This window comes from Phalacrocorax carbo, chromosome 14, assembly GCF_963921805.1.
Source record: "Phalacrocorax carbo chromosome 14, bPhaCar2.1, whole genome shotgun sequence".
NCBI classification, from domain to species: Eukaryota; Metazoa; Chordata; class Aves; order Suliformes; family Phalacrocoracidae; genus Phalacrocorax; species Phalacrocorax carbo.
This window is the reverse complement of record NC_087526.1, coordinates 11,208,218-11,488,454: the sequence shown is the minus strand read 5'-3', so window position 1 is coordinate 11,488,454 and position 280,237 is coordinate 11,208,218. Positions and strand designations below refer to the sequence as shown.

At 49.7% G+C, this 280,237-nt stretch overlaps 10 protein-coding genes and 2 long non-coding RNA genes across 21 annotated transcripts; 4 read left to right on the top strand and 8 right to left on the bottom strand.

Annotated features, from left to right (window-relative positions):
• The first annotated feature begins 30,598 nt into the window (after positions 1-30,598).
• On the top strand, positions 30,599-92,139 carry RIMS4 (regulating synaptic membrane exocytosis 4). The gene is made up of 6 exons (XM_064465717.1): positions 30,599-30,929; positions 67,519-67,660; positions 80,639-80,751; positions 81,411-81,512; positions 81,770-81,909; positions 83,830-92,139. Exons 1-6 carry the CDS (start codon positions 30,833-30,835, stop codon positions 84,046-84,048), a joined length of 813 nt encoding a protein of 270 aa, XP_064321787.1. The 5' UTR covers positions 30,599-30,832; the 3' UTR covers positions 84,049-92,139.
• A 2,770-nt stretch (positions 92,140-94,909) lies between these two features.
• On the bottom strand, positions 94,910-100,963 carry KCNK15 (potassium two pore domain channel subfamily K member 15). The gene is made up of 2 exons (XM_064465152.1): positions 100,619-100,963; positions 94,910-97,187 (listed from the first exon to the last, which is right to left on the bottom strand). Exons 1-2 carry the CDS (start codon positions 100,899-100,901, stop codon positions 96,274-96,276), a joined length of 1,197 nt encoding a protein of 398 aa, XP_064321222.1. The 5' UTR covers positions 100,902-100,963; the 3' UTR covers positions 94,910-96,273.
• A 6,390-nt stretch (positions 100,964-107,353) lies between these two features.
• On the bottom strand, positions 107,354-116,201 carry LOC104042934 (P2Y purinoceptor 1). Its single transcript, XM_064465716.1, has one exon. It carries the CDS (start codon positions 115,921-115,923, stop codon positions 114,862-114,864), a length of 1,062 nt encoding a protein of 353 aa, XP_064321786.1. The 5' UTR covers positions 115,924-116,201; the 3' UTR covers positions 107,354-114,861.
• A 3,550-nt stretch (positions 116,202-119,751) lies between these two features.
• Positions 119,752-125,357, bottom strand: CCN5 (cellular communication network factor 5). The gene is made up of 5 exons (XM_064465715.1): positions 124,871-125,357; positions 122,263-122,479; positions 121,378-121,629; positions 120,989-121,182; positions 119,752-120,459 (listed from the first exon to the last, which is right to left on the bottom strand). The coding sequence occupies exons 1-5, from the start codon at positions 124,928-124,930 to the stop codon at positions 120,436-120,438; spliced, it is 747 nt and encodes a 248-aa protein (XP_064321785.1). The 5' UTR covers positions 124,931-125,357; the 3' UTR covers positions 119,752-120,435.
• A 22,987-nt stretch (positions 125,358-148,344) lies between these two features.
• On the top strand, positions 148,345-169,978 carry ADA (adenosine deaminase). Its single transcript, XM_064465711.1, has 11 exons — positions 148,345-148,422; positions 155,777-155,838; positions 159,089-159,211; positions 159,354-159,497; positions 160,317-160,432; positions 162,432-162,556; positions 165,032-165,103; positions 165,384-165,485; positions 166,213-166,280; positions 166,767-166,896; positions 168,192-169,978. The coding sequence occupies exons 1-11, from the start codon at positions 148,387-148,389 to the stop codon at positions 168,291-168,293; spliced, it is 1,080 nt and encodes a 359-aa protein (XP_064321781.1). The 5' UTR covers positions 148,345-148,386; the 3' UTR covers positions 168,294-169,978.
• A 2,911-nt stretch (positions 169,979-172,889) lies between these two features.
• Positions 172,890-190,772, bottom strand: PKIG (cAMP-dependent protein kinase inhibitor gamma). 2 transcript variants are annotated; one of them, XM_064465713.1, is made up of 4 exons: positions 190,679-190,772; positions 184,817-184,889; positions 174,958-175,133; positions 172,890-173,848 (listed from the first exon to the last, which is right to left on the bottom strand). In XM_064465713.1, exons 3-4 carry the CDS (start codon positions 175,106-175,108, stop codon positions 173,769-173,771), a joined length of 231 nt encoding a protein of 76 aa, XP_064321783.1. In that variant the 5' UTR covers positions 175,109-175,133; positions 184,817-184,889; positions 190,679-190,772; the 3' UTR covers positions 172,890-173,768. The 2 variants fall into 2 exon arrangements, with proteins under 2 accessions (XP_064321783.1, XP_064321782.1); XM_064465712.1 differs by lacking the exon at positions 190,679-190,772 and adding an exon at positions 190,381-190,615.
• A 6,528-nt stretch (positions 190,773-197,300) lies between these two features.
• LOC135315740 (uncharacterized) lies at positions 197,301-206,087 on the bottom strand. 2 transcript variants are annotated; one of them, XR_010375242.1, is made up of 3 exons: positions 200,050-206,087; positions 199,584-199,806; positions 197,301-198,503 (listed from the first exon to the last, which is right to left on the bottom strand). It is a non-coding gene; the product is annotated as an uncharacterized LOC135315740 (long non-coding RNA). The 2 variants fall into 2 exon arrangements; XR_010375241.1 differs by having other exon boundaries at positions 201,414-206,087.
• A 362-nt stretch (positions 206,088-206,449) lies between these two features.
• Positions 206,450-214,290, top strand: SERINC3 (serine incorporator 3). Its single transcript, XM_064465709.1, has 10 exons — positions 206,450-206,572; positions 206,982-207,143; positions 207,610-207,803; positions 208,946-209,025; positions 209,736-209,873; positions 210,730-210,899; positions 211,619-211,709; positions 212,097-212,274; positions 212,671-212,898; positions 213,378-214,290. Exons 1-10 carry the CDS (start codon positions 206,534-206,536, stop codon positions 213,514-213,516), a joined length of 1,419 nt encoding a protein of 472 aa, XP_064321779.1. The 5' UTR covers positions 206,450-206,533; the 3' UTR covers positions 213,517-214,290.
• On the bottom strand, positions 214,091-223,778 carry TTPAL (alpha tocopherol transfer protein like). Of its 4 annotated transcripts, XR_010375240.1 has the most exons (7): positions 223,711-223,778; positions 222,147-222,599; positions 221,235-221,428; positions 219,225-219,335; positions 216,970-218,488; positions 216,085-216,146; positions 214,091-214,517 (listed from the first exon to the last, which is right to left on the bottom strand). XR_010375240.1 is itself a non-coding variant. In XM_064465710.1 (5 exons), exons 2-5 carry the CDS (start codon positions 222,583-222,585, stop codon positions 218,213-218,215), a joined length of 1,020 nt encoding a protein of 339 aa, XP_064321780.1. In that variant the 5' UTR covers positions 222,586-222,599; positions 223,711-223,778; the 3' UTR covers positions 214,674-218,212. The 4 variants fall into 4 exon arrangements, 1 of the variants encoding a protein (XP_064321780.1); XR_010375238.1 differs by having other exon boundaries at positions 216,085-218,488; XR_010375239.1 differs by lacking the exon at positions 214,091-214,517 and having other exon boundaries at positions 214,674-216,146.
• An 84-nt stretch (positions 223,779-223,862) lies between these two features.
• Positions 223,863-269,614, top strand: LOC135315739 (uncharacterized). Of its 3 annotated transcripts, none has more exons than XR_010375235.1 (4): positions 223,863-224,194; positions 225,519-225,591; positions 254,941-259,043; positions 267,043-269,614. It is a non-coding gene; the product is annotated as an uncharacterized LOC135315739 (long non-coding RNA). The 3 variants fall into 3 exon arrangements; XR_010375237.1 differs by lacking the exon at positions 267,043-269,614 and having other exon boundaries at positions 254,941-255,617; positions 256,730-267,036; XR_010375234.1 differs by lacking the exon at positions 267,043-269,614 and having other exon boundaries at positions 254,941-267,036.
• On the bottom strand, positions 231,944-269,692 carry HNF4A (hepatocyte nuclear factor 4 alpha). 3 transcript variants are annotated; one of them, XM_064465708.1, is made up of 10 exons: positions 269,608-269,692; positions 247,381-247,555; positions 245,455-245,549; positions 242,898-243,004; positions 240,193-240,352; positions 236,812-236,895; positions 236,151-236,306; positions 235,630-235,866; positions 234,832-234,954; positions 231,944-234,193 (listed from the first exon to the last, which is right to left on the bottom strand). In XM_064465708.1, the coding sequence occupies exons 1-10, from the start codon at positions 269,654-269,656 to the stop codon at positions 234,051-234,053; spliced, it is 1,329 nt and encodes a 442-aa protein (XP_064321778.1). In that variant the 5' UTR covers positions 269,657-269,692; the 3' UTR covers positions 231,944-234,050. The 3 variants fall into 3 exon arrangements, with proteins under 3 accessions (XP_064321778.1, XP_064321776.1, XP_064321777.1); XM_064465706.1 differs by lacking the exon at positions 269,608-269,692 and adding an exon at positions 251,291-251,559 and having other exon boundaries at positions 247,381-247,558; XM_064465707.1 differs by lacking the exon at positions 269,608-269,692 and adding an exon at positions 251,291-251,558.
• Positions 269,693-271,610: 1,918 nt separating this feature from the next.
• On the bottom strand, positions 271,611-275,929 carry R3HDML (R3H domain containing like). The gene is made up of 5 exons (XM_064465151.1): positions 275,470-275,929; positions 273,938-274,056; positions 273,304-273,436; positions 272,052-272,167; positions 271,611-271,941 (listed from the first exon to the last, which is right to left on the bottom strand). Exons 1-5 carry the CDS (start codon positions 275,728-275,730, stop codon positions 271,809-271,811), a joined length of 762 nt encoding a protein of 253 aa, XP_064321221.1. The 5' UTR covers positions 275,731-275,929; the 3' UTR covers positions 271,611-271,808.
• Positions 275,930-280,237: the final 4,308 nt, after the last annotated feature.

Below are 280,237 nucleotides of genomic sequence, written 5' to 3'. Positions count from 1 at the left end.
GGGCTCACTTGCCACTCAGTTGCTATTTCTTCTCTGTCAGAGCAGTAATTCAATAATACGTACCAGGAACCAGCCAACATGTCCAATAAGGGAACAGAAGCAATTTAATGTGATTCATGATCAGTCACAACTAAGCAACAAAGCTAATTTTTTGGCATTTATCTCTGGGAGTAAGGATTCAAGAAAAAAAAAATATTCTTGATTAGATTCAAAGAAAGCAAAGGAGTCTGCAACCTACTCACAGACAGAAAGGAAGGCAAACTAATCCAGGACTTCATTTTTTGTAAGCTGCCTGCTGCGCTGCTGGATGAGGAGGGAGAAAGGGTCGTGTCCAAGCACCGTGGTGCTGCCACTTGCCTCCTCCAAACCCTTCCTGTCAGAGGGTATAAAAATTTCAGGAGACAAGGTTAGATGTGGTAGTATAAGGTTCTTCAAGTACTGTGATGTCTTGCTTCCTTCCCCTCGAATACATCAGCTGCTAAGGAGGGTGAGATAGAAACGGGTGTCTAACAGGGTTTTGGAGGCAGGAAGGTTGCACGGGGGCACCCGCTCTCCTTTCTGGTGCAGAATGGGTGGTGTCATTTGTGCTTGGCAGGTCCTGAGCATGAATGAGAGAGGACTAATGAGAACATCAGGAAGAAAACATCTATTATTGATTCCTTTGGTAGGAAAATCCATCATGTCCTTCTCCTGTTCCTTCTACCTTACAACTCAGTGACACTGGGTTACATATTTTAGCTTAGTCATTTTATGAAGCCTGTGAGATAAATCACTGCCCAGTGAGGGAAATGAGCTCAGCAACATTTATAACAGTGTGGGGTCTCATGAAATCTTAATTTAATGACCTTTGAGTAAGAATAGAGGCAAATCTACACCACTGTCAGGGGGCCATATCCTGTCCTGCCTGGGAAATGGACTTAATCAAATCCAGCCATTTGCATCTCTGACTGTTCTGAGCCTGTACTGCAAATGGGCCCAGGCCTCAAATGTTCCTCTCATTTGGTCTAATGCAAGTGCACAGAGAACTAATTTCTGCAGTCAGAGCTACAGACGGAGGGATAAAGCCTTTTTCCCAGGGTGCAGGCAGTGCTGGTGAAAGAGCCATCAGTAGTCAGGGCTGCCAGGCACAGGCTTTTAGCTGGATGCTCTAATGCCATCTAAAAGCAGGCAGGGAGAGGAGCAGGACAGGCTCCTGTTGCAGGACTAGCAAACTACGTTCACCCCAAAAAGCTGTCATTTTGCACCTCAGTCCCAGAGAAGCCCCATGGTAGGCAGGAAGGCAGCCAAGCCTCCAACTACACATGATGTGACAGCTCCTCCCAGTGCCTGGGAACCACCTGCGGGCACATATAGCACTGAGATTAGTAGCATTAATACAGACAATAATTGAATAGAGCAGGACAATGTCCTGGGAACTGCACCCCAAAAGCCCAGCAATGGCAAGTTTACACTGCAGCTCCACAGATCTCATAACCAGAAGGCAAAGCACAGCGTGGTTTCCTCGAGCAGGTGAGCTCAGACTGCCCAGGCTGTTACATTGTTCTGGTCTCAGAGGACTGGTGTTACTGTCCTTTGTAATATGTTCCTCTGATGCTTCTTTATATGCCCACTTCTTTACATGGCCATACCTCTGTGGTCTTCTCTGCACATACACCTGAATAATGGAAGAAATCAGAATCACAGAACCATAAAATATCCTGAGCTGGAAGGGACCCACAAGGATAACCAAGTCCAGCTCCTGTCCCTGCACAGGACAGACCCAAATTCACACCATGTCTCTGAGGGCATTGTCCAAATGCTTCTTGAATATCACCAGGCTGGTGCCGTGATGCCTCCCTGGGGAACCTGTGCCAGAGCTCCACCACCCTCTGGGGGAAGAACCTTTTCCTAATACCCAACCTAAACCTCCCCTGGCACATCTCCCTGCCATTCCCTCGGGTCCTGACATTGGTCACCAGAGAGAAGAGATCAGCACCTGCCCCTCCTCCTCCCCTTGGGAGGACGCTGCAGGCCACGATGAGGGCTGCCCTCAGCCTCCTCTTCTCCAGGCTGAACAGACCAAGTGGCTTTAGCTGCTCCCTCGTACAGTTTCTCCTCTAAACCCTTCACCAACTTCGTGTCCCTTCTCTGGACACTCTCCAGTAGCTTTATATCCTGAATGTACTGTGGTGCCCAACACTGCCCACAGCACTCGGGGTGAGGCCGCCCCAGCGCAGGGCAGAGCAGGACAATCCCCTCCCTCGCCCAGCTGCGATGCAGGGCTCGGTGCCCCCCAGGGCACGGCTGGCCCTCTTGGCTGCCAGGGCACGCTGGGGGCTCGTGTTCAACTTGCCGGTGACCAGAACCCCCAGGTCTCTCTCTGCAGAGCTGCTCTCCAGCCTCTCGTTCCCCAGTCCGTATGTGCATGCAGGATTGCTGTGCCCCAGGTGCAAAATCCGGCACTTGGCCTTGTTAAAATTCATACAGTTGGTGATTGCCCAGCTCTCTAGTTTGTCTAGATCTCTCTGCAGGACCTCTCTGCCCTCAAGAGTGTCAACAGCTACTCCCAATTTTGTGTCATCAGGAAACTTAATTAGTGTTCTTTCAAGTCCTACATCCAAGTCATTAACAAAGAGATTAAAGAGTGCCGGCCCCAAGATGGATCCCTGCAGAATCGTACTAGTGACTGGCCACCAGCCCGATGTAACCCCATTTAGAAGAAACACTGAAGAAGCTATGATGCCACCATCCCCATGATCATCATTATTTGTCAATATCTACCATCAGTTATGCCTTGCTTGTGCTGGGTTTTATCCAAAAACATGGGAATAAGATATTCCTCGCCTGAGGGAACACACAGTGCAGTTTAGGGTGTGACGCAGCAGACGGGGGTGGTCCAGCCTGGCAGGGGACCACCGCTCCCTGTTTGGTTGCGTGGCTTTTGCCATGGTGGCAGATTACTCTGGTCCTGGGCAGAAGGCAGCCCCACCAGCAAACGGGTCTCTCGCCTGTGAGGAAGCAAAGATAAAGTGTTTGATGCCGGCTCTGCTCGGTGACAGGGAGAGGAGCACTCCTCAGAAGTGGAGAGCCGACTTTGCCAGAAAGCTGAACTCCTGGGTGGTGGGACGCGGCTGTCAGGAAGCCTGGCCAAATGTCTCAGAGAGCTTGTGACGTGGCACTGCCTCGCCATCACACGCACACCATCTGCCACCAGCCATCCCCAAGCACAGCCTGAACGCGGAGCTGCTCTGCGAAGCAAGGCTGCAAATTAGCTCAACGAGAAGGAGGCCTGTAACAAATGCCACCCCACGCAGGGGTCTGTGAGATGTGGCAGGAGAACTGCACAGCATCTTGTAAGTGCCGGGCCCCAAGCGTCTCCCATGGTTGAAGCCAAGGGGGGCTCAATCTGCCCAGCACCCAGCACCCAGCATTCACAAAACCGCCATCTCTGTGGGACAAAATGGCTTAATCTTCTGTGGCTTTCTCACTGCCAGAAGTTTGAAGAAACCTCCGAAAAGAGAAGAGGCAGCCAGGGCTGTGCTCTGGCTCACAGTAACATGATTTGCTCCATGCTGCATTGGTCTGGTGGAGCACACGCACGTGTGATCCCTCGCACCTTGGTTAGCTTGAGCAGGTTCACAGCACGACCCACCTGCCAGCGAGGGGCCTATCAAACTGCCGATTCCTCTGCTGACCTTGTTCATCTTCCACAGCCCAGACATCCCTCGTTGCCCCATGAGATGCCTGCAGGACCGAGTCTGCGTTCCATCCGCAACGTGGCCAGGAAATGCACACTGGTCCCTCCCACGGGTGCACAAGAAAACTTGGTACTGGTGATTGTTTTCTGTAGGGCCAGTCTCCCACATATGGTCTATTGCCTTCTTTACTGCCCAGTACAACTCCCCTGGAGCTAGAGGAATTTGCCATTTTAAGAGGAAACAGTTATTGATGAACAGTAAGGGTGTCACAGGTTTTGCTCTCCCCAACTCTCTCCCTTCTCTCTCCCAATTTTCTTGCTGTCGGAGACAGCCATCTGCTCTGCCTGCCCTGGGGCTCAGCCCTTGGGATAATAATATCTCCAAGCAGCCCTGAGCACAGGGAAGCCATGAGCCAGTAGAGTCTGCAAGCACCAGGATGAGGAAGCCTCTTGGGAACTGAGTGAGAAAATAGCAAGCCTAATCATCCTCTGGGAGCACTCCCATCGCTTGGGAGGATGAGACCAGTGGCAGAGAGAAGCTGCTCAGGGTTATCACTGCTGCACACAGAGCAAACCTGTGCCAGGCATCTTTCCTGATTCCCAGGCTGCTGAAACCTGCCTACCACCCACCTCAAACTCAGAGACTTTGCAGAAAAGAATGCCAATCTTATGGCATGCTTACCAGCGAGTTCCTTCCCAGGAAGGAAAAAGTGGCTTTCTAATGCAGCTCTTATTCTCTAGTGTTTTACAGTAATCAGCTGCAGCCTGATAGCACTGTGACAACTTCAGCAAAGCCCAGAGCCATGCTGCAGTCAGCAGAAGCTGGACAGAAGGAGCTGGCAGCTGTAGGATGGCCCCTTCCCCGACCCTCTGCAAACTGGGATTCAAGCGCAGCTGCATGAGGCTGATAACATATTGCATTGCTTTATGTGCACTCCACAAAGCAGAAGGCAATGAGCCCCAGGACTCTTCTTATCAAGAGGCTGGAATGTCAAGTCCAGCCTGGCCAGCAAAATTGATTCCTTCCTGCTGGAGGGCAGGGTGAGCTTAACAGGCTCTGCAGCAGTCAGTCAGGTAGCACGGGCAAAGGTGGTTTCTTGCAGTGTAGGGTTGAGTTCCACCATCCAGGGCTTTTCCCCTCTACCCTCAGGAAGCAGGCCTGTGCTCCACTTTTTCGCTAAGAATTTACTTCTTTCTCCCTGCCATGCTGCAAGCCTTTAGCTAATGAGACATGCCCACTCTAGAAGCTCTGAAGAAAAAAACAGTTGCCAACTTTCTGCGAGGTTCCTTTACAGGGAGACCAATAAAGCACAAGAATAGATCTGATCTGCTAGAAAGTAGGACTTTTTCCTCCCTAGAGCTTGTTCTTATTGCTGTGGAGCAAGCTGCAGCATGATGATCCAGTCGTGCCCAGGAGCATGGTGGAAACAAGCCCAGAGGCAGGTGGAAGATCCCCAGCTCCAGCTCAGTGGTGGCCTGCTACAGCAGAGCTCCTGGAGTGCAGGCAAAGGGCTCAATGCTGCTGCTCTGGTCATGCTCTTCTGGTGGGTTTTAAGGCAGGACAGACATACATTAACTCCATTTCTCTTATCTTCCTCCCAGGTATGTGCTGTAAGTGCTGGAGATTGCTTCTGTAAACAGTCAACCTAAACAGAAAGGTGACATGGTGTGAGCCACAAGCAGCCTTTTAAAGAGGGACCTGGGAGGCTGGGAGCTTCTCAGCTAATAATCCAGGCTGAATGGGGTCCTACTGAGGTGGGCATGGGGATAGCACTGCAGCTCCATGCCTGTACAGGGCACTGTGTCCAGCCCAGGCAGTCCTACAGGCCACTTGGGCTCCCTGCGGAAGGTACTACATAATCCCACGTTTACAAAATGCCCGCTTAGTGCTGGAGCTGGGCACGCTGGGATGACCGCCTTTGCCAGGGAAATATGCTCTCTCAGGGTGACGGGCTGCCTGCAGCACCGCACAAGCGTGTAGGACAGGAAATCAGGGAGAACAAATATCCTGTTCAAATACCAGAGGACAGCGTGTAATTACCTGAGCTGGGAGCCAGCCAGGACTTCAGGAGTAATACCGCTGCAAGAGCAAAAGAGCTGAAAAGCGGGAGGGAGGGATGGGAGAGGTGGGTACCAAAGAATGCAGAGACTGACTTTTTTTAGGAAGACAATAGCACAGCATCTCTGCACTGTGCCCCTCGCTGGGGCTTTTCTCCAGCATGGATGGAGAGAGTTGTGGTCCCCACAATGCCCTCAGCACCCCATCCTCCTCAGCCAACCCACTGCCCTGCAGAGACAGGGGGTCTGCCCAGGGGATACTACAACCCAGGTACTCCTCATGTCACCCCTCACCGCTGTGACCCAGCCATAGCCCCTCATGCCAGAGTCCACAGGAGCTCTGCTGGCCTCTTTGCACTGGGCCATTTTATACCCCATGCCAGTAAGATGAGTTTTTGCAGCCACACCTGAACACTGCTGGAGTAGCACATAAGGACTAGAGCCCAAACCAGCCCGAGAACCTGATGAGGGGTTGTAGATGCACCACAAAACACTCTGGGGACAGAGCAGGGAGTCGTCGGCTTCAGCTGGTGGTAGGAGCACACTGTCATGGGAGCAGTGTTGGGAAAACGGTGCCAAGGGCTGTGGTGCTTGCACAGGCTGACCCACAGCAGTTTCAGCCTCACATCTGTGACCTTCTCAGAGCTGGATGGAACCTCCTGAACTCAGACTTCTTCAGACTCTTCAGGGGTTTCAAACACAGGGCCAGGCTGCGCTCTTTAAGGCAATAGCTGGCAGCTGCAGGCTTGATGCTGGGCTGATGTGTGCATCAGGAAAGTGGCACTACAGGTCTCTAAGCCAGGAGGAAAACCTTCGTGCTGGAGTCTTTGCTGAGGAACTTTCTCAGATTGAGCCAAGACCTACTGGCTAGATCTTGTGCGCAAACTGAAGGAATCTGGATGCACACAGTGTGATGATGTGCCATTTTCTCCGGCCTGCGCTGGGTTCCCTTGGACGGCTCATGTCAGGCTTTGGTCCCCCAATCTCTACTGACAGCAGCTTGATTTTTTGAAAGAGCAGCAGTTACATAGCTGGGGGTGGGGGGTGGGGTAGGACCTTCAAGCAACCCCAGACCTCAGCCTCGTGGGCCTGACCTGGTATGGATCACAGGGAAGTGCAATCAGCCTGGTGGACCAGACCTCATGGAAGAGACCCTCACCCTGCACAGCCTGGTCCCACCACCCACAGATACTTTTCCAAAGAGCTCTTTCTGCTCAGTGCTCCTGGACCTGATCTATAGCCCCCTTGGCCCAGTGGAGCTGCTGGCTTTGGCTGAGGCATGGGAGCAGAGCCACAGCCCAGGGTGCAAGCAGTGCTCGGGGCAGGCAGGTGCCTGGCTGGCGTCAGGAGATGTGTGTTAGGATCCAGGCACTGACCCCCAGCCCTGAACTTCTGTGTCTCCCTTGGGATCTCGCAGCTGGTGTTGAATTGATTCAAAGCCCCAGGCTGTGCGGTTCTCTCTGCAGAGAAGTGAGCAGCCACCACCGTCTCCTCCTTCCCATCCGTATCACTGCGTATCCCATCACACTTTTGAAGAACAATTTTTCTCCTTAACCACCAGCCCCAAGTTTCAAAGTTAATTGGGGCTGCTGAGGTATAAATAGATGCTGGACCAGATGGAAACTCTGTCGTGATTTATAGCTAGCTGAGCCATCGCATGTTCCACTTGTACTCTGAGCAAGGGCACTATTAATTATGACACTGCCCAGGCAGATAGCACGGGAGGTTATGACAATAATATTCAAGCTGAGGACTTAAATATAACTGGGCTGTGACATTTTGCTGAGTGAGCGAGATGCAGAAAGGACCTGCCTGTTGCAGTGGCACAGTTTTCAGGGCATTTCTCCAGCAAGATCCAGGGAAGCAGGTGTTTTGGAGAGCTTTTGATGGGCAAAACTAACATAGCTGGCCCTTTGCAGTGAGTCTTTCTTTGCAGGATCCTGCTTTTGTCCAGGCAAAGTGCAATAAAGCTGAGGGATATTTTCTCCATGCTGAGGCTCTGTTTCACTGAATCACAGAATCAGAATGGTGGGGGCTGGAAGGGACCTCTGGAGATCACCTCATCCAATCCCCTGCTGGAGCAGGCACCCCCAGAGCAGGGGCACAGGACCGCGTCCAGGCAGGGTGTGAATGTCTCCAGGGAAGGGACCCCACAGCCTCTCTGGGCAGCCTGTGCCCCTGCTCTGGCACCCGCACAGGGAAGGGGTTTGTCCTCATATTGAGGTGGAACTTCCCGTGTTCCAGCTTGTGCCCGTTGCCCCTTGGCCTGTCACTGGGCACCACTGAAAAGAGTCCAGTCCCATCATCATGACACCCACCCTTCAGGTATTTATAAGCAGTGATGAGATCCCCCCTCAGCCTTCTCTTCTCCAGGCTGAACAAACCCAGGACTCTAAGCCTTTCCTCACAAGGGAGATGCTCCAGTCCCCTGAGCATCTTGGCAGCTCTGCGCTGGCCTTGCTCCAGCAGTTCCCTGTCCTTAAACTGAGGACCCCAGAACTGGACACAGCACTCCAAATGTGGTCTCACTAGGGGAGAGTAGAGGGGGAGGATAACCTGTCTCGACCTGCTGGCCATGCTCCTTCTAATGCAGCCCAGGACACCGTTGGCCTCCTCGGCCACAAGGGCCCGGTGCTGGCTCATGGTCAGCTTGCTGCCCACCAGCACCCCCAGGTCCTTCTCAACAGAGCTGCTTTCCAGTAGTTCAGCTCCAAACTGGACTGGTGCTTGGGGTTGTTCCTCCCCAGGGGCAGGACCTTGCACTTGATATTGCTGAATTTCATGAGGTTCCCCCGGGCCCAGCTCTCCAGCCTGTCCAGGTCTCGCTGGACGGCAGCACAGCTTCTGGTGTATCAGCCCCTCCTCCCAGCCTGGTGTCATCAGCAAAACTTGCTGAGGTTACACTCTATCCCATCATCCAGGTCATTGATGAATATATTGAACAGGGCTGGACCCAGTACAGACCCCTGGGTCTGTACTTTCCTCCCCAGCAGCTGCTTTGAGAAGAGCCCGTGTTACAGGCACCCTCTCGCTGATGCAGACAAAACCTCCTACTCCAAACATGGAATTAGGATTAAGCTTCACCAGCAAGGCTTCTCTTACAGTAATTTCCCATCCCTGTCCCTCTGCCTGGGGCCCCAGCAATGTGCTTCTGGATCCTGAACCAGTCCTCAGAGGAAGAAAAGGCTCCTGTATGAGACCCTAGGAAAGGGAGGACTGGGATCAAGTAGCAGGAGATGATGGAGGCCAAGCCTTGACTGCAGCCAGCCTCTCCTGCCAGCTACCCTCACTGCAGAAGGCAAACTAAGCCCTGGGAAGGGAGTGCTGTGTGTTCCTGGCCTGAGGGAGGAAAAAGAAAGCAGTGTGATCATCCCACCCCACATGCCCTGTACCCTTCACTCTGCATCTTCAGCTGGACGTGGACCACTGGTCCAGTCCGGAGTGCATATGTCACCCTGAGTCCAGGCTGATGAGAGTGGGGGAGAGGGATGGCTCCTTACTGATGTTTCCAGGGGGATATAAAGATCAAAGGACTTGCCAGAGGTCATCTGGGAGAGTCTGGTGCTGCACCAGGTCTCCTGAGTTTCAGGCCTCTTCATCACTGTCTGTTTTGCCTTTTAGCCCACACTTAAAACAACTATTCAGTAATCCATTGAGAATTGGGATTTTGCTAATTACCAGAAGAAAATGAAGCCCAAGGCAAGGGAGTGACTATTCCTACCTTTCCCCAAGCCCTTTCTGCCTGAGGAACAGATTCCCCATCATTTATGAAGCAGTCAGTGCAAGAACAGTTTGCAGATGTCCTGATTTTTCTGGGACCTGCTGCTCAGTGGTAAAATGAGAACATGAGCCACAGCCTCCTCTTGCTTTCAGAAAGTGTCGACCTCTTGCATTCCGTGCACTGCGTAGCTTTCAAAATACATACAAGTGTCACACAGTACTGTCAGATATGAAGAAATCTTTACAAAAGCTTCCTTGGGAACTCTTTGCATCACAAACTGAATAAGATGTGCAATTACAGAGCCATGATTTAAGAACTTAAAACCCAGCTAAGCTTGATAGAAGGTATCAGACTTACAAACAATATGTAGGGAGAATTTAATCTTGCAGGGACTGCAGTTATTTCAGGGGAGAGATTGTGTTTGGGATTAAGAGACAAATTACTACGCAAGTTTTTATTAAATCTTTATATTTTCAGCCGTACCTCATTATGACTGTTTTGGGACAGGAGCTTGGTTTTATGATGGGCACAGGTCCCAAAAAATAGTTCAGATTCTCTGAAACAGGCAAAACATGAACAAAATGGATTTGGACCTTATCTGGGCTGCTGACTCACACACGCGCATTTCATTAAAGCATGCAATTTTCCAGAAAGCACCAAAAGGGGGCAAAAATTACCTTATTTCCCCAGTATTCTTAAATTCCTAAAAGAAGCCCTGAGCACATACATGCGCCCCTCGCTGGGAAGCCTCCCTTCCCACCTGCACTCATGCTGGGAAGCGCATGTCTGAGCATCCCTATTTTGAACTGATCTCAGTATTAATGCATCACAGAAACATTCGCTTGGGGAAGGAACCTCCTCATTATCTTAGAGCTCAAAGGACCAAAGCCCAGCTCCTCCTGTGGGATGCCGGGTGGGCATTATTGTGCTTTGCAGGGCTCTGCCTCTGCCCAGATGGCCGCAGCCCTGGCTCTGGACATGGGAGGTGGCTTTGAGGCAGCCAGGGGAGGTGGAGAGCAGGGGGCTCAGGGGCTGCTGGGGGCTCACGCCTGTGGCTGGGTCTGCAGGTATCTATCTTCCACCTGACAAATTAATCCAAACACACTGACATCATGTCTTGATGTGCAACAAACATATGTGTGCAAGGCAAATGTTTTATCATTTAGAGCTAGCATCATTGCTGTAGTGGAGAGGGCAGGAGCTGAGAAAAATGCTTTTCCCCCTCGATGTCTCAGATTTAGGTGGCTTTATGCAGCTGGCAGCCAACTCCAGGACTGGGAGCTAAGCTCAGAGCCGAATGGAGCTGGCTGTCTCCAGCAACAGTGCAGCATCCCTCTCCTGCTGTGTGACAGGTAATGTCATATTATTAGAACAACACTGCTTGCAAAAATACTTGGGGGAGCAAACACAAGTGTCCCTGGCTTGATGCAGGCAGTGCTGGCCCGTGTCCCTCTGCAGCAGCTCTCTGCAGCTTGTCCTTGGTGCCAGTCACCTGGGTGCGAGTGCTCATCTTGCTGGATGATGTTTAACAAACCTGTTCGTGTCTCTGCACCTCTGTAAGTGGGGTGACAAATGCAAAGTGCTTTGAGATCCTCCTATCGCCAGACCTGAGCATGTGAGCATTGTTTTATCTACCGGGAATGCACATCTATGCCAGGTGAACATGGATATAGATCACACGTCATTAAATGAACCAAGAAGGCCAGGAGTTGGGAGAAGGAAGGAGCAGTCAGGGACAGGGAGCAACATATTAAGCACACAGTTACTGAGGTGTTTGCGGGTGAGATCCATGGAACCAGAAACACTTTGACCTCTGCTGCAAAGAAGTGCATTTGCCAGCACTCAGGCTCCCGGCTAGTCTAGTTGCCAGCCGAGGAGCAAAGCTGCTCCAGAGCTCGTGTGGTGTTTGGTGCTTGGTGTAGGGGGGCAGAGGGCTGTGTCTGCGCCTGAGCTGTGCCACCTCCCTACGGCAAGGCTCTCATGCGGGCTGCCGAGACCCTGCTGGGACCAGGCACTGTCACAGGTGACAAAGTGGCAGGAGAAATGGTCTGTTCCCTGTTGTCGTGGTTCAGCCTCAGCTGGCAACTGAACACCACGCAGCCGCTCGCTCACCCCCCCCCCCCACCCCTGTGGGATGGGGAAGAGAATCGGACGAGCAAAAGAACTTGTGGGTTGAGATAAGCACAGTTTAATAACTACAATAAAATGATGATGATAAATGATTATGATAATAATGACAATAATGTTAATATAATAAAAGGGAAAAGGAAGGAAAGGGAAAACAGGAAAAAAAACGCAGAAACACGAACGATACAACCGCTCACCACCCGCCGACCGACGCTGCCCGTCCCCGAGCCGCGATTGCTCCCTCCCTCCCCCGGCCAGCCCCTCCCAGGTAGCTTACTGGGCATGACGTTACATGATATGGAATGTCCCTTTGGTCAGTTTGAATCTGCTCTCTTAGCTGTGCCCCCTCCCCTCCCGGCTCCTTGTGCACCCAGCAGAGCATGGGAGGCTAGACATGTCCTTGACTAGTATAAGCGCTGCCCAGCAACAGCCAAAACATCTGTGTGTTATCTCAACAGGTTTTTTTTCCATGCTAATTTCAAAGCACAGCACTATACCAGCTAGAGTGAAGAAAATTAACTCTATCCCAGCTGAAACCATGACACCTGTCACCGCTCACTGCTGTGCTGCTGGTTCACCTACTGCTCTTTAACTGGTCACTCTTTCCGGCTCCTTTGCTGCTTTGCCCTTTCCAGCCCAGCACAATTGCTTTATCCCCGCTGGGATTTGCATGGTTTCCTAAACTGGGTCAGTCTGGGCAACTCCACCTTGTGCCAGGTCCCAGAGACCTTTTCCCCTTTGCACTTGCCATCAGGAGAGGCCAAGGGAAAGCCGGGGCAGCAGCATGGACTGACCTGAGGGGGGTACCAGGGAGCTGCACACCTGCTGAGAGCATCGCGGGCACCATGGACATGTGTTAAACGTTATTCGAGGCGTAGCGTGGTAACATAATGCTACGCAAGTGCTCTCCTTGACACTTAACACTACAGACTGATCCAAGCAAAGTCCCCTTTCTGTCACAAAGCTTTGCAAACATTGGCTGCTATTCCCAGGCCAGCCTCAGCATCCTCCCATGGCCAGCACCATCCTCCCTGCCCACTGCCTGCTGCTCAGCTAGTTCAGGGCTGGCTTCTCATTCTCTCGGCAGGACGAGCACTTCCAATTTATGGTGACAGAGGGAAGTAATTTGATGTTTCTCTGCCGTAACTTAGTCCCTGTTGTGCAGAGTGCTGGTTCTGCAAGGAGGGAGCTGCCAGACGAAGCTCCCCCTGGGAAATGGCCCCACCGAGGTGGCAGCCAGGCTCTCCATCAGGACACAGCAGGCTCAGTGTTAGTTCCCGCATACCTGACACTGTTTCCCCAGCACTGCAATAAAACCTCCGCAGGGATGCAGCACCCGACCTCCTTGCACACCTTGCTGACACCCTGTGCTCTCCTGGGAGGGCAAACCTCTGTGCACACTGCTGTGCCTTCTGGGCTTTGCACACAACTCCTGCCACAGCACATGCTGGGAAACCCTTGCACAAGCCCCAGCTCAGTTGCAGACAAAGAAAAGTGGGGGCCCTTCCCTCCAGCACCTTGGCCCAGGTGCCACGATCCCTGCCACGGGGCCGCTTCCCACTCCCTGAGTCCCCAGCTCCAGCCCCAGTGACCCTGGCTCACTCCCACTGCGGTTGCTGCCGTTCTGGGTGATTAATTCAGTGTGAGTAATTTTGGAGCAGATGATCTCATTCACGTGGTTCCTGCTATTTCTCTGGCAGAGTGGAGGGAAGGGAAAGAGGAGAGGAGAGGAGAGAAAGAGAGGAGAGGAGAGAGGAGAGGAGAGGAGAGGAGAGGAGAGGAGAGGAGAGGAGAGGAGAGGAGAGGAGAGGAGAGGAGAGGAGAGGAGAGGAGAGGAGAGGAGAGGAGAGGAGAGGAGAGGAGAGGAGAGGAGAAGGGAATGATGTCCATGATGTCCATGACAGCTATCCCTCCATGTGTGCTTGGGAAGCCTGGCACCAGCCTGCAGACCACTTAGCACTACAAGCAGAGCAGAAGGAAATTTGCTGGCAAATTGGTTTCTGTCAATAGAGGGTAATTTAATAATTTAAGCTGATAAGGGCTTAATTATGGCTTTGCAACAAGGCCAGTCTTTGGGACAGCAAGTGGCTACTGTGGCTGAGGAGCAGCCTGGCTTACAGGGTTCCTGTGGGGCTGAGAAGGTCCCTGTCGTGGGATGTGGCACTGGATGGCCAAACCATTGGGGACTGCCAAGCTTGGCCCCTGCCAGGGGAAAGGGAGGTTTTGTAAGGGATTGCAGGGACCCACTGCGGTCTCCCCCCATGCCAATGGGAAACCCCAGTGGTTTTGGCACCCTCTGACTGCCTACAGTCGGAGACATTAAAGAAATCTGTGGGCCCGTGTTTGGGGGATGGGTCCTGCATGGAGGTCTCTGCCCTGTTGCCTGTCCCTGGGTGATGGGACAGCCACCAGCCAGGAGTGTGAGGGCGGCAGCACTGCCCTGTCCCGGGCTGCACTGCAAAGAAACTGGAGTGAACCCTATGAAATGAGATGAGATTAGCAAAGCAGCTGAATTATTCTAAGCTAATAAAGTACCCGGTCCAGATGGCTCCCACCATGAATACTATTAAAGATAAAAACTCAGGGTAAATTAGAAGATTTGAGACTAAGGCTTTTAATTCATGTGCAGAAGATGCTCTGTGGGGTGGGGAGCTGCCCCCTGCTCCCTGACTGCCCCCAGGGGCAGAGATCTGGTGCTTCCTCACAGCCCTGAAGAGATGAGTATGTGCTCCTTCTCCCCCAATTTCTGCTGTCTTTCCCTTGAAAACCCATGCTGGCCACTTTTATTGCCTACTGGCACCACCAGGCTTGGAGCCATGGAGATATTTGCCTGCCACACATGTGCCCGCTCAAACTCCAGGTGTTTGGGATCTGTTTGAAGAGTTATTTCCCAGCCCTCAGGGTAGTCTGAGCCCCCAAACACCTCTGTGCTGGCCCCCTCCCGCTCTTTGATGGGAGACCACACTAAGATTCTCCACTAAGGGAGCAGGCAGCATGAGTTTCCTCCTGAATTTTGGTGCTTGAAATAAGCTGTAAACAGCAATGAGACCTGCACTGTGTTTGCCTTGTGAAGGGCAGAGCTGCAGCCCCAGACGCAGAGGGGCTCAGAAGGAACCTGCATGTAAGGGCTAGCTGCAAACCACAGCATGCCAGGTACTATTTATCTCTCCCTCACCCTGGGAAATGGATGCCAGAGGCAGTAAGTGAGATATTGGTGCAGAGCAGGGGTAGACGCAGCCCTGAGCTGAACTGGAGGGAGCGTGGCAATGCTAACTGGGGTCCCAAGCACCTGGTACACCCCTGCCATACAAAGGAGAGTGACAGCTCATGGCACGGGCTTGACATCTGCCAGAGCAGCTCAGGGCAGGGAAGCAGAGCAGGCAGGACCCAGGAGCACTCAGAGGCATGTAATTTCCTAACCCCCACGGTGTTTGCTGAGGATGGAAATTTAAAGCATGCCATTATTCCAAAAGGGAGAGGGAGAAACTATGGCAGGGGGAAAAGAGCTGCTTTTCCTCCATCCACAGTGACCGGGATGATAGGTGGCTGGTGAGTTTAGGTTTTAAGTTACGCTGATGAGATGTATAAGCTTGCTATTTGTTTTATCTAATGTGAAGGAAGCTCTCAGAGTTCCAGAAAGTAGTGAGAGAGGGGGAGCAGGGAGGGGCAACGGGGACATTTGGAATTGAAGCATACTATTAATATTCCCACTGTTATAAGAAAGGTCATTAATGAACCAAAGAAAAGGGAGGGAAACAGGAGAACTGAATCCCTGTCTCTGCCTCCCACCACCTGCGTTGCCACCAGGACAGCTTCCAAGCACCACTGAATCCCTGCTGCCCCTTGTCCCGTGCCTTTCTCTGCTGTCTTTAAGCTGTCAGGGGAAGCTGGGCTCTCATCGGTGCTGGATGGGGTGGGAGGGTTTCAGGGAACATGATTGCTGGTGCCTCACGACACTGACATGAGGCTGCTCAAAACTGCACCCATCTGCTGACATCCAGAGCAATGCCTCCCGCCTTTGCGCCAGGACCTTACCTGGACACAGCCTTGCACTTGCAGTGCCGTGGTGAGCAGCAAGGGTGCAAAACCCCTGCTGAAGGCATCGAAACCCCAGCCGTGGAGTGATGTTTGACAGGGAGAGGTGCTGCAACAGGCAGTAAAACCTCACTCGGTTTATTTCTCTCATTTTTTCTGCTCTTTTGGAGGTTAACGTGACCAGCGTGTGTTCCCAGCCCTGCGCTGAAGCTGTGCTTGCCCAGGAATTGATTTGCCACGCTTGAGATGGACGAAAACAAAGATTAAATTTAAGCTATTTGTTCAGTATCTCAGTTACGCAACTGGACATCATAGATTAGGGAAGGTGACCTTCCGTAGCACAGGGCGGATTTACTAACATGTTCAAGCAAATATTACACTTCCTGGGATCTAGCAAATCTCAGGATGGAAGAGAAAAGGGTACCAGCCTGGCTGCCCTGCCCAACTACGATGCCTCCCTGCACAGGTGCCTAAATCCTGGTGATCTCTGTCTTCCACCACAGCCTCAGACTGGAGACCCAGGGTCTCCAAAGCAGGGGACAGCCTTCCTTCCTCCAGCAAGGAGGAAAGGGAGAAAAGGAAATGAAAGAAAGATGAATGGGAGGGGAAGGAGGGAACGAGCCTTTGCAGGATCTCCACCACCTGCTAAGCATGACCAGCCTCAGGAGATGGAGGATTTCGTTCTGGTCACCATCTCCCACACTCCTGGCTCCTGAGAGCTTTGCAGTGTTCGTGGAGCCAAGGCTTTGGGCTCTTGCTTGCTGCTGGGCTAGTCCTGAGAGCTGTGGCAGTGGGCAGGCAGAGGAGAGGATGCAACACTAGAGACCATGGGAAGGCTCATTGGCTCAGGAGGCCAGTAATGGGCCAGCAATTTAAAATTTAAATCTGTGTGCTTAAAAAAGAAAAGAAGGGAAAGAAGCACAGAGAGGACTGGTGTTTGCATTGCAAACTGTCACTGTCTCTGTTTGTGAAAAGGCTTTTGACTGACAGCAAAGTTTGTCAGAGGCATCTGACGTCAGAGCTCTGCGCAGCGAGGTGTCGGAGTGACAGCTTGCGAACGGCAACAGCAGCATCAGCCGCCTCTGGGTAGCTTTGAGCTCTCCTCCTCCTCCTCCTCCTCCTCCTCCTCCTCCTCCTCCTCCTCGCCAGGCTTTCAGAGTGCAGGCTGCCCCAGCACCAGCCTGCCTGCTGCCTGTGGAAGTCCTGGGTGGAGGAGGAAAGGAAAGATGCTTTCATGCTTACGGGATGCCACATGCCTACAGAGCTGTTGTACCTCTGTGATGGAGGCATCCTGACACAGACAGGGCAAGGGCCACCTCTCTCTCCCTGCAGCCCTGACCTCCCACTGGGCCCTGACAGCAGCTCGGCTCTGCAGCGCAGGAGGGGAGCGGTGGAGGGGAGCTGGGCTGCTCACAGGAGCAGTGTAGCAGAGCAGACTCCAGCCCGGCACCTCCCAGGTACAGTGCAAACACATCCAAACTTCACCCAGGGATTTTTCCTAACAAACGGCTCCACAGCCCTTTCTCTGGCTTCTTCCTGGTTTGGAAAATTCATGAATGTGCTAAGTGCTAGACTGCAACGCTAACCACCTCCTGGGCCTTCCCCCTCTCCTTGCTGGCTTTTGTGCTACCTCTGACATGACATGGAGGAAGCAATGGCTCTTCCTGAAGCAAGCCAGGCAAATCAGCAGGAGACCAAACCAGTTACTGCATGCTTTGACACTGAAACACTATAGTAGCTCTGGCAGTGGCAAGGCCAGGGCAGAGCTGAGGACAGAGGAGGAGGCTGAGGCGAAGGCAGCACGAATGACTTACATTTGCTCTCTTGATGTGAGATCTTGCAAATGGAAATGATTCGCCAGGAGAGCATCTGTTCCTCAGGCAGGGTCTGTACCACTGCAGGCATCCTCCAAAGGCATCTCTGGCCCTTTGTTCAAATACACAAATCAATAAAAGCAATGGCTACAGTGAGAGATTTGCCGTCCAGGCTTGGAAACACCTGATCCATTCAGGATAATCGCTCTGTGGCCGTGGACGGATGGGTTTTCTGAGCCCCGAGACACCTGCTTGCTGCTGAAGTGGTTTAGTCCATCTGTTTAATGCTGTTCTAGCTGGGAAATTGTTTCTCTGCTTTGGCTTTAAATGATGACTTGTTGCCTGAAAGATTATCCTTTGTTTATCTCTCTTTGTTCCAGTGACCCCCTTTGCTGCCTCTTCTCTCACCTCGCTTGGGCACTGCAGGAGCAGAGGGAGCAGGAGATGTGATCATTCCCAGCCCCGCACATCAGACTGTTGATCTTTCCTCCAAGCCACCCTGTCCACAGCTGAAACCCTGCCCTTGTCCAGCTCACGGCTTCTCCAAAACACAGACCAGGGTCTGCCACTCCTGAAACTAGAAAGGAGCACAAGAAATACAAAATAGCTGGAATGCGAAAGGTGAGGAGGAGAAGGACCAGCCTTCACATCTCATCCCCTCCCTTTACCTCCTGCCTCTAATCTCCACTTCCATGGAGAGAGCAGGGGGCTGCTTTCTGTGCTTGCAGAGGAAGGTCTGTGCGTGCTCGGGGATGGGGCCGTGGAGGCAACACCCTCCTGCTGAGGGCCAGAGGAATGGCCTGGGATGGAGGGGCACACAGATGCTCCACTGGCTTGGCTCAGGCAAACTCCAGTGGGACTGAGCCAGGCTTTTGGCAGGCTTGGCTGCTGCTGGCGGGGCTGGGCGCCGGGTGAGAAGAGCTGGGCTTGGAACCAGCTGCGAGACCCTGCGTGGGTGATCCCCACTTCACTCCAGCACCCTGAGCCCCAGCACTATGGCAGCTAAATGCCCCAGAGTGAGGACACCTCTGTGGCCCTGCTCAAGTGATTTCCTGTGGTTTCCCTGTGTCCAACAGAATGGTCTCTAGAGGAGCAATATGCCAGCTTGATTTGTGGTTTAGATAATTTCCCTTAGAAAAATCCTTGGGCCATAAATCTCTTAGGAAGGCCAAATATTTTCTCTCTGAAATTTGGCATGGCTTGCTGCTCTGTCGATGCAGGTGTGAAGCTGTAAAACATCCTAAGCCAGCTGGGTCTCCAAACCTAAATCAATAGGAGCAGCAACCCCAAGCTCTGAAACCACCTGTGAGAAGCTCCCATTTCATTTGGGTGTTTCCAAGCACCAGAGCCCGAATTCCTCTCCATTCCCTGATGACATGGACCAACCACTTGGAAACCAGGTTTTCATACAAAGGAATTTGTGCAGGAAATGGAGCCATTACAAAACAAGTTGAATCTCACTGAGGAAGCTTTGCAGCATGAGCCCAGCTCAGAGCAAGAGCCAGAATAAAGCAATGAAGTGACAGTGACAGAAGCAATGAAGTGATTAATCTGTGATTTGGTTAGAGCTGGGGTGGGAAATCTGCAGAAGGTCACAGTGACACTAAACAAGTGTCTTGTATTAAACCTAGCTCAAGTTTTCATGTCTCGGTAAAAGAGCTGGAGCATCTATAACTAGTAGCAAGTTATTTTTGGCATCCCAACCTATTTTGTAGCTCCCAGGAGGACAAAACTGCTTCTCTCTGACTTTGCAAAGCCTGGATTTCTTTTTGTGTCTGCAGGATGCTGGGATCTGCATTTAAATTCTTCTGCCACTGCTTGTCTTAACAAAAACTCACGGTCCGGGCAATTACTGTTCTTGCTTGCTTTGCACAGAGGAAAGAGCCTGCAACCTAGACGTGGGCTGCATTGTTCAAGCTGCTGTTCAAAATAAAAATGCAAAGGGTTGCAGCTGTAAAAAGCCTAAATTCTCAGTAGACGTGGGGGTCTGAGGGGTCACTCTGTTATTACCTTCTTACAGGTCACTGGGCCACAGACATTTGCTTGAGATCACTTGAAAAGTCAGTAGCAGAGGCTGGTACCAGAGCCAGGCCATCAGTGGTTTCCAGGGACCCATCATCAGACAGGTTTCCATGACTCTTCCTCTTTCTTAGCATGTCCCTTCCCGAGCCCCGGATGCACCCACACCATGTTCCCACACTTCCTAAGGGTGTTTGTCAGATGGGTGCCAGATCTCCAATTCTGCAACGCAGTGTGTGACATCTGGTCTGCCTTCCCTCCCGATTCCCCCAAATGGAGATAGCCAGAAGAACGTTTAAGCCAGCATACACAGACCCATCAAAATCAAAGTACTTCACAAAACTTGAGTGCATTTCACTGGAATTTTGTTTTGAAATTAAACAAACAAACAAACAAAAAGATCTGGCATCATCAAAACATCTTGTTTCAGCACTGTCAGGAGAAAGAAAACCTTCCTGTTCTATTCTGAAAAGGCTTTTCATTGCTGAGATTGTTTCAGAAAATAGCTAAATCAAGCAGAAAGCAAATTAAAAAAATCAAAGTCTTTTGGAGATGGATCCAGTTTCCAGATTTTGCTCTGATTGGCAGCCAAGGGGGGCAGTGCCACTCCGGTCATCCCACCTGGTACAGCGCTGGTACAGCACTGCTTGCCTCTGGCTCCCTGTGTGTGCATGGAGGGGACAGCAGAAGAGCAGGGAGGTGACCCAGGGCTAGCTAAAACCTGGAAAACCAGGCAAAATCAGGGAAACCCTGCTACCCATGAGGAGATGCTCCTCTTCTTGTCAAGGAGCTATGTCCAGAATAAAGTTGTGCACTGAAGAGGGACAAAGAAGACTTCTGATGTGACAAGAGCAGATGTCGCAGAGGTGCTCAGACAACCCCTGCCTCTGTCTCCTGCATCAGGAAGAACTGGCCAGGTTCTTCTATCACATCAATGCACGTAACACCCATGGCATGTGCCCAGGGACAGGAGTGCTCCCACACTGCCCGTGCCAGGGCCCCATCCCCACACGGCAGGGACAGCAGAGCTGAGTGCTGCAGCACCCTGTGGCTCCTCCAGCAGCCAGGCAATGGGAGCAAACCCCATGGGTCTGGGGTACAGCTCAAAAGGTGCACAGGTTTCTGCTGCAAAGTTCATTATAGGAGAGTTTTCAGGGAATTCAGGGTTCTGTGCTTAAGCCTGCTCTTCAATTACCCAAACATCTCTTCATATGTCAGCATTTCACATTTCCTTCAAGCACTTGGATGTATAAGGCTGCTCCTACTCCAGAGTCCATCCAGGGCTCCAGCACTGAGTGTATTTTTCCTTGAAAAGCAAAAACCAAGCAACTGCTCCCATAAGGGATCTGCCCCAGGGCAGCAATGCATCTGCTGGAGAAAGAGCTCTTCTGTGCTCAAGCTGAAACTGGAGCAGTCAGTGGTGCAGGGGGTTGCATGGGAACTAGAGCACAAGGTTTCCTGAGGTTGAGTGGCATGGGCTATATCTCTGTCAGAGCTGACACATACGATCATGACACATACAAGTTTAATGAGAAATTTTGTTCAGGAAAAAATGAAAGTGGATTTGAGCAGCTGGATCCCCACAGTGAGCTGGCAAAAATGCTGAGGAGCACGCCACCGGTCTGCTAAGACCTTGGGCAGACACTGCCGGATAATCAAAATTCCTCCCTTACTTTAGTGATGTGAATTTTAGACAGGCAGGAGGGAGAGGAACAAACACGATGTTTACAAAGCTAAAAAACCCCTAAACCTGAACTTCCAGGATGGGGATTGTACCCAGACCACAAGGGATCTAAAGAAGAGCTGGTACAATACGTGCTGATGCATAATCAGTGGTGAATTCCTCCTTCCCATATTTCTACATTCCCCACAATTTTGTTGAAATAAACTAAAAGCAGTTCTTGGACCTTGTTAGACAAGGTGGTTATCTCTACCCAGCAGCAGATTTATTTACTTCTAAGTTGCATTCAAACCATATTTTCTTTCATATGACAACTGTCCTATTTTATTAAAGCAGTTTTTCAGCAGTTCTGAATCACTGCTGCAACTCCATTTTGTCAAAAGCAAACTGCAGATGTTTTTCACTACAGTCAAGGAAATTGAACACAGTACATTTGTGAAATGGGGAACATCAAGCCTTTAATCATAAGAATTGAAGTAAAAACAGGGCAGGTTTTCAGGCAATAATGATAAACACTTTAATGGCTGAACTTGAAAGTGAGGGAGTCTTTTTGTAAGCAAAGGTAAAAAAATATGGTAAACTGTTTTTACAGTACTTTTGCTGAGTATTTGAATGAGTGGGTCTAGTATTTTGAAGATTGGAAGCAATTTGGATGAACTTGAGGAATTGTCCTTGGCAAAAAGTGTGAAACCCAGTCTGAATTGCATTGGGAATGTTGACAATAATGCCCTCAAAAAGATTGGCAAAGGTGAGTGATTTGACGAGTCTGCAAGTGTAAAAAAAGGTTGAAATTAAATGTGAAGAGGGGAATAAGACTGGTGAGATAAGAAATGGAGTGATATATTCAAGAACTTGGTGTGAAATATAGTCTCCATAAAAACATGAAAACATTATCTGGGCTTTTACTGGTACTACCAGAAGCAATGTATCTTTATAGAGAGATGATAAGGAATATAATAGCTCTGAGACTACTAAACCAATCAATGTAAAATATATATTTCCAAGGTATGCTTGTAGTGAGTTTTATCATATGCTTCTTTAATTTTAAACTTTCAGAAGGTTTAAAACACTCTTCCCAGTACAAAATCCCTTATGTTTCCTCCTATAGTTTTCTATACTTAGAGAATTAATAAAGGAGGTACAACACTTGAAAGAGCAGTCTGTTGACGGCATATATAAATAAGGCATTTTGAAAGGTAGAGCACATTATTTTTGGTTTTAGGACAGGTTATGTCAGAAGACAGAAGGGAGTTGTGAAGCTAAATGTGAGTTTGCTGGTGAAGACTACAGCAGGTTATTGAGATCTCTGTTTATTTTCAAGTTGATGCGATGCTTTAGGGTATTATGATAAAACTTGTGTTATCACTTGGTTGATCATAATTGGTCTTGCCTTCAGTTTGTAGTTACACAGTTTGAGTCACAGCTTCAAATTATTTGTCTTGTATAGTTTTCTATAAATAATCTGTTAGGGGCTTCTTATGTAACATTATTCCTCTCAAGTTCAGCAAAAAATGCTGCATCGAGAAAAATGTGCATAATGTATAACAAATTTAGCCCCTTTGGTAACTGCAGACAAGTGAATCTTCCTTTCATTTTGGAACATGGTTATTTGAGCCTGGAGGAAGAAGGGAGGGAAAAGGCAAGGCAAAACAAGAAAAATGGTAAAAGCAGTTCCATAAAAATACAAATGCATTTTACCAAACTCTTGCTGGCTTTTGATATGAAGAAGTAGCATTTTTCCCTTTTTCCATTGGTTTCTAGGGTCTTGCCCCACACTGAAGGACACAAAAGGCCTTTTTGGCTGATACCAGCCTTCAGCACAGGTGCAGGTGCAAGATGGCAGCACATTTGAAGTAACCTCAAGTGCTTGCAGTGATTTCTCCCTCCAAGAAGCAATTCTGCTGTAGCCGCTATGTTGCATCACCTCTCATTCTACAAATCTGTCAATGTCTATCCAAGCCCGGAGCAAATCCATTTGCTACAACATTTACAAGTACTAAAGCCCATCTGTAGGAAGCCACGCACAGGATTATTTCTGTCCTCTTCTTATTACAGACTCAGCAGACTCATTTGAAAAAGATATTTCACAAACCTGTTGCCTCCCAGGCTGAGAGCGTGTGCCCGAGCGGGTGGTAGTCTGAAAGCGAACAGGCTGCCCGGGGAAGTGGTTGAGTCACCATCCCTGGAGGTATTTGAGAGACGTGTAGATGTGGCACTTAGGGGCACCGTTTAGGGTTGGACTTGGCAGTGTTGGGTTGGCAGTTGGACTCGATGATCTTAAAGGTCCTTTCCAACCTAAATGATTCTTCAATTATATGGTTCTATGACTTCGGCAGTATCAATTGACCTAAATGGGCCGCTCCTGCGGAGGGAGCAGAAATGCCGAGATGAGGCATGATCCAGTGAGGAACATTTTGTCCACATGATTATATGTTCTGGCAACTAAAGGACCCAAACCCTAACATTAAATCTAAATGAAATTAACATTCAGTGAGCTGCTGAGCGATATCTACACTAAGGGAGGGTTTATGCCACAGACTGGAGCAAAACCCAAGCAAAATCAGCTCCTAGTCAGCTCAGGTGCCAGCAGCACGCCAGTTGCTGCAGCACAGAGCTCATGTACCCTTATCTGCTGGGTTTCTTGGCCTCCTGACTAGGGGGTGAACGATCCAAGCCATGTAAAGCTGGCTTGGTGCCTTGGGGCTGCCCAGGGCATGGGGTGGTCCCCGCTACGGAGTGCTTCCCATGGTGTTCTGCACTGAGGGCTGCTGAACTCCAGCACATGGTATTAGCTCACGAACACATCCTTAGCCAAAAAGCTACACCCACATCTTCAAACTCAGAAGCTAGTATTGGAAAACTGAATTGTCTATTTGCTGTATTCCTTCCAGGAAATGGTTTAGTTGCACAGGTAGCAGAACTTCCCAGGCTTGGCACTGAATATTGATGCTACAATAGTATTTAAACATTTACTCTCCTTTCACACACACAAATGGAAGCTCGTGTGTATGCACGGGGGAACCAGGTGGAGTCACAGTCCTTTTAATGTCAGTGAGAGAAGTAAGCCTGAATCTTTCTAAGCATGACCTGGGATGGGTGCCATACTATTGCTATGTAATTTGGCCAGATAGTTCTGAGCCTTCTTAATTTTCCAGCCATCATTACTTTGCTTGGTTATCATTCATACATTTCTATAGGCTAGTCTGCTTGGAGGAAAGAGGTTGGAAATTTACAGCTAGAGTGGATGACTCTATATTTTTGGAATTGGAGCTAAATTACCCACCAGTTGAAGCAATATTGTGTTCTACAATAATTGCTGATTAAAATTAAAATGCACTAAATTCCACCTGTCATTCCCAGCGTCGCCTCCGCTTGTGACAATGCCAATGCCAGGAGCGGGTATGAATGAAAGGACTGAAGGAAGCGGTTTGTCTGCACGATTCCACGCTTTCATTCAGCCACAATCTGCTGACTCCCCTCTCCCAAACCCTTGGGATATTTTCCATAAAGTGTCTGCTCTGCAGGATACTTTGTAGAGTGAAGACACCGAGGTTCGGGTTTTCAAAAGCAGCCTCCTGTGTAGGACAGACACATACCTGCCTGAGCTGCTCTAGCATTTGCAGCCAGTTGACCTGCTACTTTAATACACAGATGCTTATGACTATTGAGTTTCCAGGTGGGCTTTTCTCTTATGAAGCTTTTTAGAGGAGCTAGATGAGCTTTTCATGTACATGAGTTCCTGCTTAGTGTCTCATTTTTGCTCCTGGCCACAGGCTGTGTCCCCAGTCCCTTTCTCCAGCTCTCCTGAACTTGCCTGTGGCTGCAAAACTTCTGACTGCTTAAACTCCCCAGTCCTTTCCTTCTCCCCTTGTGCTTCCTCCAGTTCAGCATTTTTGGCCGCCTTCTTTGTTTTGCTCTTCCATCCTCTCTTTCCCAGCCCTCTCAAGATTTTCCTCACTGTGCCTAGCATTTCCCAGCCTGGAGAGCTGAGGAATAGTACAGCCCCTGGGGAGGTGTGTGTTTATGATAAATCAGGGAAGTAGATAAGCAAGTACCACCCTTAACAGCATTTTCTCCGTGCAGGTGTTTCCTCTTCCCTTCTGCTTGCGGCTGAATATTGCAACAGACAACATGTGTCTGCAAATTATTGCTACCCTGTATTTGATCAGTCTGGGTCCACATTTTAGTCATCAGAAAATAATCAGCCTGATTTAACAATGTACCTACCCTAGCTGTGTGAACCGGGGGAAAAAAAAAACCCAAAACCAAAAAACCCGACAGCCTCCCTTCCCCCCACCAACATTTGGGAAGGCACAGCGAAACAGAAGATGGTCTGCTGAGTTACACCCCGTGGCAGTGCCCAACCTGCTCCCACACTCCTGCTGCCAGGGGCTGGAAGCCACTGAATGGGCTAGACCTGTCCAGATTTAGTAGATGCCAAGAGTAAGAAGAGAGTGCAGTATGTGCTGTGAAGCCTCGAGTTCTCTTAGCCCTTGGGGAAAGGCTGGCTAGACAAATGTGAGAAGAAGCAGAGCTAGCAAGGGACCCAAGGCTGACGGCTCAGCATCTCATTACTCATCCTCTTGGCTCTGTCTCACTAGTAGTTTAGCACCTCTGTGGGCTTGTTTTTGATGGCTAAAGAGGGAGAGAGAGATGTGACTCTAAGACAACAGGATATTAGGAGAGAAGGCTGGAAGAACAGCAAGACTGAAAACAAATCTGCTTCTAGATGGGGCTTCGGGTTTAAATAAGTGCAGTGTATTTTGTGCACACAGAGTCGCGTTCTGACTAGCTCCTTAGGGAAGCACTTGCTGTGCCACAGCAGGGGCATGTATGTGGTTGGGCTACCAACAAACCAGGGTGCTCCTGGCTTGCCTGGATCCCAACCACCAAAGGATGCTGTAAAAGCCTGTCTGGCTTACAGTGTAATTTTGCTAAGGTTAAAATATATGAATGCTTTTATTAGTGAAAAGCAGAAGGTAGTCCTGAGATTAAGGGAGGAAGTCTGCATTCAATTCCTAGCTCCAAGAGAGACTTTTCTTACATAGTCTTGGGCAAGCCAAGTAAAACTCCTATGCTTTGTACCATGAACTCAGTATAAGAAAAATTATACGGCCTCTCTTCTTTGTCTTGACTACTCAGACAGCAAGCACTTGGGGAAGAGAAAGGCTTTCACTCTGTGTTTATACTGTGCCTGGTTCTTCAGGGCATCAGTCTGCAATACAAATAACAAGAAATAATAAATAAGGTAAAATGTGTAATGTTATACAAGCGTACAACAACAAAGCCCAGCAAACCTGTGGTACTTGGTGTGGTTGGGCACATGAGTCAGTATCTCTCACCATCATCCCATATTGGGTGGCATCCCCTTGGGTGGCAATGCCAGGACATTCTGCAGTGTTTATTCACTGGTTATGTGTATCCGTGCTCAGCACGTCTCACCTCCTGCCCTCCAGCCTGCCCAGAAAGACCAAGAGAAACTCAAATCGGTGAGGGAATCAATTAGGGCCCTGGAGAGCAGGGATGATCAGGTTTGCATTTGCTTTTGGGAGCTGGAGAACATCATGTACTACCAGTTATGAACTGCCTGGCTCCAGCATCAGCTTTGCCCTTCAGGAAGGAAAGGGTAGTTTGAGACAGGGAGGAGCGCATCTCTCCTTACCTATATGGATGCTGTATTTACTCTGAGTAGATTTATGCACGTGATGTGTTCTCACTAGTAGGGTTTGCTTCTCCGCTGCATTTGAGCTCCCATCACGTGGACTCTTTTTTGAGCAAGCACTGGGGAGACAGGGCAGAGAGAGCAATATACACAGTATTTCCAAACAGGCATACACAGAACCATAGGGGAGTACAAAAGGGAGAGGGCAGCATATCCTCTCACTCCAGTATGCAATAACTAACTTCCTAGGCTGACACAGACACCTAAGACTCAAGGCAAAAATATAAGCTACGTGACTAGTGGGAGGAGAAAGAGCCAGCAGGAAAAATCTATCAGAGCTTTCCATGGTTCAATCAGTCAAAGCCTGCTTCACTGGGGAAACAATCAATTAACCACTTCCACTAGAGCAGCCACAGACGTGCTATTCTGGAGGTAGTAAATCTTTGAGTTTATTTGTTGCATTATCGGTTGCATTCTCAGCTTATTTACAACATCACAGGAATCTTCCTCCTTGCTTGTGCTCACTTCTCTAAGTTTCTCCCAAGGATATTTCTGTCCATGATGATCAGTGAAGAAGAGCACTCATGGACTAACAGTTTCCAGCTTCACTGTAAATCCTTATTTCCCTTAAACAGGCAGCTAAAACAAACTGTTTCCTCCAGGCATCTGGAGGGCATTCCACCTTTAACCGTCCATCTGATTTCCAGCTGTCAATGCATTTTGTCTCACTTTAAGGCATACGGTTTTGGTTTAGGATGTTTTGGCCCAACCAGTAATCAAAGAGCCCTGCAGTACATGAATCAGGCAGGTCCCTGCCCAGAGGAGCAAAATGTTGCAGCAGGCAAATGAGAACCAGATCACACAAAAGCTAAGGGATGATGCTGAGAGCGCTCAGCCCAAGCCCCTCTGTTGCAGAAGGGTGCAGGAAAGGACTCGAGCATGGTCAGTCCCACAGGTATGGTACAGAGGGAGGCATGAGAGCTGGGAAAAAAATGCACAAAAGGAGCATTGAGAAGATGTGACCAAGTGGTGCTGAGAAGCTGTGCAGGTGCAAGGGGTTCAGAGGGAGAGGAAGCCAGCAGATGGGTGGAGCATGGAGAAGGGTACACGATGGTACTGTGGGTGATGGTGACAGTCTTCCTCAGCACTTCATATGTAGATCTCAAAGCACTCAAAGCAGAAGGGTCCCAGTGCACCAGTGAAGAAAGCAAAGGACAGAGAAGAGCACTGGGAGCAGAGATCAGTTATTGAAACCACAGGCCTGTGCCTGTGTCCATTAGGCACTGGTACCTCTGCCACCACTACGCTTTCAAGCTGTAAAGACATTTAGATAACCACAGCATAAGGTTGACATTAAATTTCTATTCCCCATTTAAATTTTTGCTTGCACGCTTTAAATGAATAGAAAGTGCCTCTCAGTGCTTCTAAATAGCGCCTGTGCCTGGGAACCTGGGAGCAGATTTTGATCCACAGATGCCTCCTGCTCCTCCAGTCAAATGTGCTGCCAGGACTGGTAGACAGGAGCTGTCTTAATAGCTTTAATGCACTTGGATTTGTCCCCATAGCTGCTGCTGCTAATGCCTCGATCCCATCTATCCCATCGGTGCTATTGAAATCTTTTTGTAAACATATGGTAATACAATACATTCCTCACTGGTGTCCCTGCCTTTCAAAACTCAGACCTGGAGTCATCACTGCCTGTAATAAGTTCATTCTGTTCCTTCTGCTTTACTGCCTGCCCAGCCTAGCTTTGATGAAGGAATTCACGTAACTCACTAACTCTAGAGCCAATTTTGATTAGCTTTTGAATTAAAAAAAAAATTCTTATTGGGAAGTCCTGCAAACTCAGCTTGGCATCTGATATTCAGATGACCTCTGCTATTCTGGATGCATCACCAGTAATGATGACTCTGGATGTCAGGGCCAGGAGTCCACTAACAGGCCTTAATTGCCCTGATGAGCCTTACCTGGGGCCCCCACCCAGGAGCTCCATTTAACCCCCAGCTCCAGGGGTCTATGATTCCTTCTTGAGCTATGTTGTAGGTGAGCCTGCCTGGTATTTAACTTTCCTTGGTTGACCTTAGAAAGTGTTGATAGAACCTACTGCTGTCACCACCCTGCTCCGCCTCCCATGGTGTGGGGCTGTGCCTGGTTGCTGGGGTCATTCCTGGCTCCCCTTCCCTGGCAGCAGCCTTCCTCTTGCTGCTTCCTGACAGTGGTGGCCACAAATACACTACAGCTCTGGCAGGATTTTTGGTAAATGGAAAACTCTTAATGGATTGACTTGTTAACTGTTTGAGAGAAGAGTACAGGTAATACTATGGGCTGTAATTGTTATGTTGCTTACTGTGCATGGAAATAAAAATGAAAGCAGTATTTGTAAGTAGGAGATCTCCAGCTCTATTACAGGCTTAAAGCTCAAGTGGGGTTCAGCTGAGTGCCAGGTATGGCTGACCCTGGGATACCCAGTCCAGTCATCTTCTGGCTGCCTGCAGCCAGGCTCCAGCACTGGAGGAAGAAAAGACTTTTTCACTTGAGGCTGTTGTTTCCCAGCACTTAGTATATAGTAGTTTTAGCTGCACTTTTCCTTGTGGAGATGTTGGGCTCTAATATGCTTTTTTGAAAGAGCACAAAGAGGCCTGTCACTTCACGTGTTCAGTGGGATGGAGTTTCATTATCATGATGGTCGACAGACCAAGTACATGAGGAACCTCTTCCTTTGTGCCCTGAGGGGACAGCATCCTTGCTGGGGAGACCAAGTTGCTGCTAGAAAACATGCTCCATCTCATGCCATCCCAGCTGTTGTTCCACTGAATAAAGGAAGATATGCTGGGTTTCTTCCCCAAAGTGGGAATGGCTGATCCTGTGATGTCTATGCCACTTCGGAGCAAGCAGTGTTCAGCACTTGCATGCAGTTGGTACTTCTGAGCCAGTAATTCTCCATAAGGCTTCCCAGAGGAGAAATACAAGAAGCTAGCCTTGGGAAGTGCCTAAAATTCACTTGTTCACATAGCACCCCAAGTTCCTACCAGCACCTATCCAACAGTGTGCTGCAGAACTGGATTAAATGACAAGCCACAGGAGTCAGCAGCCTTCCAATTTAATTTAGTCCTCCAGTCAGCCACTAAGGAAAACCCTCTTGGTTTATATGCTTTCTGCCTGTGAGCCTGTGTACTTCCAAACAGTGGCTTTTGGGGTTTGGGTTTTTTTTTTGGTGCCTGAAGAGAGGTACCTGGGGAAAGACGACTTGTGCTGGTGGGGGTGGTGATGACCTTTGGGATGGGGGTGGAAGAATGCAGATAAAGTTTAATGCATGGAATTGAATGCTGTCTTGGCCTGGTTGGGAACAGCCTTCTCCACGGAGACAGAGGGTCTCCTGGTGTGGCTGAAACATCCCTTCAGGAGCGGGAGGGATGGGTCTCCCCATTGCTGCTGGCCTGGAGACTCTGCGAGGGTCTGAGGATGCCCTTCCCGAGCGGCTGCCCCCCGAGACAGCTGTTTGTGGGGCTGGGAAGCCGGGCTGCTCTTACATTACACCAGTGCTGTTTATCTTCCCTCCTCCCTTTTGGAAGAACCCCCGCGAAAGCCTTAAGATTTTTTTTTGGGGGGGGGACGACAACACACAAGACCGGGCCCGTGTGGGGAGCCGCCGGGCCCCGCAGACCCCCGCCGGGAAGATGGCGGCGGGGGCGAAGAGCCCCGCAGCCGCCCCTCCGGCCCCTCCCGCCGCCGGGCCCCGCCACCGCCCATTCCCCCTTCCCTCCCCTGCGGGCGGCGATTGGCGGCGGCGCTGCCGGGCGTGAGGCGGGGCGGCGGGGCGGGCCGGCGCCCAGAGCGCCGGGCGGCAGCAGGTGGCTGGGCTCCGCTCCGCTCCGCGCTCCCGCCTCGCCTCGCCTCGCCCCGCCGCCTCACCGCGGCCCCCGCCGCAGCCAAGACGCCGCGGGCCGTGCTCCGAGTGAAGAATGGGGCGGCGAAGCTGGCCAAGCCGCCGCCGGCGGCGGGCGAGGCCCCCGGCGGCGCCCCCGGACCCGGGCTCTTCATGGAGCGGTCGCAGAGCCGCCTCAGCCTCTCCGCCTCCTTCGAGGCCCTGGCCATCTACTTCCCCTGCATGAACAGCTTCGACGAGGAGGACGCGGGTACGGGGAGGGGGGGGGCCTGCAGCCGGGCCGGTTGGTGTCGGTTGCGAGTGGGGCCGGGGGCGCGTAGCGGTAGGGGTGTGCGTGGGGTGGGGAGGGCGCCCCGGGGATGTCGGTGGGGCCGGGGGCAGGGTGTGGGGCCGGTTCCCTGCGTCCGTGTCCACCCACGGGTGCCGTGGGAGCAGGGGGGAGGGCGCAGGCTTGGGCGGCGTGGCGGGTTTGGGCAGGAGAGGGTGGATTTGCTGTGTGTGGGCGCTAGCAGTGACCCCGCCGCGGGTTTGGGGTGTAAGGGGTCCCCCTCTGCTGCCCAGCGGGTTTTCAGCGTGGGCTTTGTGTGCGTGGGGTGCAGAAGGGTTTGTGCAGGGAGGCGTGTGCCTGTGGAGATGAAAAGGAAAATTTTTTTTTCATGAAGATGAAATGCGCTCCCTCTTCTAACCGATGGCAAACCCAGGGCATTCGCAAATGGAGCGGCTTAGGCGCTTGTGCCGAGCTGCGCGAAGCGAAGGGCAGCGCTCGGGGGGAAGGCATCCATTCCGCTGGACCTTGGGTCCGGTCTGCTGCCGATTTATACACGGTGACCTCTCGGGCTAATCGTTCGGAGGGGTCATTGGCACAATGCACCACGCTGCTGTTGGAGAGCGGAATTAAAGGGATTCCGTTTCAATGAGGGTGAAGTACATCACAAAAAGCATACAAAAACCTTTCAGAATGGACACAGTGATATGCCTGCTTCGTGAAGACCTTTCTGGCTTCAAAGAGTTGGCAGTGGTCATAAAATAAGACTAGGCTTCAAAAAGAGGGCCATTGGTAAGAAAAAGTAGGAAAGGAATTGGGTTGAATGGGAAAGGAAGGATGCTGGGTGCTGGGGAAGGTGCTGGGAGTAGAGGGCGGCACAGCAGCGGCGTGGGTAGGGAGGACATGCGAGGGAGTGGATGGAGAGCGGTGTATAAGCACTTTGTCTATTCCCAGCAGCTCACTTACAAATGGAGGATGTTTTTCACAGTACACACTGTACCAGAGACCAAGCCTTTCTGTGAATCTTCTGAGCAGCAAATAATGAAAGTTGGTAACTAAGGCGTATTTTAAATCTGGCTGTCATGGTTGCATCCCTCAAAATGCCGGCGTGCTCCTTTGTCTGGCAGCTCATCCCAAGATGTGCAAATGCCAGCAGGAGTACATGGGCAAATCAGCCTGCTCACTGCTACACCTGTAATGTTGTTTTTAAAGGAGCTGACGTAAGAATAAATTCATCATCTGTGTGATTAACCTAGGATTGTCATCAGCATCTTGCAGGAGTGTCAGGCAGAAGCCTGCATCCTCCAACGGATGTAATTTTAAAAATTTTGTTCTCAAAATTATGCTGATGATTTATTTGCACTTCATATTTGGTTTGAATGCTGGAGAGCGTACAATAATGGGAGCTTTGGGAAGTCTCGGCGCTGTTGCTTCAGAAATGATTGATAGTGAGACACGCTCGAGTACTAGAACCTGACACAATGCCTTCAACAGTGTTTCATTCCCCGGTGTCTGGCCCCTCTTGCTCTGAGTAGGTTGATGGTTTAAGTAAATGCTTCTTCTTCCCGTGCTTAGAAAAATGGTTTTGCAGTGAATTGTATTTATTCACACTTACTAAATGTTCATGTATGAATGTTAATGGGTTGCTCTTAATACAGCATAAGTACTTGTCTCTGAATTAAATAAATCTACAATTAAGACCTCATTCTCCAGCAGCTTATTAGTGGCTCTTGCCTGAGTTAGCCTCCTTAGTAAAGCTGCTTGGGATAATGTTCAGTACAGTGGGGACATTGCAGTATCACTCCTGTGTTTTGTGCCTATGAGTGTGCATTCAGACACGTATGAGCAAACAGCAAGAATGAGTGTGTGCTGCTTTGTATTTTTTTTTTGCGTTAAAACTACAAGCTTATAATTTTCTCAAAAAAATAAATGTCATGAAAGAGAAATGATAAAAGAAGTGCTGAAATTGTGCCAGACAAGATTCTGTATTATTCATACCCATACATGCTCCTGAAACTGAGAGAGATTCTGACCAGCTTCAGCTGCAGTGTGATTTCTGTCAAAAAAATAGATCTTCATAGCTTATTCAGGGAGATGGATACTGCACTTCGCAAGATGTTCTCCACAGGAGGTGGCGGGGGAAAAAAAAAAATTGATCCCATGAGCATTGACCAAGTAAACAATCCTATTTCAAACCGACACATCATCCATTTTGTCGGAAGCTGAGAGCCACATCTTTGAGAGAATAGTCATCCTACAGAAAAAGGAGAGGAGCTGATAAATGCCCAAGCTTAAAGGAAGCTTGCCATTTTCCTCTGAAAAGGGAGAACAGCCTAATGAGAGCTCAAATCTAAAAGCAAGAAAAATTCTTGAGGTGTTTCATTTAAGTTACTACGGGTGGGTCAGATTGAAGGAGTGTAAAAGGGAATTTGCAGGAGTGACTATGCTGAGAGCCATGGCGATGTGGAAACGTAGCTAGCCACATCTGGCCAATGCTAACGATACCTCTGGGTTCCAGTATTTCCCCCTTTTAGTCTTGCAAAATGGCTCTGCTTTTGAAAAATGCTTTTACTTATAGAATGTTTCCTTTTCTGCTATGGTCCTTTTGTTCTTCTTTGCTGTCCATCTTCTGGATGTTAGGTGAGAAGCCTCTTCTCATCTTCCACAGCTCTTCTGCCTGCCACACCACCAGTGTGTCTGGACTGAGTTCTCAGCAATGAAGCGGATGCAGATGATACCCACTCACATCTTAGTGCGCAGAAGCAGGCAACCAGCGTAGGCAGGATAGCAACAGGACTTGGAGCAAGAAACTGGATTGCTTTTGAATGCTTCCAGAGCATGAGGATGATTGAGTTTTAAGGTGTCCTGTGGCAAATAAGGCCATGTGCCTGTCGCTCCAAAGAGGTGGATGTGGACTTGCACTCCTACGTTGTAATACCCTTTTTATTCCTCAGCTGTGTATACAAAGAGGATACTCTGAGCAAACACTGAGCTCTCTTCACCAGTAAGCTGCAGTGGGGCTTTGAAATAACAGAAATTACTGTCTGCACTCAGTAGTGTAAGGACTCTAGGTTAATAACTCTCTTGTTCTTGGCATCGTAACGTTGCTGTCCTTCCTGCTGGCTGAGTGCTGCTGTCTTTGCTCCGTTGAGGTCCCCAGCAATGTCAGTGAAGTTAAGGATTTTGAAACTGTGGTTATTGTCATCATAATTGTTGGTTGAACTTATGCAAATGTCTATCCTGAGCCCTGATAATTTTTCAGTTATGGAGTAGTAGGCTGAAAAGGTAAAAATCAATCATGCTCTCTTTGTGTGCACTCTTCTAGAAATGTGAGCCTTAAATCAGTGCCTATTTCTAACAGTGTGAACACAAATTTTCACTGTCCAAGGATCTGCCATATCCGCCGTACACTTGGTCTTGGTCTTGGCTTGACTCGGTCGTTTGGTATGCTGGTATTCGTGTGGCGACGTGTCAGAAGGGACTGAGCTGCTAAGTGCATGGGGGTTAAAAATAGGGCGTTGAGGATTCATTGTGACTGTGGGGACCTGCCTTGTAGGCAGCTTGGGAGTTCTGGGTGCAGTTCCTAGTTAAAATTGCAGGATCGTGGAATGGGGGTGTATGAAATCCACTTTTGACAGCAGCCGTAGCACAGGTCTGCCCAGTCCAGGATGAGGGGTGTCCTTAAGGTTAATGGGATGTTTTTGCTGGCATTAGGGAGAGGCAGCCTGTCTATGTGCAGCATGTGGAGTTTGGAAAATTTGCTAAAGCAGATCAGAACATGAGGTTTTGGTAAAGAGCAACGGGAAGTGATGTGGAGCTGCATGTGCAAAACCCAGTGAGCTTTGGGAAGGGGAGAGGAGGTGGTTTTAGTAACAGGGATGGTCAGTGTAATGGTGGACCTGCTGGGAGTCAGGAAGCCAGAAGCAGTCCTCAGCTCTGAAGAGGTGAGAGCTTCAGACGAGATCCCTGTGTACTACAGAGGACAAGGGCTACCCCTAAAGAAACACAGGTAGGGAAATGCCAAAAATTGCTGAAGGTGATGGGGTTACCTTAAACCCCTGTGCCTAAACTGCAGGATCCAGGAGCATGTCTCAGGCCTGCATGCTCCAGCTGTGCTGTGGCTTAAATGGATGAGATGCAGGCATGCCCCAGCTCCTTTCTGTTTCGTTGTATGTCCTGGTTTTCTTGGGAAGGACACCCACTTGCATTGGCAGAAGGCATCTGAGGCATGCCCTGACAGGGATGCAGATTTGGATGTTTGGGAGACTACAGCCATGGGTCATATTGCGAATGCAGCTGCCCTGAAGTCAGCATCTGCACAAGGGGAAACGCATGTTCCTTACAGGGATCTTGTACCCATGAAAGTGTGGACAGCAGGGAGGCTTTGATGAGGAAGCAGGGGAAGGTACAGAATAGCTGCGAGGGATGTGGTAGGGTCCTACAGGTCATGACCCCGGCACAGGGACTGTCCAGCCTGGCAGACCTCTGCCCTGGCTACGAGATAGCAGAATCAAATCATCTCAGCCAGCTGGAACCAAGTGTCTGGCAGAGAGAAAATGGTTTCCAAAGTCAAAATGTCTCCTAGATACTGACGGTAAGCCTTCCTCGTGTCAGCTGCTCGTTCAGAAAAGAGTTGAGTTATAGATAAAATTCAGCCTGGGCTGCTGCTTTCCCACACTATCAAGCACAGGCAGTTGCACTGTGTTACGATCAATTGCTTTGAAGAGAAGCTATGTGAAATATTAATTTAATGGGTTGATGAAAACATTTAAAACATTGGGGTGGAGGAACATGCTGTAGACACGTAGTTTAGTTTGGAATACTCTTTTGTCTGGGTTTTATCTATTGAACTCTATTTTAAACATTGAACTCCTCTATTATTTTAAACATTAAAGCATCACAAAATTATTAGAGAGAGCCCCTATGTGTATTTTCAACTTGCCATGGATATTTCTCAGTTGCAGCACTGTGTCAGATTGGGGTACATATGTTTTTTAAAGAAAGTGATGATACAAGTCTTTTAACTAGTCTATTTGTATATTTTTAAAAAAATGCATATGTATCAAGCCTGTTAAGTCCTTTTGGTGTTCAGTCTGTTTTTGCTTCACCCAAAGTTATCTTTGAAGTTCTGTAAGCCTCTAACTAGTTCTGTTAGTTGTTTGTTAGGTGGGTAACCATGTTGACATGGCAAACGTGCAGGGGACAAGGGACATTATTTGCACAGATGGAATGTTAACTATTTTTGTTATTTATCTTTTACAAATGAAATGATAGTTAATCCCTGTAACCCTGCAAAGACACAAACTCTAGGGCTCATCTGGCAATGCAGGATGGCAGTGCAGGATCATGTGGATGCTGCAGGACAAATCTGAATCAGTCTTGGAATATTCAAGTATGTAGCGAGTTTGCCTGTGGCCTAATACCTGCTGGGCACCTAGCCAGCTTGCTTGGCTGGTGCAGGAGGCAGGAAAAGCCATGGCTTTTCTCTCTTCTTGCACAGTCAAGGGTGTATCCTTGGCAATAGGTCATCCTAGTGATTGCAAGAAATGTCGCTGTCCCTGCTGGGCACATTCTCACTCTAGGTAAGCAGATGTTTGTTTTATAAATGGATTAAAATTAAGAACAATTTTAGAAGGGCTGCTGTCAAATCAGTCTTTCATCAGAGGAAAGTGTATGAAATGGACCAACAGCCTAGAAGAAGAATTGCGGATAATACCTGCAGACATCGGTGATCTCACACCCGGTCATGAGTTAATCCAGATCATAAATTCAATGACTGACACTTACACAGCAGATGTGCCTCGTTGGTGCAGAGCTGAACAAGCTGTGCTGTTCCTTACATCTCCTGTGCACTAAAGGCAGCTTGGTACTCTCTGGATCTGTTGCCTGCATCTGTGATCGGTAGACTGCAATTACAGGGGATGAGTTTTGTCTTCTCCTGTGGCCATGTGAGACCAGAGAGCAGGAGTCCTGTGAATGAGTCAGCACTAGGAACAAGAGATTTGAAACCTCGTCCTCATTTGTGTTGCTCTTGGTATTGTGGCACGTGAGAGCCGTAGTCCTTGGCCAAGTTCATGCTGTGCCTGTAGAAATGCAAAGCAAGATGGCAGTCTGTCCCAAAGAGCTTACAGTCTGTGGCAAAACCCAACAGATGGGTACAGTTAGACAGATGGGAGAGCGCAGGGAAGGGTGACGTGGTATAGGTCAGCACTCAGTGTGGCAGGCAGCCTTCCTGGGGCACCGGCTGCCGCCCGCTCCCGTCTCCCACTGGGCACCCTGGCAGAGTCATCCAGCATGCCCCAACCTGGATCATCCACCTGTGCCCTGTGCTGGTGCTGGATGTATGCTGAGGAACTGTTTTACATGATGTGGGATGGGGGACAAGAGAGGTAGCAGCTAGCCCTGGGATCTCAATCACTGTGCCACGATGTGCTGCGTACATGTTTCCTTGGTGGTCACCCAGGTATGGACAGGGGAGAGGGTATGTGGATCAGGTCATGGGCCTCCTGACGGTGGCACTGTGCTGTCCCCTTAGTGCTGCTTATTGCAGCACATGCTTGATGTTGTGGGAAAGCACAATATTGTCTCCTTCCCTCGAAGGTGGCTGCGTCTGGCCTGATGTACGTTATAGGCATTCGGAAGATGTTATGTTCCAGCCACGTGTGCAGAAGCTGTAGAGGCCTGGTTATACGTGACCCCTGCCAGCCACAGGGGAAGGATACCTCTTTCTCTTATCTCTTATTTTGCTGTCAGTTTACTTCCAAATAGAGGACTCTGTCCCTCGAAAGCTTTCTGACTAGGAGAGACTGTTTCCTTACTGCTTCTATTTCATGTGAAGTTAACTTTAATGCAACATTTATTAATGCAAAAGCACTCTGTTCTCCAGGCTAAAAAAATTATCTTTGTCAGATTCCTACATCAGGACAAGTTGTGAAATGCTGTAACTACTCTGCTTCAACATTTCTGTTTGACAGAATGTATGTATCTGCTTTGTGTAGGGAAGAATTAAGTTTGATTGGAGTAGTTGTTTTGAGGAATAATTTAGCTGCGCGATTATTTTCTGAAGCACTATCTGCTTGTATTTGAGTGCCTTCAGTTAGATTAGAAATGTGAGCATTTTAATTTAGGAAGTGGTCTGCAAGTTGCTGATGTGTTCTAGTGGGGCAGTGAGACCTGGCTCATGCAGGCTTCTCAGCCCCGCTGTCTTCTCCTCTCTTCCCCACAGACATCTGTCGTGAAGCACCGTTAGCATATTTGAATAAGGATTTCTGGTCTTCTGCAGAACCGTTCAACACAATTTGAATATCCATCTATCCAAATGCTATTCCTTTGAGGCTTGGTTTTATTTTCTGGGAGAGGGTGTGAAAACTGTACTATAATGTATGGGAACTTGTCATGATAGGGATCCTGAACGCAAATGATGCCTCAGTAGGTGCTATTGCTTAAATCATCCACTGATGACACGCACAAATTAGGCACACTCTGCTTTCGCTGTCAAATTATGCTTGCCTTGGGATCTGCATTTAAGTTATATATTTGGCTTTGCTTTTGCAAGGCAGCACGCATGTAAAGGCTGGAAAGCCCTGATACAGCCTAACTTCTTATAAGAATAAAGCCAAGCTCAGTAGCCTGATCTTTTAACCAAATCCAGCCTGTTAAGTCATTGCAGCAGATGTTTCAGCTTCATGCCATTAGAGTGTTATATCGTCTTTGTCCCATACACAAAGAACCTGTACAGCCTTGCAGAAGCCAGTCTAAAATGTTTGTCTGCTCAACAATTTGGAGAGTACAGCGTGTACTGAGGTACATGTCACATTTTTCTCAAAAATGTTTTATGACTAAGAGGAGCTCGTGCTAATGTCCTTATTCTTAGAAATGTAGAGGTAGAAGGGTCCTGAGGAGTCACTTGTGTCCACTCCCCAACTAGCTAACGTCTTCCTGTTGAAGTCTACCCTAAAATTTAACTTAAATTAAGCAGATTGCTGGGAGCAAAATAATAGTAATGTGGGAAACAATTGATCGCTGCTGTTTTTAGAGCAACTCTTCACATCACAAACCTGTTCTTCGCAGTGCCAATAATCCCAAGCCAGGAAATGACCGTGATCATGACCATTGCTGCCTGGCATCCCTCCCCCTCCTTTTGCAGCCTTTTGATTTTTGGACCAAAGAAGCGTGATTAAATTTTTGCATGGAACAGTTTTCCAAACATCATGTTGGCTTTGTTGCTGGACTTGGGAACTTGCAGGAGGAGCAGCATGGACAGTGTGCTGGCTGTCGTCTGGCTGCCTCCTACCAGGGAGGAATAACTGTCTCCCACACTTCGTGTGCAATATTCCTATAAATACACACAGAAGTTTGCAAAGTGTCCCCACTCCTGACTCACATATGGGGTATGATCCGCACCACTTTCGAGATCGTTCTCTGCAGGACCGCTGCCTGGCTACTCATTCCCTTTCTGGCATTTGTGCATTTCATTTTAAAAGTGTTCTGAACTTACTACTTTCTACGTTGTCTTTATTAAATTTTCTTGTATTGGTTTGGAGGGGTTGGGCTATTCTATCCCATTGGTATCGTTCTAAATTCTGTATCTATTGTTTAGCAAGACCCGTGCTGCTGGGATTTTTGTGGGACTGGGAGGTGGGGTAAATGGCTGTGATAGTGCTTTGTCCTCCAGACTCCAGCAATACTGCACTGTTTTGTAGATGGTTTTGGCAGCTGGAGGAGAGCTCTGTAACAGGATCCACAGGTGAAGTACAGCATCCTTTGCTGTCAGTACATCTTGAGTGGCCTGTTTTTCCAGGCATCTTCTCATCGCCTCATTTTGCAATGCTTGGCTCAAAGGACTGTTGAGGTGTCATTCACGCTTAATAGCTAGAATAAAGATAATTGTGGTTAATGGTACTTCACATTGGTGACAGATCTCATTTAAGAGGTTATACTCTCCCTCCCATGGCACATGTGGTTGTGCCCATCTCTGGAGCTGGCCGTCCTCTTAGGTGCAAGAGCTCAGCTGTTGGTGGGGTCAGACCTGCAGAATGACCCACCTTGGCGAGGAGACAGCAGCGTCACCGATAGACAGGAGCATGTGGGCACAGCCTGCCCCTCGCTCGGCTCCGTGGGCAGTAGGGATGAGGCTGACATTTCCCAGTGGTGACAGTTTCCCAGTGGTGTGGGACTTCTGCCAGCTGCCCACCAGCAGTATGCGTATTTACAGTTAGCAGGGAATGTATCCTGCCACGTGGATGGAAAACATGCTAATTGTGTTGCAGCCAAGATGTCTAAGAAGATTAAGATATTTTTTTGTTCGAAATCCAGCTCCCTGTTTAGCACTTCTCAGGATCCTGGAAGGATTGGGTGGGTGGGTGTTTTTTTCTTTGTTTTTACTATTTACCTTTCCTTTCTTGTATTTGATGCATGACATCACAGCATTAGTGAAAAGTTAGGAAAATTTGATTGAAGATTAAGGCTGCTGCTTTAGATCCATATTTGGATTTTAATCAGATTGTCAGGAAAATAAATGAGAAGGCTTTTCATTTTTCCAGTGCCTGTTAGACTTCCAGCTGTTGTATTTGGTTCATTTCTGGACGGCGGTATCATGACAAATGAGACCCAGTAGCTTTCTTTGTCTCTTACGTTCAGTTCACGCTGCTGTCCCTCTGGCTGAAGCCCTGTTAGCTGCCATGAAATCTCACTGGTGGCCCGTGGGATTAGAGCAGTTGCTCTGCAGCAGTTCTGTAGAGCCCTTTGACCTTTATAGTAGTTTTAATTAAACTTATGATAAAGGTGGATAGTGGTCCAGACCAACTTTTGAGGCTTGACTGAATTCTGCTTCCCCCCCAGTTCCCCCCAAACCAGAAGAAATTGCAGGAATTGCTGTCACAACCCAGTGTTACATTTTGATGGTGATTTTGGTATGTTTGTCAAAAAACCACATATTTTTGTGTGGGTTGATCCTTGTACGTCTGCCTTTGTGAATCACATAGTCCACAGTTGCATCCCTTCCAGATTTGGGATTTTTGTTTCAATGTAAGTAGACAGGAGAAGGTTAGGTAGTATTACCTGATGTGCCTTGAGATAAAAACAAGCTTTCTGCAAAGAACATTGCTTTGACAACAAGAGTCTGTGCTTGTTTTAAGTATCAAGTACTCAAAGTTGGGCATTTTAAAAAATGCCTGGTAATTTTGGTCTCTAGTATTTGTTGAAAGTGAATGGGATTTGGGGATGTACCTGCCTTCAGCAGTCCAGAAAATCATCCCGCAGCCCTGCAAGCGTGGGGCCGAGACTGCCGCTCTGGTCATACAAAGCCAGCTTGTGCAGAGAGGCAGGCTCTCCCTTGGATTCTGCAATTCCAAGAACTTGATGAAGGAACATTGAAAATGCTGGTCTGGAAAGCAGGGCAAGCAATGCTGAAAGTAGGCGTGCAGGCCAGTGCTCAGCCTGGCAGACAGTGCATATTCAATCAGGGTGATTTATGGAACTGTTTCTGTTAAAAGCTTCCTCGTGCACTGTAGAAAGCGGAGCTGCCAGATTGGTCAAAATCCAATACCCAGACAGTTTGAATTGGCTGCCGGCTGCAGTAATAACCGTGGCGAAACTCTAACAGCCGTTTCATGCAGGCTTTGCAGGCTGCCACATCGTTGCTGCTTCGCAGAAAACAGACAGTGTCAAAATGTTACGTGGTATGAGGACATTTCCATGGTAACGTTAGCATCCCGTGACACCTGTTTTTTGTACTGTGGCGTCAGTGCACGCTGTCATCGTACTTTCTTCATCCGTCTGGGGCCGTCCATCCTGATCATATGGATTTCTTCAGTGACTGCTAGTAGTTATGGGGCTGATGGTGGAAGAGATGCTTTCAGGTGTCTTAAATAAGGCAAGTAATCCTTCTTCTAGCGTAGCAACTCTCACATAATTCATCTTAAAAGCACTTGGTTTTGCTTTTTGCTGCACTAAAATAGCAGCTTTCCCTCTGTGATCAGACAGCTCACTGCAATAGCTGTTTTGTACCTGGCATCAGGAGCACCCGCACTCCTGCCTTGTAGCTCTTTGTCAGGCAGCTCTGGGATCGCTCCGTTCGTGAAGACACTCCAGTCTTGTTTCGGGTCCTATCTTTTCAGCCTGGAGAATGCTTAGCGCTTATTTCCATCTGCAGCCCAACAGCAATCTGCTCCCTCCTCCCCTTCCTTTGCAGGAGCCGTCAGCTGCTCCAGACACTGTTCACCACGGGGCTGTTTTTGGACAGCAGCCTGAGATCTTTGGGTAGAGTCTCATCCATGGCTATCACCTGGCTTCATTTGTGCCTTGATCAATGGTTTTGCCCTGCCTGTAAATACTTAAGTATTTTATACTGCAGTAACCATCTCCCACAAGGATTCTCAGTATTATCCCTGTGTTTTTCCCCCATTTCTGTATATTTCCACCAGGTGACATTTTCCAAAATTAGCATCATGGGGTTTTTTTGGCTGTGCAGGCAACACATGTTTATTGGCTCCTTTCTTTTGACATAGAGAAATCTGTTCTCAATGTTTTATTGATAAGCTAGAGCTTTGGTAAGAAATAATAAAGGTAAAGATGTTTTCTGTATGGCAGCCCATGGACCTTCCACCAGCGCACATTTTTCATGTCTACTTGGTTTTGTAAGAGCAGTAGAGAGATCTCAGTTTAGTTATCATGCATACGTAGGTTCTGAAAATTGCATGGGTAAAGAGACAGTCATTTAACTAATGATTTGCCTACCCAATATGCATAAGGTATCGATGTGCAATCTAGGCATGTGGGTGCACAGCCAGGCTATTTCTCACGCAACGGTGCTGTAGCGCAAAAGGATCATGTATGATAAAACCCAGTGCTTGTGATTTCAGCATCTGGTCTAAAGTATTTCACTTGAAGGCACTGAGAGGGTAAATGTTACTTGAGAAGGAACAGGTTGAGACTAGTGTAAGGAGCAGAACTTGACTTTCGATCATATCTGTTCCTCAGGAGCCACTTCTGGACTGTTTCACAACGATAATTCTTGGCTCTCCCGTTTTGCCCAGTGCTCTGCTTTGAGCCATGCCAGAGTCCCAAGTTATCTTTCTATAAACTTGTTTTTCATCTGTTTCCACTGAATTCCTAGTTTCTGCCTAGTAACAGGAGTAGGTCTGTTGCTGTGACCTATCTGCTCCATCTCTGCAGAAACAGTCTTACTGCTCCTGGATGGGAGGCAGCTACTATGTCCTAAATTCATTTTTTTCCAAGGCCAACCCAAGCCAAGTGCTTCCAAACCTGGCATCGTGTCGGCCCTATTTCAATATTTTTCTATTTCTGTCTCAGTACTGCCTGGCTTACCTACTAGGGAGCTCTATGAAATATTGTACGGTTGGTTGAGGCAAAATGTGGCTTGCTGCTCTAGGAATAAAACCAGGCAAATTATCCATAGCCCTTTAGTTGGTGAATTTAACTCTCTGTTTTCACAGTCTGTTCACTGCAGCCATCTGCTGCAGAGAGACAGCATGCTTGTAGGACAGATTGACTCTGAAAATCAGGAAGTTTTATTTCAGGCCATAATTTTGTGTAATTTCCTGAAATCTAGAAAACTGTTTATTTCCGAAAACGCCTTTCCCCTAGAGCCCTAAGACTGGGTTTCCAAAGATCACCTGGTGTGGGATACTAGCTGCATGAAAAATGTTTTGGTTTGGGCTTTTTTTTTTGGTGGGGGTGGGGGGTGGGGAGGGAGTGAATCCTGAAGCGGTGACAACATGATGACCTGAAAATGTTTCACTGATCAAAATATTAATTGATAATTTCCCAGGCTTCTGTCAGTTTTGTTAGGAATGTGCTTTTCTGTACAAGTTGACCAATCTAAGTGTGTGCTGCAAGTGTCAGTAACGCAGATTTAAAGCAGCATTTGACCTCTGATATACAGTAAATGGTTTGGAGACTGGATTTTGCCTGCCTAATGCTAAACTGGTCTGTCAGGAAAGATTCTCAGCCTTTTATTTCAGTTGGGGGGGGGGGGGGGGGAGAAGCTTAACATCTTGATATGAGTACATCTTACAAGGTTTAGACATTGTAAAAGATTTAGTGACCTGCTCTCTTAAGCTCTTAGAGTCATCAGATTTGAGAGGAAACTGCAGTCAAAAGTGAACATTTTAAAATTTGCTGATCTAAGTGGTCTAATAGTTGACCTGTTTTTCCCCTTGATATTCCTGTACTAATCTCTTCAGAACTGCAGGTGTTCAGTCCACTAAGGCTGCAGTGCAGAAAGGGGAAAAGAGCTGCAAAACTAGGACAGACTTGGATTATATTTAACAGTGTTCTGTTTCGACTTGACAACCAGCTATCGAACACCTACAAGTTTGCAACTGTGATTCACTCGGAAGCTGACATAACTGATGTCACGTTGTATTAATAGCTACAGGATTGTAACTGCTTTTAGCAATGCGATTCATTAACAGCCTTTACAAACACACTGACAATCAGTTGAAAACCTGAAAATATTAGGTGTGTGTATATAAATGGATTATGCCATAAAGGAACCTCCATGTGCTGCCAAATGTGTTTACGGCAAGTTCTTGTGGGTGTTATGCATAATGATTCCTCTTCATCACTTCCAGTAGGTCTTGCTGATAGCAAAGGTGTTTGAGGACTGATCCACACTCTAAATTAATTAGGAGCTGCTGATCTAATGGGGTTACATGATGTGAGTGTATTTGGGAGTTACTGTGTTCACAGTGCTTTTCTTGACAAGTGGAAGCTGTCCAACCAATTCCTGGGCAGCGCTGATGTTTCGGGAAGTGTTTGGTCCTTCACCTGTTTTAGTTGAACATTTTGGCTTCCAATGGGAAGTGTTGTTATGACAAACCATGCCTAGACGGCTCTCTCCAAGCTGTGCTTAGTGCACTGAGTTCAGCTCCCCTTTGAGCTTTGCACACCTTCCTTGCTGTGGGCTGCTAGCCACCTCCAAGGAGTTTTGTGTGGAGGAGGTGGAAGTGTTCATTGCTTCTTACCATCTTCTTTGAAGATACTGAATTAGTAGCTAATGATGGTGGCATATAACCGGTCCTCACCGGCCTCTGTTAACTACCCCCTGGGGTGAGAGGGTCAGTTACTCTTCTAGGCTCTTAGTAAAGTCATCTCTGCATTACGTATGTGCGGTTTTAAGGTTTGCCTCCACCGGCGTGACAGGTCACGACATTGTTGTAGAAGTGAAATGAAAACTGAGATTCAAGAGAGAGAGTGTTCAGCATGGCGTTGGCTCGATGTTGAGTTGTGTGGTGAGACTTGTCACTGGGAGTCAATCTGTGGACCTGTACATTTGGGCTGAGATTTCTAATGCTCTGGGTACCTCTGAGAGCTAGTCCATTGCTCCTTACAGCAGTCTGTCATCTACTTCCTTCATTTCCTTCTTTCCCTCTTATGTACATCACATTGCCTCTTCTCTTCCCTTTGGCCACGAATAATTCAATTGTGATGTTTGCCCTGTCTTGTTCATCTATCACCTGTTTTTGGTGTCTGTCATTTGGACGTGACTTTGCTTTTGGTGACCTGTGACTTTAAGGCTGGCCTCGTGTGCTGACTTCTGGACACAGTGTCTCCTGGGACCCGCAGAATGGCTGGCTCAGGATGCAGCAAAATTGCAGAAACAGGACTGTCTGGCAAGGGAGCAAAATTCCTTATTTTGAGAAGATGGAAATCCTGGGTGTTTTTTCCCCTTTTTCATTGTTCTTTTTTACAAGGTTAGAAACCTTGTTTTCAAGTACATCACCAAATGGTCATTCACCCTTCCTTCTCTAGAATTATACGTAGCTGTCCAGATAATTAAGTACAGTTGATCATCTTCCAGTAACACTGTTTATATTTTAAATGTTGCAATAGCAAACAATTCGTTGGGCATGTAACACATCAGGTGATCAAACCACCTCTGGCTCAACGTGTCTGCTGAAACAGCCTATGACAGTGAAGGAGTGTAATTAGGAAGACACACAGAATGGGGCTGAAAAAAGATGTGAAAAAAAGCAGAAGGATTTGAAAAGGATTAGGAGGGAAAATGACAAACCAGTAGTTAAATGGTGCATGATTAATGACTGTAGAAGTAAAAGGTTGACTAAATATTGTGACTCTGTAATGGCTGCCCCAAAGTAATAGGAAATATTTAGTTCACAAAACTCCAAAAGTGGATTTATATCGACACATATGCTGACTCTGGGTTTAGACATGTTGCTTAGACTTGGCTTAGGTCAAGATGAGTATCTCCCGAGATGCTTTGCTGGTTGACTTGGCGATCTGAGATTCATCTTCTGTCTTTAAAATTCATGATCAGCATCAAAATGTCAGGTACCCCACTGAAATGCTGTGAGATAGTTTATTCCTCTTCTGAGCCTTGGTACAGGTGGGAGTATCAAAACTGTTTGGAGTCATGGGGTAATTGGTGGCTCTTTTGCTGGTATTAAAGGAAATGACATCTGTAATGGAACCATTCTCTTAGCGCTACAAAACAGATTTGCGTATGCAAAAAGAACCTGAAGATGATGCAAATTCCACAGTGCTTCGAGGAGTAGGTAGGTGTTGCTCTCGATAACGTGGAGTTGCTGGATGTAACTCTTTGTCTTAATACCAACTTTGTCATGCCTTTTATGTAATGCTGATCTGGGACTGGATTTATCTCTGGTTTCTTGTCACTACGTATTAAATTATAATTTTCAAGAAGGTACTGAACTCCTCCATGTGTTTAGGAAATATACTGTCGAGGACTTTCAGCAAACTCTGAATTTCCTTTTTTCTGTAGTGTGTCTCTGCTGTTTTAGGATCAGTGCTCGCGTTGTTTCTAGCCATGTTTTCCCTTCAGATGGGGCCTACAGCCATTCCTAGATCTGCTCTCATGTGTCTTAGAGGAACCAAAGTTGTATACTAACACGTTGGACAACTCAGCTGGACAGCAGGTTGATCATGAGCCAGCAACGTGCCCTTGTGGTCAAGAAGTCCAACGGTATCTTGGGGTGCATAAAAAGGAATGTGACTAGCTGGTTGAGGGAGGTTATCCTCCCTCTCTGCTCTGCCCTAGTGAGACCACATTTGGAGTGCTGCGTCCAGTTCTGGGCTCCCCAGTTCACGAAAGGCAGGGAACTACTGCAGAGAGTCCAGCGGAGAGCTACCAAGATGCTCAGGGGACTGGAGCATCTCCCTTATGAGGAAAGGCTGAGAGTCCTGGGTTTGTTCAGCCTGGAGAAGAGAAGACTGAGGGGGATCTTGTCAATGCTTACAAATATCTAGAGGGTGATTGTCAAGGGGATGGGGCCAGACTGTTTTCAGTGGTGCCCAGTGACAGGCCAAGGGGCAACGGGCACAAGCTGGAACACGGGAAGTTTCCCCTGAACATGAGGACAAACCCCTTCCCTGTGCGGGTGCCAGAGCAGGGGCACAGGCTGCCCAGAGGGGCTGTGGGGTCCCTTCCCTGGAGACATTCACACCCCGCCTGGACGCGGCCCTGTGCCCCTGCTCTGGGGGTGCCTGCTCCAGCAGGGGGTGGGACGGGGTGAGCTCCAGAGGTCCCTTCCAACCCCTGTGGTTCTGTGTGTTTTAAAGTTCACGATTTGTCTCAAACTGATAAAAACCAACACAAGCGAAAGTGCCATCCTAACACTGAGATGCTTTGACCAAAGATTTGTGGTTGACATAATTTTTCTATTGGGAGCATTGAAGCAGAGCTGCAGGATGGGGAAATTTTGACTGCAGCTGTGTTTGGCTGTCATGAAGAACATTTGCTGTTAATATTGTAGTGTGGAGCCCCAGTGAAATGATTCTGTAACCTTTGATTTGTGGTGTGTGTGCTTCCTAGAGGGTAGGGAGCTACGGAAGGCATCTGTTGTCTGTTCCTTGCTGGAAAGCACACAGGCAACATTGGAGGAAGCAGTTTCTCTGTTTTTCCCCCTTTTTTTTTTAAAAAAAAACAACACAGCCAACCCAAAATCTCATTACTGTCAAAAGTAATGTTTTTTCCTGTTACCGCTTATTTATGACAACAGGGTTGGACGTAAGTAATGGTAATTGTTACAAGTTTCTTTTTTCTTTAGCGAGAGCGCACTCAGTTTCTGTTTCCCTGCGTGGTGAGCAGTTCCCCACCAGTTTCTTTGGGGCTTTCATGTTGTATTGGGAGAGAAGAGAAAAACTTTTTCTAATATGTGAATCTGACTGTAAAATCACGGAAACTGGAATAATGGGTGAGTGGGAAGGGAGCAGATTTAGGACTCTAAACTGTTTTTGGCTCATTTTTGGAAGTCTGCATTTCAGTTGGCCCTCCTTCCCTGCCTTTTAAGAACTGTTGCAGGCATAGCTGAACTAATTACACTACTTCTCAGGCAGCCCCACAGGGGCTCTGCTGGCTCCTGCCATCATCCCTGGTGTATTTGGATGTGCAGGCTGCAGTCTGAGCATAGCTGGAGCATCTGTCATCACTGCTCACCTGGCTCTGGCTTCTTGTGGCAGATCAGAAGCTGAACTGTAACAGGCGTTTCCTTTGGTGGGGGCACTTAGTAAAATCTCTGTTCTGTCCATGGGTGCTCATTGTCATGAATCTTTGGGAATGTACTACCTCTGAAACATGACCTCTCCATCCAGTGTAGTTCAAAGGTTCGGAAGTTACAGGGGATGGAAAAAGAGGAGAGACAAATCTCATTTCCAGAGGCAGCTCCATTGAAAAGGTTATCTTTGCTCTGCAGAGGGGGAAGCTGCTGCTCTGGGTTGCATGCTTAGAGCAAGGGTTGGATTTGCAAAGATATTTAGACACCTAAAGAGTCTTCAGAGCTTTAAAGTGTGTTTCATGAGCCAGTTCCCACCAATCCAGTATCTATGTTGCCAAAAGGCTAACCATCTTTAAGAATTCAGCCTTTAACTGCAGGTGGGGGGTGTGGTTTTGTGTGCAGGCAGCCAGCGCCCACCTTCCTGAAGGGCATGAGGGGCTGTGGGCAGGTCGAGCCCTCCTCGCTCAGCGTGGTGGGAATCCTGCAAAGTCTGCTGGAGGCTGTGGACCTTAGAGAGCTCTAGACCCTTCACGAGTCGGAGGTCTGGGGTGTGAAGTGTGGTAAATAATTAGCTCTCAATAATGTCTGCAGTGACTTTCATCTTGTCAGTGAAGTAGTTATTAGAGGTGTGTATTAGGAATCTGTTAATCTTCAAAGATAAAACCATCTATATGAAACGTTTGAGTATGAAATAACATTCTGTCGCCGTGGGACAAATGACTGTATGAGAAATGGATTTATATTATATACTGCTTCATAATTGGGATCCTTGAGTATAGTTCTGTGTTTGTTGGGCACAAATGTGGAAGAAAGATTTTTACTTAATGCAACTGCTGTTTTATTTCTAATGCTTTCAATAGGAAAATCTTTCCATTGTATTATAACAGTCTGTGCAGGGTGCTTTTGATTTTGGCAGGTAGGATTTAGAAGAGTTCAATTCTCCTGGATACCTATGCCCGTGCTGCATTGCAACGGGAGTTAATGGGAATAGCCAGCTGTGAAAGGAAAAGAATAGATCCCAAAGATTAGATTGTATGTAAGAAATTTCAGCTGACTGTTATGCAGAGCTAGTCATCTAAATTGAATTTGATGGAGAAGAGATCAGTAAGTGGATTACTGTCATCTGCCCATCATTGGCTGGGCATCAAGGGTTAATCACAAAGTGATGTCCACAAGTCCGGTGAAAGTCCTCCAGTGAGACTTGTGAATTATTACTAGTTTTATCTTCCCGTGTCCTGGCTTATCTACAAAGGAGGTCACATGGCATTAGAAGTGGGCTTTCACTCCCCATTTTGAGAAAATTCACTGCTGATGTGCGATGTTCTAGGAATTGGACAGCATAAAGTAAAAACAAGCTGACAGGACCACAGGTCTGCCGTATCGGGAGGAGGAGCTCCAACCTCCTGGCTAAGGAGCTGTAACCAAGTGTTAAGGCTGTACTTGGAAAGCAGAGAAATGCCACAAATGCCCTCAGCGGCTGGGTGCCAGGGCGATGACACCACCGCCTTTGCAAAAGCAGGGTGATAAAAGCTGCTCAGCCACTTCATGCTAGCCCAGCGTGGCCGACTGCATAGTGCTTCAGGGATGGATCCACCTGCTGGCTCTAGTGGAGTGAAGATGGGGAAATGGTTGTATAAGAGTATCTGAAGTCACTGCAAAGGGATAGCACTTCATTGAGAAGATTGCTGCCCTGTTTTAATGAAGAGGTGAGATGGTGTTTCCTCTTTGAGGTTTCTGCTGGACTGGCAGTCAAGTGTGTCGGTAAAACTGTTATGAGGAAAATCAGACTCTGTCTTCGGTAGCTCCCAGCTTATGGAGTTTTGTTTTGTTTCTGAGCACTAAATTGCTTTGAGTTCAATAATTCATCTCCCTCTAACTGCTTTATTGTAGTTTGATTTATTAATGAGTTGGCTTGGACAGCTGTTCTAATGCTTTATCCCAGCAAAGTGCAACCAAGGGTTGCGCTAAGCACAGCCTGCAAGCACGAGCACGTATTGTGTGAACGATGCACCATTTCCCTGTAGCCGGTTCTGGAGAGACAGCGTGGTTGGTAGATTGGGCATGCAACAACCGGCGCTCCTAAACTCTAACTTTGTTTCTTCTGTCAGTGTCCTTTCCCAACAGTTATCCTCTTTCTGTCTCTCTTTTGCTGTAGAAGAACTTCAGATCATGCTTTCCTTTTTTCAGGCGTAGATTGTGATGGTTAATTTGATAATGTTTGTAGAGCAGGATACAAAACTTGCCAAGGGTTACTGTCCTCACTGGTAGTATTAGAGCTGGAGGAAGACTGCCAGAAGGTATTGATTACTTAGTAAAAATAAACCCTTCAAACTTCTTTGGTCTTTATTCATTATGGCTTTTTATCTCTGCATCCTGCAAACATTTCAGAGGGTGGATTTGTTTGCTGGAAGATCAAAACAAAATGTTGACAACTACTGGTGCCAATTTGTAGCCTTCTGTGTGGGTGACATCAGAAGAATTTGTGCAGTGCTCTGGAAAGTCTTTCTAGGCTTTAAATCCACTTGGATCCTGGAACTGTTGTTTGAGCAAAGCATCCATGTGGCCAGGTAGGGATAGCACATTGAGCATCAAAAATAAGGAGAGAATCTCTTTGGGGTTTGTGAAACTGTATTGTGTATAGAAGCTTGTATATACTTCCTAAAGCTGACATTTTGATTTGTTTACTGAAGTTTGCTGATTAGTTGAGTAAAAGCTGAGTCTTGCAATGTATAGTGGGGGCTGTTGAGAGAGCTGTGGCTGACTGGTGGGAAGGGCTTGCTGCCTTCTGTGTTTTCTAGTTCATCTCACAGTAATGGTTTACAGCTTCTCTTATACCTCACCATGGAAAACAAAATGTCACACTTTGAATTCATTAAGCAGCTGTGCAAAGGAGGGGGCACTGTTGAAAGGGAAAGCTGTTTTATACAACAGTGAAATACAGGGGGAAAAGTCATGTATCTATAGCAGAAAATACATGAAAAAGACAAATAATTGTGGAACATTCAGAAGGGGCAACTCAGGCTTGGTAAAGTGAAATTTCTAAAGAGAAGGGATACAACAAGAGGACACTTTGAAGAGTATGGCTTACAGGATACCAGTCATTCATGGATCCAGATGACTAAAATTTAGTAGTGACTTCAAACTCAAGTGTGGCCGTATGGTTTACTCTGAAATGTGCAGTCAGAGCAGAAGCAAAACATAACATCTTTCTCCAAATTAGGCCACGGATGAAGCACAGACCTCCAAACATCTGCACATGGTATGGCCTAGAAACTGCTTCAGCAGGGACACTAAAGCCAGGCTTTGGTGGAGACTGCAAAGTGCTTTCTGTGCATGTGTCAGACTCACAAATGGATTCGCTTTGGTTATCACAAGTCTCCTTTGTGTTCATTTTCTGCCATTGTTCCAACCATTAAGCTTCTTCAAATTAACAGTTGGGCAAATAAGAAGTTTTTAAGCAAATGTGGATGACTTAGAGTTGTCCGACAGTCTAAGAACCTACTGGTCATGGAGCACAGGGCACATCTCATCAGAGCTACCCATTAGTGCTTGAAGGTCCTGTGCTGACCTGGCATGCCAGCCTGCTTGCTCAGGAATGGAGCACTTTCTGGGTGCACTGAGCAATGTTACTCTTTGGTAATCTTGAACAAGTACCAGCTTATTTTCTTTTAAAACTTCGGACAATTCATGAGCAAAGGAAGGGCAAGAACCATCAGCACATGCTATAAACTCATTCCCAAGTGCTAATTGCTTAGATTTTTTCTAGAAGTAACTAAGACATGAGCAAGTCTTGTAGCTTTCAGCTGCATAAAGTATGGGTGAAACAGGTTTTATATTAAAAAAAAAATAATCAAAAGGCAGAATTAAAGTATAGCTGCATAGGTGTTGAAAAGTGGCAGAGAGGTTTCTATTATTGCAACGTGTCATAACCCATCAGTAACTTAGAGATGGAAGAAGAGCTGTGGGACATGGGATAGTAAATACCTGACAGTACAGTTTAAAAATTTTTCCAGTGGAAATGTTCGTACATAGTGGCCCATTGAGAAGACCACTGAATATAGGTTTTAATGCTGGTGCTGCTAGGCAAGTTATCATGTGGGTATTACCGCATCATCCCTGATGGTCCAGGCACATGTGGAGTTAGACATGAGCACGTTGAGTGAGATGGGAGGAGGAGATGCTCTATGGGAGGCCAGGGCCTGCCCTGGTGGGCTGGGCATAGATGGAGCAGGGAGACCATGCAGGACATCCAGTAAACCTATTGCACAAGCTATAGAGGAGGGAAACTTGGAAGCAGTTTAGGAAGTGAATGGGAGACTACTTCAGTCTGAGGACTGAGATCTCACTTCTCTGTGCTGTGGCAAAATGGAAGGGGTAAGAGGTTTTCAAGTCTGCAAAGGTATCTGGAGAAAGTTAGGGAGCTGGTAAGAGAGTCCGATACCGTGGAGGAAACCCGTGAGGGAGATGAGTGCTGGGACAAGATATCAGCCTGACCTCCTGATTGTCAGCATTATGGGATTAGCACCATCCCCCTGTAATGCATAGCTGAATGGGAGATGTTGAAACCTGAAAGCAGAAGCATGGCTTCTTCCCAGAGCACCCCACTTCTGCCAGCTGTGAGTTTGGATTCTTTTAATAGTGCCCACCTCATAACCCTGCGAGCAGTAGCTGCCCAGATTTATTGGGATGCTTCTTCAGAGTGCTGGCCCAGCCTCTGCTGACTTGTGGCTTAGGGACTTCCTCTGTTCCTGACTTTTCCCTCGTTAATTTTGTCCATTTGCTTTTTGAATCCTTGCTAATGTCCTGTAGTGAGGAGATATCCACTCCTTGGCAGGGAGCAGTGTCCTTTGTCCCTTTCACCTCTTTAGGATGTCTTCTCAATTGTTGGCATGATGAGTTCTTGGCTGTGGGTTGCCACAGAGCTGTGGTGGGGCAGACCCTAATTTTAGCACATTATGCTGGTTTAATGATGGTAATAGAAAGTCAATTTATAGGCGAGAACAAATTGCCTTTTTTGTATGGGGAGGAAGATAATTCCTCCCGTGTTACATTATTAAATTTGTAATCTTCATTTCTAATGCTTTTCACAAGTGAATATTAACAGAGTCTAAAATACAGATCTTAAATTTATGAGCTGCATTTTTTTCCCCAAACTCCTCAAGTTCTATAATTTGTCTTTTAAAGGTGATCTTAAGCAAGGTGGGTTTTTTTTAACTTAATAAATTAAAATCCCTTACTCGCTACCTATCTCTGGACAAGCTTAAAGGCTCCAAAGATACTTACATTTTAAATAGCAATAATGGATATCTATTTCTGTCTTTGCTGAGTGGTGAGTTCTGAGTTCAGGCTTATTCCCTAGTGATAACAGATACCAGAGAGAGAAGAATGGCATGTTTCCGTATGCCGTTTGCTAATGAGGAGGCTGTTGTGATGCTCTTTTCTGTTTCCAAGGAAACAGAGCCCTGAACTTGTCGATGTTATTTCACTCCTGGGCTTGCTTTGTAATTTTGACTTGCAACTGGGGACTGTGAATAAGTTGGGACTGAGGGTCTCTCTCTAAAGTTTGGTTTCAAAATTGTGTGTCCTGCCTCTTCGCATTTGTTTCCATGTTAGTTGAAATAAATGTGAAGGCTAGAGCCCAATGGCACAGCTCCACCCTCGTACTGATAACATTGGGTGGGTGGCTATGCAGCATGGCGTGGGTGGGTCGCTGTAGGCGTGCAGGTCACTAGTACAGTTATTGCATGTGGCAAAGTGAAATGGAGTGCTCAAGGTGAGGTTGGTGATGGAAGGGATTGTGCTGCGTCTGAAATGAACTTCTCTGACCTCACCAGTACCTTCTCAAGAGACCCCAAGGCCTTCTTATGTCAGCCGGTCTTTAATATGAGACTAGAAATGTAAAAGTTAACTGCGGTATAAGAAGGAAGCAAGTTATGCAGATGCTTCATAAGCAAGGTTAATGCCCAGTGTCCTCTTCTGACCTTGTTTCATTACTGTTGGTCAGTCATTGCCTGCACTTCTTATAAAGAGGTTCCCATCAAACTTACTTTTTTGTTAGTTACGTTAAAACTACTTTTTCATTCCTAAATAAAGATCCACATTGCTCTGTAATGCATGTTTGATCTTCCTGAACTGGCAGTGTTGTCTGCAAGACTGATATTAGCTATATCGCAAGTCCATACTTCTCTTTTATTTCTTCTTCATCTGTTCTCTTTTCTGCTCTCTTAGGAGAGAGAGAAATCACCAAGGTGTACTAAAGCATTTTGTTCATCACTGCTCCTACTACAAAATGTGTTTGGAAATATTTGGCACAAATCATGGGATTCTGGTGAACCTGCTGCCATGTACATAGCATGGGGTAGCCGTGCTACAAACGGCCATCCTCTTCTCATGAAGCTGGGCTGGTGTGCGACTGTTTTACACTGATTAACACAAATTCCACTCAATGCATTATTGGACACTGTAGTGTGTCTCTTCTTGACAAAGGACCGATTCTAACTGTATCTCATGGTTGGTAATTGAGAAAACTAGATCTTGGTATTGTTCCTAAAACATATTAATCTGCTCCATTGATGGCTTTTTCTTTAATCCTCCATAATCTTCAGACAAGCATGATGCTTTGGTTGGTTTCCCACGTTCTCAAGTATCTTTCAGCAGAGATGAAGACTATGTCTGTTTTCCAGCTCTGGCTAAAGGGTTTATTTTCCTCTATCTGGAAGCTCAATACTCTGCTTAGAAAAACAGTGGACTAACTTTCCCTATGGACTTCAAATAATTTAGGGTGTTTTTATATCTGAGTGCTGCTTTTGTGTATTCAGAAGACAGATGTGGGAGGCAGTTATGTGTCTGCCATGTTTGTCTGTTGGAGAGTTTATCACTCTGAGAGTCTGCATGCATCTCTTGAGGGTTTAGACTGTGAAAATTTTGCTTGAATGTTTTTTTTGGTTAGGAGGCTGCTAGTTAAATTTCAGCACCTCTGCTTTTGGTATTGGGTGGTGTTTTCTGTGTTTTAATGGCTTGACTTGTCACCAATTGAAGATACCTATGACGTATGATTGGCAGGGCTGTTTGCTATGAGATTAAACTCAGTGGTTTGGCCACTTTGATTTCTTAGTCACCATGACTATATATATAGTATATATAAAGTATAATATAAAGTACGCTTTATATTGTAAGGTACTGCTGCAACATGATGGCCTCTTCTGAGAATCGAAGTCTGACCCTGTTTCTAGGTGTCCAGAGATGCCTGCAGCCAAATTATCATGGTCATGAAGGGCAGGGTCTTCTCCTTTCACTTCACCCAAGCAGAACCAGGCACTTGGGCTGTATTACAGTGATCCCAGATCCTGACAAGGAATCTGTATGAGAGAACTCGTATGAGTGCAGTGGATCCATTTGCAAGAGCAGAGCTCTCGTTCACGGGTTGGAAGAGTCAGTGAGTGGGTTGGGCTGCTGCTGTGCCAAATCCTCTCTCCGCCTCCCAGAAGGTGCTGGGCTCTTCCCAGGCTTTCGGGAAATGCACCACCCTCTGTGCTTGCCTCTTTGGCATCACCAGTGTGCTGCAAGCAGAGGTTTTCATGCCACTTTGTACTCTTCGTACCACTTGGGAAGAAAATGTTTCCCTTTAGTGCACCTATGGTGGGATGCGGTAGTTGCCCAGTAGAACAGGCGCTGCATGGCCATGGACCTGTCAAAGAATGTCTCTGTGTGAGTCAAAGCAGTGGGTAGAATTAGAGGGGGAAAATGTTCTGGCTTGCTTGCTTCCCTTAGCATTTGCTACAGGTATTACTTGAAAGCACCTTTGTTGAAGCCTGACACAGATAGTTATATCATCTGATGAAATTGCCTGGAATTAGAAGCTGAATGCCTGAAATTGTTGGACTTCTCTAGAAACCAGACCATCATCTCCCCCCCTCTGCTTCCACAGTGGATCAAATAATTGCTTCCAAATGGACGCAAGTTATTAAGCAGTGTGTATAATTAAAGTCAACTCCTTGTGAATTTGATCATTCATTTCCTTAAGGAAAATATGATGAAGTAATTACAGCCCAGGCTAAACACAAATCAAATGCTATTCTAAGCGTGATTCTGCACCATGATTCTAGTTTATGAATGACTCCAGGGTTCTGTGGCTTCATGCCTGTTAAAGAAATGTGGCTGTGTTTTTAATTGTGTTTATAACGAATGAACAAAAGGTTGCATGACTCATTCACTGTGCCAAGGCCATTGCTCGCTCTTTGTGTTCATGCACACATGGTCTTGACAAAGCTGCTCGCTCCTAAAAGAGCATCAAGCAGACAGAAGAAAAGGGAAAAATCTTATTAATAAATCTGGCCTTGTCAGGCCTTTCTCCCTGAATTTTATCTGTACCAAACCAAAACTTTACCTGCTCTAGCTGTGAATTCAAGGGAGGCAATTATTTCTTCAATACATAAGGCAGAGCCCTGTCCTCACCCTCTCCCCTCTCTCCATTATTCATATATATATGTAGCACATACTTTCCTGTTTCGGCCAAATTTGATGGAGAGGTGGAGGATATGAAAACCCTATGATGGCTCTGAGTAGAGAGAAAGACAAAAATTGATGTCCAGAAGAAAAGGGCCGATATATAATCTCCCTTTTAAAGCAATGTTCTGAGTGAAAACAAAACCCTGGAGCTGAGCATTATAAATCCTCTGGATGGAAAGGTGTGTCAGCTTCTCTGAGAACCTTTGGTTGCTTCAGGAGGCTGATGACCTCAGAGTCCTCGTCTACGACAGCAAAACACAGCTTGCAAATAGGCTGCTTAAGTTATTTCACCCACTGCTCTCTTCCCAAGAGGTACTGAGCAACAAGCAGGATGCTGGGCCCTTCCAGGAGGTACAGTTAGCAAGTAGGCAGGTTCAGTGGGCTCGGGAAGAGCAGAACAGCCTCCTGCAAAGCTTCCTGGCTTAGCGAAATGTAGGCAGGGCAGCTCTTTCATCTCATGCTGTCCTTGAGTACTTAGGCTGCACATTGAGTACTGGGTTCAGTTTTGTGCCCCTCAGTACAAGAAGGACATTGAGGTGCTGGAGCGTGTCCACAGAAGGGCAACAAAGTTGGTGAAGGGTCTGGAGAACAAGTCTGATGAGGAGCAGCTGAGGGAGCTGGGGTTGTTCAGTCTGGAGAAGAGGCTGAGGGGAGACTGTACCACTCTCTGCAACTACCGGGAAGGAGGTTTCAGCGAGGCGGGGATCGGTCTCTTCTCCCTAGTAACAAGTGATAGGACGAGAGGAAATGGCCTCAAGCTGCATCAGGGAAGTTTAGGTTGGACATCAGAAAAACCTTCTTCACCGAAAGGGTGGTCAAACATTGGAACAGGCTGCCCGGGGAAATGGTTGAGTCTCCATCCCTGGAGGTATTTAAAAGAAGGGTTAGACGTGGTGCTTGAGGATATGGTTTAGTGGTGGACTTGACAGTGATAGGTTAGTGGTTGGACTCAATGATCTTAAGGGTCTTTTCCAACCTTAACAATTCTATGATTATCTTAAAATGATGCTTTATAGCTGCTTTATTTTTGTGAAGTCACCTCATTTTTGTGATCCTCTTCTAAATTGAGAGGTTTTCTGCAGCTCAGGCTTGCTCATGTTTCAGATCCTTGACACAGGCAACGTCCTAAGGGTTATTAATAGTGTGCGATGGATGGCAGAATTAGGACAGAGGGCTCTGGTTCAACTCACTTGTAATTAAGTAGAGATCCTGACCTGGCCTTTGTAACTTAGGTTGGTCAGCTGGAGGACTTCCAGCCACAGGGACACAAATTGGCTCCACCTCTGTTCCTTCTTGTGAAATAACAAGAAGAAAGCTCTGGGGTGGCCCTGGAGGACAAACTAGCCACCCACCTCTTGGCTTTTCATGTTTTCCTGATGCCCAGATCTTCCTAGTTGGCAAAGTTTTAAGAGTTTTGAACTGACAACGTTTTGTCTTGAAGCACTGCTGGTTGTTGGTACTATGTCTGACATTCTCCCCTAGCTTTCTAGGGAGTAAATATTACAATGTAGTAGTTTAAATAAAATAAGTTACTTATTGTCATTAATTGCCTACTGCTGTGCTAAGTGTACCTGTTCTCTGAGCTAAACTTCCCTTGGCTTGGCATATACTCAGACAGTAGACCCCCATGGCCTCCCAGGTGGGCAAGCGTCAAAGAGGGGGAGCTCAACTCCTAGTGAGGCTTAAACTGCAAAATCCAAGAAATCGAAAGATTGGATCCCCTCATGGCTGTGCAATCAGAATGTGTGTATATACATTTATGTGGTTTATTGCATTATAAATACCATAGTATGATTTTGTTTTTTAAGTCACCAGCTCTTGCCCAAGCACAAGAGAAGCAGAAGATGGAGAAAAGCCCGGGACGTGTCTGTCCGAGGCAAGCAGCTCTTCCAGGGACAAGTGCTGCAGCATCAGCAGTCGCGTGCTTGTCTGTCCCGAGAGACCTGGGCCTGCAGACGGGGCAGTGTTCGGGTTTCATTGCTAGGCTGCTGAAAAAACACTACAGCAGTGATGTTTCTGTATGCATATGGACATTTCATTTAATCAGGCTCTCCTGCAAAGCATGGCAGATTGGAGAAAGAGAAGGGGGCAGTGTGTTCCATTTTCATATAAAAATAAAAATGCAGAAGCAGCCATCAGATGAAGCTATTTGGATCCTGCTGCTGCAAACAAAATACAGACATGGAAAGAATTCTGAAGAGTTGGATCTAGCTGCAAAGTAATTCCCATGAAATATTCTGAAACACTTTTTATTAGTGTTATGGTACTGTAACTTTATGGTGAAAAGCTAAATAATTTTTATGGTAGTCAAAAAAACCTGTTTAAAAGTCATTGATGGTGGAATATATATGTTTAACATTTTGGTTTGTTAGCTTTCTGTCTTTTGTCAGTGAAGGAAAAAAATCTAAAAGTGATTTTCCTGGCTACGTGTTAGTTGCAGAATTTTTTCTTTAGGCATTTTAAAATGAAAATTTTGGCCATTTAATTTTTTCATATAGATGAATTATCAGAAAGGTCAAAATTAAAAATAGTATCATGGGAACTATTTGATTTTAACCTCAAAAGGAGCAGAAAAAAAATATCATGCTTTCCTAGTTTAAAATATGAAAATGGATCTTGCAAAGACAGGAGGCAAAACCAATGCTTTACCAGTGCTCCACCCAACCTACAAGAGGTGATAACATCTTACTGGGCGTGGAGACCTGCTTAAATACAGACACAGCTGGATTTAAAGCAAACGACAGCTCAGACCAGCTAGGAGGAGAAAACACTAGTTGCTTTAAAGTGGCTGAGGAGTTGGAGGTCTGGGCTGCGGGGTTGTTAGGATCTACAGGCAAGCCTAACAACCAGTGCGTGGGTTTGATGCTTCCCTTGCCCACGCCGGTGGGGTGGGAGAGGTACAGAGGGCGAAATGCTTTTCTCCCAGGGTTGTCTTGCTGGGGTGGTGGGAGGGAAGGACAGACTGTGCAGGGGAGCATCAGATCTATGTTCTAGTTTTAGCATTTATAGGGAGGAAGAGGAAGAAGGTTAGCTTTGTCTACCTAAATTAAGCTACTGTTAGGCATTAAAAATAGGGCTCTTGCTTTATGAAGACTCGCAGAGCTCCCGTGCTGTGCACAGCCACGTAATGAGTCGCCCTTATGTGGGCCAGAGGAAGTTTTCTGGTTTGCATCTCAAGCTCAGTGGGTAAAGAAGGTAAGGCAGCCTCTGAGTCTGCTGTCAGGTGCCTACTTAATAAAAATAACCCTGCAAATGATTTTTTTGGCCCTCTTTTAAGGGTGAGGAGGGAGAAGGAAAAATTATGGGTTTGGGGGAAGTTGGTTTGATATGCACACATGTGGGCATGGGTATGACCACTGCCTGTCGGTGTGGGCAAGGAAAGGCAGGGTTGAACGCTAGGATGGGAGAAAGCTTTTTTGTGCTAAAATACTACAGTGGCCCAGGGGGATGTGCTGGGGACTATGCGGTGGGTGGGAGTTTGGAGGAGGTGTCTCGATGACATTTCCATAGGCTGCTGGTGCAGGTAGGATGTCCTGGCCCTGCTGTGTTCAGCTGGGGTCTGGAGTTGTCACAGCTGTACAAGTAGTTGCTAATTTTACTATTTTCTGGTTCTCCCAGGAAGATTTAACTGACCTTTCCTGACCCTATGTATGTACTTAATCTGCACAGATTAAGAATTAAGTTGAAGTTCTGTTCCCCCCCCTCCCTCTCCCCCATCCCATAGAAGATTTTCTGCTTAATTTGGAAAGGAAGGATATGATTTTATTAGTGTCTGAAACTAGGACAAGGGGAACAAAGCAGCCAGCCTGATTAGCGCCCCTGCTTATCTCCAGCCATTTTCTGTCATTTCTGGTGGATTATTCAGGCTGTGATGATAGTCTGGCATGTTCTGGAGCACAGTACAAACTGCTTCTCTTTAGGTGCTCATAATTCACACTCCATTAGGATGTTGATGTAGGGAATACTTGGCAGGATGTCAGAGTTTGCCGGGCATGATGAGATTGAGTTCATCTTGTTAAACTGCATTCTGAAGTGACAATCTAGTGTTTTTATTTTTTTTTTTTTTTCCCTCAGCAGTAGCATCCACTTAGAGTGGCATGGCTTGCTCCGAGCAGATACTGATGTAAAAGGGCCTGCGATACCCACCCCAACAGCCGCTCTGCTCAGCCTGTGCCAGGCTGTCACAGGTGTTGGATATTCATGCAAGGCTGTGGGAAGATTTTTCTTTTTTCCCTTTGAAGCCAAACAATGGAATACTTTTATTCATCTCAGAGTTGATTCATGGCACACGAATCTTCGCACGTGTGTGTAGGGATTCAGCATATGACTAAACAGAAAACAATCTCTAATTTTTAAACCCATTAGGAACAACATTGCAGTGACAAAGTTTGAGGCAGAGAACATAATTGTGTTGGCTCTTCTCTCAGTGTATTTGAAAATAAAAAGTAGGTAAAATGGTCAGCACTTCAGCAGTCTTACAGGGTGCTGAGCTGAGGCTTCCACTGCTGCTTTTTGCCCACAGACATGCCAAAGACTGGTTGTTGGACTTGGGGGCATTCTTCCTAAGTACAGCAGGTTATTATATCCAGATGGGTGCTTGGTGTTTTCCCTTTTTCATTTTCAGCTCCAAACTGATAGGCAACATCTTTACTCTGGGGCAGATCTTCATGGAGAAGAAAGCAAGAATCAACTCTTTGGTTTTGACCTTAAGACTGCAGTTTGTAGCTGTGGGAAATGAAAGGGCTTGGGAGACCATGTTTAAGCCAAGGGTAGAGCAGGCAGATTTGGCACAAACTGCTGCATAGCTTGGGGCATATATCCTTTGCAGGCAGCCAGGTCCTGTCCCACCCAGCCACGCACCCCTGGTACCCCTGGATGCTGACTGCAGATGCATTCTGCTGTTGCAGACATTCATTCCCCTCAGCTCAGCTCAGCTCTGCTTCTACATGATCTGTAACATGCTCCAAAGGCTGCGTCGGCTCTGTCAGATGGGTTTTTCTCTGTTTCCCTGCTGGGGTTGTCAATTTGTAAGTGCTGATTTGCACCTGGGCCCCATTTTGGAGCAAAGCAGATAATTCACTTGCTGAGGAACCCAAGCATGAAGCCAGAGAGCAGAGCATGCCCAGGTTGATACCCTGCAGCATGTGTGGATGCAAATTTGATGCATGCCACTTGGCTTGGGTAAGAAAAGCAGTAGAAATCCAGTCTCTGCTCAGGCTTGGACTAGTCTTTCCTGGAAAATACAGAATGTTATTTTGTCCAGAGCTTTGCAGTAGGGACAAATGCAACCTGGAAGCAAGCATCCAACTGATTTCCCTTCCTTTCCACCCTGCAACCCAAGGTGAAGTTTGGGAAGGAAAAAAGCTAACCAGGCGGTTTTGCCAGACCCTTGGTATGTATTGGTGAGCTGTGGTGCTGCCTGGCTGTGTGCTTCAGGTACATCATGTTCCGTGCTTGGAAGTGGTTAGTTAATTTAGGAGCAAAGCTGACTAAGTTGAAATTAATTCAATTCCTAATTTCAGGGTTAAATCAGTATCAATTAATTCTGAAGTATGGGAGGGTCCATAGCACATGCATCATGCTGGTTTCTTTTTGTGTTGATAGCATCCAGCAAACTGAGTAAACAAAAAGGAGAAAATTGAAAACAAAAAGGAAAAGAAAAGGTACCAGCTACCTGGGTGGGGGAAAAGAAAGTGACAGGAGAGGGAGGTAGTATAAGGGTAACAGTGAAAGGGGTGCACTCTGACCCTTAGAAACGTCAACTCAGTAAACATCTATCATAGAGTAATTTTGTGTGGGAGTAATATAATTATATAATCACGACCTTGTGATGAGGTATTACAGAACTCGCATAGATTTTTCAAGACTTGATGGCCTCTGAGCATGGAGAGACCTGTCAGTAGCAGAGAGGAAGGGCTTTGAAGAGCTGTGTGTTAGACTGACATAGAAGAGGATGTGAGAAATGGTGACTCTTTCCTTGGGGGAGAGAAGGGGATAATGCTACTTTTATTTCCCACCCCCAAGGTTTAAGGCAAATACAATTCTTGGTTGCAGTCAGTTCTGCCACAGGAGTGGCACCATCCTTGAGAAGAGATGCCTCTCGATGCGGTTGACAGCTTAAAATATGTTTAAGGAAGGGAACTCTCCAAAGGCTGCTCTGTGCGATGCAGGGCACCTGCCTTGTCACCTTACTCTTCTTCATCCATTCCTGGTTTGTAAGGAGGGAACTTCTGGTTACTTGGTCCGATGTCACTGACAGAATTAGGTGAAACATGATAATGAGATCCAATTAATAAAGAACAAAATTATGCAGTATAATTAATATCAGTCAACAAGGATTTAGGGAAAATGGGTCTTGTCAGACATTTTTTTTTCCTCTGACTTTTAGTAGAAGCAGGTATCTGGGTAAATGTGATAAGTATGTAAGGGTTTTGCCCTGGAACAACATGACCCTAAAAAATGTGATAGTGATAAATAGATTAAAAACCTACTTCACATTTTGAAAAGCAGTTGTTAAGGAAAAGCCTCAAAGGCAGGAGCCTCTTTTGAAGGCCTGGTGCTATTCAGCATTTTCATTTGATTTGGAGCAAGCACAAGTTTAAACCTCACTAAATTCACAGGCAATATGCACGTTAGAAGGATAGTAAATAGTATAAAGGGTGGGAGAGTTGTATTGAGTTGTCTGGACTTTTTGCTCTCCCTTCAAATAAAATGTGTTTTCTTACGTATTTCTTAATGTTCTACAAGGTGGTACCAGCAGGATGGGCAGGGACTGCACAGCGTCCAGGCGAGGTGTGATACTATACCAAGAGCTTACTGTGGTCTTGGGAGATGCAAGCAGAAGCAGTGAAGATGAAAGTATAGGCTGATTTTTATCTCTGTACATGTTTTTGCACTAAAATGCATTCTCCAATTCTGCTGTGCCTGTTCACAAAAGGGCATTTAAAACCTGGGGAGGTCATTAAAAAGATTCAAGGGCAGGAGAAAAAGATGCCAGAAAATGAGAAACATAAAGAGCTCAGTCTGTTTAACTTGTCAATAAAGATTGAGAGATGACTTGATTACACTGTAGAAGAGTCTTTATAGTGAGAACACAAAGCAGCCCTCGCGGTGAAGAAGGGCATTAAAAAAACTGATGGGTGAGAGCTGAAACCAGGCAAACCTAAGTCACATCTCTAAATGTCAGGCAGTAAAATAAACTGCACAGGCAAATGGCAGATTCTTCATCTCTTGATATCTTCAAATCCAGAGTGGATAACTTTTTAGAAGATATTCTTTAGCCAAACGTAAATTGTTCGGCTGAACAGGGCAAAATCTAAGTGCCCGTCAGCACAGAGAACTTAGCAAAGTGTCTGCTGGTCCCTTCTGGTTCTTGGCATCTTTGAGGTGCTGTGTATCTTCAGCCTGGATATTTGAGCAAAAAAATTTCTTATTCCCAAGCTCGTTCTAAAGCAGAATCGGCTCTTCAGCTGTGTGTTGCACTGCAGGCTTGACCGGCTGCTTAACCTTTGCCATTTACTGGAAAAGGTGCAGGGAATAAATCCGGTGATGCTGCAGAAAATGTTGATACTACTCTTACTGTTCTAGACACCGCTAACAATTAAATTAAGACAAATGGTTTTGCCAGGCAACACCCACATAGACACATATCAGTTACCTTCTTGATTTGCAAAGGTGTTGGAGCACAAGATTTTAGGTAAGGGAGGAGGCACAGCCCCTATGCAGTGCTCCACACTGGCCAGAGAAGGTTGCTAGTAGGTGACTATTGCTTGTGAAATGTTTTCGGTCCGCAGATGAGCAGTGCAGCTTTGTCCATATTTATTCCCTTTCTGTGCTCCCTGCAGGTGTGCCCTTCTCTCCCAGTTAAAACACTGTGTTTTTGTTACATGCTGACTGCAGGTAAAGTTGGACTACATGTGGACAGTTTAGGAACCTATATCCCATTTCTGATGGCTTTTCTGGGGATTATGCTGATCTCTTATCCTGTTTCAGTCTTGACTCTGGCCGCAGTGGTTCCTCCTCTTCTGTTCAAAGGAAACTTCTGGCAAAAAGAGACTGGAGGGTCAAAAAAGGTGGGAGAAACCTTTCTCCAGAATAATGGGCGATGCTTTGTGAGGTGCAGGTGTTGCTGTGCATCTGTGTCTGGAAGAGGAGGGAGGAACAAAGGATTCCTGTCATCTGTTCCTGTCTTGTTTTCCAGCATTTCTCCATTTTATATATATATATTTAAAAAAAAAAAGACTATCCATGTGTCACAGCTGTAAAAGCAATCAGGAATACTAGAAAACCACCCAGTCATAGAAAGCCAGCAGTTCAAAGCTGTGCATGTGGTGCTACCGCTGAACTTGCCCCATGCAAGCTGAATTGTCTCCAGTACAGTGCTCTGGTACTGCCCGTCTTCCATGGTGCTGCCTTTCCTTGTCTTTGGGCCCATCTGCTTTATGTCATTAGCTTTGAGGCAGGAGGTGGCTAACAGAAAGCAGCAAGCACCTTGGGATTGCTCTAAAGCCTTGCTCTGTCCCAAGGCTCTCGTTTGTTGCCAGATGTGGATATACAGTCTTCCAAGTATGAATGTCTCCAGGCTCATGAGATTGGGGAACTAAGAGATTTTTTTAAACAGGTGTTGCATAGTTGGGCACTGGGGCATTTTTAATTTTTTTTCCTTACACTTACGTAATTTGCTGCTTTGACGGTGGTTGCCTGCCAAGGCTGTCATAACGACTAACCTAAAAGGATGAGTGTTCTGATACTGCACACATGAAGGAGGGATGGGCATTGATGGATGTAGATGATGAAAAGATTGTTTGTGGAGGCGAATGGGAGACAAATGAAATGGACCGTCAAGTCTGCCTGCAAGGCTGTGGGATGCCCTCTGAAAGGGACCTAGGACCCCGTCAGAGGATCCAGCAAGCTGCACAAGGCTTGTTGAAGGTGCATCAAAGGGAACTGTTTGGCAGTGGTTGGGGAAGTAGGTACGGCCGTTTCACAAGGCTTTGCTTTTATTGATGCCTATATTGTTATTCTTGCCTGAAGGTTTGGATTTTGGAAGCACGTTAAAAATATGTTTTATGTTTGTGTAAATTCCTGATTTATACAATGTGCTTCATACATTGCTCCAGGCACACAAACAGTACAAACTGTAGTTAATGTTAACCCAGAACATGCATATTCTATCCTCATAGCCCATAGGGACGTGCGTACATATGCTGCAACAAACATGGAGACAGCAGCTGGTACAGAGCCCTGGAGCCAACACGTTTACCCGGCTGGAACCCTCATGATGCCAGAGGAAAAGGGAATTTATAGATGAGTTTATGGAAGAATATTTGCCTTTGCATTTCAGTGTAGGTATAATTTGAGATGGATAGGAAGTGTTTCTGATATCTTACTGATTTTTTTTTTTTTTTAAAGCGCTGGTTCACACCAAGATCCAAAGAAGAGTGTTTTAGGTCAAGCAGTTTGCTACACAAATAAGTGATCTGCATATTTTAGACAGGTTCTTACAGATATCCATATTTCCGAAGTAATGTTTGGAGATCCTGAGTTCTCTAGACTCAATCGCTAGATCATTTCTTCACCAGGGTGGTACTCTAAAAGCTGGTGGGTTTCTGAGAGCACCATGGGTCAGAGGTTTGTTGCCTGAATCCAGGCTAATGCATGGGCACCTTTAAAGGATTTAGGTAATTTCTGCTTTGTTCAGAAAACTTGTAGCAGATGTTTTTCAGGATGAGTGCTGTATGTGGGATGAAATCTGGAGCTTCCTAACACCAGTTAAAGCAATTAATAGTAATGGTATTCATTACATAACGGAGTTTGTTCTGAGAAACTGGCTGCTAGAGATGGAGGATGAAAATAGCAGCTGTTAATTTCAGAGGCTGAGCCTCTGAAGACTGCACCCAGGAGGAACCAGAACCTACTTAATTCCCTTTGTGCTCTGGTTGAGGGCGTGTACGATGGGGAATAGTCCTCTCCGGGGTTTTCCACTCCTGGTGTGATTCCACATGCCACCAGGGAACTATTCCCCTATGGCCCGTCTGGGAGGGCTCCTGCCTTCACAGTACCTCCCGTGCTGTCTGGCCTTTTCCTCCCCTCTGCTCCCTTGATGCTCACCAGGTGCTGCAGCTCTTTCCTGCTCCACACAATCCGAGGCAGCAACATGGGATTTAGGAAACATTTCAAGGCTGTACACCTCTCCTCTGCCCGTGGTTACTGCTGCTGTGTTCCTGACCTGGGTAGCTCCCTGTATAGCCAGTCTGTGTGCCTGCATGCACCTGCACTTGGTGCATAATTAATTGGTACAAATGGTTGCAGTAGGTAGGATGGTAGGTATGTTTTGAGTTTCTGCTGGGCCCTGGCTTGCTAGAGCACTGGGTTTGTTCCAAAGATGACTGGGAGCTGCTGAGGAAGCAGGGCTGAGTAACGAAATGCTGCGTGAGTGCAAAATGCTGCCTGGCTGCCAGATGCCAAGCTGATCATCTGAAAGATGTTCTCTGCTTCTCCTTGACTCTGTTGTTGCAAAATGCTCTGGGCACAATAGCTGACTGTCTTTTCTCCCCTTTTGTTCCTAGATGGGGATGGTCGGAGACTGAAAGGAGCCATCCAGAGGAGCACAGAAACTGGGCTGGCTGTCGAAATGCCCAGCCGGACTGTCCGTCAAGCCAGCCATGAGTCCATTGAGGACAGCATGAACAGCTATGGATCAGAGGGAAAGTAAGTCATTGAAAGGGAGCTGGGTAATCACTTGTGGGATGCACTGTTGTTCTTATACCCATTCATTTTCCTCCAGCATGACAGATGATGTGTTTGTTTGACTTGCCTGTGCTGCAGGTATAATGCCCATTTAATTAGAGTAGAGCAGCTCCCTCTGCCTGCATAGCTGGCACATACTCTAGCTGTTTATATACTTTTTTTAGTGTTCTCATTATTCTGAGCTGAAGCAGATACCCATTACTTTTAACTGCTTTGCCTTTAGAAGAATAATTCGGGGTGAATAGCTGAGGGTCATTACTGGTAATAAATTATAAGCCAGGAGTCTTTGATGTTGCACAATAGCTGTCCATCTTCCCTATTTCAAATATAGCCTTTTGGGGTTTTTTTTGGGGGTGGAGGGGAAGTGCCAAGGTGATGAAAAGGATGCAAGCAGCAAAATAATCATTCTGGTATCAAAATACATATCTAGAAGCCTGTGTATACTTTGGTAACAAGCTTTCTTTTGTTTCATCTGAGTTAGTGTCCTAAAAGAATGTATTTTAGAGACAATTTTTGACCCCAAGAAAAGTTATAACACGCTTTGCTATACTTAGGCTTCATACCAGAATGCAAAGCAGGGGATCCTTAGGCCAGAACTTTGGGAGCTGACTTGTCTGCAATTCTTGTTTTTGTATTTCCATTATTTGAAGCCATATGTGGAGATCATAATCATTTTATTAAGATGACCATTCATGGGAATCTTTGGAGGCAAAAAACCCCAGTATTTAAAAAGGGTGCAATATATACTGTCAGATTCTGTGCTTCTAGATATGAGGCCAAAATGTTTATATACCTAAAACGTGCTCTGTTTAAGCCAAGTACCACACTTGGCATTGCTCTGTACACTCTCCAGTCCTGTGTGGTATTCCAAGTACACTGTACTGCTGAAATGCAGGGAGAGTCCAAAAGCACGCTCAATTAATGTGATTCTGGTGTTAAATAAGTAACAGGCTGTAAATTAAGAGAGACTTTCTTTAGCTTTAGAAGTAGGCTAGTCCTGGAAAGGCATCATAGATCTGTGCCGAAGGTTGGAAATAGTAATGAGGCACAGGCTGCGATAGCAATCTTGTCACTCCAAAGCTGTGATGTACCTTATCTCTTCCGTGAGCTGCTGTCTCTGGGGAAATATTCCTGCTACACCACCACAGTCCTGTGGCTTGGAGTTCTGCCTCCGCTACAAGATGCAGAGGACTGGTGATTAAGTTCAGTCCCTTGGCAGTGCGGGGCAAGAGCCTGCTTTCGTGCAGAGTAGAATTTTTTTCTTTTTATATTTACATAGGTAATCATCCTGGGAAGCAGTATAATTCTCTGAAAGGTCTGTGTCCTGTCATTGCATATGCTGGCTGCTTTGATTGTGCTTTCCTGGAGAGAGAATATTTCTACCAACAAAACATTGCACCCATACAGGTGCTGTTTTACCCTGAGGGCAGGCGGCGTGTAGCTATCAGCTCAACGAGGAAAGAAAAATCCTGTCTTGCAATCCAAATGTCTTTATTAGAACAAGTCTAACATTTGGTATTCCAGCCTTGAACGCCACCAGAACATCCTCACCAGCCCCTCTGCCAGGGATAGGACAGTTTCTGCACTTAGTTCTCTGAAAAGTGTGATTAAGTGGTTCCTGGACGCTTTGTTCCTAGGTGGGATAATTGATCTCCTCTGGGAAGCCAGTGGGAATTGCAGCTGTCTGAGCTGCAAGTGATAAGCAAACAGGGCTGAGTACAAAGAGCTGAGGGCTCTATTCTCTTGAAACATGGTGGGAGGGCAGTTTCTCCGCTTTCTTTTCCTGCAGCAAAGAAAGGAATTGTTTGGGGAATAGCTTTGAGCGACAGAAATGTATTCTCCTAAATCAGATTTCTCTTGACCTCTCTCATTTGCTGTAGCTGTGTTCCCAGGGAGGCAAAATGAAGATTCATACGACTGTGTTATCTGTGGCAAGTTTCTTTTCTTTTTAATGGTGGGTTTCTGACTGATGCAGATACTCTGGGGTCAGTGGCAGTTTTCACCAGTGACTGTCAAAAAAACCAGTTTTCAGCAGGACGAGGTTGCTGTAGTTCTTCCTGCCCATGTATCTCTTCAGTACATTCACACAGAGAAGAAAAGAGATTCAAAACCTCATCTTCTTAAGAGGGTTTGTTTTCCCAAGTTCATATGTTTTTATAATCCTTTTCAACTTAAGGACTAAAAGGACAGCTTCCAGAAGTGAAATGGCCAAAGATTTGGTGAAACTTTGCTGCAGAAGGTCTTAAAATACCTGCTCTCAGTCATACAAACGTGCTTTTAAAGTGATGCTGATTGATTCGTGTTTGCTGTGGCGAGCTGGCTGCAGCTGCCTACAGCCGCTCACGGCCAGTGCGAAGCATCACAACTGAAGAATTTTCTCTAGTGCATGATTTTGAGCAATGCTGCTTTTTGTGTGAATACCAGAGTGCACGAAATCCGGGGTTTTTCTATGGAGAGGCCTATTATGTAGGCATATACTTATCCTCAGATGTGCTAGGCCCTCCTTCAAGAAAATACTCCGTTTAGGCTTTTATGCGAATTAGACTGAAGATCAGCTGGTCTAAAGGAATTTAAGCTTGCACACATGCCAGTAAGTGCTGACAATGTCAACACACTGCTCCATTTAATTTTTTGCTGTATTACCCAGCTTTCATACTGCACAGTTGTTGTGTACCAGTGTAGGAAATTAATGTAATAAAACTCAATGTGAGACCTTATAGAAGGGGAAGGTGGTATTTATTCTAAAGAAAAGTGATTTTGGTCATTTACACTTCTAGCTTTCACTCACTCGCGCTCTCACGGCCCTGTGCAGGTGCCAAGCCTCGTGCATCCAGGTGCTATAGCCAGGCTTGGTTGGGTGCTGCAGGGAGGACCAGGGGCACCATCTGTCAAGCCTTCGCTATGTCTTCTGAGTTGTTCCTCACAACTCTTAGACTCTTGGACTCTTGGACTGTTTTTTTACACTTTCTAGGTTTTACCTGTTATTATGGGGTGATATTTCACCTCAGGGTCTTGCTTTGTTTGGCTCCCATAGATCTTAAGCAGTGCTGCTACCTTTTTGTTTCATTGTTTGGGGAATCTTTATGGCTATAGTCTTCTTCCAGAGACAGGCTATGGAAGCAATGTGCTCTCTTAACTTTGCTGTCTTCCTCCTGCCATCAGAGGCCAGGCCTGCTGCTGACAGGTTGGTTGGGCTTTCACACACACAGGTGTTCCCATTCAACCAATTTTAGTACTGGTTACAAACTGGTTACTACTGGTTACTGGTTACATCAGTGGATACTTTCTTCTGTGTACGTACTTAAAAATCTGTGTGAGAAGACAGTTACCCACTGTAGCAAGTGCCTACTGGGTACTCTTAGGACACCAGGATTACTGCAAGGATAAAATGATGAATATAGGAATAACAACCAAACCCCTGAGATCCAACAGAGATCTCCAGCTCCATCCTGGCCCTTGCACAACCTACATCTTTTTGGCTGGATTTTGCTGCAGCTGCACGAGACCATGTATAACATTCAGAAAGCAACAGATTCTGGACTTATGTGTAACTTCTTCCTGCCAACCACTTTTCTTTCTGAAAATGGAGCAGAAAGACAAAAATGGGCCTGCAACAGAAGTGTGCTAGCTGCCGTAGCCCCTGACAAGTTGTACTCATCGGCTTTTTTTGTGCTTGCTGGCTACTGCTGAGATGGTTAAGTTGTGGCAAGCTAAGGTGATTTTTACCTTAGAAAAGCACAGCAGGTGATGACTAGCAAAGGCTCAGAGGATTGTTCTTGTATTATCTGAGACGAGTCTGCCTGTCCAGCAAGGAAGCACCTTGTTGTTAGCCACATCATCCCTCTTTTTCCCAACATGAGGGCAGCACCGGCCCAAGCCCTGCTTGAAGCCACTGTTGTGACAAAGGCTGGAGGCAGAATGCAGCCTGGCATGTGTGCTGGTGTCACGGGCATCTCACACCTCTTGGCTTTGTTCTGTCTCTTGCTGTTTCATAAGCTACAGCTTGTACCAGTTCTCCCTCCATGCATAGAGGGCTGATGTGAACCAATGCTGGGACTTAGGCTAGGAGAGCTACCTGCCCTTCTCTGGTTCACTGTGGAGCAGTAACTAAAAGGAAGCTGGAGAAAACACTGGCCTGGCTTGTGACCATATGGCCGTGTGAAAATTCACTTTCCTTCACCAAGAATTATCCATCGTCATTCACGAATTACCAAGACTTGATTCTTCAATGCACCATTCAGGAGATTCATGTCATAGCTGTTCACTGAATGTCTCTCTCTCAGTATCCAAAGCCAGGAGACTTCTAGACTCTTACAGCAAATTATCTTTAGGGGCCTCCTTATATCCAAGTGCTTTTAAAAATGTAATGAAATGTGTTGTTAATACAGTTCAGGCCTTTTGAGATGGAAACCAGGAAAGGCATGGAGATTGTTTCTGTAATATGCCAAGAAATTAGTCAGCCTGTTCAGCAGCAGGACATCTTTTTGTGCTGTTAAGCTTGACCAGCACAGCTCAGAGAGAATGTGACCTTGAGAGCTGTAGTTAGAGCAGTAAATACCGTGAATCCCACCTTCAGCAACCTCTTGGGAACAGCAGAATTGCTTTCTGAAGGCAGGTAGCTATCTTTTATTCAGTGCGTCTGACATGACTTGCGATTGCTAAAAATGGAGCCAGCCTGGTAAGGTGGGGAAGGGAATGGGGGAGGTCTTTGTACATAATTCGCTGCACAGTTTTTATAGCTCCGTTTAGGTGACAGAATTCATACAGCAGAAGGAATCTGATTCGTGAGCGGAGTACAGTGTGTTACAGCACATAAGACAGCACGTCACAGTGCTAAAAATGTTACAGAAAGTGGAGTAGCCAGAAGAGAAGCGGAGCTTGTTGAGAGGCAGAGACGGGGATATTGCCTGGCAGAAGAGAGGTGTGCAGTCGGTGGGGTTAGGTTGGGTTTGGGTCCTGCAGGGATAGATGCTCATAGGAAACCTTTCCCGTCAAAGTGAAGGCTCCTGCAGCATTCACATTGGCTTTGACACAAGGTACGGGACTGTGTGCCCCATCTCCTAACAGTGTAGTCAGATGCATATTGCATTAATAATTCCTCACGTTCACCATAAATATTTTAACGATGGGGCAGTGGACATTAAATTAACCAGTTCTGCCTTCCTCCTTAGTTAATAGATATCTACTTGGCTTCTGCATGCAAGATGCGATTTAAAAGACCTTAGCATGTAATATGAATGCATGTGATTGTTATACAGTACATTACTGCTCCCTGAAATTGGACTTCTGATGGGGTTTTTAAATGCTCAAATCACATAACTGTCAAATATGTTATCAGTCCCAGAGGAGGTTCCCCCCTGCACCCCCCCTCCGCTTTCTTCTAGATGAAGGAGGTATGTGTTGCTGTCCCCGGTTTTAAAGACAGAGCTGTAGAACTTAGCTAATGTTAGATGTAGACGTACAGCAAATTTATTAGTTCAGCTGTGCAATTCAAACCATTCAGTTGCACGGCTGTGTTTAGGCAACTTGCTTATTAATTGCAACTTTGTGTGCTAAGAGGACAAAAAAAAAGGCTTTTGGAAAATATTTATGAAAACAGAACAATAATTTCTGAACCCTGGGCCCAAACACGTCCCATGTACACACTAGACACAGTGGGACACCTCTTTAAGAGTGTATCATTCCTAAAGGCTTGAGTTGATGGCAGATAGGTGGTTGTGTGAATAGTGTGAATAAATCCGTGAAAAGGACAAGACAAAATGTTATCTTCTGAAAATAGCTGTTCCCTGGGTGTGCGGTGGGGTGGCTGTGTTGAAGCCGTTTGGCTTCACCGCTACCCCACCTGGCTCAGCCCACGGCAGCGGAGCAGTGCAGCTCTGCAAAAGTCAAGATGTGCATTTGTAATAAAGACACAGTAACGGGGATTTGGTCCAAGGAGGGGATGCACAACGTCTTCTCAGAATCCCCCTCTTCTTGACAGAGCACCTCAACAAGAGGGTGTTACGCTGAGCCTGTGAAGGGAGCAGGAGGTTAATACCACACTCTGCATTTCTTCTGCACAGAGATAGCAGCCAGTGTGTGGCCACTACAAGTTGGTACAGTCGAGACCAGTCCCAAAGTCTTGTGAGATAGAATTAAGAAGTATTGTATTGAGGACAAAAGAAAGGAAATATGCTGGTCTGTAATTTGAACTGGTAAGTCACAAGTGGTGTTGAGGACTGATGTGCAAAGATGAAAGACTGGAAAAAGATTTGGAAGGAAAAAGTAAAGCAAAGCATAGGAGTAAATTCTGTAGGGAGGGATTTTAAGAACAGGTTAGACAAGCAGCTGTCATGAATGATGTAAATAAAGCTGCTCTGACCTTGGGACCTGGGTATGGACTGGGTGACCTGTGGAGATGCCTTCTTACCATATTTCCTGCGAGTTTTGCAAGGTTTTGGCAAGCTGATTCTGCAGACGCTTGCAGCAGCGTAATGGTATACCTGGCATACAGAGTCCAGAAGCAATTTAAAAATAGATCTAGAAAAGAGGTCAGACAAACTCCACATGGACAGGAAAAGAAATTAATGATACATTTTCCCTAAATGTGTCTGTGCCGTTACATGCTCTGCATGCTAATGTGCAGTGAATGTCGATGGGTGGGGGTGCAGAAGAGGCTGAACAGAGCCATGTATGTGGTATGAGAGGGATCAGCACAGGTGCTCTGAGTTTTCTTTATACCGTTTCATATTGAAATCAGCATTGTCCATCTAAGCGTTCAAATCCTGATCAGTTTATGAGCAAACTTTGAAAAGCTAGTTCTCCATCTGAATATAAACGAAGACCAGCAGCCTTGCAGTGCATGATGCTTTGCATGTGGAGAGGAAGGGCACAGATCTTTGCGATGGGTATGTCAGGAAATGCTGCTGCCTTGAAAGAGCAGAGAAGTAAGCAGCTGGCAAAGTGCCTTTAAGCCACTCTTAAATTACACTACAGAGGACAGATTTCGTATGCCTTGACCTACAGCATGCAACGCAGGAGCAGAGTCTGCAGAGACTGCTGCACAGATTTCCTAAATAATCAGGATTATGAATGTTGTGTTCAAAAAGGAGAACATCTAGGCAATCTCAGCCGCAGTTTGAGCACACAGTTCCTAAGACTGAGTGAATACACAGTTTTATTCTGCATATAAATGTGTCACAGAAGTACTAAATGGTTTATGCAGTCACTTTTTTCATAAAGCCGTGACTGGTAATTAGGTACATGTTCTGCGTGGGGACTGCATACGGACATTGGAGCCGCTGGGCTCGGCTTGGGGCTCCTCCTGCCAGCTGTAGCCTCGCAGGCCGGTGTCTGCGTGGTCTTGTCTCCCTCTCGCGGGTGTCCAAACGACTGCAATGAGAGAAGTTGTCCCCTGCTGTCCCAAGGTGTGTCCGTGCTGCGATGCCTTCAGCATGGCGTGGAGGTATCCACGCTGGCCGGCTGGCGTGCCAGCGACAGCTTGCGCTTAGGAATGGGTATTTTATCCGTGTGTCTGAAATGGGGTGGGTATTTTATCCGTGTGTCTGAAATGGGGTGGGTATTTTATCCGTGTGTCTGAAATGGGGTGGGTATTTTATCCGTGTGTCTGAAATGGGGTGGGTATTTTATCCGTGTGTCTGAAACGGGGTTTGCAGCCTGTGCTGAACCGAGGGGTGGAACTGGTACCTGTGCAAACAAAACTAATGTTTGTGCAGGTTTCTGCTGATGCTGCTTCACACTGGTGGGCTCAGAGACCCCAGGATCAGTAGCCTCCAGAGTGTCGTCCTGCTGTTGTCCCTGCTCTGCTTCCTTTCCTACAGCCGAGGGCCATGTTCCATGGGTCGCCCAGCAAAATCTCCTTCATTTGTCCTTGACACCCCAAAGGTGTCGTTGACCTCCCTGTACTCTCTGAGTGCCTTCAGGTCAATAACAGTCACATTTAACTTAAAAGCAATTCCACAGCGAAACCCATAATCTTCAACTTCATTAAAATCATTCTCATTCAGCTGAGGCAAAGCAGAGCCCATGAATCACGATTAGTGGAAGCAGAGGGCCAGAGAAGAGATAATTAATTTCTCTTTCCTGTTCAAAAGGCTGCGCTGCCCTTGCTCAGTGGAGGATTTGTGCCCTTTAGACAAAAGGCTGACAAGTGTCACCTGTTAATCTTCTCTGCGTGCAGCTGTTTGTCAGCACGAGATGGTCCTGCCGCAGCCCCGGTCCCCGGGGCACTGCTGCTTATGACAGTTGCTATTTGCAAGTCAGCTGCGAAATGTTCCCACTTTATTCCTCCAGCTATTTTTAGCACTTCTTTTTAGATTGCAATAAAAAATGAAGACATCTTGTATTGGCAATAACCAGGTTGTAGCAATCCCTTAAGGGAGAGGCATGTTTGGTGATGGGAGAGGAAGGGCTTTCCAGGGCCGCTCCAGTGCTTGTGAAACCCATCTGCTGGCTGTCACCCAGGGTGGAGCAGCCGCTGTCACCTGCAGCGGATCCCTTCGGGAGTACATCTCCCTGTCAGCACATCCAGTGTGTGGTGGTTCAGCTGGAGAGCTGGTTGCTGAATCAAAAGCAGGGTAGAAACGGCTCAGTTTCTTCAGAGGTCAGGCAGGAAAAGGCTGCTGAGCATGCAGCATGTGGAAGAGTGGCAGGGGAGGGCTCTTGGGAGCACCAGGGCTGTGTTCAAAGACCTGAAAGAAGTCACAGTGGTCCCTGAAGCTCTTTTCCTCCCTGCTTTAGCTGCAGGAAAAGCAAGTGAGTGAACGGGGAAGGTCTGTCCCACAGATCTCAGAATCACACTATGTGCGGCCCCATCACCTCAGCATCCCAGCTTCTCTCTAAGCACTTGACAGAACTCACTGAGCTGGATTTGAGCATCCTAAATTTAGACAGTGCAGCTAAATGGTCCCCGCTGTTTTTAATTCACATTCATACTAAATTTCTGCAGTTTTATTTTCCCCTTCCCCCTCCTCTCAAGGGAGAAGCGATGGCCTTCTTGGAGGTAGCTTATAATTTTTCCAGACAGAAATTGTTTCCATTCCAGGGTTATTGGCAATACCCAAATATATGTCCAGGAATCAGTCAAAGCCAAGAAACCTGATTTAGAGCTGCTGCTTCTAATGTCTAATAAAGCACCACTGCAAAAGGTCAGCCTCTGTGCAACGTAGCAGCCAGTCCCACCACCTAATGGCATAATCTGTTGGAAGAATTAATTCCCTATGTTTTCCCTTCCCAGTCAAATATAAGAACAATGGGGTTCATTAACTGTCTAATGTAATAGCTTTCATATAGTGCTAGTAAACCTATTAACTGAGGCTGCTATCCAAACTACGAAACTATCTTGACCTTGGCCTGTGTTTTTAAGTGGGTTTTTGCCATTCCTCTCAAGATCGGCCTTGATGCTACAAAGCAGCAGCAGCAGCTTCATTGGGCAACCGCTCTGCTGCCCTCCTAGCGAGGGTCCGTGCTTGCAGCACAGCCCTGGTGTCCCTGCAGCGATGTCCTGCCCTCTTGTCGTAATTTGCACTGAGGAGCGTGCATCGTTTCACGGTCGTCCCGAGCCCTCTGACTTCTGAATCTGTGTGGAGATAACAGCAACATTTTCTTCGCTGTTAACACTTCCAATTGCCATTGGTTCACCTTTAGCCCACCAGCTCCTATTCTTTTGCTTTTTTAACGCTGTTCTTCATGCGCTCTGGTGTTTTGCTCCATATCGTTGATGCAGGCTGCAGCATCGGCTACTCCATTAGCAGGTGCTCTTATTTTCTCCTGAGCTGCCCCAGCTGCTGGGCAGAGCCTTTACCAGCAGTGTTGCCTGAAGGGGGGAAGCTGGTGTGTGAGAGCGCGGGTGCGTTCTCTCCACACACCTAACAGGCACAGACAAATACTTGGCATCAGCTTTTGATGTGATTCTCTCCCCAGCAGGTAATGGGGAATGGTTTCCTGTGGCAGGTTTTGTGAATTGAGTATTTAGGGGCCAGAAGGGTCTCTCTTCTTTGCTGTCCTGCAGCAAGTGGAGTGTCTGTGGGTGGACTTCTCCCAGCTTTGTCCCCTCACTGCAGTAACGCAGCTGGACTTCACCCCAGAGAGAGATTGCTCCGAGACCTGGTTCTGGGTGTGCTGCAGGCTCTCACGGTGCTAGGCTTTGCTCAGTCCTGGGTTTCCCCTCAGCTGTCCCAGTTCCAGGTGTCTTGTTAATGAGCCCAAGCATCTGTTTTGAGCATAGCAGTGAACATTTCCCTGAACGGCTGTGAGTTGTCTTGCTGGCTTTTTATTTACATGCTTGTTCAGGTCACATACTCCCACGGTGTTGGAGTGAGACCTGAGCTCAGCCCATTTATCTTCCATGAGTTGAAGAGAATAAAGAAAACATTTACCTTCTGGCTGATGGTCCATTCATCTCCTGCTGAACCTTATGTCTTTCTCTGTCAGGTCACCCTTTTCTTGAACTATTTTGGGTTCTGTAAGCACTAGTTTTCATCCTTTTTTGACTCTCCCAGGGCAGCTCAAAAATGCCTCAGCCAGCAGGCTCGAGGAGTCTTGCTGGTCCTTGAGTGCACCAGGGCTCAGTTCTTCCCTCCTTGTATAGGCAAGTCATGAGTCTGATAAAGCCTGCCTGGCTCCAGGCTCCCCCTTCCCCTGCTTTCCCCATCACATGTCTCTGCCCCTGCAGATTTACCAGCCCTGGGGATGTCTCTGCCTGTGCACAGTCTGTCCTCGAAAGCCTTGCTACGCATCCAGCATCTCTGCCCTGGTCCTGTGCTCAGGGTGCTGCTCCCCGAAAGGTCTGCCCCATCGGGACCGGCAGAAGCCAGCTGGGTGATGGGGCAGGATTTGCGTCCCCGCGGGGAGCAGAGTGCGGCCCAGGGCTGCCTTTGCCCCCCGGGGTGGATGGTGGCACTGGGGCTGTAACTTGCACATCTGAGGAGACAGTGATGCTGAAAACTGACAAAAGACTTCAGCCTTCTCTGCAATTAATGTCAATTATAACTCATGCTGTTTCTCTTGTATCTAAAAATATCACCCGGAGTGTTTAAACGAACAGAGGACGCAGGATGAAAAAAACACCGAACCAGGGAAAATCCGTCCTGTGCAGAGCCCCTCCCAAGCCTGTCTTGCAGGACGCCAAGGCACCCTCCTCTCTCATACCTTTTCACAAAGGTGACATTTGTGAAGAGCCCAAAGGCAGGTTTTTCTGTGCTGGAGGCTCAGCAGCTCCCTGCGTAGCAGCGATAACCAGGTGTCTCACAGAGCTGGGTCACTGCAGAGGGGAGGTGTGATTCTAGGACTCATGGAAAAGTCTGGATGTGTAATTCAGTGCCCCTGTCGCAGTGAGCTGAGCCACCCCGTGAACCTGTCATGAGGACATGTGCTAGTGACATGTCCTCTTCAGTCCCATGCATGGCGAGGTGCTGAGGTGTGTGTGCTGGCTTCCTCATTCCTCGTATGAATAAGTAAATATTCCCACGGGGCTGAAACCAGGTCTGCAAATAGCTAATGAGAGCTGAAATCCCAACCTGAAATTAAGACTCTTTTAGCTGAATAGGGTTTTAAAAAATTTTTCCTTTTTTTTAAAATGTCTTTTAAATATAACTAGCTTGCGGGGGGAATCAATGAATCTTTGTGGCTGACTCAGGCTGAGAGCCTGCGGTCCCCAGCCCGCCCTGCAGGCAGGGTTCCTCTCTGCTTTCAGTTGTACTGAATACGCAGCTTCCTCGCGGCATCCTTTCTAAGAAACGAATTTGGGGCAGCAGGGAGCTGTGTCATGACGTGGGTAATTGTCCCCTACCAAGGACATTTGGTAAAGTGCAGGAGGTTTGTAATTGCGCCTGACTTCGGCATGCAGCAGCTTCTCTGGAGGCAGAGTGCAAAACCCAGCACGGTAGCATGGGTACCCTGGCACAAAGCTCTTGACGTGTGTTTCAGCAGCCTGTGTTTGTTTGGCAGATGCCTGTAGGACAAAAGTTGGTGTGGAATGGTGGCCTCAAGCCTCTCCTCCTTAACCATTCGCAGCAAGTGGGGCAAGTTTACCCCCGACCTGTGATACAGCTGTGTATATCAGGGTACAACTGGGTAAACCTTGATTTGTATGAGCGTACCCCAGCGTTTGACCCTTTTGTGTTGCTTCACCCATGTCCAGTGCAGTGACCAGCACCTGTAGCCACGCCATAGACCCCACAGACTTGGGGGCTGTGTCCCCCTGACAGCTTTTGTTTTGCTGCAGTGACTGTGGCAGAGGCACTGCTGGTGTTTGAGGGTGTCATCCCTTTAGCCTTGCACCAGTGTTCAGCTCCTCCTCATGATCGCTTCAGGCCCAGCCGCAGAAGCGTGTATGAGATCTACAGAGTGGATGTGATGGGTGCTTCTGGTGTTGAGCAGTAGGTCAAGGTGGTGACCTTGACCAGGGTCCTCTGGTCAAGAAGGAGATCCATTGCTCTGTGCGTGTGTGAGAAATAAATAGGGAATTGAGTCCCAAAGGGATTGATGCCAGCACCCCTTGCCTCACTTTAAACTGCTGCTCTGGATGCGTTATTTTCTCCCCAGAAATGAGGATTGGGAAGGACCAGCTTACAAGAGAGATTCTGTAAGATACTCTAGGAAGGTGCTTAGATTATAATGCTGCCTAGAAGAACTGACAGGCTGCATATGAACCTGAGATGGCAGAGATTTTCCCATACAGACCATTAGTTATAGATAAACAAGTATTAACCAACTGGTGACTGCTACCATTACAGGGTTTGGGTTGGTTTTTTTGTACCAGGAAATGAATTTTAAATGGATTCCATGTAACTGAACTGCCAGGAAATCGGCGAGCTTTGCAAGGGAAAAAGGCTTCTGTAGATACCATTAATTTCAAAGATGTATTAGATCTGGTTCTTTAGTTACTGGGTTGCTTTAAAATGCAAATTAACCACTTGCCAAAATCAATTTATTTTGCAGCTTGAATTTCAGTGGAGTCCATCTGGCATCTGCTGGGCAGTTTAGTGACTTCCTGGGGAGCATGGGCCCTGCACAATTTGTTGGGCGTCAGACCTTGGCCACCACCTCGATGGGTAAGGAACACAAAGATGTTAGGCGGCTTTAATTTAATCTCGAACAGACCACTCCTACAAGCTACCTAATAATGTGTCCAGCATCTGCGGATCTACCACTCCCCCGCTCTGTTTCTCAGTTAAATCAAGTAAGCTTGGCTGAAAGGTTTTGCTGATTGCTGCGAATGCAGCATTAATAGAAGAGCACCAGCTTTATGCTTTTCTCCGTCAGATCTGAAGGAATAGACTAAGTAAAACACAGCTAAAATCCTGAAAATGCATCCTGTGTATCTTTGTGTTTTTCTTGCTCTCTAAGGCTCACTGGTCTCTGTAAAGATTTTTTTTTTATGGTGCACCATAATTGCATTTTCCAAAGCAGCCTGCAATTCTAGGTGCTTCAGTTTGGGAGAGATTGAGAGGGCAGCTGCCACTGAAGAGTATGAGACTGAGTCACCAAAGCCATGTTAGAGGGCAGACTCTAGAGATTGCTTTTGAAAATGTGGGCTTGAATCACTGCAGAGCTGCTCCAGAGTAACGCAGGAGGAGATCAGGCACTCGAGGCCTACAGTTTGTTACAGCTTGAAGCAGGCGTGACATGTAGACTTTTTTTTAAAATGTTTCACTAGCCCACAGACGTATTGTTTTGAAAGTCTTTTGTCTATTTTGACATCTTGGTTTAGGGGATGTGGAAATTGGCTTGCAAGAGCGAAATGGGCAGCTAGAAGTGGATATCATTCAGGCTCGAGGACTGACACCAAAACCCGGCTCCAAAACACTGCCAGGTAGTATGCTTTGACCTCCTGAAGTAATTCACTGAGCCCCAGTCTCCTGCAGTGCTTGTGAACAGAAAAAATTTTAATTCCGCTTGGCTTCTGCAGGAATAAGCAGTCTGTATGCCGTATTGAAAAAAAGGCTGGTTAAGCAGATCTCTTCACTGCTGTAAATGCCTTCTTTAGAAATACCTGAGACATGGCACTCTGTCTTTTCTAAAGTGAGCATGCAGATTGTTTTCATGTTTGACCATATTTATTTTTTCCAGCTGCTTACATCAAAGCTTACCTGCTAGAGAATGGCGTGTGCATTGCGAAAAAGAAGACAAAAGTGGCTCGCAAATCATTAGACCCTTTGTACAATCAGGTGTTACTGTTTGCTGAGAGTCCCCAGGGCAAAGTATTACAGGTAAGACGAGCAAGTCTCAGGTCTGTCCATCTGCCTCTTCCACCTCTGCTGGAAGATATTAAGTCTGGCAAGGGATCTGGGTAATTAACGTAGATGAGAAAAAGCCAATGTTTTCATTGAACAAAATGCACTCAATCTGAACTCAACAAATGGAAAGGAAAACCTTTTTTTCATACTCAAACTGATTATTATTTGACACTCTGCCAGGCAACATTGAGTGCTTACCAGAAAAAGGTTGATTTTTATTTTAATTCTTTTTTTTCCTGCCCAGTTAGAAGATAGGTAGCACATATAGATGCTAAACAGTCTTGCAGCATAGGTTGTCTTCTGCGTTTATATGTATTCAGAGCATTCTGCTTTGGCCATCACCCAATCACATATCTTCCCTTTTCTACCTCTGTTCTTTTACTGCCATACATTTTCTGCCATACTCGTATTTTCAATTCTGCACCTATGCTTCCAGAGCAAAGTGATACGCATTTGTTAAGTCATACCTAAATCATTTCCATCCAATAAAGCATGGCTAAAATCCACTGGTAATACTGATGTAGTTAATCCTTGAGTTTCTATTGCTTACTTCCACTGGCACATGAATTGCCGGTTAACCTGCTGGATCCTTTTCATTAGTGAACTCTTCCTCATTTACCTTGCTTAGAAGCATTTTCCCCTGCTGCAGTGAGATTACACGTTTTTGACTGAAATGGGGTAGGACCTGGCTTGGTCTGCTCTTGCCTTGCATTGGTTTCCCTACCTGCTGCCTTGCTGCCAGGGAAGACACTTATTCCAAGAGGATACAACGAGGACCTTGGTTCTCTGCCAGGGGCCATGCCACCAAACCAACTTTCTGCAGTGGCTTGCCCATCTCGTGCTAACCTAAAGTGTTAATTTTTGTCTTTTAATTGATATTCGTTGTCTCTCCTGCCTCATTTTACAGAAAATTGTAGTTCAGAGCCTAGGGAAGGAAGGTGTCAGGATTAGCCAGAGATCACTAGTCACCATCATAACCCATCATACTCATCCTTTCCTCTTCAGAACATGGACTCGCTCTGGAGTCAGTCGTCACCTTTGTCTTGAGCCACATAGGGCCACTGGTCACATGCAGACCTCCAGCATGCCTAAGCCCATGACCCTCACTACATCTGTTGTTCCACCCACTGGTCTCCATCATGTCGTAAGTGTGATTCAGCTTTCCCTGCTTGTCTGCCAGCTCTCTTTCATTAGACCTTCCTCTGCATCTGCAAGCCTTTCTCGGCAGTCTGTTCTGCTTCCCCTGCATGCCACTCCATGTGTGCCCCTTACGTCACCGGTCCCACTTGCCAGCACTCAGCTCCTGCCCTTTCTCCAGGTGAGTAGCTGTGCCTCGTCACCATCTGCCCTGTGTCACGAGCTCCAAATGCAGAAGACGTGCTCTTTTCCTCAAACTGTTGGATCTTGACCTAAGCTATTGCCCGTCCTTTTTTCTGTTGGTGTATTTTTCCAGATGAGGAGCCCTTCCTGCCCCTTTCCCAAAGGCCACCTTTTGTTGCGTCCAAGGCCCGTTACTGTGCCAGGACCAGTTTTTACATGCAGGTGTTGGAGCTGCAGCTCCAGGGATACTTTGTGCCCGCGCTGGCCCTGACCAGCGGGTAGAACAGCAGTATGGTGTCGCATCCACACGTGCGTTCACCTCTGTTCCATGGGGGGAGAACAAAAATTTCTGATAACATTAGGATTTGTAAAACGGTGCTTAAAAAAAAAAAGTAAACTCATCAGCCAGAGCTTCACATCACCTCTTGGTAGTGTAAACCTTTCTGCTCTTCTCGGACTGTAGTAAAGCCCTAGGAAGTTGGACGAGTGAAAAGAAGGGTTGACCAGACTTGTGCTTCCCAAGCAAGCGTGCAAGTTGGAGGATTAACTGTGCTCCCTTCTCTTGTTCCTAAGGTGATAGTCTGGGGAAACTATGGACGCATGGAACGCAAGCACTTCATGGGAGTTGCCAGGGTTCTCCTGGAAGAACTGGATTTGTCAACTTTAGCAATCGGCTGGTACAAGCTCTTCCCAACCTCCTCAATGGTAGATCCCACTACAGGCCCACTCCTGCGTCAGTCCTCACAGCTCTCCCTCGAGAGCACAGTGGGACCCTGCTGTGACAGGTCTTAGTGAGTAAGGAAGGGGACACTGCTTTTGTTTTTTAAACATGCTGTCAAGGTTTTGTTTGCTGGAACTCTGACCTCAAGCGCAATGCATGTTCAATCAGTTCTTGTGGAGCTGGAAGAGGAGGATAAACCAGTGACCTTAGACAGAAGATGAGGGGGAGGGCACTGTGCCCTCTCCGTCCGAGGAGGAGGTGCCGTGGGGCATGAGTCCTAGTTGTCAAATTAGACATACACCTCTTGTTTCACTTCTCTCGCTGTCATTCTTGGATCCTTGTTTCAGATCAGTATTAACCCTGGAAAGTTGCAGCATTTGAAAGCATTTGGGGGGAGTAAGGAAGGTATTTTTCTTAACTGTGCATCTTGGAAATTTCTAATACAGATTCTTTCATGAGAAAGTACCTGAAAAATTCAGAGGCTGATATCAGACCTAAAGAGAGCAGAAGCAGAACGTTTCAGGGGAAGCATTGGGTTTTTTTATAAGGCCTTTCTTCTTGAAAGGAAGAAAAAGAAAGAAACCTGCAACTCTCTTTAGAATCAGTTCGACATCACTGAGTCATGTTAAATGTAACACTGTCATTGCTGTGTTTTCAAACTGTGCCAAATTACCAGCAAGTGTCTTTACTGCATTACTTGTCTAACACTGCTGATGAAGCGTACTTGGTGGGAGAATAAGTAGCGCCTACTTAGACCAGACAGTTTGAACAGAGTTCGACTTTAGCAGGCTAATTAACTGCAATTTTGCTCAGAAAAAAACCACTAGAAGTGGGAGCTGAATATCAGACTTGCAGCTTGAGTTATGTTTTGTATTGTCAGATACAACGTTCTGCAATTTACTGACTCCCTTACTTGTTGCTGTGCATCCTTCAGGCATGATGTCTTCTATCTCCTGCTTTTCTTCCATCTCCTTTGTACTGGTACATATCAGCTGGAGATGCTGCCCTTCCTGTTGTGCTATGGACTGACCTGAAACAGGACTGTTTTATTCTGCCACAGGAGAGGAGATTGAGGTTTCCAGGGGCGTAAAAGAAAGAAACCTCAGTTTGCCATCTGACAGGAAGGTGCTGGAGAGCATGTAACCTTCCTTGTGGAGGGAAAGGTGCTTTAGGCAGTCTCGGTAGTACTCAAACATTGTCAAGTGTCCTGCAAGAGGAGATGCAATCCCCAAAGTATGGAGAGGTAGTGGGTGAGGAATCTGAAGACGCAGTGGTCACAGCATGTATATTTTGTTAATTAAAGTGCAACACTAAGTGTAAACGCGTCGTGTAGGTTAAGCCAGTAAAGCACGTTCTCTGACCTGCCGAGCTACAGCGGCCGTTGTCAGCAGTCGTGTGCTGGAGTAAGTGCGCTAGATGCTTCAGACAATTGAAAACTTATCCAGAATCACAGAGAATCTCCAAAGATTTTCTGTTGATCTACCTGTTTTCGCTAGGTTTTGTCGTGATTCCTAATGAGGATATGATGACTGCTGTCCAGAGTAAGCTTTTGGAGATGTTTTACTTTGTGATTTAAAAGTGAAGGTCCCATGTCACGTTCCAGAATGAGCAGGTTCTTGACCTGTCGTAGAGGCATACTGAACATTTATTTCTGCATGTGGACCTCAGCTTTGTTAGAATAAAAGCATGAGTGTTGAGTGGATGGTAAAAGCAGTTGCTTTTGGTCCTAGCTTGTCTATGGCATTTTAAATTATTTTGAAATACATTACAGGATAGATGAAAAAATAATAGGCCTTACAATAATCTCTGTAAAAAATGATATAATATAAAGGAGAGGGGAGGAGGAGAAGGGACATAGAATGAATAGTTTTTTGAGTCTTCAGTGGCAAAAGCCTCAACATTTCAGATAAATCTCTTGATTTCCTTGATCAAATACGTCTCTGGCCTCTCACTAATTATTTTTTCTAATCGTATTAGACAATTTCTATATATTAGCTGAAGAAAGTTTATTGCATGCTGGTCAAACTATGTTGTGGCGCTCTTTTATTTTTATTTTTTGAAAAAAAGCACATTTACTGTAATTCAAGTCAGCATCTTTTCCTCTTGGTATGTAGTGAGTACTAGGCAATATTGTACAATATGTGTATGAACTAGAATAGATTAGGTAGATTTAGTGGTTTGTAGCACTGGATCTTTTAATAACTATGTCTTTAAAAGGACCGTGGGAGGCTCCAGGTACATGCCAGACCTGGCAGCAGAATAACAGGGCTTCTGTCTTAAGTTATGCTGAAAACTTTATATTGGTACTTAGTTTGGACATTATCTACCAGTAATAGCTAGTTAGTCATGGTTTTCCCATGTCCAATAAGACGAATGCAACATTTCTGCAGTCTTTAATGAGGAGTAGGAGACTATATATGCCAAAAATATTCCTCCAGAAAACTTTGTTTGATGACTGTCTGTTGAAAAACTCAGTTCCTGTATGCCTGGCAAATGCAACGTGTCTCTCTATCCTGCCCTCAAAAGCTCTGCAAGCTCAGTGATGATCGGTTTAGTTACAATAGGACTACTTCACACTGAGGACTATCTTCCGTATGGTTTTAATCATGCTAAAAGGTTACTGTCACAGTGAAAAAAAGAAAAAGTTACACTTCTACTTATGTTATTTTTGTTAACATCTCAGATTCTGAAATTTGGAGGCAGTTTTAACAGTCTGCTCCGTCCTGTTTTCTTCTGCATTTTTTACACGGTTGATTGTAGTCCAGTGGTTCTCACTTTTGTTTCTACTCACTTCCGAGTCCTGTTTCTCCCCAATAAGCGAACGTTGCAACCCCTGGCTGCCACGCACAGCAAAGTCACGCGAACTGGCAAGTGCAGACGATCTTCCTTCATACAGCAGACTCACAGGAGCCCTTCGGAGAGTGCCCGTGGGGTGCCGAGTGAGGCCAGGATCGTTGCATGGTACCCTACAGTCTAAATCCTTGCATCACTCTTGCCTCTGATTCCTGCACTGATCATGGTGTATTATAGTTAAAAAAGAAGTAATCTAGTTATCCATCAATTTGAAGACTCCTAGTAGAGCATTCAAAGCAAGTCTCAGGCTTGGAGTAGCTTATTTTTATAAAGCCTAACCTTTTCTTCCCCCATCAGATTTGACTTGCCAGTTTCTGTCTAAGGTGATGTGATATGACAGTTGGGATTATCAGTGTGGTCATGTAAAAGGTAGCAGTTTGCTGGAGCAATGAGCAGCTGAAAACTAAACTTTGGTCCCATTTGCAATTCCTGACTGAGTTTTTTCCTGTGTCTGAGGCTAGCTGTTAGTTATAGTCAGGGAGGGGAGGAGAGAGGAAGAGCAGGAGACTTAAAAAAAAAAAAAAAAAAAAGCTTCATAGTATTTTTGCTCTGCGTGCAATGAAGGGGGATGAAACTGAGGAGAGATAAATACCTGCCCAGCTCTGGGTTGTTTCCCTGTTCCCTGTGCATGAAATACTACATTTTAATAGTTATGCGAGGATTGCTTGCTAAAAACAAATGGAGAGCCGGTCCCTAAATGTTACCTGCATTACTATTACCATGGAAAACAAGAAATCCTGATGCTGGGAGCAGAATGATCTCTCCCCAGTGGGAGTCCCCGGCACACAGGGAGAGCAGAGCACTTAAACCACGCCTTGCACGCGGCTTTGTCCTCTTTGTGGTCTGAGCAAAATGCAGCCATGGCCGTGGTTAGTCCTCGTTTGTTCAGACAAAAAAAAAAGTTATATTTTCCCAGTCTCCTGGTGTTGCTTCCCCTTTGCCCCAACACAGCTGGGATGCCTCAGAGCCAACACAAGGTCCTCGCTCTGCAGTTCCACCCATGGGTCCTCATCCTGCAGCCGAAGCCCCGAGGGCAGGCTGGAGCATCCCTTGGGCACTGCGCGCGGGTGTTTGTGTCCACGGGCGGGGTAAGGGCCAGGTAACTTTATTGATTAGCCAAGTACATCCCAACTTCTTGGCCATGGATTGTTTCAAAGGACATTGCAGAATTATTTGCTTTGAATGAAAAAATATATTTATTGTTTCTAGCTACCGGATCCTTTATCAATGTACTGTTCTAAATTTGCAGGTCTTCTGGAGTACGAATATCACAAGTTCCTGTAAAGGAGCTATTTTTAAGATGTTGAGGCAGTTAACAGAATCTCAACCTAAGCATGTTTAGTAATGTTTAGACAGCAAGACAACTTTTTTATGAAACTCATTTTAAGTTAGTTTATTACATGCTGTTGGTAATATTTTAAAACAGGAAAAATATTTTTCTTTAAAGACAAAATGATGTATGTTTTTTAACAGATAACATAATTTAGTGTTTTCAAAAATGTTCAACGTTCTTGGTATGAAGTTTACTCATTCTTTTGATTTCTATGTTCCTTGTTATATTTTATCAACTTTTTTCCAAAAGAAAAGAGGCATATGTAAATAAACACCAGAAAAGAGTCCTATAAGAAATTCTGTTTAAACTGGCCATAAAATTATTAGTAAATATTTGTTATCGTTCGTTAACTCTCAGCTACTATTCAAGCCTTTGTTGAAAGAATTGATGTTGTATTTTCAAGATGAAAACTACTTAGCTAGTTTTGTCATAATCCTGTACTCTGTATAAAAATCTTTTTATAAAGAAAGTCTAATAGGCTAACAAGCAATAATATATTCCATTTGGTGTGCACAGATTGTGACTTGCAGGCTGTAGTACATATTGTTGATACAGTTTATAATTGTCTTCAATCTCAATGACATCACTTTTGAAAAAGATCCATCTTAACTTTGATTGTAAAAAACAGACTGGGCTGTTGCCTTGTGAGATATATTCATCCTATAGACTTCTCTGTGAGTATATGTGCCCATCGACATGAAATCTCTCTTAGGTGAAGAATGAAACAGCTGTAGGTGACTTCATACTACAGAGGTAAAAATAGTTTGAATATAAACTTCATGACTGTTTCAATCTCCCTGTTTTTCTTAGGCTATCTAGTATTTGTAACTCGATGAGAATGGTTCCCACTGCCACTGTAGCCCTGATAAAGCAAAAAAGGCTTTGCACTCTGGGGCCACAAGTTCTGCCTGACAGCTGCCTGTTTTCCTCGAGATACCAGGGGCAAGCTAAAGGGAGGTTTTTTTCCAGAGCAGCAGATTGAGCTGCTCTTCTTTAAAGGCTTTGTGGGTTATTTTGTCCATTTCATAGATGGTATTTGTCCATTTCGTTAGAAAATTCCACCCAAGGCAGAGAGATTGCACCTTTGCAGAGGATCACGGGGGACTAACGTGTAAAACAGGGACAGGCTGTTCTGTGTCATTCTTCGGAAGTTAGATAATGCTGGGCTCATCTAAAGGTTTTTCCAAAGTGGCAGAATCAGGATATTGGATTTTAAGTCAGCTCTATCACTGGTGCAGTGGATAAAATAAAACAACTTCAAAACAGCATCCCAGTTCATTGCCTGTGGGTTTCTCACAGCATTTCCCCTAGAAATAATCCTCATGTTGTTCTCAAGATTGCCAGTCCGCTGGCCATGTGGACAGTAGGCCACTGGCCCAGTGGTGCTGGGAGCCCCAGTGAATGATGAAGTAATTAATGGGTTTTTGTGAAATGCTTTGGGAAGGAAAAGAGCCATGTAAATGCAAAGTGCCGTCAGTAGAGAGGTCCAGGGCACATTGAGACCTGGAGCGAGCATCTAAAATGAAATTGCAGCTACCGAGTTTGAGTCAAACATTTAGAAAAGCGGATGATCAGTGAAAGCCTTTTCATATTTACCCCAGTGAACACCTGCCAAGGCGTGTATGTTTGTGGATGTCTATATGTGTGTGTCTGTACGAATGTATTCAGGCACACAGTAACGCTTTGGAAAATGCCAGGTTCCCTTAGGGAGGTGAAATCCCTCTGAAGGGACTGCTGGTTGTGCAGTCAGTGTCTCATTCCCTCGTATGAGTACTTTGTCCACACAAGACCCAGCAGCCAAGTCTGTGGGACATTTGTGAAGCCCGCATGGCAGAGACCCAGAGCTGCGCTCCTGCTGCGCCCTGCGTGTATCTGATGGTCTGCCTGGCTTTCCAGTGTGCGCCTGTGAACGTGGTAATTCCCCAGGGAGTTTGCAAGTGATTAGGTGTTCTCAAAATGTGGCTAATGAGTCCTAAACTCACACTGCCAGACTCATCTCTGCTCAGTGGCCAAGGTCCCAGTGACCAAGCAGCCGGCACGTCCATCCCTAGCCCCAGCCGCTCACCCACGGCAGCAGCATCAGACTCGCTCCTGGGGAACCTCAAGCTCTTCCCATGGTGTAGACACCCTTCTGCCCTCCCTTCCTTTTGGTAGCTGCTCTTGTCCTGGTGGAGAGGAGGAACCGAGGAGAGTTTCTTGTAGCATTTGGTTCTTTGCACTTTAGCGGCTGAAACTGAGAAGGAGCCAGCACCAGCCCTTTACAGAGCACCAGCAAACAGAGGCTACGACCTAACAATTTTCCCTTCATGACTTTCCAGTAGCTAAAATGGCAACCAAAGCTATATTGTTAAACCCCACTCTCTGGGTCAGTAGACAGCCTTTGCATTTACACTGCACGCTGGGCACCTCATGCGCTTGAGCCCCCCTTGCATAGGAAGGAAGGGGCTTTGTCTTGCAGAGAGGCCATGTGGGCGCACGCAGCGTGTGTGCAGCAGTGAGCTCTGCTCACTGAGTGATGCTGGGGGCAGGAGCAACCCAAGGGAATAATCGAGGCAATCTTCTGCTGAAGCACTGCCCGCAAGCTTTCCAGGAGCTAGATATTTGTAGTTGCTTGTGCACCACAGATTGGGATAGCTGCCCACTGGGGCTCCAGCTCCCACTCAACACCAGCCTGGAACTTTAAATCCTGCAGCAGTTTTCCCTTTAGGGCTGCTGCTCCTTATCCAGTGCTGCTCACTGGTCTCTGCTTTGGTGATTCCACCTCCTTGACCTGGAGCTGGTTTTGGCTGGTTTTGGAGCAAGGAAGAGCAAGGTTTGTAGAGTGAATCTAAGGCATGTTCCCCTAGCTTCACCGCCCTGGGCTTGCCTTCCTCCTGCGAGCTGCAGGCTGCTCCCTGCGCCAGGTGGAAAGGGCGTCCTGGGGATGCTGTGCCTCACCTGAGACCCCCTCCTGCAGCACTGCCATGGCCTGCGGGATGCTGCTGTCCTGCCCATGTTTTGTGGCAGTCCGGAGTCAGACCACAGGGGCCGCTTCATTTCCTGTCCTTGGTAGGAGCTAGGGCTCTTCTGCAGGGGCTCTGCAGCTCACGCAGACGTGATGTACCGTACAGATGGCCAGGAGAAGGCAGGGACAGGGAGGGAGCTGCCTCTGTGCCGGCCAGGGAAAGGGCAGCTCCCAGCGAGCTTTCTTCCAGGTTACCTTTGCTTTCCCCTGCGGCCGCTGCTCCCTACATGGGTTCTCCCTTCCCTCTTGATATGAGGCCTTATTCCAACCCGAGGGGACTGAGGCTGCCCGAAGCATCTCTTTGCACTGAGGCATCCATCCCACACTGCCCGCGGGGAGCCCCAGGGCAGTGCTGCAGAGCTGGCCTCTGCTTGGGGATGGAGCCGCCACCCCCAGCACATCCACGCTCCCACCTCCCCAGCACCAGCGTGCCGGCGCTCTGCCTTGTACCCCCACAGCCCAGGGGCCTGGCCACAGTAGGGAAATCTGCTTTCATGGGGTTAAACCTTTTTACTTCATTAACTGCTCCACGAAAACCAATAGCTTTGCAGGGGCGCTACGCGGTTGCTACCACTCCTCTTGCCTTTTCACAGGAGTGGGGGCAGCTGATCTGCTCTTTTTGGCCTCCGTAACCCTCTCCAAACATTTTTGGAGGTTTTTAACATCATCTGGTGAGACGTAATCTCTGTGGAGCTGGAGGGATCACAGGCAATGGAGCCGGGCAGCCTGCTTGCCACTGTGGCGACTCACTTGAGGTGCATGGGCTGCCTTGGGTGGAAGGTGGGATGCTGTCCCGGCAGCGCTGGTGTGCTGCCGGCTGCTCATCTGTAGTTGGGAGAGGGTTCTGCTGTACTTTTTTCCTGTCTGTAGGTTTTATTCAGACAATATGTAATGATTGAGTGATTTACAATTCAGTGTTAAGCTAATGAAAACGTTGAAAATGGTGATAATAAAACCTTTTTTTTCCTATGGTGTGTTGGAGGTTTTTTTGTGGAGTATCTGCCCTCTGTTGCCACCACCGTTATCTTCAACCCAAGATTTCAGCTGGCCCATCCCTTCTCCTTTTGCCTATCAGGCATGAGAGCAGCTCAGCCTGGTGTGTCCCAGCACTGTCCCAGGCTCCTTCCCAGTGCTCTCTGTGGAAGGGCCCTCTTGAATCAACCCCAGCTTCAAACCTGCATTTCCCTGTGCCATTTCTGGATGTAATTTGGCAGTGGGTAGCTCCAGGCCCAGAGCTAAGCTTGCTCCCAGCTTTTACTTTGCTCACTACCCCAATCAAAAGTCTTCTGCTCTTGCTGTTTTCTTCCCAAGACCCTTAATGGTCAACACTGGCCATTCGAGGTTGATTTAGAAACCCTGGAGGTGAAAGTGCTGCTGGCAGGAAAAAAATACCCCTGGCTCAGGCTGCTGGGAATAGCAAGAGTCAGTGTGGGTGCAGGAGGAGCCTGGGGACCCTCAGGGAGGGAGACCCATGGGTGTTACTGGGTGTGCAGCTACTGCCTGGTCCTGGATGGCCTTGAGCTGGGAGCATTTGGGGGCTCTGGTGTGACTCCTGCTGCGGGAGGAGGTGGTAACAACAGGCAGCGTTCCCTGGGGAGCTGCTGCAAGCCCTTTTCCTATGGGAATTACAAGGGATCACAAAGTCCCAGTTCACTGAGAATTTCTTAAAGGTTTTTCTCGTGCCTCCAAATCCCAGCGCAGGTCATCAGGGCAGGACCCCACCCAGCCACCTACCCACCCCAGCTACACCCCCTGGGGAGCAGTGGTGGAGGACAGAGGAGGATGAGGATTTCTCCAGTGGTGCAAGTGTCCGGGAGGTTGGGACAGCCCAGCCCAGCCCAGCATGGCTGGGATGAACAGCATCTCCCACCCTCAGACCACTACCAGCCTCCAAAAGCAGGATGGGGCTCAGGCAGTCACTAAGCAACTAAGCTCCCCAGCAGCGCTGCCTAGCAGCTCGGGCTGCACAAAAGCAGCAATAAACCCGAGCAGGTGCCCTGCTTTCTGCGCCGTCAGCTTACTACCAGCTCCATCCTCTGCCCGAGACAGGCTCTGGAGTACAGACGTCACGCTGTCAGCCCTGGTGCTTATGCCGGGCTTTGCCTTTGCATTGTTGCAGGGTGGGCTCTGCGACACGAGCGTGGAGCCACTGAGCACTGGCAGCGCTGCACTGAATCCAGAGGGAGAGTGCAAGGCTGGCTCAGCCTTTGGGTTGTGGTTGTCTCGCTTCCGGCTCCAGAAGAGGTGGGTTTCACCAGGGCGATGCCATGTGGGCTCTGACTTGTGTATGAATTGAAGAGCTGCTTCCTTCCACGAGAGTGGAAGGAGGGTGAGAGGTGCCAGCTCCCTCCTGGCCACTCAGAGGGTGTCCCAGGTGCAACACTGAAAGGGTGGGAGATGGCCCTCTGCTGCACAGCTCTAATGGCAAGGGCACCACAGCACACCCAGGCCTCGGGGTGACAGCCTTGGTGAGGGTAGGTGGAGATGGGACACGGCAACAAAGGGCCGAGCTGGTGGGATCAGCATGAAATGACACCACTGAGGAGCTGAGAAGCCAATGAAAGCCTCATTTTTAAGCCTGTTTTAAATGCTCACAGCTTCCTTTCTCTCCCCCTCTTCCCCCCTGTCTGTTTAAACCAAGGCTTACACAGCTGGTCCAGATTTGGGGCCACTGGTGCTAAGCAATGCAGCTGCTGAGCACCGGGGGGAACTGCAGCCAGGGCATTTTGGTGGTGGGAAGCTGTCCACCCCCTGCCCTCCTGCCAGCGAGATGCCACACAGCCCGAAGGGCCCTGGGGAGCATCCAGGCGAAGGACTCGCAAACCAGCCCCTCGTGCCAGCCCAGCAGCACCCGCGCCATCCTCCCTGCCTGAGCACCCCAGGCCGCGCAGCGTGGGCCTGCGCCCGTGCGCTCCTGCCGCCGCTGTCCCTTCCCTGCCCACACGTGGGACAAGGGGATGGGCTGAGGCCGGGAAGGGCCAAGCATCTGGCATGAGAGTCCTGCTGCCTGGGCGCAGGGAGGATGGATCTACTGTGGCCACATCACACCCCGAGAGTGGGTGTAAAGTCCTACCTCTGCCTCCAGTGGGGTGGAGAACCTGGCAGGGAGCAGGCAGCCATGCCAGAGAACACACCCCAAATAAACGCACCAGGCAAGGGAACCCCCTCACCTACCCAGGCAGCGCAGCAGCCCCCCAGCAGACCTGCCCTGCATGCACTGCTCTGCTCTTCTGCCAGCCGGCCCCAGCAATCAGACCTCCTGCCTATCCCTGTACTTGCCTGCTTTGTCATCACCTGTCTCAAAGCCCAAATCCCTGCCATTTTAGAGACTGGAACAAGAAAGACCCAGTCATAACAAGCCTGTACAGATTTGGGGTGACTTCAAAGTCCAAAGCTGCCTCCAGGGAAGCCCAAGCACCAGAAAAGATTGAAAACATGGTCACTGGCCAGGGAGGGTGGAGGAGCCCAGGACATCCCCGTGCAGGGGGCAAAGACACCATCCCATGATGGGCAACAAGACCCAGCTGCTTCCTAGCTCTGAGTCAGCCACTCCACCCCCACCCTCAATGCCCAAACATCCCAGTGAACATCCACAGGGATAATAACCCTGGATATAAACACTGCCCACAACTCTGTGGCAGGGGAGCCAGCCCTGGCATACTCCTGCAACTGTGGAGTACTGGGGTTTAGGGCTCACACACATCCCCCCGCTCCCCATCGTGACAAATAACCAACCACCACCAGCTGGAATCACCTTTTATTAAACTGCCCAGAACAAAAAGAGGAGAGAGCAAAACTTGCCCTGAGGCTTTCCAAATGCTGGCACTCTGCATGCCTTCCCCACAAGAAGGGTATCCTCCTCCAGGAAATCCCCCCTTAGAGGGTATTTTAGATAGAACTATAAGTGAAAATGCCCCTTTAGTGAGGAAAAAACGGAAATGGAGCTCCTACCACTGTCAGAGCCCAGTCCTGCTTTCTGGCAGATGAGGCAGGATGGACATGGGCCATGTCAGGGGGCACCAGGGTGGGGCTGTGCAGGTACCGCATCCCACCTGGGGACACACACCAAGATATGATCACCCCACCTCTGATAACGCCAGCAGCAGTGAGCACAAACCCATGGCTCATGGGGACTGGGAGGAGGCGAGGAGCAGGCATGCTTGCTGGGCTGACCACTGGAGGAAAGGTGCTGATGGAAAGGGTGATTTTAGCTACCGATCTCAGCAAGGACAAACCCTCTGCAGGTGGCTATACATGGCTCAGGGAGGCTCTCCCTGGGGCTGTGTCCTTAGCACAGTCTGGGCTCATCACAGAGGAGGGCTATGGGTTGGAGGAGTTCAGCTTCCCCTGCAAATGGGATGCAGTATCTCAACAGCCATCTCAGCCTGGAGGACCTACCAGCCGTGAGGTGAGGTGTGCTGGTGGGTAAGTGCATGGACCTCCAGCTTCCAAAAGTACTGAGCCAGCCGCAAGCCCGAGCTTAGACCTGGAGGGCTGGTCGTGGGAGATGCAGTGCCATGAAGCTGTCCCCATGCGCTGAGCGGCAGGACTGCAGCCTGTCCCCTCCTGGCCACCCACCAGCTGCAAACCTCCTGTGTGCACTGACTTACCTGCACCCGCTGCTGGGGGACAACTTAAAGATCTTCAACCCTGCAGGGCTCACTAAGACAGGCTTTGCTTTTGATATGCTCTCAGCAAGTGCAATCCAGCCCGTGTAGCAAGAGGCGTGTGCTGGCAGCAGCCACAGCAAAGGTTAGGCAGGGTGGGAGGGCAGCAACGCCTCTGTTTGGGGAGCAGGGAGGTGGGAAAGCAAACCTACAGCTTGCTGGACTTCACATCGGGGGGCCTCTTGCCAGACCCAAATGCTTGAACCTACTTGGGAGGAAAAAGCAAAGAAAAACTAACAATGTCACTCAATGCCTGCAAAAAGGAATGATTAATTCTCAACAGGGTTTAAAGGCTCCTGCTGGACCCTGCATGGGGCTGGCTGCCAGCTGAAAGGGGAGAGGAACAGAAGAAATGAGAGCGGTAAGAAGGACCTGACATCTCTGTTCTTAATTTACCATAGTAAGACTCTAGCACTGAGTACAGCTCAGCACACACTCCTTAGATGGATTTCCTCCGCAGCCGGGGGTGTTGCCGGCAGCGAGTGCTGTTGGATGATAAAGTGCTCCCTGGGGAAGAGCCGGTCTGACCCCGTGTGCTCAGGGACACCTCGTCGATTTTGTAGGAAATGGAGTTGTAATACACGGGGTTGGTGTGGCAGCTCAGGGTCTCCGGGTGGGAGGGTACCGGGCTGCCGCACAGCTGAGGTCTGTAGCACAGGCACGTGCAGAAGGAGGGCACCGCAGCCGCCGAGTTGGCCAACTGGCGCCGCTGCCTCTCCGCATCCTCCTGCATCAGCGGGATGAGGTTCATCTGGCTTGTCCTGTCCTCCACGGGGAGAAAAATAGCATTGCTGCTCTGGCTGTCCGCTTTCGGCTTGAGGTGGATGTTGTTCTGGGCTCTCCTCAGTGAGGCTCGCTCTTCGGCATCCCGCCGCTCATCCTCCGAGTTCATTGTCAGAAACCGCAGCACCACCAGGTTGAGGAAGGCACCGATGACGGTCAGGCCTACCAGGATGTACATGAAGCTGAAAGCCACGTACGGGGGCTTCTTTTGCAAAGCCTCATTCTTCTGCAGAGCCACAAAGTCTCCAAAGCCAATAGTGGTCAAGGTTATGAAGCAGTAGTAGTAAGCATGAAAGAAAGTCCAGCCCTCAAAATAAGAGAAGGCTGCTGCACCGATGCACAGGGTCCCCATGCAGGACAGAAAGCCGACTAGGACCATGTTCTCCATGGAGACGTTGGTTGTCCTCATGCCCAGACATTTCTTGATCTTCTTGAGCAGTAGCCGCACGACAGTGTTCATGCGCTCCCCCAGGCTCTGGAACATGACCAGTGTCAGGGGGATTCCCAGGATGGCATAGAACATGCAGAAAACTTTGCCGGCGTCTGTGCCTGGGGCAGCGTGCCCATAGCCTGCAAAGGAAAGAGAAAAGGCAGGTGTCAGGCCCTCAACGGGGTTTCCAGCAAGTCTTCCCTGGGACCAAGAGGTGAATGGGGGGCGGGAATGGAAAATGAATCAGTGACAGCTCTGCAGGCAATGCTAATGGGGCCACGGGACGCCGCATCCTTTGGGATGATGGCACATCGCAGTGTCATGTGGGCAGAACCTCATTTGGCCTCTAAAGAGAGAAGGTATCCTCCTGAGCTTGTATGAGATCATGGGGGCCAAGAAGAGCCCTACAGCTGGATTGGGGTCTGCAAGCCTTCTGCAGCTCACACAAGCAATTTAGAGACAATGATGCCATGCCAATGCTGGGTCTGCCGGGTAACCTGAATCCCCACAGCGAGGGAGGACAGAGGCTCCACAGGGTGCTGAGGCAGCGCCAGATCATGACGATACGCACCCAGCCAGTCCCATCCACAACTGTCCTTGCAGGGCCATTGTCACCTCCCTCTGGCACCTGCTCCTGCCCCTCCTGTCCCCTAAGCCCTCCAGTGTCACGTGCATCTTTGATTCTCAGCTGTATGGCCATTTGCTGCATGGCCTGTTGGATAGGAGCTATAGGGCCCCTGTGCTACAGGGCCAGTTCCTGCAGGAGCAGCTAAGTCTGGGGGGACTTCTGCAGAGCAACTTCAGATTTACTCCAATGTCACTAAGACTCAGCTGTAAAGAAATGCTGGATCCTTGGGGAGGAGGGGTTGTGCTGTTTTAAATTCAGGGAAGTATTTATGCCACCACAGCCCTGTCAGCCCTTGTCCTGGGGACAAGGAGCTCAAGGAGGACGAGGTTCTCCTTGAACGCCTTCTGAGATTTAATTTCCCCACCTTGCTCCAAGTTTCAGAGCTGTGAGTCAAAGATACACACAATTATACTGTGAGTCGTAATTCAGAGTAATCTTCGGACTCCAGTAATTCTGCGCCTGCCTCACTTAATTATAGAAGCTTAACAGAAATCGGTGGCCTCTGACCTAAGCGGATGAGTGACTAAGTGCAAGGGAGTCACGCAGCGCAGGGAGTAATGGCATCCAAAGGCATCCAAGCATTTCTTTTGAGTTTCTATGAGAAATTAGCAGGGCTGGAAACTTCTTTTCTGAAGGCACCTGCAGAACAGTGCCGGCTCCTTCCCGTGCTGCTGCGTGGCCTTTTGCAAACAGCTATTTGTATTTTCACTTTTTTCCAAGTAACCACATGACTTTTACATGAAGATACGGGAGGAAAAAGCCCCTTTGTTATTTCTCAGTCTTGTTCAAAGCCGTGACTTGGCTTCACTTCTGCCTCTGCTGCCAGTGGCTTTCCAGGACTCTTAGGGAAGCTGTTAGCACGCGGTGATGGGAAGACCAGAGGATGGTAACTATGTTGTCCCAGGCTCCCAAGCACACCTCCCACTCCAGGAAACTCCTGCCACGGGACAGGGCTGGGAGGTTGAGGTCAGCATTATCCTTGACTGTGCTCTGCTCCAAACTGCAAGCAGGCAGGAGGGGACTGGTTTCTGGTTGCTCTGTCTGTTCAGAAACCCACGCAATCAAAAATTATAAACTTAATGCCTGCATGCCACATTTCACAGAATACAGAGCAGACATGAGACTGCAGTGGCAAAAAACGCCAGGTCAGATCCAAGCTTTATAACAGAGTGCAATTATCAGGTCCTAGGCTACAAGATAATACAATGACAGCAATGAGGAGGTAAATATAATGATCCAGAGAGCAGTAAGTGGAAAAACAGTTGTTGTACCCTAAGAGACTGCTGAAAAAGCATTTGACTGATGCTTTCAAAATGACAAAGGGAATTAGAAAGAGTAAACACAGCTACATTAACATTAAAACTGAGACTCGGAGCACAGCCCCATATAAAGAGATCTGATGTGCCAGCGTTTTAGAAATATGGCACCTGGGCTGAAATTATTTATTGCATGGGGTGTGTGATAAGCGTAGCAATTGTTTGTCACAGTCAACAGAAAAATAATGTAAATGAAGCTATAACTTGTCACAAGATGACGGAGATTTTCACTGAAGCCATTCATCCTCCCCTCCAGCTGGGGCCTGACACTAACTACGCCCTGAGCCCATCGCTGTTTGCTGGCCACGTGTGTTGCCAGCTGCACAAACCCCACGCCACATCTCGTGGGGGCACACGGAGCCCCCCAGGGCGGGGGGGTACCTGCCCCTCCGCCACCTCTTGTCCCCTGGTAACGCAGCACAGGTGATCCCACCAGCCCCTGTCCCGCGGGATGATGCTTTCGGCTACCAGATGTATTTCACCCAGCCCCAGCCCCTCCGTAAGGCTGAGCCCCACCCTACAGACGAGGAGGTGGCTGCTGGGTGTGGAAGGTCAGGATTTGGCCTCGGGGTTCCTCTCTCCAAAACACTCCTGCTGATTGAAATCCCAGCACAAGCAATGACATAGGCACAGGATCCCACACCTGTCTACCCCCATGCGATGCTCAGGGTGCATGGATTAATAAAAGTGAATTAATTAAACAATGCTAAACTCCCATGTGGCTAATCTCAAGTAGAATTAAGGCAATCCTCATTCAATTTAGTTTCATTCTTGCAAAACTGAAGAGGGCGAACCAAGGCTGGGCTCTAGTACAGGTAAGTATGTCTACATGGGGGTTTAATGTGACTCAAGCACTCCTCTCCAAGCTAGTTGACACCCATGTCTCTGCAGGTTCCCATGCAGGCAGAGCGAGGTTCAGTGTCCGGTGGCTGTCTTGGCACCCTGAAGCAGGTCTTGCACAGCCAAACAACACAGCCAGTTTTGAGCTGGCAAAGAAGCCAACAGTTCTTGCCCAGCTCTTCAGCCTGGCTTGCTGGCTACACCGCACAGAGGACAGACGTGGCTCACACCTCTGCCCTCCTACACCCCTACCAACTTCTGCAGCTGCCTGCCCCAAAGGTGCCTGCAGAAGCTCCAGGTGCTGCTGCCTCGCTGGGACAATGTGCACGTCACGTTTTGTGGCCCCAGCCATAGCAGCACCCCCAGCATCCCCCAGAACCAGCTGGCCACCAGCCTGCCTGTGGATTACCTCTCCCACCGCTGGGCACTGGGTCAGCTCGGGGTCCCCGCCTTGCAAGGGCAAGACCTGCCTCTCCCATGCAGGCAATTGCCCCGGGCTGTCCCGGGGCACCCGGAGGTGGTGGAAGTGTGGGAGGTTGTCGAGGTGCAGAGCTGTGGGGACGGAGGGATACGGGGGTTTGACAGTTGGACTTGATGATCCTAGAGGTCTTTTCCAGCCTTAATGATTCTGTGATTCTGTGGGTGTGGAGGTGATGGGGTGCAGGGATGTGGGGATAGAGGGGTACAGGGATGTCGGGATGATGGAGTGCAGGGATGTGGAGGTGATGGGGTGCAGGGATGCGGGGATGGCAGGGCGCAGGACGCACGCCGGGATGCCAGCACTCACCGATGGTGGTGATAACCGTGATGGCGAAGTAGAAGGAGCCGGCGAACTTCCACTGGCGCCCGGCGCGGTGCGGCTCGGCCTGCAGCACCAGCCGCTCCAGCTCCCGGTAGTCGTCGGCGGAGAAGCGGTACTTCCTCCGCAGCTCCCCGCGCTTCTGCTCCAGCAGCCGCTTGCGGCCGCTCTCCGCCTCCGACTCCAGCGCATCGAAGACGGCGGCGCCCACCAGCAGGTAGGAGAAGATGCAGAGGATGAGCGCGGCCGTCCGCAGGTTCTGCCGCTTCATGGCGAGGGGCGGCCGCGGCGCCTCAGCCCGGGCTCCGCATGGCCCCGCCGCCCCCCGCGGCCCCGCCGCGCGGCCCCCGCACCGGCCCCGGCCCCGCGCCCGCGCCCCGCCCCCTGCGCGCCCCGCCTGCGCGCCCGCGCACCGCCCGCTGCGCGCCCGCGCACCGCCCGCTCCCCGCACCGGGCACCGGCTCCTCCGTGCGCTGGGCACCGCCTCCTGCACGCGCCGGGCACCGGCTCCCCCGGCAGGAGCTCCTGTGGCCGCCAGGCACCGGCTCCTCCGTGCGCCGGGCACCAGTGACCCGGGCACCGACTCCTCTGGGCACCGGGCACCGGCTCCTCTGGGCACCGGCTCCTCTGGGCACCGGGCACCGGCTCCTCTGGGCACTGGCTCCCTGGGCACCGGCTCCTCTGGGCACCTGCTCCTCTGGGCACCGGCTCCTCTGGGCACCGGGCACTGGCTCCCCGGGCACCGGGCACCTGCTCCCTGGGCACCAGCTCCTCTGGGCACCGGGCACCGGCTCCCTGGGCACCGGCTCCCTGGGCACCAGCTCCTCTGGGCACCAGGCACCGGCTCCTCTGGGCACTGGCTCCCTGGGCACCAGCTCCTGCGGGCACCAGCTGCTTGAGGCACCAGCTCCAGCATGCACAAGTACTGGTTCGCACTTGCATGCAGACTGGTTCCTGCGTGCCCCAAGCCCACCGTGCCTGGCAGCACTGGCCAGAGCTGGCAGCCCCAGGCTGCAGGTGAGCCCTGGAAAGGCCGTGCTTCATCCCACGCTTGTGACACCAATAACAGCCCCACTCCCCAAAGCTGCGCCTGGCTGGTGCTCCCAGGCTGGAGGAGTTTCTTGTGCCAGCGCCCTCACCGCCTGCCCTGCCTGAAAGCGGGGACCTTTGGGGTTTGTGGGCTGCCACTGCTCCCGCGGCCCTGCGGTGCATCCCTGTGCGGGCAGCCCTCGCCCCCGCGGCTCCATCCAGCTCTGGGCAGGGAGGTGCTGCTTCACACCCACAGCAGCGAGGAACGTGCCGCGGTGTGTGTTATCTGTGGTATCTGCTTTTTCCAGCCGGTCAGCAGAGCGGATGGTCTGGCCTGCTGTGTCCAGTGCTGTTTTAAGAGAGCAGAAAGGAACAAAATAATCAGGTTCAGCATTTCTGACCATTCCTTTGACATGTTCATCAGGCGCTGCAGGTGTGGGGGGACGCAGGGCCCACCAGTGCTGCGCTGGCGTGGGGAGCAGCGAGCAGAGCCTCCTTCTGCTGATGCCCTGCAGGCAGCCCTGGTCGGCTCGGAGGTGCAAGGAAATTAGCTGTTGTAGGAGACAGAGCCCACAAAGTGAAGACCCTGTTTCTCATTACTGGTTTCCTGAGCATTTACGTAACCCTTATGTTTCACTTTTTAAAATAGATACTTTTCTGAGTTGTATGTTGCAGGAGATAATATCTCCTTCAAGAAATAAACTCTCCGTCTTTTGACTGGGAATAAAACAAACATGGAAAACGAACGAACAAGCAGGCTTACATTCCCCTTTATCCATCCGTCTCCCTTCTCTCTCTGGAGAAGCCATGACGTTTTGGGCTTTAATTGCCACAGAGGAGGTTTGTGCTGGACATGAGAAAACCTTCTAACCGTGAAGACAGTGAAACACTGGAACAGATTGCTTGGGGAGATTGTGGCAGCCCCATCACTGGAGGAGTTTAAAAATAAGATAAGCAGATGTCTGCCAGAAGTGCTCTGGGTAGAGCTGTGCCCTCCTGGAGTAGGAGATGACTTGATGTCCTCCTGAAGCCCTTTTCAGCCCTGCCTTCTGCATTTCCATGGCCAGCACGAGGGACACGGTGCCCTTTCCCACTGTAATTGTGAACTTTTTTTCACCCTGGACACTTGCCACTTCCCTCCTCCTTGCTGAGCCTTCGTGCCAGCACCATTAGTGAAAGTTGTTATTGAAGATAAAATACAGGCTCCAGCATCCATCAGCAGCAGCACAAGCTGTCAGTGGATTCCTGTTTGACATCGTAGCACTTGCAGCCTCCTAAATCACACTGCATAGCCTTCGCTGGAGGAATGAGCTGGTTTATGCCCTCCTTGGTGCTGTTTGCAGCCCTGCTAATGGGGCCTGGCATGCCATCAAACCTCCAGACCCAGAGCAATGTGGGGGCTGCCTGCTAGAGAAGATGCACTTCACCTGCTGCCGTCCAGCTGCTGGTGATTCATTTCTACTGGTCAACAATGACACCCCACCTCGAAGACAGGACACAGTGCTGCCAGTTGCGCTCCTGTTGGTTCTGTTACAGAGGAAGCAGATCTCACGGTGATTGCATCACTGGCTGCCTGTCACATGTCTTTTAGGAGGGGTTCTGGAGCCTACAGTGCCTTGCAGGTCAAATTCTGGTGTCCCCAGGTAATATTTGGAGCATGAAGCCGATGTTGTAGCATGTTGTCCAAAGCCAGCTGCTCTGTGCAGCTGTTGGGCCAACATGCCAGTGCAGGTTCAAGCATCCAAAACCCTCAGAGGGGCTCTCCAGCCACAGGAGGAGATTGGCACAAGCTACTTGCACAGTTTCCTTAGCAGCAGCATCAATCATAAATGGTCATGGGCTACCTAAATCCTCCACATTTTATTTCCAAACATCTGTCTGCAATGACAGCCAGCAGTGCTTGGGCAGAGGTGGTAGAGCATGGCCTCATCAGAGCACTACCTACATAGGGAAGAGGCCTGTGGATGGGATCTCACCCTCCCCAAGGATGGGGCTGTTTGGGGCAGAGGGGGCCATCTCTGCCCCCACAGTATAATCAGCTCTCAGTGCTTCCTCAGCATGGTTTCCGCTAACCCTGTCTTCTTTGGGTCTTCTCCTGACCCCAGAAGAAATCCTCACCTGGCAGTGGCTTGTGCCATGGGTCTTCCCTCGGCACGGCCTTTCCCTGCTACGCTGGGAGTTACAGAGAGTTGGGCAAATCCTTTTTCTGAAAAAGGGGGTGCCATCGGTGGAGCGGATTTGGAAGAGGGTCTCATTCAGCAACAGGCACGATGAAACGGCTGCTGATCGCTCTCCCACAGGGGCTTGGGGCATCACTGATGTCTCCTTTTGGGGTTTGCTTTGACCTCATGCAAGTCACAGGAAATCCTGGAAATTTTGTCCCTGTGGAATAAATGCTGCTCAGCAGGAACGAGGGTAGCAGGATCCATCTCATAACAGGAACCCCCCAGTAACAAATACAAGTGCTGATGAAGCCAGGACGGTGCAGCAGTAACGCGCACAGCCCTGTGCTCTGAATGGGGTCGTAGGCTTCGTAATGAAGATGGTGCTGAAATCAGCCTGCTCTGCCATCTTACTCCTCATGCATTTCTATTTTCTTGCACGCAGCGAGCCCGGGGACATGATTGAGACCAAACTGTGTCAGATCACTGTCGTGCGGGGCAGTTCCTCCTGTGGTGCACTGGGAAGCTCCCTCAGTTCAACCTTTGCCTTTCCCCAAACTTCACTGCACTTGAGAAAGGTCAGGCGGGAGCCGCAGGATCAGGCCAGGCAAGATAATGTACTTTATCATTGATTTCCAGTGAGAAGTTGCATTATGAGATTAAATGTCTCATTTTTTACTGCATGGGGAGACAGAGAGAAAGCAAGAGATCTGAAAATAAAACAGAAGTTGAGGTGATGTGTTTCTGTTGTAAGGTGCCTGTGACCGGGAACGAATGTACCTTGTTTTTCAGTCCTTTGGAGGTGAACTTTGAGAAGCTGCTTCCTTCTGAGGTCAGTAAACAAAGTCAAACCTCATCTGTGTTTAAACTAGTGCCTAATTAATGTGTTTAATTGGCCCACATCTACTAATTCCATGCTGGCAGGGATTTTATTAAAAAGCTTTTCTAGTTTTAATGGATTGAAATAAGCAAAGCTACTTAATCGTCTCAGATGAAAGATGCTAAATAGAGAACAGCAGTGTGGGTCTGTTTGAGTCAGTCCCATAGCCTGACGTACGTGAGGAGAGGTGGGAGCAGCCCACCAGCTTGCTCAAGCTGCTTCAGGCATCGACGCTGCCTCGGTCTGCGCAGGAGGTCTGCTCCTGGTCCCCGAGCAAAGGGGTCAAGGCTAGCAGGACGTGTGCCATGGGCTGCCGGCGCCCCTCCGGCTGCACTGCCCATCTACCCACGGGTGGCAGCCAGGGCTGAGGATGGGGTCTGGCAGGCATCAGCCCCTGCCCTGGGTTTTGGCTACGAGGTACTCCAGCTCTCCAGGGGCTTGGGGACCATCCTGGCGTGCTCTGCTTCTTTCAGTTATTTTAAAAGTCCAAATAGATGTTTTCTTTTGCCTTAGTAAAAGCATCAGCTATTCTGTCTTTATTGCCATTTAATGCCGAGATTATTGCCTCGCAATACCACAGGATATTTTTAAAAGCAATGCATAGCTCATTTCTAAAAAGGATTAGATACCAAGACACGAATAACAACCAGCTGCAGCTGCCCAGAGGAGAGTGGGACTCCAAGCACTGCGTGGCTGCCGCAGGCCAGGCGGCACCGTGAGCCACACACAGGGAGCGATCCCTCCTCTCCGCGTGAGGAGCCCGGCAATGCCCTCTTCTGCTGACACAGAGTCCTTGACCGGATCCAGGCTGAATGTAGCAGCGTTTGCTTCTGCCCTGTGACTCCATAAATCTTCCTGCTAGCCTGAGCTAACTTGTCTCTGTCCCAAAGGCCGTGCTCTGGGTTACTGGAGGCTCGGGAACCTCATGGCTTTCTCTCAGCTCTGGGATTTCCCTGCTGCCTCCCTCCCTGAAGCTTTGTAGCTCGGATGGCTGCAGGCGCTTTGCTCTGTGTTGTAGTCTGGAACTGAGCGAGGGAATTAATGAAGTGTTGAGTATAAACTGGTTGCAAATGCAGATTGCTTCTGCGCGGTCACCATGGATGTGGCTTGCACGTTTCAAACCCCAGGACAGATCCACGTATGACTGTCTTCAACCACCTTGCCTGGTACCAGCCATGTTAAACCTCAGCCATGTCTCCTCCTGATACCCCACAGCCTGTTAGTGAGCCTTCCCCAATTACCCTTCCTACCCAAAACAGGTCCTGCAAGGAGCCACACAGCCCCATCCTCGCCACCCCTGCTCCCCCCGGCAGCCTGATCTGCCAGTGGTTGTACATGAAGCAGACCTGGGCTGGAAATGCTGACAGTGCTCTTGACAGTTTATGGACACAAGCTCTATTTTCAGCCTAATAAGTTTTTTATATGCTTGGAAAGCTGTCAGTTGAACATCAGCCAGGCACAAAGTACCTGCCATAAAGTGCCTGGACTGCAACCAAACGGGAAAGGTGCTGCTCTGCTTCAGCAAGTTCTTGATCTCAGTCACTTTAGTTGGTTCATTTATTTGGTTTGAGGATCTTGGCTTTAATAATAAAATAATAAGGTAAAATAATAATGTCACTGCTTAATAATTTGTGGAAATATTTGCTGAGAGCCTGTGAAATCAGAGCTGGCAACCAGTTTGGATCAGGGCTCAGGGGTGGGAGGCTCTGGGGTGCTGCTGCAGGTGCTGGGGTGGGCTGGCCCCTGCGAGGAACCACTGGACCCAATGAAGAAGGAGAGAGGCTCTGGGAAGGTGTGTGGAGAAGGGTCCCACTCCCTGGGTAGGTTAATTTGGAGATGAGCTGCCACGGCCACGACCGCAGACTCACCATAGAAACACGTCCACGTCAGACTCGTGGCCAAATGGAGAGCAGGGCCTGATCCTGAGCGTGCCTCTGCTCCTGCCGTGGCAGCGTCACGATGCTATAAATTACTTTCCTGCATCATGGTCTGCGGGGTTGCTGGGAAGGTCAAGGCTGGGGAGCCAAAGAGTCTGGGAATGAATTGCAAATATGCAAGGCTCTTTTGGAGGGCACCCTGGTGACAGCTTTGGCCCCGTCCTACAAGGCAACCCCTGCCACGGTGACACTGCACTGTGGGGATGGGGAAGGTCCTGAACTGCTGTGGGGTTTCTGTGGGACACCTCTACGAGAGTGATGGGTGCTGGCATGCTGTGTGGCACATCATAAGCCACGTGGTACCCGGTAAGTGCCGCGGCCCCTGTTGGGAGCCCTGCGGGTGGCTTCAGTGCTAAAGGTGTCTGCTCGTATGGTCAGTTCATTAACCGGGTCCCATGTCACCCTCCTTCTCACGGTGGGACGCAGGGGGCAGCGGGTCCCAATGCAAGGCACCGCAAGCTGTGTGTGCCTGCCTGGGTGTGCTTGAGGGAGGAACGGTGGTGGCTCCCATCCCACTGGAGAGCTGAGCCATGCTCTGGGTGAGATTTGACCACGCCGGCAGCCGGAGCAGTGACCTCGGGGTGTGGGAGCTGCAGCAGCTCTGCTGCCTGGGGGCTTCACTTCCCAGGCAGACAGTTTACAGCAAAGGGCTTCTTTTATGCTAAAAATAACCCTGTAGGAAACAAACTGGCCCCAGCACTTCTATTGGGGAAAATGTATTTATTAGTAAAACTCAAGATGGCCTTTCCTGTTCTGTGTCTGAAGCTCAGGGAACCAGCGCTGGGATGCTGACTGAGCTTCCCAGCCAGGCACTGACTTACTTCAGTGCAGCGTTTGATTCCACCAAGATGCATTTTTATTTCCCTGCTAGCGATGCTCCACAGGCTGGCTCCAGCCACCAGCCTCCACCAGCCAGAAGTGGCTCCAGCTTTGGGGTCACAAGTGGTTTCCCAGCCAAGGGAGCTGTGACTTGCCCTGTGGAAAGGCTCCCAGCTGCACCATGCTGGAGAGCACAGCAGGTTCCCAGTGTGGAATGAATACAACAAAATGAAAATATTTGTTTTCTCTTACAGTGAAAGCGCTGTGTTGGGGCCACATTTCTTCGTCTACCTCAAAATTGGAGATTTTACTAAGTCTTGTTTGTATGCAGAGATTTTCCAGCTGCTTCCCTCCAGACTTTAATCTGGAAGGATTAACTGGGGAGATGAGACACATCCTCTCTGAACTGCAAATGCAAAGATGTTCCTGTGTGTGCCTGGCCCAGCTGTTTGTGCCCTGCTCCAGCCCTGGTCCTTTCTTTCCAGCCACACTCAGGGGCTGTGCGGCGTCCCTGGGGCACAGCAAACAGCAGCACAGGAATCACAGCTGTTCCGGGCATCAGGACGCCAGATCTGCCATGAATTAGTTATAGGGAATCAAATTAACACTAGGCCTTTTTTTGGAGGCAGGCAAACCACCTGAGCCAAATGGGAAAATTAACCAGACGCTTCTCTGGGTTCTGAAATATTTAACTAACTTTTAGGTCCCTTGTTGGAGTGTCTCTTGGGGTGGGAGCTGAGGCGCTGAGCAGTGCCAGGAGATGATGCTCATCTGGGTATCCCCCCAGGGCAACTCCACACACTGCCAGGTGACAGACTCAGGGCATGGCCAGTTTTGGGTTCTGGCTTGGGAACCACACTTTAATTGTCCCTTTTATGTAGGAGGACTGGGAGCTGCGAGCTGTCTTCCAGCCTGAGATTTGCAGGTGCTGATGTGGCTACAAGTCCATCACCCATGCCTGTGCTGTGCCTTTGGGAAAGGATGCTGTCCTGTACTCCCAGGCTGAGTCTGCTACTCGGGTTCATCCATGAACCAGCCCCTGCTCCTCACCCATGTGGCACTCGAAAGGACAACAAACCCTCTTCTTGCTTCCCATGCTGCTGGGTTTGGTCCTCGTGGGTCTGACCAGAGCTACTGGCAGTAAGTCTGGGGATGAGGAATTACTAAATGGAGACCTGGCAAGGAGGGGGAAATGGCACTGACCCACCCAGGGTGGTTCCTCCACCACCAGCTGTGGCCACAAAATCCAGCCATGGAGAGATGGCTCATGCTCATCCCTTTGGACAGGTGGGTTAAACCCCGGACTTCTCCCTAATATTTCAGCTCATGGGGCCCCTCTACTTCATGGTGCACCTTGTGCCATTGGTGTCTCTGTTCTGCAGCTGGCCCTCGGCAAACCTGCCAGCATTCTCCCCCACCTCCCAGCTCAGTGCAGTGGGATGGTGGCTATGGTGATGGGACTGTTGTTCCTGCTTTGCACACAGGAAGGTGCTTTTGGAAGGCTGATGCATCTCCTGTTGGGTGTTGCAGACCCACTGGGGTCTTGGAAAGACCCAGGCACCCAGATGAGCTGCATCCCAAGGGCTTTCTGCATCCTGGGCTCCTCTGGTCTCTCAGCACAGCACTGTGTTGCCGTCTCAGCATTGCACACTCTTTTATAGGGGGATTTTTGCCTCCACAACCAAATAACACTTCATTCAGTGAGAGTGCCTGGCTCTTGGCATCACCACCAGCAAACTTACGTCTGAGCTCTCCCCTGTGCCAGCAGCTTCGCATTACCATGGGACCTTCTCACCCTACATGGCCTCGACTGGAGACAAAGAGGTGCTGCAGTGTGGTCTGGGCTGGTAGGAGCTGACTGGGAGCTGTGGTATGCAGTTCTCCGCCACCTCTGCTGAGCAGCACCTCCACATCAGAGCAAAGGCAACCAGGACAGAGTTAATTTGTCTCCCATCCTTGGACGTCCTCTGTGCAGCATGGAAGCAGCTTCTCCAAGGAGAAGCTGTGGTGCTACTGAGAAGCCTGGGAGCTTTCTGATGCTCCTTAGGGTAAAATTCTTGCCCATGAGCCCAAACAAACAGAAGAATTTCACACTGGCTGGGCTGCACCCTGGCACGAAGGCTCTTCAGGGAGTTGGATCCAACCTGAGCATCTCCTGGTTGGGGCAGAGGGGAGGTGCTGGGTGAAATTCAAACTATAGTCTCCTCCCAGGCTGCTGAGGAGGCAGCACAGGTTGTGGTGCAGAGAGCAGCTCCCGGCGGGTTTCTTGCTGCCCTGCTGTCTGTGTTGATCCCTGCCTTGAGCAATGAGCAGCACTGATGGCAAGGGACACAGAGGGCTTGCCGCTGGGGGATATTTAGACGGATGGTCTGAAAAATGGCACATCTCTATTAAGCCTGGGCTTACCAAGTCCTCCAGGATGAATCCCTGCCTGCAGGGTGCAGCCGCAGTCGCTCTGTAACACACATACAAATGCGTGTTACAGCTGCAAGCTGCGCAGTGCCGCTGCCACTGAGCTGCAAGGCCGTTCTGTAGCTCTCGCTATCCCCAGGTCCCGCGCTACATGGCATCACCTATTTATAACTGCATGCACTGCAGGAATAATATTAGACTGATGGCCTCACACAGTCACGCTAAACATTATTCTATTTATGTGATTTGCTCTTCTTCACAAGCTGTTGGTCTCCCAGATGCCAAAACACTCTGCATAGCATAGACAAAGACTCAGATTTTTCTCTTTTATAAAAATCTTCACCAATGGCGCCCAGTCCCAGATATATTTACCATTTTTTCACAGGTCACCTGGAGTAATTGCGTCTACTATTCCTTCCCCAGTCTGATCAATATCCTTGGTAAATAAGACAAGCTGTCAGGTCTGTTGTCCCTGTAGCCAAAGGTACTTTAGCAATAAAATTGTTTTGCTGAAGAAATAAATGCCTCTCACTGAATCTGAGGATGCTGTGACCTTTCATTAGTGACCTGCGTGACTCATCCCTTCTCGTGTGCGCACTGCAGCTTCCCACCGTGCCGTGAGAGATGCGCCACAAAGTCCCACTGCCTGGTGCCTGCCATAACGGGGACCCAAGACCTGCGGGACCCTCCTGCTCATGCTGCATCTCCTCTGGCCTCACAAGTGGTTTTCACATCTCTGCTTGGGCCTGGGGGCTCTCACATTGTGGAGATGCCCTGTTTGCACAGCAGGGACCCCGTGCACCACCTCAGTCCCGCAGAGATGCCCCCGGCACCCCCAGCCCTTGTCTGAGCAGTAGCTCCCAATCCCCTGGGCTGTGGAAAACTCTGACACAAATGCATAAGTCCATGTTTTCAGCACAGGGCAACCAATCCATGCTTGTTTAGCAAACAGGGCTTCAGTGGCCATACCAAGCCTCCTGAAGTGAGGTGGGCAGCTCAGTCAGAGCCAGGTGTCAGCCAGAGGCCATGTATCACGCACCATGAACTCTATATTCACCGGTGTGGACAAATCCTCCTACTCCAGTGGGCTAACTTCTTGTACCTCTGCAGCCAGCAGCTGCTAAGCAAGGCCAGGCAATCATTTTGCTGAACTCAAGAAGTCTCTGTGGTGCCGGCGGCACCCGCCGCTCACTCCCACTGCCCACCGCTTGCACGTGGGAGCCGCTCGCCCCCTCACTTTGCTGGGTACCTCTGGCAACGCATCATGTTTAATCTCCTTTTTAGAAATCTGTGCAAAGTGAAAGAATTAAAGAGAGTTGAGTCTTATGCATTTAGCTGCTGCTGGTAGCGATATTTTCTTCTTGTCAAGTGTTTTGCATGCCAAGAAAAACAGTTTTGCATTTTAGGGGAAGTGGTTGTGCATCTGTGCATCTGTACATGTGCCTGCTAATTACGCCTGAACAGCTTCCCGGGCCTGTCAGCTCAAAAGTTTTCTTTAACGTAACAAATCTTGACTGTATTTGCAACAAATCCTCAACCAAGAAGGGTTTATTTAATGAAGCAAGAAATGCTGCCAAATTTCCAGGCTTGATCCCAATCCCATTAATATCAGCAGAAGGGTTCCCACCATGTTTGGTTTGTTGGTTGGGTCTAATCTGGGTAAGGGAGTTAAAAATCTGCATTCAGGCCAGATTTGCAGACAAGTTCATTGCTCTGCTTCACCGTGCCAGGGAGTCTGTGGGAAAAACAGACGGTACAGGTGGGATTCCTCTTGCCTGATTTTAGGCATCTTCAAATCCAGCAACAGATAGCCAAGGGAGGGAAAAAGGAGCATTTAGAACATCTTAAGCCAGGAGCCCGAAAGAGGTGAAATTAATTATTTCTTCCTGCAGAGCCATCTCACCCCATGAGGATGTGCAGCTCATGTAAAGAAACCTGACAGCGCTGGAAGGTCTCTGCAGCAGAGGGGAAAGGACCTTGCTCAAAGCCAGCCCCTAAGCAGGTGGGTGCCAGCCCAGGCACTGCCACAGGTCTTCGGCTCAGGTCTTCTCCATGTGCTTGTGCCAGCCAGGAACCGAGGCCAAACCTGGTTCAGGATGCAATCGTGGCACAGCAACCCCGGCAGGCACTGATCCCCCTCCTGCCTGCAGCAAATGTTTGTGCATGGCCCCACCAATGGCTGGCAGAGCTGCTGGGAGAAGGGAAGGGGTAATATGGCAGCTCCCCACCTCCCCTGTCCCCTCATCCACTGCTGAAACACACGCTATGTCCTCGCCTCCCCGTGCCATGAAAGGGCACTAGCACAGAGCAAGAGCTGCCCATGCTGTTGCTCCAGGGACAATCCCACCCCTCTGCTCCCAGGGGATAAAGATCACTGGGGAGGTTTTGAGGAGTCAGCAGTGCCCGCGCGTTTTGAGCAGGTCCCCAGCAGTGGCCATGCACCTGAGTGTCCCGCAGAGAGCAGTGGCTGCTCTTTGTGAGTGAAGGAGCCTCCCTTGACTCTGGGGGCTGGAGGAACAGCGGCTGCTTTGCTGCTCCACCACCAACCGGGAAAGGCAGCTGCGCAGGCTCATGTGCCAGCGCTTGGCCCTTAATTACACATAGGCTAATAAAGGGAAGGAGGTAGTTTCTTCAGTTCACCATGGGAAGTGGCATTGTCTGAGAATCAAGGGGGCTGCAAAGCATGAGATACCAAAAAACCCCCTTGTATCTCAGGGGCGTCAGCGGAACACACAGATCCTTAATGGCTTTTGCTGATTTGACAGATGCAGGGCACAGGAAAATGAGTAGATTTATGGTTGCAACTGTCCCTGGGGCTTGGAGATGTTTCTCAGGATACAGATCTTTAAATCATCATTAACAATGACATGAGGGGGCACTGGAGAAGACAGAACTGGGCACAGCGATGCAGGGGGTGAGAGCAGAGTTTGCTGGTGCTTTCTACACAGCTCTTCCTCCCTGGGGATGCAGTGGTGCTTTATTTCAATCAGTCAAGCACAAAGTGGGTGCAGTGACAGGGTGTGCAGCTCCTATGGGCTGTGGGGAGCTGAAGCTGGCTCTGTCAGGAGCTGTGGCATCTTGGATGGGATCCATGCGGGAAGATGGAAGAGCTGGGTAGCTTTCAGAGGCGTGGGTATTTTTTCAGGACAGGAGGAGAGGAGTTCAGAGCTCAGGAGAAGCCCAGATCTGGGGAGTGTGTGCAAGGAGCAGAGGCTGGATCCAACCCTAATGTCCCAGAGATCTTCCCTACTGCAGAGACAGAAGAACATCTAGTTTGGAAATTTAAGCTTTGTCTTTGGGTTTCCTCTGGATGAGAGGGGAGCTGAAAGTTTCAGGGCTTTGCTGGACCCCTGCCAGGTGCTGAGCAGATGCCAGGGACCTACCTTAGTGCATGCCTGGCCCAGCACCGCTCTCCGCTGGCTGCCTGCAGTGTCGCCACGCAGGCAGGCAGGCAGGCAGGCAGTGCTCCCGCAGCTCCCCATCTGCAGAGCCCTAGGAAACTCGTCACTGCTCCCTGCAGCAGGCGGGCCCCTGTTCCAGCCCGCAGGCCAGCTGGCTCCCGTGGTCCTATAAAGCTTCAAAAGAAGCCAGATGACTCACGACTGAAAGCATTAGGTGTTTATTTGCACTTTAGATGTATTAACTCCATCTGAAAGCCAGTCGTGGCTCCCTCCATGCAGAAGCAAAGGTGGGTCTGTGCAAGGAAGAGCTGACTGTGGTAAATATCAGGCTTTGGTCCAAAGAGCGCAGCGTCTCTGGGTCAGCACTTTCTCAGAACAGACTGATTTTAACTCGCAATCCACTTCCTTTCAGCCGAGCTGCAATATCTGCTGTTGCAAATCACATTGCTCCTTTCACAAGGACCAAAATGTTCAAGCAGCCCGTGGTGGGGAAAACCAAGACCAAAAACCAAAATGCCCCTTGGGAGCCTCTGCTCCCTCCGAAGCAGATATCCCCACAGCCCCCTCCAGCGATGACACACGGACTGCCCTCGCCACCAAATCTTGCCTTCACAAGCCTTCAGGCCAGAGTTACCTCTTTTTCTTTTTTTATGTCTAATTTTTAATAGACCTGTCTAATCCCCTTGCAAGGCTGGACGCAAGAGTAAGATGTAGTCACCCACCTGAAGATTTCAACACTCTCCTGGGATTTGCCTGCTGAAAGCAGCAGTTCAGGCTACTGCAGTCATTCACTTCGCAAAAAAAAAAAACCAACAAAAAACCAAACCCAAATCCACCCAACAGCCTCCAGAAACTTTAAAATGCCAATTTGTTGTTGTCTGCTATATGTTCCTCCAGAAGAGAGTGAGTAATGCTAAAATTCTTTTTTTCTTCTGTGAAGGAGGCGGGCAGTAGAGGATAACACAGATCCTGAAGCAGCTCAGTCACCCAGGAACAACTAACCCAGGAACTGGCACAGCTTAGTCATATATTTAAACCCTGATATTTTTATTACTATTTCCATTTCCAAAGCAGTTCCACCCTGCAAAAATTCACCCACTCAGCTGTCCTGTGACACAGGGAGTTAATTACCGGTACCCTCTCCTTGGGTGAATCGGGGAATCCTGTTTCAAACAACAGGTCCAGTGGGGGAGAGGGGATGCAGCTGGGGGTTAAGGCATTGTTCATTCCCATCTCCTGTTCACTGAGGAGCTCGATGAGCAGCCAGGGATCCAGGGGTTTGTTAACCAGCTCTGAGCACTGCACTGGACACTGGATGGAAAAATACTTAAGGACTGGAGTAAATGCAACATTTATATCATTCCATCTCCAGGCGTACTGTAGGGAAAACGATTGGGTTGAGTAGCTTTGCTCTAAAACCTGGTCGCAGTTTGCTCTCCGACACCGGCAATCCTGTTTGTCCCTTGTGTGAGACTGGAACCAGTGATGCTGCAGTCACCATCTCTCTGCAAAACAGGCACCAAGGTTGGGGGGATGCTGCTCCCAGAAGGGCCAAGTGCAACCTTAGGTGGTCCATCCTTTGGAGGGTGCCTCAGAGCTCATCAGAAGCCTCCTCCTCCTCACAAAGAATGATGCTTTTCTTCTTCTCCTCATCCACCTGGCAAGAGGTATTCGTCCTGAAAGAGGACCCCAGGGACTGGCTGACTCCTTGGCAGATGGTCCTCATACGTGACATGCAGTCTTCACTGGTCATCACGTAGAGCAGGGGGTTGAGGGCGCTGTTGAAGCTGGCCAGGCCCCGGGTCACCTGGTAGGAAATGTAGATGCTCTTTAAAGCCTGTGTGCAGGACCCTTGGAGCTGCCAGCCTCGAGACAACAAGTTGAGGTTTCTTAAGACGTGGTAGGGGAGGAAGCAGATGGAGAAAAGGACCATCACAAGAATCACCAGTCTGATGCTTCTTCTCCTGAGTTTGACATCCACAGTATCGTTCCTGCAGAGCACCACCACCACATGGCAGTAGCATCCAATGATGATGAGGAATGGGATGATGAACCCAGTCACAGTGACAGCTGCAGTGTATGGCAAGTAAATGCCCAGGCTCTCGTGCCTTGTCGTGTCATGGCACTGCGTCCCCGTGTTGTCCATCTTGCTGAAGGCGAAATCAGGCGCTACCTGCGCAATGACCCACATCCAGACCATTGCGCTGAGCCGTGCAGAAAAGGTTGCTCCCTGGCACCTGCCCCGTGCCATCAGCGGGTGCACGATGCCCAGGTAGCGGTGGATGCTGATGCAGGTGAGGAAGCCGATGCTGGCGTAGAGGTTGAGGTGGAAGAGGCCCCGGGTGATGCGGCACCAGCCCTGCCCGAAGAGCCACACTCTGCCCTGCAGGTAGTAGCTGACGAGGAAGGGCAGTGTGCTGACGTACAGCAGGTCGGCCAGGCCCAGGTTGCCCACCAGCAGACCGAGGGGATTGTGGGCACCCCACCGGGACCTGGTGCAGAGGTGCCACAGCCCCAGCCCGTTCCCCACCAGCCCCAGGGGGATCACCACCAGGTAGACGGCAGGCAAGAAGTGCTGGGCGAAGGTGGCGTCCACAGGGCACAGGGCTCCGCTGCCGTTGCCGGGCCGCGGGGTGAGAGCCTCGGTGGCCATCGGGCACTGTGGCAGCCCTGCCCACGGTGGGGTGGCTGCTCCCGGGGCGGTGCTGGTCGCAGCAGCGCTCGGAGGTGCCGGTGCCCGGCGAAGCGGTGCCCGTTGGCCGTGGCAGGGTGGGGGCGGCACCGGCAGCACCGTGCCCAGAGCCAGCCCCGCAGCGTGGTATTCCCCGGCGCGGCTGCGGCTGCGCTCACCTTCCCGCTCTTGCGGAGTCTGGGTGTGACAAAGGCTGTCCCAGCGGAGAGCCTCAGTGTCTGGCGGCTTCAGCCGCTCCCTCGGTGCCTGCCGCCAGCCCACTCGAGATGTTTTGAGCCTTACGCCAAGGACACGTGGGCCCCTGGCTATTTTGGATACCATGCGTGCCTGGAGGGAGCAGGAGGAAGGGAGCAGGGAGGCGGGACAGGGGCTCTGCCGCAGAGCGGGTAGGAGATGTCTGATGATGGGGGCCAAAGCTTTCAGCCTGTTTCTTTTCTGTCCCGCTCGGGGTGAGGAGAAGCCCCCCATTACTGCTCCAGACCAGGGGCTGGAAGCTTGCACCAGCCGGTGCAGCAGGCAGCGCCAGCAGGCACAAGCGTGCCAGGCTGCCTGCTCCCAGCATAGGCAGCAGCAAGCCCCGCTCCCTGCCGAACAGCTGCCCTTCCCTACAGCACACAGCAGCAACCTGCTCCCGCTGCCTACTTCCGTATCCCTCCCCAAACACAAAAATCCTCATTCCCCTCCTCCTTTGAGCGGTTATGACCCACGCAGGGAGGAAAAGTGCAAGACAGGCTGTGACCTTCCTCTCCTGCCTTCCCTGTCGCAGGGGTTGTCATGCAGAAGACATCCAGGTTCTGTGAGGTTGGGGCAAGAGCTAAAACCAGTGACCCCAAAGAGGTCCCCCAAGGAGGGCCAGCCCCCATTTGCATTGCTGTGCAGCTGCTGCTGCGTACACAGGACAGAAATAACTTTGTCACCAGGCACAGGAGAAAGCAGGCAATCAGAAGGGTGAAGTTTTACCCTGGCAAGCCATAAGGAAACAACCTTGGCAAAACAATCTCAGGTGAAAGTCTGAGCAGGGCAGGGAGGAGCAGGGCAGGGCGTGTGGAGCACTGTGCCCGGCTGTGGCCCTGTGCCCTTAATGTCCCTGGACCTGTTGGAGGCACACATGCAGCTGCACAGCTCCTCTCTCATGGTGCCTCAAGTGTGTTTAAGGTCTTTACTTGACCCATGATTTTGCTCGCAATAGAGGTGCTACTGCCCAGCCCTGCCTGAGTACCCTGTATTAGGATGCTCCCCCCGTTCCCAGCTCCAGCACATGGCAGCGATGCTGCTGCCAGCACATCCAGGGCAGTGTGAGAGCACAGGCCTGGGGTGGCTCCTGCGGGTAGCAAACACTTAACCTGAGTGATGGGCTTTCATGCAACCAATTCAAGGCTCTTCACCAACAGCAAGAAGGGCCTTGATCTATTTTTTTTTTTTTAACTGAGCACTGCACTCTTGGCTGAGGGAGGTATGTGACAAAAATCATCAGTCATGAGAATGGCTTGGAAAAAAAATTCTGATGCATGTTGTTTACTCATGCAGCCGTGCACAGTTTCTCCTTCAGCGGCTGTGTGTGCTTGCGCTGAAATGAGCTGTGATCGGTTGCTCACTGCTGGTTCAGGAACGTGGTTGTCAAATCGCACGCCTTTTATTTGTGTCAGTGTGGCAGTATGCCTTGAGAACAGGGGTTAGTTGTCTTGGTTTGTTGGTTGTTTTTTTTTTTTATCTTTACAGGTGACCATAATCATCTGTGGATGGCAGAGATTTACTGCCCCACAAGAGCAGGCAAAGCCCAGGACCCACTGTGTCAGAGGCTGCAATAAACATGATCCTCAAATAACCACGTGTTTCCAGGGTAGCAGGGCTTTAGAAGGAACAGCAAATATTGTGAGACTGGCAGTCAAATTGCAAGAGCTGATTTCCCTGTATTCTTAGGGGAAAATAATTCTGATTTATTTGGATTCATTAACTCATTATTTAGATGTTTTCTGCTTAGTGTATCAGGGAGAAATGACATTTTGCAGAAAAAAAAAAAGAAAATTATAGCAGAGGTGCGTTGAGTCATTTCTGTTGGAGAGGAGAATTGCATATTGCTGCTTAAAAAGTGACCTTTTGATTTTTACCATCACCCAGAGGTGGCTGGGCAGGATTTGCAGGGGGGTGAGAACCCTGGCAGCACTCCCTGCTGGCAGAGCGCCTGGTCCTGGTGGCCATGTCCCAACGTACTAAAACAAGAACTGGCGTAAAAACCAGGATTTTCAGTACACACAACATGCCATATCCATGTCAGTTGGGGAACATTGTGGTTTTAAATTCTACATGAACCTTGTGTCACCGCTTTTTTGGCATGGCCATCACAGAGGTAAAAAAAACAGCAAAAGCTGCAGACTGGGCCACTTTCATTCTGTGATTTGCTGCCTGCCAGAGGTTCACTGCGTCCTCTGTATCAAACTGAATTAATGATTTGTATTCAGGCAGAGCACCAGATGATCACAGTAAATAATTCTCTTTGTAAGCAATGTTTTACTGCATGAACAGTGAGATTTATTTTTTTTCTATTTTTCCCCGAAGAGGTGACTAAAAAGCATCCTTGACTTAAATTTTCACCACTTGCAGGGGCCAGGAGAGCAGGTGAATGGCTGCCTTGGCCCTGCTGCCTTTCCTGCTGCTCGTGGGGAGGCTTTCCTCTGGGAAGGAGAGGGGACCTCCCTCTGCCATTCAGCCTTTGGCCCCTGCACCCCTAAATCTGCCCCGGTATTGCGCTGGCCTGGGTTGGGAGGACAGTCAGCTGGTGACGATGGTGGCACGATGCTGGGGACATCCTGGCTCCAGGGAGTGGAGGAGGGGTGGAGCTGGCAGGAGGAGGGATGAGTTACAGGGGAAGAAGCTGGGCTTTCGTTTTTGGGGGGCTGAGAAGAGGCATGGCCTGCTCTGTGCCTGGGGCTGCAGGCCCAGCAGTAACACAGCCAGTGCCATGCTGTGCTCTCCCGCACATCCCGGCAGCGAATGGAGACCCTGGCACTGCTATAGCCAGGGTCAGTCCCATCGGCAGGGCAGGTGGAGCTCATGGCTGGGTAAAAGCAAAGGGGCAGAATTTAATTCAGGTTATAATACACTGTAATAATGTTCTCAGTGCTTTGATTAACTTTTTTTTTTTCTTTTTTATTTTCTTATTCTAAGCAGCCTGAATTGAGGTGCCTCCAAGCTGCCCTGTCTTGGGTCAGGCCTTTCCTGCAGCAGCCAAGCTGGCCATGAGCAGCAGGGCTCCCGAGGGCTCACCGGAGCCAGGCCCACCCCACACAGAGAGGCCCAGACAAGCTCCTTACCTAGATGAGCACATCTTTATTTTCAGTTCCATGAAGACACACCTACACTGTCCATATCTCACCTGAACACATCACCTAAACCGCTATTCCTTTCCGGTTGCCCTTCTCACCCCACCGCGGGATGTACATCCCCTCTGCATGCTTGTGCGAGGCCGTTAGAGGGCATTTGGGTTTCATTTTTCAATCACCCAGAAGGATTATTGCTGTGAGAATGTAAAGGCAGAACTGCCGGGCAGCTCTCCTGTGCTGACTCTTGCATAGCTGGAACAGCTCTAGCCCGTCAGGAGACGGCCCCGACTTATCTTTGCAATTTGTTTTCTCTTTTTCCTGCTTTTCTTTTGGCTTCAGCTCATGGGGTATGTGCTTGGATGGCAGGCGGTATGTCTGGTGCTGCAGAGCAGTGTCTCCTGCATCTGAGCTCCTCGCTCACTGAAGCCCTGCCAAACCGCCAGCGCTTTGGAGAGGAGGAGGCCAGGCAGAGCAGGAAGGTTCATGTTTATTCTGGAGGGATGTGGGGAGGGTGAATTAGAGCTGCCATCAGGAGGACGGCTCTGCCCATGCCCAGGAAAGCGGCTGCTGGATCATGGGGTGGATATCGTGGGATGGCTGACCTCGTGCACAGTTGAGCTGAGCATCTCGGCGCAGCAGTGACTTGTGGTGCACGGCCCAATGTACCTGTTCCTTCTCCGGGGGGACAGGGTGTGAGGGGTCCCACTGGGGATTTGGGCGTCCCAATGCTGGAGATGGTCTCTCTTGCAGCCACTGCAGAGCAAAGCTGCACGCGTGGTGTGGTGGAGGTGCAGCATCACCTCTCCAAAAGCCCCACCAATCCGGGAAAGGACCAATTCCCAGTTTCTTGGGTGGATTCATGCTTGTGGCAGGGTTTCCCCATTTCCCATTACATTCAGCCTAAGAAACTCAGGGATGCTGCCCAGTAACCCTTCCTGGGACAGTGGGGTGCACAGAAGGGAGAGGAGCTGCATGACATGGGGATCTTATTCTCTATTTCCACCTTCCTTTGCAGCCAAAGTCCATCAGTTCTTCCTCAGTTTCCCAAGGGACGTGTCCTCCGTCTCCATCAAAACCACAGTGCCGTGGGCTTGTGCCAGACATTTTGCCGGGACGAGGCTTTGGCTCCGGGATGTGACCAGGGTGGGCATGGCTACAAACGACCTCCTCTTCCCCTCTGGAAAGGCAGAGCGGAGAGCAGGGTGGTGGCATGTCCCTCACACCTAGGGAGCAGGGGCACGTGGCAGTGCAGGTGCACTGGGCCCCAGTGCAGACACAGTGCAAAACTGCCTTGCTCACATGCAGCTGGCACTTCCCAGGGCCAGGCTAATTAAAGGGGTGGCAAAGCCCTGCCACTCAGGCATACCCAGGGAGCCAGGCAGGAGCTGCGGATGCATCTCCAGCCATAGGGGCATGTCGAGCCCACCCGTGTGGCTCAGGGTTGTGTGGGATCCACAGTGCTTTTGGATTCAGACATCCAGAGACCTCAAAATTCAGGTCCGCACCTGCCATCAGATAGCTGTTCTCCAAGCATAGTTCCAGGAGATGGTTCATCTGTCCCTAAGACATCCTCAGCTCATGGCTGAGGGGGGTGATGGGGTCCCCACAGGTAATCGGGTGTCCCATGGCTCGTGTTGGCTGGCGTTTCCCTGTCTTGGTCAAACCTATTGCCCAGAGACACCAGCTTCACTGAGGCCCTCACTTACCGCCGGGAATGCTGCTGGCAGAGCCGGGCAGGGTCTGGCCATGCAGAGCCGCCTCTGAGTCTCCAGCCTGCAGTAGCGGTTCTGGTTGGAGACGCGGGTAGAAAAGCCCACGCCGCAGGTGGCCGAGCAGGCGCTCCACTCCGTGCCCCAATCCTGGCAGGGGTATGGCAGCAGCGGTGATGCTGCCCCAGGGGCTAGATGAAAAGAGATGAGGGGAAAAGAGTGGTTGGAGCCAGGTGCCATGCAGCATGCCCGCTGGGTGCTGCAGGCATAGCGCTGCATGGTGGGGAAATGAGGTGTCTCCTGTTTGATAGTCATTGTCTGAGATGAAGGGACCATCCCTAGAGACCTGCGTGGGCGTCTTCTTATTGGGATGTCTTGCATCCTACCTGTCCCAGCATCCTGGAGGAGGTTCCGGTCCTGGGCCTCGCAGATCCACTCTGGGCAGCACTTCCCTGGGACCTCCACGCGCCGTGGATAGGGGCAGTCTGGGGTGGGCAGCCGGACGTCCTCCTGGCACAGTGGGATGCAGGTGAAGCCTCCATCTAGGCAGCGGCACTGGAGTTTGCAGCTAGGCTGGAAAACCTCCCCATCTCGATAGACTCGGCCGTTCACCTCACAGCCCTCCTCACTGTCTTCAACTGCAAACAACAGCCAGGGAACCCGTTAGGGACAATGTGACAGAGAGGTGTGGATGGCAGAGGGGACTGCCAGGGGGAACGGTGGGGCTGGCACAAAGGAACTGAAATGGGGGGCCACAGAAGTGACTGAGGGGTGTGTGGGGTAGACCTGAGTTTGCAGCAGCATGTGCATCACCCAACCTCCTCCTCTTCCCTATGTCCTCCCCTCATCTCTCTGTATTTCCAAAGCAGCAGCTCACCAATTGGTGAGAAACCTACTGCTCTTTGGCTCTGACCCTGCCTTTCAGGATTCTGAGGCTAGAAAAGGTTTCTCTGAAATTTCTCTGTAGGACCCTCAGGCTCCAGCCCTAGCAGGGTGACTGCAGCATCCTTAGGACCCCTGTGTCCATCCCCACTCAAACCACTTTGAAACCCCAGTTGGCAAACAGCATGAGAGCTGGCTGGAGCTGCAGCACAGCCCTGCAGCCAAGCTGTGTGCATCAGCCTCGGTTAAGCTGCTTTTGGAGCTTTAACTGCTTCCCTGAAAGTGTTGTGGGATGCCTGGAGCTGTCTGGGCCCCTGGCCGGAGCTGGGGTGTGTGCTGGGCTGGGGACACAGGGGTACGCCTGGGGGAGCGGGCACCCCTCTGCTCACAGTTGCAGGTGGCTCCTGTCCCCGCGGGTGCTGCACTGTAGTCACAGACGAGGCCCTGGCTCCGGTCACAGACATGGAGGAAGTCACAGGGCTCTCCCAGGCGCCGGGCGCAGATCTTACAGCACCCGCAGCCATCCAGGACCAGGGGGGACCCGCGGGGGCAGCGGGGTGGCACCCAGGGGCAGTAGCATGGTCTCCGGCACAGCTGGGCACACACCTGTGGAGGCAAAGCCATTGCTGATTCAGTACAAGTTGTTTTTTGGCTAATGGCTGCTATTTCACTGGGACAGCCAGGTAATCCTCTCTCAGTCATGGGGGCAGATTCTTGGTGGAGGGTGGCTCTGAAAATCCATGGGAATATGGCAAAGCAGCCTGGAAAGCTATTGTCCTCTACAGGCACATTGTGGTGGGCACCCATGGAAACCAGGGAGCATCAGGGATGCTCAGCCTTCTGCAGGATGAGAACTTAAACACACCACTGCTCTGTATACAAAGGAGGAGGATGGGGCTGCAAACACAAACATCCCAGGTAGTGGTGGTCATTTCACAGGGCTGGCAGCCCCAGAGGCAGCTGCATGCTGCCCCAAGCAGCCTGGTGGGAAGGAGGGGAAAGCAGCCTGCCCCCATGCCCGCTGCTGGGGCAGTGGGATGTGCCCGGCTGGAGATGCGGCTTCACAGGGGCTGAATGCACACCGTGAAGGCGCAGCACCTCACTTCGGACAGTCTTAACAGCTCTCATTCACGCCAAGAAACAGGGCATTGCATTGGCAGTGGGGGAACTGAAGCCAAAGGAACCTCATTGCTTTCCTTCCTGGTCTGGCTGCCTTCTCTGCCCGTCCCTGGCTTGCAGCATCCTCTGCCTGGCCTGGCCCGCTGGATGAGGAGCCCTGAAATAGGCACGTTTTTGAGGACTGGGGGCTGCATTTCCCCTTCCAGCTAGACTGAGCAATTACTTCAGCAGGACTGTGCACTGCAGTCATTTGCCAGGGCTGTGCCTGCAGGAGTTCACCTGAGCAGGTAGGTGTTTATATCCACGGCTCATTCTGCTTGCACAATTACCCTGGCACAAACAGCTTTTGCAGGCAGCGCTCGTGCTCCCGTCATGTCGCATCTGACAGGGCTGTTGCATATAGGGCCAGGAGCTAAGTGAGTTGGCTCTGTAGTTTGGAAGTGAATTCTTTGCCAGCACTGCCTTAACAGTGTGTGCACATTTGTGAGCCCCACGCGGCAGCTCTGAGCCACTCTCCGGCAGCCCTGCCGCTCTGCTTAGTGCAGGCAGCAGTTCAGCAAATATGCAACCAAAAAATTCAGTCCTGTGCTGGTCCAGAGACTGGTGTCTCTGCTGACACTGCCAAAAGATTGATGGGTTCAGCTGGACTTGTAGATTTTAGATACCATTTTTCTTTCTCTTTTAGTTTCTCCCAGTAGCATCAGGTCTGACGTGACCGGTTAGACAGAGAAAGTGGGTACTGGTGTGCTATCTGTTCCCCATTTGCAGCAGTTCAGGTGTTTTTTTTATGAGCCCGTAGAAGTATCAGTGCCAGGAGATAAAATAAATTCAAAATGGCCTGGGAAATCTGGGTCTTGTTCCAGTTTTACCAATGAGCAGCATTATTTCTGTGACAGAAATCAGAGACACGCTCATGGCAGGGACCAAAGGACTGGCTGTGGTGGCCATATTTGGGTTGGAGGCACGAGGGCCCTTAGTGATTCTCCAGGCACTCATGAGCTCCTGGGGCAGGAGTGATTTCTCTGTCACAGCTTACCCAGGCAGCCAAGGGCATTTTCATCTTTCAGGAGTTGCTATTTCAAATCAATGTTGTAGAAAGATTAGCCAAGCCAACGCCATTAATCCATTTCCCCTTGCTCCTTGTAATTAACTTGTCTTTAGGTGACAATGTGACTCCTATCAGACATCTTAACTGTCTGGGAAAGGAGTCAAATAGGCACAACGCTGCCATGATGTCCCTGCTTGCAGAAGGTCTGCCTTGGGATTCAAGCAGCAATTAGAAGAACTTGGAACTGACATACCCCAAACTTTTCAACTTTCCTGTTCTCTGCACAAGCATATTTTCACACAGAGTCCAAAAAAAAAAAATCACTACAACAATCCAAATCCTGTCAGAGGCATTGGCTTTGCATGAGCATCCCAGGGAGAGGGGGAGAGCTGAGTAATGCCGAGGCTGGTGCTTGCTTCTTGGCCCCCTGCCTTGGGAGCCTGGGCAGGAACCAAAGAGTCTGCAGGAGTTGCTACCGCCGAGCTGCTGCTCGCTCGCTCGCAGGGACGCATACCACAGCCCTGGGTGCGGGAGAGTTACAGGGATGGGGCAAGCAAACAGAGCGCATTGCTGTCATTCCTGCCTGCTCCATGGACTTGCACAACAGATGCATTTGGCCCATGGACGTTAAGACCCTGCTGCTTAAGTGCAAATGTCTCTCCCAAGCATAGCTCTGCCCCTGTGGGACTGCATTAGTACAGCCTGCCTGCCGGCCGGTGTTAAACACCAGGCTTGCTGTAGCACCCCAGTCCTCCCTGCACCTCACTTTGCAAGAGCTGGGTGCTTCCCCGACCAAGGCTAAAGCCGCCCCAGGGCCCCATCTCCCTTACCTTGGAGAGGATGCAGAGGAGGGAGAGGAAGAGGAGCTGCTTCTCCAGCTGGAGCCTCATGCTGCTCTCCCCTCCACCACTTCAGCACATCACCCCCCAGGCAGTTTGGAGGCAGTGGTGTGTTCGCAGGTTTTAAAGCCCCGAATAGGTCCCGCTGGTGTTTATACTCTCCCGGCTCTGATGTCACTCACAGGCTCCAATATAAACATGAGTAGGTTTGGACAAGCCTCAGCATTTTCTTTTTTTTTTTTCTTTTTTTTTTTCCAGCCCACATTCCAGCTGCCATTTCCACTCCCCTAAAGGTGAGAACGTGCTGTCCGCTGAGACAGCAAGCGAAAGGAAGGGACACTCTTCCTGGGAAGCACTGGAGAGGGGCTGGGGAGCCAGGCTGGTGGGGCAAACTGGCTCCTTGCAGCGAGCCATGACTGGGAGGGAGGGAAGGTCCATGCCTCTTCCTACTGATCAAGGTCTGCCCAGACAGAGCCAGCATCTTTCTCCTGGGTTTTGAAGGGTCTGGTGGGGCTGTCCCTGCTGCCATCCTGGGACATTGCCACGACCAGGCAGGAACCGGACATCCACTGCTATATTTTATGCTGAGTGTGGTGCACGGCAGGCTGTGGGAGGGGATGAGTTGCCCACACTGTACAGAGCCCTGAAACCAAGGACAGGATCCTGTCCCTCCATCGCTGGGGACAGTGTATAACTTGCTTTTGATTGCCAGCAACTCAGGCTGCAGCAGTTTCAGGCAAGCTCTCCAGGGGGTAGAGGTGTGATTCCCTTCTCAGTTTCTCTGGCACAGCAAGAGCAGGAAAGGGATTTGCTGTGGTGGTGGTGCTGCCACAGCATCCCCCATTCTGTGTGGGGCTGCAGCTGCACAGGGAGGCTGCTGGGGCAGGGGGGATTGGATGCACATCACATTGCATTACCCCGGGGTTGGTATGTGATGCAGAGAGGGCTGCAGCCTGGCCCTTGCAGAAACATCACTGATTTCAAACCTTGTAAACCCCAATTCAGCTCCTGAAAAATTATGGCTGGCTTAAGCAACCATAAGAATTTAAAAACCAGTTTCAAGAAAGACGAGCAGGTGCTCAGCATTTGCCTCCCAATGCTTTACCACTTTTCAGTCTGCCCCGTGCAAGCTTTCCTCGTGGCCACTGTGTCTGGGGACTCTAAGGTGGCTCTTAGGAAAGAAAAAAATAAACACCTCAGGACCTCCAGGAAATGGACCCCCTTCTCCACCTTCCCATCCCCCAGATCTTTTCACAAGATGTAAGAAGGGGAATTTGTGATTCCAGAGATTGATGGAAAGGTCTGAGCTCACATGATGATGCAGGGTGCACTGCAGCTCTCCCTGGCCCCTCTCCTGCACCTCCTTGACTGCAGGACGTGGTCTGGGGGCTGGGAGCACTGCTTCTGCCCTGGCCCAAGGGACAGATCCTGGCAGCTGCACACAGACTCTACATGTTTCGCAGGCGTGATGAGAACTGCTGCTATATATCATGATATATGTTGGCAAACACACAGGAGGAGCTGGGTGCTGTATAAGCAGAGGACTGAAATTATGCAACCAGGAGTGATGCCCCATCCCTCCCTCCAGCCTTTTTTCCCTTCCTTTTGCTTTTGCAAAACAGGTCCTCAGTCACACAAGCAGCAATCCCGACCTCAGTTCCGCTGCTTGCCATAGCCTGGAAGCCAGGGCACAGAGCAGGGAAGGCAGAGCCCGGCAGGGAGGAGCACTCAGAGCTCAGAGAAGTCAGAGCTCTCCCGTTACCTTGATTCTCCACTATGGTTTTGCTTCGTTAGCTGTAATCAGTCTGTTAATGAGGTCATGGCAGCTTGTGGAAATACCAGGCCACCTTCCAAAGGCTGCTGTCACTTATCCCAGCGCTGGAGTCTCCACTGCTCGTGGAGGAGCCTCAGGTCTCTGCATCACCCAAGCCCTGCCTGGAGGCAACACTGCCGGTCGCAGGGAAGGCATGAGGACCACGCATTGCTCCATCTTTGCTAGCAGGGGTGTTTGGGCCCTACTGATGGGTGCTCACAAGCCAGAAGATTTGATGCCTGGAGGCACATCTTGTGCTGCAGTTTTCTCCTCCGCTCCCTGGAGTTGATGCCCTCCCACCCATCGGCCGCCGTGTTTCAGATGCCGCGGCTCAGCCAGACGTCCCAGAGGCAGCTGCGGTGCCTCTGTCAGTAACAGCTTGAGAGCAGCCAAAGCGCTGATCCAGCCTTGCCGCAGGGGGACGGGGAGTTGAGTTAATTATTCCAGGCTTGTGTTTATTAGGGGCTCCTGATTAATAGGCTTGGCTTCATTTCCCATTTGGAAATTAGGTGACAGTGCTGGTAAGTGAAATAAAAACCTCTCGTTACTGTCAGTGAGCAGCTTTGGGAGAAGCCAACTCCCCCATGTGTGAGGCCTTGGGGGGCACTGGGGCACCCCCCCAGGGTGGGCTGGGGCTCAGCGCTGCCTGGGGAGCCTGCTGCCTGCCCTCTCTGGGACACAGCTTCGGCTCTTTGGGGTGGGGACCCTTTCTTTACCTTTTCCCCCAGCTTGGGACAAGATAAGACATTGCTTTCCCTGCTCCCCCCCCCCCAATGTCACCGAGATTTTGCTGCAGTAAGGTGACATTACTGTGATGGTATGACATCACCAGGAAGCCAGCAGGGCTCAGGCAGTGACAGAGAGCCACAGCACCTAGTCAAGCAGCTGGATGGGGGCCAAACCCACCGCCTTGCACCTGGCCAGCTGCCCATACTTCAGATGGCATCAGCAATCCCTGGTGGTAGCTCACTGCATTTTGGGGGTGCCCAGAGGAGCTGGCTGGAGGGCTGCCCACAAAGTCCACCATGTCTCTGCCTTCCTGAGGAGGCTCTTCTGTGGGTGACATGGGCTTCAGCTTCCCTTCTCCTGGCTCTTGGGGTCCCACACGCCTGCCCCGGCCACTGTGCCGGGGGGCCAGAGGATGCAGGCAGGGCCCAGCAAAGTGATACAGCCCTTGCACAGGTTTTGATTTGCGAAGTCACATGAGAGCAACACATTAGCCGTTCACTTTATAAATACTCAGTTATAACCCTTCCCCTCTGGAGCACGTACCCCATATGTGTTCTGTACCATACGTGTGATTTCATAGCTAGTAATTAAGCCCATATGTTGTGCTCTGCAGTTTCCATGGTATTACTGTCAGGATTTTTTGGGGTTGTAATTTTTTTTTTTTGTGGTCAGTTGTGCAAGAAAATAGTTGATACAGGGATCTGAATACATCTCCTTTGAGTTAGCCGCTGGCAACCTCTGCTGTTTCTATAGAAATGAAGGAACTGACCCAGTGAATTTACATTTTAGACAGCTGGTTTTTTTTTTCATGTCTGTGCCATTTAGTGTGCCATCGCAAATAACTCTGCAAAGCTCTCATTTGTGCACCCTGCTCAGCTGAAATTGCATCCATCTGTGATGGATATAGACTGTATTCTCCTTCCACCCCTTTCCTTTGCTTAAGACTCTCCCATTCTTTACGCCATGTGTTCAACACCCTCCCTAGAGCTGGCTGAAGTCAGACCAGAGTCTGGACATCCACCTCTGTCGAGGAGCACCTAGGGTGTCCTTGCTGTTTCTCTTTGTATCAACAGTGAAATCATGGGTCTAGGGTGAGACCAGCTCCATACCTTGGTGGGGAGGATCTTGCCTTTACTCCTGGCTCAAATCCCTACTGCAGGGGAGCAGGGCTGTCCATGGAGGGTGGGCAGCACTGGTGGGAAAGCTGGACAAACACCCAACTTGGAAAAGTCAAGAGCCATGAGATGAAAAGGAGACATCTCAGGTCCCCCTCAGCTGTTGGACACTTTGGGGTGGCTGCTGGCTGTTTTTTGTAAGACTTCTGGAAACACCCTGGCTTTGGGAAACTTCGAAATACCTTTGTTTTTGGCAGGATGGGAAAGCTGTTTCCTACTCAGAATGAATCCAGCTCCAGTTTCAAACAGCAAGAGCTGAGAGAGGTGGTGATGGCCATTTCCACCCCTCTCTGGCCATTTTTATTCCCTCTGATTCTCGCACCTTTACTGGAGAGCAGAGCCAGGCTGGGAGGACTGGTCACCCCAAGGGATGAGAGACAGGCCCGGCAGTCTTTTACCTTGAGGTCACTGCTTCTACCCCAGACCCAGGCTGGGAGAGACTGAAAGTATTTACCATCTGGTGCCTATCCAAGTGACTTGCGAGAAAAGAATTCAGGGCTGCCGTCCAGTTTCTGATGGTCAGGCAACTACATCAGAAAACCTCGGCTTCATCTGGGACCAGCTGACCCCTCCAAGCTCCCAGCCGCCGCGGCGAGGCCAGCGAGGGCGTGAGCAACAGCTCTGCATTGCCCTCTCCAAAGGAGAACAGGTCTTTTGGGTGGGGAGTGGTGCATGGTGGTAGGGACACTTAATCTTTCACCATTTTCCAGGCATTTTAAAGTAGGTTTCATTAGAAAGAAGTGCTGATAAATGGGACTCGGTGTTGGTTCTGGTCTCAAAGCGATTGCCAAGAGGAAGGAGCTGAGTGATTACAAAGGGAGCAAATGGACTATCACAACCAAGAAAGGGCTTGCTTAGACAAAAGTGTAGCGAGATCTCATCATTCAGACTGAGGGGCTTCTCATTAGTACAACCCAGCCTTGTATCAGCTCTTGTGAAAGGACAATGCTTTTTCTTACTAGACATATCAAACCCTGGGCAGTAATTGTGTGTGATTTTTTTTTTCTGCAGTCCAGACAACAGCAATTCATAATTGTCCCTCTAAGTTAAATATTCAGATAACCCAAAGAATAAGACTTTTGTAAAACAAAGCCTGGAAACTTTAGCCAGATGAGTCTTTCCGTTATTATTTGGAAAACAGTGTCAGAAGTTATCACGTATCAAACATTATGATCCTCTGAGAGTTTATTTTTGGTATCAAACGTCATCAAACATAAATGTCTTTTAAAAAAATCTCACTAGAAGTTTTGTCTTTCAGACAAGATATAAACCCCAGATCCTGACCTTGTGTGGTTACTGACAGGCCTTTGGTATTTTCCATGGAGCTACATGGCTAACTCATGTTTCCTGATCAAATTGCTCATTCTTTTTGACTATCTCTGTTTTTCTTGTGGTTTCAGGCTAAAATAGACAGTGTTTTCCCTTCAGTTCTTCTCTTTTTCAAGTGTGCTATGTGTTCCCAAGCAGCTGCCATGTCTCTTGCAGCATCAAATAGGCTGCAAATTGAGGCATGCACTAAGGTACAGCCAGTGACACTTTTAGGTCTTGCCAAACTCACTTTGTAACTGCAGCCAGCTCTGCTTTAGAGAGGGAGAGGTTAGGTGGTGTCTGTGTTTCCTTCCAGCCCTGTTTTCTGTAGTTCTGGGAAGACCTTTAAGGATGCAAGTGTTGCACCTATGCAGCAGCTAGAGTTGTGCCTGGGAAGCGGGTGGTGCTGGAAGAGGTTTGGGTGACACAGGTTGTGTCTGTTCCCAAACGTCACAGCCCTTCACATCTCCAGGGCTGGCCTTGGCTTGCCATCAGCAGGAGCACTGCAAGCTGGAGCAGCTGAGGACACCGGGGGATCCAGGATGATGGGACTGTGTGCAGGGAAGGGAGGATGACAGTGTTGGGACAGGATGGTGCTGGGGAGGGGAGAGTGACCTGGGCAAAGATAACCTCCCTTACCTGGCCTATCTCCAGCGGATGCTCTACACAGCTTCCTTGCAAACTCCTGGTTGTTGCTGGGACTTTCCCAAAGACCTTGTGAAGCAGGCACTTCTTAGCATCCTTGTTGATTGAAAGGAGTCTGGCTCATGCAGGGAAGGGGCTTTCAGTTTAGACATTGGGCACATTAACAGGGCCCAGTGCGGTCGGCTGGTCTGGGGAGGACCAAAGAGCTGCCAGTTCACCTGTCTTGCACTAGTGCTTCATTCACACCCAGCACTTAAACAACCCAAAAGACCAATCACCACCCAAAACCAGTTGGCAAGGGGACCTGCTGCTAATCCTCAGGGCTTGTGCTGAGTCCCGCTTTCTACCTCCACCCCAGGGAATAACGCAAGGACTGGGCTTAGTCTCCATCTCCTAAGCAAGACTAGAAAGGCTGAGGCCAGTGCATGTCCATGTGAAGAGGGGTCTCAGGCCCCCAACCCTCCTGTATGCCCCCTCCCAATGCCATAGACATCTGGAGACATCTCCCAAGAATGCACTTCACATAAACCACCTCCTCTTGTCCACATCCCCAGCCAAGTCAATAAAGACACGACTGAAACCTTTAGTGTGTGTGTGGGATCTAGTTGAGAAAAACAAAACTCTTGGTCTCACTATGGTTATGAAAGCAACGATGTCGCCTGGAAAGTATGTACCAGCAAGCAAAGAGAGCTGCCTGTGTTGAGGGGTGAGCGGAGGAGGTGGGCACCAGCTCAAATATGACTCAAAATCAGGGGAAATTATTTCTGATGAACGTAATTACTTCGGCTCCAGCCCTGATCAATATGAGGAGCTAAAGCGCTCGTAAACCGGCCAAGAATGCGAACTATGCAGAATGATTTGTAAAAGGTGTTTGGCTGGGCGCGCTCTCGTCCGGCTGTCAGGCTGCCCAAGGGGCAGGGTGACCTGCTGCTGCGGGAGGTGGGAGAGCAGCGACTTGCTAATTGCAAACCGGTGGCCCCTAATGAGAATCCCCCACGAAGAAACAGGGAGGCGGCTGCCTCACGCGGGACCCAAGTCTAATTAAAAGCAACCAGCCTGCTTGGCTGGGCTTCTTCTGTGCTCTGACCTCAAAGCAAGAGCCAAGACTGGCCCTTTACAGCCAGACTGGCTTATGCTGGCCCCCATGGTGTGGGGAGGTTTCGGTGGGCTGGCACCCAGCACAGCCCAGGCAGGGGCTCTGTGTGGGCACTGGAGCAGGGCTGGAGACCTGCAGGACCAGAGCTGGAGGGGACAGTGTCCTCAGACGCCATGCTGGCTGAGCCCAAGCCGTGTCAAGCATGGTGTCAGCCTGCATGGGAGAGATGCTTCCTCCTCAAGGGCGTGGCTGTGTCTTGGGGAGCCGCACCACAAAAGCAGATCAGGAAGAGGAAGCGCAGCCCAGGAGATCCCCTGCAGCAAGTCCCAGCGAAGCTGGTGCCTGTGGCCATCTGGAGGTGGCAGGAATTTCCTCCTAAGAAAGCAAGCAGAGGCTGGGGGATGGCGTCCTGGGGTATGGGGGTCTCCCATGAACTGGTGGTTTCCCTGATGTGGCGAGGAAAGGGAAGGAGAAGGGCTGTGACAGTCTCATTTTTGTCCTGCTGTTCCCCAGGGAGACTGGAAAACCCCACCATTAAAGTCTCCCACCAGCCAGGCTTCATCTCAGGAGAGTATCCCCAGAAACCACAATGGCAGAGAGGCGGAAATAGGAAAAGAAGATGAACAGAGGCCCTGGGCTGGGAGCGACCTGTGCCCTGGCACCGCAGGGCAGGGGGAGATGGAGTGGTGAGTGCTCCACCTTCCTGCCTGAGCTGCTCTGCAGGGTCCAGGCTGCTGCTGCCCATCGAACAGGGCGATCTCTCCATCTTCTGCGGTGACCAGTCCATATTTACCTGGCAGAGTGAGGCTGAAGTTACAGCCACCACCTGGTGCTGTTGCGCTCAGCGACCCCACCTCACTTCCATGAGACTCTCTATTAGCAGTTGCAGGAAGACCCCCTGATTCTTATTTAATGGGACTCCATTGGCTTTCAGTCGTGCAAGCCCTGCTTACATGGGGTCCCTGCAACCACAGCCCTCCCAGCCATGGGAAGACAGACTGTTCTGGAAGTTTTTCCTTATCTGACTAAAGTTTTTTGATGATTTTCTTAAAAAAGGGAGCGGGGTGAGGGAAGAGAAGAAAAAAAAGCCCGTCCGTGACTCATGACTCGCTGGAATGTGTCAGGTTCTGGATTAGCATCTGCTTGTTCTGGGCTGGTCCCCTTCGCCATGGACTGCCTTTTTTGCTTGCATAACTGGTCCAGTTCTGTTTCTGGCACAGAGATCAGCACCTCCCTGTCTCTGACCACACCACTGGGAACAGCCCGCTGGTGAGCTCCCTTTGAGATCTTGGGTGATCTGTGGTGAGAGGAGCATGCTGAGCATCACAGACCATCGCTGCCCCGCCAAGCTGGCCGCAGACCTCTGGAACCATCTGCAGAGACATCTCGGCGAGGCAGGCAGGGCAGTTTTGTGAAAACCACGTGTGCCCTTGACAGCAGCCCAGATCCCTGCAGCCCCAGGCAAAAACCAGCTCCTGCTGGGGGTCACCAGAGCAAGGCTCCCACTCACAGCCATTGCCTCCACCCTGGGAAAAAGCCCGGTGGCTCATGGTGGAGCTGCAGTGGGACTGCCTCCTGCCTTCAACCGTGCTAGGAACTGGGACAGGCTGGGCTGTACTGGGAATTGCAGGGCTTCCTTCACGTACTATTCAGATCAAGACCCTTTGGGGTTGGGTTTCCACCTGCTGCAGGGCTTTGGGGAGGGAAATACAGGGAGGGAAGTACAGGAAGGGAGTGTTTGACCGATGGGACTGTCTGCATCTGGTTGCCCAGGGCTGGCGATGGTAGCCTGACTGCAGCTTGGCTTGTCCCAGGAGCTGCTCCTGGACAGGCTTCCCTCTCCGGTTTGGAGTCAGCCAGAGCCCCAGAGCAGCATCTCACAAGGCAGCTCCTCTCGTGGACCGAATTCCAGGAAGGGAGTCCTGGAACTTCCAGCTCGGAAGTCCTGGCACTGTGGGCTAGGACAGACATCTGCTCTCCCTCCTCTGGCTGAGCCCAGTTAAGGACGACATCTCTTACAGGTACTGCCAAGGCAGCAACTTAGAGCATGGAGAGCAGTATGTGCGTGGGGCAGCCAGGCTGCTCTTCAGCCCTCGCTAACGGCCCAGGCTGGAGGGGATGTTTTGAGGTGCTTTTGGCTGCTGTGCATGCTGTCCATGCTACATTTCTGACATTATCTCTTTCTCCTTACTGGGGCAGGGAACTCCCCAGGCCACACAGAGAAATCCTGATCTCCCTGTGCTGTGATTTTGCTGGAAACCACATCCAGCATAGCATGGTTGGGGTTAGGAGAACCATTTCCCCAGCAGTTGGCTGCGGTCTCCTCCATCAGAAGCTGACCACATTCAAACCCCAGTTTTCTTTACATGCCCCAGTCCTGCTGAGATGTGGTCTGCCGCCTGCGCAGGCAAAGCCATTCCACTGGCCTGCCACCCAGAAAACATGCTCTGGATCGCCTGTATGAGAATTAAACACAAACGCTTTGCAAACCGCAGTCCTTGAGTGCTAGGCAATGAGCTGAGAGCTGTCAAAGCAAAGGGGAAGATCCTCCGAGCTGCACAGGCGAAGCCGAGCCAGCCTGGTAAGCACAAGAGGAGAAGCAACAAGAGCAGAGGATCTGGATCCAATGGACATCAGCCACCCTCTACGTGCAGCCCTGGCTTTGAGAGCTCATTTTGCTGCTGCTGCTGTTCACTAGTCCTGCCTGTGATCCACTTCACAGAGGTTGTGCTGGGCATGAGGGGAGACTGATGGTGCAACCTCTGCTGCAGACCAGTCCCCTTCTCCAGCAGCTTACCCAGGGACGCCCTGCTCAGCCCAGGGTCCCCAGAGTGGGGCAGAGCTATGCCTCCAGCCATGGCTGTCGCAGCCTCTCTCCCCTAAACCTGTGCCGTGATCGTGCTGCTGTGCCTTCCTCTGCATTGCAGTCACCTTTACACCACCTTTGATGGCACCAACAGTGCTACAACTCAGAGAGGCAGCTTGAAGGTTCTGTGGTGACATGTAGCTTCTGCTTGGACCTGGCCATGTCCTCCACAGCCTGGTTGTCCTCTCTGTCCCCATGCAGTACCACAGGCACCTGCTTCAAGCCAGCTTTCCTCTTCTAGGACCTTCCCCTCCCTGGGCTGGTCTGCAGGGTGAGAGCCCAGACTCTCTTTTCCTGCCTCTGAGCCCTGGCCCCTGAACACATCTGCAAGCAAATAGCTGAAGGTATTGAAAGGAGAGACAGGAAACACTCCAATTTTTTTTCTAAATATAATGACACTAATGTTGTTTGCACTGTTAAAAATAGAAGTGGAGGGAACCTGCCTTTTTCCTGTTTGCTTTCAGCTCTTGCTTTCCTGCCTGTCTCTGCGTTCTGGGGATCTGAGTGAAAATAAACCTAACTAAAAAGATCTCAGCAGCGTGCAAAACAAAGCCAGATGGGTTTGGCCTCAGCTCCAGCTTCCCCAAGCAGGACCATGCCTCCCTGTGCAGCGCAGGGAGCTTGAGGCTGTGAGCTCCCCACCTCGGGCAGCTGTCCCTGCAGGCCCTGTGCTGCGGAGGAGCCATGCGCTGACCCAGCTGCTGGGGACCTGCCCACACTTGCTGGGTGTCTCTGGGAGTGTGGCCACCCTCCCGCACCCTGCGTCCTGGCTCCCGTCACTCTCCTGACTTTCCCAAGCGTCTCAGTGCAGCAACTCAGCTCCGAGCAGCACCGCTGCTCTTCCTCGTGTGGCTGTCAGAGACGTGCTTGTGCTCAGGGCTGGATCTGCGGGTGTGCTACCGCAGGTGCCCTCGTCTAAATCCCCCCATTCCCACCTCTCCTGCTGGAGATGTTTCTCCAGATACCTGTGGCTGGGCAGGAGCATTTCCCTCCACCAGGCCCTGCATGTGCCTGTTCCTAAATCTCCCTCCCAGCCTCTATCAGTGCAATGGGAGGATTTTGCTGCCAGTCTCTCACCAGCCTGTTAGAGAGCAATGGCCACGCTCAGCACCTGCATCACTGAATTCAGAGGCTGATGGATTCAAACTCACCTTGGCAGCACTGAGCCAGACCAGGGCACCCAGAGCTTGAGGGATCAGGATGTGGGAGCCAGCTCCCTGCCCGGTATGGGGAAAAGAAAAACACCAGAGCACAGCAAATCGGCCAGGGAGACAGCGTCTGAACAGCAACGTGCCTTTCATTCAGGAGGCGATACCGCATCCTGGGTCAGCGCAGCTGCCTGCCTGCTGCAGGTGTTCGGATGAAAAGCTAGGCGCTCATTTTTCAGCAGAGCAAACCAGGGTGTGCGTGTCTTGGATGGAGGCTGCTGCCTGATTTATTACAGACTCAGCTCTAGGTGCCTCCGGAGAGTAAGTCCTGGCAGAGGATGAGAGGCGAGCGTGTGTACGGATGGATTGCAGCGCACAAAATGCTGCATTGTAGTAAGACTGCCTGGAACGTGCCGAAGCCGGGAGCGGGGAGGATGAATGAGTCCTCTGGCCTGGTTTGCATTCCTCTGCCCTCCCCGTTCCTTTCTTGAGCTGGTGAAAGGTGCGGGCAGGCAGCCCTGGGCTCTCGGTTTGTCTTGAAAAGCCATGAAGCAAACAAGCGCTGGCAGGGAGCGTTGCTGGCACTGGCCTGGCAGAGCACGTGGAGTGCGCTGGCAGTGCAGGGGGACCTGCTCTGCTCTGCCACAGGTGCCACCCTCTGTGCAGCATCCCATCAAAAGGCTGATTTTTGCAAGGAATGGTTTTCCATATGGCGACAACTTACCAGGTTGACCGCAGGTTGTTCTTTCAAAAGTCTTCAGTTAGCTGGAAATTAGATGTTTAAAATGTCACTGGTCTATCATGAGTCACTGTCTGGGCCACTTTTGTATCACAGAGCCAGTTGTCCTGTGTGTCACTGGAAAGTCCGCACTCGAACCTGGCATGACATGATTTTAAAAATACTTCCGTAAGAAGCTTCCCTGAATCTCCTTCCCACCTCCAGCTGCTTTCCTGGCCCTGGCATAGCCCTGGTAGACAGCACACCTCTTCTGCAGCCTCTTTGCTGCCACACGAGTTTGGTCCTGCTAGCGCCTGGTCTCTTTGCTGTCAGCGAACGTCTGGGTCTTTCAGCAGCAGTGTGTCAGCAGTACCCAAAGGGGCCATTGACTTGCAGGGCATGGCAATGCCCTGGGCTGGTGGAGCATACCCAGCTGCTAACAGGACCCCCCCCTCTGCTGATGGGATTTCATCGAGGGCTTGCTGACCGTGCTTTTGGGGCCCATTTGGGCACCAAACCTGTGGCGGGAATGGGATCCTGACCCCACCTGGTGCTGATCAGCAACTTGTCCTGGTCTTAACTGGGGCTGAACCAGAACCATTGACATAGGATGGACATACAGCCATGGGGACTGACAGCCCATACCTGCGAGTCCTTTCCCTGCTTAATGCATTTCTATCTGCACAGTCCCTCTGTAGGGCAAAGCGGGGTAACTGCCCCTGATTTACAGATGGGAGGTGAACTGCAGGGACTCCCCAGGCTTTCCCCTCTGCCCAGTCCTGCTGCTGCCCTGCAAGACATCCCATCCCCAACGGATGGCTTTGGTGTGAACGGGGAATGGGACAGAGCCTTGGCATTTGGGCTGAACCGGAGTAGAAGTAACTCTCCAAAAGGACTTTAGCCATAACTTTGTATTCAAATGCTCATCTTCTTTTCCCCAGCCAGGCCTAGCAGATGAACCGAAGGCCCCCAGGGCGGTGGGCAGCGATCTCACTCGGGTACCGCTGCAAGTGGCTGGCCCTCCCGTGGTGCATGTGCTCCCCTGCTTGAATCGGAGCCCGTCGCCCCGCATCGCCCCGCGCCGGTGGGGCTGGAGCCGCAGACTGGGGCGGGACGGGAGGTGGCGGTGCTGCAGCCCCGCAGTCCCTCGGCCGCGCAGCCCACCGGCCCCGCATCCCCCTGCCCTGCAGCCCGCCGGCCCCGCAACCGCCTGCCCCGCAGTCCCTCGGCCGCGCAGCCCCCGGCCCCGCAGCCCCCGCGGCCGCGCAGCTCCGGCCCCGCAGCCCCCGCGGCCGCGCAGCTCCGGCCCCGCAGCCCCCCGCCCCGCAGCCCCCGCGGCCCCGCAGCGCCGGCCCCGCAGCCCCCGCGGCCGCGCAGCTCCGGCCCAGCAGCCCCCGCCCCGCAGCCCCCCGCCCCGCAGCCCCCGCGGCCGCGCAGCTCCGGCCCCGCAGCCCCCCGCCCCGCAGCCCCCGCGGCCGCGCAGCGCCGGCCCCGCAGCCCCCCGCCCCGCAGCCCCCGCGGCCGCGCAGCGCCGGCCCCGCAGCCCCCGGCCCCGCAGCAGCGCGCGGGCTCTGCCTCCCTCTCGTGGCCGCTCTGCTCGGGCTCCGCCGGGCGCGGGTGCGGAGCTGCGGGCCTGGCCCCGCATCTCTCTCTAGGAACCCTGCCCCGGGCTCCCCGCACCGCCCCCCGGCACCGCCGCCCTGCACCCGGCGTGCCTCCCCGGGCCCCTTCGCTGGGTGCCCACACGGGTTTATCATAACGCTCTGCCCACGGGGGCTGGAGGTGTGAGCAAGGCCAGCAGGCTCACAGGCAGAGATTGTTCTTTCTTTGCTCAGCACCGTTCCTGGATATTTACCTTCTGCTTTTAAGCAAAGTCTTTCTGCTGCCACTGGGGAAAAACTTTTTATAGCCAGACTTGCATCACGCCTGGGGAATGATTGGAAATTAAGCCAACTTTGCTAGAGACAGCTGTCTAAAAATTGAAGCTGTTTTCTTCCCAATAATCTGTTTTCAATTTCTTCTGCAGCCCTTGAAGCCAAGAACAGAACAAAACAAGAGCTCCAGGAGATCCTATAGAATATTAATTGGGTCAGGGCCCTGGATTAGATGAATTGAAACGTCTACAGAAAATTCCAGCTCGACACAGCGAGGATCAGTTTCTCTTCAAACATTTTTTGCTTGAGCAGGAGGCTGTGCCCAGTCTGCCCTGGGGTCTTGCAGCTGCCTTTCGCCAGGGCAGCAGCCAGGCAGCCCCCCGTATGCCCCAGCAGGACCACCCCTGCTGGGAGCCAGCACTGGGGAGATGGGTGGGCACACCTGGCTGTTCCCCTTCTCCCTCCACTGCTTCTCCCCTTCACCTGCCTTTCTGTCCCTTCCTGCTAGTTCTCCTTTTAATAGCATCCAAAGCAATAGCCCCTAGTGTTGATATTTCTGCTGGTGATCTGTAAGCCCACTTTGGGGACCAGGACCCCACATGTGAGTGCTGTGACCATCAGTTTGGGATCAGCTAGGCCCTAGCTGGTGCCACAAGGTGGGTGATCTGGGCATACTGGGATCATAGAATCATAGAATGTCCTGAGCTGGAAGGGACCCACAAGAATTATCAAGTCCAACTCCTGTCCCTGCACAGGACAACCCCAAATTCACACAATGTCTCTGAGGGCATTGTCCAAGTGCTTCTTGAACAGCGTCAGGCTTGGTGCCGTGATGCCTCCCTGGGGACCCTGTGCCAGAGCTCCACCACCCTCAGGGGGAAGAACCTTCTCCTAATATCCAACCTAAACCTCCCCTGGCACATCTCCCTGCCATTCCCTCGGGTCCTGACATTGGTCACCAGAGAGAAGAGATCAGCACCTGCCCCTCCTCCTCCCCTTGGGAGGACGCTGCAGACCACGATGAGGGCTGCCCTCAGCCTCCTCTTCTCCAGGCTGAACAGACCAAGTGGCTTTAGCTGCTCCCTCGTACAGTTTCTCCTCTAAACCCTTCACCAACTTCGTGTCCCTTCTCTGGACACTCTCCAGTAGCTTTATATCCTGAATGTACTGTGGTGCCCAACACTGCCCACAGCACTCGGGGTGAGGCCGCCCCAGCGCGGGGCAGAGCGGGACAATCCCCTCCCTCGCCCGGCTGCGATGCAGGGCTCGGTGCCCCCCAGGGCACGGCTGGCCCTCTGGGCTGCCAGGGCACGCTGGGGGCTCGTGTTCAACTTGCCGGTGACCAGAACCCCCAGGTCTCTCTCTGCAGAGCTGCTCTCCAGCCTCTCGTTCCCCAGTCCGTATGTGCATGCAGGATTGCTGTGCCCCAGGTGCAAAATCCGGCACTTGGCCTTGTTAAAATTCATACAGTTGGTGATTGCCCAGCTCTCTAGTTTGTCTAGATCTCTCTGCAGGACCTCTCTGCCCTCACGAGTGTCACCAGCACAAAAAGGGATGGCAACCTTGAGTGGGGACCAGGGAGGAGAATTTCAGTTACTGCTCTCAGGCATGAAAATAGCTCCTTTATCACTCAAAACCACCTACAGGCAGGGATGGACCAATGCCAGGACTAAACCCTGCTGTCTGCCAGGTTTAACAGCTCCATGGGGTCTCACTGTGCCCTTCATCAGGGTGATAGATCCCCCCAGCTTTGCTTTGCAGGACATGACACTGCAAGTGTCAGAGTCCTGAGAGCACTAATGGGCTCTAACAACCCTGACTAGCCTCACCTGGTCCCACACCCATGGGGACAGAAGCTTTATTTAAGCTCAGCCCAGGGCATTAGGCTTTTCCTGAGCTATGCTGGATGAGTGCTGGGTTCCAGCTCAGCTACAGCCAGTGCTTGGCTATAGGGCCCTTGGTTCTGACCTTAACCTGCTCACTGCCTTCCTGGCTTAGCGGTAGCCCTGCCCCACTACTATGGACCTGCCTGGTGCTCCTGGACCTGATCCTAGCCCTGATGGGTAGACTGGCTTCCCAGCTTGACTTGAGACCTGCCTCATCACTGTAATATTGCTTTATGATCTGTGCTGTTGGTTGGACCTGACTGCCACCAGTGGGTCTGTGCTGTTCCCCTTGCTGGCCTAACACCTGGATTTGGGCACAGATCCAAATGTCTGGCCTGGACTGGGATGGAGGTGAAGGTATAGGACAGCAGTGGGCTCTTTAGCCCTGCTCCACAGTTGCTGCTGAGTAGACCAGGGACAATCTGCAGCTCTGGTGTTGCTGTGCTACAGCCTGAGCAGGATGGCAGAGCCTGTACTAGTGAAATAACATTAGATCCCTGATATGCTGGGGTTTCAGATGGAGGGGGTGCCCTCTCCTTGTGGTGCTGACGGACCCTGCAAGCAGCAGCCCCCCCTGTGTGGCCTGTCTCATGCAGTGGGTCCCACACCCCTGCAGCAGCTGACCAGCCCTGCTCCAACTCTTCTTGCCCCAGTCCCACTGTGAATCACAGTGTGGTGAAGGGCTGAGAGCTTGGTTAAAACCCCTGAAGGAGCACAAAGCTGATCCTGTGGATCCCTGGGGCAGGAGGCAGGTTCTAGGTGGTGGCACCCTCTGGAGAAGTGAGATGTGGTATTGGGTTCAGCAGGAGCTGGGAGCTCCCAAATCCCCTTGGACCCTGCCTGCCCTGGACAGGGGAGCTGTGCTGTGGGCTGGAGAGGTCAGGGTTTTCCTCCTGCGACAGCATCCTGCTCATGAACTGAGGCTGTGGTATTAGAAAGAGTCTGAGGGGGGCAATGTTACGCTGCTGTTTTCTGCTGCTCAGTCCCAACCAAAGTACCTCTAAAAAAGTTGGATTTGGCAAAAGTGTTCTCTGGTTCTGCTCTCTTTTCACCATTGCAGTGAAGATGGGGATGCATAGTGCTGACCTGCGGCATTGCAGCCCTTCTGAGAAATGCTGTCCTCAGTTGCCTCCTGTCCTTTCGTGGCTTTGGTGGCAGCGTTTGGCCCAGTGCTTGTAATCTAATTACCTGGCTTATGCTGGGGGCTGGAGGGCAGCTCAGCCACCCCAGTGCAACATGCAGCTAAACCCTGAGCATGCAGAATCTCCTCTGGGGCTGGAGAACCTTGTTCCTGCTGGTCACAGCTGCCAGGTGTGTGTACACCACCCTGACCCTGCGTTTCGTTTCCTTTGGGATCCTTGTCAATTTCCCCAATGCAGTGACTCTGCAACTTTTCGACAGTACTTGCCCATGAGACAGGGTGGGAAACCTGATCTAGCTCCTTCACAGCTGCAGTGGCCTGTAAGGATGGAAATCTGCTCCCAGCACAGCCCTGGATAATGTGAGGAATAGCTGGGGAAGCACCATGGGTTTGGGGCTGCAGAGCTTTGCATACGTGTAAAACTGCACAAGCCTTGGCTCTCTGGGCCCTGCCTTGCAGAGATAAAATCAGAGGTGTCAGCCCATGTGTATCCTGGTCCTCGTTCAAAAAGTGGATTTGAATAGAGACACGGGTTAGCGGGCCACATCTGGGCTTATGCTTATACCTGGGAGCTGTATCTGTGTTGCTTTGCTCAATGACCCCCCCGCAAGAGCAGGGCAGCCCACTCGGTGCTGAACTTCCTCAAGAGAAGTCTGACAGGAAGGGGTGTGTGGGGAAGTCATTCCACATGGGGCTTGGCACGCTTCCCTCTGCTACTCCTTGGCAGGTCCCAGTGCAACAGGCTGTACTGCTGGCTCAGGATGCTCTGAGCCAGGCCCAGAAGGGCTAGTCCAGCTCTGCAGGAGAGGTAAGGTAGGTCAGAGTGGGGCATTGGGATCATGTTCCAGCCCCAGCCTGGACACTGTGCTGTTGCTCCTGTGGAGGTTTTGGTCTGTAGGTGAGCTATGCCTTTTGGGATGGTGCTAAAAAGTTTCAGAAGTACGTTGTGCCAGGCCGAGCTGAATCTGGGTGCAAATCTTTGTCTCTGGTGCATGGTGTCTACAAGGAGGGCAGTGACTCAGCAGGGCGAGAAGGTGGTGAGGATGGCTCTGCCCTGCCTCACCCCTTGGTTCCTCTGAGTGTTCATGAGAGGCTTTGCTCAAGGTGGCAGAGCTGCAGTGCTGAGTCCCAGCTGTTACACCCAGTGCCTTGAATAGGGGATGTATTTAAGGAACAACATAACAGAGGGATGTGTCCCATCAATGAATCCACCTTCTTATTGCTGGGAACTGGGCACTGGGACCTGCCCCAATGTGGTGTGGAGACCTCCTGGGACCTGCTGGAGCATGCCTAGCTCACATTCCACTCTTCTCTCTGGGTTTCCCTTTGTGAAAATCGGGACCAGGGCAGGGAGGGACTGCTGTGTGCCTGGGCTGGGTTCCCCCAGGGCGCAGGCACCAGGAGGGTCTCCTGTCCCACATGGTGGAGGTCTCTGCCTGGGTCACTGCCCAGTGAGGCAGGAGCAAGGACCTCTCACAATCCCAACCAGCTACTGGTAGGAAGGTGGCTCCAGTCCTGCAAGGAGCATCAGGTTCAGTAATTCCCTGGCTGTAAAGCCTTCCTCCAGTGCCTGAGGCATCATCTATTGTGGTGAAGGTGGTGGGTTTCTTCCAGCATGCTTGGCCAGTGAAGCGTTTTACCCACCTACCCCTTTACCTCCTGGCCTCCTCAGGGTGATCTTGGCTGCTAATATGGTTGGCCTCACCCTGAGAAGAGGTCACATCCCCGTGAGGTTTCTGTCTTAGCTCCTGCAGCTGATTCAGACTTTTCTCAGCTCTTTCCATTGGCAGTGCTGGCACAAGAGGGACAGGGCCACATCTTTTCACAGGGTGGAGTCGGCTCCTTTACCCACAGGAGGAATGAAAGGGCAGCAGGAACCGGAGGGCCCAGGAGGAGACGAGCTGTCTGCATCTCACCTTCTTGGCAGGGCAATGTGAACCCTGCTTCTGTTTGTGGTGACACTACCCTTGGTCTTGAACTTGTACACTTGACTTTAATACTGCGAAACAGGTTGACAAAGTGGGTAGGGCAGAGGGAAGGCTGGTGCTCCTGCCAAGGCAAAGCTGCCCCATGCTGCGGGGATTGTGTGCTCCTCTCGCCTGTGGGCACTGGGTTCATCTGCACCCTGTGATCTAAAGAGCTGTGAGAGAGTGGGGCTGCCTTTATCCTTGGGTAACCCACAAGGCTGGGCTTTGAAGGCATTTCTAGGTCTGAAATGCTGCCAGATCCAGACCACTGCTCTGCTTCATGACCCAAAGCAGTAGCACTGTGTTTCTCTGCCTCTTTTCTGCTCTATCACCTTTAAAGTTGTCCTATACCAATGACCTGTGGGCCCTGGAGCAGTCTGATGTCCCCATAGTTCAATTCAAACATCCCTTCTGGTCCAGGAGACATTCAGAATAAGTTGGAATACATTAGCATGGCTGGATGCTCAGTGTGAATTGGCCCTCCGTGTTACAGTCTTAATCCAGTTAGGGGATCAGAGTGGCAGGCTTGCAGAGGCACATGTGGTTCTGCTGGTGGCTGCACCCTGGGATGTGCTCGTGTGCCTGGAGGCCTGTGCTGGGCATGTTGTCATCAGCTGGGTGTGCATTTCTGTGCTGCTCAAACATGCACCAAATTGGGAAAATTCAACCTGTTTACAGGATAGCCTCATCTGTTCCCTAGGGCACCTCTTGGTACCTCCCTAACCAGAGGCTAATAGGTCTTTTCTGTTTGCAGACTAGTGTTGCATTTAGTGGTGTGAGGGTTGTGGTTTCCTTGGGAGCAGAGCCACGTGGGAGCCCCCAGCGAGGTCTGACCGGTGGCAGCTTTCGGGTGTACCTGAGTAGCCATCAGCTCTCCAAGGGGCTGCTTGGTGGCACCCTGTGGTTGCCTCAATGCTCTTGGAGCTGCAGTTGCATGAATAGCCTTAGGAAAACCCTGTCACCCACTCCCTGCTGATGGAGAGCTGGGGGCAAGCCTGCCTGGGACCGTGATGCAGTGCCGGAGCTGCTTGTGCTTTCAGAGGCCAATGTAGGGTCCGCTTCCAGCTCCTTTGAGAGCAGAGGGGAAATGAAATCCCTTTGGGGGTTGGTTCCTCAGCTGGGTTTTTGCCTTTCCCATTGACTGTAGAGTCCTGTGATCCCCAGCAGGAACCAAGCAGGATGCAGCTGAGTTCCCACCAGTAACTCTAGCTTGGGGACTGGTGGTGGCTTGCCCTGGGGCAAAGGTTTTCCCTGCCCTGCCGGGAAGCTGCAGAAGTTAAATGGGAAATGCTGAGATAAGTTTGGGCTTTGTCTCAAAATCAAAAATTTTGTGGAAGCAATGAATGTTTGGGCTGAGAGCATCTGCTCTTGCAAAAACAACCAGTATAGTGTATGTTGTATTTATATAGGACATAAGAATTTATAATCCCTTACTGGTAGAATAAACCTAAACACTTACAATGGGCTGTAGCGTGACATTCTTTGGTATCTGACGTACAAACAAACAAACAAAAAAAATCCACCAAACCTCCAAAACCAAACAGAGAAGTGCTTTTTTTTTCCTTGAAAATCTAAGCCCGGCATAAGCATGCTTTTTAGTATTTTTGGAAAGTTGTTTGTGGGTGTCAGCAACCCTGACACACAGCTGGTCTTAACCTGTGGAGGGAAGGGAAAGAAAGCAGGTTTTAATATAACCCCTGGGAAATAAGCATTGGAATATCTTCCAAGATCAGTTTTATGTGTACTTTTCTGTCTGGGATTTTCCAAAAAATACAAGCAATAAATCAACAGCAGAGACCATAGCCATGGGTAGGCTCTGCAGATGGCAGTCACTTCCCCAAGGGAGGGTCTCAGAGCATCCTTATGTAGCGCCTCATGCTTGGCCAGACCACCCCAAGCATAAGATGTGTCCCTGACCCTCTTACCCTCCTTGCTAGCCTGTGGTGGCTTTTGCATGTGGTAATGCAGCCTGGGATGCCTCTTGCATCTCCCAGCCCTGTTAGTGTGTGCACTGACCCCTCACCCTGACTTCAGCAGCCCTGGGGAAGCAGCAGAGCTGATGTTCCTGCAGCTGCACAGATGTGCATCCTCCTGCCTGGGACTGCTGCCTCCTTCTGTTTGCACAGGTCAGGAGAGGCTCTGAACTTGGGGCAGCGATGTGAACCAAGTGAACAAAGTCACACTGGGGCCCTTCATAACCGTGTTTTCCCCCAAGCTGTGTTTTGTTTTCTATTCCTGGGAATTGTGTGTCATGTTGAAGGGGCAGAGGGGTTTGGTCTCTTCTCCACTTCAGAAGCACTGTTCCTTGAAGCTGAACCCAGCACAGGGCTGTCTGTCTTTACATGTAGACTTAAAGGTATGACCAAAATGGAAGAGAAAGCAAATGAGGTCTGAAGTATTGGGCTGACACAAATGCCCAAGCAAGGGTTTGGATGGAACAGGGGTCCCTGTCTGTGCCCTTCTGGCTTCCTGGGTGGGAAGTCACCATCAACCATTAAATAACAGACTCTTGTTCTTGAGCCTTCTGGCTGCAGAGGTGTGGTGTCATCTGTAGGAAAACATTAATTTAATATTAACAGTATGGCAGTTGTCACAACCACCTGACTAAGCCAGTGGTAAAGATGGATAAAGTGGATCAGGGTCAGGTCAATTAAAATCAGCCCAACCCCAAGGCTCTGCAATACCGTTGTGTGCAATGAATGCACTATGTGGTCCTGGTGTTGACACTCCTGGAAAGAGCTGAGTCTGCAGTCCACATGTGTTTGCTAAGCAGAAAAAAACCATCAAAAACCCCTTACTGCACCATTCCCTGTCAATGGGGCTAGTTCAGCTCCATTTGCTTCTTTCTGACCTTATTAACAACCCTTCTCCCAGCAGAAAATTACTCACATGCTATTTTTACCTTGCAATTTTCTTTAATCGCAAATAAAGGCTCTAAGTGACTGCTGTCCTCCCAGTGTGGATGACACATCGAGCAAGACTGTGCCCATGGAAGACCATTAGACAGTACCATGTATTCACACTGGGACCATTTATGCTATAGTTGCTTTGAAGCAGAAGTCAGATCTCAAACGTGTGATGCTGTGGGACATTCTCCAGGCAAAATAGATGCTTTTCAAGTAGCTGCTGAAAAAGCCTGTGATGTGGAGGTGAAATGGCCCTTGTGAGCCAGAGCTTACCTTGCCCAGGGACAGTTTAACACCCAGTTGCTAATTTGCACACTCAAGCATTTTATTTCTGCTGAGACCCTCTGTACGCATGCAGAAGAGTTTTACCCAGATTCAGTGCTTGCAAAGCTTTGGGAGCCTGTCACCTTTTGATGACTCCAGAAATCACGAGTTTTAGTGCAGAAAATACCTGCTGCTTATTCCGACTGGTTTCCCATGGTGCTGCTCCATCCCACAGGCTCCTGAAAGCCCTGAGCAGTGCTGGCACTGTGCTTGGCAGCTAACAGTTACTTTCCCCTGCCAGTCACTTTTTTGTAAAGAATATTTTTGCCAGTTAACTGTGGCTAATGTGCTTTCATCTCTACATTATGGACACAGTCAGGGCATCTCTGAAAGGTGGTACTTAATGAAAGAGAACATGTTGATGAACTTGCCTCCCCAGCCAAGCCGTGTGCTTTTCCCACGGGCTCCGCTGCAGTGCACATACCCAAATGACCTTGGGATTCGAGCTGAAAAACTGCTGTTTTCTCAATGATTACTTGGCTTTGCAGCAGAAATTCCATCACTGCTCTCATGGCAAAGCTGGGGAAGAGTGACAAGGGGTGCTGGTGACATTTCCCTGTGGAGCAACGAGTGCAGCATGTTTCGTATTGACTAAGCAATGCTTGGCACCAGGTTGCAGCCCCCACCTTCAGGGCTGCTCACTCCCTTGGGCTGTTTCGTGCCACCTTGCTGGGGTGATAGTGTGGCTGTGACAGCGCAGGGCTGGAGGAGCGCCCAGCCCTCCTGTTCCTGCAGGCAGGGCTTCAGTGTAGCTAATTCCCCACTGCCAGCTTCCACAAACAGTGTCGCTCTGGTGTAAACACAGCTGGGGAAATAGAAGAGGAGACTTTATTTTTGAACGATTTGTAGTAGCATTCACACCACAGCCCCAAGTGCTTTCTCTGCTCACATGCCAGAGTAATAATAAAATAATATTTTACATTGATACAGTGGTTTTCATTTCCAAGGATCCCCGCAGACCTGGCCTGTGCTCTGGGGATGGCCTCACCTGGGCAGGTGACCTCCAGTCATGCAGAACAAAACTGCGGTCCTTGGCTCTGCAGTGATTTTGGAAACAGCTTGGATCTCATCTCACCCAGGGCTGCACAAGGACCCGAGGGATGTTCCTCAAAGCTGACTCTGGTGAGTGGTTCCACCTTGCAGATTTGCCTGTAGGTAAATGGGTGTGACTTTTGTGGGTGCTTCAAGACTGGAGTGGCTGGAAGTTCTGCTTTCTCCAGTACCACGGAAGCCATGCTCAGTGGGGAGGAGCAGGACTTTCTGCACCACTGTCTCTCAGCGACATGGGCTGCCAATTGCTTCACCTAGGGGAGAGGAAGGCAGGAGGCAGAGGAGCAGAGTAAAACGTGTCTAGGTCACTAAAAATAAGAAATGAAACGCTGAGCGTGAGTTTGCAGGAGCTGAAAGCAGGTGTACGATGGACCAAACAAGTCCAAAAAGCCATCAGACAAAACAAGCGAGTCACCGAGCAGCAGCTTTATGAGCAGGAAAGGGGGTGAGGGCTGCTTGCTCTGAAGCTGAACAGCTAAGTCCTTTCTAGGTTAAAAAAAATATTGTTGCGTTGGCTTAGGACTGCAATCAAAGCTGGAGAGAGCATTCCAGTCCTACGAGCTAAGCTGTTGTTTTATCGTGTTATATTTTCCTTTTATGCTACCCGGGAGGAGGAGGAGGAGGAGGAGGGACTCCGCCCGGGCTTTTGGCTCCTGAAGGAAACTGGAGCGGCGGTGGGGGCGCATTACCGGGCGGGATCTCGGGAGCTCGGGGTGGCAGCAGGTGGCCGCGGTGCTCGGCGCTGCGCAGGGGCGGGGCGGGGCCGGCAGGGGGCGGGGCCGGCAGGGGGCGGGGCCGGCAGGGGGCGGGGCTGGCAGGGGCAAAGGCAGGGGCGACGGCAGCGGCATCGGCAGCAGCATCATGGAGCAGAGGTTGCGTGTCTTCGGGGACCCCAAGGTGAGGGGGTAGCGCTGCCGAAGGCGCCGGGCTGTGCCCCGGGACAGGCACCGGGGCTGAGGTGCTGTGCCCCGGGACGTGCCCTGGGGGTGAGGCACCGCGCACCGGAGCCGAGCCGCCGCACGTGCACCCGGCGTGAGAGCCGGGTCGTGCCCCGGGGCGGAGGCGGCGTGCACCGGGGTGGGCGCCGGGGCACGGCCCGGGGCACGGCGGCTGAGCCGTGAGGGAGAGCCCCGAGGTGTCTCTCGGCGGTACGAGCCCGGCTCTGCGCCGCCCCGGCCCGGTGCTCCCCGCGGGGACACGCAGGAGCTGCCCGCGTGGTGTCCCGGCCGCCCCGGCGCCGGGGCGGTGCTGGTCCCGCTCCCCGCCGCCGGGACACCCCAGCGCCCAGCCGGGGTCCCTGGGCTCCTCCGCGCTGGGGCAGGGCTGGGCGTGGGGAGCCCGGCGGCTGCGGCTCTCCAGCTGCTGCCTTGGTCTACTGAACAACCGTTTTGTCTCTTAGTTTGTTTGCTTCGTTTGGGGGTTTGGTTTTGTTGTTTTATTTTTTGGTAATTTTTTTCGTGTTTTGTTGGGTTTTGTGTGTATGTGGGGAGGGGGACCTCTTAAACATTTGGGTCAGTTATTCCTCAGATACCCAAGATACTGTCTCCGTGACTGCTCTCAGGGGGTGCTCCAGTCCAGAGGGTGCTGTATAAATACATCTCAAGTAGGACCACTCAGTAACGTGTTTGTTAATCAGATTATAAAAACGTTGCAAAGGAAGCAGGCAGAACAGCTGTGGTTAGCAATAGCCCTGTATATGATGGCAGAGCGCTGCCTTTGCAGCAGGGCAGCTCAGCTATTGTGGTCTGGCTCAGCTGGCGTACGGGGAGCCAGTTTTCTCTGCCTGGCTGCCAGGTGGGGCTGGGCTCTTGGTGGGCAGCGAGGGGCCGGGGCAGAGGAGACCCAGAAAAGTGATGTGAGGGTCGTGGTGGTCCCGCTCTGGGACAACCCAAGTGGTGGCAACGGTGTGCGGCTTTCCCAGGGAAGAAGATTGCCTCCTAAAACCCAGAAGGGTTTTTGTTGGCCACTGTTTGAATGTCCTACCACTCCCAAACCATTTATTTCTCAGTTTGAGCTTGTACCAGAAACATCTAGTGTGTTTGGAAAAGCCTGCATGCATAGGTCTGATTCGTGCTTCATTCCATCACTGTGTGAGGCTTCCCTCTTGGTGAAGATGACCCATGCAATAGTAGGCAAACCTTGATACCAAAATCCAGGGAGCACTGACATCTGCTAATGGTTAAAGCCTTTTTAAGGCTACTTCAATTTTGAGAGGTGTTGGTGTTCTGTCAGCTCCACTAGGAACAAACACCGATGGTTCACTCCAGTGATTTTAAACTTTTGGCTGAGAGAAGCAAGTTAAGTTCTTCTTTCACTCGTGCTTCTTCCTACTTCTCCAGTGAGTGTGAGAGCGTGATGCTGAAGAGAGAGTCCTAGGAAAAAACGTGCAGGGTTTGACCACTAAGATCAGGTTTCTGTTGTCTGGTTGCTGACAGTTATGAGACTGGTTTTCCTGAGTCAGGCAGTCCCTTTCAGTTGTGCGAACCTGCTAAGTCAGGCTTGGGGGGGAAAAAAAAACCGTGTCTGAAGTCAGTTAATGAGCCCTGTTGATTCCCCTGGACCCTCTGCCATTGGGAATGATCAGTTCTGTGTTCTAGAGATGTTTCTGGGTAACTGGAGCAGCTTTGAGCCCCAGCTGAACATGGGGCTGGGGCAGTCTCCATGTTTTTTGGGAACTCGCTGTGTTGTGGCTGCTGCAGTGGACGAACAGGGTGCTGCTGGGGTTGCTGGAGGGCGACTTTGAACCCTCCTTATAGTAGGCCATAAAAGAGCAGAAGAGACTGCCATTCCTTGGATGCTGGCCATCATCCTCTTCCGTCTTTTCTCCACAACCAGAGCAGAGACAGTGTCCTCGCTCACTGCTGGCTCCCCTCCCTGCAGGACAGCCTTAGGTCGGGAGCTTTGGGATGTGTGATTCTCTTCTCCTGTGGCTCCCACATGCCTTGAGCTGCATTGCGGGGAGCAGGATGGGAATGGGGGCTTCTGGGGTCAGGCCCACACCCTCCCAGCAGCTGGTGTAGCTCTGCTGGTGGATGCTTCTTTCCAAAATGAGCTCAGGTTGCATTGGGCAGGTGTTCCCTCAAGCCCTCCCAGGGCATGCTGTGTGTGTCATGGCATTTTGGAGCCTGTCCCTGTCCAGAGGGAGGCCATTGTCTGTGACATGTCCTTCGTATCTGGGAATCAGGAGAGGTGGCCAGAACTGGCTGTAGCTCTGTGTGTCCCGTCAATGGTTAGGAGAGCGCCTGGTGACCGAATCCAGATGGCACCGAAGGTGCCTGCTCTGCTGCAGAGCACTGGCTGTACCCAGGGGAGTTTGGGTGGGCTTCTGCCCTGCTACCTGTAACACTGCAGCACCCCCATGCTCGAGACAGACCTGCCCATCTGGGTCGAGCCACTAGTACAGGTATTTGCCCTGGGTGCAAGACTTAAAAAACCCCCAAGAATTTAAAAAGGTGATCCTTATTGTGGGGAGTGCAGGTGCATGAGGGTGTGCCGAGGATGTTCTTCAGTTGATCCACTTCTCGTGCACAACCTGACCCCTGACCAGCCTGGCATGGGTCAAAGCCAGGTGCTGATGAGGCTGCATTGAACTCAGCCGTACCTTATGCAGTGATGCACATACTCATACCTTCAGTAACGCTCTGCAGGCACGCTCTCACATAACCATCCTGGCTCCACTTGTTAAACTGATAGCAGTAAGAGGCTGGCTTGGCACTGCTCGAAGTGCAAGGAGTCTGTTTATTGCTCCAAAGCGTTGCCTCGTTCTAGCCACGTGTTGGGGTGAGGTCTGTGACGCCTCGGGGGGGACGACACATATGACCCTGCCACCCCATGGGAGCTGTCCCTGTGGGAGGGTGACACGGAGCCACCATCACCTATTAATGGCACCAGGAGCCCTGTACTGAGGTCGGTAGAGGCTGAGTAGTTGGTGCTGGGAGGAATGGTACTAAAGGCTGCTCAGCACAGGAGCATCCTTCTCAGTCACCAAAGCCACGTATCATATGAATGCTTCTCTAGAAAGCATAAATATTTCTTGCAGTGGAGCAGTGGCTGGGTCTTGTAGTCCCCCACGTTTCTCTTTTGAAGGCCCAAACCTTAAAGCATATGGCAGATTCATCTCCAAAATGCATTTGTGGGTGTCGTCAGGTTTGAGGATAATACTGTACCTCTTCCACTTCACGTCCCTCTTGATCCACTCTCACCTCTTCTAATTGAGTGTTTGTGGTGAGTTTATGATGAGGATAACTTTGCTCCTGACTGCGCGCTTTAAAACTGGCATTTGGGGAACACCGATCTTGTTGCAGTGATTGGCATTCATCTTATCTCTTGCTGAATTTTGCTATTAACATTTTCCTGCCACATGTATCTAACAATTGACAAATGACAGCTGTAATCACTCTAGTTTTCAGTTATTGAGTTCAATGGAGTGAACTTTATCACCTTTTAATGTGCTGATAAATAATCCCGGGCAAAGTCACTGCTAAGGGTTTTTAAATGGTGCAGCTTTAGCGTCTGCCTGGATTATCTATTAACATCTACTGGAAGCCGTCAAAATAAAAAGTGAGGTTGGTGCTACTTTTACCATGGTGTTAGGGCTGACTTTGTTCATTTTATATATTTTTTTAAAAGACCCTAAAGCCACCTAACACAGAAATTCCCTTAGCTTGGATGGTACTTTTTATGCCACATAATAGGCAGACTGAACAGTTAACTGTTCTGCTGTGGTCTGCTGAGCAAACCGTAGAGTGATAGAGAAATTCTGTTGGCTTGACTGTAGCTGAAAATACTTTGAATGTTTGGTTAACTTTTTCCCCTTAATTTCACTAAATTGAAAATAATCAGACTTGATCTTTGAACGGAACATACTTGTTTGCAGTACTTCATTTTGCGTTTGAATTTACTTTTGAAGCTTATTAAGTTTCAAAGAAAACATTACAATATTTTCAGAAGAGAAAAGTCAAGCCAGAGCTCTTAGAACTTCTTTTTTTAAAACTGAACTGACTTTGTGGTATCTGCACTAACAAGCCTTGTGCTGTGGTTGAGCTAAAACTTTTTTTGCATAAAAATGGAAAGCGCTTGACTTGCTTTGACAGCCTTGCTGGGGGTTGCTTGTGCCGAGGATGCAAAATCGATGGCCAGGTATGTCTTTTGAACTAATCTCTCTGGCTTTCAACAGCTCTTTAGTAAAACTTGGAGATTTTCTTGAATTGCACTATGGTTTTTTGACGCACTGGCTGGCACTCAGTGAGCTTGCTCTCAGCTGCAGTGCTGTAGAGGCACAGAAGAAGGGCTGATGGGTGCCTACACTGTGCTGAGCCCCCTCCAAAGGTGGTCCTGAGGGTCCTCACTGCAGCTGGGGGAAGAGCAGTGCTCCCGTCCCAGGACGGCATTTCAGAGCTCTGCTGCTTTATTGTTCTTCATCGGAACGAATGTTACAACATCCAGGTTTGCTGTGAGAAAGGAAGGCATCGCTGGTCCTGGCATGTTGGGGTCCTGGACCAAGTGTTGCAATCTCTATTTAATCTCTGCACGCAATAAACCCGAGGGTTTGGGGTGGGAGACCATGTGTCAGTGGACCTCTGTGTGCTGAGGAGCAGAGCCCTGGAAGAGGTGCTGGGCTCCTGCGTTCACCTTATTTCTGCTTGCTCAGGCATTACCTCCTGGAGCCGCAGTTCAGAGAAAATTCTTTCATCTTTATCTGGGTACTTTCCTTGACTTAAAGCAAGGTCATGTCACCCACTTGTATCTGGAAAAGTCTTGTGCTGTGCTTACCCAAAACAAACACTCAGGAAGAGAGCTGAAGTGTAATCTGCAGCGAGCAGCCTCCCACAGACCTGGAAACCCGCAGGGTTTGCGAGCAAGGCGCCTGGGGGCGGTGAGCTGCTTGGTTGTCCTCTGCTGATTGCATCCTTATCTAGGGCCGGCTCTTGGTGGAGACTCTTGTAGGCACACCTTTACTTCTTCACTTGAATGTCCTTTGGTAATCTGAGTAGCATAGATTAGTTCTCAGCTGCAGAAAACAACCCCCGCAGGCACTCACCCTGAGGAACCCCACAACTTCTTGCATTGAGCAACATGGCACAAGAGTTTCTTAGCACTTATTTTAGGTCCCTCCAGACCCAAAGAGATGCATGGCAGAGGAGGAAGAGCCTGTTGCTGGTGTTGGAGAGGAACCTTGCTGGTTTACAAGCATCTTGCCTGCAGTAGTGACAGAAGGAGGTGGCATGTGTGGATGAAAGACACCACTGAATTTGCTTTTGCATTGATGGAAGTGTCATGTTGGGATGTTCTTGCAGGAAATGCTTGAGAAATGGTTGCAGTGAGAAGAGCTCCCTAGGTTTGGGTTGCTTGGTTCTTACATCCAGCATAAGTAAGTTTCAAGCCTGAAACGCCATCAGAAGGTCATAAGGGCTGTTGAAAACCTCAAGGAATGGAGCTTCATGGTTTTGAAATAGGAATTGGAGCTCGAGAGTAGAAAACATGCCAGGCGTCCAGATGTCCATAGTCTGTTATTTTATCTGCTGCTTCTCAGGACATTTAGTCCTCATAAGCAAGATTGCGTAACTCAAGGTGGGAGGAACGGTTGGGTTTTGCCCTTTTAAAATCCTCATCCCTGTAGATTCAGATAATGTCTTAAGGGTAGGAAAAATGACAGGGATATCTTTTTACAACCTGCTAGCAGTGGTGTCTGTGGGGTTATTCATGACCCCTGGGCCAGCTGATTGGAATGGTGCAGGGTCAGTAGCTCAGGCTTCCCTGAGCTTGGCAGCTGCATTTTACATGCCACAAGTGCACGTTTCAGTGGTAGCTTCATGGCCATCTTATGCAGGTGGCCCAAACCCACCTCAGCAACAATGGCCTTTTGCAGCACAAGCAGTCAATGAAAACCCTGGCCGTGCGTCAGAAGATGGGTGCCTCTGCCTGCGTGGCAGGCATCTACGGCTGCAGGAGGCAGTGGGGATGGGAACAAGCTCATGGGCATCAGTGCTTGTCCCAGAGATGGGCAATGCCAGCCTGGCACTGGTTGCTGGGCCAGCGGTGCTGAGCTCATGTCAGCTGTTCACAGATGCTTCAGAGGAGAGTCAAAGGATCTTGAGGTGGACAGTTACGCATTGCTCTGCTTATAGGGACCACTCACTCATTTTTCTTCCAGCTCCTCGTAGTTGTTGTTTGATACATACCCTGACACCAGAGGGTTTGTGGGTTCTAATTAGTAACCCTGGGCAGTTTAGTTATCCGTGCAAAAATCCAGTCCTCTTCTGAATCCTACCCAATTCTTACCCTCAGCATCCTGCAGCAATCATCTACACAGGATAATTTGCACAATGTCATAACTAACAAGAACTTTGTGTATTAAGTTGCTGCTCCACCATTTCATTAAAAAATAAAATTAAAATAAATAAATATTTTGTAGGCTATTCCATTGCTTAAAAGAAAACAGTTCTGGAAATATGAAGATCTAGCTGAAACATCTTACAGCTAATATTTTCCATCCCAGTTTGACTTCCAGATTACATTTGTCATGTTCCTGCAAAAGCCCCAGCTGCCTAATGGAAAAAGCTTGCTTTTGCTTTTCTGGGGCTCTTTCTCCAAAATCTGTTTTTTCAGCAATAATCGGGAAACAGGGTTTCAGGGCAAAGAGATCTGAGTTACGGTCCCATTTTTAATGAGTTGTTGGCTCTACAGGGTAACTCTTATTCTTCTTAATTTTTACATCAGCTTGTACCGTGGGACTGACTCCACGTATAGGATTAGAAAGCCTGAATGCTCTGATAATACCAAGTAATTAACAATATATCAGGAGCTGATTCTTAGAAGTAAGGTCAAAGTTTTTGTGTAATGATTTTTAGCAAATTAATTGATGCTTGGGTGTCTTGTCTGTGAATTCAAGAAGGAGCAAGCTGGGAAGCGAAGGTGCTTGGGGTTTGGTGTTTTCACCCTTCCCAAACTGCAAACCACGCAAGCTAAATATGGATAGGGCAGTTCCTGAAGATTACTAGAAACAGAATAAACTTCTAAAGATCCATTAAATGTGTGAGCTGCAGCAGCAATAAGAAAATATTTAGACAATACTTAGATATTGAAAAATAAACTTTGTAATTATGGTGTTTTAAAAATGTTTTTTGTGCTTTCTTGTCATGGCTTTGTCCCTGTACTGGCTGCATTTATACCTGCTTTAGCACCAGCTGCTTATCTCTCAACTTCTGCTGGAGCTCTACGAGTACCTCACTAATCTCTTATCTTATTGCAGGTTGAACTTCATGTCCACCTAGATGGAGCCATTCGACCAGAAACAATCTTGCACTTTGGCAGGTGAGTTGTGGGGGGAAGAAAACTCTGGGAACTGCAGTCCAAAAGCATCAGTCCCTACTCCCGTGCCTTCTGCTTGTCCAGTTCTGTGCCAGAAGAGCTTGTGCTGGCGGGCTGGGAAAGCTCTCTCCCTGGCTGGTGCTGGTCTCACCTCTGCACAGGCGAGTCCTCTGGCTGCGCGGTGTGAGGATATTGAGCACACCCCAAAAGGCGATGTTGCAGCAGGGCTGCACTGGTAGCAGGAGCGTGAGCAAGGTGGTCATCAGTCCCATGAGCCAGGCAAGCTAAGAGGAGCCACAGTGAGAAAAGTACAGAAGATGTCTCATAAACAGAGCTGTCTGCCTTTGAAGTGTACCTAGGAAGTGGCAGAGTCAGTGTATTCTTGTTTCTTTTTCCACATTCCTAATTGTTAAAGCAAGTTAAATGAAAGCAGGCTGGAAGCATCTTCTCGGTGGTGGTGCTGTACCAGAGTCCTGGGAGGAAAAACCAGCTTGGGTGCTCCTCCCTGCCCTGCTGTTGCGAGCCTTTGAACCGCAGACTGTCTGCCTGGTGCTAGCAGTCAAGGCGTCATGCTTGTGTGAGGGTCACCCAGGAAGGCACTTGGCAGTGACTTAGAGAGGTTGTTTCCTTGACAGAGCTCACGTGCATCTTCTTGCTTTAGTGTAATTTGCACGGGGAGCAGCAGGGTGAATTATTAACTGGTGCAAGGACCTGGCTGTGCAGTCGTAAGCAAAAGAAACTTAAGACTCTGTCCAGCTGTCACTAATGAAAAAGCTGATGAAGACTAGCAGATACTCTGAGATCAAGAAAGTGGCATGCTTATTGATTTCAGGAAACAGCTCTTAGGTACAACTCTGGTACTTTGGGGAGGAAAGCGGTTCTGAGGAGGATGGGGAGTGGTTCTGGCATCCTGTGAGCCCAGCAGACTCCAAGGCAATGTGATTGTAGGGGGAAATACTCTCTCTAAAGTAGCTTTTTCTGCCGGGAGTGACCATACATTTTTGCAGTGCAGGCAGAGTAAAGGTGGATCAGAGATGTCCATATTGTTCGTTGCAGGACACTGGTGCAGTGAGCTGAGTTCCTGCTGGCTCTGCCCATGCCACTGGTGGGACTTGTATTCCAGCCCTGCAGCCCAGTGGATGGAAGAGTCGGTGCTGACTCCCTGGGGCTCTGCTGGGTCCCTGCTACCAGCAAAGGACAAATGCCAGTGTAGTTCCTCAGGAGGGTTGTAGGAGCCCTGAAGCCCAGGAGACACCAGCCACCTGATGATCTGTGCCTCTTTGTTGCTTAGGGCAGAAACCTTTGTTGCCTGAGCATGTGCAGAGTTCCCTCTTATTTTTAAACAGCCCTGGAAGCCCCCAGAGCTGCCAGCCCTTGGGTGGAGCAAGGCTGTGCTATTCATGGGCTCTAAAACTAGCATTCACACAAATGTAGAAGCAATAGGGCAGCATAGGAGGCTGTAGGGGACTGCCTTAATAACCTCACCCTGGACAAAGAAAGCTGTTTGTAGTCTATTTTTAAAGGTAAAGAGCTGGAAATAAATTTGCCAGGTGGTGGCTGACCACATACAAATAACTTGAAGCTGCTGGGATGCACAAGCCCCCTTGGGCAGTAGCTGAACTCTGCTGTTTTTAGAAGCTTTGGCTCCAATTCTGGCAAGGTCTGGGTCAGGCTTTACGTCCACCCTGCCCAGCCGAAGGGTTGAGAGCCATGGCAGACCCCTCTTGGGACTGGGCATCCCCAGGAGAGGCGCCCTGTCTGCGGTGGGATGGTGTGTGTGGTGCTGCCAGTGGCTGGGGATAGCTCTGGGCAGGACGCTGAGGTGCTGGTGGACATGAGCATGTTCCCCTGGGGCAGCTTTGCTGCAGGAAGGCCCCCAGCTACCAGGTAGGTTGGATGGGGCAGCAGCAGCTCCCAAAGTCATGGTGGCAAGATCCACTGGACCCCTCAGTGAGAGACCTGGCTCTAGCATCTCTGCGCTGTGGATCATCCCAAAGCGCTGTTGCTGCTGGCTGTGCAGAGGCAATCCTTTGGGAAGCACGTGGAGAACATCAGGGAAATGGCTTGGCTGTAGGAAACTTTCCCTGGGCAGGTGGAGGAAGATGCAGGTCGGTTCTTGGAACAGAGACCAATGTGTCAGTGCCATGGAAAGGGCAAGGCGGGGAGGAAAACCGATGCCTTGGCGGTGATGAATGTCCCTTGCAAGAGTGCCAGCAACTTAATCTGAGCAGATTGTGTGTGAAGGCTGAGCATGGGGCTGGCTTCCTTCCTGCCTGAGCAGGGAATGAGCAATGTTTACTGGGCCCAGGAGCGGGGTTCTTTGGGCTGATTCCCCTGTGGTCTGCTCATCAGGATGGCTGCTGGCATTGGGATGCTAAAGCTGTTTGTGGTGTTTTTCTCTCCATTAGCAGAGAGATCCATCAATCGGCTGTAATTTATTGTGGCAGGAAAGAGGATTAAAAACAAATGACTAGTTATTATTCCTAATTTAGGTTGGCATTCACAGGCGGAGTGACAGCCTCTGGAGTGGGGGTGGCAAAGCCTGCCCAGGAAATGTGCAGCATCCTTGGCTGGCAGCCCCCTCAAGCCTGGCTGTCACCCCACCAGGGACACCTCCACCCACCCGGGACTCCAGGGACAAACAGCTTCTTCCCTCTTGGAAGAGTTTAGGTGGGCTTTACCATCTCCATCCCTTTGGTGAGAGCTGCTGTTGGGGCTGCTGTTTGGGAGGTGTCCGTATCAGAGAAGATGCCACCACGATATTTGGCTTGGGAACTGGCTTGCTCGCAGGAGCTGCCAGCATTAAACAAACCCGTGAGCCGCAACACTTCTGTGCACGTGATTCTGTGCCTGCAAATGACTGGGGGGGGTTTCAAGCCTTTGAGCCTGCGTAAGTGGAAATTAACTTCTCTAAATAATTTTGGTAATTCTTTGGCATTGCTGCTACTAGGACTAGGAGGTGCTGAGAAATAATCCAGAGCCCCTTTAGATGAACTCCTTCTTAAGCTTAAATTGTGTTCTGGGCTTGTATTTTGATTTGTTTGTGATTTGCCTGTATTTTGGATTGCTTTCCTCCCCAGTGAGATTCAGAGCTGCATCTGGAAGGAGATTTTGGAAGGACAACATGTGCCATATCTTCTCTGTGAAGAAATGGAGGTTAACACTGCCAGCTTGGGACATGATTGCTGTATGAAATGGACAGATTAAAAATGTAATAGCCTTCCCCATCACTAACATGTGGCTTCACTTCCAGGAAAAGAGGGGTTCCTCTCCCTGGCAGCACTGTTGATGACCTCCTGAAGCATGTCAGCTACAAAACACCATTGACAATTACCCAATTTCTAGAGAAGTTTAATCACTACATGCCTGCCATTGCGTAAGCACCCCAGTTTTGCTTCTTCCCCTTCAACCAGGACCCCATGGCTAATGTTGCTCAGCCTTGGAGGTCACCTCACCCATCCCCAGTGTGCCCCAAGGATGACAAATCCCGATGACGGGTCCCACTGCTGTCCCTGCAGGGGTGACCGTGAGGCAGTGAGGAGGATTGCCTATGAGCTTGTGGAAACAAAAGCAAAAGAAGGCGTCATCTACGTGGAGGTCCGGTACAGCCCTCACCTCCTGGCCAACTGCTGTGTGGATCCCATCCCCTGGGGCCAAACCCAGTAAGTGATCCTGCTGTGTGGGGGACCTGGTGGGCGGCCGGTCAGGCATGGAGAAGCCAGCTCGGTGTAACCAAACTTCCTTTTTCCTCCAACACAGCGAGCGCCAGCGCTCTTCCACATCTCTTCCCCATCAATAGGAGTTTTCCTCTTATAATATATCTGCATGTTGCTATGTTTTAATGTCCTTTGCTTTGGGCACCTAATTCTGCATGTGCAGAGCACCTCTGCTTAAACTGGCTGGAGCCAATCTCTGTGTAAGGGAAAGTAGTGTTCAGGCGTGGATTGCCTGCCCACAAAATGTGAATTTGAGTTAGCAGAAGTGGTGAGCAATGTTGGGGGGGGCTGACAATCCAGTCCCTTCTTTACCTGTCATCCCCGCTGTGATGTGTGCCTCTGATTAAATCAGTGCTGGGTTCTGTGGCCCCTTGCAAAATGTGCTGTGATGAACATTGAGCCCCCGTGCTTGCCCCTGCCTGGCTGCAGGCAGTTATGTGCCCTAATGAGATGATCTGGCAAAGAGAGGGTTCCTCTGCTCGGGCAGGCTTGGCATCTGGTTCCCTGGGCTTTCTAAACCTTACTAATATCTTTGCATGCTTTTGTGCCCAACACCTGGTAAATCTGGGCATAGCATGGGTGTAAAAGGTGCTCTTCAGCTCTGGCAGTCTCATTGGGCTCCTCTGGATGTTAAGGCAAGTGGGACCCCGGCCAGGCTGGGTTTTGCGTGCGGTGTCCCGTGGGGATGCTGGGCTGGACCTGCAGCTCCTGCCTGCTTCCCCGGCAGGTGTCCAACCTCTCGCTGATGTCTCTTCTTCTCTGCAGGGGAGACCTCACTCCAGACGAAGTCGTTAACCTCGTAAATCAGGGACTACAGGATGGAGAAAGGGATTTCCGCATCAAAGCCAGGTCTATTCTATGCTGCATGCGCCATATGCCAAGTAATGTATTGCAGCTCCCCTGCTGCTCTGCTCCCCTTCCCTGACGCGTGGCGGGGGGTGACGTCCCCTGGGTTCAGGTCTCTGCAGAAATGCAGGGAAAGCCCCAGTCCTGTGGCCCTGGGTCTGGTGCGGGACCAGACAGTGCTGAGGAGGAGTTTGGTTTTTTTTCTTGGTGGGGGTCCTCTGCTTCCTTCACTATGGGGAAAGGGTCAGCTAGATGCAAGAGTGGGGGCCTGTGGGTACAGCCAGTATCTGAAAGGTCTTGCTAGACAGACAAAGTGGACTCTTCCATCCTCTCCAGGGGGAGGTGTGATTTCTTCTCGTACCTCGCTCCCTGCCCAAAGGCTGGAGCTCTCTTTGGACCAGTTGAAGCTGTTGCCACAGTGAGCAGTTGCATCTGCCATGCCTGTGTGGTGGGTCCAAGAGCTAACAGTCATGGGAGGAAGACCAGGCATGAGATCTCATGCTTTCCCTGCTCATGGTGGTGCTGCCACAGCAGCATACTCCTTCGTTAGCCTGGACCATGGGTAAGCCATGGCTGCAGTATCTGCTGGTTTAAGCTGAAAACACAAGCAAAATACACTTTAGTCACAGATATAAAACGTTTTTTTTAATAAAATCAGCAACTCTGAACTTCAATGGTAACAGGTGCTGTGACTCAAAATAGGAAGAAAACCCAATTTCTGGTGTTTCATTGGGCTGCTGACTTCTGTGAGCATCTTCCTCTAGGGAAAGATGCAGTCAGAGTGAGGTTGTATGACAGTAGTTCTTCTTTGTGAAGACTGTTATGAATATCTTCATATCTCACAAAAGTTTTGTGTAGGCTTAGTGGGGTAGATGGTGGAAAGATTTTTGCTAATAAATACATGGTTAATCTGTGTCTAGAAATGTGAAAAATTATATTCTTGGAAACTGGGACATTTGAGAGTGGGGTTTTTCCTTCCTGCCCAATCAACCCCAAACAATACTTTGAAAACTTGACCCTTAAATTTCTGTTTCTAGGAAGAAAACTTTTTTTGTCTTTGTAGACACTGGAAAGCTGTAAGGCAGTTACAGTCCCTACCAACGCCGAAGTAGTGAAGGCAGAAAGTGGTGGGAGTACCTGAGGGCATATACAGCGTGTGCTTGCACAGCCCTGCGAACAACTGAGTTGGCATTCTCGTGCCTGTGGCCCAGCACACCAGCTCTTACACAGAGCCAGTGATGCACTCGATACAAGTCTTTAGCGCTGCATTCGGGATTGCTGCACAGTGAGAAGCTACCTTGTAATTTATGAACTGTTGAGAGGAAGGCAGAGATGCCAGCCAGAACTAGCTCATATTAAACTTGTTAATAAAATAATGGCTCTAACCCAGTGAGTTGTAAACTGATGAAAAAAGGTGAAATTGCATACGTTTTCATATGTGTTCCTATGATTTTGGGATTGTATGTTCACAGCAGATGCTTGTTTATTATTAGCACTACCATTTATCTCTGTTTCTTGGCCTTTTTGCTAAAGGGTAAGTGCTATATGAGCTAGTAGATGCATGTCCTTTCTCAGAGGTTATCCTCTATCCTGATCAGAGATAACTCCAAAGTAGCTGTTGGCCACTTGTTACTCTTTCTCACTGATACTAAAAAAGATAAGGCTGCAAGTGTTAAAGGTCAGCCTTCCAGGAGGCTGACCAGCTTCTTCCCACCAGGAGTAGCATCCTTTTTCTTTTTTTTTCCCTGCCAAAAGTGAGTAGAAAAACATGATGAGGGCAGCTTTATAGCTGGTAAATGCATTTTATTACCCTTTGATTGACAATGGACTGATCAGTTGGCAGCTTTTATTTGCCTGAAGATGGCAGAGCTTTCTAGGAGTTTGTTAACTTTCTTTCTGAGCATCAAACTTTAGGAAAGACCAAAGAAAATAGCTCTAGCCTTCTAGTTATAGGACAAGGATTTGTTTAGAAAAATGCTGAATGTGTGACTCTTACCAATCCTTTCTCCTGAACCCTGGCGCTGTCTCTTCCAGGCTGGTCTCTGGAGGTGGTGGAGCTCTGCAAGAAGTATCGAAACAACTCTGTGGTGGCCATCGACCTGGCTGGAGATGAGTCCCTGAAGACAGAAGATTTCTCCGAGCATAAGGCAGCTTATGAGGTTTGTTTAATATGCTGCTTAAAAGAAATTATGAGAAAAACATATATTGAGGGCACATGCGTGAGGGGACACGCGGTATGTTATTCCGACTGCAAACAGCTGGGATGGCTTGATTTGTTGCAGCTATTAAGCATTCTGTTAAATAGCAAAAGTATTAGTTTATATTGCCTGCCATTAGTCATTTAGGAATCATTGCTTGAACATGGCCTTAGAGAGCTGGAGCTTGGTGTGCTACCCTATAGCACCGAGTGCAATGGGAATTACATGGAGCCTGTGTCCCCCCAGCAGCACCCTGCTGCTCTTGGCTGGGATCTGCTCTTGGGGCTCTGGGAAACTACTGCCTAGGGTGGAAGAGACTGGCCTTTCCAGTCTGGCAGAAATCACCCGAGGAGCAAAGAAGCTGCATGTTTGAAGTGCTTTTATCTGATCATCTCAAATGCAAATGCAGGAATGGCTTCAGGAGCCTGGTCTGAGACTCTCACCAGACCTCAGCACTTTGCAGTGGCTCAAAGGGGAAGCTTCTCCCCTCAATTCTCTTTGCCAGTGGGAGTTTGGGGTTGTTGGTCCCCTGCATCCGTGGGAGAGGAGGTTGTGCATCATCCCTGACAAAAAGGACGGTGGTTTGCAAGCAGCACTCGGGGCTGAAACAACACAGGGCTTTCTTGAGGTCTTTGTCCCTGTCAGCAGGAGCCGATACAAGGTCTGCCTGTGCTACTGTGCCACGCTGGGTGAACCAAGTGGTTATAAACTGAGATGCGGGCACAGGGTTTTATTATCGGACATGTGGGTGCGTCACATCCTGCACTGCTGTGCCAGGAGCACCCAGGTACAGACTCCTCCATCTGAAGGATGGATCGTGTCGCTGTGCTGGGGGCTCGCTCAGTCACTGAGATGCTGAAGCAAACCCTGCTCCTGACCATTGGCCCCTCTTGGCCTGCGTGGCAGGGACGTACATCCCCATAAATGCTGCTGCTACACTCCATGGAGTATGTAATGCATCCAGGGAAATCAGAGAGACTTGTGATGTCCCTTGGGCAGGCACATTCTGCCTGGGAGCTCTCGGGGCTGTTGCAGGGGAAAGAGCAGATAAGGGTGAAAACTTGACTGTGGCTGCTGGCTATGGAGGAGCACTGGGAAGTGTAGAGCCAAGGGTCTTAAGACCACCATGTCCAACGAAGCAGGAACCTTTGGAGAAGAAGCCAAGGGAAGCATCATATGTTCTCAGACCAATGGGTTGAAAAAGGGATTAAAGTACTCCAGGAAAGATATGCCTGTGGATGGACATTCGAGACAAGCTCTCTCCTGGATGGAGGGGCTCAGGCTTCAGCAGCCAGGAGGGTCAGTGGGGAGGGGTCCCAGTGCAGTGCTTTTCCTGACCCTGCTGCTGTATCCCCAGCTCCTGCTGGGATAGTTAGGGATGCCTGTCTTGGGGTGAGGTGGGGGGGTTTCTGGTTTCTTTTTACTGTGTGTAGAAACAAGTGGAAAATGTCTGTGCTGATGTGAGTCTGTCTCTCTTCTTGGCCTGGTACTTCGCCCAGAGGGATTTTTTTTTGTTTTTAAAAGTGTCAAAAATTAGCTGTTTGGGAAAAAACAACACTTAAATGTAGGAAGCACAAAGTGCCTTTCAGGTCAATGCACACAGGGCTTTTCTGTTGACATCCCAGGCAGAGCCTGGCCTGACCTTCACAGGGCCTGGGCGTGCAGCACAGGAGGAGCTGAAAACTAAGTAACTGGGGGAAAAAAAAAAAAAATGAGTGAAAAGCCCTGAAGGAGTGCCCGGGAAGAATGTCTGCTGCAAGATGAGACTTGCAGCCTGCGTGCTGCTGCTGGCTGGGTGGCCCTTCTCCAGCAAGGCAGAAGCCAGGCTTCCCGTGAGGCTGCAAGGCTTCCCAAAGCCCAGGTCGTCTGTGGCTGTCCTGGCAAAGGATTTTGGGGTGGCCATGAGGGAGCATTTTGAAATGCCCCCAAAGCTGCACCCCTAGGGTCCTCCCAGCTGGGCTGCTTTCGTCCTTACCCCCTCTAAGTATCACTTCATCTCTGCCCTGGGGGCTTTTAAATTCTCCCACTTGGCTGCAGTGGGCTAAAAGGGTAGAAATTGCAAAGATGGGAATTGCTGCAAGGCTCATGCAGAAGGGCGAGTGGGTGAAGGAAGGAGAGCTTCAAGCTTGTTGCTGTCTGGAGAGGAGACAGTGGTGAGCTCACCCAGTATTAAAAGACCCTGGAGGAGGCTGGCTGGGCTCCAGGGGAAGGTAACCAGGCTTTCTAAGTTCCTCCGCTTCTGGCATTACTGAGCTCTTGTCTTGCAGTCAGTGCTACAGCAGAGCATGCAACTCGCAGGCAGTGGGGCTCGTGGTTTGGGGGCTCTTCATGCAGAGACCTGTTGCTTGCTGTGCCCCTGAGAGCAGTACTGGCCCAGGGGTTTGCTGACCTTGCTGCAGATGATGGGACAGGAGCGTGTCTTCCCTTGCTTTGCAGGAAGCTGAAAGATGTGGGATTCATCGTACTGTCCATGCTGGGGAGGCCGGCCCGCCTGCCAGGATCAAGGAGGTATGAGGAGCTCCTGGCTCAGGGCAGAGAGAGGGGCAGGGGTGGGAAATGCCCCTGCATCCCCTGCACCAGGGAGAGAGGAGCCCGAGTCCTCTCTGTATGTACAGCAGAGCAAACATCGGGGACCCAGGCAGAGATCTGGCCCCGGCAGCTCAGAGAAGGATTGCCCTGGACGTGGCTGAGTGGTGCAGGCTGTGCCCATGGTGGGGCAGGGATCTCTGGGCAGGCAGGAGCTGAGCTGGTGCTTGGAGGCTGTACGTAGTTTTCCTGTGCTCTCTAGGCAGTTTATCTCCTGAAGGCCGAGCGCATTGGCCATGGCTACCATGTCCTGGAGGACCCTGAGCTGTACAAGGAGCTGTTGAGAACAAAGATGCATTTTGAGGTAAGGATGTGTGGTGGGCGGGTGACAGCTAGGTAGCTGCTGCCCAAGTGGAAAACCAGCCCTCACTTGGGCTGTGCTACAGCCAGGCACACAACCTGACCCCGAGTGCTGACCATGTTTATGGTGATGTTGCCATTGAACCTGGATGACTAAAGCTCCACAGCAAAAATGGTGGTAACACCTGGCGGTGTGGTGGGATCTTTGCTGCAAGCGCAGCAGCCTGTAGGAGGTGTGTAGCAGACAGAAATGGAGCCTGTTCTGCCTGAGGATAAATTTTGGGCAGCTTGTTCGCTAATTTATATACCTCAAGCCTGCAAAGCGGGCTGTTCTACCAAAGCCTGTCTGAGTGGAGGGTGGAAGTGCCTGAGAATTACTGTGCATGGGCAGATTTCTTTTGGCTTTTCCCCAGAATGGCTATATCCAACTAACATATGAAATATGTATGTAATTAATGCCATTGGTTTAACTGTGTTCAACACATGTATGGTGGCTGACTGGCCATGGGAAGTATCCCACTGCTTCCTGCCGCTGTCACACAGGCTGTGGGATCTTTGCATCTGTGTCTTGGGATGTGCACCAGTCCATCAGTGTAACGCTGAGGGGTAGCTGTGAACAAAGCTCTAAACCTGTATCTGGTTTTGCCAGAGTGCTCAGCTATCTGTGTACGCAGCTGGACTTCAGATCTGTGTGGCTGATTCTGGTTTTCGTGTTTAACTCCCCCAAACAGGTCTGCCCTTGGTCCAGTTATCTCACTGGAGCGTGTCTTCCAGACTTTGGGAAACACCCAGTAGCACAGTAAGACTTCTCAACCATGTGCAATCTTAAATAACCAGAATTTGGGTTGATTATAGCTGCCTTATTGCTTTACAAAGGTAACATGAAAATGTGGTACATGCTCGTCCTTTGGCACAGAGGGGCCCGGTGCAGCTGGAGGGGGCACAGGGGTCCCTTGGGGAGGCTGTCCTGTCCCTCCTGCCCCCGCTCCAAGCTGTGGGGCGTGAGATGCTGCACACTGGCCATTAGCCCGAGTTTGTGGGTGAGAGCTGAGGTTGCTGAACCTCTGAGCAAGAGACACCCTGATGCTTTGCTCCTCTCTCCACTGGAGAAGCTGATTGATGCAGAGCAGTAGTGAGACAAGCCGAGCCCTGTGTTTGTGTCCAGCAATGCAAGCTGCAGGGACAGCTGCAAGGTCTTCCCTTTTACTGCATTGTACCCTGAGAAGTGCATGACCAGTCCCATATCCAGTGTTTTACCCACCAGTTCAACCTGATTTCCTTACAGATTTAGGAAGGATCGTGCCAACTACTCTATAAACACAGATGATCCCCTCATCTTTAACTCCAATATTGACAAGGATTACAGCATAGTGAAGGACTACATGGGCTTCACTGAAGAGGAGTTCAAGAGAGTGGTAAGTCAGCTTTGGCTGGATGCTCTGCTGATGTCCAAGTGCAGCCCAGAACAACCTGCTGTTTTTCTTTAAAAGTCGAAGAGTTTTCAACAGAAATCAGAAAATCCTTCACTGGCCTTGTAAGCGAGAGGCTGAGGGTGGCTGCTGAGCTGGCTGGAGGGGATGGTGGGAGCGCTGCGGGAGCAGGGGGTTCTGAGTGCAGGGGGCTCTGCGGGGGCTGCGGCACTTGGGCTGACTGCTTTGGGCTTTACAGGGAACAGGTCAGAGTGGAAATTGTCCACTGAAGATCTGAGCAGGAAGGAAGGTGCCTGTTGCTTTCCTTTTTGTTTGGGGTTCCCCCCCACCCCCCCCGCCTTGGATTTGGAATAACGTGTAGGTTATTTCAAGGCCTGGCCCAAAAGTTAGCAAGATTCAGCAGCTACAAAAGTGCTTGCAGTTCTTGCACATGTTACGAGTATGCAACAACTGAGCTGGAAACACAGTGACTGCTGGCTTCAGTTTTGCACACAGTCATTTATGTGTCTTGGTTACGTCCTGAAAACTGGCTTTAATCTTTGATTTTCTAATTACTTACCCAAGACGGAAAGACAGGATAACTGTTGGGAGTCTGACTTACCGGGCTACCAAGCACATTTTTTCTGGTTTGCATTGAGAGTCATGCTCGGCACTTTCACCAGAGATACTTACTTGGATTGAGAGGTGCAGGATGCACTTTACAAGAGGGGATTGGTCCTGCTCTCAGCACTGGCTGGAGGAACAAGTCCCTTTCTCCTACAGACATCAGTCTCTGGGTCTGGAAGGGGGAATAAGGACAGCTCTAAGCTCTGGGATCCTGGATCCACAGCTGTTCTGCTGCCAGCTGTCCTCTCCTGCTTTTGGAAAAGCCAGGTTGTTCCTGTGTAATAGAAGTCCCTGCACAAGATGGACAAGCAGGTTACATTGCACAGCCAGGCTGTGTCTCAGCAGCAGCGCATCAGGCTGCCAACACCACCGTGCCGGGAGAGGCTCTTGTCCAAAGGGGAGCTGGGAGTGTAGGAGCGGGTCTAAAGTCCACATCCTAAAAACTCCAGAGTATTTAAAGACCTTTACTTGTGCCTGCCTCCCCCTCTTGGGACTGTTTCTAGTGATGGGCAGAACAGTTGCCCTGTAAAATGAGTCTGTGGAAATGAATCTTGGAATGGAAAGTTAATACTCTCCCTTGCCTGCAGCTGCTCAGAGCCAGATGTTGGTACGTGCACAACCATGTGTTCATGTCTGATGTGTCTTAATGTCTCCGTTGTGTTACCCCTCTGCAGAACATCAACGCAGCTCAGTCCAGCTTCTTACCTGAGAAGGAAAAGCAGGAACTGCTGAACACGCTGTATGAAGCCTATGGGATGGTCCCCAATGCATCGTGACCCATCCCTGTGAGCCAGCATGGAGCGGTGGCCCTTCTTCATGCGTGCTTGACTCTCCCCTGTGTTAGTGGGAGCACTGGGAGAAGGTGCCTGGAGTCAGCCTCTATTACTGGCACCCCTGTGTTAACCCTTACAGTGCTAAGCAGAATCAAGCTATCACATACACCTACCTATACCCCCACAAACTCTCTTGCAAATGGATGCCCAGCTTCCTATCTTGCTGTTGTGCAAGCAGACTGAAATTGCCTCCTGGCCAGACTCTGTTCTCCATCTGCCAGTCTTTCTGTACTGCAAGTGCAAACAGAACTTCCCCTGCTTTTGTTTTTTCCTCTTCCCCTGCTTTATCTGTCCTGCCCCACTGACCTGCCTAGGCCTTGTCTGCAGTGCAGACATAGCCACCTTTAACTGTGACTGTGGCCTGGTAAAGGTGTGTTAGTGCTGACGGGGAGCGAGCAGGCACTGCAGAAACAGCGGCTTTAGTCCCATGTGTGTGGTTAGGAAGGTTTGGCCACAGCTGTATTTACCCAGGGTTAGTCTTGTACTAGAAAGACAGGAACAAGAACAGGCTGGAAGCTAGTGCTCATGCCCATGCACAGCTCTGACGGGCATTCAAAAAAAAAAAAGAGATTTTTTGCATCCTTTCTCAGATAAGGACTCCCATGTATCAGGCCACCCAATGTCACAGCTGCAGAAGCACACATCTTGGGCTCAGGCTCCAGCTTTGCTAAGAGCTGGCCATGACGATGCATAGAAAGTTGGAACATATTTTTACCATTTCTGGGCCAAAATCTGCCTTCTGGGACTTTTCCCAGTTTTGTTCTCATCCTGGAGAATTTCTGTCAACTGCAATTTTCTCTTCCTCTAACTTTGTTTAGGACTTGGAAAAACCATGATTGATTGTTTGTTTTAACCATGTTGCCCTCTTCCTGACTTGATGTAATCTTTAGGCGCTATTAAAACTGAATAGTAAATTAATCAGCTAGGGCCCAATGTCACATGTTGACTCAGGTGCCATCTGAATTGCTTCTCTCACTCAGCACTGGCTATAAGTCAGATCTTCAGTTTGGTGGAGAATTTATACAGAAATATTCACCAAAATTCCTAAGCAATTTTGGTGCATTATAATATTTTTACTTAATATGCAATAGAGCCTCGCATCTAGAAGGCCTATAATTTTCTTATGTGAGTGTGTAGTGTGCTTTAGCATCCCAGGTATCTGCCAAGATGCTTACTCCAAAGATACTGTACCAAAACGTTGGGTTTGGTACAACTGTACAATACTGTACCATTTGCTTTTGACAAGGGGCCGTGGTTACCATTACCACAGACAGTGTGTGATGCTGCTCCTGTCTCAGCCAGCAGCAACTGCATGCTGGGAGTATTTCCATTCTTTCTGGGATTCCATATTTGTCTTCTGAGTAAAAAGCCTCATCTCTGAAGTACATTATACATATATACACGTATATATATAGCTAGGTAGATGGATATGAGAGAGAGAATTTCTTACTTTTATAAAGCAAATGATAAAGCATCACTTTTAAGAACAGGATTGCAGTAAGAGACAGGATTTTTTGTGTGATTTTTCTGCAAAAATTGTATCTGAAGAAGAGCTGCTTGTTTGGATTCTTGGACAGTTGATTGTTAATCCTATTTAACAAAATAATACATTTATATTAAAAGATAAATCCTCTTGCCTTTCTGTTCAAGAAAGACTGTTAGGAATCGTGGTCCGTGGTCCACAACGTGAGCCATCCTAGCCCTGCTAGAGCATGAGGGTTAATCAGTAGCTGTGATGTTGGCTTTGGCAGCCCAATTCCTGCCTTCTCCTGTTGCCAGGTCAGAGCACTTTGAAAGTTAACGCAGGGCAAGCCAGAGGGAAGGTGCCCCTGCTCCCTTGCTAGACAGGCAAGTTGGATTTATGGATGCAGGTTGTTCCAACCTCACATGTCCTTTTCCCTTCGGTAATCAAAGGGACATGTATCTCACCGCTAGGAGCAGCTGCAAGCCCATCATTTCAGTTGAACGTAGGGGCATGCCAGACCACCTGAAACTCTAAATGAGCACTGAAGTCTTTCAGCAAACACTCCCTGCCTGCGCTGACAGTGCAGTCCAACAGCCAGGCAGCCCAGGCTGTGCCACTTCTCGCTCTCAGCATCCCTGACGCAGGGGATGGGAAAAAACTATTGTAAACTATTTTTGATACCTGCATCCACGTGCTCAGCAGCTTTGCAAGTCAGGATGTGGCTGGATTAAGCCAGCGCCCTTGGTCCTTCAGCGCAATCGGCAATGGCAGCTGACCTGGCTCTTTACCTTGCAGGGGGAACCTGATACCCCTCGCCTGTCCTCCAAGGGTGGCTGGCCAACCGGTCCCTAATCATCTGCCTAAATATAATTCTGGAACAGATATTTTCTGACCAGGGAGACCTAATATTAGCCCATGTTTGACTGCTGGAGGTCTTGCGTGGTGCACAGTCTCTCTGCATTGCCTTTAGGCTTTCTTTGTGTCAGCATTAGCCAAGAATACTGTTCCGTGTCAGTGAAGAGAGCTGGAAAGGGGGCTTAAATATCCAACTGTGTGGTCAGCCAAGCCCAGGAGAACCTGCAGGTATACTCTTCATTGGGTAAAAAACTGGCTGGATGGCTGGGCCCAAAGAGTTGTGGTGAATGGAGCTAAATTGAGTTGGTGGCTGGTCGCAAGTGGGGTTCCCCAGGGCTCAGCGTTGGGGCCAGTCCTGTTTAATATCTTTATCAATGATCTGGATGAGGGGATCGAGTGCACCCTCAGTCAGTTTGCAGGTGACACCAAGGTGGGCAGGAGTGTTGATCTGCTCTGCAGAGGGCTCTGGACAGCCTGGATTGATGGGCTCAGGCCAACTGTATGGCGTTCAACAAGGCTGTGCTGGGTCCTGCACTTGAGCCACAAAACCCCCCTGCAACACTACGGACTTGGGGCAGAGGGGCTGGAAAGCTGCCCGGCGGAAAAGGCCCTGGGGGTGCTGGCTGACAGCCAAGGAGGCCACCAGCCCCCGGGGTTGTGTCAGCACTGGGGTGGCCAGCAGGAGCCGGGCAGGGATGGGGCCCCTGGGCTCGGCCCTGGTGAGGCCACATCTCAGATACTGTGTTCAGTTTTGGGCCCCTCAGGACAAGAAGAGCATCAGGTTGCTGGAGCGTGTCCAGAGAAGGGCAACAAAACTGGTGAAGGGTCTGATGGGGAGCGGCTGAGGGAGCTGGGGGTGTTTAGCCTGGAGAAGAGGGGGCTGAGGGGAGACCTTCTCGCAACTACCTGAAAGGAGGTTGTAGTGTGGTAGGCATCAGTCTCTTCTTCCCAAGTAACAAGCAACAGGACAAGAGGAAACAGCCTCAAGCTGTACTGCGGAGTTTTAGATTGGATATTAGGAAATATTACTTCACTGAAAAGGTTGTCAGAGATTGGAACAGGCTGCCCAGAGAAGTGGTTGAGTTGCTATCCCTGGAGGTATTTAGAAGACATTTGGATGTGATGCTTAGGGACATGGTTTAGTGGTGAACTGGCAGAGTTAGGTTTATGGTTGGACTCTGATGTTAAAGGCCTTTTCCAACCTGTACGATTCTGTGTCTGTGCTGTTTTGCCCCAGAGGATGGGGAAATGGGATCAGGCCTTGGCTGCTGTCTGGGCACAGCGCTGCAGCAGTATCCAGGCAGCTCCAGGAGCTGAGCTGGTTTGCAGCTGCCAAAGCAGCAGATGCAGCTGCTACCTGGCTGCCAAATCCTGGTTTCCTGGTTATGGACATCTCTGTCCCAGCCTCATGGCTATTGCTTCCCAGATGCCCACAGACATTTGTCCCTCTGTCTGACAGCCACTTCTCTGCTTGTTTATGGTCTTGTTTTCTCTGATAAATCTCAAACTTGTAACAGACAGTTTTTCCCTAGGCTGTCAGGTTGATGCTTGTCCTTGTGTCACCAGTGGAGAGTATTTCTCGGGCCAGTTCTGCCTTGTCCCTGCCATGGCCATTGATCCTAGCTGGGCTGTAGCTGCCTCCCGTAGCTGTGGCTGGATCAGCTCTGCCTGGGCTGGGTGAAACACCAGTGATGTCCTCATATCTCTGTGCTGCACAGGGAAGACACCTCTTCCCATTGGCACCTCTTCTGCTGGGGTCCGGGCCACTCTGCCAAGTCCAAGCCAGCCTTGTGCTTGACTTCTGGGTAGTAACGTGGAGGGGAGCAGTGCTCCCACGGGTGGATCACAGAATCATAGAATCATTTAGGTTGGAAAAGACCTTTAAGATCAAGTCCAACCGTTAACCTAACACTTCCAAGTCCACCACTAAACCATGTCCCTAAGTGCCACTTCTACATATCTTTTAAATACCTCCAGTGTGTGAAACACCTACGGGAAAAGTGCTGCCTGGCAGCAAACCTGGGAAAGCGGGGACAGACTTTTAGCATTTTCTATGCCTGACTACATCTGCTTCCACCTGGGTGCTGCAAACCCATGAGGTGTCAGAGACCTGAACGGAAGGAACTCTTTTGTAACAGCTCCTTAGTTCTCTATTAGGGAAATCTTGTGTAACCACTATGCAGCCCAGCCCACTACAGGCAAAACAGGAAGAAGAAACATCCAGGCAGAAAAAAACACCTTCAGCATTTGAAGGCTGTGTTATTTATTCCAACAGCTTATAGAGTTTTATCAAACCATCTTTAACACAAAACATGTCTCCTAAAAGAGAGAACGGTGTGAGATCCTACCAGAGATCATCTCAGCTAACAGCTTGCAAAGTTAAGCCTGAATTTCAACAGTCAAACCAGCAAAATGTTTCTCCCCTCCCCTTAACAGTATCGTAAAATGCTAAAACCTGAAGAAAAAGACGCCTGTGGCTGATGCTGCTGAGTCTGTAGGTGGAGCTCATCCATACAGAGCTGTGCTTTGGTCCTTTCCTGATGCTAAGTGGCAGCAGCACAGGTGAGTGGTGCTTGACATGAAGGCAGTGGGACTGGCCGGGTCCCTTCCCCACTGCCCACCCTGACAAGGGGCCACATGGCAGTCCAGAGGCCAGGTCAGGTCTAAGATGCCGATGAGGGTGAGGCTTAGAAAAACCAATAATCTAAATTTCTAATCTATGGAAACAGAATAAATAATAGTCTATATTTGCAAAGGAGGAAGGTACCTTGGACAGGAAAGTCTCATGTGTCTATTATTACTGAAATCTGTTTTTCCCCTAGGGGAAAATTGCAGCTAAGGCATCTTGAGAATGGCTCATATCACTACAACCATGGCAGTGTTGCGCTAAATCATTAGGGATGGGAGCAGAAGTCTTTTGGAGGTGCCAGTCCTTGCACAGCATCTTGTGGCTTTCTAAACAAAAATGGTTGCAGCAGAGGCATTTGACAGACAACTTGGTGTTCCAGGTTGGCTTTTGTCCGCAGATTCAATAGCAAATTCTTGTTTAATGTTCAAAACGAAGCCCTCCTCCTGCCCATCCCACCCCCTGTACACTGTCATGGGGAGGGGCTGTTTTCTTGCCCCTTTGGTCTTGCTCCAGGGTCGTTCTCAGAAGAAGTGGCATCTCTTTGGCTTTCTGCAGAAGGGAGGATTGGGAAGAAAGCACGGTTACACTCTGCCGAGGACACAAGTGATCAGTAACTGCTATAGCTGATTTTATTCAGATTGCCCCCTGAAGACCTATCGCTACCCTCCTGTGGCCAGATATTTGGCTTAAGAGTATTGGGTTCTCCCTTCACATTCCTCAAACACTTCTCAATGCATCTAGTGAGGCTGGGAGGGAGCCCTGGGGCAGGGGCGTGCTCTCCTTGTCTAACCTGCGACCCCAACTTGCAAGTGCTCCAGGAACATCTGCCCTACAGCCTGGCAGCTACCTGAGTTGCTCTCTGTTAGAAGAGCTCTAAGTTGTCCTTATTACAGACAGGCGGATGGACACGTGCTAGTATGGACATGTTGGGGGTAATGTGTTTTAAAGTATTTTTATAGTTACAGATTTTTAGGCTGGAGGAGTAAAAGAGAAAGGGCAAAAAATTAGTTTATCCCCTGCAGTGGTGCTGCATGTTTTGTGGCTTATCAGTGAAATCAGACTGTCTGGTTTGCTTGGGCTCTGAACAGAGGATTTATGCTGGTTGCAGTCAGGCGGTCAGCATGTATTGAGCAGGGTGATACTGCTGCCATGGTTGGGCTACAGCGGAAGATTTGGAGGTGGCTGGTAGTGGTTAACATTATTTCTGTTCTTATTTGAAATTCTGTGGAACTATCTGAAGGCTGGTTTTTTTTGTGGTTTTTTTTTTTGTTTGGTTTGGTTTGGTTTTTTTATAAAACAACCAACAAAGAAAAAGCAAACCACAACCCATTCCTGGGAAGGCTGTTGGTCAGTATGAGCACCAGTGCCTCTACAAATCAGCCAGGAAAGGGCCTGGGCTGGAGCCTGCAGGGCTCATGTGCCAGGAACCCCAGGAGCATCCTGTTGGTTGCAAGAGCCCTTCGGCCCAGGGAGTCCCCTGCTAGCTGAGTACCCGCTGAGCATGAACGCACTGACCACAGTGAGGACTGGGATGATCCTCCTGAGCAGCTGTGTGATGCTCCCAGAGGCAGCGCTAGTTAGCTGCACTGCCATTCTGTGCCTTCCCCTTCCAGCCTCGGTGCTAGGAGCTGGGCTTACTGGTGTCTGCAGCAGCTCACCTGCTCCTTCAACGGCGAGGTCACCTAGGTCCTCGGTCAGCTTGCGCATGCTGATGGTGGTTGCATCTCGTTGGATGTCGTGGACAGCATTCCTCCGACCAGCCCGATCGCAGGAAATAAAGTCGGTGTATGTGCTGGACTCTACCTCCATTGCATCTCTATATACCTGCAAAGCGCTGTGGAGAAAACACAGCTGGGAGGTCAGGGATGCTCGGCAAGCCTGGAGTCATGGCTCCCTCCAGGTTAGATTACGCCATGGAGTTAAATTACAGCATGAAAAAATAGTCCCTGTAACTCTGCTTCGGTTCCTCTAACAGGAGCTACTGCAATCTCAGATATCAACCCTGTCACGTGGGGTGGCGTGCTGGGCGACCCACCGTGCTGGCGGACCCGCCGTGCTGGGTGACCCCCGTGCTGGCTGAGGGGAGGTAGGCAGAAAGGATCTGTCCCACCTGCCTTACTGGCCCTTTTTCTGTCTTTCCATTGCGAAGCAAGGCAGATAAGGTGTTTGTCACTCCTTTTGAGTTTCTGGCCTTCTACTTTAGGAGCTGCAAGGTTGCTTGCAGCAGCTTTTTCCTGCAGAAAAAGTATTACAGAAAAATCCCTCCTTCCTCCTCAAAATGCCGCGGGAGCTTTGCACAGACGCCAAATTTGGCTCACTGCATGGGGGGATGGGGTGCTGATCCAACCTGAATTTGTAATGGGAAAGGATCAGGGCCCTGACGGATGCCAGCTGGAAAGCTTGGGGAGCAGGGGAGTATTTTATAGGTGCAGGGCTTTGGATCAGTACTGGCCTCCACTGGTTGCTGGATGTCACTGAAAAAGTGTTGGGCTGGACTGCTTTGAGATAAGCACTTTAGCATGTGGAAATCAGCCCTTCTGGGAGATGTTTGGATCCCTTCACTCCAGGCTTGTGTCTGTGCCACGAACAGAGAACAAAGAAAGGCTTGGAGCAGCCACTTGTCACCCTCAAGCACTGCTTCGAGCCAGCTCTTCATTAAGCCTGATGGGTCCTTAAGTTGTTGGGTTTTCATTTTAGCTGATGGTTTAACTTGCCAGCGTTTGTACAGCAGGCAGAGTCTAGGGACCTCAGCAGCTCAGGGGATGTATTACAGGCGTCTTGGCTCTCGGGCACAGAGCTAGCGACCGCACGCTGCCTCTGCACTGGAAACCTGGTGCTCTTTGTTCCTGTTCCTGTGTAGTCAATTCAGCAACTCAGTTGTTGCATGGAAATTAGAGATTAATAGTTGTCTTATCTCCAATTTTGCCCACTAAAAAGTGCCTTTAGCCCTGCTGATGATGTCAATACTAGAAGGAGGCCCCGAGTAAAAATGCTTGTGTGTAATGAAAAAAATATTCAATTTCTTATCATTCACTCGCTTTTGTGTCTTAGGGTTAATATCCCACTGAGAAATTTGCTTAGCTCCTGTACAAATACTGCTTAATATTGATCTTCCTACCAGGGGAATCTGCTGGCAGACAACCAGCCTGGGCAGGAATCGCACTCCTCACTCTGTATTCCCCGATGTTATGGCAATAGAAAGAAAATGCTGATGAAAATGCAATAGCCAGGATAAAATAAGTTAAATTCTCCCTTTTACTAAGACTGAGCTGGGTGCGGTAACATCAAACCTTCATAAGCCCAGTACATTCCAGTAGCCCCAGGGACTCTTCTCTTGGTGCTGATGCCAGCTCAGGGACCGCTGGCACCAGCTCACTGGTGGGCCTTGGGGCTTGGCACACCCAGACCTCCCAGGAGAGCCTGCTTCTCCAAATCCAGCAAATCCTTGCAAACACCTGCCTCCTCCCAGGGCTTCACATCCATCTAGTTTCTGTTAAATGAGCCCCAGGAAAAGCTGCATCCTTTGCCCCAGGAAGAGATCCCAGCTGTTGTTTTTCCTCATCTTCACTCCTCCCTTTACAGACTTGCCCTTCCAGGGAAGAGGCACCTGCTCTGGATGCAGCAGGCTGGCTGATCTCAGTGAGAAAAGCACCTTTTCTCTGGGACAGGATGAGCATCCATTATTCCCAGACAAGTGCTCCTCACAGCTCCTCAGAGCCCAGAGGCTGCTGACCTTCTGTAGCTGCCAGAGATGTCACCCGGACTTGGGAGGCTTCCCGAAGAGTGGTCCACACAAGCCTGGGTCCATCTCCACATCAGCAAGGCCAATTCAGAGCTGATATGCTCAGGAGTCTGCCCTTGCACCAGGGGCTGGACCACCTGATTCATAGGATGGGCTCCACAAACTGGGGAGCAGGAGCTGACCAGCCCCTGGGATGCGGCATTTTCCTGGTGTCCCTTGATGCAGCTGCCAACGGTAGATGTGCTCAGCTGTGGCAGTGCCATGCCAAGCGACTAAATGCCCCATCACACGGGGAAAGGCTGAGATCTTGATTTAAAATAGGGGAAGGAAATGAGTGTGCAGAAGTCCGTCCTGCTCAGGGCAGGTTTGGGTCCCGGCTCAGTGGCCAGGAGATGGCGTGTGTGATTTATTTATTTTGCGTGGCTGGGAGGGTTCCTGCCTTCGGCTTTCCATGCAAAGAGCCAGAGAGGAGCGGATTTATGAGCAAAGCTTTCAAACTGGTGTAGTTCCCTCAGGATTTTCAAGGTGGGCGGCTCTCAAAAGCCTTGCAGGCAGATCCCTCCCTGCTGGCAGAGACACTCCAGCCTCTACCTCCGGGAAGCTGTTGGACTGAGGAGGTGATGGCAGTGATTGCCTCGATTTTTGATAGAAAAATCTGATTTTTCAAAGAGCATTTCCACATTTCCAGGCAGGTGCAAAACAGTTCAGTGCGATTTTAGTCAGTGGAAACATCTTTTAACATCTGCCAGGGACAAGAAAGGAACCACCTTCCTTCCTGCCCACGTAGTTCAACCTGAAACTGTTTCCATGGACAGTCATTTGGTGGTGGCAGGGGATTTTAAAGGGGGGTGCATCACCCGCCAGCTCCTCACCTTCAGGTTTTCATGCTCCCGTGGGCTGGCAGGAGGGAATGGTGTGCCAGTTCTTGCCAGGCATTGCAGGAGTAAGCCCGCAGCACACAAATACACTACACAAGGGTTTCCAGGGTGCTTCAAAGAGATGATTCAACTTGTCTCCAGAGGGTTATTTCCTGCCTCACTTTCCTCCTTGCTGCTGTAACAGAAATGGTCCCTGCGCCCTTGGCACAGCGTGCCAGCCCACAGGGACAGGGCAGGGGATGCGTGGCATGGTGACAAAGGCCATGGGCAGGGGACTGGGACCTGCTGCCCATTGCACATTCCTCAAAAGCATTTCTGTGCTGCTTGGAGGGAGGCTGTGTCCTCTCCACCACAGGGACACCATGCTGCCTGTCCCAGGGCAGCTGGCCACAAGTGAAGCAGCCCCTCGCAAGCTGCCACAGGCACCAGCCGCAACCCCAGAGCTGCCTCTGCTCCCATGTCCTGCTGAAATAACTTGGCTTTGCCAAACCTGCCATTTGCCCTGGACTTATTTTTCCATAGTGTCTTGTGAGGATTAAGAAATCTGGAACTGTAATAGTCTTGGCTTTGCTGGTGTGGACTCGGCTTCCGGAGCTGGTTTTGCTGTCAGACCACAGCTGGGCTCACTGGCATTTTCCAGGAAAGTCACCCAGCAGCTGACGGAGCAGCTGGCTCTGCTCTGGGGGCTGCAGCTAAACCAGCCCTACACACACCAGGGCTGACTTCTACCCGTTTAGAAGGTGGATGCTAAGAAATTAAAGGGTTAAACGTTTCTTCTGCATTTTGGTAGAAGAAACCAGGGCGTTTCTTTTGGGTGAGCTCAGTGCCCCTCTTGGTCCCACTGACGAGCCAGCAGTTAATTCCCATTTTCCCCCCTTGCCTGCTTCTGCACAGTACAGATCTCAGGGACTACAAGCAAACAGTTACTGCAAATAATGTAAGAGCGGCAGACAAATGACCTGGAAACGTCATGGGCAGGTTAAACTCAACACAGGACTGTGTGCCTCCAGAGCAAACACAGGCCCTGCAACCCGAGCCAGTGGCTGGGGTCTAACTCCAAGGGATCAGATGGAGGTATGGATGTTAGAGTCACGCCCAGCCCCAGACTCCAGTTTCAAGGAAACACTTTGCATGATATTGCATCTGTCCCTTGTCTAGGTTAAACTGTAAGCTGTTTATGGCTAGGAAGGGCTATTTTTGGGCTCTGCACTGATGCTGGCAATCAACAGGCTGTGCTGAATTCAGCCTGCTTCCCCTCCGCTGCCTGCTTTGCTCCTTTCTGCTCTGCCTCTCTTACCTCTTGCTTTCCTCAGTATTTTCCTCTCCACCTAACCCGCCTTTGCAGTGAGCGCAAAGGACCTCTAGGTCAGAGAAAGTCCTGTTCGTCTCTGTATGGCATCCATGGCACTTTTTGGCATAAGGCGGCTTAGCCCCCTGCTTAGACATCCTTGCCCCTTAAGGTAGCCAGCACAGCACACCTGGGCTGCTGTAAGGAAGGAGGTTCGAAGGTTAAACACCGCAATGGATTTCCCTGCTTAACTAAGCCTGAATCATCACCTGATCCCACCCTGCTTTCCTTCAGAGACCTCCCTGTTCCTCAGATGCAAGCAGGACCAGTTGCTCAGCCTGCTGTGCTGTCCCCCAGGACACCCAACGAGCGGAGCCTCGCACCTCTGCCGCCACAGCCAGCAGCCCCGAGGGCAGGGACTGGGACACCGAGGTCCCCGGGGGCAGGAGCCCCAGCAGACCCACGTCTCAAGGTGCTGCTGCCTGGCTGTGGCCCCACGCCAGCTCGTTGCTAGCGGCCGTTGGGACCAACAGCTGCGGGTTCTGGTTGGAGATGGCTCGCTGGTCCCACAGCCTGGCCGGGGACATGCTCTCCCACCTGCTTGGTGTCACACCAGAGGATCTAACGCGCTGCTTTAGCTCCCAAACTTCAGGATTCATAAAGCCATGAAGCCAAGCTAAACCTTGCTGTGTTTCTGGGGTGAAATTTCAAAGACCTGCTGGGGAACAGGGGTGTAACCGCTTCTTCTGCTCATGCATTGCATCCCTTCATTGCTAGCCTGCAGGGACCAGGGCATGACATTTGTATGGTCGTCTCTGAGCCCTCCACATTGTGCAGTGCCCCTTGCCCTTTCATTCCAGGGTATAGTGACTATTATTAGACCTCTCCTACTGGAGCTGGATCCATAACAACAGCAAAACATACTCAACAGCCCTGCTGGGCTTTTAAAATATTTACAGTGTAAGATGGTCTACTGTGGAGGGGGGCCTGCTAGAGCACAGAGATGGGAGCACTGGGATTTCTGTGCTCCCTGTGGGTCTGCTGTGAGGTTTCCTGCTGGGAGAGTCACATCCAGCAAGGAGGGAAAAAAATCGTGTAGGCTGAAGCCAGCACTTGAGGTCAGGGGGTTTCCACCAACTGTCTGACAACTTCCAGCTGGAATTTCAGCAAATTTTCCACTGGCTCTTGTCTGGGAACATGCACGAGGGGTTGCACATCAAAGAAAGAGGGCTCTGTAATAGTGTTATCAGGGTTGAGCGTATTTTTAGACCTGTGCTCGTGCCTTGAAGGCCTTGCTATGGCTCATGACACCCACACACTAGAGCTTAGATCCATGGCCAGAAGCCAAACAGAAGCTGCAGATGTCCTGTTGGGAGCCCAGTCTGGTAGTGGCTACATATGCAACAAGCATTGGTAAAGCTGGTGACAGGGTCTGCACCAGGCACAGAGCTCCCATGATTTCCTACTGGGTCTATGTTCTCCAAAATGTGGTGGTGGTGGGTCTTATTGGCCAGAATTGATGTACTCCAAACTGCTGAGCTTCCTGGCTGGGTGAGAAAACAGGCAGGATGAAGGCAGCAGTCTGATCCAGGCACACATGTCCATCTCATGTTCTGAGCAGTTTCTTTCCAGGTGAGAATAGCATGGAAAAGCCTCACCACACTTTAGCTGTGAAGAGAAGTCAAGGCTGGGCATGGCACATCACTGGTTTTTTTTGGAAGGCTTTTGCTGTGGGATTCCTTGTAATAACTCTGCACCCTCTGGCTCTTATGCTAAATACAGTGAATTCAGCCAGTGTAGACATCACAGATTGTCCAGCCACTGCAGTGGTTTTGCAGGAACAGAGCTTTTAGGGTTCTCTAGGACTTAGTGGAAAATTATAATTCATATAGGAGAAAAGCAGTTACCCAAAGGGACTGAGGCTCAGTGCTCATAAACAGTTCCCTTCGTTTGCTTTGCCCTTGTTTTACAGTACAGATCGTTTGATGCCTGTAGAACTGTAACTAATTCCTTAGCCTCAGATTTAAGATTAGGCTTAGACCAACTCCTCTACAACTTCACAAACATTGCATTTAGCTCTACCAAGCTCCCCAGACTCCCTCCCCTCCCTCCTGGCCTTCAGCACATCTCCAAGAACCCCCACTGCAGTGTCTCTGCTGTCCCAAGGCATCTCCTGCTGCCCCACATCCTCCTGGCCACTGCCCAGCTCCCAGCTGACGTAAGAGGTGCTCCATCTGGATTTCAGAATCATGGCCAACCCTTGACATCAGGGTAGGGTGAGTCCTTACACACACTGCTGCGGTCCCCAGAGGAGAGGGCAAGCCTTGGGGAGAAGTGGGGGAGGCGGGAGGAGATTGCTCAGCCCCGCCAGCATGTCATTAGCATCAGGACGTATGGGCAATGGTGGGAGGGAGCCACCCATCCATCCATCTGCCAGGAGGGCAGCCCAGGGCCCAGCTCTGGCCACACAGCACTGCCAGCCTGTATCCCCATGCCGGGTGCAGGTGGCACCCCTCTGCCAGTCCTTGAGGGGCATGGGTGCTGAGTGTCTGCTCCAAAAATCTTCCACCACAGGAGGAATCACAGTTTGCCTTGGCAACCAGGGTTTGATGGAGCTCTCTGCTGCTCCCTCCCCACAGCACCGAGCCTCAGCTGCAGTTTAAGCCTCTTCTGCGGCTTCTCACTAAGTTGATTAATGGAGATAATTGGTCTCTTCGTGCATCTGGAGACAGTTGCCCTGACAGCAGTTGTATTTTTGTTTTGTTCCCAGGTCGAGCTTGTTTTTCACATCCCACAGCTTCGAGGTGCTAATAAATCAGGGCACTCTTGTTCCCCCACCCCGCCTCTGAAAGACACACACGCCTCCAAGGGATGGGGTGGTAGAGCTGGATAAGACACCTTTGGTCCCACCAGCCCTAGGACATGGGAGGCTGGCACCTTTCTCCCCCTCATTTTTCACCCCCTCAGCTAGGCTCGTAGTGGGTGGACACAGCTCTCTGACTTTTGCACAGGAAAGAGCAGCAAGCCAAAGCCCTCACGTTTAACCAGCACAGCCCTGAGCACCCATTGCCTTGTGAGCCAGCACCCACAGGTCTCTCTGTCCCCTGCAGAGACCCTTTCAAAGCTGTAAGGAGTATGAAACTACGAGTTCCTTCTTCATTATTTTTATTTTCTCCCAACTTCTTATTTAGCTGCCTATATGTCAACTTATTTACAAGAACAAAAACAGTGACTGTGTGGAAGACCTTCTAATGCCTGAACTTGCAAAGCAGGCAAACCACAGACCAGTCACTTTAAACCCTTCAACTGCAAAAGCCCCACAGTTGCTGTTGCAGGCGTGTTCCAGGAAGATTCATGTATTGTCCCTGCTTGTGATGTGCAGACACCCCATCACGCCTGAGCCATGGCGTGGATTCTTTTGCAATGGGGATCCCCTTCAGACTTGGGTTCCCTGACTTCCTCCAAATCATTCAGGGAGAGAAGCCCCTGCTGGATTTCACCTCAAAGGCTGGAAACTCTGCAGTGGTCCCACAGCTCTTCTGATCACACCAAGGCACAGACCTCTGAGTGAACATCACCTACTCAAACCCCACCTGAATTCCTGGCCCAGGGATGCTCACTCCCAGCACAACCTCCCAAACACCTTGCAGGCTTCCCTGGGCAAAGAGAAGTCAAATAAGTGCAGAGGAGATGCAGCTGGGGCTATTTTCTAGCACAGCTGCCCTTGTTATGTATAAAAGGAAGGTGAAGCCAGAGTAGGTCTTGCTGGGATAGCTCTGTTTCTGGGTGGAAGAAGACCCTTCTCTGTGGACAGAGGTGAGCAAGGACAGGGTCTTTGTTTTTATGCCCAGCAAGAGAAAGTGCAATTTTGTCCAGCTTCTTTGTGATCTGAAGAGTTGGGTTTTGCTGCTGTGTGAAAGCAGTGCTTGTATGGGAAGGAGAGCTTAGCTTGGAAGAGGTGTTGTGCAGGCTCTGACTATGAAGCTTTGGCTGCTACTAGGTGAGTAGGCTCTGCTTAGTGCAGGGTGCACGAAGCTGAGTGCCGCCTGCCTTGGCTCTTCCTCATTCAGGCTTGCACAATGTCATAGGAACTCACAGCCAGCATCCAAAGAGTCCTTCTGACTCGGTGTGATGTTAAGGGGCTGAGCGAGAAGCTTTGAAACCTCCTGAGGTGCAAGAGCCCTGGCATCTCCCAGAGGTGCCTAAAAATAGCCAGGACAATTCTTATGAGTGTTACTGTGGAATGAGGCTGATTAGTAAAGGCAGGCTTAGCTCTGCTCCCTGTACAGATGAAAGCCAACCTGAAGGGCTCCCAGCCCAGGGCTGGGGCAGTGCTTGTCTGGGAAGATGTGGGCAGGGGGAAGATCTGTCTTTGGGAACTGTGAGAAGAATTAGGTGGCTGGGATGGTGCTATTGGTGTTTATGTACAACAGAAATGGAAAGTGTATGAGTTATAAATAGGCTGGCAGTGAGAGGTGGCTGAGCTAAGCCCTTCTGGGTGGCCCCGTGCTTCTGGTGCCCACTGAAATGAGTGCTTTGGCTGTACTACCCTGCTGGGACCCCCACCTGGGCAAAGAAACCTCTGCTGGCCTGCACACCCCATTCTCTGAGTATTTCTGCGATGGATGGAGAATTCTTGTATATCTGTGTCAGGTGACAGCAGCTTCTGATCCTTTCTGCAGGCAGGGTAAATCTCTCTGTGTAAGTCGCTAGGGATATGACATCTAGACGTGAGTTAAAGCAGTGCTCGAGACGTGCCTGTAGCATTATGCTGGGGTTACTCAGTGACCGTTGCAAGTTATAGTCTTAGTAAAGAGAAAGCTTCTAATTAAATGAATTGCCAACTGTTTTATGATCCACTGAAATGCAGCTAGGACGTAGAAGGACGTGGGGTGTTTTTAGCATCTATGGGAAAGATGCTGGGTACAAGAGATGAACTGCTCTGAGCAACCTGCAAGGAGGAACGTCTACATGCACCAGAGAGTCCTGAGGTCTTGTGTTGTCAGATCTGCAAACACTATGGGGGTGGCAGCTCTGTGTGAGGGAAAGCTCCGTGCAGGAACAAGAGAAAGCAGCTGCTTTGTGCGCAGGAGCCATGGGAGTGAAACCACAAAAAGGACTGTCTGAGCTGGCGGATCTGCCACTTACGCAAGTGCCACAAAAGGTTAAGCTTTGGGGATTCCCTGGATCTTGCAGACTGACTCTACATGCAGAGGAAAAAAACATGCTTACATGGTTATGTATTGGCAAACAATATTCTTGCGCAAAGCATGCAGACAACCTGTGAGAGGATATCCACACAACATCCCCATCGCTTGCAGGGGAAAGGCCATGCAGTGTGGCTTGCGCTAGGGGCTGCCCTTAGAGTCTGTGTCAGAAGATGGCTTGGTACAAGTACATGGCTGTGAAGCATGGAAATTATAGCAGGAAAGTCATTACGGCAGAACTGTTGGTATATTTTTCCTCTTAGCACCTTCTACCCTCTTGTAATTCAGAATATGGAAGGAGGTCAAATGACTCTATGAAACAAGAAGGAAAAAAGCCATTCCTACTTATGTAATATCTTCCTGTGAATAAAAATTATATCTTTCTATAGCGTGAATCCCTACCTGATTTAATTTAGTTGACTTTCCTTCTGGACATGACTTCAAACAAGTTCCATACGCAGCAGGGCAGCAGCTTCTGGGGAAGGAAAAGAAAATAAATGTAAGAAAACTCTCTGTGCTTCTGTTGGGAAGCATAAAGCTCAGCTGCTTTTTCCACCATCTGTGACTAGGACAGCAAAAGAGATGCAGGGTCTGAAAGGGCTCTGCCCAGCAGGCTGAGCTGGAGCCTGGCTTGGTGAGCACAGAGACACCAAGGGAGGGGCAGCGGGAAGGTGGTGTTCGTATGGCACCTTCTCAGGAGGGTTTGTGCTAATAGGGATTTGGCCTGTTGTGTTTAAGAGCAAGGTAAGTCCAGCGGGGGCCTAGCTTCACAGAGAAGTTCTCTTTGGTTTTACTTCTCCTTTTGTTAACTTCACGTGGGTGCACTGGGGAGACCTGGCAGCTGCCTTGCGTGCATAAATGAATATTGGTTTGCAGCTCCACTGCCCTCTCAAGAAGTGAAACTTCCATATCAGCGTCTCTAAGGCAAAAGGGGAAGCTTGATCTGGTACTTTTAGTCACCTTGCTTGGTCTGTCTTCTGCTCTTCGCGTTTCTTTGCTGTTTGTGCGCAGCTGTGCCTTCTCCCACTGTCCCCAAACCCCACTCAAAGACATTTCCTCTGTGGCCTTAACATCTGTGGGTGCATTGCAATCTCCTGACCTGCAGAGCCCAGCCAACAAGACACTTGCCTATTTTAGCAGCTGTTTCAGCTTTCAGACTTTTTGGAACATCATGGACTGTTTTTTTTTTTCTTCACTTTGTCCCAGGGATAAATATTAGCAGAACAGAAAGCAAGAGATGAACCATTTAACTATATACACAGTAGCTCATCCAGCAATTCCTCTGTCTGGCCCATCTGGGCTGCGTACCGCTCTGATTGGAACTATTCCCTATGATTTTTTCAAGCTAGGACAGACCTACAGCCTTTCTCTTTATTTTTTTGACCCACTTTTAAAACCCCTTAGTTGTTGGGAGCTGACTACTTGCTGGCTCTGGCCCTGTTTCAAGGACAGGGCACTTGCTGCTTCTGTGTGTGAGTTTGCCCATCTGTTAGATGGAGCTATTAATACTTGCTCCCCTTGCTAGATGCTTCAAATATTTGTAAAGCACTTTCAGATCTGCAGATGACAGGCTTACAGAAGTGGAAAATACTAATTATGATCATGACAGTAGCCAAACAGAGACACAGGGGTTTAACAATACACTTTTGTTAGTGTTTACACCATTTACAGTGAAATGCTTACTGGAAACACTGGACCGGAAAAGAAACAGTATTCCCACAACTCTGGGAATATTCATCACCCTTGTGGGGCATCAGGCAGGCAAACAAAAGCAGGAAGGAAGAAAGCCAGCTTTGGAAATCCACAAGTCTTTATTTTTCCCCTTTGCTTTCCTGCCTTGCTCTGGCTTGTGTGTTATGCAGCCCAAACAGTTAAACCTCCAGCACTTCAGATGTGTTGCAAAATATCTCAAAATACATGGCCCTCTTCCAAGAGAGGCTTAAAGCAAATTGGAGCAATGGTGCACTGAACTAGAAATTATCATTGAGCAGCCCTGTTCCTGATGGGATGGGGGCAGAAAACCCCCATTTTCTCTCTCTCAAAAAAACCAAAACCTAAAAACGAATCCCTGATTTTTAGAGACAAACTCTTTAGCAACTGGTATTGGTTTTCCAACCCTGCAGCCCTGGCTCTAGCTGGATGTTTCTCCTCACAGCCCTTGCTTGGGGATCTAAAGTCTGCAAATCTGAAGCTGGGTCACTTGCTCCATCCCCAAGGGCTCATCCTTTGCTGGCTCATCCAGCCCTGCTGCTCCCAGGGCGATGGGCAGAGCTCTGAAGGCACCTCTGTGCAAAGGCCAGGCAATATCCCACATGGAGAGTCTGGGGATCCAAGGGTGCTGAGGTGGATTAGTCCGTGCAGTGTGACTAAGGATGGGCTAAAGAAACTTGTTAAAGAACATTTTACACTCCTGAATCTAGTCCTAAACCTATCAAGGTACCACAGATAATTTTGGGACCCCAGTGGAAATGTTCATTGGATAGCTAAACATCGATACAAGAATTACAGGGGCACCAGCATGATGTGCATGCTTGGCGTTCAGATTCCCCCCATGTTTATCAGCTGTTACCCAACAGGAACAAGCACACAAAGCAAACTTGGTGCTCTCAGCATTGCTTCAAAATGAATCTATGTTTAAAAAACAAAACAAAAAACACACACAAAAAACAAAACCCCCAAAACCACCCAGAATGCTTTTTGGCAGAATTCAGCATTATTCTACACAACAGCTGTTCTGGCGCTGCTTTTGATCCGAGAGGAAATCCTTTCTGTTTTCAAGCAAGGTGATGGCAGCAAAGAGAAGGTTGTTCTCATGCCTCTTGACTCCTGAGTAAACAGCCTGTCTGCATCTCTGATGAGAACAGGAGCCCAGTACTCCCAGGGCAGACTGAGACTCTCATTTAGTGCCCTGTCCCCAGCAGCAGCTGGCATCCTTGGGCTCAGAGGTGCATGAAAACTTGTAATTGTAGTGGAATGTTTTTCATCAGTTATTAATTACCCTGAACCAGGAGGCTTTATAATCCTTAAAATACAATATCCTCTTAATCATAGCCAGGATTGTTTTGTTCCTGAGATAACTACCTGGTATCTATCAAAATGCCTTCTGAGCTCTTTGTTCAGTGATATCTCATGGCAATGAGCGCTGCAGATTAATTACACTTTGTGGAGACAGTAATTCCAGTAAAGCTGATGATGCTGTGGTGGGGATATGTTTGACTTTTTACATCATTGCAAATATCAACAAATGTTGGCATTTCAGTGCTTGCCGGGGAGTTCCCAAGGCAGTGGCTTGTGACCAGCAACGTGCCGGCATGAAAGCCAGCATGGAGGAGTTGTACAAAGAGCACTGAGACTCTCTGGGGCTGTGCTGGGAAGGAAGTATTTGGGAACTCTCCATGCAAACCAGACATGGGTAGTGTAAAGTACACAGCCCCATAGGCTCAAAGGGAGCGAGAGTTTTGAAACAGGGGAATAGGTGGTTCATAGTCCATCTGCTGTTCTTCCTGCTCACGCTACAGGTGCCAGCTGAGTCCTGGAGCAATGTCTCAGCCTCTCCAACTGCCATCATGAGGAGCTGGGGACAAAGTCCATGCAGCAGCTGAACCTTCCCTTCTCACTGGCTGGTGCTGGCAGCCTTGGGAGCAGCTCCCTTTATCACTTGGCTTTTTCTACTCATGAGCTAGATACAACTAGAAGTATAGGGGTATTTCCCTGCTCCCCCCCCCCCCTCCCCCCCCGCCTTTCTAAAATGGGTGTGGTGATGGAAAGTATTTTCTGGATCAGTCCATGTATGCAGCTTTGGTGATGCTAAGGAAACCCTTAGTGGTGTGGAGAAACAATTGGATCCAGGCTTGAATGTGAAAATGGGAGAGACCCAAGCAGGGTGGCACAGAAAGACAAACAAAAAGCTGGGTTAAAGCTTTTGCTGTTCTTTATGGACTTGCAGATTCATCCTCAATTCTGCCAGACCTGTATGAGCCCAGGAAAATAATCTGATTTATGCGTAGCCCATGTAAAACAAGAATAACACTGGTGTTTGGTGGCCCAGACAGGCTGGAGGGATTAATGCACAGCAGAATGATGCAGGAACTGGCTCTGAAATGTGGGAGATCAGGAGATGTTAACAACTTGGAAAGCATTTTCCATAGTTATTTGGGGGGGGGCAGGGTTGCATGCTTCTGGGTTTTCCTCTGAGTGGGCTCAAAAGTAGATTTACTTTTCCTTGAAATAAGAGGATAAATGGAAAAAGCAAAACCCTGCCTTATAGCTCACCGTGTGCCTGTACATCTCCCCAGAATCAGCCGCTGAGTACAGAAGTACCAGGCGACTGGAAGATGCATGGCTATGAACATTTTTGGGTTTTAATCTCTCCATGACCAAGCTGCCTACACTGGGAGTCTATGTGCTATATTTCATGGTCTTCAGTTCTTTGAGGCACCTGAGTCTGCACTTTCTGGGAAGTGTCCCTGAAAATGATGGCATGGGGTACTCGTACACAAATGTGGAACTCTGTCTGAAGGACTCAGTGCCCTGTTCTGTGCTCGAGGTATATTAAGCACTACTGGTTCATCCATGTTTGTAAATGGCCATTTAACCTACATCTGCACTATAAAGTAATCCAGCCATTGAGGATCTCTTCATGCATCCTTCTTTCCCGAACACCATCCCTCATGAGAGCAGAAATGTGACAATTTCTCAGTTGGGTGGCCACGCATTAGCACAGAGTGGCCCTTTCCAGCCAAGTCTCTCAGAAGCCAAGACAAGCCCCACGTTTAGCCAAGCCAGGCACACCGACCTCGCCAAGAGCAAACAGCCCAGAGTCTGAGGGGCTGCAACCATCTGAGGGTCTCTCTGCCACCTGGTCAAGCCATACCTGCTCCACAAATCTCCTCTCACCCTTACACCACTGCATCCCTGCTGCAGCTACCTCTTGCTTGTTTGACCCCAGCATCTCCTCCTCCTAGTTTGAGTCACTGGCCCAGCCACCCAGGGCGTTGCTTCTGGGTTCACAGTTATACTTTGCTTTCATTCTGCAGAACCGTTTCCCCCTTCCAAGCAGAGGGAAGCATTTCCCAAAAACCCATTTGCATCCAAGGCATTACATGCATATGAAGGCTCACATGCGGCACACCACGGCTCGCTACCAGCTGCTTAGGGGAATCCAGAGAGGGAAGAGAAAGACACACAGCTTTGAGGTGGAGGAATTTGCAAAGCCTCCTGAGAATACCACCACATAGCAGTTCTTTTTTTATCCCAAGTCTTTGCCTTTTAAAACATTTGCTTGGAAAGCTGGATGCCAGGGAGTCTCCAAGCCTGCTTCTGCCACCACGCTCTGCAAAGCACTCTCTTGTGCCCGCAGTTCAAAGGGAAGCCCCAGGCAGCCCTGCAGCTCCCAACAGCCCTAAGGATGAAGTCCCAATGGGTCCCTGTCCTGCAGGCTGGCATCCATTCCCGTGTGAGCAGAGAGACACCCTGATGCTGTAAGGGATTCCCTCCGGCGAGTTGCTCAGAACAAATGGACACATGTCAGAAATGAGGCCAGAAATCCCCACAGGGGTCACTGATCCACAGTCCTTTGTGATTTCTAGCCACCGAGTCTGCTCTGCTTGCTACCCCTTCGCAGGAAGTACTGAACTGCATTATTTTCCAAGTGAAACAGCAGCCACCTCCCTGCCATCAGCCTACAAAGAGTTTCTCTCAAAAGCAAAAAACAAAAATGGGATGCAGCTTAGTTTTTCAGCCCACGGTCTGTGGGCAGCAAAAAAATCTCACTGTTCACAGTTGGTTAGATAAAAGTTAACTATCTCTAAACAGATCACCCCTTCGTAGCACTGCTCCGGCTCCCATGCCCAGGGCAGCAGGAGAGCAGCCCCTCGCTGCGCTGCCAGGAAGACCTCTTGGCCACCAACCATCCCAGCCCGCCGCCTGCCCCACGCACCCGCAGCAGCGTGCACAGCCCTACTTACGGCCACCCCAGCTCCCGCTGCCTCTTCGGTCCCAAGTTCCACAGTCCTGCCGCCGAGGAAGAAACCGAGGCTGGATTACACCCTCCTGGTGTCTCTGCCTGCTGTGGCGAGCAGCCAAGCCGGCTGGGAGAGCCACAGCCGGTTTCAGACTTGCAGTTTCCTTGTACTGGGAGCTGCTAAATGAAGTTGCACTTCTGGGGCCGAGGGGCGTGTTCTCCTCCCCTCCCGAGTCAGTCCCTGCCTGCTGTAATCCAATGCTCATCCCGATGATGTCAAGCAGCTACTGCTTGGCTCCTACCTTACAGTCGGCAGGAGGGATCCGTTTCCTTTCGCAGCGATCTTTGTTTAGCTTTGCCTTGTAACCCCATCTCCCAGCAGCTGCATGTGCCCGAACATCCTTCCTTCGATGCTCGGCGCTGTGGCTTTTGCTGCAGGCGCTTCCTCCTGCCCTCCCACCCACCGCTCCCCCAGGTTTCTCCGGCACATCGCTCAGATGCACGTCCCAGCTGCATCCCACCGTTCATCCTCTCCATCAGGGCCTATCCAAAAGCACTATCACACCCCATGCAGCCTGAGGTATTTTACCAGAGGAAGTGCCTCTCAGGGAAAAAAAAACAGCCTCACATTTTTTTAGATTGCCTTTTTCTCCACAGATTCCCAGGGGGTAAAATCTAAGTGTGCTTCAGCTCATCTGCCCCAGGGTGCCAGCCTTATTTAGGGGTGAAATGCAGAGCTGGTGGCAGCAGCCAGAGATAAGGGGGGAAGATGACTGGGGCAAGGCAATACCGCATATTAAGCATACCTTTGTATCCACCCTGCTGTGAAGCACAGCCTGGGAGCTCACGGTGAGCTCAGGGCCACTCCATGAGCAGAGGAAGTTTTGGCTGTTCTTGTGACCACAGGGGCCCGGGAATATCCCTCTGGGTGGCATCACCTCCCTGTGTCATATCAGCCTTGGAGACACCACCGGGTGGTTGGAGCCAAAGGAACAAGCGGGTTGCCGTGCCAGGTCTCCAGCCTTCCTCCTGGCCCACGCTCTTGCAAAGCCCTACCAGCATGGTGGGAAGGTGTGTGAGCACACAAGGGTGTAGATATTGCTGCCTACTCCTACCTGAATGCCCAGACTGGAACAGGCCCTTTTAGTGCCAGTTGCTTTGCTGAGAGAGTGAAAGACTCACTCCATCCCTGCTGTAAGGATGCTCCAGTCCTCAGCCTTGTAAGGGGGAGAAAAAGTGGCATGACTCAACTGGAGAGCACGAAGGGCGTTTGCCAAAGACCAGATCCAGTCCCCGCTTGAGCTAGATGAGTTTTTATTTCAGGTTGCGTGCAAAGTGGGTAGTGTGAGCAGGAAGATTTGGCTCTCCCAACCTGCCATCTTGCTGAGCACCAGACAGATGCAGAAACAGTGTCTCTGCCATCCTGCAGCTCTCCCGTGACAGATGGGCCCCAGAGCCACTCAGTACCAGCGAGGAGCACCAGCCTCTCCTCTCACCCCAGCACCAGCTGTGCAGCCGGACCTGTTCCACCTCCGCCAGCACCGCCGCCTCCATCCAGAATCTGTTGGTGCGCACCCAAAAACTTGCCATTTGCCGTGATAGATACCCACACCCCTGCCATCACACGCAGGAAGAGCTAAAAATACCAACAAAAGCAGCAGGCAGTGCAGGAAGCACCCTGATGACAATACTGAGGCACAGAGGAAGGGGAACAGACCTCAATAAAGCAAAACATACCCATGCTCAGTGCATCCCCAAACTGACCTCGTGTAGCTCTGCCTCCTGATTCAAGTCAGTTTGATTTCAATAGCAGCCCTGGGAAGTTAGTTTGATTTCCTGAGATCTATCACTTGGCAGAAAGTCATCTCTCTACAGTGCTTTTGAGTCACACGCTACTACTTACCTGAAAGTAACGGATTACTACAACGCCCTGCCCATCTTCATGAGATGCAATGGAGGGAGGAGGGCACTGCCACGCTGTGCAGCTGGGAGATGGCTATGCTGGCCTGGCCAAGGTTGCAGTGTTCTCTTTACTCCAGCTCATGTTTGAAAGTGATCCAGAAGGATACAGCTTTACACTAATGCTTGGACTGAGGGGTTTGAAGGCCAAATCTGGTAAGGATGCAAGTGCTGCACAGGCAACCCAGACATCTCCTTGACAGCCCGTGGCCAACACCGTGACAATAGATGCAATATATAGCAATGGTAATAACAAAGCACTTCAGAAAGCTGGGAGCTTAGTATATGATCTGTACTTTTAAAATGAGATGTGTCCTAACTATTTGTCATACCCAAACCTCCCAGTCCTGTGTGTCTGACCCTGGGAACAACCCCGGAAAGCAGCCATCCTTTCCTGCACACGCTCACACGTCCTTACAGTGATCTCCTCTTCCAAGACTGTGCCCTACAAGGACTGGTCAAACATTTTCCATCAAAACTCTTTTTAAGTAGAAAAATGCATTTTGTGATTTTCTGGGGAACATATCCCCTTTTTCACAGGGGAAAAAAAACTCCTGAGTGCCAAAAAGTTTGCCTGAAATCTTAACATATTAGGATAAAAATGCATGGCTTTCAATGTGTTTTTTCCTCCTATTTTTAAATGGAAATTGGCATTTTTCTTTTCTCTGGAAATTCACCTTAACTTCTAGCTAATTCTCAAGTTCATCATCTCTTGTCCCATTGCTTCGTACACCATAAGACATTCACCGGGGGGGTGTGGGCTATGAATAAATGCAGTTCCCATCTTGCCATAATGAGAAGACATTACAGCTGCCTGGCATGGCATGCTCCACATGATGGATGGTATTACAGCCTTGAGCCGACTGAATCAGCTGCAGCCACAATCAGGCTTTAATGACTGTCTGTACTCTTCTATGGCTTCTACTTGACTGACACACTTGTCTTTGGTGAGGTTTTTGCTGCCTCTTGCATCCAGCCGCTTTACAGGACTGTGCTGTCCTGTATGTTCTAGGACTGGTGTTCCTGACATTGCCGCTCCAGGCACCAGGAGGTTTGGCTCCGCTCTGGTGGCTGCTGCTGGTGTTGAGCATGCAGCTGGACTGCAGAGAACTGCAGAGATATTTTAACTCTGCATAACAGAGTGGGATGCGGAGAGCAGCACCCCAGGGAAAGGATGGTCCTACAATGCCCTGCAGCCCGTGCTGTGAGTGCCAACCCCACTGCTTTGGTGCAGTACAGGATGAGGGGGAGCACTGCTCTGGGAAGAGAAAGAAGCTGTCCCATGGGTTGGCTGTCAACCTTTAGCTGGAGGAGGGACAAAGCCAGAGTGATCTTGCAGGGCAAGTGTCAAAATGACGTGAGAGTATCCCCAAGGGTGCTATCATAAAGAAACCCACCCCTGGAGCAGCGCTGCAGCGCTGGATTGCACACTGCCTGCTCCAGCAAGAAAAACCATCAGCACAAAGGACCCTCCAGGAAATTCTGAAGCCCAAGGGGACAAGCTGTCATTTCAGAAGGATCTGACCTACCTCTGACCTGAATGTTTTTGCAGCATGAGCCTCACTTCCCTCAGAAGCTCGTGCTGCTGGTGTTAGAGCAGCACCCTGACAGCTCTCTGATGTAGCATGAAGCCTCCTCACGTACAAGCAGCTTCCCACTGCATTTCCCAGGCATTGAGCTCTCTGTGTTGCTTGATGTCATCAAGATTGCAAGGAAATGTGGAATGGCACAAGATATGCATGGAAAAAATGTGACAACCTGATTTTTTTCCAGACTTCCTCCCTCAAAATAAATACTTTAAATAAACTTTTGATCAAAAAAATGCAGCAGGAATTTCAACAGTCTGCTGGGCTCCCTAAGGAAAGTGTGGATGTCTTAAGTCATCAGATAACAGCTTGCACTCAGAGATTCATGAGAAGAAGAAAAACCAACATGTAAAAGCAGCTTTAGTGACAAGCTACTCTTTTTGCTGTCAAAGAAAGGACACAGTTTGCTGTTGATTAGGGAAGAGAGATTGGGTGTCGGGATGTCTGAATGAATTACTTGGCGTTCAGACGCATTTTGTTTTTATAGAAGTTGCTCATCCAGAAAGGTTCATCAACAAGTGAAACACAAAAAAAGCTTGTAATGAGGCTAAACTCATGAGCAAACCCCCATCCAGGGTCACCTCTATGAGCAGGCAGGGGCTAAGAGTCGAGCCTGGCAGCAGGGAGTCCCTCTTGGCGCTGGGACCACGGGGACATGCACTGTGGCTGCTGGCACGGTGGCTCGGTGCGGGGCCAACATGCCAGCAGGGCAGAGCACACTTAAAAAACTATTTACTTTGAGCAGGAGCTATTTTTAGCTCCAGTAATCTGTGCAGAGTTGATAATGCTTTTCATTGCAAAGTGAGTGGCTATGCTTCGCTTCTGGGCAATTTCACTCCACAAGCTCGTCCCTTCCCCCTTCCCAGCCACTACTCCCCAGGGACCTTATCTCCTCTGTCCTCTGAGCCAAACACCTCCAAAAGGCTTCTCCCAGTTAGATAGGTTGGAGTCTCAGATCAAACTTACTTTTTTCATTTTTCCCTAGGGAACGTATTCAGTTTGGAAAAGAAATGAACCTTTTTTCAATAGTCTCCGAAGTCCGGTTCAAAGCCTTTGCTGAAAGCCCATCTTGGACATGCACCCTCTAATCCTCTTCTGCAAAATTCCTTCTGTCCAAAGGGTCTTGCAAAATAAGTCACTTGACGGTTACCTCTTTGCAGCTGCCACAAATACAAGCAGGTCTCAGACTCAGATCTCATGGCAAGCCAGGGTTGTCAGTGACAGCACTGCCCTATGCCACCTTCTACCCAGAGGGTCCCAAAGCCCATTACAAACTCCCTTACACCCTCTGTATAAGAAGCACTTTACCTGCTGCTGATAGGAGAAAGCACGGCAACTGGCAGGTTGCACAAAGACTACAAAACAAGCATAAATCCTGCTTGGTAAGGGATTTGTTTGTCTAAAGGAATCCAGAAGCTTCTTCAGTGTAAAGCCACAAAGGTCACATATCCAGCACATGCTTCACCAGAAAATCATCCCACTGGCAAAAGCTTTCTTGTTTGGGACACAGGGTGAATAGCAATAGCTCTGTCAGCTCAGGGACATTAATTAAACAGGTTCATTCTGCTTGCTAAGACGAGTCAGATATACAGAAAGAGCTAAAAATGATTGTTGGGATGAGAAGGTGCAACAGGAGAGGCATTGCTTAGGTTGATCACGACAGACTGCTTGGGTCTCGCTGGCAGGGAAGCAGCAGATCCTCCAGGGTCCACACACAGGTACTCCTTCCCTTTGTCCCTCTGTTTCTGCTAGATGGGGTAGTTGGAGGAAAACAAGTAGCAGGCTGGGTTGGCAATTGTGCTTCTCCCTTCTGGAGAGCAAAGGGGTATGCTAATAAATGAGAAGAAAACAGTCATCTCTGTCAGCTTTATAATATATGCCAGAGCCACCCAGGCAATGGTTATGATTTTTCCCCAGTGTCTGGCAGCCAGACAAGGATTCCTGCTGCAAATGTGCAGAAGCCCTGTAAATATTTTGATCCTGACTTGTGCTCTCAGCTAAATGGGCTTTCACGTTATTTTATTCCATGGACTCTGAATGGAGTTCTCCTGTTTCGGAATGGTGAGGGATAAAACACAGGTTATTAATATTCTGTGTTGAGTCAAAGGACTGCAATCTTCAGGCTTCACCATATACGCTCACTCTCTACCTACGGTCAGGAAGCCTAACCTCCTGGCATGATTCCCTGCTTTCTGTGTTGGCTCGTTAAGGGGGTACATGTAACTAGATGACCTCTCATGAAGCACTGGCCACTCTAGTAGCCAGGATAAGCTCAATAAGGGTGTTCCTGTGTCCTGTGCCATCTCATGCCCTTAGACATGGTGTCATTTATCTATTCTAGCTGCTCCCAAGGCCATAAGACTGGGGACGTGCAGTATCGCTGCGATTTGGTCTGAAAGCAGCAGGGTTCAGGGTGCTCCGTGGGAAGAGCTCCATGTTCTGGTCAGGGAACAAAATATTCTGTTTGTGCTGACAGTGTACATGAAATAAAAACAGGGTTTGCCTAGTGACCTGGGAGCATTTCACTCAGGCATTGCATACACCCCTCTGCTCCCAGCACCATGCTGGGAACCTGCCCTGAGTTTCCGGTACTGCCCGGTGTGCAGTGGCTGACACAGAGAGGTAAGCAAAGGTGACGGGGCCACCCTAGTGGCCCAAAGGAGGGCTCTGCCACGCCGGGGTGGACACAGGGACTGACAAAACCCTGTTGTTCCTTACAGACTGTGTGGGTAAAGTACGGTGCTGTCTCCTGGGAGGAATGCAGGATGCTGCGGGGCATAGGATTTGCCAGGAGGCAGAGCCATCAATTCTCAAGTGATCCTGGTGATGTTACACTAGTGTCTGAGACTGAGATCCCACGCTCCATCCCTACTGGAGTAGTAGATATAGTCCCGGCCTCAGAAAGCTTAACCCTTTAAATAGCCGAGACAGACAAAAATTAAGGAAAAGAGGTATTATCATCTCCTTTTGGCAGTTGGCTAGTGGAAGGACAGAAGGCTAAACGGCCACTACAGAGACAGATTATCACCCAGCCCAGAACATTAACCTTGCCCGCTCTGGTACTGGCAGCAGATGGACAGCCCGATGCTCTCATGGGTCCTTGCCAGCAGACCTTCCTCACCTAATAATGGCCAATCTCACTCCCCACTGCTCTTGAGATGTATTTTATTTACTGCTTTACTCTTCCCTTATGGTTATTCTAGCATTTCCAGTTTTCACAGGGTTCCTCTTAATCCCTTAATTCACTGTATCTGCTTCGGATTCTTGCTATCTTCCAAAGCTGGGCTGGGGTTTTTTGGACAAGTGTAAAACTTTCACTTTTATGCAGGATTATAGATTTTTGGATGCAGAGTTTAATGCTTTCATACAGATCCCAGTTGCCACTCATTTTGTTGATTCAACAATTTCCTTTTATAACATCTCTCAAGTAATTGTTTGCAGCTTTGTAAAACTTGCCTGATAAAGCATCAAGTATCTTTACTCAGATTATCCATCTCAAGAATAATCTAGCGATGGTGTTTAAATAGACATCAGCTTCCTCAAGACATACATTAAGACCTTAGCTCCTTAAAATGCTGAGTTGGATGTCTAATACAAGGTCTTGCAGAAGAGCCTTTAATAAAAGCCCAGCATTCAGGCTGTCCTGGGTCAGAAAGTTTCACTTATATTTGATCTAAAAGTCTGGGTCTGTGTTTGAGTCTGGGTTCCCTGCCCTCTGATACTGAGTGAGATATAAATGCCAGTCAGAATCCAAAATACCCTTTGCCCAAATTGCTATGCTGCCTAATAGCTCCTCCCTGCATGCAAAGATGGCTGCAATATTTGTGACCTGCCATGTATGCTTTAAGTCATCAGTGCAACAGTCATGCCATTATTTCAACATATATTTCTATATTTCATAAAATATAATTTGTATGTTTCAAAATATTTCTATATGTTGGCCACCCTGCAAAGGCGTGTTCAAGGAAGCAACCTCTACAACAGCTAAATATCTGTAAAATGGTCCACTCTGTAGATGGGTGCTTTGCAGGCTGCCCTCTCAAGCTGTAGTTTCTGGGAGCTGGCTGGCTGAGCTGCTAAGCAAGGGGATGCTGGACCAAACGGGTGCTTGCGTTGTAGAATTGCTACCCCAAATGGCCTCCACTCTCTCATCGCTATGGCAACCAGCAGGCCATCTCACTGTTTGGACAAGAGATGTGTGCTCCACAGCAGCGCTGCCTGCTTTCCTGCAGGAACGAGGGCTCAAACTGAGCAACCAGGAGGGAAAATCCTCTTTATTTTGACTAAAAGGCCTGTTTAGTTATTATTTATCCAAGTCTCCAGGCACTGTAACATCTCATTAATAACACAATTAATTCTCATCAGTCTTCAAGGATGAGTTGAACAAAAATGTAGTCAGCTGGACACCTAGAATCATTCCTTTATGCCTCTTCATTGCTAGAGAAAGTTCATCCTCATCTCTCCAACAGCTCCACAACAGACACCGCTTCTGTGCTGAAGGCAGAAGGTCACCAGCTTTTCGATATTTAAATCAATTTGGGAAGTAAGTCTGCTAACTGCTGCACTGGTGGCTAACAAGAAACTGTGTGAAACTGAGAATTAGAATTAACAGAATAACAGACCCCCCCTTTTCCCATCTTTATTTGCACAAAGGAAAAAAAAAAGACTCATTGAATCTACTGGTTTAAAGTTAAGATGCAAAATTAGAGAAACCTCATAGATTTTATATTGAAATGTTGGAGGGATGAGTGTGTGATCCCACCTGCAAAGTAATTACTAATTTGGAGTAAACCACTACATGATAGGGTTCTTCTTTACCCCAAGAATTAATATGGAAGGGCTTGTGTGCTATGAATTTCATCATAATTTGCTGCATGCTGACTTCCTCGTGTAAACAGGTCATTTTGGCAAGGCTTATGGTGCATTTACCGCTATTTGTTCAACAGTACTTCAAACTGGGACACCACCACAGTCCAAATAACTGACCTGTGCCTGCTGGCTAAGGGTACAGCCCAGCAAGAGCCAGGAGCCAACACTGGCACTGTCAGTGATGGTAACCAAACAAGATAAGTTTGAGAAGCTGTTAGGAGTCATCTTTCATCATTCAGCATTTTCAGTTGGGTTCATTTAGTTCCAAGCTGGGTAATTACAGCCTCATTATTTTTCCTTTTACAATGAAGACAAGACTGCGAGTCAGGCAGAATAATTCCTTCTGCTACCGTTGCCAAGATATGATAGCACATCTACGCCATAAGGAATGTGTCATGGTATCAGTTTTATTAGCTGTAAATAACGGCTCTTCAGTTAAGCAACATCTTAATACCAGCTGGTGCCTAACCATAAAATGCTAACTAAATTTCAACCCTACAGCCATATAATTGAGTCAAGATTACCACTGCCCAGCACATTTTGTTGACCAACGTGCATCAGGTTTTGCATGTTATTTTCTTCACTGAAATTAGTATCTGGCTAAAATCAGCCTTTCATTCTAAAACATCATAAACTCATCTAAAAATAAGACATCAAAGTTCCTGTGACAGTAAGTAGAAGCCAGGACTAAGGGAGCGGTGGTAGATCAGATATCAGAGAGCAATTCATCCTGTCTGTCCACCTTCATTGGCTAGAGAGAGAGCTCGATAACTACCATGGAATAGATACTTACCTTGTAGGCAGCTTGAAGGTTGTGAGATTAAACCCATCTAAGTAGGGAAAAGAAAAGAGACACCTCATTTTACTGTGTTCTTGCAGGTTCTGTGTTCTTGCAGGGACTATTCCTCAGCCCAGAAACCACTGTTAGTGCAGTGAAATCTTCTGACCTATACATGGGCACCAGCATGTCTGCTTCTGCTTTGCTTTGATGGATCTTGCATGAAATTGTTTGAGGACTGTAATGATATTAAATACATGTTTGGAAAAAAACAGCTCTGAAAAGAAAATATCCACAAGAACTGCATTGCGGGCCTGTCATGGCACTGGATTCTGCACAATCCCCTAAAAACACGGTAACAAATACAGTTATACTAACACTCATTTTCATTAAAAGTTGTAAGCCATCCTTTAGAGTCTGCAAAAACCCTCCTGCCATTATCTCACAAAGACATCAAGTTTAGAACTGAATTATTACTTACATTAGGGGGAAATCACTCTGGTTCTGCCACTGAAACGCCTGTAGAGGTCAAGCTTAGCAAGGTGCCCTGCTTTTGGTTCCTATGGACACTCCCAGTTTTGCAATAACAGGGCACCCTCAGCATACATTTTAAAAATCTCTGTGTCTGAATTTGTAGTAAAGGCTCAGTGTTCTCAAGGGTGCGCTGCAGCAGGAAGCTGGTTTGTAAGGTCTCCTGATAAACCAACACTCAGCCCTCAGATCTTCCCCTTCCAGAAACAAGCTTGTGGCTGTTTTGCCCCCAGTGCACGTGGATGCAGTGAATACTGAGCCTTGTCAGCTCTTGTCCTGCACTGCCTTCGGGAAACCGCTTGACTGAGTCTCTCTCGGACAACCCTATTAACGCTGGGACTACAGATGGTATTGTATTACTACACTCCCTTAGGGTACATTTTTCTAAATCATCTAGGATGGGAAAAACATTTATACAAAGAAAAATGCTGTGACTCATCCTCCAATGCCATGGAGGTTCAGAGCAACCAGAAAAGAGTTAACAGCACAGCCACCTCTGAATAGTACTTCAGAGTTTCTAAATACAGAGTTCCTTTCTGATCTGGATGCCCATTTTTGTTATCTTAAAAGTATTTCTGGAACTCTTGGCCAGCTTTAAACAAACAAACAGGGAGAAATATTTGTGAAGATAACGTGGCTGAGAGTGTTTGCTTAATGAGTCTAAGTTGAAGGATTTCATGTTTAGACTTCATTTGTTAAAGCTTGTGAACAGAAGAAAAAAATACTCTGGAGACATTAAATCCCACAACCATCCCAGCTACTGGCTTAGGAATAACAATCATTCAACTTAGCAAATATCAAATGTGGGAAGGGAAGGGATCTGACGCATCTATATGATCATGTGAACTCTTTCCTCAAGGAGAAACAGTCTCTCTGCTGGAGACACAAGAGGAAGGAACCGTTTTCCCTCCTTTAAAAAACCCAACAACATAAGCAACTGTAACATGCTAAATGCTTCCTGGCACAAGTGCAAAACACCACATCTAAAATGTCAGCTGGTACGTCCAGGAGGATTTACATGATTTAAAAGATTTATGAGAAAAAACTGTTTCACTAGCCTCAGAGCATCTTGGAAAGCAGCAGCACCAGTGTGGGGGACAATGGAAAAAGAGCGGAAAAGAAATCTCCAGCTAAAAAAAATTGACCATGGCCAGTGTGATCCTGTATTGCTCTTTTTAGTACAAGAAAAAACTGGGTCGGGCACTCATCTGATTTTATGCTGTGTGGAAAGATGAACAAACGGAGCCTGCCGCGACTCTGGGATATGCTGGTTTTTTCACTTTATGTATTGACTCACAGAGTCCTGTGGCTCACCTAAAGCCGCACAACTCGTCACTGCTTGAGGCAGGATTAAATCCAGAAATTCCTGACTTTTCCTCCCACTGTTGTTTCATTAGAAGCTGTTCTGCCACAGTGATCACTGATACAAGAAGGCTGGCCAGCTGGATTTCAGCGCAGGCTCTCATGGGAGAGATGGGGTCACAGAGACAGGGGAAATAAATCCTGGCTTAATAAAAAAAAAAACATATCAGGCAAGGAAAAATCATGAAAACATTTGAAACAATAAACTCAGCAACATTTGTAAGGGTGCTTGACAATGCCTGAGTAGAAGATTGGCTTGCTTTGTGGCTACCTACCCGTGAAGTGGCTACTTAAAAGCAGGAACCTCGATGCTCTGTACAGCCAGAGCTGCTCTAGCATCAAAACAAGCCTAGATCAGCATTGCCAGGCGGAGCAGGGGCTGGTGCCTGGCTCTGCGCTGACACTGTCTTGCCTGCGGGGATGGGGGAGGGTGCCAAGCTCCAGTGATGCCTCTGGCTGCAAGGCTCCTCCTGGGACAGTTACTACCAGCTCATGTCAGAGCAGGGCTGAGGCTGCTCCAACAGTGCCAGCCCCTTCGGGGGCAGATCCTGCTCCACAAAGGGCCCTGGCTGAGCAGCCCGTGCTGTTTGCAGGGATACCAAGCTCACCTACCACAAAAGGCCACCCTTCACTCCCTCCTTCTTTTTACCAGCCATCTGTTGCTAGTCCCTTCTGTGGTTCATTCCCAGATGTCACTGCAGATCTTTGTACAAAATATTCCATCCAGTATATCTTTGTTTCTGTTGGTTTCGGGGTTTGGTGGTTGGGTTTTTTTTCTTCTTTTTAAATAAGCTTTTATTTAATGTTATTTAAATACTTTTGAATACATTTAAGTTTCACTAATACTTCCATAAATAATGAGATGAAACAGCTCGGTAATATTATTCCAGGTTATTGGATAAAGGTGAACATTTCTCTCCATCTGTTTTACCAATAACCTAAACTAACACAGTTTCCAGACCAGAGCACATGGTCTAAAGTGAACTGAAGTCAGTGAAAAGGTCTCTGGTGACATATAAGGATTTAGAGGAGATTGAACAAAGGTGTCCTATAAAATACATTTCTGGCCAAACAAAACTGGAAAGGCACAAAGATTACAATTCCTCTATCATAACAGCAGTGACTCATCCAGTTGCACAGTCACTTGGGGTGAAAAAGAAAACAGTTACTCAGTCTCTCAGGGATTTAGACACAGAAGAATACATTATGCAAGTTTTAGCAGCGTTACTAATGGCCTTGAAGCGCACAACCCTACTATGACTCTCACTCAGCTCAGCAGATCACAAATACGATGACTCACGTATCCATGACACAATAGGAAAATAGAGAGTCTAAGAAGTGCAGAGGCAGGTGCTAATGCAGTCACAGAGCACGTAGTCAAGGGAAGATGAGAATTATAAAATCGTGAGCAAAGGACTGTGGAGAAAAGAAGCTTATATATTTGAAGACTCAAGAGTGTGGACTAGGTTGATTTTTATTGCTCTCAAATTGCAGGGGCTTATGAGCGTAAAGCCAGCCTGTATGCAGAGAAGAGCCGCACTGCTGGCACCAGTCACCTGCGCTTCCCTGGGAGTCACAGCAGAGCAGCACGTGTTGGCCTGGCATGTTGGTGGTGAGGGAGTCCCTATACCAACAGCACACGATTAGATCAGACTTCAGTGAAAGTCATCTGGGACCTCCATAGACTTAACGATATTTATACTTGGGAGAACGTTCTACCCTGCTAGAACATCATGACTTTGTAGAAGCTATTAACTCCGACCATTTAAACACTAAACCCACTGGTGGTTTCAGGCGTAGCAGTATTTTGCCCATTATCTAATGACTAACTTCCTCACAGACGGAGGACTTTAATAGCTGTTCTCAAAGCACAGTTTAAAATCTGGATGGTGGAATAGAGCTCATCCCAAAGCCTGAACTAAACAGCTGGAAAAGCAGTTGTCCCTAAAGAGAACTCTGTAATTCTTTAAGCTCGGGAGATGTAATCAAAGCACAGCTATAAATACTGTTTAAAGCCAAGCACTTTACAGAAGTCCAATAGTTAGGAGGGTTATGTCAGACAGCTGATGCTGATACCTCAAAAACCTGAAAGTTTATGCAGGCCAGAGCACTGCAAGATGTTTAGACCTGTATATGGGTCAAGGCGACACCACTGTAGAAACACAGACTACGTATGATTTTGGTCCATTTTTCAGTGGGTTTGACCCAGTCGTTCCAGTTTGCAGTTCCCTTCACCTGACTGAAGGACTCTGGACGGTCAAAGGATTGTTCGATTGTAACCTGTATATGGGGTCTGTTACCTGCAAAAATACAGCCCATGCAGAGCAGGGACCCTCAAATACTCTGGGGAACATCAGGAAAAGTTCTAGATTTTTGTTATCATGACAGGGAGACCCTTGAGATTAACAAGAATAGCACTAACGCACAAGCTTGAGTGACATTTTTTATGAGCTCAGTTGCACAAAGAACTGCAGAGAACTTTCAAATTACTATATCTGACACATTTCCTTTAAACATTACCTAATTTCAAGGTTTTTATTCTAGGCATTTCAACTATCATATAGATACGTATGGGATGTAATGAATAGATATGTGAGGGATGCACCATTTCATCCTGCTGTCCGACCTGATTAACATACCAGAGCAGGGTATTTTTGTACAAACTAGGATAACCTCCTGCCATATCCTGTCTTGTTCCCATAGCTGACAGACACTGGGCTGACTTCGTCTTTATCTCCTGTTAAACACATGTGGTTTGAGGTGATGTTATGCAGCATCAGAGGGGGTTTATGTTGGGAAGGAAAATGAGTACTTGGAAATCTCTTGTTACGTGGACAGTGGAAGGAAAAAGCTTTTTATCTGTAACCTTTGTCTTTCCCTACCATAATCCAGTGGGGGATCCCACGGTACTTAAGAAAACTATTAGTCTCGTAAATTTCCTGTGGAGAAAACATCTGAGGCTCAGGATTTAGCTGAGTTTCATCACTGTATTAGTAATATACCTACGAAATTGTTTACCCAGGATTACTGGAAAGGGAACACAGAATTTTGGGTTCTGCCTTTATTCTGTAGACATTCACGTGAACAAAAGGTGAAGTAGCAGGGATGTGGCAAAAGCCTTCTTACAGATCCAGCAGGTACACCCAAAAGGGTAATAAAAGCATGCTAATAATAAAGGCTCATGTATTATCTGAAGGAAACACAGTTTCAATGATTTACGGCACCATCTTTTTCTGAAGAAGCTGAGTGTCTTTATGAATGAGGCTAATTACAAGAGATGATACTGTTAACATCATGTTCATATATTCTAAGTGTTAAAGCTGCTATGGAAAATAAGTGACTGGTTTACTGGGTGTTTTTTTGTTATTTCTTAGCAATTTTAGATGGCAATAAAGCTGTCATTCCAATTATTTGTCCCTCTCTCTGATGGAAGCAGATTTTTTGGGAAGGGACTGTGTGAAGGAAAGAAGGGTCTGCCACAGAGGGAAGTGATGTGCAGTAAACTGGAATTGTTATAGCCAGAATATATCCTGTAACTCAAGACTGGTCAGTTCTGACCCTGCCCTCTGGGTCAGACACTAATGTCAAGCAAATACCTCCAAACTGCTTTCCTGAACTTCTGTGTAAACCTTTGTCACCTTCCCGCTGTTGTCATGTCCTCACAGCCATCTCTCATCCGTTTCATTTGCTCCCAGACTTTAGCGATGAGGAGTGTAGTCACTCAGATGTCTCTCTCGAACTCCTCCAAACTGCAAGTCGTGCAGTACGTCAGTAATGCAGAACCAGAGAGGCCCCTGCGCGCTGGGCAGCACCAGAACAACGTCTATTTTCACGTAGTTCCTCTACCTCTTCTTTCATTTTAAAGGAGTACATCTCTAGCTTTTACAGCCACACACCTTCAAAATACAAGCTGAGCCTCACGTGAACTGATGCAGATCTGTCTCCTTGAGAAACCTCCGAAACTTCTCTCCTTGAGAAGTCTCTGAAATGCTCATGTGCTTTCCCACTTCCACCCAAGAGACCCGCTATGACACCATACAGGCCAAAACTCACGGACACCCTTCAGCGCTCAGCAAAGCACGGAGCAAAACAGGGGCAGCAACGTGACGCGAGTTCTGCAGCAGGAGCACTTGCATTTGTACTGTGATGGGACAAGAAGGGAAATGAACTACAGATTTCCCCCCGTCCGACAGCTCTGAGAGGCTGAGCGGGCCCCTGGGCCTCAGGCGGAGCAGGCGACAGCCACGGCCCCAGCCCTGGGCCGCCAGCGGCACCCCTGGGATCTGCACGGGGCTGGACGAGAAGTGGCGGGAGCCGCCCGCCCGCTTCCTCCGGCGTCCCTGTTGTCGCGGTCCCTCCGGTGAGGTCAGCGCTTCAGCGGTGACGCAGGTGTAACTCATACAGCTTCAACGCAACCGTTGTACGGACGTCACGCTTGTCACCGCCCCGGTAACGCCTCGTCCCCTCTGGAACCTGAGGGGGATCGGTTCTACCCCTGCAGACGGGGCACAGGGCGCCCGTCAGCGCTCGGGGCAGTGAGACGCCGTGTGCCCGACCCCAAGTCCTGCGGGTGGCAGCGGCGGCCCGGGGACTGGCAGCCCCGGGGACTGACAACCCTGGTGACTGACGGCCTCGGCGACTGACGGCCCACCCGACCCACCGCCACGCTGGCCCACTGCTGCCATGGCAACCGCCCGGCGCCCCCAGAAGCCTCAGGGAGAGGGAGGTGTTGAATGGCTGCATGGCCTGCCCATCAGCTGTGTTCATTGGCTGTGCTGCTGGAGGATCCGCCCGCCCGCTGATACTTTCGACCAATCAGCGTCCCTTCTCATTACAACGGCCTGGCGTCTGGGAAGGCGGAAGACGTGTTCGTAAACAACTCCCCTCCCGCCCTACGCCGTTTCTCCCTATCCTCCATTCTGCTTTCTCATTGGCAGGCGGCCTCCCCCGAGCGCGCCAGCATGACGGGAGCAGCCAATGAGCGGCGGCGGCGCTGGACGGCGGCCGGCTGACGCCGTGGGGTGTGGGCGGAAGCGGGAAGCGGCCGACCGGGGCTCGGCGGCGGAGGCGCCATGGGGGCGGTGCTGGGGGTCTGCTCGCTGGCCAGCTGGGTGAGTGCCGGCGGGGCGGGGGCCGCCGCGACACCCCACACCCCGGGGAACGGGACCGGCGCGGGGGAGCCCGGGGCCGGTCACCCTGCTGGCCTTCCGCCCGCAGCCTGTGCAGGCGAACGCCGGGTCCCGCCAGCTCGGGGGGGCCAGGGCGGCTCCTCCAGGCCCGCGGGGCAGAGCGGGCGCCGGGCCGCAGCCCCCCGGCCCGACCCCCGGCCCGGAGCCCGGGCTGATAACCGTCGTGAGCTGCGGGTGTTCTTAAACCCAACGTCAGTCAGAAGCGCGGGGTAAACGGCTCGTCCGTGCGGTGCGGCGGGGAGCGGAGTGTCTGTAAATGGAGCCTGGGTCTTCCTCTCTGGGTGTCAGCTGCGAACGGAATGCTCTTGCAATTTCTGTCTCTGTCCTTCAGATCCCCTGTCTGTGCAGCGGTGCCTCGTGCTTGCTGTGCCGGTGTTGTCCCAACAGCAAGAACTCAACAGTGACGCGTCTTATCTATGCCTTCCTCCTCCTCCTCAGCACTGTTCTCGCCTGCATTATGCTGGCGCCAGGGATGGAAGAGCAGCTGAAAAAGGTATGAGGGGAAAGCCTCTTTCTAACTGTTCACAAAGCCATTACGTGTGCTGGTGACTATTGATTCTTTTTACCTGGAATATATTACGAGGCACAAACACCCAGGTGTGCCTTGTCCCCTGCGTTAAGAGACTGCGTGTACTGAAGGGCTTCTAGCTGAAATAGCAAATTCAGCAAATGTTACGTTTTTAAGTACGTGCCTGGTCTCCAAAACCTAGCCAGACCTGGAGATTGCCAGTCATTATCAGAGGCCTGCTGGTTTGGTATCTTAGTCTTCCTGGATGCTTTTAGTGATGACATGGGGAAAGACAGACAATAATAAGCTCTATGCAGGCCGGCTGAGCACAAGGTCTTTTGCTATCAGATCCTCAGAAGACAGCTGACTGAAAGCCTTAACTGTTAAGAGTGCTTAAGGAATGTAACTGCAAATGCAGGTGTAAATTCACACTAAATGTGTCTTTACTCAGATACCTGGATTTTGTGATGAGGGCCTTCATACTCGGATACCGCATATGGATGGCTTTGTCAGCTGCGATGTGTTTGTTGGATACAGAGCTGTCTATCGAATCAGCTTTGCCATGGCAGTGTTCTTCTTTCTCCTCTCTCTGCTCATGATAGAAGTTAAAACAAGTAATGATCCGAGAGCTGCGGTACACAATGGGTACGTGTGTGAGCCAGCTGTCTGGTCTTCCAGCTTATTTCCTCTCTCCAGTTTCTTTGCTGAACACCGTGGCAAATAGTTTATGCATTCATTGACATCCTTGAGTTTCTTCTGAACTGAGTATAGAGTAATGCTTCAGGCTTCTAAGAAGCATCCTATTTATGTAGCATGTTCAAGGTACTGATAATGCTCTGAGGTTGGGTAACCAAAAGGGTGGTGCTCTGGGCACCCCTCTGTGTTTCCACAGAGGTGCTGGGTATCGGCTGGTTTATATTGCCATCCTTGCGCTGACTCTAGCGCTCACTGGGTCATTTACTAGGCCAGCCTGACTCAGTAAGCCAGCAGAAACTGTTTTCTGACTTCTGATTCACTGATTTAACTGGGTAAATTCTGGGCTAGATGACTGAATTATCACAGTCGTTTAAATTGAAAGGGACCTTTGGAGATTGTACGATCCAACTCCCTGGTCAGAGCACGACCAGCGTGGAGAAGATTATCTGAGGTCTTGTCTAGTTGAGTTTTGAATGTCTCAGAGGATGGGGATGCTTTGACCTCTCTGGGCAACCTGTGCAATTTTTTGCAATATCTAATTCTAGTTTCTCTTTTTGCAGCTTGCATATGTTGCCTCTTGTCCTTCTACTGTGCACCTGCAAGAAGAGTCTGGTTTTGTCTTCTTTATGCCTTTCTTTTAGGCAGTTGAAAACAGCAGTTAGATGTCCCTTTTCCCTCCTCCAAGCTGAACAGCGCAGAGTTAGCCTTCTTCCCTTGCAAGGATGAGCTGCTGACTCATGTTCTGTTTGCTGGAGCAGGAGCTCCTTTTTCAGCAAAGCTCTCTAGCCAGTTGGCCCCCAGTCTGTCCTGTTGCATGGGCTTTTCTGTCCCAGGGGCAATGCTCTGTATTTGCCTTCTCTGAACTTTGAGGTTTCTGTCAGTCCACATCTCCAATGTATTGGCCGTTGATTCACCCTCTCCCCTGATTTGGTGAACATCTTTATCTGTAATCCCACTGAACACAACTTTTTTTTCTTTAAATTTCTGGTAGACACTCATCTGTGTACAGCAAGCCACTTGCAGATCCTGTAAAACATGACACTTGTGTGCAGAGTAAGACCAATATTTTCCACTTATATCTTTTTTTCAAGGTTCTGGTTCTTCAAAATAGCTGCCATTGTGGCTATCATGGTTGGAGCATTTTACATTCCTGAAGGGCCTTTCACAAGAGGTACAGTTAATATGTCATCACTGAATTCTGTTTAATACACTCAAACCTTCTCGCAGACTTACCAGGCTATAGTTATGATAGTGAAAGTTACCTTGTAGAAGACACAGATTCTGTCCTACTTCATTAGATTATCCTGGTTCATCCAGTATTTTGGTGACCAACTGAAGTTATGGCAATAAGCAATGTCTTTTCAAGTGCAGAAGTGTTGTGTGTTAATAGTTTGGTACTCCATGACACGGTTGCTACTGGGCTGAGTATTCTGACGCTCTAGATTAGAGCCAGCTCAGGACACTGACAAGTTCTAAGTACTTCCCTGAAGTCTCTGAAGAATCTGTGCAAGAAACCTTTACTGTCTGGCCACATCATAGGAATTTGAAAGGGTTGTTGATCCTCAGAGAAATGTGGCATGATGGTACTTCTGTATGCAAAATATCTTGTGTTAGATCTTGCATTCATTCTGAAAATGTGTTGGGTTACATGTTCCCATGCTCAGCTTCACTGGCATAGGCTGCACCCTTGAATAGCTGGGACCTCTTGCATGCTTCTACAGGATGGAGGCCAAAGTGATTAACAGCTTCTGCATTTCTAAATAGAGTTTCAGATTTTTTGACTATTTGTCTGCAGTATAATTAGGAGCTTTACTTTTTTTTCATCTGGGGTAGCATGCAAATGATGAAAGCTAACCCTGTTTTTCTTGCTCCCTTTTCTAGCTTGGTTTGCTATTGGTATTTTTGGAGCCTTCTGCTTCATTCTTATCCAGTTGGTGCTGCTTGTGGATTTTGCTCACTCCTGGAATGAGAGCTGGGTTGAGAGAATGGAGGAGGGAAATTCTAAATGTTGGTATGCAGGTAGGAATCTTAACCTGTGAAGGATTTGTTTCTGCTGGTTAGTACTCTGCAGAATATCACCTACTAGTTTGCAAACGTACCCAGAAATACGTTCCACATCCTTGAGTCGCTACTGCAAACACTTGGAATTAGTAGCTGCAGTGTTACCTTTTTCTTATTAAATAAAATGCAAAACATTTTAGGCTTGTGATTAGCAGATCTGACAGTCATAATAGACAACACTTGCCTAGTTTGCAGTGTGAGTGCAGCGCAAGGAGCCTGGATCTCTTCAACTCTAACTTTGCTTTGCAGCCTCCTCTACTGAGGTCCTCAGGAAGTCTGTAATGCCGATGACAGTGGCTGCAGTACAACACAAAGCATGCCTCAGCGTGTGCTCCCAAGCCGACCACTAAATTACAAAGTGCTAATTGTTGTGGTTCTTTGCTCATAGCTATGAATGCTGCAACAGCTTTTTGTAGCTTCTTATAAAGAACGTAGCAGAACAGAAATGAAAATGTGTGGCCTCTAGCATAGAAGGGGGAATTCAGGGCTTATTAATAGCCCATGAAAAGCGTGCAAAAAGCATTCTCATTTTGACACTGTGGCTTGACATCAGTTAAACCAATTAAACTGCTGCTGAAAGGCAGCCCTTATTCCCCTGGTGGCAGCATTGGCTTTCCTCTGAGCTACACTACTTCGTGAGCCAAAGCAGAAATTTAGCCATACCTCATAAAAATACATTCTGCTGTTTTCTGAACCAGGCTTCCAAGCAAGGAAGGGGGACTGTGTCATTACAGTAGTAGCTGGTCCTTAAATCACCTTACATGTACTGTTAAACTACATAAGTATTGTTAACAGTTAATTTTTTTCCTTCCAGCTCTGCTGTCCTGTACAATCTTGTTCTATGGCTTGTCACTGGTATTTGTTGTCCTTTTCTATGTTTTCTACACGAAGCCTGATGACTGCACTGAGAACAAGTTCTTCATAAGCATTAATATGATCCTATGCATTGCGGTCTCCATTGTTTCTATCCTTCCAAAAGTTCAGGTATTATTTTTTCTCTGCTATTTTATCCTGACATACAAAGCAGGGGAGTAAGAAAGACATAGTATAAATTCAGTCAGATGTAAGAACTTTAAAATTTGGCTATCACAGCTATGGTAGCTAGAAACACTTAAAAAAAAATCTTGCTCTGAAGCCGATGCACTACATAGTGACATACTTCCTGAGGATAGGCTTTCTTTTGCTAACTTTGTTTTGGACTTTGTTTCCATGTAGGGCACTGCTGGTGTGGTTTTAGTGGTGAATGTTCTGGCAGAACAGAGACACCCATTAAGGAAAAGCAAAATAAGCTGGAAATTTATTGGCTTAATACTGTGGCTTTGAAATAATGGGTGTGTTTAATGTGAGAGGAAGCTTCCATGTTACTTGATTCTGAACTGGTATTGCTCAAACGTGCTAGATTCGATTCTACAAAACTGTTAAGCACATTGGGATTAGCTCAGTACAAACCCATAACCAAGTATTGGGCACAGAAAAACTGGATTTGCTTTGCTTATTCCTTCCATGTTGGAGTTGCTCGCTGCATATATTGTATTACTCTAAGGAGCTTCTTCCGGTCTTTTAAACGTAGAAAAAAGCCCAATGCATTTCTGAAAAAGAAAGTTTTCAAATAATTGTTGAATCTGTGGCAGTAGGGTAAAACTATCCAACTCTAGGTAAAACTTGCCTTTTTGACCTTGGCTTGCTATTCTGTCTTTGAACAGGACCATCAGCCTCGCTCTGGCCTCCTCCAGTCCTCTGTTATCTCGCTCTACACCATGTATCTCACTTGGTCAGCCATGTCCAATGAGCCTGGTAAGCAACAGGCTGTCTTGAGTAACATCTTTTGGTGAGAAAGCAGAAGCTGTTGACGGGGCTCGTATTTATTACAGATCACTGTGTGGGGATTGCTGATCTGTCTAGATAAAATCTACTGAGGCAGTAAAGATGACTTTACTGAACTAAACTGGGGTGTATGTGAGGGGGAATAAAACAGTGTCAGGGCATTCTAATTTTATTTATTTATTACACCCTTGCCTAGCTCACGGGAAGGAAAATTGTTCCATGTCATTGCTGCCTCTGTGGTATCAAAGAAATCAGCAGTTAAAGAGAATGGAAAATTGCAATCTTATCTGTTATCTTTTCTTAGCTAAATGCTGGCAAAGCTCACTTCTCTTTAATCTGCCTTGAAATCCCTTTCAGAACGAAGCTGTAACCCAAGTTTGCTGAACATCATTACTCAGATAACTACAGCCACAGTTGTTCCGGCAAATACCACTGTTGTACCTGCTACTCCGGCTCCGCCCAAGTCCCTGCAGTGGTGGGATGCCCAGAGTGTTGTTGGATTGGCTATCTTTGTCCTTTGCCTCTTGTATTCCAGGTAGGACCTGCACTGCGATCAATCTGTGTTTGAATCTGGGTCCAGTGAAAAATGTACCTGCATTTATTCATATCCAGCTGTGGTCTCAGGCCCAAGCCCAGCTATGGCTAATAAAACTGCATTCTGTTTTGTGAATGATAGGCTTTATTAGCCCAATTCAGAAATCGGAACAAAATGTGTTACAAGACCTGGACTATGAAGATTGTTTAATTAGGTTAACAAAAGCTTGGATGAAAACATCTCTTTAAGGAGCTTCCTTGTATTTCCAGACGGATCTAAAAAAATGTTATTTGCTAGTCCTAGACACTCATTGTGGTCTTTTGCTTGCTTTATTAGCAAGCATGGCTAACTGAAAATTGAGGTTTTAACCACAGCTATCTTTGGGTTACACTGCAGCATTCGCTCTTCAAGTAACAGCCAGGTGAACAAGCTGACGCTGTCTGGGAGTGATAGTGCCATTCTGGAGGAGACTGCGGGATCAGGCAGCGGGGCTGCAGAGGAAGGAGAAGTGCGCCGTGTCATGGATAATGAGAAGGATGGTGTTCAGTACAGCTACACATTCTTTCACTTCATGCTTTTCCTTGCCTCTCTTTACATCATGATGACACTCACGAACTGGTACAGGTAAGAGCAAGGCAGAAAGCGATAGTTTGTATGTGCCAGTGTTTCTAGGTGGATAGGAGACTCCTGCCCTATTGGCTACTCCTGCCCAGCTGGTTAAGGTGTTGTGCAAGATCAGTCATACATGCCACTTGAATAGAGAGATGATTCCTAGATCTGCTGGGAGCACTACCTGCTGCTGCAGCAGCCTATAACTACTGTCCCCAGGACTGGTTTATTGTATAAATGACCAAATATGCTTACAGAGCAGCAGCCATCAGGAATCTATTGCATAGCTCACTGGAAGATTTCCTTTAAGTGTAGTACATGAACATATGCAACCAGGAAGTTGCTGGTTTAGTTGTCTTACCATGCTCCTCCCCCAACGGCTCTTGCATTGGAGTGTCCCACATCACTGTTCTAACTTCAGATGCATATTAGAGATAGCAAGGAATAGTGGAAGGTGCTGTCTATATGTATTAATTTACTTCTTTACTTTTTAGCCCTGATGCAGATTTTAAAACAATGACCAGTAAGTGGCCAGCCGTGTGGGTGAAGATATCCTCCAGCTGGGTTTGTCTCCTTCTCTATCTTTGGACCCTAGTGGCTCCTCTTGTCCTCACTAATAGGGACTTCAGTTAAATTGCTGCACCTGTCTGAGCTTACAGAAGTGAGGAACTCTTCGCTGAAAGCCAAAACATTCATGTATTGCTTTAGTTATACTGTCTATGTTACTGTTTATGTTAGTAGGAACATACAGGTGGCTAGAAAGTTATGTAATGCATAATGCTTGCAGCAGTGTCAAAGTTATTATCAGTTATCTTTATTTTAATCTTCAGCCATGGTTATCTTACTGTTGCATTTTTAAAATTCACTACAGCTGTGCTACCAAAGCACAAAAGAAAATCTGTTCTGTCCAAAAGCCACAACCTTTCTACTGAATATAAATGACACTTAGCTAAATAAGTAGTGTAATATATTTTAAAGAACAGTTATATTCAGCATAATGCACTAGTATGCTAACGCTTCAGTTCCTAGAAGTGTAAGCCATGCTGCTCAATTTCTACGTTCCACTGCAAAAGTGTGTTATACTTACCTTCCTGTGTTGTGGCAAAACCTCCCTTATTCCACACCAAAAGAACAGAACTTTGAGGTTGAAACTCTGGTGAACTCTTAATTCCTTTTAAGAACAGACTTGCCCTTTCTAAGATTCAACTTCTTTTTTTAGTATGTTTGCCAAATATTGAGTGGTAAGTGTATGACTAGTTTAAACAACTTTGATTATGGTGGAGAAATAGAGCTTCTAATTGATTTCACTTGTCTCATGTGCTTAAAATAATGTACATGAAAGTTATTATTGGCACTAAGGCGTTTGCACTGTGAACTCGTTTGAATAAAGCAGACTAACTACTGAAACTGTCCCAGCTCTGGTGAGAAGTATTAGCCTCTGTGCAAAACAACTGTGATTAAAATGCTACTTAGCTGCTGCAGTGTCCTATTGTGCTGTATAGAGAAAACATTCACTCCCCCCCAAAGCAGTCATACTTCTTTTGAAACAAACGGCATCTTCCCTCTGATTCCCTGAATGTCAAACTCTATTCCTTGAAGTTCCTCAGGGAGAGTTGTTCAAGTACAAGTTAGTTCTGCAGAAGAAAGCAACACCTTTTTCTAATGTAACACTGTAGCAATTCTACTCAGTTGTAACTGTATGTCTAGTGTGGAACTAGGTGTATGTCACTATTGACTTTTACAATAAAATACCCCAAGACAACACAAGACAAACATTTAAAATATCAAAGTAGCAGCTGTTACAATGTGTTTAATCACCCAGTCATGCATAATAAAATTACACGTTCTGATCACTCCATTTTATAAAATGCAATATAAAAATAAATTTTGTCAAAATAAGATGTACACTTAACCACCCAACACCTCTAGCCCCACATACAACAGAAGGCAAAATTATTAGGCTGAATAATACTATGATTAACTCATGCCAAAATAAGATTTAACAAAAAAAAACCCAAACCTTCACCCAGTTCCTGAAAATACCTCAGGGTTTGTAACACCCATTTGCAAGAGTATAAATTCAAGTACTTGTATGTACAACACGCAGCTACCTTTTGTCCTGCTTAATGCCAAAAGGCGTGGCTGCCCAATGCAGTTCAGGTATCTTTCCTTATTTGTGTTGGATTTGGTAGGGATGGCTTATGTACTGGGCAAGGCATGTAACCTCTGGAAACAAAGTTATTTCAAGTGGAAAAAAAGAACAGATCAGTTTTAGTGCTGTAAAAAAACCCCAAACAAATTAAAATAAAATCCCTGTAAGCTTTTCCCATCTCTACATTTAAAACAAGTGTTATTTTCCAAGTGCTAACGTGAGAAATTTTGGGATCAAACCAATTTCTTTGCTACTAAGCGCTAAAGCTCAAAGAGCATTCTCAGCTCAGCGGTCAGGCACATAAAAGACAGAGCTGTGTCTGTAAGAGAAGCCAAGCACTGGTTACAAACCTAAAAAAGGGTGGAAATACAGCTCAGTAAAGTTGCAACTCTGCCTGTCTGAGTTCTAAAGCTAAGAAAAAGCAAATTAGAAATAACAGTTAGATGCTTGACAAAGGTAGTAAGCCTGGCTTAGTTCAAGCATCCTGACATCAACCACCCAGCAGCCAGCTTCAAGGAAAAGAAGTTCTGGAGGCATAACACAGGCTATTTTCAGTATTGATAATGTAGCCTTACCTATTATGTTTAAATCATATGCTTTATTCTTACTTTCTCTGAGCAGAGGAGAAAAGGGGAGGGAAAGATGGATCTAGTTTGCCTACTATTTAAGGCATGCAAGAGAACATAGAAGCCTGAAAAAAGTTTGGGTTCTGTAGAGGTTTCTGCTGAACCACTAGATTTTTTTTTTTTTTTCATTTGAAGGACACTAAATTGAATTTTGAATATTCAACCTCCCTCTCTAACAGTTACATAAAGGGATCAAAATAGCTGTTCTTATAGGTTAATTGTCAAAGTACCACCACTTCAAAGCCTGCAGCACAATTAAGGAAAGAGTATCAAATACCAGTCACGCCTTCATCTCTAGGAAAAATGGTCCATCCTACATTTGTTTTTTTAATTATACATTGTGGCTGGAATTAAGAGGCACTAAAACAACATAAATACCAATCTCCATGTTTTGGCAGTTAAACAGTGGGGGCAGCCACTTACCTTTCTAAGTCCTGGTGCTGTGTGCTACTGTCTTGCTAGATGGCAAAGAACTGAATTAATCTCTGCAAAACACACAGCACATTCTGGTCAGAAAACAGGAGGAAGTGGCTAGCAGTACTCTTTTACCTTATTTTAAGTAGTTGAAAATGCTGTGGGGTTTTTTCCTGCACTAAATCAAAGGCTGTCAAAGAAAAGTAAGAATTGCCTTAGAAAGGTAGGAAAAAGTCAGACACTTTCTGTGAGGAAAATTTATCTCTTCCCACCTTTATTCTAAAACAGTTCAAGTGATGAGTTCCCTGCTCCTACAAATTCTGAATTACCACCCAGAAAAAAGCTTTGTGGTCTACCCCTTTTCAAAACCCAGTCTCCTTTTATAATGCTTGAATGATAGGTATGGCATTTGCTACCCCCTAGTTCCAGGACAAGGGCTGCTGCCAGATCAAGAAGCCATTACAGTGGAAGAGGAATCTTTTTTGGCAGCGCAGTCATGCTGTAGGGGGACTGAGAGGAAGCAGATATGCAAAACAGAGTTTGGCACTTTGAAAAACGAGTGTCTGAAATCCTCAAGATGCTTTTGTTTCACATTTACAGAAACAGGTACCTATAATTACACTTGGCACTAAATAAAGATTTCACCCCGAGAAAGTGCTCTAGAGATCAGTCTCCAATTAGAAGGGATGTTCTTTTTCACCAGAGTGTGAAATACTTCACCTTGAAGTAACTGGGTGTGCTTTCCTTGTCCTAGTGAGGTTTCCCATTTCCACACTATGATAGTGCAGAAAAACATGTGCAAAGAGTGTGCTGAGAGTTAAGTTCTAATGCAAGACCATTGAACAGATTGAACTTGGGGAGTGGGAGCAGCTTATTTAGACATAGGTATCTTACCCTGATTTGACACTGGAGTCTTAGTTCTGTCTCTAGACAAAGACCTAGAAGCACAGGCATACAAGCTACAGGTAAATATTACAGAGATGACTGAAGTCTAACTTCATACAGAAACATGACAACCAATGACAAAAGAGGTCAACACAGTTGAAAAAGTTGTAACATTTCACAAAAGAGCCGACAAGCACAGTGAACAAAATGCTACAATACCAGGAAATTTAAGAATGTGCTTTCAAATAGCCTGCCTGCATTTGGTTTCAGACTTAAATTCAAATTCTGCCCAAAGTAACAAGCTAAAGAAGCACCTTGCTGTCTTACATGAAGTATTGCCTTCTATACATCATACGCCAACTGCTACAAATCCTCCTTATGAATTCTGTGTATTAGTTACTCAATCCCTCATTACAACCAGCTGAAGAAAAGAACAACTGATAATGTGGGAAAGGTGGCTGACATAGATTTTTTGTATTTAGTCCTGAACCTCATTATTTGAAGCTGTACCCATTCAAAAGCCTTAGTACCTGATCTGTAAAACTCCCTGTTTTCTGACAACAAAGACTGCATCTGTTTATAATAAGCCTTGGTATAGATGTTGTAGTACTTAATCCACTAGTTATAGTTCTTCCTACTGCGAGGAAGTTTCAGAGGTGACCTCTGTACTGGTATTAATGGATAAAAGTTCTGCTTTGTAATCATTTGAGGCAAATATTGAGATATTCCAGAAATGCCAGCTCACAGTCTGAACCAAGCAATAGAGTACAGGCCAAGTTAGACCTTTACGTTTTTAAGCCACCTTCACTGACAGAAATACATTTGGCAGGGTTCAAAAGCAATTGTCTTGGATTACTGATGTTTTCAGAAGAGGGAGGGAAGGGATGGTCACATAACTAGTAAATCATTGTTGTCACTTTTCACCTGGGCAGGGAAGGGATAAGGAACTATCAAGCTTACCATCCTGCAATATATTTTTTTCTTTATCATTGTAAAGAATAGGCTAGTTTGCATCATTCACACAGAGGCTGATGAGCCTCAAGTATCCCACGTAACTTGTGCTCTTTGCCTTCATCCTCCCCGAACTCTGCCTTGCCCCCATTGTGCCCTCTTCAGCTTCCTTTGGTTCTACAGTGTAAAGTGCCTCAGCAGTCTGTTCCTAAACTGCAGGTTTAGGAGTAAGGCAGAGTTCACAACATCACCTAGCAGAATAGATCTTAACTGTGCTGGAAAACTTCCCTTCACTGGTTTGTTAATAACAGTAATAGAGCTGAGGTTTCATGCCTCGCAGAGAATCATCACATTGCTTTTCATCAGCATCCCCACTCACAACCATGTCATGGGGAGAGCTGTCACATGGGAGAACCAGCTGTGAGAAATCATGCTGAAAGTCCTCCTCAGAGGCTAGCAGCAGCTCATTCCATGCAGAGATGTCCAGCTTCCCTGAAGTACCACCATACTCTTCAGGGAGGATCACTGGAGGAATGTTTTGATGAAGAGAATTCAGATCACAGCCATGAAGAAAAAACTGAAGAAGAAAGCAAGAGAGAGCTTTAATAGTGCATATCAAACACTTTAGAGCAAGTTACTGAAACAGTCAGCTAACAAGCTTATTTTGAGTTAAAGTTTTGGAAGCAGTGTCTTTATGGGCAAGTGGCAGCATACAACATTGATTGTCTCAAGGCTTCTCTCGCTAGCATGTCTAACTGCACCTTCTCAAAGCCTAGTGCAGCTTAAATCCCAGCAAGAGAGACTTGACATCTGCTAGTCTGTGCAGAGGTTCCAAATTCAACTTGTCCAAGTTCGTTCATGGGATTGGAAGTACTTATCCTTGTGGAGAAAAGCATCATCCTTTGCAAATACATCCAGTCCTATGGTGGAATACTAGTGCCGTGCAGGACGCTTGTGCAAGGGAGAAGGGCAAGGAAGGGGCAACACAGATTTCCTGTGACACCACCTCATTAAAAAAAGCACTATTTGCCAAGATAATCCAACACCAAGGATGGAATCAATGCCCTGAATACACAGCATATGCACTGAAGATCCGTATTAATGTGCCAATATTAAATTCCTCAAAGCTTCTCTCATGAAAAATTTTGACAACAGGCATATTTTTAAATATTAAAGCAGAAAGGACTAGTTAGTTAAGTAAATGGTACCAACATGTTTCTAGCTGTGAGGTTTTTCAATGTTTTTTACTTGCAGTGGCAAAGCAAGGAACTTACAAACGTTAGCATTAATGTTAAAATGACACAAATCCTTACCCGGTTTGCTATCTTTTCCTTCAGAAAAGGCTTGATGATTGCAAAAATGCCTTTGAATATACGAGGCTCATTTATTATGTTAACAGCTTTTATTCGAATGGGGAATCCATCCTGAAGAGTAAAGAAGATTTTTATAATGCAGTTTAAAAAAACATTTGCTAATCTTCCTCTTTTTAAAATCTCCTGAGACTGACTGCCAGCACCACCCACTGGCTCCCAGACTTTCATCTGAGGTACCAACATAAAGCAATACAGCAACAGCACCTTGTAATAGGGAATAGTTTTAGGATGAGATCTGTGAGCATAAAAATAAAGTCAAGAGACAAGAAAACCTTGCATCGGGAACTATATTACTGTCAGTAAATCTTAATTTCTTATGTGGTTCTTCATCTCCCCTGACAAAGACACTTAGGTAATCACTGTCCTTCAGGTATTCCCAACCCTGATAAGGATGCAGTTACAAAGCGATGACCCTAGTTTCTGAGGAGTGCATCATGCTTAGAGCCAGAGCAGGCTGGTTCTAACGGTGTGTCCAGCTACAAGATTTGGTGTCCAAGATACTCTAAAATGTGTTTTTATATAAGGAAGAAATCTAATACCATTCTTTTTCTTCCATTCCAACTACTCTGTCATGCTGATTGCAAAAGACAAACAGGCTCTGCTGCCAACAGAACATACAGTGTCTCCTACACAAGACAGTTTAAGTCAACAGTTAATTGTGGAACTTCTGCTGGAGAAATTAATTTGCAGGAACATTTTTCCAAGGCAAAAGCTCACAATCAGCAATTAAGATCTCATGTGCCACAGTGAAGTTTCTTTCCCTTATAATCAGCTCTACATATACAAAGCAAGCAGTCAATGCTTGGAGTGAAAAGCAGATAACATGCACTGCAGGAGTATTTTTCTCCTTACAAAGGTCAGTGAATTAGCTCATCTTTACAAGGGATGCAGCTCAGCAAGGTTGATGCAACACGTTTATATACCACCCATACCTTTATGTCCTTCACCAAGTTCAGCTTTTGTTTTGTTAATAGCTTCCACTAATAACAGCAGGACACCCACCACTTTATTTGTGCAAATTAAATATGGGCCCAGACAGTTAAATGACATGTTTAGATCGTAATTTAAAGGAGCAAGTTCTTACCTAGGCATTCAGAAGCTCACTAGTCTCATCTCCATGAACTCCCCTGATTTGTCCTATCCTTCCTTATCCCCCCCCAGATACAAAGAACATAACCAGCTCAGGCCAGAATAAAAGTAATGAGGGAATGAACCCATTCGAGAGAAGTTTTCCTCATCTCACTCCTCCAGACAGTATGGTATAACATCAAGTAAAATCATCAGACCCTCCTGCCACTTTGGCCAGGTTACTCCTCATTCCTCTCACCTCCTATTTTGTACAACTCCACTTGTGCTTACAGCCTTACTCATACTTGCTCTCCATCATTTTCCTTCCAAACATCTAGTTGGAGATCTCTCTTATTACTCCTTTGCTGCCCCGTATGCTGCAGAAGCCTCTCTTCCTTCAGGGAGTGGAAGGAAATCCTCCTTAAGTCATACCCATTCAAAAGTCCTCACTGCAAAATCTTTGTAGCAGTACTTGAACTTAAACTTGCCCAGTGGTCAGCTCCATCCCAGCCGACAGGAACCATTTAAATAACAAGCCATTCCTCAGCATTCAGGCAAAACAGTGTCTTTGCTCTAGCTGTAACTCGCTGCTTGCTCTCGTCCTTATCTTCCTTAACACTACCTAGCAGAACTACTTTTTTCTGTTCCAACTCAACGTTTGCACTTCTAATGCAAATTTAATTCTGCAAAAGTTTAAAAAAAAAAAAAGGCAAGCAAGGTAAGCTGGCAGAGGTCTGAGAAACTGGTTGGGCAAAGACATGTTTTAACTCTGCTAGTAAAAGCAAAGATGCTTAAGTTTCCAGTGACATAGTCAAGAACTCTAGACACAGCAGCAGTCATTTACAATGCCCAAGCTTATTTTCCCACCAGTTCAGGTCTTACCTGAAGAATTCCAATCACTTTTTTGGCTACAAAAGGACCAAAATGAGACGCCTTAGATAAGCTGACTCCTTTGTAGTCTGCCAGGATTACAATTCCATTCACCTGGGTCTCTTCGGACTGAATGAGTTTTTCTAACGTTAAGTATATGGCACGAATGTTCTCAGTAATCGGATAATTACTGGGTGTCCATCTGTCTGAGGTTACAAGACATGGATGGTAAGTTGGAGAGTAAATATAAGCTAACAACACACATTCCAAAAACTGATTTTCTATTTTCCAGGACTCTTAAAAGTTAGTTTTTAATAGCCACAGTCCTAGTTCAGAACACCCTTTCTTAAGCAAGAACTAAATGGCAACACATGTTTACTTCAAGGAGCAAAGGCAATGGTTTTAAGAACCCCATTCGCCACCGAGCACAGCTTATTAGAAGCAGTTTCAGCTCAGAAAGAAAGCAGGTAAATGGAAAAGAGGAGAATGAATGAAGACAAATTTACAGCAAGCCTGGCAGCACCAAAAGCACATGCAAGGCTCCGACTGTTAACACAGGAGTAAAAGCCATAGGCTCCTCTCTCCACTTACTGTCAAAACAAATTACAAGCTTCTAACCATGGACCAGCAGCCCTGTTTCAATTTGAGTTACTACACATTAATTTTTCTTCAATCACCTAACGTTTCATGAACCCACCTCACTGCATTTTCATTTTGACATAACTGAAGTTATTGCTGACACAGGAAAAGGAACTGGTATGATGTTGGCTAACGAGAAACATTTCCCTTCACAAGTTAGCTTTTCAAATTTCAGAGAGAACCCACGTACTCTACATAAGTAGCCACACTTCACAGGAGCACAGGAAACAAGATTTTTGGCCCACCTTGAAGACAGAGAACAAAGACATTCATGCATTTCAGTACCTGGGCGGATACAGACGACATGACGTCCCTCTGGGTCCAGGCGAGGCAGCACAGTGACAAAACCAGACTCTAGGACAGGCTTTATTGCAGATGGCTTCAAGTTATTGAACACCTCGGGCCAACTCCTCCTACAGGTGTGGTAGTTCACCAGAAGCTGAAGCGCCCGATCGTAATCGAATTTCCTAGCTCTGAGGAATCTTAGCAAAAAACCATCGTCCAGGCAGGTCCCCAGGGAGGGATAGTCTTTGCACACCATATCTCGGAGCGCCTGCACATCACGGAGTCTCCATTCTGGTTTCTCTTGGAGCTCTTCCCGTGCTTTGGTAATGAGATCAGGAGACAGCGAGCAAACATACTTTGGCCGGTCTGGCAAGAACTCGTTGTCCGACGGAGACCCTGCTGATGGGCTTGTCCTGGTGCAGTCACTGTCTCCTGACATAATGTAGCAGGAATCTGTCAAAAACCAAGTGCTATGTGTGACAAGCAACACCATGGACTAACAAGCATATTTATTATTTACATATTTATTATGTCCTGGCACTTCCCTGCTGAGGAGTCTGCCCTTGCAAGGACTGGCACTACAGCCAGAAGCACAGTTCACACATTTTAATTCTCCTCTTAGGACTAGAAAGTGCAGGGTTCTGTAATCTCTTTATCCTGCAGAGCAGGTACAAAACAAACTTGGATGGAACCTAACCAAATTTTCAAAAATAATTAAAACAGAAAATTACACAGCTTCATTACAAAACATAGAATTTAGGTTGCCTTATCATTTATTTCCCTATGTCTAATTGGAAACTAAAACAAAGTGAACACTTCCCAGTTAGGCAGGATTCTCATATTCAGTCAAATTACACCCTCTTCTGAGAAACTCCTGGCTCAGCCAGCTGAGACAGGCAGGAGTCTTCATTAACTTCGCTGGCAAATACATGCATTGCTCAGCACGTCTGCCCATATGAATGTTTTGAGCAATTCAGGAGCGGCATTCGGGAATATAAGAAACGGCTGCAGTTCACAGACTGGATGAGCAGGTGAGAAAATCACAGACTCATGCCAGCACTGTATGGGTAGTTTTTTTAGGGTAGTTTTAAGTATGCTGCCGATATTTCTGAACTGGGAGCTGAACAAATCCAGTAGCACGTGGATAGAGATGAGTGAAAAATTGTACGATTACGAGTGTGGCGACCTTCCTGTAGCTTGGACTGGGGGGGGGGGGGGGGGGGGGGGGGCGGAAATACGCCTTTTTTTCCTGAGCTGCTCCTGCTCGGAGTCACTCGCAGCACGCTGTGCCGCTGTCGGTGTCACACGGAATCACCTGTCAGAACACCACCGGCCCCACACACAGCTTCCTCCTGCGGTGACAGACACTGCATTGCTTACCGCTCCCGCGCCTTCCCCCGGCTCCCCGCTCACAGGGACGCCTCGCACGGCCCGGGCTGTGCAGGGCCCAAGCCCAAGCCCCCCTGCCCGGAGCACGCCGGGCACTCGGGCGGGCACAGGAGGCGCCCCCGCAGCGCCAGCATCCACCGCCCCGCAGCCCCCCCAGGGCCCGGCCCCGCCATACCGCAGCGCTCCCGCCCAGCAGCGCCGTCTCCAGGCAGCGGCGCCCCGGAACTACAGCGGAGCGGCCGGGGACGGAAATGGCGCAGCCGCCGCGCATGCGCGGTGCCGCCCGGGCCGCCGAGGGGTGGGCCCCCCCGCCCACCGGCAGGGGAGGCCGGCGGCCGGGCGCGGCGCAGCGGTACCGCCGGCGGGCCCCGAGGGCTCCCCCTGGCAGCCCGAGCTCCTCGGCCAGCCGAAGGCCAGGGCGGCTGGGGAATTACCCGGTCAGAGCCAGTGCTATCCCCAAAAGCGGGCTCGTTCGCCCGGTGCGCAAAACGGCGAACCCCACACAGAGCGGAGGGATTCCGCGCCGCTCGTGTTTGCCCCAGGATGGGTGCGAGGGGGTGCCTCCGCAAAGCTAGCACCCCGCACCGAGAAGCTACAAGGTGTTTGTACAGTTAAAGGTGTCAACAACAGCTAATATTCACACCCCCAGCTAAGAACTGGTTAGTTTCTTTCTCATTTCAACTTAAAGATACAGCTCTCTATATTTAGCATGCATGCTCAGGGAGTGAGGGGCTTATTTGAGCAGAGGGTTTTCTGGCCTATGGGCGTTATTTTTAGTATTATAATGAGGACAGTTCACCTAAAGGACACTTAGTTTTAGTCCTTATCAACATCCCAATTAGTTGTTCTCTCTGACTATACGCTTTATCACCCAGTTCTCGGCGTCTTCTGAGGGGGGATGTTCCGCTCTATCAGTCTCTCAGCTCTCTTCAAGGTTATAAAACAAATATCTAGTAAAAACCAAATGCTTTCCTATCTCTCAACTCCCTTCTCTGGCCGCCACATTCTGTTTTGCCAGGCTCATATAGGTCATCGTTATTACTTAGAAGAAAATTCTATTTTCTTTGGAATATCACCAGGGAAGCCTCAAGATAGAGTGGAGGCGAGCACAGCTGGGGTGGGAGGGGGGCCCAAGAGGTAGGCTGGCCGTAGCCTGGATTTAAATGCCAACAGAGGGACTAATAAAGGGATAACTATTTTTGTTTGTTTTTTGAGAGGATAGAAAGCTGTATCCCACAGGAGTTCAGATGGTGATGCCTGACCTCTCTGCATGGAATTTGTAATAAAAATAAAGATGGTCACTCCCGGGCTTGCTGCATTAAAAAGGGTTCGACAGGGAGTGCTGGGGAGGGGGAGAAAATGGCACACGTTTAACCCCACTGATTAATGGACGCAGGTTTAGATTGCAAAACAGGCTCAGCATCCTGCTGGGGGCTGTCCCCAGTCTGAAGGGTCCCTGTGAGCTCAGTAGGCTCTGCTTTTTTTCTTTTGGCTGTAACCCGTGTTTTCAGCCAGGAGAGGGAGTCAAAGATAGTTGGACAAAGAGCGGGAATCCCAGGAGCCTGCAGTGGGAAAAAAGGCCTTTCTGCAGCATCTGAGATTCAGCTCTGATTTCTCTTCCAGAGTTTCGTCCTTCCAAAGTGAAAAATGTTTCAATGACACCGTGCCTGGCAAGAGATATGCCAGCATTGAAACAAACTGAGTATGTCACAGGTGTTTACCTGGAGAGAGACGTTTCAGAGAAGGCCAGTACGTTGTTTTGACCCCTTGATGTTCCAGGCCAGCCCTGCTTTGGGCCCCTCAGAGCCGGGTAGAACCTGTCAAGCTGGTGCCCTAAGCTGGGACCAATTTGGATCTGTGTGAATTAGACCTGTTTGTGACGTTGCTCCATGCTTTTTTCCAGTAGACTGTGGGACAAGTGATGTTGGAAGGGACCTCAGGAGGACAAGAGACCTTACATTGCTCCCATTTCCATTCATACAGCTCCTGGGCACAGAGACCAGCAGCGCAAGCATGAGAGAAACAGCCAGGTGGGACCGGGAGTCCCAGGGCAGAGGTAAGAGCCCAAAGCTTGCAGTTGCAGATACAGTTTGGAGGAGGGATAAGGTGTGTGTTGGGGAGATGGGTCTGTGGCCTCACAGCTGAAGGGATCGACATTCTTGTGTGCACCTGGTCCAGCTAATTGCTGAAATTAGCAGGGAGGCAGGGCTGATCTGAGAAAAGGCTTCAAAACACCAAACAGCTGGGAAATACTGGACCTGCAAACACAAATTTATGCTACAAGTTGCAAAATCTGGTTGGAATTTGCATCCCTCAAACAAGAGAGGAAAATTTAGGAGGGAGGTGACAGTTTTAGACCTGACTGGTTAATAGCTGCCGCAACAGGATCTTAGGAGTAAGCAGGGATGTTTGAAAATTACATATGAAGGAAGCTCTGCTTTAGGGGACAAGAAGGGCAGGAGACAAGTGAGAATCAGTAGCAATCACACTGAGATGTGAAAAAGGATATTAAAATAAGAGTAAGAGCCTTAGGCAGGTAAGAGAGAATAAGGAAGGAAGATAGAAGTGAGAATACTGCATAGCGAAGGAGTGGAGGTGAAAGATAATTTGGGGATGGTCCCCAAATGAAGTAACTACGTTACCTCAGTTTTCCTTACATGGGGAATGTTGAACTCAAGGAGGGTGGTGGGTGGTGAATGGAACTGAGGGGTTCAAGCACCAAGCCAAGTTTTAGGGGGGAGTTATAAAGTACTGGCATGTGAATTCACAGGAATGGTAATATGAGTTTCTGTGATTTACTCTACTTGGTGTTGGCATCCTGTGACTAGAAACCAGTAAAGGCAGAACCTGCCTATAAGGAAGTAAAAGCTAAAAACTGAAGACAAACAGTCCAGGCACTGACAGTTCTCCCCTAGCTAGAGAGTTTTGTCCTTAGCTGCAGGAGAGAGAAGGAAATACTGCACCACATGTGTACAACCAAGCCAAGAGATGATGAACTGTACCAATTTTGCTACTTCATCAGCTCCAAATCTACGGTATTCTGCAGGAGCTTCAGTCAGGACTTGTGTTGCCTGACCTTAGGAGCCACACCTGGAGCCCCATGGGGAATCCAGTCCTTCTCATGTTCATCTCCTATCACATGCGATTCCTACCTTTCTCAGCTCTGCTCCTGGCGCTCCCGCACTCTGCCGTTGTGTTATAAATGAATGGCTGTTGGTGTTGGTTGATATTTAATGAAGTCCATGTAATAGTCTTCACTCATTTACTTATCCGAACAGTCTTAATACCCAGCCTGGGAAAGTTATCTTGGCTTCTTTAAGCTTTTTCACCATTAGCAATAAACATTTTACAGTCTTGGCAAGCTGAGGCTGAAAAGAAAGCATGACTTCAAACAGCATTGCTCACTGAGAAGGCTTTAAACATATTAAATCACTAAACTGTGCAAACATAACAGTCTTGTAATAAAGATAATCTATGTACAATTCAGGCCAAGAGGGGCTGTGGTCCTTGGGGTGCAGGCGGGACCTCTGGCACCCACAAATTACACAACCCTTTTGGGCAGCTCAGCATCAGAGCAGATAGCCACTAGTCCCATAGTGCTGAGCAAGGTCTGCATGCACATGGGGCCATGTTGTATCTCAAGCCTGAGCTGCTTCCGTTGCACCTGTCCAGCAGCATGGAAAGTGCTGTAGGGGAATGGCAACCACTACTAATCCCCCAGGCAGGGCCACACTAGGCTGGTGTAAACCTGCTCCGGCCGTGGTGCCTGGCCCGTGGGGTGCCTGGGTGTGATGCAATCCAATAGCTATTCCTCTGTGCACAAAGGGTGAAGTGACTAAGAAAAATTGCCCTAAATTACCATAAATATTCATGGTCTCAAACCCTGGAAGTGTACATCCTCCAGGACAGGCTTCCATGCCTGCTTTCACCCTGCATGTTGTGGTGTGAGGAGATCTCACAGGTGACAACCTCAGTTCAGTGTAAGGAACAGATGCGGTGCTGCACGTGCTCTCCCCATACACGTATGGCAGGCCAGACCCACATGCAAACCTATGGAAACAGGCACTAATATGCAAATGCACACAAATCTGTAGCGTCTGCTGCCGAAGCAGCTGTACTCAGGCAGGCACCCCCCACCCAGGCATATAAGTCATGCTAACGTGCAGTTAGACCACCAGGAAGCCAAGTGTGCAGTGTGGCACAGACACAGCTGTACCCAGCCCAGGCTTTGAGAGAATACTTCCCCTCTCCTTGACTTTAGTAGCTTCAAGACCAGCAATGTTTTTGCACAAGTTTGGTGAGGAATGTACTCAACAGGACCTCTGAATGTTTTAACTATTACAGGATTTTAGCAGTTTAATTTCATAGAATCATAGAATAGTTGGGTTCAAAGGAACCTTTAAGGTCATCTAGTCCAACCTCCAATTTACTCTGAACTGAGACGGTGCTTTCTCAGTCTTTTGTCGTGTTTTGTGGCGCCCTTGCACACTGAAAGGAAAGCAGCTGTCTCTGTGGTAGGATGGGTCCCTGGCAGGATTAGGCCTTGTGGGGGTCTGTGAAGGGACCTGTGGTCCTTGCCAGCCCCTTCATGGCAATGGCTGCAGCATTGCTGAGCGTGTTAGAGCAGTAGAAGCACTCAGGTTTGCTCCTGCAGAAACCCTGTTGGTAAATGGTGTAGGATACATTCCAGGGGCAGGATGAGGGAAGCACTGCTGCTCCCTGGGCTGGACTGGCTGCTTTTGCTCTTGGGGCTTTCAACCCGGTGCCCATCACAAGCCCTTGTATCAGTGGGAAGGAGTGAAGCAGGGATGGGTATTGGAGTAACCCCTAAGCAATATCTCAAGCACTTGCACAGCCTTGGGGTGAAAGAACACAGCTGTGTGGTGAGCTGTGAGGAGAGGAGCTGCACACAGGAAATAGGTTTTCAATGGAAATGTAAGAACCTGCAATGCTGGAGCTGTCTCCATTGCCTCCTCCATGGACATGCAGTACATCAGGTCTCCAGTGTTCTCTCCCAGGTGAAAGGATGCCGCTCTAATCCCACACCTTAAGATAATTTAATAGAGGGTTAAAAACCACACAGAAGTGAGATTCCTAATGGTTGTCCTTCATCTGTGCCAGAATTGCTGTAGTCTAGAGTCAGGGATTGTGGGTCTGGCACTAAGGTTTCTCTTTTCTGCTTCTGCCGCAAGCTTTTTCCTCAGTTGCTTGCCATCTTAACTGGTGCTTGAGCTGGGGACCTTCATGTCTCTTTAGGTGGACTTTTAAGGCTTTGTATCCTCTGCAAATCAGCTCTGAGTAGATCCTAGGATATGCATGAACCAGTGTGCTCCATATCAGTAGTTAATGGTAATACTAACCCATAGGCAGGATTAATTAATAGGTATTTTTAAGGCACAGTGAGGTTCTGGAGAGTCCCGGAGAGGAACAGAGAAATGAATTATTGAGTTACTTTATTGTAATCGTTTTCCCGGTCAGTGAGGGGGAACAGGTTGTGTTCCAGCCAGTGCTAACACCTAGGTTGGCAGCTGCAGTGAGGAATTCCTGTCTGGCTCGCAATGCTTTCTGCTCTAGGCATGTCCCTCAGACAGCTCTTGTACTGCTTATTGCACCCATGGCTGTTTCTAGGAGGAGGTAGAGAATCACAACAGCTACCCCAGAAAAGAGTCATCTGGGGTCCCCAGGCTCAGGAAGGCTCCCTGGTCTTTGTGTGTCCATCATTACAAGGGACTGCAGGTCCCAGCCAGGCAGTTGCCAGACATGAAGGACTGAAATGGAGCATGGACTGCAGAGCCCAGTGGTTTGTGTAACTCATGTCTTCTTCTGTGACTGATCTCCCAAGTTAGTGGTGGCCTCAGGCCTCCGAAAGCTGATGAAGCGGCCACGATCAGGTAAGCCTGGAATCACTCTAGGTCCAAAGCCAGAGCCTTGTATTTCCAAGCCTTGGAAATACAGTTACCAAACCACCTTCCTTCCCAAGGCCCAGGTTAGAGTGGGAGCACACTGTTGACCCAAGCAGCCTCTTCTCTCTTACACTGAACTGAAGGACGTGACCGCAGTCTTGTTTGTGCCGAGCACTCCTGCTCACTCCACACCTAACAAAGCTGACAGTATATTGCCATTTTTATTGGCCTGGCTGACAATTTTTCAGGTGCTAGGCATGTTTATGATTATCAGGGTCACACCTCAATTAGGAATGGGGAGAGGGATTTTAAACATACCCACAACTTACCCATCCTCCCCCAGCCTCTCTGAGGAGAAAGGGATTGTACAGTGCATGGCCTGAATTCCCAAACTGGTTGGTGGTATTTGCACTCAGCCTTGAGGGGACTGGCCAGCCTGGCACACAGAATTGCCTGGATCAGCAGTGCCACGTTGCTGAGCCATCCCTGCTGCTTCTTGTTCATGACTATCTGTGCCTCTGTGTGCACTTGCAAGTTTAATAGCAGCAATAGTTGCTTTTGTCAGAGATGATATACAGGCCATAAAACTCATTTGCTGTTCTCCCCCCGCCCCCCGCTGAGATATGAAAGCTGTGGTAAAGGCTCCAAAGCCTGTTGGCTATTTCAGATGAAGGTTATATAAGGAATATGAAAAGAATGCATTTCATAGTGGCCAGAGGACCTAAAAATACCACTTTCACAGATCTTTGCTTGGACACTGGAAAGATTTCACAGCTGGAGATACTGCTGTCCAGGAAATCATCCTTAGTCTAGGTTGCAAGCACAGAAGAGAACAGTAAAGAGCTCTTGTGTCCAAAATCAATGTAAGGAAGTTGTGTCTTAAAGGCTGATACTAGCTGCCCTTACAGCAGCCTTCTCCTGTGACATGGGACATTGCCCGTGGGCTCCAGGGAGCCTAGCAGGATAAAACACAGCCCACAAGTGACAAAAACAGTGTCTCAGGGTGATTCCAGGCTGGAGCAAAAGAAGAATTGTAGGTTGGGATAGAGGATGCCACTTAAGGACAAGGTTGTCTCTGGGGCAGTTTGTGGATTTTTTTCCAAGTGAGCTGAATTCAGCAATAAGAAGCCTCCTGTAGGGACTGTGCTGATTTAAGATTAACCAAGCAAAGGGCAACCTTGATAGAGACATGCATGGGAAGGAATCCAGGAGAATTTATTACTTCAAAGATTTGATATTACATATATGGAGTTTTTAGGGCATATACCCAGGTAAAACCAACTGTGGGTCACGGGGTTCCTGTGGCAGGCAGAAAAGTCCTGGTTTTTATTCCACATTAAAAAGAAGGAACTAACTCCTTTTCCTTCCTTTGACTGGACTAAGCACTCAGTGGCTCTGTGTGTGCTGAGATAATGCATGTCCTGTGACTGCCTTTGCTGACCTTGTTCAGACATTCGGCTATGGTGTCGGGGCGCTGGATCATCACGGGTGCACAGGTATTGAAGGCATGATATCTGAGGTCTGTCCTATTCTCCCAGGTCCTTGGCCCCAGAGTGGAGGCAGGCTCTAAGTGCTGTCTCCACACAGTCCTCAAACGCAGCTCTGAATCTCACCCCTGCACCTCATACCTGCTGACAGTTTTCACCAGCATGACTGTCACTGGGAGGTCACTAGGTGTGCAAGTGGGAGGGAAAATCAGGGTGCTTCTCATCCCTCATACCTGGGAGGAGACTGCCCACCTCATTTCATATCAGGGGCAGGAGATGGGGGAACATGAGGGGCATCTGCTGCAGATCAGAGCTGAAAATGATGGATGTTGTTCCTCCTCAGATACCTAATCTTTGCAGCCACCTAGACCTCTCTCTCCTCTTTCCATTATCTTCCTGGGCGCGCTACAGCTGAGAGCAGGCTCCCATGATCATGATCAGAAGAGCAAGGCATTAAGAGCCTTCTCTAATTGTCAGTGTATTTCTTCACCTTTACAACCAGTGACAAATCGACTTTCACTTCATTCTCTTATTGTGCCCCGTAGGCTCAGTCTGCCTTTGGCTACACCTGCGCAGTGGGTTGGCTGTGTGTGAACCAAAGGAAAAGAATCACTCCAAGGTGCTCAGAAATTACCTGTGAAATACAAGAGGGACTTAAAAATGAACGGGTTCAAAATGCTAATTTTTGGCTTCCTTTGCTTCGCTTTTGTAGTGTGGTTACTTCAGATCTTTAGTCTTTCTGGAATCATGAAAGCAAATATTTATTCTTCATGTTTGTTTTCCTTTTAATGAAAATTGGGATTGTCATTCAATCTTATGATTCCACCACATGTGGCTTTAGGACAGACACCAGCTAATATGAGGCTTGCCAGGAAATAGTGACAGCTGGCTACAGCATCAAACACTTGTTTGGGATTTTTCCTCAATATACATATGCTTTCTGCTCAGACCAACAAGGAGGTGAGCCCCTTGATTTAAAATAAATCCTCCCAGAAGAAAGAAATCCATCTGTCTGGGAAAAGTTAGAAAATATTTTTGCATTTATTTCTTTTTTTTTTTTTTTTTAAGAATACAAACTCAGTGAAGAAATATTCCTCTGTTTCCATTGGAAGGTAGTAACCGCCAAAAATTAATGTGCAGTATCAAGGAATACTTGGTGCAAATGGACCAAAAAGGATTCCCCACAGAGTATCTTTAAGTACAGGAAAAAGGGTTGCTGCAGTTGGAAAAGACAGCCTGGTTATTATGGGGTTTTTTGCATTTAATCTCCCAATTATAAATAATCAATGTGATTTACAAAATAATTTACAGAAAATGATTGGATTCATCACTGCAATAAATTACTTGGTACGATGCCACCAGTGTTGAGAGATGATACAATACTTCTGACACCATCAGCACAAGGTGGTGTGTTTCATTTTTGCATTGGAAATCAAGGGACAGACCTGCAGCTCCTTCTCTGGGCTGGCTCAGATTCATCCCAGGAACTTCTCGGCAGCCATGGTTCCATCAGCTTCATCTTCCCGAGAGGCCAGCACCCCACCTAGTCTGTGGTTAGTTGGAGCTGCCTATTGCCTTGCACTGCCAAAAATTATTTGAGTCTGAAGTCATGCAGGGTTCTGCAAGCTCCAGCCCTGCCAGCAGCCAGAGAGGCAAGCGCTGGGTGCGGAAAGGCTCCTTTCCTGGTTTCAGCTGTAAACCAAAGGTCAGACCTGCATGGTCTTGGCACAGGCAGGCACAGAGAAACAGGGACTGTGTCAGGGACGGAGCAGAGCAGGCGGGTGCAGACCCAAGTCTGAGGCAGACCCAAGGGGCTTGGGTGAGACAAGGTCTTTCCTTGACTTCTGTTGTTCTTCTCTGCAGGACTCAAAGCACTGTGTTTTTGTGGTTGCTCCCCTCAAACCCTCTGAGCTCTGATGGGGCCATAACGAATTCTTATCGTGTTATGAAGACCTATAAATCGGTTATCAGCCACTCACTCTAAGCTGAGGGAGTGGCACTGGACTGGACGAGTAGATTATATGGCATATCTTAGCATTAAAGCTGTGTCTGAACTGAGATCCTGGGACACAACGATCCCAGCACTTGGGCAGCCCAAGACCTTGATCCAACCTGTGAGGCTTGGGCTCTTCTTGCCCTTACAGGTCTCTCCCCTTCATGTGTCCTTCCCTGCTGCTTCCTTCCAAACAGGCATCCAGTGGTCATCTTCTGACCACTGAGGAGCAGTAGTGGGGCTGGTGATATTTTGGGCAGTGCTTCCCACAGCCAGCCTGTGCAAGGGTGATCCCATCCCATTAGCTGAAATCTCCTGAGTCCCATGGTCCCCCAACTTCCCAGTCCAAGTAGCAAGGAGGCAGCAGTGGTGTAAGGGGAGGATTTGGCAGTGGTCGCCTCTCTGAGCCCTGTGGTGGGAGGGCAGTCCTGGCACAGAAATAGCAAAACCCCTCAAAAGGCAGGAGGATCCAAATAGTGGAGAATCCTCATGGGCCAGACTTTGCCCCAGTATCAGCTGAACAGATTTGTTAGACCCAGCTGGGGTGGTTAGTTTGCTGGAGGGTGACACCATGCAAAGACCTTGGACTAGCCAAGGCTGAGGAGCAGTTCTGCCAGTGCTGCCTGGGCAAAACCCATGTACTTCACCTGCTGCGATGCTCCTGGAGGAGCCTCCATCTCCATCAAGTTTGGCTGGTCTGGGGACTGTCTGGGTATGTCTGGCATGTCTGTGGGAGGGAAGCCTTCCATTCACACAACACAGAAAATCTCTTGTTCTCAGGGTCTGGTGTGTGCTGAACCAATGCTGAGAGGTGGCAATGGGGGAACAGCCAGCTGCACTGTTCCCAGTCGGTCACTGCAACCTCCCCGTGGACAGAGGCAGAGATCTGGTCCTTCTTACAAGGACTGAGGGTTTCGGTAAGGCTTCAACCTTAGTTCTGGGACTAGGGGCTGCCCATGCTGTCCGTAGCTGCAGGAAGACAGCTTTTGGTAGTGGTGAACTAGTCCAATAAGCAAGTCCATGTGTTTATGCCCAAAGACCTCTGGATGGCTTCTCTTTTCACAGTGGCAGAGTCAATTTGGGCTTTTCTCCCACATGGTCTTCTAAACAAGGCCAGCTGATCTGCAGATGGCTAGATCACCTCCTGTTTTGTGATGGCAGGTTGCGGGATGGAGGTGGGCTGTTTTGCCACAGTTGCAATGGCTCCGGGCAGCAGCTTGTATTGCTCTGGTCCTGAGCCTGCAGGTGGAGATGGCTGTGGGGTTTCTGGAGTAGCTACAGAGAGAGAAACAAAATTAGAAGACTTGACAGCACTGGGTTCTGTCCTCAGTTGTGCCAGGTTCAGGTGTAAGCAAAGCAAAGGCTCTGTAGCAAAACCGTAGCTCCTAATGGCTTGTGTGTTTGCTGTGAGGCAGTCTGGACACACAGGCATGGTTAGATGCCCTGGAAGAATCACAATAATGAACATCGAATGAGGAGAGCTACTGGCATTTTGACCTGTACTGGCTACTTTCCCAAGTGGTGGCCCCATGTGGTAGACCAGGGTGGTGGACCAGATTCTTCTGTGTTTTTGCAGAGGGCAAAGTGAGGTGTGACTGAACCATTCAAGGGAAGGGGAGCCTTTCCACTGGTTTCAGTGGGCACTGGAAGGGATTATTCATCCCTACATTTAAGGACTATGCAAAAGTTGCAGTCTGCCAGGGAGCATCTTGTTGAATCAGTTAGTCTAGCCTAATCTAATCTAACCCACCTCTCTGTTTGTCTGTCCTTTCTGCATAGGAATTTCTCACACACTCACTATCAGAGACTGTCTTGCATGGAAATTTCCTTGTAAGGTAGAAACTACCTCCACAGGTACACTGGAAAGCTCTTTGTTTCTCCCGAGAGTGCTCTGTCTCTCTGGCAATACTCACACATCTGCCCATTGTGCATCTGAGGAGGCATTGTGTTGGCCACAATGACGTTTGTTCCCAGGTTCTCCTGGATCAGATGAGGGTGCAGGGGGTGGTGCGCATGCGGCGTTTCACTTGATGAGCCTAAAAACGTCCATATGACATTAGTTGCCACAATGACAGAAGGAGAGAGTTCGGATGGGCAGACCCACTGCACCAAAATGTCCAGGCTTTGTGCATGATCAGCTTGTGCATATGTGATTGGAGCACACCCTTCCCATTTTCCTCCATGGATGCCTTGGGGTCACTAACCCCTGCTTGCTGCCTGCATTTTCTCTTATACAGGATTATGTTCCTGTCCTCCTGAGTCACACTCCACGTAAAGAATAGCACAGTGGGAACTTCTCATTTTGTTTTGTCCCATCGGATGCTCCCAGTAGAAAGTGTGGGACACTCTTTCAACCTGACCTTTCAGACCCTTTTGTTTTGATGACTCCCTTATGACACAGAGGAGGATTAGTGAAACAGCTGGTAGATGCTTGGGGGTTGCACAGCAAAGCTTGTCTACATGCAGAGGGCTGGGGACTCCTCTCTGTAAACAGATGCACAGCTAATGCATCTCTTTAGGTGAATAGAAATGGAGGACCCTTTGTTACCATTGCCAGTGACAGGGGAGATGATTTTGTGTGAGTCAATGGCTAACCCGCATACAGGCTGTCTCCACGTTTTTTGAGTAGGAAACAATGGCTGTAGAAGTTCTCAAGGGGATGGTGCTCAGGGAACACTGAGAGGCATCTTGTAGGACCCTCAAGCACTCACCTCCCAGCAGCATCTCCTGCAGCAGGTTGTCAATCTTAGCCATGCCAAAGAGCTTGACAAACTGGATCTGTTCTATCATCTGCCAGGTGATGCTCTGCAGCACAGGCAGCAGCAGCAGCAGCTCCCCGAAGCGGCCCCGTGAGTCGTATTGCCGGTCATTGATGTAGTCCTCCAGGCTGACCTGCACCTGGTACCGCATCCGCTTGATCTTGGAGGGGTCACTCAGTCCTTTGGCATCTGAAAGAACCCACAGAGCAAACTATCCAGGCTGCTTCACTAAGAACTGTCCTTCAGTGATAGCATGAAGTCTGGGTGCAGGCTGAGGTGATCTGTCTCTGATTCTTTATTGTCTGCTGTAATGTACATTCTTCCTCTATTTAGGCTGACTCATCCCTTCCCTCTAAGAACAGTTTGGCCCGGAGAGGAGACCAGGCAGCATTTCCACAACTCAGTAACAGTATTAGTCAGCATAACCCAGACTAATCCCCTCTGATGGTAACCTTCACCAAGCTGGAGCATACCTGGGTCAAAGAAGATGATGGCTTTCAAGCAGGCATATTCATTGTCATCTATCTGCAGCTCCTGGAAGGGAAGGACCAGCTCATCCAGGATGCGGATGGCCACGCGGTTCACCTCCACCAGTTCGGGGCAGTTCCGCGGGATGATGTGGTCATTTCCTATGGACAAGCAGCACAGGGACCATTGCCTTGTCATTGCCCAAGACTTATCGAGGGTGGCAAGGAGTTCAAAACCCCGGTAACCAATGCTGAGATAATTTTGAGGGTGGAGGACTTAAGAAGTTCCTCCTTCTGCCCCTTCCCTGGCTCAGCCCACCAGAAATGCTGATCTGTGTTGCCAGAGCAGCCTCTCCTTACTCAGGAGTCACTCAAGCAAGGAATAGCTGACCGAGGAGCAAGAGCTTTTTTCTCAATCACACCACATCCTGCTTACACAAACTGGGGGAGGGCAATGTGGATGTTCATAGTCCCCCAAATTTTCCACATGTCGTGGCCTTGATGTCAATGTCAGACAGGCCTAGCTGCACCCAAAGGTTGTGCTAGGCTTGCTCAAGCCACCCCCCTGCAAAAAGGATGCCTGCAAACACTGAACCACCCTCTCCTTCACACCAGCAGGGAAGCTTCGCAGAAGCAGATGGGCCAGGAGCGGAAGTGCACTCTTTACCTAGCAGCAAGACATCCTTGAACACCATGGATCTCTTGGCAGCTCCCAGTAACAGATGTTCTCCTGCATGTGCTCGCAGTAGTGCTACCTGCAAGGGCAGGGAAAAGATATCTGGATGATGCAGAGACAGAGACAAGGCTGTGATTTCATATAGGCAAGAGGGAAAGCCCAGCGTTTCTGTACTGCGCTCAAGGATGGGGAGTGAAAGCCCCTCTCCAGTCCCAGAGAAGGGGGTCAAAAAATGGTTTACTCCTGTGCATAAACAGCTATAAACCCAGCAGGACCAGTAGATAATAGACAGCACCTGAAACATCCCATATTCATGGCACATGTCATGAGCAAGACCATGCTAGACTGTCCCAGGACCTCACGCCAGCAGTGGGACGTGTTCGCAGTGGGCCATTTGCAGACAAGGCAAATCCTACCACGTGCAGAAGCAGGGACCATGCTCCAGCCTGGGAAGTGGGGAGCAGTATGATCCACTGCTGCAGACAGTTGCTGTCCCTCCAGGCTGTGCCCATCTCCCACTGAAATCACGCTAATGGGAACCCACGTCCACCCGGCTGGTGGGGTCACCCTCTGGTCATTCATTCCCTCTGCAGCATTGGGCATTTGGGCAAGGGAAGCCAAAGGGATGTTTTTCTTCCCTGACGTTAATGTTTGAAGTGTTTCATTTTACACCCTCCAGTGGCTCCTGAGAATGTTCTGAATCTTTTGCCCTCCTTCAGTTAAAAATTTCAGAGACTGAGGCAGAAACAGAAGTTAACAATTGGACAGCTTGACACAGAGGCTTCTTAATGTCCAGCCAGGAGCCTCTGCTGGAGAAAACAATCATTAAACATTGATGGAGAGATTCTGAAAAGTGTGTCCTGATGGGAATGGTCCCCTTTTCCAGTGTGTTACCCCTCAGCATCTGACAAAGCCAAGAGAAGTCTTACCCTAGCAGAAATGCCAGGACAATGTGTCACCCATAGAAGAGAGCTCTGGTTAGAAAAGATGCTGATGTCTGAGAGAGGGATTTGTTTTGCAGCGGGTAAAAAAGAGTTATGCAGAATAAACAGAGTGGAGGTCCTTGAAAAAAGGCCGTGCACACATGGTGCTGGGGAACCTTTATCTATATGCCAAAATCTAGCCCCTCTCTATCGCTATCCAAACATGGGCGGATGTGTTAACCGAGCTGCTTGTAATTACCAGAGCTGCAAAGACCTGAGCTTTCCTATCTCACAAAACTTTTGAGAAGGATGGAAAAACTGTGAGTCCCAAAGGGGAGCAAAGCCCTCAAGTAGAGATTTCCTGCCTAATGCAATTTCAAGAAAGCTCAGTTCGAAATCACCATTTTTGTTTCCATAAAACTTGCTTGTTTGAGCAGGGTTAAAGTAAATTACTTCAACAAGGCAAAATCATCTTATTTGATATTTGTTCTTGCAGTGATCAACCTGAGATACATCATCCCGTTGTGAACTAGGATAAATATAAAAGTTGTAACACAGCAAAGTAGAACTTTAACTTTGAAATGAAATGGCTTTGCCCCACCAAACCTCATACTTTGACATTCTGGTGCAGAGGAATAATGAGGGGTTGGGTATGACTTTTCCTAAAAAATGTTGGCAGAGATGATTCATTCTCAGGGAATATTTTAATGACAATGTAGCAGCATTTCTCCACATTAAACATTCCCACTGGATATATCCTGACTGGCAATTGTGCCCCTTGGGCAGCTGGCTTGCACTTAGTTTTGTTCATTCCTGCTCCCTGGCATTTCTGTCCTTCCTCCTACACTCCCCTGAGTATCTGCTGCCTCTGGTCTCATACTGTCCTTTGAAAGCATGGATGGCAATGCAGCACAGTCTTTGCTCTCAAGCCATTTGGGACAGATTGGGAACTGCTCAGGATGGGGGATGGCTGGTCATAACAGACCTATTTCAGTCGAGACGAGCGTGTGGAGAATGCTGAGAGCAGCATCTCCTCTGTGGGGAGGCGGGGTTCAGGCAATGTCATCTTTAGGCTTTGCTTTCTTCTTTGAGAAATTTTCCAGCACCACAATTGTAAAATGAGCTCATGTGGAAATTGCTGTAGTTCGTGGAGGTATTAACCAGGTTTACTGCCTCTGTTCCAAATGGCACAAGGACACAATGGCTTATACAGAGCTGCCCAAGCCTCCACCGGGCTGCAGCCTGTCTGCTGTGTAAGTGTCATTTGCCATTGGAGTCCATTTTGTTTTTCATAATTTTTGGGCTGTATTTGCCTTAGGAGTTTAACAGATTTCTTACAATTTAAAACAATTTAGCACTTGCACACAATAGTAAAGAGGGAAATATGCTCTGTGTTAACAGCACTGAATTCCCCAGGGCTTTGTGCTGCTGGGTTATTACTGAAGATCTCGGTTTTAGGATTATGGGGTTTTTGATCAGCTGGATACTCTTACTTTCTGGATATCCTTTTTCTTCATGATGTAAAAATTATTTCTAGATCAACAGGGCTGGAGACTGATTGTAGCTGAAGAGGACCCATGCTGGTTTTGTGACTGAACACTGGGAGGATTGGAAATACATTCCTACCTGTGGCAGGACCTGTGCTGGCCACTGCCAGAAGCACTATATCCTGCCAGAAGTGCTATCCTTTCCTCTGGAGCCTCCCCACCATCCACATATGCTGTTCAAGGCTGGGCATGTATCATATCCTGCAATATCTGCTGCAGACCTCTAAAATTTAGACTTACACAGGAGACATTTCCACGTATCTGTTTGAGGCTGCCTGAGATCCTGTGGTATAGTTTTACAGAGGATTTCAAACCCACTGTGCTTATCTTGCTTATGAAATGATCAAATGTCATTTTAGTAATTTGTGTTAAATACAAATACTTTTCTGTTGTTTAAGCCTGAAGAGAGATTTTCTTATTGCCTTGGGAGCAAACTAGTTTCAATAATTCCACACCAGGAGAATGGATACAAACATATCCATGGGCAAGAAGCAGAAAGAAAGATAGACAGGCAGATTTGGTTTTAAGTGCTGAGCAGAACTTAGGCTTGAAATCTGTCCTAAGTCTGATTACCCTAAGTATTTGTAAAGCACTTCAGGTTTTCAAAGTGCTGCACAAACTATAATGAATAAATAATTTACTGATAGACCCATGCAAAATGCGCACCTGATTATGTACCTCATTTGAGCTCAGTCTTATCATGACTGTGCTCATCGACTGATTAGCTGCACATGCAAATGGCCTGTGCTGGCATTGTATGGATGCCATTCCCAATCAGCTGCAGCAGTCAGGATAAGAGAGTGGACAATGCACATTTTCTTTGAAGGTCTCAGCTGCCTTGCTCATCTTTGGCTCCCTGCTGCCTTTGCCAGGGCAGAGCGAGGTGGGGTGGATGGGGGGACTTGCCTGGTCATCCAGGGGCAGCTCACAGAAGGCAGGGATGTACTTGGCCCACTCCACCAGCACTAGCAGCTGCTGCTTCATGGACTCGCACACGTCAGAGATGTTGGCGATCTTCTTCCCTCGGATGTCTCCGTTCATCACAGGAACCGGGGATGATATCTGGAAGGAGAGAAGAGATCCTTCAGCTTTCAGTACCACAGAGGAAACATAGACAGGAAAATCCCCAGCCCATGGGTTGTGTTGATGCAGACTCCAGCATCAGTGATTACTTTTTTCTATTGCACATCCAGTACCCAGAATATGTGGCGCAGCAAAACTCATTTAAATTGAGATCAACCTGGGGATCTGTGAACATGAAATGCTTCAGAGCTGAGGCTGTGGATCATCTTGGTAAACTGTCATGCTTTGAATTGACTGGAAAGCACAGAAGAAAGCTTTCTAAATCCAGGGTCTTCCTCCCACTGAACAAATGTGCTCAGTCAAGATCCAGGAGGGAACAGAGGGGCTCATGTAGCAGTTCACCTCACCAGTAGCAAGGACATGTCCATCCAGTGCTGCTGCACAAGCTACTTGGTCCCACCAAAGGACAGAGAACTGCTCCCCCTCTCACCCTGCTCCTGTGCCAGTGCTTGGCCAGACCTGCCTTGTCTGCTTTTGACAGGAGACACACAGGCTCTACTTCTGCTCCTGTCTGAGTCAGCATGAACACAAGAAGTCTCTGTTGAGGGTGGCTTCCCAGGTCTGACATTGTTTTCTCTGAGCACCAGGTCATTAATATTTGACATGACCCAATTTGAAATGCTAAAGACAGACTTTAAAGACAACAGCCTCCCACCCACCCCCAGCTTTTAGGCCCTTTTGGCAAAAATGCACATGTGCAAACATGCCCACAACACAGGTCGCTTTTTTTGCATGGGAATTATTTGTGATTGCAGAGGCAAATGGGCCCATTTCATTTGCAAAGGACGAGCTGGCAACTCTGCAACTACTGTCACACAGAGCTGGAAAGAACATTTCCCCCAAACCAGGCGCCCAACCTCCTGCCCAGTTCTCATGCGTAGCTGCTCACCCAGCTCATCTAAAAATTTGCCCTTAGTCACTACTTTATCCTCATGCTTCTGTAAGCAATTAACTCAAGCCCATCACTGCCCTCCACCTGCCCTCTCTGCTCTTGTACAACATCAGCTCTTCCTGTCCTGTTCCTGCCAGCATTTTCAGCTTGGACCCTGCCAGCCTCCCCAAGGAAATGGAGTTCAAATGCCACCTGCATTTTTTTTTTCAGGTTGCATTACCTGGAAGCTTTCCAGCCCTCGAGCTATTATTGAATAAATAAGATTGTAAAAATCTCACCATGTATTACCCTAATCAGAGAGCCCGGAAGGCTTAGCAAATAAATAAAGACCTCTGAGTGAGTGACCCGAGATCTTGGAGAAAGCAGCTCCTCAGCAGTATCTTGGTCTAATTAGCTAGGCACATAAAAGTTACCAATTACCATGCTGGAGCCTGCCTTGTTTAATGAGTCTCTCTATACTCTGTGGGAGAGCAGGAGCTCCCCTGCATTTGTCAATGGCTGTAGTTTTTATCAGCAGACCCTGCTCCAGACTTACATATGATGCCACTGCAGGACTCAGAGTCCCGGAAATGTCCTTCTCTTGTAGATCTGGTGACTTGAGACCCCGTTATCTCACACCTCTGGGAGCAGCATCAATATTATTGTTATAGGGTATATAAATGTATTAGGACCTGCATAGGACAAGGTGAGACATGGGATGAGATTGAATATGCTTCCTGTGTGCAGGATTGGCTCTTGGCTCTTCTGGCATATCCCCTCCTCAGGGAAGTGGACCTTACAGCCTGAGCCCTAGCATGGAGCCCAGAGCATGGCATGTCCTGCCCTGGAGCATCTCCCGGGGCAGCCTGCAGGGTAATATGACCCTTGAAGCAAGGAAGAACATGGACTGCCAACTTGAACCCCTCTTCATTTTCCCCAGAACAAGGAGTGCTGCTCTCCCTAGCTCCCATGAAGACAGGCAGCTCTTGCCTCCAGCACAGCCCCCTCCTCATCACTTGTTCTCGTAGACAAACCCTCCCTGCAGCCTTTGTACTCCCATCCTGTCCTGTGTCCTCCCAGACGGTGCTGATCTGATGTACACCATTTGCAATATCCAGATTCTTAAATCGGAGTAATCTTTTAAGGTGAACGCTCTAGGAAATACGTCTTGGCAGTATGCTTGTGAAAATGGGGAATTTCAAGCAAACACTGGAAAGAATATCTGCATTAGAACAAGCATGAAACTGATTACTCATGAAACTGTGTAGGAAGCCAGAATCCGAAGTTCCTAACAGCTGATGGGGAAGGGAGGCTGCTCAGGCAAGGCCAGCCCCTTGGCTGGCTTAGACAGCCACAGCTCCTTGGATTTAAATGATTCTACCCTATTTTCTTCCAGCAGGCTCTCCCGCCTTCATGTGTCCCATCAAGCAGACAGATTATTGCATATTATTACAACTGAGTTCTGGACCAAGGAGCATTAAAGGGACGGTTTCAGGTAACAAATGCCTTTGAGAAACCAGTGTTGGGTTGGCAGATAAGTTACTTATAAAAGAAGTGGTAATCTGAAGACTCAGCTATTAAATACTCAGCTGGCTCTACTGGCCAGATAGTACCTTATGCTTTCGTATTTGCCAAAGAAGAACGAAGAGGTACCTGTTGTGCCAGGACTTCTGCCTGCAGTAAGACATTGATGGAAGGCAGGCTGCTGTCTTCGTAACTTGATCTCCGGGTGCTGATTCGGTCCCGTTCATTTTGTACAGCTGCAAGAGAGTATTTTGGCTGAGCTGCAGGTTGTTCATGGCAATGCACACCGAAATCTATCACAGACTTTTGGCATTCCCCTTAGTTGCAGTTTCCCAGCTTCCCTGCCCGTCAGGGCAGAGGTGCAGCTGAGTCTGGTTTGTGACGGGATGCCTGCAAGAGCTCACTACATCTGGTGGTTCTGTTTTCACATTCGTTTTATTAGGCTTTCCTGGAATGGGGTCGTTTTAGAACCCAAACACCTGGTTCAAAGCCTGTAGAATTCAGCAGGGAAGTTTCCTTTCAAACAATCTGGCTCTGAATTTTTTTATTTCAAGATATGGGGTCTGAAATGGCCGCCACGTTCACGCCTGCAGCCCAAAGCTTATGTATGAAATGGAGGAGTCGAGTCTCTGCATGACTTCTTTGTCTGTCCACGTGACTTCTGTGAGCTCCGTTTGGGAAGCTCTTGCACCAGGTAGGTGCAGTTGGAAAATAAGGAAGCTACGATAAGGAAGGAAGTGCAGAACAGCTCCTGCTTATCTATACAGAGCAGCAGAGCTGCTGTGAAGGGAGTCCCAGGACAGGTATGACCCCAAAGTGCCTCCCTGCTTGGTCTAGTCTTGAGGACCTGGGCTTTGAATCTAGAGGTGGCAGCAGCTAGAGCAGAAGCAGTATTGGTGAGGGGGAGGATTTGCCTCTCTATCTGCCGCGAGGCCATGGGCTGGCTGTAACTCACCATGGCCACACCAGTCAAAGCCATCTGCTCAAATAAGGTATTGATCGATGGCAGGGGAAACAGAACAGTGCCTGCCTTAGGCTGGTGGCTCTCTGGATTGATACATTCTCAATGTATAAATCCGCCTGATAAAAAGCAATAATGAGGCTGGGCCAGAAGAAAAGCCCTGCAGTCAGCGGCTGTAAATAGGAGCTCTCAAGGTTATGTTGCTTGTTATCAGTAGCAGGCCCCCGAGTTCAGTCACGCCATGATGTTTTCCAAATGTTTACTCAGTATTAGCTGGTCATGCACCTAATGTAACTTCTATTGAATATTAACAGACAGCGGCAAGGCTCTGGGCATGGGATGAGCGGGTGCTGCAGGGAGAGGAGGATTCCTATATTCTTCAGGAAGAGTCAAGCCAAGTTCCTTGCAATACCTCATCCCTTTTAACAGGGAAGAAATGTTGCTGCTCAGAGGTGTTTCTGCAGGCCAGTGTTCCTGGGGAAGCTGCCCAGGTACCACTGGTACTTCCATGTTGTCTTCAAGGACCCCTTTTCTCCTAAGTTTCTCCTCAAGGGGGTGTGAACTGGGGCAAGCAACAGGGTTTAATTTCTCTACATGGAACAACAGGGCCAAATGCCTCCTGGTTGTCCCTTTGCAGACATCAGTGGGGTGAGCTCTGCAGGGTGCCAGGCAGCTCCTCTGGGCTGCTCTTGACACTTTGTCCCTCCACCAGCAGGGCCACCAGTGGGCCACCATCAGGATCACAGCAGCCCCAGGTTTCCTTGCCACTGTGAATACTCCTGAAAACCAAGCAAGGCTAAACAAGGGCTCAATCCTGTCCCATCATGTCTGAGTCATGGGGACCTGGAAGGGCTGCAGAGACAGACAGGCAGGGCAGTAGGTGGGGGTAAGCCTGGGGTAGATATCTTTACTCGTTTCATATAAACAACCAAAATGTTCCACCTTGCTCTGGGTCCTTTCTGCTGTGGCTGATGTATCAGATAAAACTAAGCTCTCTGCAGAGCATCAGCAAGAACCTATGTGCACATTAGGAAAAAAAGGGGCAAAATGACAGCTGGACCTAAGCTGGACTCACCTGTCCAGCTGTGGATTTTATGGGGACTCTGGGGAAACAGCTTAGAGCTGTTTTCCTAAAGTGTTTCCAAATTTCCAGGCCTTCTTTGAAGTTTCTGCTTCTCACTGATATTGGGAAGCATTCCCAAACAGCTCAGATGCCCTGGCTATGTGGGAGCACAGGTGATGTGTGAATCAGTGTGAGTAAGAGTGAGCTGAAGAGGCCTGGGTGTGATTTGTGTGTAAAGCATGAGCAGTTCTGAGACACAAACATGGCCCTGCAGCACTCTTGTGGGCTTGTCTTTGCTGGCATTTTGAGAGATGCCCTGAGAAGGGGCCCTGAAACTGAATTTGGGAGCACGCAGGGTCCCCATGCCTTGCCCTCAACCGTTGAGACGATGGCTGCTTGCAAGGATGTCATGTGGGTGGGAGTGGGCAGGTTGAGCACATGCAGGGCTCATGACTGGAGGCCAAAACTCTCCCAACCCCTCCCTGTGATGAGGGTCTGGATCTGTGCATAGAAGAGCACTGTGGAGGGAAGACAGGGCTAAGATGGCTGGGGGAGTGTGTACATGGCAGGGACTGGTTTTGGGCTGCAAGGGCTTCCTCAAACATATGCAGCCAGCAGCACTGCTGCTGGGGGGAGCACAGGGAAGCCATGCCATCACCCACCTTCCTTCTTCATTCCTGCTCGGAAGCACTTCTTAAGCCTGCAGTATCGGCACTGGTTTCTTTTGTCTTTGTCTACCACGCACTGCCTGTTAAACCTGAGAAGAGAGAGGTGTGAGGAGCGGCAAGACCGAGCCTGAAGGCAAGGCAAGACAAGACAGCCCCAAGCTTCAAGATACGCTCTGAGCAGGTTCCCAGAGGCTCACCCTGAGAAAGGAACCCCAGTCTGTGCCATTTCCATGCTTGCTTTAACCTGAGGCTTCCTCTTTGCACTGAACATCTCAGCCCTCTGCTCTGCCTCTGGATGTTCAATAAGGATGGGCTAGAGCTGACAGTCATACGCAGGAGCTCAGGCTGCTGGTCTTACTTACTAACCGCCAGGCATAGGATGCTCATGATGGACTAACAAGCCCCAGTGAAGTTAAAAGTGTGAGCCAGGAGGGTCAGAGCCAACTAGGTAGCCTCTGTTCTAAGTTAGATCCCAGTTAGAAGAGGGGAAAAATGCATTTATTCTCAGCAAAAAAGGGGTGGAAGGTTGTTCTTGAGCTAGTAAGGTTAAGAAGTGGGTTTAAGTGCCTGCATCTCTCCAGGGCTGTGTCTGGGATCCAGGCAGGTTCGTTCTGACCTCTGGACAGCATCGCTGGTGTGCAAATGGCTCTGCAGCTACCTGCACTTCAGAGAGGACTTGGGGAAGCAACCAGCTCCTTCCCTCCACGCTTGTATTACCAAACCCATTCCACGTGGCGGGGCAAACACTGGTTTCTCGTGTGTGTGGTCTTGCATGCAGCACAAGCCTGGTGGCCATTTGCAGCATGAATTTCACTTGCAAATTTGCTCTAATTTACTGCAGAATGATCAAGCTTGCAAAGACAAAGGCATACAGAGCTGGGAGAGGACTCCCAGCCACAAGTTCTGTAGCTTTTGTAAAGGCTTCTTTCTACTGTGCTTTTTAAAGCCCCAAGCTAAGATTTGCACAAGTGAATGCCTGAACGCAGCTTTCTAAGCTGCGTCTTGGGTTTTCCACTGGAGCTGTGGGGAGGGAGCTCCTTGGGCAGCCAGCTTAAACAGCCCAGGGGTGCAAGTGATGAAGAGCTGCACATAGACTCATAAACTTGGGGCTTCTTTCTGTTACTCAGATTTTAGAGTCTTGTTGCACTTCATGCTCTCCAAGTGGCTGTCAGGCCATCAGGAGTAACTCACTCAAACAGCCCGAGTGGTTTAGACACTCTGAGCTGAGGATTCCTCGGTTTCCTCTGCAACACTATGTGTGGGTTGCTCAGAACAGGGAGCAGCCAGGTCACAACCGCCGATGGCACGGGAGAGCTGCGGGCTAGCACCAACGATACAAGGTGTAGTGCATGAGTTGCAGGAGCAACATGGGTGCCTCATCCTCAGAGACATGCATGCTATGCTGCTCAGCTGGTTGCTCCTTAGATGTTCCTTTATCATGTAACAGACAGTGGCAGCATTTTAGGTAGATGGCAGACACACTTCCATCTCATGATGGAGAAGGATGGGAGGCCATTAAAGTGCCCCCAGGGAGTGAGGGGGGTTTGCAGCGCACTCAGAGCGCTGAGTAGCAAGGTGCTCAGCCCCTGTAATAGGGCTTCCCCCACCCTGGCATGACCATGCTTGCTGGCCGCATCCACGTTTGGCCATATCCATTTGCAAGAACACATGCTTGGCCCATAAAGAATGGGGCAAGACCTCCCAGGGTCTTTCCCTGGGAATCACTGGAGGGCAATCCCAGAGTGAGAGTGATCTCTGACCCTTCCCAGCTTGGGGTGAGGTCAGGGAAGGTGGCAGAGGATGCAGGGAGGGTGAAGAGGATGAAGGACTGACCATGCTGCTGGGCTTTGAGGGCTTTGCTCTTCAGCTCCTAGGGACTGTTTTGTCTCAGCCACATGACTCTGTCCCCTCTGTCCTTACCTGCAGGAGTACATGTGGTTCTTCCGGACGCTCCTCCTGAAGAAGCCTTTGCAGCCATCGCAACTGGAAGCCCCGTAATGCTTCCCTGTGGCGCGGTCCCCACAGATGGCACACAGCGTGCTCACCCCAATGCTGTTGGAAGTGTTGAGATTGGCTGCTTCTGATGGAGATGTGTCTGCTTGGGGAAGGACACAGGAAGAAGAATACAGTGAGACAGACAGCCAACATTTCCTAACTGTTTCCAGTGAGAGACTTGATTTTTGGAGGACCCAGGCTGCTGCAGCCAGGCTGTGCAGCAGGGGCCAGTCAGAGAAGTGTGTAAGGAGTGGTGGGTGCTCTAAGTGTCGTCAGTCATTGTATTTGGAGTGTGCAAAAGCTCCCTGTATGCCAGGTGAGACAGCCTTTCCTGAAGGCCTGACTCCAGCGACGCCTTCAGACAAAGCAGAAACCCATTTGCAGGAGTCACAGAGCAGAGCCAAAATTCCTCAGGGATTTGCAGATGCTTTGAGCTGCAGTAGCATAGCCAGAGAAAAAGCTGGTGGAGTGTTAAAGCTGAGGCATTACAGCTCAGGGTGAACAGCTGATTTATTAGAGAAGTATTTGTGTTATAGCACCAAAAGAGCCCCAGACAGCCCTTAGCAGACACTATTAGAGAAACGAGGTGACCAGCTTCCCTTTGCTGGAGAGCCTGTCTGCCAGGCATGGAGCTCCAGCCTGCACAGGGGTTCTTCAGGAGAACAAGACTTTAAGTGCATAACAAACTCAGATGACTTCAGCTGGAAAACCTATGTGGGCAAACACTACCCATGCAAGGCAGGACTGATCAAGCTAAGCCAGAAAGAAAGGGTGACCTATAGCATGGAGAAGACTGTATGCTGGTATCTTCCAGAGTCTGGTAGCGCCACAGCTGAGATTGATGTATCTTACAGTCCTTACAGACTGAGGAGGGCAGGCACTTGCAGGGCTCTTTTGGGAGGATGGGGAATTGCAGCAGCCTCTGTAGGAAAGGACATCTAAAAGGCTCAAAAGCATACAAACCTACACTAAAACCCCTCCAGCAAGCCAAACAAACCTCAAGGCTGAAGGGATCAGCCCTTAATTCAGTTGATCTAATTGTCTCCTCCCATGTACATTTTCCTGTATCAGCAGAGGCACATTCCCTTGCCTCAGTGGAAATCCCAGTTGCAAATGATACCCAGGATCTACAATGCCATAGAAACCTGCTGGGATTTTTAATACTTGAGTTTATTGGTCTCTGGGTTTGGCAGGAACACAGTTAACTCTCACCCCAGGAGGGCCACAGCTGCTCCCACTTGGTACCCAGCAGAAAGGGGCCTGGGTGCTATAAAAAGGCTGGTACCAGGAGAGCACCTTTTGGTAGCTGGAGCATGGTGGGGAGCAAAGGCAATGCTGCATGGGGCAGGGCTACAATTCTAGTATTTGTTTTGCAGAGAAAGGGGTATTGCAACAGGCACTGCGCAGCCTGCTTATGCCATCCCTTGACAAGAGTAACTGGTGTGGATCCAGAAGCAAGCTAGCACGGCAGATTTCAAGCCAGCCCCTTCCCTTGCTCTGGCAGTACTTTTCATTTCCCTGCCTGCTTTCTGTCTAATTCCTTGTGCCCCTCCTGTATGTCTTTCTGAGTCAGTCTGCTGCCTCTGTGTGTCCCTGCCTGGCACACCCTGTCACACAGCTGCATTTCCAAGCCTGCAGCACTGCCTGTGCAAAGCTCCTCTCTCCACCCCCAAAGCCCTGAGCTCCTCCCAGGACCATTCTGGCTGTCTTTTGTCCCTAGGAGCAGCTTGCCTTTGAAAACATCCTTCCTCCAAATGCATCCCAAGAGCTTGGCTGGATGAAGGTCATTCCAGAAGGAAAGTTAGATTTCCAGTTTCAGCTAAACATAGGACTTGCACAAGAGAGGAAGAGCTGATCTGCCTATAATCATATTACTTGTGTATCTGTGACAGCCCAGATAAATCCCTTTTTAACAGTATATCATGCTGTAATCAGAGGAAGATAGAACAGGAAAAACTGGCACCATTATCAAAGAAATTACAACATCTTAGTGTAATAGCCAACCAACAATAAAATTATTGCCTAATGGATAATTTTCCAATTAAGTAGTTCCAGAAATGTGGGTTTCTGGCTGATGCAGTGAAGTGGGTTTAATGGGATTGATTTGGAGTTAAAGTAAATGGAGGAAATTAAAAATCTGACTTTGAGACCTCATAGCTGAGACTCATGTTAGGACATGAGCTCCTCGAGAGGTCCCCAATCCCATGTCTGAACACGGGATGCATTTAGTCTATGATGGTGGCAAACTTGGTCACTGCTGAGCATCCACTTCTGGGCTGGAGCTACAGAGCTGTGTGGGGCAGGGTCTGAGCTCTTCTGCAGTCCTCAGCCAGAAAAGGAGGCAGAGGTGTTGCAGGCAGAGGTGTAGGCAGTTGCTGGAATGCCAAAGCAGCCCTGGAGGCGAGACTTGCCCTTGGTCTGGAGCTGGGCAGAGGAGGAGGAGAGGTGTTGGTGCCACCTGAGCCAGCTGACTCATCCAGCTCCAGGGCATTTTTCATATTGCACCTGATCTCATCATATAAAATTATCATGTCACACTGCCTTGTGGAGCCCTCAGTCTGATGGAGCTAAGTCACAGCCCCCTGTGCAGGAGCTTCTGCTGCTGGGTGGGTGAGGGGCATGGAGAGGGAGCAAGACCTGGGCTTGTCCTGGAGGGTCCAGATAGGCATCAGCAGAGCTGAAGGGGGCTGCTCTGAGCCCCAAGACTCCTGGGTGGGTAGGACCAGCTCCTGGGAGTGGAGGAGGGGCTGAGACGCAGGGCAGCAGGGGTTATTGCACAGCAGAGCCACTTTGGCACCACAGTGTTGCATCCGTGATGGAGCAGAGCCATAACCTGGGGGAGACCTGCACAGTCTGTGAGGGGACAGCCTGCACCAACAGCACAGCCCTTCCTGGACAGGGGTGCCCCAGCAGCCTCGGTGACGCAGCAGGCAGGAGGAAAGGGCTCGGGGGGTCACTTTCTGTGGTGTGCTTCGTTTAGTCATTAACCTCGTATTTAGAGAGGCTTTAGGGGGGACTTGGAGAGGAATCTTCTGTTATCTCTGAGCATTTAATCACCACGATTCCTTGGTGCCCAAATGGGTGGGCCAGTGTTACAAATCCTGGTGGGTTAAGTGTGATCCTACCCTCCTGAGGGGACAGGATCGCTTGTCTATTCCCACCAGGTCCCCTCACCCCTCTTCGCAGGGGCTGAGCCTCCTGGCCCTGCAAGACTCCCAGGGAAGCAGATGCCACCCCGCACCCTGGTGCTGCATGGGGAAAGGCTATGGCCTTGGGGTAGCTGCAGGGGCAGTGCCTGAATCACTTTTTGTAGTGATTCCCACCCTTGCCAGGCACTAAATGGCTTTCTGCTCCAGGAAAACCTACTTCCAGTGGCTGCTGGAGTGGGACTGGCTCTCTGCTCTGGAGCCACAGGATCAGTCATCTGTCCAGTGAGCTGTCAGCAGCATTTCACTTGGAAACTTTGGCTAGTCTTTTCTCTTGATTGGGATCTGGGGGAGGTGAGACCCACCCCATGCTCAGCCCTAGCCCCAGTCCCTGGCTGAATGTCTGGTGGGGACCTCTCATTGCACCCAGCTCCTGGTATGTGCCTGTCCCCGAGGTATCTGGGCTGCAGGGCACCATCCTGTCTGCACTGAGCACAGCATTGCCACCATAATTTCTCCCCAGGGGAAGCAGAAACCCCACTGTGAGCTGCTGGGAGCCCCACGGCTGACACCCCTGTCGTGCCCCAACCTTCCCCGGGACCATTTCAGCAGCCACCCCAGGGACTTGTCCTTCTGCTGCTCCCAGCTCATCCCGCCACTGCAGAAGGGAGAAGATGGAGGGGACTTACCGTTGCCCATAGCCAGCACCTGCATGTTCTCAAACTCCAGAGTGGTATACGCCGGGTCCAGCGCTGCGCTATAATCTGCCATCTCCATGTCTATTAGGGCTTTGGAAAGGCGCATTATCATCAGCAAACACGGGCCAGATTGTACCGATTCCCTTGTCCGAGGCTATTGGCCCTTCTGCCTCCCTCTGCCTTCGCTGCGTCCCCTATCTGCTGTCTTTTATTTCAAATATTTCTCTGAAAGGATTTGCTGAGCCTCAAGGCCTATACTCCCCAGAGGGGTGGAGGCAGGAGGCAGGGGGTTAATCTTTAATCATCTCACCCACTGCTGAATGCTGCTAAGCTTTTTTTTTTTGGTGGAGCAGCAGTGATTCTTGTTGACTGTTTATTATTGAATCTCGAGGTGCTTTGCCAATCCCAGCTCCTGGGTGCAGGCAGGACCGCGGGAGCAGGCGCTGGCCGCCCAGGGAACACACCTTCCCGGGCTATTGACCTTGATGCTGAGCTGTTGGTGTTGGTCTTAATTGTACCTGGGTGGAAAACTTGGAAAAATCCCCGCCAGGAGAACAAGGTTGCTCTTCACTTCGGTCATTGCCTTCCCCTCTCCACAGCTGGTTGCCGCCTTCTCCTGATTTTCCCTTCTCTCACTCCCTCCATCCTTCCCACAGCTTTTCCTTTTTCTCCCTCCCCATCAGAGAAGGTCAGCACCTGCCTGGCAATTTACACGTTGCTATGCAAAGTAACAACATACTATTCCCTTTACTTCCTTATAAACTGAGTTTTATAGGTACTGGATGCCCTATAAACAGATCCCACTCTGCAGCCATGCCCAAATGGTGAGCAGGGCTGGGGGGTGGCATGGGCACCCTGGGCATCGCCAGGGCTGCTCCTGTCCCACCACTGAAGCCACCCTGTGCTGGACAGCCCCCTGCCTTGGCTTTTGACTGATGCATCTTAAAATTTTCATTAGGCATTTTACAATGCAGCAGAGCTTTACTCTGCAGTGGGATTTTTCCTTCTACAAATGTATCTGCTGCCAGCTCTCCACCTCCAGCACTGGCAGTGGTCCTGCTGCCTTGCCCATACCTGGGGCCCAACCCACTGGTACAGGGCAGGGGGGACTGGAGCAAGCAGCAGAGCTGCCTGTGCTCTCCTCCCCAGCTGACCCTGGGCACACCACTCCTCTGATTTAGACAGGACCAAGAAGTTTCAGAGTAATTGCAAGATCAACAAGAGGGAGTTTAATTGATTGTTGAATGGCATCGGCTGGCTGGCTCAGGAGAATCAGTAATTAATGGTTTGGTATCAGCTCGCTCTGTGTTGAAAAATTCCCCCTGATTTCACAACCAGCAGTGGGTGACTGAGTCCACATGCTGCTGATTTGGGCTCCCAGCTGGCTTGTTTTTGTGCCTCCCAGGCAGCCCAATGCAGCCCTGGCCCCGCTGGCGCCCCAAGCTGCCCTGGCCACAGTGGCATTGCTGTCACCACGTGGCACCAAGGTCTCTGGCTCCACAACAGCATGTGCCTTTGGCCAGTGATGCTGGTGATGATTTGCTGTTCACATTTTAGGAGCACAAGGGATTGTTCACACAGCCCTTGGCCCCCAAAACTATCATCTAAGTAGCACGTCCAAACAGCTCTTCTACCCTAAGGCTGTAGAGCGAAGCTGAGCACAGGGGAGAGCCCCTGCTTTCTCACCTGGGACTCGTGATAAACAATCCTTTGCTGCAGGGAAAACAGTCATCCGGTCTGTGCTCCCGAGAGAGGCCAAAGCTCTCTGCACTCACGTGCCAGTGGCTCTTCCCATCAGCAGGAGCAGTCCTGAGCCAAAAATTGTTTTTACAATGTGCACACTGGGATGGTGATGCTAAGGTAGAGCATAGTCCCCTCTGTGGCCTCATCCCAGGGACCTCCATCCCAGTCCTGGCCAGGCCACAGTGATCCCTTTGATTAGATAAATGCTACAGACACTAGGTCAAATATGTGCAGGATTTGCCACAGTGTCTAGTAAAATATCGTAAAAGTACGGCCTGTTTTGCTCTGCTCTGCAAAACAAACCTTTTGCTTAAATGCCCTGCTGAGCAAGGAAGGCTGCAAAGGCCATTTGCTCCCCAGGCAGGAAGGATTAAAAGGGCCAGGAATAGAAATCAGACAGGCAGTGTGTGCGGGAGAGAGGCAGATAAGGAGCAGGGAAGTTTGGAGAGCATTAGGTGGCTCACGAGGCTGGGACTGTCAATGGGACGTGGTGCTTTCCGCCTCAGGGTCGTGTTGACTGTCGTTTTCTCACTACCGGTGTCCTCCGTTGGTTGCCAGTGCCCCTCCCAAATCCCTTGTCTCAGTGTGGAGGTCGAGGACCAGACCAGTCAAGGACACTGTGCACTTCCTTTGCCCCGGAGATGGGCTTGTGATAGAAATGTTGGCTGCTCCCCGGGCATGGTCTGCTGTGGGAGGTGATGCCTCCCCGGGGATGTTCTGCGTGGGGAGTCCTTGTCTCCTCCTGGCGTCCCTGCGTGTTTTGGGACAGCTTGCCAATGTAGTCCTGGCTTGTAGTAGCCAATGGGACCCCTCAGCCCTGCAGCTGTTTCAGGTTAGAGATATTAAAGTCAGCAGCTGGTTGTGGGGCTGATTCAAATACTTCTGTCCTACAGATGCTTTGTCATTTTTATTCCAGAGAGAGACAACTCGTAGCTGGCAAACCCCACCCTGGTAGGCGAAGGCTGTTCCCAGACCAGGTGCTAAGGGGAAATTCAGCTTTCAGGCCCTCTCCTCTCTCTTCCTGTCCCCATTTTCTGTGCCCTCCACCCACCATTTCCTATGCCAGGAGATGGCTGCAAAGGAGACCATGACAACTCCAGGGCATAAGCGTTCTGCGCCAAGCGATTATTTAATTTTCAACTGTTGAACAGCAAATCCTTTCCCATACTGGCACATCATGACACTGATTCTGCCTTATCTATATATTCCTGACTGGCAAATTCACCCAATGCAAAAGGGGATTCCCTGTCAGTAAGATCTATGCTTCTCAGTAAATAAGGACCAGGAATAGTGTATTTAATAGAGCATTTATGGTAAGGATGCCATCAGCTACCGTGCTTGCTAGCTCTTCATGTCAAGTGGGTGAGCCAGCTCCTCTCACAGGGCTCCTCCTGCCCTTCTTAAACAGGGTGTTGTAGGATCAAAGGATAATTGAGTTTGGAAGGGACCTTGGGGTTTCTACTCCAACCTCTTGCTGAAAGCAGGGCCAGCTGTGAGAGCAGCATGGGTTGCTTGGGTATTCAGTTGGGTCTTGAACACCTCCAAGGATGGAGACTCACAACCTCTCTAGGCAACTGGTGCTTGACTGTCTTTACGGTGAGTAAGTTTCTCCTTAGACACTGTCTGACCTCTCTCCAATTTTTATGCTCATTTGTCTCCTCCTTCCATGCACCCTGTGAGGAGCCTGGCCCCATCTTTTCAATGTCCCAGTGTGGGTTACACCTCTGTGGTTCCTGCTGGCCCATTTCTCCAGCCTGCCATGGGACGGCAGCCCTTCCCTCCAGTGTATTGACCGGACCCCCCAGTCTGGGGTCTCCCATGGACTTTCTGAGCATGGAGTGAGCAGGCTGCAGCCAGGAGCCTGGGACCCTCCTACCCTTTGCTTTTCTCTCTCACAGCTCTGCAATCCCAAGAAATCCCTGGCAGAAACGCCAGTGCCTGGAGCCAGCAGGACCAACCTTGTCTTACATCAGCAATGCCACCGCTGCCCCTTGCAGCCCCAACTCCAGACCACTCCTCCCATGTCACTCACAGCTCCAAGGCCACTGTGGGGCTGGAGTGGCTTTTCCTTGACATGCAAGTGAAGCAGAGATGGGCTCGGATCTGAAACTTCTCTAGAGCAGGGAAGCCCCAAAGTCACAGCCCCTGCTCAGCCCACCACCATTTCACCGAGCAAGCTGTTGGGGAAACACGAAGCCAAGTTACAAGACAAAGAATAAAAGTCCCAGGGGAACGTCACCAGCATAGTCTTCTCCACACATGCAAAGGTCCCTTCTGCTTTTTTTTTCTCCCCTTTGAAATTTCAAATTCCAGTTTGTGGACAAAGTCCTGCCTATCTGAGAATATAGATCTCCGACCACTGACCAAACTCCACTCCAAGCAGTCCCGAGGGCTGCTCTTCCCCTTGCCCACGGATGCCTCCGCTCAGTCCCCAGATCTGCCAGGATTGTGCCGAAACTTTTGCACTGGAGCAGAGCTCTCATACGTGCACAAAGTGGATTTTGCACGTTTCAACCTTAACGTCAGCAGCTCCCTTTCTCCACGCGGAACGTGAAGGACCATTGGGAATAACCAGGTAGGAGCCTTATCACCTGCAATTCATTCGGGCAGCCATTGCAGGTAGAAAATGAGAAGAAGAAACAAGGGCTTCCATTGTGCTTACACCAGCAGTTTTAGCTCATCATTTAAACTAGGGAAGGGGGAAAAAAGGCAGCTCTGGAGGGGATGGAAAACGAGAGAGAACATGAGCTCGTGGAGGCAGAGCCACTCCGTATGGTTAACTGATAACTCCAATTTGCCTCTTCCCTCTCATCTTTTCTGATTCTCCCGATTAAGGTCAACTTATTCTCATGCTAATAATTTCTTGGCCTGTTTATTCAGCATTAAAAAATTAACAGAGAGCAGTTTACTGCATGACTTGCTCACACAGAACTGCTACAGATTAGCAGGCAGGTTTTAAGCCTCTGTGCAAGACTTTTGGGTCTAGCAGCCAGTCCGCACAGCTCGAGGATGAACTTATTTTCCTGTTTTTAAAGAACAGCTTTTTCTAAAGTCAATATAAATCCCCCTCCCTTCATGCCTTAAGTATATTTGCTCTGTGACTATTTCCAAATGGGAAAGATAAAGCCAAGGGCTTGTGTTTTGTCAGACTTTTTGTAAACAGGGATATTTAGGCCACACTGTCAAACCCTTCTGCCTTCTGCCTCGGCATGCCATGACTCCAGAGCAGAGATGTCAGTGTGTTAATAAGCATCTCCAAGGGATTTCGCAGGGGCTGGGGGGCTACAGGTCAATGCAGCTGAAACAAGCCCCCAGTTCAAATGGCAGATCTTTGCCTCCACTCTGGGCAATCATATGATGGACACACAGACAGGGATCTGCTCCCGTGTCTGTCCCCAGAATGTCCCCAGCAGCAGCAAGAACTCTCCAGGAAAACAGATGATTCAGCAGAAGTTGTTTAGGGTCTGTTTGCCCTGCCAGCTGCACACAGCATGTCCCTGCCCTGGCAAAACACTTTGTGGAGGTGAACCAGAAAGATCCACCACCTCCATCCAGGGAGGTGGATCAGAAAGATCCAGCCCTGAGAGGCAGTAGATGATCACAGCCACGTGCCAGACCTGTGCCTGGGTGACAACGCAGGCATTTTATCAGCCTGTTCAACAACAAATGGTGATTTATTTTCCCCAGCACTGAAGTGCCTGTCGCTGTGGCTGGGACAAATGCTGTTTGGAGATGAGGGTGATGCCCAGGACAGGTGATGCCTGAGCAGACCCCGGACACGCTGGTGAGCTTGTGACGTACAGTGGCACCCAGGGCTCCCCGGCACAGCTGAGGGTGACAGAGGCAGATTCCCTGCAACCTCAGGCTATTTCTCACCAGTGCCAAAGTTATCAAGAAGTGGCCAAAGCACCCAGAACCATCCAGGCCTCCTGGCCATAAAATCACTGTATGGAGAATGAAGGCAGGTTTTGGACATGGGGAAGAGACACTTCAAACCAGGCAGCAGACTGTGCATGAACTCCTCTCCAAAAGCAACATGTGCATTTCAGCCGAAGCTGGATGGATGTTGGAGCTGAAGGCAATTATTGGAGCTAAAATAAATAACTGCTATGCAAAAATGGTAGGGAAAGAACTACAAACACGGGGACAGACAGACCTTTTCAGCATATACTGCTCTAGCGATAACACTGTGTGTGCGTTTCATCCCAGGACCAGAAATGAGTTTATTATCCTGCCTAACAAAGGCTCTGAACACTTGAGGAAGTAATTATTATTACTCTTGGGACCTATTGTTCTGCAAGGACAGTAAGTTTGAGCTGTTCTTAGAAAGCCAGCTGTGCTCGAAAATGCCAATGCATTTGCTGGTGTGTATTTGCAATCACTCTGCCTTCCTTCAGCCCTCGAAAACAGCATCTGTCCTCTGGGACTTGCAGGTTGGCACTTGTGACTCTGGAAATCTGGCTGCTGTGTTTTTACGCAAAATCACACAATGAGCCCAAGACCAAACGAGGAAGAGGAACTGTTAGATTCATTTTCTTCCATTACTCCACAGGCTGAAACTTGGCCCAAGCTACAGCTCCCACTGTTGATCCTGCTTGCCCCATCCAAACCCTACACTGCAAGCATTGTACTTCATCCAAACCCCAACCCAACAGAGACCCAGACACTTTCCAGCAAAACACTCCTGCCTATTTGGGAGGAAATCCAGAAGAACTCTGACTTTGCCATGTGCTGTTCCAGACTCACTGTCTACACTGGCAAATGCTCAGCTCAAATCCAGTGGTTTAAGCCCTGTTTAAATGGGAGAGTAGAAGCCATGGGAAAGCAGCAGTGCTGGAGAAAGTCTCTGTTGCCTTCCATGCCTCACCAGGATGTTTAGTGTGGCAGGGACCTCAGCAACCCACATCTGGACCTGGAGAGAACTTGTTTAGCAGGTGAATGTGATCTTTTTGGAACTGAAGCAATCTTGCCGCTTCCCAGGAAAAAGATCCCTACTAAGCTCACAGTCTGGCAGGCAAGCAAATCACTCCCTTCACCCCTGCCAGCTGTTTGCTGGGCTTTTATGTTTCATCGACTTTATACATTTGTTATACACATACCGAACAGCCCCTGAATCGTTCCAGCTGGTGGAGCAATAGGTGGAGGAGGAGAACAGCCAAAATCAACAAAGGTTACAAAGCAAGTTTTACCTTTTTTAAAATTAATTTTATCTTTCTGTGAAGGTGGATGCATCAGCATGCCATGCCTGCTGGAAGTGACCTCCAGTTGCTGCTGTGGCTCTCAGCACCAGTCCTTGCTAGAAATTAAGGCAAAAGGCTACAAAGCTGCTGGGGGTGTGGAGGGAGAGCTGCAGTGGGGCAAGGGCAGCAGAGGGACGGTCTGAGCCCATGTCCCCAGAGGAAGGCAAGCCAAGGGCTCCGCAAGGGCAAAAAGTATCTTCCTGAATCAGGCAGTTGCGGGCTGCTGTAGCTGCCCTCCTTGTGCCCCGGGCTGGCAAAGTCAGCTCCAGCTGGGGAGCTGAACTTTAGGGGAGCATCTCAGGAAAGGGCCACGTGTGTATCTGGCGGGAGGCAGCAGGAGGAAGGGGGAAGGCTGCTGAGGGTGGGAGCATTGGTCAGGTCTGAGCTGGAAAAGGTAGGCTGGGCATGGAAAAGAAAATTAAAAATGGGTGGTAAGTTAAAATTTGAGAGATTCTGGTTTCTGGAGTCAGAAGGGAACAAGTTAGTGCAAAATGGTTTTTCTCCGCAGGAGTGTGCAGGGTGCCTGAATAGCCTGTCTTGTCCCCAGTGTCCTCAATCATCAGAGCACAGCAAGTGCCAGAGGAGTAAGTGGGAGTAAAACAGGCCTCAGGAGCTCCAAGTCCACAGCAGCTTTGCATGCCAGCAGCCCATGGCCACCACAGCGCTCTCCTATGCAACACAACATCCTGTCTACTGCCACAGAAACAAAAAAACACAGCAGAAAGCGAGGTATGGGGACATCGGAGCTTTCTACATGCAAGGTTTGTTGCATTGGGGACAGCAAGGTGGGGAGGCGATCACACATCTCCACAGTCCCATAAACCCATGGCCAGGACAGAGCAGTGCAACTGCCTGGCTCCTGGCTGACAATCAACATGGCAAACTGCTAATTAGCCTTTGAGTATTCGACCTATGTCTCCAAGAGAGGATAACACTATTATTTGTCCCTTTACACTCCTGCAAGGCCCAGTGCCATTGGCCTCTTGTATAATAAAGAAATTAAAATATATCATGATCATAAACTACATCATTTGAGGAAATGAACCATTTCTAGCAAACATATCATGGGACGCCAAAGCCATGAACTTTTCTAAATCAATCACCAGCTGATAAAGAGCGCAGGTATTTGCTGGGAGCAGGTCCCAACACGTGGCTCCCTGCACAGCACTGGTTTGGGGACCTCATCCCGCGGTATGGTGGCTCAGGGTGCAGGCTGCCTCAGGAGTCACAAACCCCACTGCCAGCACAAGCCCTGCTTGGGGGGAATTGCTTAAGCAGGAGGAGCCCCAGGACTTTTGCTGTGCCCCAGGGGTTGCGCAGAGGCTGGTGGGGTCTTTTGTGGATGAGGCTCTGCAAGGCACAGCAGTCCAGGGCTCGGGATGCTCAAAACATGTCCAAGTGCCTGCAAACCCCCCCACAGAACCCTGAGGCCAGCCAGCCTCCTCGCTGCCTCACCTTCATGCCAGGGTCCCCATGGGTGCTGGGGCTGAGGGGCTGAGCACAGAGGTGGGGGACCTGCACTGGAGGGAGCCGCAGAGGGGCACCCAGAAAACCTTTCTAGTGAGAGCTCTGTGCAACCGATAAGGTTTGCATTCAAAGTGTTTTTCTCTTAGTTGTTTTTAAGCTTACATTATGAGGGCTGAGTAAGCCCTGCTGCAGACCTCTTTGGCTAGGGAGCAGGCGGGAAAGAGGGCAGGGCCTGAGGTTGCGCTGCAAGCTGGCAGGATATGTCCCTGGCCCTACCGAGGCTGCAGCATGGGGCAATAATTCCAGACACTGGGAACTGGGCTGAGAACGAACAATTAATTTCCCAAACAGTGCAAGCAGTCACTGGGGTGTCCATGGGATGCTAGCTCAGCTCCACCACCTCTTCCCCCAGGAGTCCCAGCACCTGCTCCACCATGCCACCCACATTGGGGTACCTCTCTCGAGAGCCCCAGAACTGAGCTTGGGATCATCAGCCATCGCTACCCATAATCCTGGCACGTTCACTCTGCACAAAGCAAGAGAAACCAGATACTTGGGGGTCCCCTCAGATGGGGACCAGCAATACATATGTGGGGGATGAGCATATTTTGGCTGCTCCAAAATCCCAGTGGAGCCACCGTGGTGGGGTTGCCAATGCCCTTCATTCACAAAACCTTTGCAGCACTGGCTACGCAGCTACTTCTCTCTCCAGTGCGAGTGCTGGGGGGGTGTGGGGGGTACCTGGTGTTTCCTGGAGCAGGTCGTGTCTGCTGCCATTCATCTTCCAGGGGTGCTCAGCTCTGCGGGCAGAGCTAGGGTAGTCTCGCCCTGGGACAGGGCTGTCCAGCCAGTGAGCCCCCCATGGGCTGCCGGGCATGAGCCATGCCCGGGAGCTGGCTGTGGTGTGGCAGCAGGGACCAGCTAATCCGTTAATGCTGGTCACAATGAGATTTGATGGGAACCAGGAGTTTGTGCTGCAGAGCCGCAGGTTTTAAAGGGTTCTGACCACTACTTGGAGGGGAATTATAAGGTGGCTCCAGGTTTGCACCCCACTGCTGATGCCCGCAGCAATGCCCACTGCTTTCTGGGCCACCTTTCTGAGGTGCCCTCACCCTGGCCTGTGACCTGCCGCTGCACTTCTGTGGGGCTGCACATGCAGCTCTGGAAAACATGCCTGGGTGTGTTTAACAGCAGGAGTGGGTCTGACTCCCTCCCTGGGAAGAGGCTGGCTGCTTACTCTTTAAAGTGTTTCTATATAAATACCCAGAACACCATATCCTTGAGAAACAAAACCTTTGTCTCCCCTCCTAGCCACCATCACGACAGGCGGGACCAGGACAAGCAAGGACGAAGCAGGGTAGCAGGCAGGGAGCTGCACACGTGGTGCTCCCCATCTCTGGGCAGCCCTGAGCTTTGTGTCCTGCAGAGCCCAGAGAGCATCTCCAATGGTTCAAACCACTCCAGGAGCATCATGCTAGAGCTCTCCCATGGCTCCATGGGAGCTTGCCTGCTCTGTGCTGGTGGCCTCCTCTCCCCATCCTCTCCCATGGAGAACAGGACCTGGAAAATTCTCAGGGCTGAGATTTCTTAATCAATTGTTGCACATCGGTGCTGTCGATGCGGAATCCAGGAGCCTCCACGTCCCAGGCAGCCTGAGATTTCAGCTAGTACCTTGCACCACGGCCCGGACAAGGCAAGTCCAGCAGGAAGAAAAGGGATTTTCTAACTGCCAGGCTACAAGAAACCCCTCTCTGCCACCACAGCACTGCACTCTCTGCTTTCTTTGCTGGTGGTGAAGCTGCTGTGACAGTCTTGTGTTGACTCATTTGGCCTCAGTCTAGGAGAGAGTGTGGAGGCTGCTGAGCACTGAGATATTTCTCCTCTGCAGGGAATATGTGCTGGTATGTGCGGCCCTGCTTAGCCCAGAGGAGGAAAATTAGGTGAGGGATTAGAGTGGCACTTCACTGGGTTTTCACAGGCACTGAGTAATGAATTGAATGCTGAAAGGGAGAACTGGGCATCTGTGCAATGCAGCCCTGTGCTGCACAGCTCTGGCCCCGACCAGGGCTGGGAGTGAGTGTGGCCTTGCTCAGCCTCTGTGCCTGGAGGAACTGACTGTGAGGCCAAGCCCATCTGAAACACCCATTTTCCTGCACTTTCCTTCCTCCTTGGATGGCTTTCCTCCTGCCAAGCCCGCCTTTACTTTTGCTGTGCCAAGGAGCAGAGAGCTTGTTCCTGCCCTCCAGAGATATCCAACCCCAAGCGCCGTCTCAAAGGCATAAGTCTAATGGAGGAAAACTTTTCCTAAACCATTCCTGTCCTGTCTCCGTGAGCCTCTGTTCCCACCCAGGGCTGCCCGGGGTGCATTTGAATTAATTTGGAGAGCAAACAGCTGCCAGCAGCTTCCAGAAGGCTCCTGAAGGGATGGGGAATGACCAGCAGGTCCATACTTCATCTATATGCCTGGGGAAGGGGTGCCCCGACAACAGAGGCACATGCCCAGTATGACAGCACGGAGCAGGGAGCAACATCGAAGGCAGGGCCAGTTCTGAACTGTGTGTAACCCCGTGACATCTCCCTTCACCCCTTTGTTTCCACACCGGTTTTAACGCCTGTAACAGGAAACACACCCAAGTCAACAGAGGTTTCTCCCAGACGGTGGCAGTCCCTGGGCACACACCCGTGGATGAGCCATGGGCAGCACCCAGCTCTGCTTCCGCCAGGGTGTTCACACAGTGGCAAAGCCACCACCTCCATCCCGCCACCATTTAGTCCTTGAAGGCAGCAGCCTGCAGGCAGGGGAGCAGCCAGGGCTGTGGGTCTGAAGGCCAGCTGTTTGTCCCCTTGCCCCTCCTGCCTCCTTATTCCGCCCTTCATTTCCTGCTGCTGCCTTTGCCCTGCCAACGCCAGGCTTTCTGCATGGGCTGGTTCCCTTGGGTGCCCATCGGTGCCCACCTCTCCCTGCCAGGGCACCTTGACCTGGCTGAGACTGCCCGTCCCTGGGGCAGGACCTGCGCCTGCTCACGAGCCACAGTGGCTGCAAGCGAGCGGCCACGCAGCTCGCTGGATGGGGACCTGCAGCACGAGCAGGGCTTTTTCCTATAGGGTGGTTGCTCGTTTGTGCTTTCCGCTGAGCCCCTCAGTGTTGCCCTGTCCATTAACCTGACACCCCACCCAGCCTCACAGTCCACGGCCAAATTTCCATGGGTGATGTTAGCACCAGTGAATCCTCTTCCCGAGCTGGGCTGCTGCTTTTCACCGGGGGTGGTGGGGTGGACCCTGCCACCCCAATGGAGGGGACAGTGTGGGATGCAGGACTTGCCCGGTTGGCTGGAAGCTGGGGGCAGGCTGGCACACTGAAGAGGAGCAGCAGCAGCTTCTTATCACAGGGTGCCATGGCTTTGGGGACCATGTGGCAAAATGACAAGCCTCCCCTGGGAGCAGAGGGGGAGAGAAGTGGCTGAGCGGGGTGGGAAGAGCCAGGTTCTGCAGCCTCCGTGAAAGGCACTGGGCCATAAACGCGGCACAGTGGCTGTCATTTATGTCGGCAAACACGTCGAGTAGGCTCGACTATTGATTCTGACCATATAAAAGAGTGTTGTGGCACTTGTTCAGGTTTGCGCAGGTTTTACAGCTCTTGTTCTGAGAAGTACCCATGTATTTGGTTTTGCTCCTTCCTTCAGGTCTATCTGTTGACACTGCCTCTCCTAACCAGAGCGTTCGGCCGTGCCAGGAAGCTGAGTGTATGGCTCTCCCTGCGTTTCCCATTTTCCCAGGGGTTGTCTTCTATAAAATCTTGCACACACCCATGACTGGGACAGGTTTCTGGTGCAGAGGCAAGTGAAAGGTGCCCACCGGTCCCATGTTGGTGGGTTTGGGTACCCCACACTCGGTGGCAGGAGCTGAGCCACCCATCCTGATGGATGAGTTTTAGGGTAGATGGACAAAGCTGTGGGTAAGGTGCTGCCCTGGGCAGCCTGGGCAGGATAAGCAAGGTGAGAAATCTGTAGGGCTGTGATGAAAATCAGGGTGTCAAAGTAGCTTGGGTGTCCAGAGAGGGAAAAGGTGTCAGAGCTCCCAGAGCATCACCACAGAGGAGATGGCCCAAGCATGATGACCCACAGCACAAGGCCCATAGTATTCCTGTTCCCCACCTTCACTCTTCCCACCTGGAGGTGTCAGTATTGGCCATTGGTGCTGGGGGCTCTGAGGGCTTGAGCCCACAGTGATCGCCCCCATCCACCCCTCAGCACTGGGCTCTTGGTACCGCGGGGCTGCAGATGGAGTCCCTCCAGTGGCTTTTGGGATAAAAAGTCCAGTCCAGCTGTGCAGACCCGCAGCTTTTTAGAGCCAGGATCCATCCGCTCCACAGCTGCTGGTGCCTTTCCACAGCTGCTCGCTCTGCAAGGAGCTGCTCCTCTTGCAGCTTTGGTGCCTCATCCAGAGCTCACCATTATTTTTTGAGGCATGTATTTCCTGAAGGGATTTGCTGGGTAATTTCTGTTGATGCTCAAGCTGAAGCTTGGACATGAGCTGTTCCTGGGAGTAATTGCTTTTGGGACTCGGCTAAGCTCAGAGGCCCCAGTGGGAATGTGGTGCCTCTGCCCAGCGCAGGCAAGCAGAGCCATCAGCCCTGGGTTCATGATACAGCCACTACCTTGAAATTTGCCTTCCATGAAAATTCTGCAACATTTGCCGTTTCCACAAACATTTCTGCCAGGAACCTTGTTTGCTTGAATATTTGAGGAAAGCAAACAAAGAAGGAGCCTGAACACAAAGAGTCATGGACAGGTTTTTTGCAGTCTTTGCCCTGTTCTAACCCCAAGCCTGCCAGCAGAGACACTTGCAGGTGTCCCCCCTGCCCGATGTACCCCTTGGCTCTGCCTTATGCACCCCCACGTTCCCCGCTGCTGGCCCTGGTCCTGCTGCAAATATTGTTGTATTTAAAAGAAAATTGCCCAGACTTTGCGGTCTACAGAACCACCACTACTCATCACCCCTTTGCACTCACTTTAAATAAAAATAACTTTTTAATGGCATTTAAGAAGTGTCAGCAGAAAACTAACTGAGCATGTCCCTGTGAGGGGTGGCCTGCAGACCCACACCTGCGCTGCGGAGCTCAAAACAGCTCTCAGACACTCCTCAAACCCTCCCCAGCCTCATGCCGCTTGCCTCCCAGAGCTGGAGCTCATTACCTGCTGATAGCAGCCCTCTGTGCTCACTCCCCCTTATAAAAATACCATCATGTTTTCGAGCAAAGCCAAAGACGAGGGTGTGCTGCTGGCCCGATAAGCAGACGGGGTGAGGCGGCTGTCCCGGAGCAGTGGAAGTCGCAGCCCTACAGGCAAGTGTAGCCACCCCATGACACTGAGCCACATCCGTGCAGCCCCCCACGACGGGGGGGGGACTTCCCCCCCCCATCCCGAGCTTTTTCCCAAGGACACCTCCACCAAGCACGAGCAAACAGCACTCAGGATCAGGCCAAGGTGGCTAAAGCAGTGATTGTCCCTTTTGCATCCCATCCAAATAGCAGTGCTTATCCCTGGATGCAGCAAGACCTTGCTCAGCTGTTTCTTGCCCTGGTAAGTGCTGACCCTGCCAGCACCAGTGTCACGGCCTCTCCCAGCATCCGGCGGGGACGGTGGGAGTGGGGACAAGGAAGGAGGTTATGCCGGGTGTCCTAACACCCACCAGTTCCCGACAGCCTCTGGGCCATGGACGCAGAATATAAGGTGTAAACAGAGGTAATAAATAGCAGGTGACATGAGAAATCAAGGCGAAAAAGCTTAGTTTGGGTCATATCTAGGGGAAATCTATAAAAAATCCGGTCTATTTGGCAATGAAAAATAATTCTTTCACAGTGAAAAATAAAAATACTCAGAAATTCTGCCTTTTCTTATGTTCTTCAGCTGAAACTATTCACCACACCTGACTAAAATGCCCAAGCAGCTCTGACGTCTCGCATTTTTCAGAGAATTTCCAAAGCTGCTTTACTGAGCTGGCCCCATCATGCTCTGGACCCTGCTGTAACCACCAGCCCCAAGGATCCCCAGCTCTGACAGCAGCTCCTGAAATACGAAGGAGCAGTGTTCCCTGCCCTGGGTTTGAGGACAATTGCCTGGATTGCACCCAAGTCTCTTTGGGTGGATAAAGGTGGAGCCAGGGACTCATGACCATCTCACTGCCTGGGAGAGGACCATCCCTTCACCCCCTCTCCATCCCCTACCCGCTCTCACACCCATTTCAGCCTCCCCTGGCATTAAACAGCAGTGTGCTTGGAGGAGACCATTCCAGCTCTTGGCCCATCCTCAGCAGGTGCTGGTGAGGATGCTGACTGTGCCCCAAGCTCCGCAGCTCTCCGGTAGCTGCAGCATCACTCCCTTCTCACCCAGGGACCCACGCAGGGTGCTGGGGACAGGACACCTTTGTCACCGCCTGGCAGGGTGTCCTCCAAGTCCTATACACAAGGCACAAGACTGATGGGAGGGAAATAAGTGCCCCCAGGGAATGGTTTAGGGGGAAAACTGGTGGCAGTTTGGGGCAGGGATAGATGGGGAGGGTTTGCAGTAACTGCAGCAGGGGGATGCCCCCCTCTCTGCTTTTATGGATGCCACTGCTGCAAAGAGTGGGCTAGACCTTCTTGTCCTGAGGCCAAGTGCCGGTGCCCAGCTTTCCCTTTAGAATATATCCCTGGCTTCAAATGGGTGCTGAAATACTGAAGCCTCTGAGCTGGATAGGAAGACGGAAAAATCAGAAATACTGAAAATGACCCCTCCAAGGCTGAAGGCTTGTCTGGTGGAACCTGATGTGCATCTGCCAGCTGAGCCCCGGCAATGCCAGTGCAATGCCAGCTGGAGTGGCCCGTCCTGCCAAGGGCCAGGAGCCAGCCGGCCATGAGGGCAGCGATGGCAAGCACGGCTGGGGGTCAGTGCTGCCACCGCTGTGTGGAGCACCCTCATTGCTTTACAAGGGAATAAACTTCCCTGTGACCCTGGGAAGGATTCAGCCACCACTTTGCCGTCAGCCCCACAGCGCATCCCAGCTGCTGTGCCCAACCTGCCGCCCAGCCCAGCCCAGCCCCAGCCCTGCGGTGCCGCAGGCTGCCTGGGAAGCCAGGCGCTGCCTGGTCCCCCATCCTCGCCAGCGTTCCTCACCTCTATTTGTATAACTTTTTCACCTGTTTTATTTATGAGGATTCCCCTCCTTCTGCCAATAGTCTGAGTTTCCTCTTGCTTTGGTCTGGGAGGCCCATCTCACTTTTTTATTCTTATTTTTCCCTCTCCCCCTTGCAAGGCCCCAGGCTCGGCAGTCCAGCCCGGCAAGAGGCTCACAGGCAGCGGGTGCCGGCTGGAGCGCGCCTTTGTTTGGCCATGGGAGCAGATGGGGAGAGCAGCTGCAGGTGGGATGTGCACCGATTCTTCCCCAGCCGCCCCAGGGCACCCAACTCTGCCTGCGCCTGCCTCGGTTGCTGACCCTCAGGCTGAAAAATTAGAAGAAAATCAGATTTTAAAAAAAGAAAACTCAGGAGAAAATTAACAGTGAAAAGATTTGCCTGCCTGTGTTTAAGGTCACTGATGTGCCGGGGCTGGAAAGCGGCTACTTGCATTAAAGCCAGCTGCAAGTGGGAAGAAGAACTTAATCATAAGTGATTAAAGAGCTTGTCCAGCTCCTTGGGTTGCATTTGTCAGTCAAAGCCTGTTGCTCACTTTAGAACTGAGGCTGGCTTCACATGCCGGAGCAAAGCAAGGCACAAGCACCCTGGATTTGGGGACACCCAGGCCCAGCCACTCTGAAATGCTGTGTCTCCCAGTATGACAGGAACATCACTTGCACCTCCCCTTCTGCAAATGAGACACAAGTCCGTTGCTGCGAGCCTGGTGGGTCAGGAGCCATCTCCCCACCCGCAGCAAAGAGGGAGGAGTGTTCCTTCCTGCACAGCGACTCACTCGGAGCTTCAGCCCGGAGGATGCTCAGCACTCACATCTGCTGGACCAACCCACTGTGGTGCCCTCACTCTAGGATCCAACCCTCTGTACATCTCAGAGGTATCAAGCCTTCATTTTACCCACTCATGAGCCCACTTCGCTGTGTGGCTCCTTGCACGTTGTCCAAGCAGAGCCAGCTGGATGCAAAACCACAACCTGCGCTGAACAAACCAAAAACTCAGCATTTTGCTGGGCCCAGCTTTATGTGAAGCCCTGTCCCACTGCTGGCTCCTGCAGCTCAGAGGCACGGGTGATGGGAGCTCCTCCAGAGCCCCGGCTCCTGGGGGCCTGGGACGTACAAACAAGTGACCTGGTGAAAACAGGCTAAAACTCAGCATTTTGTAACTGCTTGACTGTAGTAGCTCCCTGCTCTGGCTCAGCCCAGCAATGCTATTGCAGATCTTATCAGTTCCTACACATTTCCGTTGCAATGGGCTGTGGACCCAAGGAAATACTGATGAGCCCCACATCTGGCCATGGCTCGCCATGGAGCCATGTGAACCAAAACTGAATTGGGTTTGGAGAGTACAGAAGTGCTGGGGGCTGGAGCAAGGAGGCATGGGGCCTCGCTGCAGCATGGATGCCCAGCACAGGGGCGGGATAGGGTTGGAGGTGCCACCCATAGGAGGCTGCAAGCCTGGAGCAAGAGAATCCACCACCCAAAATGGGGCCATGAGCTAAGCATAAGGAGGTGGCGTGGGAATCCCACAAGCCCTCCTGTGGCCTGGCTGGAGCACACATGGCAGCTGGAGTGTGGGCTGGTGGGGCTGGGTATGTTCATGAGTGGGGTGTGGTAAAGGAGAAGAGGAGCAGGACATGAAAAATACAGTGAGGAGAGGCAAGGTAGAATGATGGAGACCCACAGGATGTGATGGAAAGTGATGGGAAGCCATGGTACATGATGGAGAGACAGGGGAAGCGATGGAGAGCCATGAGGAAGTGACGGAGAGCCACGGGGTGTGATGGAGAGCCACAGGAAAGTGGTGGAGAACTTTGTAACTGTGAAACCTCATCTGCCAGAACCTCTCTCCACACTGGCCATGCCCAGGGAACTGGGATTCCCAGATCACAAGGCACCAAACCAGCTCCGCCCCCTCATCTTGCAGGGATGCTGCAGCATGGGCCCATTTGGACCCATCCTGAGCATAACAGCGGGCTGACACCCCGAGCTGGGGGGACCTGTCCTCCCCATGTGCGTTTGTTGGCAGCTGGCATCTGGCACGGCCAAGGAGAGCAGCAGCATGGGGCTGCCCTGGGCTAGTACCCACTGTGCCAGCCGGGGAGCACAGGACACAGGCCTGGTGGGCATCTCCCTGCGTGCTGCCCGATGCTGTGCACCGCAGAGACTGGAGGGGCCATTCGTCCGGGCACTACACTCCCTGCTGGGAATCCTGCCCAGCGTTAACACCAGCCTGGCGCTGGCCCTCGGCGAGAGCAGCAGCGCTGGCAGGCGCCCGCTGTGCCTGCTCCCACAGCCCAGGCGTGCCATGGGCCGCCCGCAGCCTTTGTATTGGAGTTGGCTGCATGTCCTAAGGCAGCACGTCACCTCCTTTCTAAACTACTTCCACTTCTGCTGTGAACCCTGCAGCAGCCCCTCTGCCAGCGGGTCGGACCACTCTGCTTCCTTGGGCACGTGCCTTCTTCTTTGAGCCAAGCAGAGTGAAAGAGAGAAATTACATATATATTATATAAAAATTAGTCGGGGACCCTTTTTCTGCCTCCATCTCCAGCCTTTGCAGGTGCCTGAGCTGGTGGGGACTGGGCAGCGCGGCGGGGCCGGGACGTGGGGCTGGGGGCTGCTGCTCGCTCCCAGCCCCGCTTCCCGTGAGCGACGGCGGGGCGGCAGCGCGGGCGATGGAAACGCTGTACTCACCATATGGAGCCTCCATCTTAGCGCTTAGCTGGGTGCTTACATTGACCATGTCTCGCCGGCTACTGCTATGGGGACTTGGGGCGAAAACCAGAGGAAGTAGAGGAATAAAAAGAAATCTAAATACATAAATAAAAATGTCTTTCACTAAGGAACTAGGTGAAGGCAGGAGGGTGCGCGGAGAGGCAGGGCGAGGAAACCTGCCTCTCCTGTTATCTTATTGATTCGCTTAATCAGGGCTAATGTGGGTGGAGATGTTAAATAGTAACCAAGCTCTTATGGAAACCAATCTGCAAGGTGCCGTTGCTGTAGCTATAGTAACTGCTGCCAAGCTAGAAACTCAAACACGGCTTTTACTGGACTCTTTTGGGGCTCCCGTTTCCACCCGGTGTCAAGGCCGGGGCAGCCACCAGGCTGGGGGTCACCCCAGCCACAGAGGGGACAAGGTGGCTGGATCCTGCTCCACAGTGCCCCGGGTGCCACTGGATTTGTGCTGTTGCCTGCGCACCATGGGAAAACCAGGACTGAGGCTGCCTGTGGGCACGGGGTAACCCTGCCTGCGGGCGAGGGGCCATGGGATGAGTGTGGGGGGCTGGCATGCACTGCCATGGGCAGAGCAGAGCCTGGCTGAGGCACAAGGGGTGAAAAGCCCCAGTCGTGGGTCAGGACTTGTTTCCCCAGTGCAAAGCTGGAAGGGTCACTTGGGATTGGGGGCGACTGCAGTGATGGGAGGATGTGGGGGATGCTGTGGTGGGATGCAGGGTGGTACCCTAAGCACGGGCCCAGGGTGCAGGGCATTTGCAGCTCCTCCCTATCCCACTTTGCTCCCCAAATCAGGGGCACCCACAAGGTGCCACAGCCGCTCACGGACATCCATGCGCTCTCTGGGAATGCAGGACCCAGGAGGAGCCCCGGGGACCTCGCTGTCCAGGGCGTGCAGATGCAGTCCCTGACCTTGGGGTAGAGCCCTGTGCCACTGGTGGCTCTGCGGCAGGAGCAGCCCCTGCTCCCAGGGGGCTGCACTGAGGCAAGCAGGGCCACACGCGAGAGGTGTTGCTGAGGTGACACCAAATATATGGGGGATCTAGAGCTGGAGCTGAAAAAGTGATCAAACGGCAGCACAGGGCATCCCGTACATCTCAGGAAGGGGCTGAGCTGGAAGAGGCACCAAGGTGTCCCTGCCAGCCCTGGAACCCCCCAGCAGACCAGCTATCGAAACCCTGCAGCCCCAAGAGGACAAAATCAGGGACATCTGCTCCTCTGGATGGGAAAGCACATCCCGAGGGAGCGTGCAGCGGAGCAGGGGCGAGCGGGTATGGGGCTGCCGGGACACAGTGGGCTGTGGCACAGGAATCTGCAGCTGCAGGCTCAGACCCGAAGCCTGGGAATCTGGGGACCCCTGGGTTTGCTGAGTGCTGAGAGGTCCTAGAGAGGGAGGGGATGCGGATAGCAGGGTGCTCAGCGGCACCAGGGGTGAGGCAGGGCAGTGGGGTGGTGTTGGGCAGCCTGGGTGGGACAGGGAGCTTGTGGACCTCCAGCGTCGTCGTTATCACCCAGTGCCCCAGCAATGCTGGCTTCTCCCACACGATGGAGCAAAGCACCCAGGCATCTCCCGTGGCTGGGGCCTATGGCCCCGCTGAGGGCTTCTGCACCCTTTTGTGTTTACCCCCAAAACCAGAGCAAAGGCACCGGCTTGGTGTTACCCCGAGGCTCCAGGCTGTGAGTGAGGGAGGAACAACACAAGCATGGGGGTCTCCAGGCTGCTTTATTGGGGGGCTCGGATGTGGGGGCCCTGTGGCTGGAGGGGCTGCCATGGAGCAGGGACACACTTGGAGCTCCCTGCTTTTCCTCCAGCCATTTGCCACAAGGGGAACATCTCGGTATTCACTTACACCAGCCTCTGCCTTAGCACAGGCAGGGAGCAGTGGGGAAGCCCGCCGAGCGTGCAGAGCAGGGACTATGCCAGCCAGCCCCACTCCCTCCGTGCATCCCTGAACTCTCCCTATTTTGGGTGGCAGGGGTCTGAACCATCCCTATTTCCCCCAAAGCGGGAAGCAGCCAGACAACACAAGCGCTGCTGGAGAGTTGTGTTAAAAAAGCAGTTTCCTACATGGCACTAGGGTTGAAGCAGTATGGACAGCCAGGCCGCCGGCGGGGGTCAGTGTTATAAATAATCCCAGGGACTTCCTCATGGGGCTGCAGCCCTAGAACCAGCTGACTTGGTTGGATTTGAGTCCGGTGAAGCACATGTTGTTGGAGCAGCCCCCGCCGTAGGTGGGAGGGCAGGCTGAGCACGGCCTCCCCACCTTGTACGGCGCTTCTCCCAGCCAGTTGCCCCTAAAAAGAGAGGAGAGCATCACCTCGGAGCACCATCACCTTGCTGCCGACACCGGAGCAGCCATTGAGGAGGGAGGACAGCATGGGGAGGCTTCCCTCCACACACTTACTTGATGGCGTAGTTGCAGACGAGGAGGATGGCGTGCCGCCACATGCTGCCCCACACCCGCACGTTGGCGCAGGTGCCGAGGGCACAGCCCAGGCGGCTGGAGGATGCCCACACCATCTGCGCCGGGACAGAGAACAGGCGCTGTCGGCGACCGCCCGCCCAGGCGTCCCACAGCCGGTCACCCCAGGACCCCAGTGCAGGGCTACATCCCACGAGGGAGTCGCATCCCACCTGCCCAGATTTCTCCGGCTGGATGCTGTGCCCACTGTGGGCACTGCTTTGTCACCTGAGGGTGTTTTCTCACTGCCCTTTTCTGTCTGCAGCCCATGCTGCCCTGCAAGGGGGTACCTTGCTGAGCTCACTTAAATGAGCAGCCGAGTCTGGGTCACTTCTCTCATTTACCCAAATTAGATCCCAAACCTCACCCTGAATCATTGCCAGCAGCTTACCCTGCACCCAGGGAGGTGAAACAGAACGAGAAGCTCCTCCTAAAGCATCTCCAGGCTGAATTTCTTCCTTAAAAAAACATATCTTGCCCATTTGCAACCTGGAGCCTCCCTGAGCATCCCCACAGACATGCTGCACAGGCGTGCAGAAGCTCAGTAAAGGTTGGAGCCATGCAAAGGAGGTAGTTAGGGATTGGCACAACTTTGTCACTGGGCAGGGGAGCAGAGGGAGGTTTTCCACCTTGTGCTGGCCTGGCTACCAGTGGATGTGCTGGGGGATGAAGGGGCTGCATTCCTGGGGAACTGGACGCAGCTGGGCACTATAAAGCTGCTCCATCACAGAGGACAGGATTCATGCTCAGCAAAAGCACAAAGGGTCTTTTTTTTCCCTCTTCACCACCTTTAGGGTGCCAGTGGGATAATAAGGAGAAAAAGGCCAAAGCAAGAAAAAAAGCTTAAAATGAAAACCTCCCAGCCAACTGGCCAGAAGTTCCTAGCTGCACTCCAGCGGGCTGCGAGCCCCCGGGACCTCCATGCAAGCAGCCAGATTCCTGTGGGGCCCCAGGGTGGGAGGGCATCGCTGCCAGCTGCCTGCAGCCCTCCAGCAGGCATACTGCCTGCTGCCAGCCTGCTGCCTGATTCGATGCAGACAGCTGCCAGGATTTGATCTCGGATCCCAGCTGCTGCTGGGAGAAGGGCTGCTTGCTGCACAGGTGCTGCAGCAGCCTAAGGTGCTGTGAGCTGCCCCTCAGTCTGCAGCTGGGTCCCAGGGGGCTGCAGGGGGCTGCAGGGGGCTGTGGCACTCACCTGCGTGTAGTGGCTGCAGACGGAGCCGCTGCATTTGGAGGGGCAGCGGGGGTTGCACTCACGGGGGTGAGGGAAGGAGTAGTGCTGCTTCTCTTGGTGCCATGATTTCACCATGTCCACAACAGAGCGGTATCTGCAAAAGGTGCCATGTGTAAGGTGGACCTCCTCCTGTGGACCTCACAGAGGAGAGGGAGGAAGGCTCCACATAGAGGGAATAGGGGAGAGAAGTGGGATGGAGCAGGGGCAATGACATCCTTGTGCTAAGTCCACTTGTGCCCAAGGCCAGAAGACCTGGCCCTTTTTGGAGGCACCTGAGCACTTAGCCATGTGGTGGAGATCCAGAACCCACGTCCCCCTGCTCTGTGTGCCAGGCAGAAAGGGGATTAATGTCATAGTCCCCAGATGAGGAGTGGGCACCTCTGGTTTCCACATTTACCCTGCTGCAAGGGTTGGACTGTCCTCCTCCTCCCCGCGGGGGCTTGATGTGCCTCTTGGTTACATCTCAGTCTTCTGCAATCCCAGCTCAGAACCTCTCTGCTTCTCAGCTGAGGGGGTGCTGCTGCTGCTCCTCCTCCCCTAGCATCATGGGGTGCAGGGTGTCCCTAGGAGCCCGCTCTACCCATGGGGCACTCACCTGCCTGAGTGGATGGAGAGGTTCTGCCCCACATATTTCATCAGCTGAGGGGGCCCGTGGTCCCACAGGCAGCGCGCAGCCCATGCCTCCGCTGCCCTGGCCAGCCGCTCATCCCACACCTGGCCAGGAGGAAAGGAAAAGGGCAGGCAGGGGTTTTGGCTGCCCAGAGGAGGGAAGAGAAATCTACTCCCTTGTGCTTTTGGGGAGGGTTTCTGAGCACCCCCAGGTGTCAAAAAAATGTGACTCACATATTGGGCTGGGAAAAGCCTGCGGGAAGCAGGACAGTAGGTCCAGGAGCAATGAACCACCCCAGCTGCCTACTGCGGCCGCTGGGTACGTACGGCATCCACTGCCCAGGCAGAGCACAGATGCCCTGAAGCAGTGCAAGCCCTGTGCGTGTGATTCCCTCTGGGAATGAGCTCCTTCTGCAGAAGGCGGAGCTGAATCCAGGGGTGAAACCCCACAGCCCTGCACTGCTGCTGCAGCTCGCAGCCGTCCCCAGCCCTCCATCCGCAGCCTTGGCCACAGACTAACCAGTGAGGACAGCAGGTTCCTTCATGCATTATTTAAAGGTTCCTTACCCATCCTGAACCGCTTTGGGGAGATGCTTGGGAAAGTTATTTTGGAAGGCAGGAATTTAGGCCAAGCAAGAACCAACACAGGATGCTCCCAGGCACATCTGACCTGCTCTGGTACCCAGCAAGCTGGGCTCCAGCTGGGCTCTCCCAAACTGCCATCCAGGGACCACCCAGCTGCTCCGTGGGAGCTCCAGTCCCCTCCCTGGGAGCAGAGCAGTACATGGTACCTCCTGCCACAAGGGTCCCACTCTGTGCTGGCTGGAAATCCCTCCTCTTGGTGGCTCCCCATTTCCTCTCCCTTTAGGGCCAGGTTAGGAGCTCCAAGCAGGGTCCAGACAACCTGGGGAAAGCTCTGACCAGGGTGGCTCTCATCCAGATGAGCTGCCCGACCCAGCGAGGCTGTGCAGCCCCTCTCTGTCTCGCTCCTGCATGTTTCTTCTCCCAGGGGCTGGCATCCCTGGGCACACTCCCAAGGGACCCTTCAGTTTGAGATGGGGCTGTACCTCCTGGCTGCAGTTAGGGGAAAGGTTCCCACCTGGGCTTTGGGTTGGGACCTGAGCTTTTCATGCTTGCAGCCATCTCTCTTCCCCTAATTCTCTGCAGCTCAGCTGGACAGCTGCTGCCGTCCTGCAGCCTGCAAGCTCCCAGACATCCGAGGCACAGGACCAGGGGCCCTAAATCTGCCCCGAGGTGGAAACATGCCTACATTGGGACTCCATCCCTCCTGTGCAGAGGCTGCATGGGGCATATGTGCATCTGCCCTGCACCAGGGGTGCAAAACATCCCCTGGGACAGATGTTTGGCTACAAATCTGGGGAAGCACCCTGACATCCCCATGCGTGGGTGCCCCATCCCTACTAGGTTGGGTGCCCACATCACAGGTGAGCCCCTCGACCCCACCGCAGCAGCCAAGAGCTGTGGACCCCCACACCACCCTGTCAGAGCCCAACTCACCATATACTCCATGTTGGCGGCAGGGGGGGACACCTGTGCCCGCACTTGGTTGTGGTAGTCCAAAATCACACTCATGTCGCGGGGGGAGAGGTATCGCTTCCGACGGCTGCGGGGGACCCCCACACCCCACAGCAGGCCCGTGGCTCTGCCCCTGGCGGGGGACAGGAGCTCGGTGGCATTGGGCAGCAGGAAGGAGCTGGACTGCTGTGTCGTCCAGAAGCCCAAGGCGGTGAGGTACAGGTGCAAGTGGAGCACAGTCATGCTAGCCTGGCCAGCAGGATCAGCCAGTGGCTTTCTGCTCCCACACGGAGTTAAGTAAGGATAAGGGGGGGTCGCTGGTCCCTGCTGCCGGCACGTCGATCTAGGAGAGAAAATAACACGGGCACTGCTCAGGCTTGCAGTTCATGTGCAAACACCACTTCCCAAAGTAAGACGGAAATAAATTTTCCTTTTTTTCTTTTCAAAATAAATTTTTGAAATTAATCTCTTTGATAACGTCATTTATCACAGTAAATTTCCCAGGACGGGCAGAAAGATGGCTGGGGAACTGGTTTTATCGTTTCTTTAAAAAAAAAAAAAAAGAGAATCTGTACAAAATCTTCCCTATTTTTTTACTTATCGCACATACCTGCCAGGCAGGGGCTAATTAGGAGCATGCTGAGAAACTTGCTGCAGCCGCCTGCCCTGTAACTTCCCAAGCATTAGGTGTGTTGAGTAAGTCCCCAGCACGAATGGAAATCTCACACAGATAAAGAAGCACACAGCAAGTTTTAAAAGCATCGGCAAAAAATCCTAACAACTCTTTATCTCAGTGAAAGAAAAATAAACCACTACAAAAACAAAATAATTAAAAAAAAAAGAGAAAAATGCTGGAATATCTCCTCGTCTGTCAGCCGATGTACCTCCTAACATCCCTGCCAGCCCTTCCCCGGAGCAGTGGGGAGGATGTTCCTCCGACTACGTACCTTGAGGACAGAGCCAAGGGCAGCCAAGCCCGGCAGCGGCAGCCGGTGGGATTGACCTTTGCAAACAACCTGCTGGGGCAGATGCAGGGGAGAGGTTTAGCCTAGCCCCGCCGGGCAGCCCGCCACAGCATCTGACGCAAAAGCTGCATCTTAACTCTTCCCCCGGGGAATGTCCTGAAGTTTGGAGAGAGCCCTGCTAGGAGATTTATAGGCTGGTGGATGCATCCGCGCGCACAGGCGTGCACACAGGCACGCTGAGCCGTGCACAGTGCCTGCGGGGGGAAGCGAGCAGACCCTGGCTCACTCCTCCAGCGGGCAGGGGGGCTGCTCATCGGCTGCTGGCTGGAGTTTTTATTACGAGCTACCTTCAGGGAGAGATTCCCAGAATCATCTCTTCACCATTCAGCCCCCCAGCCGGGGTCTTTCTGGCAGCTGCGGATAGGGAAGCAAATGCAGGTTGGCAAGAGATGTGGAGGGGGTTTTGCCCTGGCAAGGTGGCGGTGGGGCTGGGGCTCACCGGGAGCCCCGGGGTCACCCCGCTTTGGTGCAAGCTGAGCAGGTGGCAGAGATGTCCCTTGCTGCGGTGGCTGGGAGGGGACCTGGTGACCATGCATGTCCCTGGGCCAGCAGCTCCTCCTGTTAGAAATGAAGCCACTTGCTGTGTGGGTTCCCCAAGGACTAAGGTTTGCTGCAGCCCATGGAGGCTTTGCCCACATCCCCACTGAGGAGATGGTGATGCCCAGCCAGGGGCATCTTAGGGAAATGAGCCCTTCTGCTGCAGGCTGTGCTTCCCCCAGCTGTCTGTCCCAAGGGAGGGGAAACAGCAGCAGAAGTCTGAAAGCTGTAGACAATCCTGCAGCATCAAGTGTGTTTCCCCATTGACATCCCAGTGGTCGCAATGCCTGGGGCTGGCTTAATTAGTGCAGGTCACAAAAATGCAAGCCTGGCATGCTGGAGGGGCTGCTTGCAATGCCTGTCCCATGTCTGCCTCCTGCCAAGCTCAGAGCCAGAGCTGGCAGCCGTGTGTGAACCATGGCAGGGCTCACTGCCGTTATTGCTCCGTGCCATGGTGACCCAGGTAAGCAAGCTGCTCACCCCACAGCTCACCAGGCCTGGGTTCACCAGGGCACGGGTGGGTTTGGAGCCAGGATTTGGCTCTTCAGTTGCATGAAGGGAAGCACTGAGGCCAAACTCCCTCTCCTGAGCTGGTGGGAGGCATGGAGACAGATGCACGGAGCTGAGACCAGAGTGTTCCCCCGGGGAAAGCTGCTGGTCAGGCAGGGAGGCAAGGAGGCTGCTGGGGAGGAGGGGAGGAGAAGGCAGTCCCACAGCAGCAGCCTATCGCTGCTTCTCGCCCTCACTGGGATAAGAATCAAGGATCCTGGCCACGCAACTCCTGCCCCATGCCAGGACTGATGGCTCACCCCAGAGCCCGGCTGGCTTCACCCACAGCTCCTGAGACCACAGTGCAACAGATGCTGACCAGGAGCCTGGGGAAGCACAGACCTGAGCGTGGAGCGGGAATAACACCCCGGTGCTGAGCTGCTATGCTGTGCCAATACAGCCTCACCCTGCTGTAAGCCTCTGCCAAAACGGTCCCCCGTGTATATTTTTCCTGGCATCTGCTCTCCCATAAAGCAACTCAAGATGCTGTGGGCCCTGGGGAGCAGCTGGAGACGCGTGCTGGAGGGATATTTCCATCCACACCCCACCCAGTGGGTGGGATGATAATTGTGCCGGGGAGGAGACAGGTAAACTGCTGCTGAGGCACCTCCAGCCCCGCTGTGGCACTGCAGGAGGGGACCCCTCAGTGCAGAGAGCAACAGCACCCCGTGGGCTGGCAGGGCTGCGCATGCTGCTGGGGGCCGTGTTGTGCCGCAGATGCCAGCACGGGGCACACCAGGATGACAGGGTGGCTCCCAGAGCCCATCAGCTTTCCAGACTGCCTGTCATAAGGGGTCTAGCCAGCTCAGCTTCACCTTCCCAGCACCAGACCCCTCCAAAGCATCAGCCACCTTTCCAGAGGTGCCAGGCAAAGCACCATCCCCAGTTTGCTGACACCCCTATTTTATGTTCACCTGTATGTGGAGGCAAGTGCCAGCTCCAGGGGCTGAAGGCATGACAGCCCTTTGTACCGTACCAGGACAGCACACGCCAGGGCTGCCTCTTTCCACTCAACCCCAGCTATCAAATCTCTCATTAGTATGACTGGTGGAGGCAGTTTCATTCCCAGCGGATTAGAAAGGCAGACAAGGACATGCAGCAGTGATCTCAACTGGGCAGACTGGAGACGTGTTCTGGGCAGACTGGGAGGAGCACCTGTTGCCAAGTGCACGCAAAGGTAGGGAGGGCACTGGGGCTGTGTTATGGGGAGGTATTTTTTAATGATTTATTATTTCACAAAAGACAGAGCCCTGAGCAGCGAATGCTTGTCCAGCACCATGAACTTCAAAGATTTGCATTTAACAATTTTTTTTGAGTTTTTGTTTCCCTGGGACTCGGGGAGAGAAAACCTACTGCAGCTCCCGCTGCCACGCAGCAGCTGAGCTGCACTGAGCCTCTGTGCGGAGACAAGGCAAGGGTTTTGTCTTGGGTGCAGACTGAAAGCACTGCTTAATCAGCACTCCACAAGACAATCCAAATTCCAGGAACTGGAGGGGGTTTGTGTCCCTGCCAGGTGTAATATCCTGCAGCCCAGACTGGCCCAGCTGCCAAAGCACACGGTATCTGCAGCAAGGACCTTGCTGGGAGCCAAGAAGCACATGCATTCAGCTGGATACAGCAGCAGTGCCGGCAAATTCTTATTTTAATGAGCATTGGGGGAAAAAAAAGAGATAAATCACTGGGTTCACAGCACTCTCTTGGCAGACATGTCCACCAGTGCCTTTAAGACTGTCACACGTAGCAGCTTACTCCAGAAGAAGCCACAACGGGAGGAGCAGGATTCCCCTGTCATGTTTGTTTCTCCCATCTGTTGACTTCGGGCATCACCCATGTATCACGGTGGCAGATGGAGACATGAGCCCACATAGGACTGAGCAGGGCTTTGTTCTTTGTTGAGGGATGGGATTTGCTGCGATGCCTGAGCACCCCCAGGCACGGAGGAGGTCGATGTGGCTTTCCGTAGCAGGAGCCTCCTCTTGACTGGGGTAAAACAAAACCAATCCAAAGCCCTGTTAAACAAAACTCTTTTCCCAGGTAATGCACAAACTCTGTTGCTGTAGTAAAATATCCCCCTCTTATGAACTGGCAAAAAGGCTCGTTTTCCAGCTTTGCTGAAAGCTGTTCAATTCTCCCAGTCCTCCCTGGGCAGGGAAGGAAGGTGGGGCTTTTGATGGTGTTTTGCATTTCTAGAGCTCCAAGAAGTCCAACACATCCAGAGTTTTGTTCTTCCTCATGTATCATGAAAGAAGATCTTCCTTCTGACTTAGAGGTCAGAAGATTTGAGCTTCACATATGGTGACATGAGAAAACCCAGGCTGAACTCCTGCACATTTATTTGTGATCTCCCTGGAGTGAAACACCCTGTTGAGCTGTAACCCAGCAGGCTAACTGAGATCAGTCCTGCAGTCTGAGGACTTGAGTCATCCTTCTCACTAATTAGGACCAGCTCCTTGTAAATGTTGAATCCCTTTCTGAACCAAGCTGAGCCTTGGAGGAAGGGGTGCAGAAAAGTAAAATCTCACACTGAAAAGGTGACCTCCCAGGCTGCAGGAATGGGGAAATGAATTCCTGGCTGCCAGAAAAACCGTGCCCTTTTTGGCCAAAACATGGGGGCACCATGCTAGGATGGGATTTTTTAA

Coding starts and splice junctions, on each gene's coding strand:
- R3HDML (XM_064465151.1), bottom strand. CDS start 275,730: ATGACTGTGCTCCACTTGCACCTGTACCTCACCGCCTTGGGCTTCTGG. Junction 274,057..275,469: donor CCGCCAACATGGAGTATATG/GTGAGTTGGGCT, acceptor CCTCCTGGCCAG/GTGTGGGATGAGCGGCTGGC. Junction 272,168..273,303: donor TCTGCAGCCACTACACGCAG/GTGAGTGCCACA, acceptor GTCCCGGCGCAG/ATGGTGTGGGCATCCTCCAG.
- TTPAL (XM_064465710.1), bottom strand. CDS start 222,585: ATGTCAGGAGACAGTGACTGCACCAGGACAAGCCCATCAGCAGGGTCT. Junction 221,429..222,146: donor TGTCGTCTGTATCCGCCCAG/GTACTGAAATGC, acceptor TTGTAACCTCAG/ACAGATGGACACCCAGTAAT. Junction 219,336..221,234: donor AAGTGATTGGAATTCTTCAG/GTAAGACCTGAA, acceptor TTTACTCTTCAG/GATGGATTCCCCATTCGAAT.
- HNF4A (XM_064465706.1), bottom strand. CDS start 251,411: ATGATAATGCGCCTTTCCAAAGCCCTAATAGACATGGAGATGGCAGAT. Junction 236,896..240,192: donor GCCCCTGGATGACCAGGCAA/GTCCCCCCATCC, acceptor CCTTGCAGGTAG/CACTACTGCGAGCACATGCA. Junction 234,194..234,831: donor GATGCACAATGGGCAGATGT/GTGAGTATTGCC, acceptor CTCTCTCTGTAG/CTACTCCAGAAACCCCACAG.
- SERINC3 (XM_064465709.1), top strand. CDS start 206,534: ATGGGGGCGGTGCTGGGGGTCTGCTCGCTGGCCAGCTGG. Junction 210,900..211,618: donor CTATCCTTCCAAAAGTTCAG/GTATTATTTTTT, acceptor GTCTTTGAACAG/GACCATCAGCCTCGCTCTGG. Junction 212,275..212,670: donor CTTTGCCTCTTGTATTCCAG/GTAGGACCTGCA, acceptor GTTACACTGCAG/CATTCGCTCTTCAAGTAACA.
- KCNK15 (XM_064465152.1), bottom strand. CDS start 100,901: ATGAAGCGGCAGAACCTGCGGACGGCCGCGCTCATCCTCTGCATCTTC. Junction 97,188..100,618: donor CACGGTTATCACCACCATCG/GTGAGTGCTGGC, acceptor TTTCCTTTGCAG/GCTATGGGCACGCTGCCCCA.
- RIMS4 (XM_064465717.1), top strand. CDS start 30,833: ATGGAGCGGTCGCAGAGCCGCCTCAGCCTCTCCGCCTCCTTCGAGGCC. Junction 30,930..67,518: donor CTTCGACGAGGAGGACGCGG/GTACGGGGAGGG, acceptor TTTTGTTCCTAG/ATGGGGATGGTCGGAGACTG. Junction 67,661..80,638: donor AGCTATGGATCAGAGGGAAA/GTAAGTCATTGA, acceptor TTTATTTTGCAG/CTTGAATTTCAGTGGAGTCC.
- PKIG (XM_064465713.1), bottom strand. CDS start 175,108: ATGGAGGTAGAGTCCAGCACATACACCGACTTTATTTCCTGCGATCGG. Junction 173,849..174,957: donor CCTCGCCGTTGAAGGAGCAG/GTGAGCTGCTGC, acceptor TCCCTTCTGCAG/AAAGCCAAAGAGATGCCACT.
- ADA (XM_064465711.1), top strand. CDS start 148,387: ATGGAGCAGAGGTTGCGTGTCTTCGGGGACCCCAAG. Junction 155,839..159,088: donor ACAATCTTGCACTTTGGCAG/GTGAGTTGTGGG, acceptor CTTCACTTCCAG/GAAAAGAGGGGTTCCTCTCC. Junction 165,486..166,212: donor GAACAAAGATGCATTTTGAG/GTAAGGATGTGT, acceptor TCCCCCAAACAG/GTCTGCCCTTGGTCCAGTTA.
- CCN5 (XM_064465715.1), bottom strand. CDS start 124,930: ATGAGGCTCCAGCTGGAGAAGCAGCTCCTCTTCCTCTCCCTCCTCTGC. Junction 121,630..122,262: donor GACAGGAGCCACCTGCAACT/GTGAGCAGAGGG, acceptor TGTTGTTTGCAG/TTGAAGACAGTGAGGAGGGC. Junction 120,460..120,988: donor TGCCAGCAGCATTCCCGGCG/GTAAGTGAGGGC, acceptor CTGCCTTTCCAG/AGGGGAAGAGGAGGTCGTTT.
- LOC104042934 (XM_064465716.1), bottom strand. CDS start 115,923: ATGGCCACCGAGGCTCTCACCCCGCGGCCCGGCAACGGCAGCGGAGCC.